The sequence below is a fragment of the Gymnogyps californianus genome, chromosome 2, assembly GCF_018139145.2.
Source record: "Gymnogyps californianus isolate 813 chromosome 2, ASM1813914v2, whole genome shotgun sequence".
In the NCBI taxonomy this organism is placed as follows: domain Eukaryota; kingdom Metazoa; phylum Chordata; class Aves; order Accipitriformes; family Cathartidae; genus Gymnogyps; species Gymnogyps californianus.
In genome coordinates, this window is record NC_059472.1 from 9,957,176 (window position 1) to 10,245,533 (window position 288,358).

The following is a 288,358-nucleotide window of genomic DNA, read 5'->3' on the forward strand; positions in this document are numbered from 1 at the left end:
GGCTGCAGGGGAATCTCTGCTCCGGCGCCTGGAGCACCTCCTCCCCCTCCTTCTTCCCTGACCTTGGTGTCTGCAGAGTTGTTTCTCTCACATCTTCTCACTCCTCTCTCTCGCTGCAACTGCTACCCCCCTGTAACGTCTTTTCCCTTTCTTAAATATGTTATCCCAGAGGCGCTAACACTGTTGCTGATGGGTTCAGCCTTGGCCAGCAGCGGGTCCGTCTTGGAACCCGCTGGCATTAACTTTATCAGATATAGGGGAAGCTTCTAGCAGCTTCTCACAGAAGCCACCCCTGTAGCCCCCCCGCCACCAAAACCTTGCCACGCAAACCCAATACACTTTGCAAGGAGAACAGGACAGCAACCCTCTCCAGAACCGCAACTCCATCTTCCACATTCAGCTTGTTCTCTATATTTCGGTCCCATCAGCTTTCAGTAGTATGACATGACAATAGCCGTCACAAGGGAGACCATCATCAGCCTTGTTTGTCTTTGCTGGGAGAAACATCTCTTGATCCATGGGCTGGCTACTGCTGTAGTAGAGTTAACAGTATAGCAAATAGCCTGTACTCCATTTCCTTCAACTTCATTCTGTTCTCAGGAGGAAAACCCTTTGTGTCTTCTATTAAACACCAGTCTGTGCCTTGCCATTCATGGGCATGCAAAAACAAGTGATGTTATTGCACAAGCCCATATCATACTCAGCTGTGGACACTGTTCTAGTTCATTTGGAAAAACATACACCACATCTGGCAAGACTGGTATTCCTTTTATTAAAAACAATGAGCTACATTTTGGTCTGACTCCTGTTTTGCTGAAGCTGTGCAGCTGTTAAATATAATGCATGTGAGTATTAAATAGTGCTTTCTCTGTGCTCATGTGAGCACATGCATGTGGGGAATTGGCAAGTCTTCCTGTCTTAAAAGACAAAAGGGAAGCATTTCAGCTTGGGACGACACAAGAAGAACTTGGACAATTGGATGAATTTGTGAGCAGGAGGGAAGTTCTCTCTGCCATGCTGTGAAGTGTGGCCAGATAGCCTTGGGCAGACTTGTCACACGCACAGAGGGAAAAACAATCCATCACTTTTTGCCTCAGCCATAATTTTCATCTGGCAAAATAACTTTCACTAAATAAAATAACTGCTGATGTTGTTCTGTATAACCAGACCGCAGAAAGGTAGTGCTCAGAAGCCATGTCTGACACCAGGTGGTGCATGAGATAAGAAAAATGCTGGTAGAAGACACCCCGCATCTGCCTTAGAAACCTTACAGCCCCACTGCAGCTCTTCCTGGCAGCAGTGAACTCCAAAATAAACCATGCTGAACATGAGGAAAAATTCTCCAAGGCTGAGCAATACTCTGTGTCCATTGCAATCACATTCAACCTCTGCCAGCGTCCTCACCAGGCTACTGCAGTACATCTTGCTGTAAGAGAAGGAGGGCTTGGGTTACCTCTACCCCAGGACTGCTTTGCTGGTCAAATTCTCATAGACTGGCAGCTATACTGGCAAAGTTACATTACGTTGGTATAATAAAACCACTCCCTTGAGGGAAACAGCCTTTACCCTTAAAAGACCAGATTTTTCCAGCAAGAGCATCTATAACAGGGACCAGGAGAGCAGCACTGTTATGGCCAAACCTCTGCACCCAGCCCCAGTGTGACTAAGCAGGCAGAAGGGCATCATGGAGATAGAGTTCACCTGGGATGTGCTTCGGCTGGGGTAAAACCCCAGGGAAAACATTAGGGCGACATCATACCACTCTCAGGCCAACACGACTGAGAGAATAACCAGATCCGTGCTGCGCCTTCTGAAGTCCCACTGAAACGTGAATACAAATCCCTGTCCTCCCTGCAAGTAGAGGTGCAGGCTGCCTCTTCTGCTCCCCTCTTTGCAGGCCACTATTTAATTTCTTTGCTTGAAATAAAGTCCAGGACAACATGGGGGCAAAGTACTCGATAAGGATGGGGCCTGCTGTCTTCATTGCTCTGCAGTTCCCTGGCCTGGGACATATCAGAAAAAACCAAATTGTAGACCTGGACTTCAGAATCAAAGCGTGACATTTTTAAAGAAACCAAGTTCCTAGCCCAAGCAGCTGAAAAAAAAGATCAGATTTCACATGTGAACCTCTTTCATTGGACTGTGTCCTGTATTCAGAAGGGATATTTTCTCCTCCTCTAATCTCACTGCAATCAAACCTTAAGTTACATTGGGCACCTTAATCATGACATCTAACATAAATGTCAATTCTGTTAATTCTTCCTGTCTGGTTCAACTTAACAGAAACCTCACAGTAGTTATTATTATCAGGGCCATATTGCACAGCACCCAATTGCTTCTCATTGCATTCGCACATCCAGAAATCTCCATCTCCCCCAGATCTCTGAGATGTTCCCATGAGCCTGCAGTAAAACATACTGCACTCAACAGAAGAGGAAAGCAAAATATTTAGGGCAGCTTAGAATAAATCAAACCGAAATAAGACTTTGTTTGGCAGCCACTTTTTTTTTTTTTTTTAATTTAATTCTGGGGAGGAAAAAAGAAAAACCCTTACTGTTTAAGATTTTGCTCAGTCTGTGGTCTGCCACTTAGGTAAGCTCAGTAATGCAGGTGTTTAGATGGAGAAACTAGGTCAAGTTTCTCTGAGACGTGGGCAAGGCCTCGGGTGTTATTTAGCATCGTAGGAGTCTGTGGTACTTCCAGGCGCTGCAGCGAGGAGAGGACACAGAGGCAGAGCCGTTCTCGTGTGGGTACCGCAGCAGACAGTGCTAGCGGCTGGCGGAAAGGTCTACAGACCTTCAATTTGCATCTCTGCCCTCTCCACCCCCGGGAAATCGGCTGCTGAGAACTGAGGCGAGATGCCCTCCCAAAAGAGCTAATTTGCATCTAGCAGAGGGCAATAGAAAATGAAGGAGGCTTTCACTAGTTCTCTGTTTGGGTTTCATCTGTCACCTGTTTAATCAAAAAAATAAGTACAGCATGTAAAGCACCACAGAGCCCGCAGTGGGATGAAAACCAGCTTCTTCAAAATGAGTCCAGACATGTCAGACGGGGCACAGACCAGACAGGGCTACTTCCTCCATCAGAGGCATCTGCCGTCAGACCGTCATGAGGCCATCTGGGACCTGGGCCCGTCCTGCACGGCTGCAGGGCAGCACTGAGAAACCATCCCTGCCATCTTCAGCCCAGCCAGAAATGACCCCCCTTCACCTCGAATGGGAAGCTGGGTCACGCTGAGAGCAGGAGAGGTCCCGGTGGTGTTTCCGTCAGGCTGCACACCCTGGCCACGGCCAAAAAGAAAACACGTTGAGCCCTGTAGTTGTGGAGCAACCCAATTTCCTGGTCTCTCCTGATCTCCTCCCTTTCCACATGCAGATATGCTTTGCTTCCTTTCAGAGCAAAGCTGAGCAGGCTAAGCACTGACCTCCAGGTTTCACTCTGGCGTGGAGGCAGAGGGACAGCAGAAGGCACCAACGCTGCTCCACAGTCCCAACACAACCACCCTCTTCTGCTTTTCTCAGTTGTGGGTGACACCAGACTACAGCATCCCAGCCACCTGACCAGACCATACAAGAGCGGCATGTCACGTCATGGCACGGATGTCAAACGTGTCCATAACACCAATTCCCCAGGGAACATGAACTAGAGGACCCCAAGTGCTGGACCATGACAATTAAAAGATGGAGGAGCAAACTGACTGCCAGTCAGGCCAAAGACCCTTTGCATTAGGTCATTGCCATTACCCCAGTGGTCTGCTGTTTCCAATCCATTTCAGGTGGCGATTGAAGGATCTGCTCTTGCTTCGGCAGCCTCTCCATTCACGACTCTCTGACCCAGCTCTGCTGGTGATAAAACGTTTCCAGACAAAAGCTCCTTCTTGACTCAACTACCCTGACAGGAAAACAGAATGAGCCTGTAAGCATGGCCCTTCCCTGCGCGCGTGGCACATGACTCACCTTCTTCACAGATCTCTTTCCCAGAATAAGAAGGCGAAAAAAAAAAGGAAGTACAGCAAGAAGAAAACCTCAGAAACAGCAGGAAAATAAGCAAGCACTGAAGACGTAAAAACAACTGCTACAGACAGCTCTACAAATCTTCATTACAATATCGTCACACAAGGTTATCGTGAAGAAGCCTTGGAAATACAGACAACAGCATGGTGCAGTGTGAGTTAGTGTTTGCAAGAGGACAGTGAATCTCGGCATCCAGGAAACTGCTATTAGTGAGATATGTGTCAGGCCACATTCACACTGCAAACATCTTAGTGACCTGCAAAAAGCATCCAAGAGAGGGTAAATAAGCTTCTGAGCTTTGTGTCACTGCAGCTTATATCCTGCTAGTAGCTAAGTCAAACTCAGCTGAATAGCTCTGCCGAGCCCCAGCTGACTGCCTGCAGCCCTCACATGAGCAGCAGTCATGAAGAGCCACGTCTCACCAGTACTATTGCTGGCAGTAAATTAAAATTTGGCCTCTGGTTTAGCCAGGCATTTATCTGGAAAGGAAGGGTGGGATTCATCCGAAGAGACGAAGGTAGCTAAAATATAGAGAAGTGCATCTCAGCCCATCACTGAGTCTCCTCTAGAAATGAAACGAGAGGAACCGGCACTTGGAGGCAGTAATTCACCCACCCTAAAGCAGGCAGCAGATCTAGGCAGGCTCGGAGGGCTGATGTCTCCACATCGGCGATGCAGGGAGGCCACCTGACAAGCTCAGGTGCAGATGTCAAACAGGAGGGGACGATTCCCATTCCCACATGCTGGCATACGCTGCAATACAGCTGGCCCATGAGACCACTGACCCCCAGGTCCAGGTCTGGTGATTTCCTGAATGAAGCCAACCACCAGACTTCCATTTAAATCAAAGTCACCAAAGAATTGGGGGAATTGAAATATGTTGCCAGATTTGGTCTGGTTTCATAATTTCCTAATTCTTCTGACACCTGAAGCTTTTTCATTATTTTATTTCTTGAAGCAATGGGGTTTCCTCCCCTTTGCTGGGGCTGGCATGGGCCACCTGTCCAAAATCTGACATGAAAACAACCTGGATGAAAGAAACACCAGTGGAAAGACATGGAGGGGAAAAAAAAGACTGTTCAGAAAAACAGCAAAACAAAACTGCCTTGGCAGCCCTGAGCTTTTCACATTTGTGTTTGCAAAGATAAATTCCCTGGTTAGTTCTGGAGTGCTGAATACATGGAAAGGGCCCTTTTTATCCCATACCAGGACTAAGTCCAAATAAATGCCAGCTGTCCCTTACGTGAGGCCCCCCTCCTTACTCCCTCTCTGAGCAGTTTGTACTGAGCAAACTTGCCCCAACTGCTCTCCCGCTGCGATCCTTTGGGAACCCCAGCGAGGCAGGGCGAGAAGACCTCTGGTACCATTACAAAGGCCGAATGTTGCATTTATGCCCACGGGGAGAACTACTCACTAGACACCATCCTCGCTCCCTGAAAGAGGCAACAGCTTTTCCTCTAATGCTGCTGCTGTGTGGTTTGCGCTGAAATCCCGAAGCCTCCTCCTCCAGCAGCTGAGCAGACAAACCGCAGGCCAGCCACTTTCTCTGTGTTTCAGTTTTCCTATTAGCAGAGGGGATAATAAAATTACCCAGCACTTGGGAATGCTGTAGCTTTAATTCATTAATATCTATAAGGAGCTTAAAGATCCTCAGCCATAAAGGGCTCTGGAAATGCCAGCGGAAATGCTTTGCATCTTGTTGCTGTGCTCCGACTTTCAAAATTTCCCTACTGAATCCACTGATTCAAATAATTTGAGTCCTGAATTTTCTGACTCGGCAAATTCGAATCAGCTTTTCACAATGATGCGAGGAGTAAAAACGTGCTCTTTGTCAGCGAGAGGAAACAGGGAGCAGCACTAGGCTCTCTGTATGCTGCATGAGTCAGCCACAGTTTGTGCACCTGCTGTGACTTACAAGTCTGAATGCACTGAATGCACTCGGAGATGCTGGTTTTGCAAACAGATGGATTTTGTAAATCCTGTTAATGTTTCTGTGTGTAAGAGCTTCCCAGCAGAAAAGGAGCATGTCCACGTGAGTATCGCATCCACTTACCCTTATAGATTTTAGAACAGTAGCTTCATTTTACTCAGGCTGGAGATATAAATAGATTCATCGTAGAGTGGGCACCTGGTTGTGTTTGTGAGAACGGTGACTTTCAGGAAATTAAATTTTAAATTAGCTGCTCTAAGCTGTAAGAAGAGGAGAGATGTGTGCCTCTAAGGACACATCAGCTCTGGAGGGCTCAGTTTAACCATACTCCAGCAAAATAACCAGTTTGGAGATAACATGGGGGCTGCGTGCGCAAACTGCTTGTTGTGCTCTCTCTCAATCACAGGGGTTTATTCCAAAAAAGTTACTGGAATGTTTTGTTCTCGTAAGGTTTAAGCAGCTTAGGCAGGGAAAATTGCATAACCCGTTTGCTATGTAAGCTTCAGTCTTTGACATGTACTGAACTCCTTTTTCTTCGTGCATATACAGTCGCTTTTTGCATGGGACAGGGCCAGAGAAGTAAACAAGGAAGCCGAGCCTGACAAGAAGGGAAAAAGGGTCCTGGGAGCTGCTGTTGTGAATACAGGAGAAAGGGGAGGGGGGGGGCAGCAGAAGTACAGCCTGTGTGTCAGCAGTTTACACACAAAATTGCTGAAATCCTTCCATTCACTTAGGGAGGGAGGCTGCCACTGGGCAGGGCACGCACATGCCACACACCTGGCTGCGCGCGCCGTCATCCCCCGAATGCGCTGGCTGTCCCGAATTGACCCAAAATACACAGCAAAACAAGGCAAAAATGGAGAGCGGCGAAGGTTAGGGGGCTTCAGCAATCACAGCAGGACACTCTTTGTCACCCTTGGAAGTGGCCTCTCATGGCTACACAGTCAGCCTTCGTCGGTGGGCTTAAGCACGGCCATGGTTTGGGAGGAGGAGGCGGGAACTGCTAAAAAACTTGCCCTTTTGTATATTTGTGAAGGGACCCTCATACCGGTAGGTACTGAGGTGCTCAGGCAGGGAGGTGGCAGTCCGGCTGTGACCCCACCGCCTGAGTGCAAAGGAGATTAGCAGGAGTTGCATTAGAAGTTGGTGTCCAACAGGCTGAACCCAGCTCTCAGACTTGTCTCTGTTCAGAGAGACGTAACGGCCCTGTACTTCCCGCATTGCTGTGATCATCAGTTATTGAATGCTAGAAACCTGCTGTATACTGTAAAATCCTAGCTGTTGTTCTCGGAATTTATTATGTGGGCAATTAACATAGGCAATCCCATTACCACTGATGGGATTTATCTGAGTAAATCTCACATGTGTTATTCTCCTAGAAAAACAAGCGATCAACTTTTTGGCTTGGCCTAAGTTTCCAAAGATAAATGTATTCCCTCATTTATTACTAACTACACAGCTTGTGGCCATGTGGTGTGAGTATAAACAAGCTGAACAAATGTCTAGTATGGGAATGAATAAAATGTTAATGCAAAAAATTGATTTGGTGATCTCTTTGCAGCCAGTCAGACGGATATTTCATTGCCAGGTCTGACTATGTAAAATAGTAATTGTGCAATTAGCGCTTAATGACTGGAGTTTGTTTCTTTTCCTTCCCAATCATTAAAGCCATGTTGATTGCTCAGAACTTATTGATAATTTCTGAATATATAGGCAAGCAAATCAGAAACCACAACAGCCTACTCAGGCTCTCTTTATTTCTCTGCATTGACATGCAGTAGACCTTGCCAGATAAAGGTGTCTCCAGCAGAGCAGGGCAGAGGACAAAGAACAAGGAGACAGGGCAGTACCTGAGCTGTTACCTCTCAGAAATACCAAGTCACAAGATTACATCCATCCAGAGGAAGATGACTGGAGCAACGCTGCTGTTGAAGCTGGGAGACAGTCATACGCAGCTGCTGAGCACACAGAGCAGCTGCCTGCTTGCTGTGCGCTACACACAGCTCACACCGCTGAGTACAGACGATAAACACATGAGACTGCCGCAGCAAATCCCCACCTGTGCAAGACCCAAAACACTTCTCCAATCCATTCTTGGCCACAAAAGACTTGCTTTGTAAGGTGGTTTCCTGCTTTCCTCCCCTGTTACTTTCTGCAGCATTTCAAAGCTTGCAGAGCAAGGTTGCACTTCATGCAAAGGGCCCAGTGCCTCTCTGCACCCTGTGTAGGTATGCTTTTTAGCACAGCTACGGCTATTATTTTGCTTTTGACTACGTCTGTAGCATTTCCCAGTCCTGGGAGATCTGACCCTTCACCACCACTCATGCTGCTACAAGTGGTGCTCGAAGTGGAGCTGTTGAATACCATGGCTGGGATTTTCAAAGATACGTAAGGGGGTTAGGTGCCTACCTCCTGAGGTTTTTCAGGAAAAGAGAACAGCTAATGCCTTTAGTTATGCCCACTTGTAAGAAAAGAGGCTCTCTGCACACAGCATGCAGCAAGGACGCTCTCAGGCACACTGTGAACTGACCCGTGTGAGCACACTTATGTCCCTGCTCATCACTTGACCCAGGGCAAGATACATGGAGGCTTTGTGCCAAAATCACTGCAGAGATTCTTGTTCTTGTTCTGTGGGAGGAAAATCCCAAAACAGAACAAGCTACAGTTATGGATAAATATTCATCTGGCATTCAAGAGAAATGCATAGATGCATCTTGAGTTGCTTTCCATCTGTTAGTGATGATTCCAAGCGCTGTTACTGGAAGCAGAACCCAACTGGCTAATTCATCCCTATTGCATGACACCTCCAATGCCAAAGCAGAAAGCCTGTTTCCTAACCTGGGTCTGCATTGCCAGGCAAACTGTCTGCCTGAGTGATGGACTTTATTATGAGCAGGAACAGTGCCAGTGCTTTGACTCTGTAGGCAGACAATGACCACAGCAAGTAGGAGGGTGGCATGGTCGAAGGGAGCAGCGCATCGCTCCTGGTCTGTCTCCTTGCTAAGGGATGCTCCTGCTAATGTGCATGGGTGGACGAGCCAGACCCCACCATATCAGTTAGAAGCAGCGTTGTCACACAGCCTAGATGTAAAAAATGATGCTTGGGTCAAAGGTAAATAAAACAAGCCAGGACACTTTGCATGTTCTTAAGGGCAAGTGAAGTGATGCAGCTCACATCCATTGAGCTCTGCACCTCCAAACCAGGACAGCTTCATCCTTGCTACCTGCTGGCCCCTGCTGTCCTCTGAGCTGTGCCACAGCATCTGCAGCAACAGTGGTTGGGACAGGCCAAAACCTTCGAGGGAATGTGCTAATTAATAATTAACAGGGAGGGTCTCCAGCCTGTACCCTGGCCCTCTTTAGCTCACTAGCCTAGGTGTAGCCAAAGGGCCTGACTTGGGAGTCAAGCCCTTTGGACTCAGGAGTCCAAAGCTGACTTTTCTTAGTGCTGTGGGTTGTGCTGAGCCTGTGAATCTAAACTGGGAATTCCCAACGGGACCTGAATTCCCCCGTAATTAGTAAGGGAGTCTGGAGACCACGTACTGTCCCACTTACAGCCCATTTCCACTGGACAGGCAGTGAGCCCAGATGGCTGGTTTTGATATAAAACATGTTTTCCCTATTTTTGTTGCTCCCTCCCTGCTGCTCATGTGTTTGCTTCGCCCAGCTGTGACTTGCTCCTTATTGCGGCCTGACTGTGGCCGTGACTCCAGATGACATGGCAGTACAGCCATAACCGCGGGGCTTAATACCCGAGTTTGATCCAACGCACCACTGCAGAGCAGTACCAATCAATAACACAAAACTGAATGCACGGTAAAGGAAATGGATAGAAATGTCCCTAAATCCAACTTCAAGAAACAGGGGAAGTAACCTACTAAAGTCACTTTATTTCTGGTTTTGTATTTCCAATTGATACTACCGTAGGTGGACATGCAAAAAATTGTAGGTGTCCTGCTGAATTAAATTTGGAGGCAACTGATGATGCCATGTTACATTCTAAATAACGTCTGTCTAAAGCAGTTGAATTCATTCTTATAATGCTTTTTTTTTTCCCTAAAATCCTGGTGCCAAGCCCAATAAATTGACAGAAGAACTCCCACTCACTTTAGTAAATTTTGGATCAGGACTTGCGGGATTAGCCCACATGAGCTTTACAGAGCAAGGACTTGCACACAGCAGTAACAGATTAATGAGACCATTTCTGTGACCAAGCATTTGCCGACAGGGGTTAAGCATGCATGGCCAAGCACTAACAGACTTAAGTCATCATCTTAATAGCCTGTGCATCCATTATATTGAAAGTGAAACGAGCACATCTGGGTGCCTAGAGATGAGAATGATTAATAAAGAAAAAAAAAAAGGCAGACAACTGAGCGGCTAAAGTAAAGAAACCATATGAAGAGTATGGGACTGTCGTTCAGAGTCATGCTCAAACCTGGCGAGTTTGTGGATTCGATGAGCGGCGTGTACTCTTGCACAAACATGCCACACTGACAAATAAGCCCAGTGTTCGATTTCCATTTGAGCACTGGTGTCAAAGCTGTACTGCTGACACAGAAGTGCAATACCTGCTCGCTTTGGTAGCAGCTGCCCATACGTGATGGAGAGCACAGTGTGAGCAGTAGGGTCCAGGTCGAACCACCTAACACGAGGAAATTGGGAGTTAAGGCTAACAATTGACTGCATGCGCAGAGAGAGGGTTTAAATAAACATGCTTCGGTGTGGGGACAGGCGATATGTTTGGAAATCTGGGCAGGCTCTTTCTGCCGTCTGTGTTTTGTTTCTGAATCCAATGCTATCATAATGAATAAGCTGTTTGCTCTTTCGACTGCACACCACATGACAGCTAGTTTCCATCCAAAAGCTTTGGCCCCTGCATGTAAATTGATCCTGTAAAGTTAACTCCTTTGTTCAAGAGGTTAAGTATGTGATGTATCAATTGGGCTTTTTGTGTAAAAGCCACAGAGCAATATACTTACTGAGCCATATGTTTATTGCAGAATAATTTGCAGTAAAGGTATGTGCATTGCAGAATAATTTGCAGTAAAGGTATGCGGAGGAGCAAAGACGGATCATACAAAAAAAATGTAGGCTCCAGTTCAAGAAAATATCCATTTAGAACAGGGCAGAATTTAAGCATATGCTTAACTCCCACTGAAATATGGTTTCTAATCGCGTTTCAGGTTAAGCGTGTGGTTAATTCTGGCCTGAATAGGGAGGGATTTAGACACATGTTTAAAACCTCTGAACTGGGGCAGGGGTTACAAAAAGGCCTCTGGAGCCTGGGCTGACCAGACCAGGAATCCAAACTTGCACCCAGTCTCTACCAAATGTGCCAGGGAGACCTACAAGGGGAAGAAAAATTCTGAAGAAAACAGCAGGATCATCTGGAAACACTTCAGAAGGCCAAAAATGCAAGCTAGGTTTGATCCTAACCACAAGACATGGCAATTACACCTCCCTGGGATGCAGCAGCACAGCCAGGAGTTGATGACACCTGGGGCTTTACCACTCCCACGTGGACTCCCTTGCTCAGGGCAAGTGGACGCTGAGGACACCAGCCCTGGCCTCACAAGATCCATTTCTCCTTTTGACTCATGCTTTAGACATGACCTTGGGCTACGTTCCCACTGCAACATGGTGACTCTAGTATCCGTTCCAGCCTCCCACATGACAGCGGAGAACCAGGAGATGCTCTCAGACATGGGGGGCCACAGAAGTCCCTTCTGCAGATGGAAAAGTACCTCCATCCTATATCCTGGTTGCTGTCACCGTAAAGACATTCCAGGGAGCAAAAAGGGCTTCTGTAAAAGTAGCTTTGCCATAATGGAGAATTCAGAATGAACCATGAAGAAAAAAGGAATCTTCCTTGCAGGAAACAGGACTGTCTTTGCATTGTCTTCTTCAGTGAAATCAATGTTGCCTAGGTAGAATGACGTCTCCTCTGACATCTTAATCCCTGCCGCCTACCCTGCTGGCAGTGGGATCATATGCATCTTTGGCAACAGACAATTGGCATTTTCAAAACATGTTAAATTCTTCCCTTCTGCTGCAGTGCATCTGGACATAGAACATACTGGCAGCCTCGCTCAACGTTATCATTTTATTAGAAACTCTTGAAGGAGCATATTTGTCTTATCCGTTCAGCTTTTTGTTATTTCTCTCTGGTAGCAAGAACCAACAGCCAGCAAGGTCTTTCCAAAGAAAATAGAGGCACAGCCTCTGCCTTGCAGAGCCATCAATCCCTTTGAGATCCTCTGCAGTGTTGTGAAATAAGAGAATCAGAAATCTAACCCCACCATTGTGAAAATGTAAAGGTACTTTCAATATTTCTCTTTTGTGTGTGTGTCTTTGTGTGTGTGTGAGTGTGTTTAACCTTCGTCTCTTTAATAAGGAGGTTTATTTTTTCCATTGTAAATGGGTAGACTGGGAAAAGAAGTGTTCTCCTTGATTTCCCTGCCTTAATCCGGATCCTGCTCCGAGGCGGAGCATCGCATCAGCCGCGCTGTTAAACACCTAATGTGCTCCTCCTCCTTGGCGACCCTGGATTAGGCAATTCCTACAGATGCAGGAGCGAAGCCTGGAATGGCACTGGCTCAAAGGGCTTGCAGGGATTTCAGGAGCACAGTCAGGCTCTCATCTGATCTAAATCGGTGGAGCTCCGCTGGCTTCCTCGGAGCTCTGCCAACTCGTACCGGGTGGGGATCTGGCCCTCAGCCTTTATTAATTATCATACGCACTCAGAGATGAAAAATACGTTTATCACGAAGCAGAGAGAAACCCGTCAGCTGCGTGAGCTGCCAAAAGGGAAGGTGTTCGCTCAGCTCGGCTCAAAGGGGCATCACCTCGGTGGCACTGGGCACATATCTGCCAGGAGCAGGTTAGCTCTCACTGATGCTAACCGGAGGCGACAGAGAGAGACCAGACAGCTCTTCAGAGTCCCTCCCTGCCCTATTTTTCTATGATGTCTGTTATTTAACAAGGGATCAAGTCTTCCCTGTTGGTACGAATTATACCAGCCAAGGCCAGGCAATGTCTTGCAGGAGCAGAGGGCTCAGCGGGCTGTGTGGCTCAGTTTGGACAGGATTTTGAGGACAAAGGTGGGCTTCTGGGGATTGGAGCTATGGAGGGGGTGACCTGGAGCTCCTGGTGGAATAGGGCTATCCGCGGTGAAGGTGGTGGACGAATTCAGAGCAGCCAAGTTTCCCCGGGCATTTCTATGCCTGGTTTGAGAGGTTTCACGTGGATTAGGGAAGGATTTGTCAGGCTGCGGTGCTAAACCACTGTTTATCCACAGAATCCTTTTTATTTTTTAATTGTGTCAGAGATCTCTAGCTGGCATCCCTCTCTCCAAACCTGGCCAGTCGGTGGAAACGGAAGATTTATTCCCAGCCTTTGTTTTACGGCTGGGGGGGTGAGGGGAGGGCTCAGGTTTCTTTTGTCTGACTTTAAAGAGATACCCCCTCCTCTTCATCTGCTTCCAGCTCATCCTCCTGGCTGGCAGACGTGGAGGCTTCCCTGCCAGGGCTGGGGAGGGACGGGGAAGCCGACAATGGCTCCCTTGGTGTGAGAGCATCAGTAATAACACAAGGCCCCCTCAGATGCACATGTGTCTTTCTGTTGACTGCTGTGGGAGTTGCCTGCATATTTTAGGAGACAATTAGGCCAACGCAGTGCGCACTGCCTATTCACTCTTCATCTCCAACCCCGGGGAGCAGGAGGAATGATTTATTAGAGAGACAGACTTAACATCTTCTGGCTTTGGTCAGCTGTGATGTGAAAATAGCCTCACTGAAGGCAATTAGTATCAAACCCTAATTAAAAACAAAATCTTTCGTTGGTTTGCTCGCAGACAGCTACTGCACTGGAAGCATAGCCTTGCAGGGGAAGGACAAGGAAAGCAAGAGAGGAGGAGAAAGGGAGCGAGGGGGAGAGGGCAGGGACACAGCACAGAGCACCCCAAGGTGGCTCGTCACCCCCATTCCCACTGACACTAAGGGCAAGCGTGGGCTCAGCCCCTCACAAGGGATTGCCCAGCAAGGGAAAAGTCTCTGCGCTGCTCTGCTGGGACTGTGCAATGACCTGAAAGGCTCAAGGGAGACGGTTTGGGTCGGCCAGTGCGTATCCAGACAGTGCAGGAGAGACTAGCGCCGCTCCCCATGACAAATCCTCGCTAATCCTCCAAAAGCAGAAACAGAAACTAAACAAGTGATGCAGCCTGAGCTTGCGAACAGGCTTGGGTGGCATTGGTCGACCTTTGGCTCCTGCCCAAGTGGGGCTGGCTAATCCCCCAGCATTCCTGCAAGGTTTACACCTGCAGAAAGCCCATCTTTCCATAGGTGCCAGGATGAGCTGTGCACCACTTTGTGCTGGCTTTGTCTGCCAGACCTTACGCCCTTGCTGCTGCCCTGAAGCACAGTGTGGAGCCCCACATTAGCACTCCCATTAAAAATTTGCTTGTTCCACCCTTGCGCCTGGCCTTGTGTCAGATTCTTTTAGTGACACTGATCAAAACCACTTTCGTGCCTTTGCACTTAAATGTGCCCTCTTTTGGGTGTCCCACCCTGAGCCAGAGGCTGCAGAATGGGAGACCATGTGTGAGTGATGGGGAAGCCGTTCTAGGCTGGGTGACCAGTCCCCATTAGCCCTGTGGTGGCGGTGGTCCCCTTGCCCACCAACCGCCTGCAAGCAATGAGCCCCTGGCAGGGCTCCTCACCACACACTGCGCTGCAGGGGCCATGGAGACTGCACCTATGTTAGTAAATTCAACATGCCCAGGACTCTTCTCTGGCAATGAGGCCAACCAGTTTGGAACATCCTGCACCCATACCCCTAAGCTTTTTTTCTCTCCAAAACAGTGTAACCTCTTCCAGGTTGCCTACTGGGAGAGGTGGTTGACCCATGGTAATTCCTGAGCTGTGCTGGGGACCTTTCTAACAATACAACTGTGCAGACAAGTTCCAGCGCTTGGGAAAATCCCCTGGCACTATTTAATTTATCAGTCAAGATGTAGATTAGATGCCTTCAGCATATTCAGGTCATTGCAGGACTTCTGTGATTGAAGGAGCCACTCCGAAACACCAGCGGCGTAGGAGAATTTTGTAGGGCTGCTGTTCTGGGGAAAGTAATCACTGCTTGAGCCAAAGCCATTACTAATCTGAGCATGAGTCTATTCAGCATGTTCACATCCGCTGCATCTGCTGCAGCCAGTGGCTGTGGGGTTCTCGGTGCACGTCTGCCCATCTGCTCAGCATCGCACTGCATCGCGCGCCGCCGCTGCGTTCGCACCTCCCTGCCCCAGCCCGGCTTCCTGCACGCGAGGAAGGAGCCAGAGCCGGGGACCGCAGGTGTTTCCAGCACAGCCCCGCTGGGATGCTGCCAGCAGTGCCTCGGACGCCCGCCAGCAACATCAGCGAGGGGATGTGCCAAACGGGCCGGTCATGCCATCTCATACCACCCGTCTGCTCTGCCTGCGCGACTGCCTTTGCACTCGCCGCACATTAGACCCATGAACAGGCTGAACAGAAACCCAAAGCAAAGCTGGCCCACAAACATTATGCATTGTTTCTTATACTGGAAAACAGATCATTCCAAATGCTAGGAAAATTTGGATCTGGAGTCTGCTCCTTGGGCTTATTTAGAGCTTTTTAAAAATTTAATATATTTCAGTTAAGTCTCCATGTGCCTCATCATAGCTTAATAAATCAGATGACACGTTGCAGTCAATTAAACCAACAATGTTACAGTAAGCAGTGATGTACAGTGTGTGGTACGGTATGCAGTAATGTATACTGTGGTAAGAGAAACTCATTGACAAGTCTGTACTGAAGCAGGCAGTCCCACTCAGTTCTGGTAAGATTTCCCTATAAAGAAGAGGCTTCCTTATTTGAGGTTCCAATAAAACTTGGGTTCCTGTTCCTAAAAGGAACTGATGTATGTCATCATCTGTCCAATTTATTCTGAGATGTTTTTCACCTCAAGTCTGCCTGCATCCCTGTGAATCATTTCCCCAGAATTATGTGCGGATATTTAAAATGTACACTTGGCATATTTAAAAAACAGAGCTAATTGCGAGTTTTGGGTTCCTTTAGCATAGGCTACCGAAAAAGTTTTGAAGATTAACTGTTTTATTAGCTAGCAAGGATTAGATCTTCAGCTGTATAAACTGGGGCAGTCTCATTGCAAATTCCCAGATATGATCCTTATCTCACTAATGCATACATCTTCAGCCTTAAGCTACACTCGCTTTTTCTGCATCCTGGGAGAAATCCAATGGGAGGAATAACACGTTATGTATCCTAGTGTGGGGGAGATGCTGTCATAGCACCTGCCCTAGAGCCCACTGAAGGCAGCGAAAAGCTGCTCTTTGATTTTAGGATCAGGCCTAAGCCTGGCACAGCAAAGCACTGCTTAAACAAGTAATTAACTTTTACCACGTGCCTCATTTTCAGTGACTTCAACAAGACTCAGAAATGAGATTTTCCAGAGACTGATTTGAGGACATGGTAAGCGTGTTGCTGATTCAGAGCCTGGCTGCAGTTGTTTCATTTGCAGAAACTGGAACGGGGCTCGCACTGAGTGATGCTGCTCCGTACCTGCTGCCTTTCCAGGGCGGCTGCTCTCACTGCGACTCGGTCCATCGCACGTGAGAGCCGTAGCTTTCAGATGCTGCAGTTAACCTGCCACAGCCCCTGTGGAAAAGTCCTTCACAACTTAATAGGAAATTCCAGCCTTGCTAATGCTTATTTGGGGGCTTTTTAATCATTTTAATTTTAACGGGAAATTACAAATAAAATGCTATAGAATAAATAGGAAATCTGCTGAATTTCAGGGGGTAGCTCTGATTTTTTCTATGGTCTCCCATCCTTGAAGATCCTCACGGCTTCACCAATATTACATTCTGCAGGACTTTTCCACAGAGGAAATCTATCACTTATTTTCTTTACAGTCCTGACTGAGCAAATATAGACAAAGTTTACTGTGGCACAAGGGAGACTTGAATTTGAAGTTGCTTTTCAGTTGCTTGATGTTACAAATACCCGGAGCTGTGACTAATACCTCATGCCCGCAGCTGAGTATGTTGCTTGAAAAATCCTGTTACATGAGCAAATGAGAAGGGGAAAATATATTACTCAAAGTTTCTCACTTTTGCAGGTTTTTTTTTCATTTCTTCCTTTGTCTGCCTTGATTTTAAGAGGCTGACTCACAAAAAAGTGTGCTTTTCCTACTCAAGAGAGAACTGTATCCTCAGAATTATCACATCTGGTCCAAACTGAATCTTGATCCATGCATGTGTTTCCTCCAAGCCCCAGACTGTTTCAGATTCAGGGCTGTGATTCAGGTGCATCTTCCTAATGAAGATTAATTACATATGGGTTTCCTTGCAGTTTCAGAGACCTAAAAGGCTGCAGAGAGACCAGCAGAAGCAGATTTTTAAATGAGGGAAGACCTACTGGTGCACATACATCTTTATAGGTCCAGTTCGTATAAGCAAGAACATGATGACTGAGTATTTGTATATGTCTTTGTCTAGTTGGGAGACTAATTATCCAGGTACAGATTCATAAAAAGAATGGAGAAAGAGGGCTGAAAAGAGGTAGAAGAGTGGATTATCAATTCCATCATACGCAATCTATGCTCCTGTATCCCAAACGCCTACGTTGTCCCCCCCGCAGTGGTGGGCTCCATCCACTCCTGCTGTTCAGGCACATTTTCATGCACACACAGGTGTTACTTTACATTGCTAGGTTATACAAGTCCAAACACCTATGTGCTGTCTGGATGCGTCCAGCTTTGAAACTTGAGCCCTGCTATCAATCAAAGCTGGCGGATAATGATAACGAATGTAAAAATCAGATTCAAGAGGAGATTTTATGCCTTCAGTTATCACAGCAGTGCAGAGGACCATCCACGGCTTTGGAGTGGCTGCTGCAAAATGCATGTTTTGATTCAGTGTCCTGGGAGTCTCAAGTCTGCAGCTAATATTTCTTTTCCAATTATTGCTGTGAGTGGATAAAATATATTTTAATATCTTTGTGCTGAGTCCTATCTAGAGAGAGGTATTTCCACTGCACTGCAAGATCATTACATCTATTTGCACAATTCACTTAACTCTGGTCCATGATATTGCCAGAAGCCCTTGATGGAATTATGGTTCCATAATTATAGCTTTATAAATTACAGACCTTAATAGCTTTAGGGCTGGATTCTCACTTGCAATAAATCATCAGGGCTTCATTGATTTTATTGAAGTATATGGAGGTATGTCAACTTACACCAGCTGAACACTGAGGTGAGATCTTCACCCTTTGAAGTCATTGGGAGTTCTGCCATCAACTTAAAGGCAGCCAGAAGTTAACCCTTGGTCCTCATTTTTCATAGCCACTTTGCTACCAGTGAACTGCATCGATACAATAAATTGTTGAAGATAATGATATCACAAACCAAGATGATGTTGCTAATTAAAATCCATCATTACCACTCATGCTCTAAAAGGTCGGGCACTAAAAGGGTTTGATTCCCTACCGTTCTGCACCTTAGACTCCCTTTGTATAGACCGAACGCAGCAACACACCCTCAACTCCTGCAGTACCCTAATACCTTTTCATGGATGTTCTTAAATATGCACACATAAATATAAAGTTTCAGAGTATGTTACTGTGCACTCTCAGCTAATTTATTGTTCATACATAAGCCTCAGTGAGAGGAACAGATAAATAACTGGAAGACATCCAGCATTTCAAATGGTCAGCAAATGGATGGATGAGTTCAGTCAGACTCCTCTGGCAGCCTGCACAGCCTTCTGCCAAAAAGCCAGACAGTGGAAGAGGAGGTTAAAATACTGAGCGTGGGGGAAAGCATTGCGCTGGGTGAAATAAATATAATATTCATATGTAAGCAGTGAAAGTCACTCACTGCCACGGGTCAGATTTGACCTAGTATTGATCACTCGCGATGGATGCAACTATCATTGACTTAAAGAATAAGCAGAATACACTGTCAAGTCTTTCCCATTAAAATAACATCTGTAACACTTATATAGCGTCAGTGTATTTTAATGACCATTATAATTTTGTGAGCTTAAATTTGACTATCTGCATTTTCAGTTATGGAAACGGAGCTACTGAAAGTTTCAGTCCAAAATAACCATTGATTTTTTTGGCAACTAAAATGTGCTCGTCTGTGCCTTGCCCAAAGTCAATTTTGGCAGGCACATCAGAGATCAGCAGTTCCTAAGTCCAAGCAGTGAACTCTCGATTACAGCTTATTCCCTCTGAATGTAATTCCTTTAAAAATCAAAACAGGTCCTCCAGAGGAGGATTATTAGGGGTCTGTTAAGGATAGCAAAGCACAGGCCCAAATTTACCAACAGATGAGGCGGCTGTGGCGTAGGCGAAGGCAGGCATAAAATGTTTATCCCTTTAAGCCACAGTGACTGATGAAGGGTAAGCTTGAGAGAGTGCTCTCCTGAGACTGCTCCTGCACTGCACTTCTCCGGTTTTCCTTTCCTCTGTGCTTATGGTTACAACTGTATTATTTGTCCCTCAGCTAAGATAAACATAACTTTCCCACATTTGAATCCATTACGACAAATTTACTGGTTTCACTTAGAAAAAAGCTATCTGTTGCTTCTTGATAGCTCCACCACAGAAAGATAAGGGCAGGCTGGTGGAAACGTTGAGCTTCTCATAACAAAGGAATCAATGGCCACAAGACAGGCAGGCGATGAGGGAGCTCCTGCTCCAGGGCAGGCTGTGCTCTCCTCGGGGAACCTGGGGCAGCTGGAGCACCGTTTCGGCTCTGGCGCATCAAAGGTGGCATTTGGGAAGATGGCCATTGCTTTGACTTGTGTCAGGACCATGACAAACAAAAAGCAAAGACAGAAAGTCAAGAAAAGGGTAGAGCACTGCAGCCAAACCATATCCAAGGAGCAGATAACTGAGAAGTTAAAAGCACTTGGCCAGACACTTACAAATGGACATCTCAACTTAGAGGATGATGTGCTGATGCCACAAGCTACCCTGCAAGGGTAGAGTGGCTTCGTCACAACAGGTAGCTGGAGTCCTTTCGGGTCCACTGCAGCACGAAATGTGATGGCAGGGAGGAGCCCACTCCAGCAAGCACTCCTAAACCTACATGCTTTCATGTGAACTAAGCCCTAAAAATAACATGACAGCGATATCAAAAGTGGATTGATAAAGTCAATCCAGGGGCTTTTTGTCTCCACTGTTGCTTGAAGGATGCTGTAAGCACAGTTTCATCTCAGTCATTCAGTACTAACACATGCCTCTGCTCATTGTACTGATGGAGGAGAGTGAAGTTTTCACATAGGGAACATGGTTACTCCAAACTACCTGCAAGGCAGTGATGAATACAGCCCCAGGGACCACATTTTTCTGGGTACAGCACATTAACAGAGCGTTAACCAGGAGAACATTAATTACACATCGTCACTGCTGCTCACCCAAAAGGAATTCAGCCTGGCAAAACATGATCATAAAAAGGAAGGCATTTGGAATGAATCAATATGTGTGTGACATATATAAATGCCATTTGCATCCTGCCTATGAAGGCTCTGCAAGCTTCGTGGCTTGCAGCTCGCTGTCAAGGTCTCCGCAGCACCATCAAGCACACCCTCAGATGATAGTCCAGTGACTCTGATCTCCACTTAATGAGTGCTGACAGGGAGATTAGAACAAAAACCAAAATACCCTCTGGTAACATTTCTAGATATAAAACCTCCTTTTCTGGTGAAGCTATAGGCTTGAGCTCTTTTTTCTCTTAATAATTCTGTTTTAAGACAGACTTCAACATTTCAGTGACCGTGGGCCAAGACATCTGGGTCTCTGGGGTTAGCAATGTGCTGTGAGGACACGGCTCCCTGAGTCTCTACCCAATTTCATCCCCAGAGCCTTCTGACCCACTCAAATCCACACTGTCCCCAGGGCCCATGAGACAGCCAGAGACAAGCCAGCGCAGCACACCCCAGACACTCAGCTTGCACCCATCCACCCCTCAGGGAAGGAGACCAGGAGGTCCGGTCTGCCACGTCTAGGTCTGCTGGAGATACCACAGCGTAGGGAAACAGCCACGACAGTCCCGAGGGGCCAAATCGGCTCCTCTCATTTATGGAGGATTACATTTGGTTTCCACTCAGACCAGTTGTTTAATGGAGTACTGATGGCATCCATCTCCAGGGCACTTTGAGCAAAAGCATACCTACCACCACCACCACTACCAGATGGCTGAATCACTGTTCAGAAGACCAAAGTGACCTGTATTTTCAAATCTATGCAAGAGAGGCAGCGAGTTATGTTCAACAGCTGGTTACGTTACCGAAACGCTATGTTGTTAATGTATGCACGCACACGATGCGCAGCCTGGTGTGAGCATTGCGACTTTGGGTTAAAGCCACCATCGTTTTATAAATTGTGCACAATCATCCGTAATCTTTGCAAAATACAAGGTACAGTTTGCTCTCTGTTGCCTGTTCTGCACAGCCCTTTCATTACAGAAACATCTGTTAGAAGTGCTTTAGCTAAGGGTTCGTCAGAGTTTCCATTATAAACCCCCATATTCAAGGGGTTACTGCAACCGAGCCATAAAAAGTTGCTCCAGGCTCAAACTTGGCATAAAAGGTCTCCAGTGGGAGAATTATTTTTTTTTTCTAAAACCAAAATGTTAAAATATATGCAGTTAAACAAAAGAAATTCACTTTGCCTCAGAGACTGCCTCTCCCAAATCTATATGTTTGACATACTTACATGTACACACATTGCGCATGGACCTTTAAAAGCAAACTATGAATTAATTCATTTATTAAGCTATTTATTAAAATAAAGCCACTAACTTCACAGCCTTATTGATTCATTTAAAATATAAGGCCAGGTGATTTCAGATGGAAAAGCAGCAACGTAGCTGCATTTTCTTTACATAGAAAATAAATTATCCATCCATATAAAAAGCGGGGGGGGGAGGGGCAGCACTTTTACGACATTTTTTCATCCCCAGCTTTAACTAGCTTTCCTCTTGCAGACAATGGGTTTACCCCTGGGCTGGCAGTAGGATCCAATGACCAAAATGACCTGAGGGCAAGTGGAGACAGTATTTCTTTTAAGAGGCAGTCTGCTCCAGCAGGATGGAGGAGATTAGCAGAAAGATGTTAAGTAGGAGGAAATATGCTTGTTTAGAGAAGATAAGCAGAGGGGAGGGGTTCACCGCACTGTACTGATCGAGGCGGTTAAGGTGATCCATGAGCAGTGGTAGACACAAAAATCCTCCATGCAGCCTGGGGACAATGAAGAGGCATACACCATAGAGGAGTTCAATTTAGGAAAGTCTGGTTTGCAGGTAAAAGAAGACGAAGCAAAGCTAAAATCCAGGAGAACTTTGAATTGAGGAAGGGCTCATTTTTCAGGCTTGAGGAGATGAGCAGTGCTGATGTTCAGCAAGGCAGCCCTTGGTTATAGAACGAGCAAAACTCTTGTTACACCATTAATTGTGCTGCCCCCGGCAGCTGCAGCAACAGACCTCAGTGCTGATCCTGCAGGAATTTAAGCCCACGAGTAATCCCATTTAAATTAATGGGATTATGCCTCAGAAGTGTAGAGTTAAGCATATGTGTATGCGTTTGCTGGAGCAGGCCCCGGGCGACAAGCGCACTTGCAGAGCGCCCTGCCTGCAGCGACACTCTTTGTGCCGCCGTCCCAGCGGCTCCCGTCGGTCGGGCAGGATGGCTCCAGAGTGAGCTGTAAGGTCGCTAAGGAAAACCCCCAAACAGGGGGAAGTCACACAGTGATTCACCGAGTGGCACCCTTTCCTCTGAGTCAGTCCTGAACAAAAGTCCCAGCTCGGCTTTAAGATGGGAAACTATGGCTGGATGTGCCGTCCCTTGGAGGAGCTGGAAGACAAACATCCTGCTCGTGACCGCCACGTAAGGTCTCAGCAGCTCTTCAGGAGAGTTCGGTTTTTCACCCTGGTGTTTCTGGCCAAGATCCAACTGCTGTAATTTCAGCTTTCTGGTTCACCCTCCCAGCATGGGCTCCTGCTCTCTCGCAGCCTTGGTTGCATTTCTGAACACCAATAAGCAGCTGCTGCGGCTCTGACGGGTGAGGGAAGATGTCTCTGTACACACAACAGATGACCCAGGCACCCTCAGAGAATGAGCATGATGTGAAGAAACAACGTTGCCTCCTTCACTTGCACTGAGGAGCGCTTTGGTTTGTATTAAAATCAGATACTGCTCAGCATGCTTGACTCCAGCAAAGTGGCTGCCCAGCATTCGTTGATGTTGGAAAAACTAGAGATTTCGCTACATGCAAATGGTTCCCTTTAATCCCCTCAAAAGCTTCAGCTCTAACACTGAGCTCAGGGAAAAGCTGAGAATATGGTACAGCATCTTATGTGAGTAATGCACATATTGTGTTCTCCTGCCTATGGACGTAAGAGAGGAAAATTTATCCACTGCATCTTGTTATCAGCATACAGCATGCTTGAGAGGCTTCTGATTCTTGGGCGTTGGCCAACCTCCTCCAGTGCCCTGGAATCAACACTGCCATTGCCTGATGCCTTGTGGCACACCCCCTCTTGAGCATCAGGAACTCCTAGAAAGGAAAAGCTCAGATAAGGAACCAGTCACTTAAGTCATAGGTTATCTGAAGTGAAGGCTACCCATGGTTTCCTTCCTTTTTCCTGTTTTCTGTAACCTTCTTCTAAGGCAGTTGTCACCACATTTCTTAGACCAAGAATGCTCAGATGACGCCTCCTCATATTATTAATTATTATTACTATGAAATTATGAAAGTCCTCTCGCTTAGAGACAATGTCCCAAATGTAAAAGCTTTGACAGGATTGCTCCCAGCAATTGAGTTTTCTGCTTTTGCTTTATGCCAACCATGCAGATACATGTTTTGACTGGTTCAATAACTCTTCTTGAAAACATAAACAAATATTAAAAATCTGACAATGTCTGTTAGAGATGTGCGCAAGCCTGCAGGCCTATGATCTTATTGGCATCACGGAGACATGGTGGGATGGCTCCTGTGACTGTTGGAGTGTTGGAATGGAAGGATACAGGCTCTTTAGGAAGGACAGGCAGGGGAGATGAGGAGGGCGTGTCGCCCTCTATGTCAATGACCAGCTGGACTGCATGGAGCTCCACCTGGGGATGGATGAGGAGCCAACCCAGAGCTTATGGGTCAGGATTAAAGGGAGGGCAGGGACACGTGATATTACAGTGGGGATCTGCTACAGGCCACCTGACCAGGAAGATCGAGCGGATGAGGCCCTCTATAGACAGACAGGAGCAGCCTCACATTCACAAGCCCTGGTCCTCATGGGGGACTTCAACCACCCCGATATCTGTTGGAGGGACAACACAGCAGGGCATAAGCAATCCAGGAGGTTCCTGGAATGCATTGATGATAACTTCCTCCTCCAAGTGATAGAGGGGCCAACAAGGAGAGGTGCTATGCTGGACCTTGTTCTCATCAACAAGGAGGGGCTGGTGGGGAATGTGAAGCTCAAGGGCAGCCTTGGCTGCAGGGACCATGAAATGGTGGAGCTCAAGATCCTTAGGGCAGCAAGGAGGGCGCACAGCAAGCTCGCTGCCCTCGAGTTCAGGAGAGCGGACTTTGGCCTCTTCAGGGATCTGCTTGGCAGAGTACCGTGGGATAAAGCCCTGGAGGGAAGAGGGGCCCAAGAAAGCTGGTTAATATTCAAGGATCACCTCCTCCAAGCTCAGGAGCGATGCATCCCAACAAAGAGGAAGTCAGGCAAAAACGCCAGGAGGCCTGCGTGGATGAACAAGGAGCCCCTGGACAAACTCAAACACAAAAAGGAAGCCTACAGAGGGTGGAAGCAAGGACAAGTAGCCTGGGAGGAATACAGAGAAATTGTCCGAGCAGCCAGAGATCAGGTTAGGAAAGCTAAAGCCCTGATAGAATTAAATCTGGCCAGGGACGTCAAGGGCAACAAGAAAAGCTTCTATAGGTACATTGGTGATAAAAAGAAGACTAGGGAAAATGTGGGCCCTCTCTGGAAGGAAACAGGAGACCTGGTTACCCGGGACATGGAGAAGGCTGAGGTACTCAACAGCTTTTTTGCCTCCATCTTCACCAGCAAGTGCTCCAGCCAAGTCGCAGAAGGCAAAGGCAGGGACTGGGAAAATGAAGAACCACCCACTGTAGGAGAAGACAGGGTTTGAGGCCATCTAAGGAACCTGAAGGTGCACAAGTCCATGGGACCTGATGAGATGCATCCAGGGGTCCTGAGGGAACTGGCGGATGAGGTGGCTAAGTCACTATCCATCATATTTGAGAAGTCATGGCAGTCCGGGGAAGTTCCCACTGACTGGAAAAGGGGAAACATAACTCCCATTTTTAACAAGGGAAAAAAGGAAGATCCAGGGAACTACAGGCCAGTCAGTCTCACCTCTGTGCCCAGCAAGATCATGGAGCAGATCCTCCTGGAAACTATGCTAAGGCACATGGCAAATAAGGAGGTGATTGGTGACAGCCAAAATGGCTTCACTAAGGGCTAATCGTGCCTGACAAATTTGGTGGCCTTCTGCAACAGGGTTACAGCATTGGTGGATAAGGGAAGAGCAACGGACATCATCTACCTGGACTTGTGCAAAGCATTTGACGCTGTCCCACACGACATCCTTGTCTCTAAACTGGAGAGACACGGATTTGACAGATGGACCACTTGGTGGAAAAGGAATTGGCTGGATGGTCACACTCAAAATGTTGTGGTCAATGGCTCAATGTCCAAGTGGAAAGCAGTGATGAGTGGCGCTCCTCAGGGGTCAGTATTGGGACCGGCACTGTTTAACATCTTTGTTGATGACATGGACAGTGGGGTTGAGCGCACCCTCAGCAAGTTTGCCGACGACACCAAGCTGTGTGGTGCAGTCGACACACTTAAGGGAAGGGATGCCATCCAGAGGGACCTTGACAGGCTTGAGAGGTGGGCCCCTGCAAACCTCATGAGGTTCAACAAGGCCAAATGCAAGGTCCTGCACATGGGTCGGGGCAATCCCAAGCACAAATACAGGCTGGGGGATGAGTGGATTGAGAGCAGCCCTGTGGAGAAGGACTTGGGGGTGTTGGTTGACGAGAAGCTCAACATAACATGGCAATGTGTGCTTGCAGCACAGAAAGCCAATCATATCCTGGGCTGCATCAAAAGAAGCATGGCCAGCAGGTCGAGGGAGGTGACTCTGCCCCTCTACTCTGCTCTCATGAGATCCCACCTAGAGTCCTGCGTTCAGCTCTGGGGCCCCCAACATAAGAAGCACATGGACCTGTTGGAGCGAGTCCAGAGGAGGGCCACAAAGATGATCAGAGGGCTGGAGCACCTCTCCTACGAAGACAGACTGAGAGAGTTGGGGTTGTTCAGCCTGGAGAAGAGAAGGCTCCGGGGAAACGTTATAGCAGCCTTCCAGTACTTAAAGGGGGCCTACAAGAAAGCTGGAGAGGGACTTTTTACAAGGGCATGTAGTGACAGGACAAGGGGTAATGGCTTTAAACTGGAAGAGGGTAGATTTAGATGAGATGTAAGGAAGAAGTTCTTCACTGTGAGGGTGGTTAGGCACTGGAACAAGTTGCCCAGAGAGGTTGTGGATGCCCCCTCCTTGGAAGTGTTCAAGGCCAGGCTGGATGGGGCTTTGAGCAATCTGGTCTAGTGGAAGGTGTCCCTGCCCATGGCAGGGGGGTTGGAACTAGATGATCTTTAAGGCCCCTTCCTACCCAAACCATTCTATGATTCTATGAAAAGTTGACATTAAGTAGCTGGAGAGCTGGGATAGACATCTGCTAATAGGAATTTCCTGCTGCTACTACATGTATTTCTACCTTTAATCACTGTCACATTATTTTCTTATCCCAGATTGTCCTACATGGCATGATAGGAGCAGATACCTGACAGGTCCTAAAGAAGCCTTTTAGAATAGATCAGACTTTAAAGATTTGCCTTTGCTGTAAGAAGAGAACAGTGTTCACAAAAGTTACATACATTTCCATGTATTAAAATATTTTTCCCGGGCAGCCATAGCTCATGTCAACTCTATGTATCATTCCATTTTGAAATTTCCAACATGCCCATCTCTACACGTCCAAGAAAAAAAGTCATTTTCTTTGCACATTCTTTACATGAAAGTGCTGAAAAACATGTATTTAAAATGAATGGAGATTGATGTGAATCTGTTACTTTAACAAGAAACAATCTGGTATTTCCATAAGCAATTAGAATATGTTAATAGTCTACAATCTATCATGCCAAGAAATGACAGAAGCAACTTCTTAACTATATAAAAGTGTCAGAGGTTTTGTTAATGTTTCTTCTTTAGAGAAAAGATAACTCACATTTCCTTCTGGATCCACCTCAGCTGTTGTGAAAGAGCAGCATCAACATCCAGAACAGCAGAAACAGCAGAGAGTCAGAGTTCAGGTCCCAGTGCCATCCTGTTGTTTCTGCAAGAACAAGGCAAATGACCCTGGAAAAATACAGCAGAATGCATCGGGGAGAGGTGTTATACTTGGCTGTAACGCTCTCTCTTAAGTAATCACTGGGGGTGTTGACTTGCCTGTCTTTTATTTTGCTTATTAAATATGATCTGTGATCCTGTTAGCACTTTGCATGTCACACTGAAGCTTCACGCTAGAAAAGGACTGGGATGGAGATTCCTTAGCTGTGGTCCACAGCACACTGGTGAGCTCACTGTGCCTGCAGTATGCTGGCTTTCGTCCTGGACTTCAGTTGAGAGGAACAGAGCCAAGGGAAGGAGAAGAGATGAGATAAACAGCAAAAACAGAAACCATGGTCAACTTTTACAGGAAGGTCAATACCCATATTCCTCTAAAGACCTCTTAAAAAGAGGCACAAATGCTTTTTCAGTATGGTTTTCCATGTAATGTAAATTGCCACAGAGATGTTACACAATAACTCGGAGGATAAGTGCCCATGAGGCAATTTCTTTATTGAGATGTGGAGCTCATCACAGAAAAGCTGGAAAACACCTGTAGGCGTGGGAATAAGTTTCTGCTCTTACTGGAATAAAATATACCCTGGCCATTGTGCAGGCTTTTCAAGATCCCACAGCGTACAACATCTATTTCTGTCTGTCCTCTGAAGGACCCTTTCATTTTTTTCACAGATGAGATAATTTACCTGGCTTCTAGCAGAAGAAAAAACATTAAATCACACAGTTAAGGTAGCCCATGATGAAGAGAAGCTGAGTGACATTAGCGAAGCGAGGAAATGAAACGTGTGAAATGCAAGATTATGCTAATCCTGAGATGCAGTGTTAGAATTGGCTTTTGATGCACCATATATGTTGTATTCCACATGAATATAATAAAAGAAGGCACAGCACTGAATGATTCAGAAGTATGACCTGAAGATCACAGAAGCTAAGGGAAAGTTTCCTGTTGACTCCAGTGGCCTTTGGATGACAATCTTTTGCAGGAAGCACCATCGATTACTGAAATAGCCTCAACCTTATCAAAACCCTGAGAAAATTAGTTCACTAAGCTGTATCTATTTGTGCCACATTTTCTACCTTAGCTGTCTGTCTCAGGCTGATCTATTTTAAATAATTATTTCTTTCTGGAAGTTTAAAAGCTTGAGTCATTCGAGATGATGAAGTTGCAGGGAAAGCTCCTTTTCCACCTCCTCTCCCCGCCCCCGTTACAGCACTGTGGAGGCCTTGTTCATGAAACTTCACTCCTTCCCTCCATTAGAAGAACTTGAAATTTGACAGTGAAATGGCTTTTCAGACAGAGATGTGCCTTTCACATCCTTGAAAGCCAGCATATATGCAGACAAATCTAGGTTTCAATGACCAAAATTGCCCGAGACACCCTTGGTACATAGGATATGCCAGCCCAGAGCTCACCAGGACTGATCTAGACTACAACTGGGCCAGCACACAGAGATCTGAGAGCTGCAAAACTCACCCCTGCTGAGAAGAGAGGGAGGGAAAATCAAGGATGATTCAAGGAGAGAGAAACACATATCCACATATCCAACAGGGATGGGAAGAAACTTAGTGGCCAAAGATGGGAAGAGGCAGGTTTGCAACAGCTCTGCCCACACAGCTTTAAGGGACCGATCTACACTCCCTTACAGTATGGCTATGGTATAGAGTATTCTACAGTATATACTGAATTTTCATTTTCTGTGCAGATTTTCACAGCCTTTCCTTCCTCCTGTGGCTTTTACTACCCAAGAAGGGAGAGAGGCGGAACAAAAAGCTGCAAATCGAAGGGAGTGTGGGTGTGAGGGGGTTTATGTGTGCTTTGGTTTCAAAGCTTTGGCCTGAAAAGAGATATTTGCGTTAACAGACTACAAAAGACGGATGATTTGCTGTACTGAAAAAGTTAGAAACTCCTGCAATGTCAACACAGTTCATTGAAAGTTAAAAGGGAGGCGTGTTATTTTTAGGTGCTAAGTAATTCACAACATTTTGCGTTTAAAATAAAATATTCATCTGTATCTTTATGAGTCATCTTTGTTCAGATAGTTTACTAAAATATTCTCCTTATGTAATACTATCATCCAACATACCTGGGATCTCTATTTTATTATAAATTTGGTGTACACCGGAAAGTCTACAGATATATTTGCGTTCTTAAGGCTAATAGCAAAGTGAAACAATATTTCAGGTATAGTCACTATTAACAAGTTGTAAAATGTTGACTTCTCTCGCTGTATTTTCAAATACTCTATGTCTTTTCTATTATTATTTTTCTTCTGCAGTTTATGTGCTGTGTGCCTGCAGCCAGGAACATGTGTTTCCAATTATCTGAGCTTTCCAAACCAGCTTTGCGTTCAATAGCAACTTTTTTTTTAAGGTACAGCTCCTCCTCCCACAGAAGTTAATATTCCTCTCCTTTTTCACACAGCAAACAGCAGTGGCTCTTGATTTCAGGCCCATTTTAGAAATCATTTAATTTGGAGCTCCCCCAGACAAGAATGTTATTTTCTTCTAAACTTCCTGTACATTTTATGAGACAAAACCAAGCTTTCATATTGAATGTATATGAAGCGTTGAAGCAAGAGAGAGAAAACTGATGTTATCCAGTCCGCCTTGTACGACATTTTCTCTAGTTTCTTATACAGTGAAGAATCCAATTTGACCACTAGAGCCATAATGGTAGAAATGTTAGATGGCATCCCATCCTTACAAATCCCATCCCTGAAGCACCTGTGCAACCTGTGACCTGTAGCGTATCTGAGTCACGTGTTGTAAGGTCATAAATTGTTATTATCCCCATTTGTACATGGAGAATTGAGGCAAACATATGTTTGTGCCTTTGTGTTGGCTTAGGGGTCAAGCTTGCATGTGACTTTTCTGTGTGCAGTTCTGGGCCCCACAATTTAAGAAGGATGTTAAAGTCCTTAGATGCCTCCAGAGGAGGGCAACAAAGCTGATGAAAGGGCTGGAAGGCATGTCCTATGAGGAGCAGCTAAGGACTTTGGGCTTGTCTAGTTTGGAGAAAAGAAGGCTGAGGGGCCACCTTATCGCTCTCTACAGCTTCTCTTCTCCCTTGTATGCAGTGACAGGACACGTGGGAATGGTTCAAAGCTGTGCCAGGGGAGGTTTAGACTCGACATTAGGAAGCATTTCATAGAATCATAGAATCATAGAGTCATTTAGGTTGGAAAAGACCCTTAAAATCATCGAGTCCAACCATAAACCTAACACTGCCAAGTCCACCACTAACCATGTCCCTAAGCCCCACATCTACACGTCTTTTAAATACCTCCAGGGATGGTGACTCAACCACTTCCCTGGGCAGCCTGTGCCAGTGCTTGATAATCCTTTCAGTGAAGAAATTTTTCCTAATATCCAATCTAAAGCTCCCCTGGCACAACCTGAGGCCATTTCCTCTCGTCCTATCACTTGCTACTTGGAAGAAGAGACCGACACCCACCTCACTACAACCTCCTTTCAGGTAGTTGTAGAGAGTGATAAGGTCTCCCCCAGCCTCCTCTTCTCCAGGCTAAACAACCTCAGTTCCCTCAGCTGCTCCTCGTAAGACTTGTGCTCTAGACCCTTCACCAGCTTCGTTGCTCTTTGGACACGCTCCAGCACCTCAATGTCTTTCTTGCAGTGAGAGGCCCATGCTTCTTTACAGAGAGGGTGGTCAAACACTGGAACAGGCTTCCTAGAGAGGTGGTTGATGCCTCATGCCTGTCAGTGTTTAAGAGGCATTTGGACAATGCCCTTAACAACATGCTTTAACTTTTTGTCAGCCCTGAAGTGGTCAGGCAGTTGGACTAGATGAAGATTGTAGGTCCCTTCCAACTGAAATATTCTATTCTATTGATCGTCTGCATCAATGAGACATTGGCCTCCACTCAGGCTTCGGTCCGAGGAAGACCATGGGCTCACCACCCAGAGAAATTCAGGCACAGAGCTGCAAATTGAGATGCAGTCCTCACAGACAGTGCAAACATAACCAACATAAAGCACCTAACAGGAAAATGGACCCCACCCTGAGGCATAGTTCATCAACATAAGAGACGTCTTGCCTGAGCAGAAGGTGTGGGGCAGCATATGAGGGGAGTGGGGTTAGTGCACATCCCTGGGTCCTGCTCCAGGTTGGGATGAAGCCAAAACACAACTAGACAGCAGTTTGGAAGTGCCCTGGGGTTTGTCAGCTTAAATGAAGTCTGGGTGAGTTGACCAAGGCCAGTATAAGAGCTTGAACTCAGCATTATGCATGAATCTGCTTAATGAATCTTCATTAACAACTCAATCTGCTTCCTAGGATTGGAGAGAGATCAGAAGGGGCAATCCACACCAAACTTCATGGGCATCACTGGGGCAGAGTGTGCTTTAGGCCCCAGGCAGCAGAAAGGCTGGTCGGAAGGTGTTAGGGTGTTAGGAATAGGTTGTAAACCCCTGGCTTTTAGTCACTGAGAAACCAAGGACTGAATAGCAGATCACTTATCTGACCTCCACATAAGGAAAAGTCATGATCCCTCATTTGTATGAGAAGCACCACATGAACACTGCTGCGTGGTTGCCCTGAGCACCAGAAGATACGGGTACCTCCTTCTGAAGCACAAAGCTAGTGAGGCAGTGTGTGCTGCAATTAAAGGTAGGAAAGCAAGATGTTTAACCCAAGAAAAGTCATTCAGAAAGAGGATTAATTCATGCTTGGTGTCACATGACCCTCCTCCATGGACATGCTGTGTAGCCCTAAGAGAGATGTGTGGTCAGCATAATACTGCAGTGTTTGAAACCTCCGATGATAACGTGGCAGAGCGCAAGTGAGATATCCTGACTGAGCCAGGGTGAGCGCTTCAGCCGGTGAACACTTGCAGAGGGACTAGCAGCAAATGAGAGTGGGATGAAGGCGGCCACCACCTCCCACAGAAGAGCTGAAGGAGCCTCTCCCAAGGAGAAGCCTATAACCAGAGCATAACCAGCCAGAACAGCAATGTGATGGGGAGAAATATGGAAACGAGACATCTGCAGAGCCCGTTCCTCCTTCGGGGAAGTGCTGCAGTCCTTCTGTGACAACAAGTCTCTTCTCTAATCACTACGTTCTTCTCCCCAAGAGCCATCAGACCTCTCTGGTGATGGTCCCAGGTGCATTGGTAGTGGAGCACCTTCTGACTCATTGGATCTAATGGAGGCAACCTCACCACCTACTATCCACCGTCCTGGCTTCTCCCTGCAAAAGTCCCATCTTTCTGCAGCAGTCTCAACCTTCTGCTGGGCCATCTCATTTTCATCTACATACTTCAGGGCTGTAAGAGGCCAGGCTTCTATTTTACCCTTCTGCTTTGTTTCTCAGTCCTGTTTCCTCATCAGCAGTTGAGGGTTTGGATTTTGACTACATACACATATGCATACACATAAAAATCTAAAGGCCTGAAGGATTACAGTCGTGGCGAAAAATTTGGCTTTGAGTTTATCATCTTCCCCATTGTAGACATGTTGCCATGATGGTCATCACCTATTTCCAAAAGCTGTAACTGGAATAAGAAATAACTTTTTTTCCTGTGGCCTTTCATTTTCCAGACCCCACTAAAGCTCCCTAGGCTAATAGCTCTTGTATACAGTCTATGGTGTATACAAATATACAATGCTTATAGCATATGAAGTTTGCAGCATTTATAACAGTGTTGACTCTCACATGTCTATGACAAGTCTCATGGCACCCATCCATACTTTTAAATGTTCAGCTCCTTGTGATAAGGGATTGACAAGAATTTTAGCACTAATTTTTATGTATGTGTCTGGTCTTCATTCGTAAAAAATGCTTAAAATTATTGCTGATATGACTTCCAAAGACTCAGATCATTAAAAGCTTACATTTCTTTTTTAAAAAAATCCCATAATTGCTAAACCAATCTGGTGATCATCTGGGGGTTTGTCATAGTGTTTGTTAATGTCTGGAATTCACGTGTTGTGTTTGCCATTTAAATTTTCTGCAACAAACCAATGACAACACACTGAGGAAGCATCTTTTTCACCCGTTTTTAGAAAGGAAGCTGACGAAAACTTTGGTGGCAAAGGGAGAACAAGCCTGGTGTGATGCTCACAGCATGTCCAAGGTGTCCTCCTAACCCAGCCCTTTCAGCACGACTGACAGCCTAGAAACCTATAGAGAACAATGCAGAGAGACTCAGAAATTAAAATTTCAGCCTTTTCCCCGTGCAGCAGCATTTCATTACTACTGGTGTCTGTGATGTATAATTCAACTTATAGTTGTCTCTGAACATTATCTGGAGTTTCCACATATCTCTGGCAAATGATGAAGCCAGCAGCTACACTTACACCATGGGGATGTCTTTAGGTGACAGCTGTTTTCCTTATTACCCTTTACTAATTATATTTCTATACAGCATATTTTGAGCAGAGCTGGTTAAAAAAAATTGTTTGGACATGTCTTTGGTTTCCTCTTTTCACATGCCACCTCGGAAAAACAAAATTAGGGGAGAAAAAGAGGACTATGAAAAAATTCCCCTTTTTTGTCATTGAAACAAGGAAGAATGAATGAAAAGGAGAGGCAAAAAAGGAAACGCTTTGGTGTTTTTTTTCCCTATTAAAAAAAAGAAAACTACAAAAACATAAAAACAGTTGAAAATGAAACATGCACAGCCTCCTGCACATTGGTACAGCCTGTAGTTACCACCAAGGGTCAAGTGCTTCTTGTCAAGGCAGTTTCTAATGCCTGGACCTTTTCGTAACATCAAGAGGTGCTATTTGCTTAATAAATGTACAAACATGTCATTAAACCTGTTAGAACACAGCTTCTGCTGTATTTCTCTGAATGAACAGTGGGGAAAGTGGCAACATTTCTTGTGTAATGTAAAAGCACATGGTTTGCTGCTGGATGAAGGGGGCTCGGTGCTTTTCCTAATGCAACATTGCCAGCAGGGACACTGATCTTAAAAGTAAACCTCCTTGACTGCTCATTTAGGAAGGAGTGGACTAGTAATAAAATTGGCAGGGACCTCCAAGCACACGTTAAAATTGAAAGCCAGTGCGCAAAGAGATATGTTTTGTAGCGCAGCAAGAAGTCTCTAAACCAGTTAATTACTGAAGTTTTGCAAGAAAAATAGTGTTTATGGCTTATCGTAAGTTGTGTCAGTGTTTATGAAATCCTTTTGGTTGGTGTTTTCTACTCTTTTTCTCTAATGTTTGCTAAGTTTTAGCATATGTTGCTGTAAATCCAGATAGAGTCACAGTGTGAATGGGGAACTTTGTTTAAGCATGTCACAGTATTTCTCTGGCATCCAGTTTCTGGTAGCTACTGAGAGGTCTGGGACTGCTGAGCGCACAGCGCTGGCCATGCTCTAAAGGGAAAGTAAATTAGTTTCATGCGAATATATTAAGTCTTTTTTTTCAAGGATGTAAAGCCTCAGGGTGACTGAAGGGTGAAGAACGACAAAATTGGGACCTGCGATTTCTTTCTCCAAATGTTTTAATTATTCTATTGAAGTCTTCTCCAAATCCAATAAGTAGCGTGGTGAAAATTAAAGAACTGATCTTTGTTACAAATACTGGAAAAAAAATTCCTAACTATTTATAATGATAAGGCTTGCCATTGAAACATGAAAAATAACAGCGCTTGGGGCCTCGTAGGTTAATGATAACTCTTTCTCAAGCATTTCGTCCACAATCTCAATTATAATTTCATGTGCTTTATCTTTCACATACAGGGCTAAACCTTTTTAATCTTTAATGAACTGTTTTGTCTTAATTCAGTCGTTATAGAGTTCTTTGTGGAAGAAGTGAGAATTTTGTTATCAGCTCTAGGACTACAGAAAGTTACATCCTGGGGATACGGAGCAAGTGAGCAGAAAGCTCAGCTGCTGTGGGTATATCAAGGGTGGATGTGGTGGAGGGTTTTTTTCCAGTTTAAAAGCAAGCATCTTCACATCTGTATTGAGTAAGGCCACTGGCTTTTTTTCTCAGGTGATGGTGGATTTTTTGCAGCTGCTGTGCCCTTTCAGGAATCTTTATCCCCTTTTTAGCTTCGATAATTCTGCTGGCCTGAGTTTGAAGTTTTCTCTCTACCCTGTTTCTGCTGAAATGTTTCTGTACGGTTTGTTTTTGTCAGCTTCGTTATTCTACCTACCATGCTGTCCCTGTTCTCCCTTTTACCGAGACTGACAATAACATCTTTCTGTAGAGCTTTTCAACAGAAACTTCTCATCAAATGAAACTTTTCACAATAAGCAAAACCTTTTTTCAACTTACTTTTAACTAGAAAAACAGAAAAGTATAAAACTTTTTTGTGGTTCTGTATGGAAATTGTTGGAGCTGTTTTATAAACTGATAGTTTTCCATTGAATATACCAATGAATTCTTTTTTCCCCCTTTGAAATTCTTCTAGACAGAAAACCAATTTTGCAGCAAGCACTTGCTCTTCTGCTTACAGCCTATTGAAGGTAGCTGGAGGACGCTGGTCTTTTTAATTATTGCTTTATCCCCTCTCACCTTGACCTAACTGTGCCCTGGCAGGGAATGTTTGCCTACCTCTAACTGATTTACAGCAGATGTTAGTGGTAATAAATTATATCCCACTTCCCCCAGCTCTTTTTTTTTCTAGAGCTGCTTGAATGTTTTCAAATGAAAAGTCTCTCAATCTTAAAAGGCATTTTTTTCACAATGCATATTTTGAGGGTTTATGAATATTTTCTCTTTTTTCCAGTTATACGGAAAAGCAAAGGCTGTGCTTTAGTCTCTTCCTCTATTTTTGCTTTCCTTTTGCTACTCGAAAGAGTGGCACTTAAGGGAAAATACACGAAAAGGGAAGGTGAAAAAAAACGTGACAACAGAAGAACTTCTGCGGAAAAAAGTGAATAACTGAAATAGCTCACTGGCAAAGCACATGGAACAAGAAGGAAAAAAAAAGTCCAACGCTGACATGTTTTAATTTTCCCCTGTTTTTCCACCAGTTCCCTCCTGACATCATCAAGCAACCATTTGGTACTTGTTTCATGAAGCACGTGCTAGGCAAGGGGAATGACTTCATGCCTCTAAAGCCAAGCCTTTGTTCTACCAGCTATTTGCACAGATGCTGCCACCAGCGCTCCAGCCACGCTCCTAGGCACCGATCTCCATCACCGGCCTCGCACATCCTAAAACGTAGTAGGAGAATGACTGGGAACGTGAGGACCCAACCTGAAAGAGGTTTCCTGACTCAGAACTCGGCTGGAGACCAGAGGAGATTTCCTGAGGCAGGGATGCCCCAAAAGCCCTGTTTTCCACCCCAGCTCTGCTGCCAGGCTCCCACCGGCGTCGCTTGGCCAACACAACCTATATCTCAGTAGACCAGGCATGATGTCCAAGCCTAGCCACTTCCAGGGAATGTTGTAACCGATGCTGGTTTGCCAGAGCTTCTGTCTTTGAAATAATAAGCAGAAACACACCGTAAGCAGTAGAAGGTGCTGAAGGAATCCTTTTCCTATAGTGCTCCTACTTTGTTCCTACTGGGTACCTTAATATAATGATATAGGTTAATATCGCATGTGGGACTTTTTACATTAAGGCTATTTCAGATGAGCTAATTGCCAATGCCTTAAGCAAGGGCACCAGTCACTGGATATTACCTGTGTGTCTAATCACTTCCACCAGCAAATGGCAAAAAGTGAAATTCAAAGTACTAATTTTTATCATTTTTTTATCACTATGAAGTCGTAGGAGAACCAGAAAATTTGAAGACACGACATTTTCTTTCCAACATGCTTTAGGCAGGACTGTCCCAAAAAGTCAATTTTAAGAGAGAAGAAGCATCTTTGGAAGCAGGCCCTTGCCTTAGGAGTCAGTAACCCCTGAAAAGCGGTGAAGCCTGCAATTGTCCTCCTACAGAAAACACAGTGAAGTCCCCACCCTGCAAACATGCAGGGGCTTAATTGTGTGTGTGTGTGCTCATAGTCCTATGGATTTAAATTGGACAGCTCTCACATAAACTTTACTTTATTAATTACATCTGTGGGAGCGGGGGTCAGCTCTACGAAATATTATTGCTTCTTCTGTCTTTTGTAGCTAAGAGTTTTACATTAATAGTTTAACTAAGGTAGATCATATAAAAGAAATCAATTAAGAAGCCTCAAAGAAAAAAACCAAGTGATGTTTTTAATGATGGGGAGTGAACCACAAGACACAAAGAGCAAAGCCTGTGTTCCAGAAACAAGCAACCAAGCAAGCTTCACCTTACTTTTCCTAAGGACTGCAGAGTTTGATCCTCAATTCCTTGACAAAATGGCATAAAGGGAATTTTTAAACTCCCCCTGTTCCTTTAAGAACGCTCTCCCTCTAATTGCTAAGGTGCACCCCCAACCCTGCTGCACCAGCCCTGGAGTAAATGATCACTGGTACCCTGCAAGTATCTCACAGACAGCCATATAAATCTTGTGTTACAGCAAAAGAGAGGGGAAAAAACAGGTAAAACTAATTCAGGACTACCAGGTAGCCATGGTTGGTGGCACACAGGTGTTCAGGCAGGTTGCCCTTCTCTTGCAGGGCTCAGGGTGCAATATCATCTCCTTCTCAGAGGAGGAAAATCATACACGTTTTAACTAAAGCACCACTATGTAGACATAAAGTGGGGAAAATATCCTCGCCAGAGCAGCGAGGGAAGGGGAAGGCAGGGTTGAACGCAGGGCTGCTGCTCAGACTTCCGAGCGCTCAGACTTTGGAGCCCCCCAGGCAGCTTGTGTTTCCAGGCGTTGCAGATCTGATTTCAGCCTCAGCCATGGGCAGGCTAAGGGTTAACGGGAGACGCAGCACGTTAACTGTATCTGTGGAGATTATGGCATGTTTATCCAGTGTTCAGATTTCCTGTCTGAGTGTTTGGATTTCCTGAAATCCCTGCTATCAGCCCAAGTGCTGTCCACTGAGCAGACCTTTTTCTCTCTCTCTCTTCCCCCCCCCCCCCCCTCTTTTTTTTTTACTTTGCTCACATGGTAGGTTTTCCTTCCTGCTCTCTTTCCAGTTGTAGTGCCTGTGTCTCCTCACCGGTCAGGACATTTATGGATGCAGATCAACACTCTTAGACTCCAGAACTCTGGGGATTGCCGTACATTGGATTTCCTTTTTTATTATTAATATTTTATTTCACTTTATCTTTTTGTGGCAAGAAAACCTGAAGAAACATGCTCTTTTTCAGCTGCCCATGGGAGAACATGTTTTAGTCTGAGATGGAATAATGGCCTTAGGTTTGAGGACCAAACCTGGAATGGGAATTCAGACTGCACGCGTCCTGGTGAGTTACAGCGCGTTGGGGCTGAGCGTGGTTGGTAACGAGCAGCTCTGAGACAGGGACAAAGGCTGAGCGCGTCCGTTCAGTGTGGCTGCTGAGCAAACTGCAAAAAGCAGATGGGTGAAGCTGAAGTTAGAACTTTTTCCAAAAAAAACAACTGAAGTCCATTTTTAATTCCTAAAAATACACACTGCTCTACAGCCCAGATAACGTCTAGGTAAACTTTACTGTAGCAAAATGTACAAGGCCAGATTCTGCGAGTCCTTACTCGTGTAAGTAACTTTTACTCATGTAAACAAACTCAGTGACTTTAAAAAGAGCTCATGTAAGAAAAGACTTGCAGAATGGGGCCCACACTGAGTAAATTGCAACGTCTCAATCTCAGCAAAAATTAATCTTAAAAGAAAAATGAGAATTTTCTGAGTGCCTTTGCATGTTTCCTTGGCCTTTTATGTTTTAGTGTTGATCTAGATTTAAGTTTTAAGGAGAATCCATGTGCCAACTATTTCTCCTATTGTCTCTTAAATAAGTTTGCAGTAGGAATGACAACGTATTTCAGGCAGCAATGTTCCGGGAGGCCAGAAAGGGGCTTTCTGTTGTTGGAGGGAAAATGCTGAGTGCTGTGCTGCTCTGAATGAACTGGAAAGCTGCATTCAGACATGAGGCTTAGCTAAGGTTTTAGCTTCATTTTTGGACATGAGAGTCCATGACGGCATTATTAGCCTCAGGTGGTTTTAGTTAAACCACGGTGACAAATGCAATGAGTTGACCAGTCTCAAAATCAGTGACTCAGCATTTGAAAAGAAAAAGTCTTCTTTTCAGACCTCTCTGAAGCAGATTTCATTGCTGGCACCCATGGAAGTGGTGTTGGAATAAGATGTGGAAGATAAAGCATCACCACTGTTGCAACTTTTGTTCTGTCTCATAGCTGGAGGCTGTGGTTGCGCTGAACATTCCTGAGCTGCTCCTTGGAGCTGCTCCAGGGATTCGATTCTCTAATTTTAGGGGAAAAAGCTTGATTCAGAAATTGCTTAGATGTTAGGAAACATCTATAGGAAAAACAGCTTTCTACAGTAATTTTACTTTAGCCCTGATTTTCCTTAGACTACTGACTATGTCCTGAGTTCTAGCGTATAACACCGCACATCAATCAAGAGACTTTAACATTTAAATTCTTGGAGTTTAGCAGGACAGAATACTTTCTTTTTTTATACCAATAAAGGGAAAGAGCCATTTTCCAAATTCTTTGCAGAGCTTCCAAATCCGAAGTTTTAAACTAATTGCCTGGTGTGCCGGCTTTCCGCACAACCCTTTCAATGTGATCCTGCTGCTCTTCTTTAAGGTTTTCTCTGGTATCAGTGGAAGGTTTATGTGAGACTAGCCAGACCAAACTCATGTCTTTTCTGCCTGCAAGCCTTCAGGAATTCAGTTTTAATTATTAACATAGGGCAACACTGAAACTGATGGCATTTTATGCTTTGAAATGTCAGTTCTTGCTGTGTCGTAGGTTTGTACTCTCATTGTAGGGGATTGACCCTCAAAAAATGAAAGGGAGGACAAGGAACCCCTCACCCGAGTTAGACTGGACCGTGGTGCCTTGCCTTGCGGTTAACATGCAATTTGGTGATCTGTGGTCATGGATGCGATTAAACTGGCTATGGCAGAAATGTGCTCCTCTCCAAGCTGGCAGAAGAGTCAAAATGTCACCAACGATCAGTGAACCGCAGAAAATACAGAGTACATATGAGGACTCGGGAAATACAAAGACTTGTCTAGGTCCACCCAAATCTCCTAGCTTTCGAAGTTTTGTTGCTTTCCAATGAGCAGGATGCTTGGGACTGGGTCGGTTGTGGGTTTTTTCCCCCCTTTTTTGCAGGACTGTCAGAACTTTCTGGTTTCAGTCAGGTTGGAAATGCTGTGGGAATAGTTTTTCTGGTGGTATTTTGGTATTTCCTCTTCTGCTCACACCCAGACCAGGAAGTGCAGAAGCACAACCTTCAGCTCATTGTGTACGTGTTTCTTTTTATAAACCTGAATTCTCTTCCCTCCCCCCTCTTTTTTTTTTTTTTTTTTTTTTTTTTGTCCTGATAGCCCTCACATAGGATTAAGGTTCTGTTTGGTTTAGACTGTGGAAATTTTTTATCTCTCTTCCTATAACTATATCAAGCACTAAATAGTTCCTTAATAAGTGATTATCACATTAGTTTTGAATTATCTAAGTGCAATATTCCCAACTCAGCTACCCACGGCCAATAATGTTAATGTGCCAATATCCCCCAGTAGCTGTTTCTGCTGGCATTTACTCCTGTACCTTCAGCAGTGTGAGGACTAACTGACCACTAAGACCTATCATCTACTCAGTTGCCCATGAAGAAATTCCGCAAAAGGTCATTTTTTTTGGTAACCAACTGCACCATTAAACTCTCTAAGATTAGACACTTCATGCTTTAATGGTCTTTCCCTCCCTCTTTTTCCCTTTCTGCATCAGTGAGGAGGTTCAACTCATGCGCCCTCACTCCGTGTGTCCAACTCATTCACCATCACGACTGCCAGTCCTCCTGCCTTTCTTGCTGTTGTTGGCAAGTATGGATAAACAGTTTTGACAAGCGGAGTCCTGCAGAGCTAACTTCATACGCACAGTGATGTTTCTCTGCTCAGATAATAAATGGACCAGAGGAACTAAACCACTGTCACTGAAACTGTTCCCCACATCCAAAGCTTTTTAAACCTCTCCTTTTCGTGCTGTTTCCCACAAAAAGCAAAGAATGCAATTTCGTTTCTTACCTGAGCACAGTGGATACATTTGCATTGCAGCTTTTCCCTGAAGACTCTTCTAGCCACCTTGTAGAGTCTTTAATCTGCCATTTTATAAATGAAAATAAACTTAAGATGGATCTTAAAGTTGGCCCATGGCAAAATAATTATCTATATTTCCTCTTGGGTCCACTCTCTTGAGCACTACATGAACAGCTATGCCAATCGTGTTTGGAAACTGTTCCCATGTAGGATAGGGTTTGTAAGACAATTTGTTACTCAGTGGCTTCATAGTCCTCAAAAATACAAGGAAATGCAAGCAAAGGGAAGTTAATTTCACTAAAAGACTCTGTAATTTAAGAAGGTTTAAGTAGAGACAATGGAATTACTGAGGGTTTTTGAGCTCTGTGCTTGTTTTGGGGTGTTTGTTTTTTCGTTGCTGTTGGCTCTAAGTCTCTCTCTGGGGCTTTGGGGAACTGCAGGGCTTCAGAGAGAGGGCACAAGGTGGGGGAGGGAACGACAGTACGGTTCATTATTATTTCAGACACTGATTAGCAGCAGGGCTCGGCCTGGACCACGTAGCGCTCTCCTCCCATGTGGTACCCACAAGCCAAGCTCCATCCATGCTGAACAGGGTGTGATGTGAGACTCCTCGCTCGGTCCTGCCTGAAACTCAAAGCCGGGTTTAGCCCCCCTGAGAGGCAGTGATGTTTTTCGTGTATCCTCCTCTATCTTGGCTGGAGTTAACAAAATCCATCTGCCTCTGTGAGTCAGCAGAAAAGTATTCGGCTTTTATAAGAGTTAAGGGACATGGGATAGGGCAATGTCAAAGTGCAGAAGTCTTCCCCTGGCTCGGCGTTTGCACGGCACGCACGGAGAGGAGGTCGTGTTTTCAGTTCCCATTCACCAGACGAGCTGATTTACACCAGTGGAGGACTTGGCCCGTGGCATACATGGCCACGGCTGTCGAACAAGGCTCCTTTCATCAGCAGTAAACGCGAACAAATGTGCAAACGGCAACAACCAGCACGCACCGCGACGCGGCGGCTGCTAGCAGTTTGGAAAAGTCGAAAGAAATCTCTATTTTCTTCTCATCAAAAGCAAAATGAGGAAGCCTCCCCCCTCCCCTTCCGCCTCCACCACTACCACCCTGGCTCGAGCAAGTTGATCTGTAGGTATTTGTGTGGGGGTTTGTTCTCAGTGGTTAACCACATAACAATTTGAAGCATGTGGCTAACTCAAAAGAAACTGCCTTTAAACGTTTGCAGACTGTAATTGCGTTAGGGAGAGCAGAGCCCTGGCCAGGGGCTGCTGGCTGCCCCGGGGGCTGCGGCAGGAAGCCCTGAACATCCCACAGCAAGGTCCCGCGAAGAGGGAAAAAAAACGATTTTCTCTCTGTGAGCTTCTCTTCTTGCCGATGCTCTGCAGCCAGGGCCAGATGTTCCCCACCTCCTCTTTCGTGTCTTTATTTGGTGTGTCAGGGCAAAATACCCGGCAGGAAACAAAACGGAGAGAAAAGGGGTGGCGATGAGGGGGAGGGTGTTTCGGCATGCAGCTTTCATAAATAAAGCCGGAGGAAAAATAACAAACAAATTGGAGAAGCTTTGCCGCGAAGCTGAGCGTGCCTGAGACTGTTGGGCGATCCCCGGGGGGAAGCAGTGAAAGGCGGGCGGCACGGGGGTGGAGAGCCAGGCTTCAGGGGAGCACGGCAAGGAGCAACCCTGCTCGGGGTGGTGAAACGCCCCATTTGAGCTCTTCCATCCCTCAAACCTGAATTTGTTGGGCAGGGAGGAAAGGCTGGAGGGAGGATACGTGCGAATAAGACATGAGCAGTTGTGCTTGTGGGGGTAAAGATCCCAACACCCGCATGGTGCTACAGCGCTCGTTATCACAGAGCCGTGGGGGTAAAGATCCCAACACCCACATGGTGCTACAGCGCTCATTATCACAGAGCCGTGGGGGTATACTAACATCCAGTTTTAAAGAATTTTGGGCTTAAAGAAACCAATAAAACTGAAGATTGCAACATTTCCCCGTGGGAGGAGATATCTGTGAGACATTCTGCACGTGGTTTGTGACTCCCAAAGGTCATGGGCCTTTAATTTCCATCCATTTCCAGTGCATCCTCAGTCCGTGATTAGGAGAGCCTCTCCTTGACTACAAACAGACGTACTCCTAAGTGTTCATTGTGCAAATAAAATAGTGCAATTAATCTTCTTCACCCAACTGCAAGCCTCGTTTGTAATTCAGCAGGTAAAAATACCGTATCTGTACAATCACCAGAATGGCCCCGATCTAGGAAAGCAAATGACTTTCAGAGTGTGGCCTTAAGGTTGAAAATTCAACCTGCTTTGGAGAAAGGGCAGATAAGGCCTTGCCAAGTCTTCTCTCTCGGTTACAGCAGCTGGAGCTGTGGCCTTCTGGCATGGGGATGGAGTGGGATTGCAGCTAGAAACCGATCTGTGCCCCAGGGTCCTGGGAGGATCTGCAGCCACATGCATTTCTCCATATCTATTCTCCAGTCTGGGGAGAAAAGAAATCAGCTTTTAGTTAGTGGCTGAATGACAGCCCTGGGATTGCCACCTTCTGGCACTGAATTACGATGTGACCACAGGCAAGTCACTGCATGGCACTACCCAGATCAGCAGCAGGAGAAGCGTGGCTGGCTCCCTCTTTCTTCTTGTTTATCCCTGGAGTAGCCAGAAAGGAGCATGTAAGTGGGAAATACAGGGCACACGGTTGATGTGCTCCTCAAAATTACTGGGGCAAGAAGAGGGAGATGTCTCCTGCCAAGGCTGGTGCAGCTGCATGCCCTTTTTATAGCAGTTGGCCAAATCCATAGCAAGTAATTTTGTTCTGGCCAGAACTGCCAGCCAGAGAGGCAGCAGGATGTTTCAGGTACTAGGACAAGCCTTATGGTATCTAAATTCAGCATAACACCAAGCCTGTAGCATAATACTATGGTTCTATAGAAGAACATAAAAACATCTGAGCCAACTCTTCAGTTGGCCAGCTCTTCACTCCTGTCTCCAGCAGTGGCTGACATATGTGTAAGATGCAAGAGTTGAACAGGGAGGACATGTAGCGGTATTTTCCCAGATTATGGTCCCAGCTTTCCAGGATCTCAGCTGGAGGACTTTCTGAGTTAGAGCTTATACTTAGGATGTACTTGTCCTGCAGATATTTGCAACATGGATTTGTAGGCTTTTTTCTACTTAAACTAATAGACATTTTAAGCATCCATTAAAAAAAGTCTTATATGGGTACAACAAATTGGTAGACAAAAATGGGTAGACAAATTCATGGAAGAAATTTTGTCCTGAATTTACAGCTATTAAATCATTACTGACAGTGAGGGTCCAATCCTAGTCTCCTACCTGATGTATAGTAGTGTTGCAAACTGAATTTAGTGGAAATATTCCAGATTTATTTGTGGGTAAATAAAATCTATGCCGGCACCATGGAACTCATACGTTTATTTTATCTAATTTAGTGTCGAACTACATTGCTACTTTCCTTCTGCATTAAAATCCAAGCAGTTCAGTAGTGACCCAAATTAATATGCTTACTGATCTAATCATTTACCGAATGGTATATTTCTCATAAAATGTGTAAGACTGCATTTTCTGCTGATGTGGGATACTGGCTCCATCCATCTGATCAGAGGCACATTGTAGTTTTATATCATTTAATAATTATTTCAGTAGGTGTCCTTTTATTCCTGTTCATAATTAGTAGCTGAGTCCTTAGTAAAGCTTGTCAGGATCAGAAATTCCTACAATTCAGTAGTTATCTATATTCATGAACAAAGAGGAACTCTACCTTGGTAGAATAATTTCTGAAGATATTTTATTAAAACTAATGGGTACCATAATTCTACATTAAATGTAGAGCTTTTAAATTATTATCAACCAGCAGGGTATAATTCTGATCTTACACTTGTTGTAAATTAATGTCACAATCTGACTCCAGATTTAATCAATGGTAAGATAGGTCTTAGCCAGAATCCCAGATCTCATGGGTCACTTAAACTTTATCATTTTTATTTTCTGTGTTTATGAAGTTGTGGTTGAGAAGGAGCTATCATGTTCACGTGTTGACCAGGATGGGGTTAAAAATCTACTTCTGACCCAAGATGATCTACAGCTGGTATTTGTTCTCACCACCTAGACAGACAAATGGGATTTGGCTCAGTTGAAACAAATTTCCTTACCATTGAGAATATTAGACTTAAAGGGCGTCAGTAGCAGCAGGCAGGAACAGGGATAAAAAGGTGATTGTAAGTCATGTTTTGCTCCTGTATGCTGGAGCCATACGACAGCCTACCTGACACCTGGTCTGAATTAGAGAAATCACTTGACTGTTGAGATTTATGTTTTTCTTCCCAGAGTTCCCAGGAAGCTCAGAACAGTAATTACGCTGTCCCCTCTATAGGGTGGTATATACATGTATGCACATGGTATATCATAAACTCCTACGCTTTATCCCTTCCATTGCCTTCAAGTGCAGAGAACAGCCTGGCTGTAAGGTTCCTCCTCAGCCAGAAACCTCCTTGCCCCAAGGATCATTTCTAAGACTAATTCTGCTCATTTTAAGACTATTTCATTTCCCAAACAGCCAGAAGGCCCTAAGCAGCTCCTTCCCAAGGCTGGGATCTGCAATAGGCCCATGTCCTGTGAGTCGTATCGGCAGTTTCCTAAGCAAAGTCCTTCAATGACTACAACTTGAGCAAGAGAGTTAGACATACAAGTAAACTCCTACAATAGATTTGCACAATTAGACAGATCAGGCACAAGAGGGAACATGACCCCAACCAGTGAGACCAGGTTTAGCCTGACCCTAAGGAAAACAAGGACTCTTAGACAACGCTTTTTCATGATGCCGGATGCTAAAGGACACGTTATCATTTAAGGGAATCTTATTCATGTCGCAATTTACATACTGGGAGAAAAAAGAACTAATATCATGGAAATTTAGATCATTTAAATGGAGTTTAAACAACATGTTACTGAGAACTCTGCAATATTTGTAGCCTGGTCTCTACGAACGAGGCTGAGGTAATTGCACTGTGTGTGCATGTGTCCCCCCAAGACTTTGAACCCCTCTCAACCAAGACAGATGGAGGAACAGAGGTCTCAAGTGCTCTTACACATTTTGTAAAAATAGGCAGATGGCTAGAAGAAAAAAACCACAGTTTGTAACCTCTGACTACCTCCTCCCAAAGGGAAAAGCCACAACTACTGTGAGACAAAAAGGGAATTTCCACGGGAGTGCAGCACTATGCTCACCACAACCTGGGGGAAAAGTTTCCACAGGCATTTCCCCTTCAGGCTGCGCGTGTGGGGTTTCAGCGCTCCCAAGTCCTCTTGGTGTTCATGCAAACCTGCGTGTGCCAGCATGGCTTTAGGAGCAATAAGAGTTAGGCGAAAGACACCTGTTGTTATTTATCCCAGTACTTAAATTCTCTCTCCTTGGAAGAAATACCTTCTTTCAATATCACAGGCCATTAAACCACCATGTTAATGTGAAAAGCATTTCCTGGGGATAATAATATCCTGACATCAGTATTGCTTGCATACTAGTGCTGGCTGCTAGTACAGTGGCAACGTTTTGCTTAGACAAGCAATACCAGGAGAGGACCCTGTTTGCTAAAGCTGGCCATTGTAGATAAAAGCTTAAATCAGTAATTTTTAAAAGCTGGTTGCCTAAAATTCAGAGTCTTCACTCATACCAAAGTCCTCAATAAATTATTTCAATGTCCTTTTGAAAGTGAGGTCAGTTATTGCAGTCCACTAATTAGGGTTTCGGTAGACCAGAGTTCAGCACTTCCTCTTGAGTTTCCCAGTGCAAGACAATGTATCTCAGTCCTGAGCTGTGGAACATTTGCTTTTATAATTCAAGGCCCTTTGCTAAATAGAAATCATCAGCTGGGCCAGCCTGTTGAAGACAAGTCAATTTGCATCTTGGAGAAAGACACTGGGCTCCCTCCAGAATGTGAACTTAGATGGGAAAGAAACTCAGATCCCCGGGAAGGACTGCTTCGTGCTTTCACTTCTTAGCACCTCCAGCCATCTGCAACATATATTAGTTTACCAGGTTTAGCAGGAGATGAGTGGTGGTCACAAACACCAGAACTGAACAGTCTCATCCAGCTCCTCCTCCAGATGCAAACTGCAGTGGGCTTTGCTCTGGTTCGCACAGATATAACGCAAGGAAGGAGGAAGAACCACAGTGACTATGCAGCATCTGCATGAATGCTGGCAACACCCTCTGGTTTCGACAGTAGTTATCACGAGAAAATATGTTTCTGCTTTATCCTTTCCTGTGCATGACAAAACCAAACAAGATATTTGTTTCCCAAAAAGGAAATAGGTTCATTCTGGAATGCGCTGGGCAGATCACGTTCTTCTAAGTACTGAAGGATACATATGTGGGATTTCAACATTTTTAAGCCCTCCCGGAATATTTGTGCAGTATTAATTGTGTCAGTTACTTCACTGTTTTTGCAGTGACCTGATGTAAGGAAACCTGGCCTCACTTGTGCTGTTAATGTAGTCTTTCTTAGAAGCAGAAGCTATTTGCAAGTTCATAATTTCCCTCATAGACACTAGTTTTAATTGGGGAACAGTTCTCTCAGAGGAGTAATAGTCTTACTTCTGTTCACATTCGTGCAGTATTTTCCTGATCAGGAGATCAAGAGAAAGAGGATCTGAACAACTGCTTCTTTAAGTAATAATGAACAGAGAGCTGTGCAGTAAATCATAACGTGTAATAAAACAAAAAACAAAATTTGGCTGGAGATTAGTGACTGGAATGGGACTTACTGAATTAAATTGGATCAGATGTTCCCTGGAAAAAATCTGAGTTAGATTCACAGTGCTCTATGGTTTTCGTTTTGTTTTTCACAAAGGAAGATTTAACTTGATTGTTTTGTAACTACTAACAATTTCTAGGCCGTGCAGAGTGGTCTTAGGGGCCTGCAGGAGAGGACAGGCGCTGGCTGGAAATCCTGGTCCCGCTCAGGCAGGGGAGGGAACTGAACATGGAGCCTCCCCAACACACAATGCCACTAACTGCTCAAGTGTTACAAGGCGCATCGCATTTTTACAAGATACGAAGGGCTGACTTTAGTTCCCACCTCCAGGGGCAGATTCATGATTACAGGTCTGCTACAGAGACAGATAGCCCTGAATTCTTGAAGGCTGTGATCAAAGCCCAGTTGTACCTCTCGTGTTCCTTGTTAGGTGGTTTAGGTGCCTCCTTCTTACTGTGTCTTCTTCTGTGAGCCCACTTTTAAGTGTCCAGCCTTCCAGATGTTGGCTAAAGAGACATATGGGCAGCTGACTCAGGCTTTTGAATTTTCCCAGGGACTAAGGCACCCAAAACCTACACTTGGCTTGGTGTTTCAGTGCCAGATTTGCTTGTGACTCCAACCTCAAGCAGCAAAATGTTTGCGCTTCTAGCACTGTTCACTGAAGAAACCGACTTAAAACTGTAAACCAGTGATGGGGACTGATGTTTCCCGTTGATGTTGGTGGTTTTTCTAATCAGAGATGTCTCTTGTTTTGTCAAGATCCAGACTCAGTTCATGAACGTATCAAAGGAAGGAAACCAAAGTTGCATAAATTACCACTGATGGTGCTAGAGATACCGAAACTCTTTCCTCCTTTAATTAATTTTATTTGCTGAACTGAAAGTGAAACAGATCCATAATATGACAGATAAAAAGGCCCACCTCGGTAGGCGCGATGCTGAAGGTAACGCACACACCTGCCTTCTCACCTGCTGTCAGGCACCTGGCAGCTCTGCAGCAGTGACTTTAGTGACTTTGCCTTATTAACTCAGTTTCCTTAGGCTTTTGTAAAAAGTGGACTTAACAACAGTTGCCCGAGCCAGAAGAAGAAGAGCAAGGCTATGTTATTAAAACCCAGAACGCCATACCATTTTAAAATTCATCAAAGTGCTCAGAACAAATTCCTCAGAGACTGGGGGCTTAGTCATCCCAGGTTTCTCCAGCTCATTTAGATAATTGCCCCTTGAAATAGTTCTTTTTTTTTTTTTCCTTTTTTTAACACTGGCACTTGGCAAGTATTCACTGAGCAGGCAGCTCAGCTCCACAGCTGCAGAAGGGCAGAAGAAACCTCAAGATTCCCACCATGCACATCTCTACTTTCTATAATGTGAGCCAACCACATCTGAGTGCATCCAAAATAGTCATCTCACTGTCACTTGCTGAGATATTAGCAACTCATTAGCCAGTTTAACTAATTAATACATTAGTAAAATTCATTTCTTTGTGATTTATTAAATAATAGGAGACATTTAGAGAGTGTAATGTGTGAGTTATTCAGTATTTTTAACTACCATCAGGGCATGGAGACACTCAGTCTCAATGCTTTCCCACCCTCTTCAAAACGATATGATTTGATTGCTTCTGTCTCAGCATAAATTCATGCTGTCACCAAGAAAGGTGGTCCAAGTACTGTCACGTGAACTTGATCAGGAAACTGATAAAATGAAACTGAAAAAAGAAGGTTATTTTTCAGCTGCATCATTCTTCTTTTGGTAAAAACATAAAACTTACATTACAACATATAATTTTATTGTATTTTATTTGTGTAACTTCTTCTACCCAAGAAAATCTAAAATCATTACAACTTCCCATTAGATTGCCAGCGGAAAGTATGTCAGCATCCATGGTAATTCACCGATAGGTATTTTTTTCTGGGGATTTCCATTAAAAGTTTCATTTTTTTTAACTTGTTTTCTTCCTCCTGGCACCTCTTCTTGAATGTAGAATTAGAGGTACGGTCTTGTGTCTTCCCACAGTATGGTTCAGGCAGAAATAAGAGGCCCCTGCCGCAATGCTCTTCTTAGGGCATGCAGCATCTTTGGGGTAGGTGTCTACCTCTGGGCTCGTCACTCTCTTTTAGTCAGTGGAATGAAAAACGCAGTTTAGGCTGTGATTCATCTGACCTTTGTAGACATCTACTTTAGTATCTCTATTTTAAACACCTACTTTTGTAGGATGAGGTGAGCTGCAACCTAGTTTCAGTTGTCTCTATTGACTGTATCATCAGTAACAATAAAGGGAGCCTGGAGTGAACAGCCCAGGCAAAGACACTTTGTCAGATACATCCCACTTCTACAGTCTAAAAGTTGAGTCAGAGCTCACTAAAGTGGATGTAAAGAACCCCATTTACAGGGACTGAGTTTGGATCAAGTTTTAAAGGCTCTGTTCTGTCACTTACTTTGAGTTAATCTCATTTTTCTATGTAGATAGTACATATGATTTCAAAGAGCATGCTCATGGATCTGGGCATGACTCACTGTAGGGGCAGATACAGACATGAAGAACAAAAGAGAATATTTATGAACATCTTTGTATTCCTGTATTGAGGTTTCTATGTGCCTTGTATTTTGGGATATTCTGTAGAGATGCTTTGATAGTTCTGCACTCAGCTGAAGGACAGGATGGCTAGCAGTATTATATCAGCCAAAATACATGACATTTTCACAGGGCTGCTAAGTAGGAGAGTGGTACTGCTTGGCGCACGTCGAAGGGGAAGGCACGAAAACCACAGCACTTTGAAGGACAGAGCAGTACCAAGACACGAGGCATTGGCAGAAGGCACCGTGGAGTCATCCTTGTGATCAAAGACTGGCTCTGTACTTGAGACCCCAGACTGAAGATGAGCACAGGTGCTCATCATGGCTTCTGCCACAAACCGGAGCCCAATGTGCTCATCTTCAGTCTGGGGTCTCAAGTACAGAGCCAGCCTTTGATCACAAGGATATATAGCCATCCTACAAATATATATGAAATATATTCATTAATTTCTGTGAGGTGTTCAGACACAAGGACAATGGAAGACCTTATTAGTGCCTGACAAATCAATGAGGGCTAGAAGCAGGAGGTGTGCCACTTGCTTCGCTTGAAAGCTGCCGACACAGGCTAGAAAAGTTGCTGTAGGAAGGACATGGAAAGTTCAGCTGCACCAGATTTTTCGTGCAGAGACAAGCTGATCTTCAACACAGCTACACCAGGTTTAGTTTCTGATTTTTATAATGACTCCTTCCTAAAAATACATCCAGCAAATGGTTGATATTGAATTCAGCCCACAATCAGTGGCTATTGAGGTGAGTGGGGGCAGTGACAAGAGGACTTGATGTCGCATTCAGGTTATATTATTAATCTATTATCCATATACCGTGTACAGGCTATTTTGCTATAGACTACGTACTGAGTAAATAATTAAGCAGTGACTAACGTTACAGAGAAGGTGGGAAGCACTCTCATGTGTTATTAGCCCCTCACAGTCTTCAGAAGTGGACTGTAAGTAACTCAAAATCTTGGACTGTGGATGGCAGCCTTGTCATCAAATATAAAAAAATACCCTTGATGAGATCAGTGAAAGCTCTCCAGAGGTCTGAAGCTGGGCAGCAGACACTCTGATTAGCTGCTGCCTCCACAAAATGAAAATTCTTCCCTGAGCCCAAGAAACAGCCAATGGATATAGTCAGAAGTGATAAAAAGGTCACTCTTAAGTGGACACAAGGAGATTTAACTCACAATACCATCATCCTGAAGCCCTTAGACAAATAACAAAAGACAGGCTTCAAAGACTAGAGAGTCCTTCAGTCTAAATACTTACACAAATCTCTTTGTCATATATCTGAATCTTAAAGAAAATTCACCTTTGAATGAGACTGAAGAAAATTACCAAACAAGTACGCTTAAGCCCTCTGGCCCTCTATAGCAAAGTGTCGTAACATCATACAGTGGTGATATATTACAAAACTGTTGAGTCTTGTGAGAGAATTATCATGTTTTACAGCATGAATTCCTAAACCACATTTAAGCTGTCCAGTGCTACTATTCTATAGCACTTGCACAGCCCATATATCCTACCATGATCATTTCATAATCATATGATGATCATATCAGATGAGGGTGGAGAACTAATTTCCATTCTAACAGTAATGCCATCTCCTAAAACTAGATTCTTTTTTAATCAGTTGTTATTTCTAAGAGTACTGTCCAAGAAACTATATGAATTTTTAAGTTGATTTTCCATACATATTCAAACATGTGGGTATTTCAAGATGAATGGAAGAAAGCTCATATTTTGCCAATATATTTAAAAGTTCAGTGGAATGACCTGAGGATTAATAACCCTCTCAGCCTGACATCAATCCAGTGTAAAACACTGGAATGGCTAATTCCAGGCTCTATTCATAAAGAATCAGAGAAAAATAATGCAATTCATGCCAATCAGGATGGAATTAAGGAAAATATATTTTATTTCAAGAAAGCTATCTTGATATTTTTTGAGGTTTTAGATTTTCCTATAAAAACCCACTATACTATTGATGTAATACTTATGAACTTTGGTAGAACTTCTGGCACCAAACATTTTGATTAAGAAATTAGAGTTACCTAAAGTCATCACTGTAATTATTTAATAGATTAAAAACTAAGCAATTGACATTTCTCAGAAATCATTATAAATAGGGACTCATCATCCAGAGAACGTCAGTCAGCTCTTCAGGGTCACTCCTGGGCTCTATGCTGGGTCAGTACAATTCAGTGATGACTTTTCCATTATTACTTCTTTCAGGATCCAGCTCATGCCTATAAGCATGCTAGTATTTTGATGGTGTATTTTTATGGAAGCACTGAAAACACATACAGCTAATGTATGAGGTCAGGACAGAGCTTCTGTTGCTTAGGACATACTAAAATCAAGTCTGAGGTGACTTGTCCACAGACAAATATCCTCAGATTTGCTTCAGTGAAGTTTGTTAGACCACATCCTAATAGTGTTATCCAAATCATGGATTAGGGCGAAACCAAAGAACATGTTTGTCACATCCTGTTTGGATGATACCAACACAGACACAAACAGAACAAGCAGATTTTGGCACGAAATGAAAGACATTTTCTTTAATCTCACAGTTGTTCAAGAACATGTCAGTTATCACATGGACTGATTAATTTAATTCTATATTTTGCCCATGAAAATAGCTTCAATAGCCTTTGCAAAATGTGATTTTGAAGACAATCTTTAAATTTGTAAGATACGCTTTTCAACAGAATATATATAGAGCAATGATTTGATTCCTTGTAGTTAAAATAACCAGCTTAATTTTTTCATTTGCTGGAAATAAGATTTTTTTCTACCTGCTTTATTTTAAAACTTCTTGGGATATAAAAGCTTTCTGCTCAGTCATTAGCTGCAAACTGCAGAATGAAGCAGTACCCTACAGCATTTCCAGATGAAGTAGTCTGTTTATACAGAAAGCACAAGAGCTATAATTACTACATGATCACATTTGTATATCAAGGTCAGAATTCTGTGATTCACGCTATTGTTTGGACATAAAGGGAGTTGATTTTCAGCATGGTGGTGTACAACTACTATTATTGTTACATCAGTGGCTGTAGAAACAATATTAACTTTTGCTTGTTTGAGTTTTTCTAGTTAGGTTAACTCCAGTTCAAGCATACATGAAAACTGGCTGGTTAATATTCATCCTAAAATATTCATTAGACATGCAAAATATATATTTATATTTTTGCTGTTCAGGTTGTGTATTCTATTATGAAAGCAAAAAAAAAAAAATACTCCAAAACAAAAAGCAAACTAAAATAGGTCATTAAATGACTTATGCATGAAATCACACAGAGTTTAAGCAATATCAAATGCAGGTAATTAAAGAATGTAAAATTATTTCCTGATCTTTTCCTCTCCTCTGCAAAATCCCTGCGTAAGAGTTTCTTCTTGACTATTATCCAATATACTGGCAATTTTTATATTCCATTCCTGAGAATCCATTGGCTTTCCACACTATTTAACCAGTTCTAAAAGCTTAAAAATATAGGGATTCAACTCATTATACTTATTAGTTAAGAGCTAGGATTAGTCAAGCACTCAGATTGTACCAATTAATTCAATATGATTGCACGTATTTATAATCAGGCACAAGAACAAATGCTTTCCTCATCTGAAGACTAACAGAATCTGCTATTGTATTATTGTATTGTATTGTATTGTATTGTATTGTATTGTATTGAATTGTCACCCAGCTGCCATTAATGTCACCCTGTTCTCAGTTAGGCCTCCTTCTTACTTAAGCCTCAACTAGTCTTTTTCTTTTCAAGTGTAGGTGTCCCTAGGTAAAAAGCAACCATACTTCCCCAGGTTTTCATTGTTCTCTATCTGTTCGGGGGTTTTGTATTTCCTATTCACTCCCTGCTCCCACTCACATACTGTCATATGTAAGGACTTTACATAAATCTGAGAGCGTTACCTTCACATTGCCAAGGACAGTTGGGAAGCACTGGTTTTCTTTTTTTTTTTTTTGGGTGAGAAACAGAGTCAAGATGCCATCTTGACACAGCCCAAATTCTACTACTGTCCTTGGGTCGAGAGTTTCATAAAGGCTGTTATTTAGCCTCAAAAGACTCTTTAGCCAGACAAAACACTCGCATGGGCGTAAAGCCTGAGGAATTTGCCATCTGAATGATGCCCTAATAACTTGTCCAAGGTCACCGAGTCAGGGTGTTGAACCTACATGAGCATATTCATCACTGGGCCACCTTTCTTCTCTCTAGGAGAGTCACATGTTTCCTTCTCAGTGTTGTTTCTCATCAATCAATCCTGATAACTTCAACCAAGTTGATTTCTTTATAAATATTTTTCTGGATTTCTTTCATATTTCATTTTGTTTGCTGGTTGCTGTAGCACTGAGAGGCCCAGAAATGAGCAGGAGACCTAGAAAGGGAATATAATCATCCTGAACCAGAGATCTAACCACAAATGCTGGTAACGCTGCCTATAGCAAATGAGTAATTAAATAATATTCAGTAGCTTATTATAGCAGATGTAAGGAGATTCTGAGACTTTTTGGACTTATGAAAAATAAATTACCATCAATTCAAAACATAATCTAATGTAAATCACAGTAACTTGTGAACTTAGGTCAGCATTCGATTCAGAAAGCAATGAGCCATTATATGTTTTTTTCTTTTTGCTTTGATTTGAGTAGCATAAACCTATAATCATGAAGGTGACTGTTTTGCCTAAGGAGATGGATAATATCATTAAAAGGAACAGATGTGCTGTAAAGTTAAACAACAAGCAGACACGTTATCATGGGTTGCGTCAGATCCATGTGGTTTTGTTGTAAGACGGTGGTACTCGGTTGTGTGCCGGTGGAGGCCTTTCCCAGTCCACAAAAACCAGTACAGCACCCAGGTCTTCTAACACTTTTTTCCTGCATGTAATGTAATATTTAAGCATAATATTCTTGGTTTAAGGTAGATACTTCTCCTCTTACACCCTTGCCTTCATGTCAAAGGACACACCTCTTCCTTATGGACAGAGCCCATAACCATTTCTTCTCCCGTGCTGCCAAGCTGGTGGCATACCAGATGATAGATAGAATCTCAGATCCTTTCCAGCCGGTATGTAAAAATCCACAATCTGCTGGTTAAAAAGATGTCTAGCCCTCCTAAAGGCAAAAGAGCTCTTGACAACATCACTTGAAAGTATCCTAAAGGCTCAGAAACAGAAGGGAAAACAGATACAGTAACATCCCATCCAAAAACTTTTATTTCGCAATTTTTAATTGAATCCCATGTGAATTGGAGACAGGGATTATTCTATGTTATTTTTAATGTTAAGGGTTGGCAAACGTCCAGACCCACATGACATATTTGGAAACATAAAACAAACAGGACAAAACCCATAAACAAACTACAGCAGTCTCTGGGGAAATAGGTCAACAGAAGTAACAAGACTTCTCTTAAGAGAGAAGGTTAAAAAAAAAAAAAGACGACTCATAAAGGAGGAGATGTGCAAAAGACTCATAGAGGAGGAGAGCTGCTTTTCCTCATGGAATCAAGTGGTGTGCTCAAATGGAAACGGGCAGACTGGCTAAGCAAAGGGTGTGATCTGGAGGTGGCCTCCCTCCCGCTCCCCTTCTGCCTTGGCCCCTCTGTTCGATCCCAATCTCATACTTGTGGGTCCTTGTCATGTCTCTCATTCTGCCAGCCTACCCAGTCCACATCTCTCTGTCTCATGTGGCTTGTCCCAGCCTCCTTGCTTTACCACCTCATCTTTAAAGGCAACAGCTTCTGGGTAGTCTTCTCCTTCCCAGCACCAATACCTGGCCCCAAGCCCTGGTCAATCTTTTTCCACCTTGTCCCTTTGGACCTACCATGGAGATCAGCCCAGCAGGTCTCAAAGTGAAAGGTATGTCCCAGTCCTACCCACCTCCTCCAGAGGCTCTGCAGCGTCTCTATCACTTTCCTTCCCCCACAGCAACGCAAGTCTTTTAAACTGGAAATAGTATGCAATATAATGGTGGAGAAGCCTGATGAAAAACTGTGAAACCACTTGTCCATGTCCCAGTATGACCATCTCCCCACACCCTCCTCCCCTCTCCTACACGCAGGATTCCTCCTGGTCAGGCCACTTCTTGCTCCCAATCTCTTTATCCTTCAAATTGTATCTCCATCTTCAAAAATAGATCAGTCTGGTGCATAGACCTGACATGGAGATTTTCAGCCTGAATGGTTAGACTGAAGTTATATCTGAAAACAGGGTGTTCTGAAGTGTCAGACAACTTGGACAGGCGATGTTACCAGCTCTGCGCTCAGCACAGCTGAGGGAGTAGTTGCCACATTGAGTTAGACGAAGAGTTTTCCCAGTCAGCTAAATGAAGTTCTCCTGTAGCAATTTTTAACAAGGTGTTATTTTCAGGCGATTTCTAATGGATCCGTTTACCACAATGAAATTCACAATATCAAATGCAGTAATCAAATAACCTATGATAACTTGCCATCACTGAAGAATTAATAGACATTGTTTCAAACTGATTGTTTGAATAAGTGATCTTGTCAATCCCATAGCTTTGGTCAGTTTTACTTACTTGATCTTCTCTCCTCATCTAGGTAGGTTTCTGGTCGTGACAGATGAGACATGAGATCTTCAGCTTCCAGGCTTTCAAGTTTTTCTTCAAGAGATTCACTATGGAATCGGTAAGAAAGAAGAAAGACATAAATACCAATAACTGCTTTAAAGAGTAAAAAGCAGACCAGAATCTATGAAAAATAAGCCTGAAAGAAATTGTTATCAATTGCAGTACCTGCCAGTGGGTTTTTATTCTGCTTAATGCCACTTTGGACATTACTACAGTGGGTGTTTTTCAGAAAAGGTCTAATGTATTGATCCTTCCAAGGATCAAAAATTCCAATAAATCAGTAAATCGTTACAAAACATTGACCACCTGAGCAAGTACTGGAACAAACTCTAACATTTATTACGTATTTTGCTTTGCTTTCATAGATTTCAAAGCTGGGTGAGGAGGGCAGGGTCTAAAAGGTCACTTTTTGTAATTCCTTTCAACTCATCTAGATCTGGTAACTGATGTTGTTTTAACTTTGAAAACAACAAATCTCTGAGATCAGCCTGAAAAATCTATGGCAAGATTTGTGCGGGGGCTTGAAAGAGGAGGGACTCTCTTCTTCTCGTGATGTAAAGTGCTGAATAGCACACAGTTGTCTAAATAAGCTTTTGTTTATTCAGTCTGTGGATGGTGAGTGCTCTTGTTTTAAAGTTTTTACTGTGTTTCATTGAACCACTAAAAGCTACATTTGGATTGCCTGACTTGAACCCCCTACGACAACAACACTGATGGTTAAGGCTGAAGTTTTCTTTGTACCTGGTGCACTGGCTGGAGCTATCCTGGCACAGGTCACTGCTCCCTGCGTGGCCATCGCAGCAGTGTGGGACTTTCATCTTTTCTTCTTCCCTGGGGGAAACAGTTGACCATATTGCACTCCAGCCTAGCCAAGAGGGGTGAATCACTGCTGCTGATCTTCTGAAAACCGAATAAATCTTCCTTTGGTGCATTTGCTTTGTCACATGGCTACACATATTTTTCCTTTTTAAGTCCATGATGCCTTAAATAAGCAAGAGTTCAGAAGTCAAACAATCATCTTTTGAAAAGTATGACGCTATTAAGCTAGATATTCCTATTTGATTTTGAAACAGCACTTAAGTTTTTATGTCCTACTGCTCCTAGATTTTCTTGGAGGAATAAAATAAAACACAACCACCAACAAGCAAATAAGTAGTGGTAAGATCACTGACGTTAATGAAACCTGATTGCCTACAGATTTGTGTCTTGACTGCAGCTCCTGAGGAGGTGCAAACCAGCAGTGAAACTTTTCCCATGATTGGGACACTTACAGGATCTTTCTCCTACACCGATTATCTTGATAAAGAACAAGATGAGGGTGAGCCTTTTCTATCCATAGGGGCAATAAACATCTTTTTCCTCTGCTCATTTTTATTTTCCCACAAAACTTCTAGGAACTGAAGAATTTTTACACCTTTCCTGCCCCCCTTTCAAATTTGCTGGGATCAGCAATGCATTAAAATAATCATTAGAAGCAGTACAGCTGAGCAGATGATCACCCTCTACCGTAGTCAATGGAGAGCCAGTTAACTTAGGAAGCAGCAAGCTCAGTTTCAGTGGTAAAAAGTAGAAGGAAATGAGTAATCAGAGAGAGGGGCTGCTGTGATGGACTTCTAGACTGAAATTCTGAACTTCTTTATTTCATTTAGCACCACATGAACACTGACCCAACAGAGACTAGGTCCACACGGCAAGACCAGTTTCCAAAAGCTTCCAGATGGTTGCCTGTCATCCTGGGTTTTAACAGAACCCCACAACTACAACATTCAAACATCTACTTTAATAAAACATTGAGACTCTAATTTTAAATTTGAGTAATTTTTGCTTGATGATAAGCTTTTGAGCATTAAAGCAGATATGCCTCAAATTATTTCAGGTCTTATGTATTGTTAAACATATTGATCTCCTTAATAAAAAAACAAACAAACAAAAAAACCCCAGCCCGCCCCCCCCAAAAAGCCTCACCAAAACCCAAAAGACATCGCTCCTGAATTGAAAATTTCCTATGCTAAGTTCAAGTCTAGAGTATGGCCAAGTGATGCATCCTTGAAAATAGAGGCTTATATAAAGGAAATGCAGACGTAATAGTAAGTTCAGTGGTTGCAAGGGCCTTTTTATAACGTCCAACTTCTGCAGATTTATTTCCAACATTTCTCTAACAAGATGCTACTTAGGAAATTAAGTATGCTCGGTCAACACTATAAGCCAGCTTTTGAACTTCAACTCAATAGGCCCATACACCTGCACGTCTGCAAACTGTGTCTTAGAAAAACTTGTGTAAAGCCACAAATGACTTCTGTGTATCTGTTTAGCATGATGGGGTCTCAGTCCCTCTTCTTCCACTAAATACTGCTTTAATGCTAATAAATTCATAATACAGAGGGGAAAAAATGTCACAAAACCAGATCTCTCTGCTTTATATTTTCACATCATGAACAACTAGTAGAAAGAAACCCTTTCATTTACCTGCCAATCCTTTTTGTCTATCCAATAAAACGCTGATGAAATTGTTCGGCCTGAGAGCCCTTCTCATCCTTCAGCTATTTTTTGAAACTCTTACAATAAAATGTATAATAAAAATACTCAGTTCTGATATAGCACTACTCAGCTGGAAAAGCCCAGTGTGCTTTCATCTAGAAAAATAAATGTAACTGTCTGCTTTCCACAGATAGAGAAACGATGCACGCAGAGATCAAATGCCATGTCACAGCCGTGAGTGGCAGCTCAAGGACATGATCCCAGGTCTACAGAGCCTTTACTTTTTTCTCAGACTGCTTCCCAGCTTCATTTTGGCCTGAACCTCCAGTTTCACTGCAGGCAAGACGCGTGCTGCCATGAGCATACATTTAGCAGCTTAGGTAGAACCAGAGAGATGCCTGGATAATGACACAGCCATAGCGTTTCTAGAGAGAAAGAGAAAATATTGAAATGTTTGCAGTGCGGGCTGAGGCTTTATTTCATTCTCTTTTTATTTTGGAGAGCCTGCTATGCCAGCTGCCCTGCAACATGTTCATTTCTGCAGTACCACTCTCTGATTTTAGTCATTGCTATTTCTCATATTAAAACAAAAAATGTATTCAGCTGCTATGATTCCTGCTTTGGAAGGACTCTTATTTCTCTTGTTTCAATCACAGAATACCCCTTCATAATGTCATAATATATTGGCTTTGTCTTGTGCTTTGCAATCCCACTGGCATGACCTGCTCTCATGCTAACGTGGCTGCTGCGCCCTTCCCAACAATTCTCCAAGGGTTTGGTCAGGGTCAGGAGTGCAAGGAGAACCACGCACAGGTTTCCTCCATGCTGGTCCTCACCCTCACTGACACGGCGTTGGTGGGTGCTGCTGGGAGAGCAGCTCCCGTGAGGTCGGCAGTGCTTGCGCGACTCTCTCCGTGAGCAATGAGCAGGCTCCCATCTGCACCGCAGGCAAGGATTAAATTTGCCAGAGGCTCCACTGACAGTTTTCTTATCCATCAGCATTCCTAAGAGTTTGATATCTTTGGACTCTCCAAAATATGGTCCTTAGCGAAGAATATACTGCTGGGTTTTTATATTCTGTAGATGTTTTAAGGGCTCTATTTGAATCTGATCTCTCCCGACACACACAGTATTACGCTTCCTATGAACAGAAGTAAGGTTTCTTAAATGAGCATCTCTAACAAAAAACCTCTGTGCAATAAAAATACCAAATTCAGCACACCTGCAACAAAAAAAGAGCATGCCTTCCCTGTCCTTAGCCTGCTGCCTCTTGCTGCTGGTGAGCATTTTGCTGTTTTTCTCTTTGGAGGATGCAGAGGTTGCAGGGGAACAGCCCCTTGCTTGTTGTTGTTACTGTGAGCCTGGAATGCCATTACGTGTTTGTCTGCATGACTCTTGATCTTGCATGACAAAACCAAAAAACAAAGGCAAAACTGAATCAGCAGATTAGTCAGCTTAATCTTGTGTAACTCAATGCTGTACTTCATTTTCAGTGCTGTTATTTTCAGCTGTCCTTTTAGATGGCTATTTGAGCTTACCTATCATTCAGTCATGCTCCTTGCACAGGACATTCAAGTAAATAAGATGCAAAATAGATCATTCAGTGATACGTTTCTGATGTTTTGATTTAATCTTTTTCGTTTGGTACATGTAGCGTTAAAAATGCAAGATCTTGATGTTACCAAAATGTCATTTATAATGAGAACACAATGGGTTCTCTTTTTGCTATCATATTAATATTGAAAGAATGCAAAAAGAACCTTTTGTTTAAGCCACTATTTCTAGTGCTAAAAGGCTTTTAAACTAATACTGTAGTTTCTGAGAGAGTTGCTTATGTTTTCTTATCTAATGTTAAATACCAAACTAAGACAAATGCTCGGAGATGCCAGTATTAAAATTGAAATCAGCTGATTCTTGTATTCAAAACAGTCACAGCAGCAACAGAAATTGTTGATGCAGCTCATGTAGTCCATAAGCCATATTGGTAGATACTGTCGCTTAAAAATACAGAATTGCAATCAGCATGTTTGCTGGATCTGGATTTTGGTTTTCTGCACGTACAGCGATATGACTTATCTAAGAACATTGTTCTTTGACTTGAAAGTTACCTGACTGTTCTGTCCCCATAACACAATCATTTCAAAGATTTGTTTGCAAATGTCAAATCCAACAGCTTTCTTTCGCAATCAGAAACAACTTGCAGTTTACCATATAAGTTCCCTTCAAGCAAATTAGCACCAGTCACAATGTGTGATGTAGGCTTCAATGTTTAAAATAGACTTTGCCTTTTCTTGTGAGTACATCATGCACTTAAGCGGTATTAAAACTGTAAACATGCTGCAGGTTAAAATATGTAGTTGTTACATTTCGTACAAGGCTCCGTCAGCTGACGGGATGATCCTCTGAGAGGACACAGCTCCTGGAGGTGAAACTCCTCCTGACTAAAACATTTCCTGATGAAGTACAAAGTGATGATGTTAGGTGTCCTTACATAAATGGGGTGGTTTTGTTTTTCAAAACAAAACTATGAGAGTTCCATTAACAAAAAAAGTTTACCGAGTTTTAGCACATAAGATACTCCAAAACCAAAAGCCAAACTCACCCTGCTGAGATTCTTGTTGATTTGAAGCTCCTTTTATCCTCTAAGCCCAATATTCAACTCAGATGGGTTCATGTTCAGAAATATTTGTGGATATTCTACTACTTATAGCCATAAATTTAAATAAGCATTTCCCATTAATTTTGTCAGAAGTTATCTGAAAATGAAGTTATAAAAATGTAGCAACAGCAATTTACCGTATAAACATTTTCTCAGGGAATCTCAAACCAACTTTATCGGGGATCAAATGCCATGGCTGCCTTATACCATACAGTGATCCCACACAGTGAGTTAGGATAGGAAGGAGGATGGGAAGTAATGCTGACTGCTGTGTTTAGCTGAAATGGATGAATGTAACACCAAACCACAAATTTATTCAGAATAGCAGTGTAGTAGAGCAGCATAGCCTAAGGATATTTTCCTGATGAGTTTTAGCATGCCACTAGTTCTGTTGCTATTTGCTGCTGAGCTGGTGATGCTCTCCATGTTTGTGAAGGTGCTAAGGAGCATAAAAAGAACAACTATATAGTTTACTAACAATAGCATGTGTATTTCAATGATTTGATGTTTTAATTAAACACTAATGCCTGATCTACATCACTTTTACGAGCAGTAATAGCCAAGATGGGAACCTTGAAAGTAAAGAAATGAGTGTATGTGTAAACCCTTATTTGCAAAGTGGCATCATCTCTTTCATACCTGGGAAGAAAGAAAAAACAAATTTGACATGTGAGATCCTGGCATGACTCTGTCTATACTAATCAAGAGGGGTCATCTGCACAGTAGCCATGTGCACGGTGATTTCCTTCTTCAGCTAACAACTCACTTCACCGCCACACTGACAGGTTGCAAATGGCCCTGGAGGCAGCTTGTCTGAGCATGCTTGACAGCATATTTGGTGCACAGCCAGGGACCTGAGTCAAGCTTGTTTCCAAAAAACCAAGCAGCAACCACACCTGAGTTTGTATTTGTGAGCTCGCTATCTGTGCAGCAGGCAAGCGTGGCCTCGGGGGTGGTCCCGGGGCTGCTCTCTGCGGGCAGCCTAATCGTATCCCGCGGGAGAGCCGCCACCGGCTTCAGCACAGCTGAGGCGTTGATACCCTGAAGAGCTGACTTTGCATGACGAAAGCTAGACAGCCAAAAAATACAGCCCCGCTTTCGGTCAGCAGGGCCACAGCCTCCTCTATCTGTCTCCTTATCTATAGTGGAAAGGTAATCTTGCTGTTCCCTGCCTCACCGCTGTGTGGTTTAAACGTTTAATTGCACTGAGGACACGAAGAGCTATGCAAGTGCAATGTAGCTCTTCACCTCTGGCACATACCTGTAAAGTTTGAAAGTTCGCAATGATGACAATAGTCATCATCACCTGATGACTACGGCTCGGCTCTTGTGAATGAACTGATGATCTCAATCTAACTATGACTAGAGTACTATAAAATGAAAAACACCATAGTTGCTATTCAGCTTATTGCAAAATGCCTGCATTAGCAGTTTGTGCTGTCATTGCTACGTTCCTTAACCTCTCCCTAAGCATGGTGACTATCACCAATATTGCAGAAATATTATCAACTTGCTGTAATTAACTCTCCTGTTGGCAATCACAGTAAAAAAGGCCAGGAAATCAAATGGATTTGTAGACTTAATCACTGGGTGGGACGGCAAGACAGCGCAACTTCCTTGACTGCAATGTATCATCAGTAAGGAGTGTGCTTTCCAGGGCTGCTTGCATGCTCCTCACCCGCGCTAGCTTGTCCCAGGATGAACACGGAGATGCATTTCACATCAGAATACCAAGACGAGCGAGATAAGCATAACTTCTATTGGCAAGCCTTACATGAGAAAAAGGCTGCGGCACAGCCTCCCCCAGGATCTAGCACAGACGAAGATAGCGTTAGAGCAGACGCCGTGAAATTTAACTTTCACACTCTGCTGATTATTCTTTGACATTTGTGAAGTGAAACAGTGATTTCAGTTAGTGACAATTTATAGAGAGGTGCATCTTACAAATTTAGAAGTGAATCTCATATACTGATCGCAATTCAAAACAGGAAACATGGTTAAATCTGAAATCCACTAAAAGCTATCTGAAACAGTTATATAATTTGACTAGTTTAAACGTAAGCACATTTTTACAGGCAAGTTGTATCATTTATTTTTTATTAACATCATATTAATTAACTAATCTTGCTTCCAGTGAGTTTAAGTGAAGACAATCCAAGCCTAAAGAGGTCATGCCCATAGGGCTATTTTCTCTACTAGCATTTGTATACGGGAAGAGGAAATGCTGCTTCAAAGCAGCAAAACTGAGCACCATATTCTCCTTAATAGAGTTAACAATTTCAGAACTGTCAAAAAAACAGACTAGTAGGCAACTATGATTGGTAGCTATTGATCTTCCTTTTTCATCTTTAGGCCTTGTGCTGTTCTCTTTATTTCCTGGTATTCTTCTATATTCATTCTGCTTTTTATATATTTAATATTTTATTTTAAAAGATCAGTTTTTTTGCTGATGAGGAAACACAGAAGTTCAGTCACTGTTACTCTCTGCTAGGCCTTCATTTCTGTCCCTCTTCACTGCTCCAGTTTCCCTGGCCTGCCTCCTCCCTTTCTTTGTTGAACATACTCTTCAATACTGCAGTTTAATTCTTCTCTAAATAGTATTAAAGAAATTATGTCTGTAGCAATATGTCCAGCTTTTGTCCACGCTCTTTGGGGTAGGATTTGTTCAGGATAGCAGACGAGGTTATTTTACAATCCAGAGACTAGTGCTCAAGCTCAGTAACTTCAGCCTGAAGAGGAACAATTCAACTTTAACAGTGAGAGTACTCAATTAATTAAACCGGTTTACTCATCAATGCAAGGGATTCATCCTCACTTGAAATCTGCTAGAGAGGGACCAGGACTCCTCCTAACGTCAGCACCATAGCTGACCATAGGTCTGGCTCAGGAACAGCTGTGTGACAGCCCATGATCGATGACCTGCAGGAAATTACAGGGGATGACCACAGAGACCCTCTTTGGCCCTTGGGCCGTATCCCAGCCCCTCACCCATCCAGCTTCCATGCAGGCTAGGCGTACTGAAACAGCTCTTTTTGATGCTACCGACAGCTCTTCCCTGGCCCAAACCCCCAGACAGTTCTTCACTCTCCATACTGCTTTTGATGCCACCAGCCATTTTTATCTTCTTGATCTCTCTTCCTCCTCCACTGCTCTTATGAACAAGATCCTCAATTGATTTTCCTCCTACCCCTCCAGTCACTTCTTCAGCGCTTCAATTTTTTTCGCCCAAATCCGTTTTTCAGTGCAACTCCCACACGGTTCTTTTCTTGGCTTCTTCCTCCTCCTCTTGCCTACTCTACCTTTCAGAGTCTCATGACGTTTAACAATCATCTGTACGAGCCCAGGGCCTTTGTGCTGGAAAGCCGGATCACGTGAAGCAGCAGCAGCAGCAGCAATCACATGGCCATATGGAGGGCTTCTGCTAAGGCAATGAAATCAAAGAAACATGTTCAGGCAGGACCATTTCTCAGGAGTATTGGTCATATTTTTGCTGGCAGAACTGCATACAAATAACTTTTTCATGGGTATACACAAATCAGCTATCTCCTTTTTATGCTTACTCAGGCATCGCAGCCTTTTGTTGATACCTTCAACTATTTTTGAGTTGTACGGGCATTTTATTAGAATTACATACAAAACCATGTACAAGCCTAAGCGCACTGTAATACAGCAGTAGGTCCTCATATACAGAACATTAAAACCTTTGAAATGGATATAGCCATATAATATTGCTCATTTTCAATTGTTCAGATTTGAGAATATTTACCATTCCTGAATTTCCCAGCTTCTGTGGAGAGAATCCCAAATACAAAGAAAGAAAAGACATAGTATGACTAAATAAATCAATCAGACTGAAACAGCAGATGACCATAATTACTTGAGCCTCCTGAGACCCAGCCTTCTTTAGAAAGGCACATATGGGCCCCAAAATCTAAACTTAAAAAAAAAGGAAAAAACCCTCATTAGTGCTGTCTGTCAATTCCCAGAGTTACATGATGCAATAATGGATAAAGGATATTTTAAGTTATTCAGAAATACTACTTGCAAGAGGATGCAGGACTGGTAAAGAACACAAAGGAAGGATACCCGGGATGCGAGGAAGGTTTCAGGCCAGTGCTGCTGCTGCTGCTGCTCTCTCTGTGGTATGAGGGCACCGTGGCGAACTGTGCAATCCAGCCATTTCAATGGTAATATATCACTCTCCCGTTCTCTTTGAAAAGGCTCAGGACCAGAATTAGTAACACGTATCAGTAATAGCAGCTTCAAGGGTGTCACTGAGACATAGCAGGACTTCTTAAAAATTACCTAAGTATAAAGAGGGTAAAGATCCATATAGCCAGACTGCTTAAAGGGATGGCTTTATCAACAGCGGCTGTAAGAAATGTTCACGCTTTACATCACAGAACGCTTGCAGCACAAGGGCTTGAAGCAAAGGGGCTTCGACTGGCTGTGATGGACTTAAAGAAGGGAAAAAAAAAAAAGAAACCCGCGGTCTTGCCCTTGGGGTTTCCCCGCGGCTGAAGCTGGGGTGCAGCCCGGGCCGGGCGGGCAGGGCGCTGATCCGCCGCCCGGGGACAGGCAGGCTCCCTGCTGCCACACGGCTGCCGGCACGGCAAGCCCGGTCTCCCGGCGGGGGACAGAGCGGGAGCCCAGCACCCCCCGACCTTGGGTGCTTCCACCAAAAAGCCCTTTTTTATAATAAAAAAAAGGGAAAAAAGAGGCACAGCCCCCCCCCCCCCCCCCCGCGGCACCCCGCGCTCCGCGCCGCCCCCGCCCCGGCGCAAGGCACCCCCGCGGGGTCGGAGCGGGGGGGGAGGGGTGGGGGTGGTGCGCGAGGCCGGGGAAGGGGGCGGCGCCGCCGGCGGAGGGGGAGGGGAGGGGGAGGCGGGCGGCGGCGCCTGCGCAGAGCACTTCCTCGTTGGCCCACGTAACGGCTGCGGGCGGGCGCTGGGCAGCGCGTGTCAGTCACCGGGTGACTGTCAGCGGCGGCGGGAGCCCCCGCCAGCCCCGGCCAGCCGCCGCCCCCGCCGCCGCCCCCGGCCCTTCCCCTCCATTCCCCCCGGCCGGGGGGCGCAGCCGGAGCCCGCACAAGTTAGTGCTCAACTTGGCGGCGGGCGGGAGCGGCGCTGAAGGCGAGGGGCGTGAGGGGGGGGGTCGGCGGCGGGTGGGGAAAGGGGCTGAGCCCGGCGGGGTGGGGGCTGGCGGGCGCCGCTCCCCGCCCGCCCTCCCTCCATCCGCCGCCCTCCCCTCAGAGCCGGCGGCGGGGCCGGGCTCCTTCAGAGGCGGCCCCGTCCCCGCAGCCGTCGGGGGGCCGCAGTCAGCCGAGGGAGCGCTCCCCACCGGCGGGGCCGAGCGGCGCGGGGCGAGGGGTGCCGTGTGGGGGCCTCTCCCCCCTTCACCTCCTGCCCGGGAGGAGGAGGGGGCGGCCGGGGGAGAGGCTGGATGTAGAGGGCGAAGCCTCAGCCTCGCTCTGCCGCTCCGCTGCTTTGATGCTGCGGGTCTCTGCTGGCTGTTAACATCTTCCCTCTGCTTTTTTTTTTCTTCCCCCCCCCCCCCTTTTCTTTTTTTCCCCTCTGCCTTCCCCCCAAAACTTGGCTTCCCCTCCCCCGGATCTGTGTGCTCGGCTCCTTCTGGGCTTTACCGGTGGGATAGGATCATGCCGGACCAGATCACCGTGTCGGAGTTTATCGCCGAGACCACAGAGGATTACAACTCCCCGACCACCTCCAGTTTCACCACCCGGTTGCAGAACTGCAGAAATACGGTCACATTGCTGGAAGAGGTAAATCATTTCCCCCCCCCCCCTTTTTTTTTTGTCTTTGAGAAAGAGCATCAGGGACGGGGCAGTACCACCCGCCCAAATCCACGGGAGCTAGAAGCATTGGTATGCATGTAATCTCGTCTTTTAATTGTGGGACTTTGGTCTTGTGTTGAGCTAGTCACAGAAAGCTTTCCTGCCCTAGCGTCTTAAAGATCAGTGCGTAAAGCAGTTGCCTGAAGTTGATCTTACTGATGTACTTCTTGGTGTTTTTGGTGTTGGCAGTTGTTGCAGTAGAAAAAAGTGTGAATGTTGGGATTTTTAGAGGGAAGATGAAGGTTGAGTTTTGTTTGGGAGCATTAGCAGAGGTTTTCCCCAGCCACTCATTAGATCAAGTCAGCTCAGAACTCTGACTGCAGAAACCTGCCAAGGGAGACTTAATTTAAGAAATGAGGTAAGGATGAAGGGATGAATGTGGAGTGAGGAAAATAATATGAAAACAAAATAGGTGGTGGAAGGAGAGGAGCAAAATAATGCAGCAGAAGTGATTATACAGTCTCAGCATCTCAACCTTGAAGCTGCAGTGTTGGGTTTTTTTAATGCTTATTATGAGCGTCATTTAAATGTTCATCCTGCTTCGCTATCAAGAAATAGGATTCTGAAAACGGGTAAACTTCCAGAGCTGGTTTGTATGGGATATCAGTCCACTGCTTCCTATTTGAGGTTTCAGTGTGATTTCCTATGGACTAGGTCAGCAGTTATGAGGAAATGTCTTCCAAATGACTTTAAAACAAGACAGTGCGTAGCTCTTCTCTTGCCCTGCGCTTGGTTGAAGGTACTAGCATAATGACGCTGAAAGAAGACAGTTTTTGGCTATTATTTCATAGATTGCAGTTCGTTGTTGTTATGGATTATACACTTAGTTCATCGAGTATTTGTCAATTCTTCAGGAGCCAGCACGTATCTAGGAGATGGATTTAATAGATTCTTTTTAGTTTTGCTGGATGTGTTGGCATGAGCAAAGCATTTGGTATGCAAGGAAGAGTATTAATCATGGTGTTCTCCTGATAGTCTTGGGTATGGAAAATATAATTCCATAGCATTAAAATTAGTTAACATTGGCTTAATAGAAAAACTGTCTATGTTTGAAATTTTAACAGTGCTATTGTTTACAATAACTGACTAGGTAATAGAGTGATTGTAAGATTGCATTTAAAATTATATCTTTTATTTTTATTATGTAACCTAGATTAACTTCTGTAACTTTTCCATAACTGTAATTGCTTTTTTCTCATGTAACTAAGCTATGGTTGCTTATAGATTTGTCAGAAATCAACCTGTTTTGGTTTGTGTTTGACAGTGTTGCTGCCCCCTGGTCTTAACTATGTGGAATAGGTACAGCCATTGGTATACTTATTAATACAGTTGACAGCATTCATAGAGTTAAGTAAAAATATGTATTCTGCCATCACTGGTGACTTCTAGGGTAGGAATACAGTATAATGCTTTCATGATTTGGGAGATACATCAGTATAGTCTGAGTGTGGTAATGCCTGTCCAAAGAAAACCAAAATATAGAAGATAAATACACAGTGTTCTGCACCATTTGTGTGGATTGTGCGTATTTTCAAAGTTTTTATGTCTGATTTGACAGCAATACATCAGAGGAATAGAGAATAGTGGGTGCTTCTAGTGCTTGCGTTGCTATTTCTTGAATTGCTTTCATTTGTATAACTATTTTATGTGCCCTATTTAAACTGTTTGCAGTTTAAATTGATTCTAGACTTGTTTTGTATTATTTTTTTATTATCTGTAAATATAAAAAAGCTTTATTTGACGGGAAACAAGTTATAAATATACTCTACTGTTACATACTGCAAAAAATCTGCAACTCTCCCAAATTTGTTTTTATTAATTTGCATGAAGAAATGCAGATGGTCAGAATCTGGCAGGCGAAGTGTTCCATTAGAGTCTTTGACTGTGTCTTTATTGTAGTTGTAGCTTGCATACACAGTTCTGCTGCTGCTGCTTTAAAGCTAGGTTGGTTTCTGTACATCTGCTTACCTAAGGCTGTGATTCATATGAAGCAGGGGATTGAAATTGAATGGTTGAAGTGGCTGTTATGTAGCTCTTACTACCGCTGCTATTGTCCATGCATTGTGGATGATTGAAGAGCTCTTCAAGCAGCTCCTGAACTTCAATTTTGAGCCCACTGTATTCAGGCAGAGGGGATGATCCCATCCTTGCAGCCGTTTGATTTTTAACTTAATGTTGCATGTGGGTTGGAGCCCTCACTGGGCTTTTGCAGGCAGTGTCAAGCTCTGTGCTGTTAAGGCACTGCAGCCTGAACTATCTTAGGTCATTATTTTAAAGCTAACGTAATTCAACACAACCTGCACCTTCCTCAGTGACTATAAGTTGGTTTGTGAATAAACTAATTATTTTCTTTATTTTAAATAAGATTGTGAACTAGAACTATTTTCGGAACAGAAAAGGTATGAAAATTAAACAGATTGAACAAAACTTAGATCCATTTCATAGCCTCTCAGTCTGGTGTCATTCCTACTATAGCTCAGATCAGGGGTTAGAGCAGAACCACCTTTTCATAAAGAATGTGGCAAAAAAGAAATAGACTGTTTTGTGTGTGTGTGTCTGTGTCTCTATCTAGTTCTGTGAAGGTGTTACAGAACTGTGAATTTACTGTTCCTTAATCACAATTAGCAAGTTTTCTGAAATAATAAAATAGATGATGGACTCAATTGCTGGTTTTTTTCACCTGGTTGTCCTCCAGTAGAAGTGCAGTTAGTTCAACTGAGTGGATTGATATATATTCTCTCCTAGTTGTGACTCTTTTCCTATTATAACTAAAATTCTTTTCAGAGGAGACTTTGGATCCAGTTAGATGCAATTTTTGGACAAGTTTCAGATGAAAAATCAGAGCAGGCATTTTTACTGATTCTGATGACTTTGCATTTGTTAAATTTTTAGTGGAAAACCCAACAAAATACGAAGACATACCTCAAAAAATCAGAACCCTAGGAAAGATTCTCCAAAGGACTTCTGTGTGTTTGACTTATTAAAAAAAAAAAAAGGCAAAACCAACCCCCCGCCCCCCCAAAAAAACCCCACCCAAACTTTATTTAAATCTATTGTAATATTATCAAAGGCGAAAATAGTAAGTACATGCTGCTATGTAGCAGTTTATTCACTAGAAAGGTTTCATGCTACATTGTTTACTGAAACTTCTGAAAATTTACAAGTTTTTTTTCCTCTTAAGAGACAAAACTTAGGTTTTTTTTGTCATCCAGTCACATTAGACCAGAAAAAAGACCCTGTCATCTTTGTAGCCAGGCTTAGGCATCTTATACAGTAGTTACCAAAGAACTGCAAGATTATTTTTTTTTAATAAATTTTTTTTTAAAGCATGAATATAATCTAATGGCCATCAGTAAACACAAATTTTAAGGTTCATTCTATTGCAAAAGTAATGATTCCTCCCCTCCCCCTCCCCCCCCCCCCCCAACTCAGAGGGGAAGGAACAAAACCATCATATTGTAGTCTAGGTCTAGTTTAAGAGAATTTGCAATCTGTACTCCTTTCCGTGTGGATTTCTTCAGCATAATATTACATTCATGCAAAGAAGACGTTTTTAACTTCATATTTCTGCATGAAACTGGGAGAAGTTTTTTACAATCTTCATATGAAGAGGTGGATTATTACATATGTAGATGGATGGTTAATTATTTTTTTAAAAAAAAATTTGAAATGCTAAGATAGTGTAGACAGAGTACTGATACAGTGTCTTAAAATATACCCTCTGCTTTGTTCTGACCAGACATGCTTTTATATCCACAGTAGCTCCATGATTTGTGTTACTCAGATTTTGAAGAGTTGATTTTAATCCTTGATTTGATATTACTGTGTGAGCTAGTTGGAATTTTTAGGGAATGATGACATCTGTTCTGAGAATAAGTAGTGCACATGTGGGATCATCACCAGACTGTTTTGATTACCATTCTGCTGTGTCCCAGGTCCAGCTGAAAGGACATCTTTGCACTCAAGGGATAACTCGGTTATCATGACCAGGCAGTTCTGAGTCTTTCTCCTAAAGCAGCAGATGTTTTGCAGGACTGTCTTGAGATACAGAGGTTAAGCTTAAATGTTTAAATTCCCTTTAGGCAGGCTGGTAGATAAGAAGGGACAGTTAGAAGCTGATGATACAATAAAGAATAGCTGCAGTTGTTTCTGATACATGTTTTACTGTTACACTTTTGTAATACTTGAGCATCTTTAACGATTAATGTTACTTCTTTCTTTTTCTCTTCAATGAGAAGTTGAAAACTCAAAATGTGCTTTCTGACAATTAGATCTTACCATACGCATGCTTTTTTAATAAATGTTTAACTGGTGAGTGTAATGAAATATGGCTGCAGATATGTTGGTGTTTTGTTTGTTTTTTTTTTTTAAATAAAAAACCCCCAAACCACCATTCCTGCAATGACTGTTGCTCATTTTGTTTCTCACTGTGCTGATCTGCTTGAGCTTAGAGGTCTGTTGGTCTAGACTGGTCCTGTAACAGATGCGTGCATGCTACATCAGTGAAAGAATGACTGACTGGCTCTTGCTCAGTCTAACATAAATTTTGTTGTTCTCAGTGCAAGTCTGGTATAATCTAACATAACTTAAAGGGGAAGATTTCTCAATGTTCTTCATCGTGTCACGGACCCTTATCTAAGATTAGAGACGGGAAAGGGGAAAGTATGGGGTTTTTTTGTTTTGCCTTTTTTTTATTTTCTTTGAAAGTATGTTGTGTAGGAAGCATTTTCACGGTTTCCTGTGTGTAACTTTCCCTTCATGCTTCAGTTTTTGTGAGTTTTTCTTATTCTACTGGGGGAATGACTTCTGAGACAACAGTAAGGGGACAGGGTTTTTCCTTCCTATAATTTTGTAGAAACTTGTGTAGCACTGAAACTGCTGTACAGTCAGTTCATCTACAGTGATTTCATACACTTTTCTACCACAAGATCCTTTTCCAGTGACAAAGTATTCTATCAAGGGAGGCAGGTGAAACCATGCAAGAGAACAGGAGCACTTCCATTCTAAATCAACTTTTTGTTTTAGTTGGCAATACGTACGGACTTTGTTCATTAGCCTGGACTGTGAAAAGTGGTAAGATCTATTTTGTGTGTGTGTCTGAAGAGAAAGAAATTTTTCTATTGTTTCTATCACTTCCTTTCCCTTGAAATGTCACCGCTATATAATTACAACAGGTAAATTGTAACATTCTGTATCCTTCTTTATTTTTTTAATTAAAATAGACTCTTATTTTTTGGGGGGGGGGGGAATCCAGGAGACTCCAGCAGCACTAGACTTAAAACCAGCTTTTCCTAAGCTTCCTTGTAACCTGTTACTTGTGGCAGTCAGAAACAGTCTTGCATCACAGAGAACTCTGTACTTAAGAGCTGGTTCTTATGTAACAGACCACAAGCAATCTTCAGTTTTCAAAGAAATATGCTTTTGGTAGCAAACCATCCTAAAAAAACAGATAAGAAAAGTTTCTTTGTCTACTAAATAAAACACAGGATAATTGTTACCGTTTTTACACTGAACGGCAAATTGCACCGAAGATGTAAAAATGGGTACGTGAGTGTTCTCAAATACGGAGGCCACAGTGAGAGCTCATGGGTGACTCCTGATCACGATACTGAAAATGTGATGAAGGAGGAGACTTGACAGCAATGTCATGTATTTACAATAGTGTGTTTCACAAAAATGCAGTTGAGGATGCTTTTACATTTACATGCTACAGTACTTATTCATTTAGTATGTAATCCGTTTTGCCCTTCATTTAACAGTAGTCGAAACATTTGCATTTTAGGCACATTTTTGAAAGTACTTGCTGCTTTTTGGTAGCTCCTGTGGTTTTTGGAGAAGTACTGCTTCTTGTTTTGAACTCCCCAACAGGCTGCTTCATGTTTGCTCATCAGTTAGGAAGCTGTGAAAGTGCTCTTGGTGCACTCTGTTCAGTATGCCGTTCAGATAAATCCTGACAGAGTGTGTACCATGTAGTCATGGGAACTTGGGCTCTGATAGAGAAGAGAGAGATGCTTAAAGTGACATGGCTTAAAGTTGGTTTTAGTGTTTAGATTGGAGTCTTGTGGCTATATCTTCTGTAGTTAAAAAGCAATAAAAGGGAAAAAGTTGTTTGAAGAAAAAAGAAGGGGGGGGAACAACTCACAGAACCATGTTTGTAATCCAACATGGCGTCACTGAAAGACTGCAGATGAATGATTTGGAACACAATTAGATTGGTTGATTTGATTTCCAGTATTTTTCTCACTCCAATGAGTAAAACTCAATTTTTATAACTATTGTTGTGATTTGTAACGATGTGAATGAAGATGTTTGTTAATAATTTTTAGAAACAGATATGAAAAATTTACAGAGGAGAACTGTAAGAAAGATCATAACATCTTACTTTGAATGGAATAGTACCTTGCAATAAAATCGTTAGGCAGAATCAAGTCAAGAATGCTAATTATTAGTATTGTTTCAGGTGCAGAGGTAGGCAATATAAGCACGTTCCAAAAAAAGTGCCCTAAACCAATAGTATATTTTTATATTTCATGGGAAACTTTTCAGAATCCAGTTAATAGCATGTGCCATGGTACTCCTCTTAGAGACTGTTCTGTCGGGTTTGATTGATACTAGCCAAGAGGCCTAAAGTTTATTGGTGAGTGTGAAGAAAAACTCCTGAGATAATAGCATGAGTTTCCTTTCCTGAAGGAGTACAGCTGGAAGTACACTCCCTGCTAAGAAGTGCAGCAGTTATTTTATATTTCTAAAGAGACAGCATTGATCTGCGTTATATATGTTGGGTTTTAAATACCAGAGGGCTAATGCTGAGGTTTTGTATAAGCATTGTGGCAGGTAAGATTTTTGAGGACAGTGGGTTTGATTGTGGTGATTATGGGAAACTTTTCCTTTAATGCTCCTGTGAAAAAGCAACAAAACGCTGTTTGGATCCCATTTCCGCCTTTATACACATAGATGTGCACATGGGCGCACAGATGGCCTCCTTGTCTCTTTCACTCACTGGTGAAAGGACAGGCCTGAAGTTGTGTTGTTACTATCGTTAAGCTGGAGGGTGTATGCTTTTTCTTTCTTTTGAATAGCCACCTCTATCTTGACCTTAACTTGTTTTATCCTTCTTGTTATGTTTTTGTTATCACGAGAAATACAGAAGTCTTTCTGGTGCAGAAGTAGATACTTTGGATACCAATAGAGGAGTCTTCTGTTGGTTTTCCTTTCTGAAGAACTGAAAATCTAGTAAGATGCTGGAGATAACTTTCTGCAAAATAAGTCTGTAGGACTGCAAGGCCTTTGACATGGTCTGCTCTGGTAGCCTTCTATCCAGGTTGATGAGAGATGGACCAGATAAATGACCTGCAGGGTGGATGGGACATTGACTGGGTTGCCAAGCCCAGAGGGTGGTGATCAGTGAAGCAAAGTCCAGCTAGTAGCAGATTGCAAGTGGCATTCCTCCAGGATCAATTTTGGGGCCAGTACTGTTTGGTGTCTTTTAATTGTCTGAAGGATAGGCTGGAGTGTGATCTCAACAAGTATATTTGGATGATACCAAGTTGCTTGATATGCTGGCAGGCAGTCACCATTCAGTGGGACCTGGAGAAGTGGCCTGACAGGAGGAGCCTTGTGGGGTTCAGTGAAGAGAAATGTGAAATCCTGTGCCAGGGATGGAGTAGCCCTGTGCAGCAGTACAGGCTGGCTAGAAGACAGGTTTCCAGGAAAGGACCTTGAACTCAGGTGGATGACAAGTTGAATGTGGGTTGGCAGTGACAAAGACCAGCAACATACTGGGCTGCGTTAGTGAGAGTGCAGCCAGAAAATAGTGGTTCTACCCCTCTATTGATTAATTGTGAGACCACACCTGAAGTATTATGTTTGGGGTTCACCAATACATGAAAGAAATGACATACTGCCACAAGTCCAGGTGAGGATCACCAAGATGATTAGGGGCCTAGAGCACGTCACTTAAGGAAGGGAAACTGGGTTTCTTCAACCTTAGAAGAGAGGCTAAGGGAAAGTCATATTGCTTTCTTCAGGTATGTAATGGGAGGAAACTGAGAAGGCAGAAATTCTGATTAGTGTTGAGGGTTTTTTGTGTGTGTATGTGTTTGTGGTTGTTTATTATTATTATTATTTGGGGGGTTTGTTTGTTTGTTTTGAACCATGAGCCTGATGAACAGGTGCCCAGAGAGACTGTGGAACCTCTGTCCACAGAGACATTCAAAACTCCGCTTGACTGTAGAAGTAGTCCTTCTTAAAATTGTTTGGACTGCATAATTTAATCTTTAAGAAGACAAGCAGACAGAGTAAAGTAGTTATTTAGTTTCATGAGTGTGTTTTTTATGTTTTCAGGTAAAAGGTTACACTGAGCTTATTCTTGGAAAAACAGCACGTTTAAACCTAATAAAACTGATGTAAGCAAAGTTGATAATGTTTTTCCTTCAATGAAATACTTCTTTAATAGAGAAAATGGGATACTACTCGCATTTTTACAAATCTGTATTTCAGAAAGCTTATCAAATTTGGGGTTTTGTATGATTTTTAAGAATAGTTTGAATAGTTACTGAGTGTTTGACAACAATATAATTCTTTTTAAATGATCAACCCACACCTCTAGAAAGTCAACTAATTTATTATGCAAAGTGATGACTGTTATAGCTTAAATATGTCTCTGCTGGATTAACTTTACTTCTATGAGGAAGATGATCTGAATTTTGAATTCTAGAGCTCCCACCTTGAATTTTGTACACTAATTTCCTGTCCTCCTATATTATAGTTTACTTTTCAGGTAAATTATCTCTTGATTTTTGGATTCACAAAGCAAGAATTTGGGATTGAAAAGGGAAACATACTTGAAGAAGTGTTCTTGATACGGAACTTAGTCTTTTCCATGGCACTTCAGAAAAACTTCTTAGGGATGGGGGGAGTGAGAAGGAATAAAATGTAGCAGGTTTTGTTTGCCAGGAGAGTTGTGGCTTGTTATGAAACCACTAGGATTTAGATATCCTATTTTGGTTAGATTCTTAAGACTTCATTTCACAGAATCATAGAATATCTCAAGTTGAAAGGGACCCATAAGGATCATCGAGTCCAACTCCCTGCTCCTCGCAGGACTACCTAAAATTAAACCGTATGACTAAGAGCATCATCCAGATGCTCGTTCAACTCTGACAGGCTTGGTGCCCTGACCACTTCCCTGGGGAGCCTGTTCCAGTGACCGACCACCCTCTCAGTGAAGAACCTTTTCCTAATGTCCAATCCGAACTTCCCCTGACGCAGCTTCATTCCATTTCCTCGTGTCCTGTCGCTGGTCACCAGAGAGAGGAGATCAGCACCTCCCCCTCTGCTGCCCACCTTGAGGAGGTTGTAGCCTGCGATGAGGTCACCCCTCAGCCTTCTCTCCTCCAAGCTGAACAAACCCAGTGACCTCAGCCGCTCCTTCTAAGTCTTGCCCTCGAGGCCTTTCACCATCTTGGTCGCCCTCCTCTGGACACACTAATAGTTTGATGTCCTTCTTATGTTGAGGCGCCCAAAACTGCACACCATACTTGAGGTGGGGTTGCACCAGTGCCGTGTAGAGTGGGACAATCACCTCCCTCGACAGGCTAGCTATGCTGTGTTTGATGTACCCCAGGACGCGGTTGGCCCTTTTGGCTGCCAGGGCACACTGTTAGCTCATATTCAACTTGCCATCAGCCCAAACCCCCAGATCTCTTTCTGCAGGGCTGCTCTCCAGCCACTCGTCCCCCAGTTTCTATGTATAACCAGGATTACCCCATCCCAGGTGGGGAATCTGGCACTTGCTCTTGTTAAAAATTTCATATGGTTGGTGATCGCCCAGCTCCCTAGTCTATCCAGATCTCTCTGTAAGGCCTCTCTACCTTCAAGGGAGTCCACAGCTCCTCCTAGTTTAAGTATCGTCAGCAAACTTAATGTACATTCGATTCCTGCGTCCAGATAATTTATAAAAACATTACAGAGCACTGGCCCTAAAATTGAGCCCTGGGGAACCCCACTGGTGACTGGCCACCAGCCTGATGTGACCCCATTTACTGTAACTCTTTGAGCCTGACCCATCAGCCAGTTGTTCACCCAGTGTATTATGGACTTGTCTAGCTGTGTGCTGGACACTTTGTCCAGGAGGATACTGTGCAAGACAGTATCAAAAGCTTTGCTAAAATCCAAACCCACCACATCCACTGGCTTCCCTTGGTCAACTAGATGAGTGACCTTGTCATAACAGGAAATTAAGTTGGCTAAGCAGGACTTTCCCCTCATGAACTTATGCTGGCTATGACTGATGACTACGTTGTCTCAAGTGTTTTTTCAATAACTCCCAGGATAACCTTCTCCATAATTTTGCCAGGCACTGAAGTGAGACTGACAGGCCTGTAATTACCAGGGCCTTCCTCCTTACCCTTCTTGAAAATTGGGACAACATTTGCCAGCTTCCAGTCAACTGGGACCTCTCCAGACTCCCAAGACCATTGAAAAATAATGGAGAGAGGTCCCACAATGACATCGGCCAGCTGTTTCAGTATCCTGGGATGAATCCTATCGGGCCCCATAGACTTATGCGCATCCAGCTGGAGCAGCAAGTCTCAAACAAGTTCAGGGTCGGCTTCTTTCTTTAAAACAAGACAGAAAACCCCTAATGATTACATGAAACTCATTTAACATTTTTGTTATGCTCTGCTCCTGATAGATATATGTCAAAGTTCCACATTTTATTTTAATTATTTACATCTATTTTAGAATTAAAAGATTTTCATGTTGAGCATATCGCTGAGAAAGCGTTTCAGTATTTAAATCTCAGTGTGTATGCTTTTGATACTATTGACAGAATTTGGTTTTGTTGTATATGGGTCATCTTAGAATAAGACTGTCATGTTATTGCTGGGCGTAGAAACTTGGATTTCTGAGATACTTCAGGTTTTACTTAATGAAGACTATTTTTGCCCAAGCAATATTTAGGTTATTACACATCTTCTGGAGAAGTGATACTTTTACTGTACTCAAATTTGGATTGCATGGTGTTTTTGTAGAGCTGTTTTTGGTAGTTCTTAGTCATGAAGGTGGCATGTAGCACTATGTAGCATTTAGTAGCACTGCTTGCTGGTAATCATAGAATGGTTTAGGTTGGAAGGGACCTTTAAAGATCATCTAGTGCAACCCCCCTGCCATGGACAGGGACATCTTTCACTAGATCAGGTTTCTCAAAGCCCCATCCAACCTGACTTTGAACACTTCCAATGATGGGGCATCCAGAACTTTTCTGGGCAACCTGTTCTAGTGCCTTACCACCCTCATCGTGAAAAAATTTCATCCTTACCTCCGATATAAATCTACCCTCCTTCAGTTTAAAACAGTTGCACCTTGTCCTGTCACTACAGGCCCTGGTAAAAAGTCTGTCTGCATCTTTCTTATAAACCCTGTTTCAGTATTGAAAGGCTGCAATAAGGTCTCCCCGGAGCCTTCTCTTCTCCAGGCTGAACAACCCCAACTCTCTCAGCCTTTCTTCATAGGAGAGGTGTTCCAGCCCTCTGACAACTTTCATGGCCCTCCTCTGGACCCGCTTTTACAGGTCTGTGTCTTGTGCTGGGGCTCCCAGAGCTGGATGCAGAAGTCCAGGCAGGGTCTCACAAGAGCACAGTAGAGGGGCAGAATCACCTCCTTTGACCTGCTGGCCATGCTTTTTTTTATGCAGCCCAGGATACAGTTGGCTTTTTGGGCTGCAAGTGCACATTGCTGGCTCATGTCTGATTTTTTTTTTTTTTGTCCACCAGTATCCTCAAGTCGTTCTCTGCAGGGCTGCTCTCAGTCCATTCATCCCCCAGTCTGTACTGATATTGGGGATTGCCCTGACCCAGGTGCAGGACCTTGCACTTGGCCTTGTTGAACTTCATGAGGTTCATGTGGTCCCACTCCTCAAGACTGTCAAGGTCCCTCTGGATGGCATCCCGTCCCTCAGGTGTGTCACTGCACCACACAGCTTGGTGTCATCTGCACACTTGCTGAGGGTGGACTGAGTCCCACTGTCTGTGTCATTAATAAAGGTATTGAACAGTACTGGTCCCAATATGGGCCCCTGGGGGACACCACTCATTACTGATCTCCATTTGGACATTGAGCCATTGATTCAAAGCCTTTGGATGTGGTCATCCAGCCAATTCCTTGTCCATCGAATAGTCCATCCATCAAACCCATATCTCTCCAATGTAATGACAAGGATGTTGTGTGGGATCGCGTCAAAGGCCTTACAGAAGTCAAGGTAGATGACGTGAAAGTACATGGCAATGAAAGTGCATGAATGCGATGCTCACTGCGAAACAAACAAGACCGTTTAAATAAATACTTCTACATGTCAATGTCATTGTCTTGAAAGTACAATGCAATGAAAGTAGTTGAGCTGTTGTTTTGTCCAGTGTGTATCAAGGAAGTGAAGACAACTGTTAGAAAAACGTAACAGTGATGTTAAAACAAACTTGGAACACTTTTTTTCAGTGATGACAGTGCCTGTTCACGACCTTCAAAAACTGTCGTCACCGAACAGTGATGTTGCCTGGGAACTCAAGAAAAGTGGTCTGTAACGTGTAACAATGTGCAAATTCTGTGCCAGCCTGTGCCACGTTGTAAGCATGCAGGACCATGATGGTCCATTCCTGTCTTCTTAATAATGTAACGTACAATGGTGATGATAACTGTTTTTGAAATCAGCAGGAATGGATGACTTTTAACTAAGAATTTTTAAGGAGGTAGCTTAAATGTAAGATATACTGACATTCTTTTTGGTTGTGTTTTGGTTTTGTATTTTTCTTCTCTCACTACATGTTAGAATTATGGGGAAAATTGTAAAACTAAGAGTGATGATGCTATGACAATGCAAGTGGGATATCCTGACTATGTCTGTTGTCTAATCCAACCTCTTATCTTAGAAGAGTGTTTATACTATCTGTATGAGTCATTAAGAGGGCACTCATTATAACAGACAATGAGTATAACTAAATTTATCTTTAAAGTTGAATGAAATTACCTTGAGTATTTTGACAAAGTTGGTTGTTTTGACTGGAAAACTGGTCTTGCACACTACATTTTCCTAACCTTATAAATGATGCTTTGATGTATTTTGCAAATTGTTCTTCGTATGCAGCCTTACTGAAATTAAGCTTTTTATGATTTGATTTGGGAAAAATTTCTTGGGCAAAATAATTTTGATTTTTGCAAAGCAGGGGGATATATATTATAGTTTTTAGTGTATTGTCATGTCTGCAGCACCTGCACTGGTGTCCTTTTGAGGGGAGTGTTTTGTGGGGTTTTTTTTGGTGGATCCCCCCCCTGCCCCGCTCCCCACCTTGTAGCCTCTTCTGGGAGGGATGAAAGAAGCCTGCAGAGGCTCTTTGATATGAAGACCTACTTAAATTAGTTTTCAGTGTTATCATACCAGGGCTGCCTGTACACAGATTTGGAAAAAATGATGGTGTTATATAGCTGGTGTGATTTAAGCATACAAGAGACGTAACATCTTTTGGGGTGGAGTCACCTGCAGAAGCTTGAGTGCCCAAAATATTGTCTGCTCACTAGTACAGTTATAGGGAAAGAGATGCTAGTTCCCTCTAAAACCTCCCTTTTAAAAATGTTTATAGTCCTCTGGTGGCAGTTTTGTTGCCAAGCTAGTGTTGTTTTCCCAGGAAGTGCTTGGAAGGAGACCTTGTTTAAACTGGCAGAGAACATGTGAAGAAATGCAGTTTTTTTTCTTTGCTGACACTTTGCAGGTTAATGAAGCTTTTTGTCATAGGTGATACTGACTTAAACCCTCAAATTCACTGCCTGCCCTTCCTTGTCTCCCCATTTCATTTGAAGTGCTTCGAATGCTTCCTTGCTTGCTTTATTCCACCATGTCTACGATAGGTTCTTCAAAAATATTTTTGTCCATGGGTATGGTACTTTCTGGTTAAAATATCTGTAACAGTGTTGCTTCAGCAAAGCCTAGTCTATTTGCTGAACTCATTTGTAGTTTAGTATAGCTTCCTGTTTTTCTCATCTTATTTAATTGGGCAACAAGTTGCAGCAAAGCAGCTTCCTTTAAATTGAATCAGTGAATATTGTGCATATGCTAAATGTGGAAGCAACTAATGTCTCTTTGACTCTTACAAAATTCTTGGACATTTTTCTATAGCTTTAATGTTTGTGTAGAAGGCTAAACCTGGTTGCAAATAAAGCAATTATCTGCCTTTCTGTGTATTCCTCTTCAATTTTATTGGATTTTTTTTTTTGCTCTTTATTGCTGTTTTCTGATGGTAACAATAAAGAGCTGTCCTACCTTATTTTTTTTTTCTGTCATTATCTCTATTGCTTCATGTCTTATAACTTGTGCCTGCAAGTAATGGTGCTACTTCATTGGGTCCAGACATATGTACTGCTATCCTAAGATAATTATACAATAAAATTGACATGTAGAAGTATTTGTTAAAACTGTCTCATTTGTTTTGCAGCGACCATTGCATAGTGTGATTATTTTTATAGCAATACAACTATTCCTTTGAAACACTCCTCTGTGTGTGTGTGTGTGTTTGCCTTGACGAAGCAAAGGGAAATGAGGAGAGTAAATACAGGCAGTCTAGCTAGGTGCAGAGCATAGTTCATACTATAAACCCAGGAAACAATGGCTGACTTGGGGATTAGTATGAAATCATTGATTCATGAGTCAGACTATAAGGGTGAACTACTGGATGGAGCGATGATACTCTGCTGGTAGTTGTAGTATGCTGAAAGCACATGTACGATGTGTACAAAGGTACTTGGATGGTTGCCTCTTCTCTTATAGAATGATTTTGCCCATTGTAAACATGCAGGCTGGACCTTTGTCGGTTTGCCAAGAGTTAAACCAGAAGGCTGTGATTTATGACGTACTCAACAGGGCATTTTGGAATATTTTTCATCAAGTTGCTATATGAATCTCTAATTCTGAAACAATCCTATAATCTGTGGTAGAGGAAGAAAACCTGAACTTTGTTCATCATAAAGTAGCGTGAAGTAGAGCTGGAGCTTTGCTTGAGGTTTTAAAAGTAAGTAGATGCACCTGTAGAGAACATTAGGTTCAAGAAACATGATATCTGTTTGTGATTCCTGAGCATCAGAGAGTGAAGTGCAGTGCTTGAAGGACTTCCCAGTCAGCATGGACATGCACTGTGCTACCAGCCTGCTGAGTAACTCTGCCATGTGGAGCTTCTGGTGCTTCTGTTCGAAGAATTTACAAAGGAAGCTACAGCTTGACCATGATTGAGAATTTTAAAATAAAGATTAGATCACTCCTAAAACAACTCTAGATGAACTAAATGTATAGAACACTAGGTTTTGATAGTGTGAATTTTTAACTATTCCTTATACAAGCTGTAAGACTCTTTAGTCTTATTTTCTGTCTGGCCTCAAAACCTGTATGTGAAGTGAGCAACTGCAGGGAAAAGAAATGAAGGTCTCTTGGTCAGTTGAATGCTAGAGAAGTGGGGTTTGTCCCTGTCCAGTTAATGAATTTGCCTGAGATATTGGAAAAGTCATGTAAACAACACATTTTCCAGGTGACCAGTAATTGGGATTTCATAACTTCTGAGAGTTTGCCTTGAAGTCAAGTAGTCTAGTTGAATGAAGAGCATATTGAGGTCTCCACCTGAAGGCAACTGAATGTATTCATTGAATGTGTAAAATTTTATAAAATGCTTGTGTACTGGGCGCTTAACATAATGGAAGATTTTAACCCTAATCTGTCATTTTACTGTTTTTGACAGGGGTCCAGGCAAATTCATTCGTATTGTAAAGCTCTGAGATTATAGTAGAGTCTCATAAAACTGCAAGGGGAAATTTAATATTTCTGTTTTCAGAGCGGCGTTTGAGTAGCATGTAGTTTTAACAGGAAGGAAAAAGAATGCAAGCCTGGAAGTGTATGATCATAGACTGAAAATGCTTTAAAAAGCAGTTCATCTGTTGAGCACCATGTAGCCTTTATACAAGATGGGCTGGGATAAGTTAAAATAAAAGGCTGTAGGGACACACGGTCATTTAGTGACACAGTATAGGGGGGTGTGTCTTACACACGGTAACAATTAAGATGTGAGTGGAGCCTGCGATCGGGCTTCTGTGTTCCGTACTAATCTTACTGTTTTACCCTTAGTGTGAGGGTATATACACACACATCAGTACAAAAAATTACACACACCTCGGTACCAAACTGTTGTGTGAATGGAGCTGCTTCTTTTCTGTTTCTGCCCTATGGTTGGCAAATGTAGCATGTAGAGAAACAGTGCTTGATCTTCAGCAATATAGGCATTTCATTTGAATCAAACTGGTGTGTAAAGAATAAGCGTTGCCCCAAGTGTGTTACTTCTCTCCTGAAACTTAAAGACAGTCAATCAGTTTAGGGTGGTATAGAATCATAGAATAGTTTGGGTTGGAAGGGACCTTTAAAGGTCATCTAGTCCAACCCCCCTGCAATGAGCAGGGACATCTTCAACTAGTTCAGGTTCAAGTGCTTTGGTTTATTGGACTGCATTGGAAGCCAGTTTGAGCCTACAGTAATCAACGGTTTTATTTGTGTTGGGCTTTGATTTTGTGGATTAATGTTCAGATCCATTTTGAGCATTCCTAGGAAGCTTTCAGTTGAGTTTGAAGAAGCCCTACTTACGACTTTGCTGCTAAAAGCAAATGTGGTCACATGTGTACTTTGTATGTTGTAGATGGCCTCTACAGCCTGGTTTGGATCTACTGTTCTGCCCCATCGAGTTTGCAGCCTTTGAAGCATTTTTTTTCTTTCTTTTTCTTTTAATATATCTTTTGATAATAGAATTGACAAAATGGAATAGAAGAATATGTTGGTTGAAAAGATAGTTTGTCTAGAAAAACAAAAATACAGATAGGAGAATGACAGGTCAAAGGTGGACAAACTGACGTGCTCCTAAAGTGCATATGATATATTGGTGTAATGGGTTGTGCTGTCTTGGACATTGCTTTCCAAAAAATTGCATGAGCCATGTGATGAAGTATAAAGCAAAAGGTAGATGATGAAAGATTATGATCATGTTCCAGGAACTGCTGGGGACCAGATATAGTTTAGTACTTAGAGCTGAAGCATCATGTTATTGCTTCAGAATGTCGGAGGCAGAAAACTTTTTAATTTCAGCTGAGGAAAGAGGACGCGATGTTTAAAAACTTCAGCAATATTAAACTTGAGCAGTAATTTATAATGAAGTTATATGAATTTCTACTCTGACTTTGAGCAGAACATTTGGATGGTACTAATTTACAGCCCATAGTAGACAATTTACTTACAGATACAAGATTTACTTGCAAGATTTATTTAAGATTCAAGTGTATTTGCTACCGAGTATAAGAGTTAAATTCTTACAAGGAGAAAAATCCTTTCTTTTGCTGACCCAGAGTTGCATTTGTGTTCATGCTTTCCACCCAACTTTCCATCCTTCTGTTGTACCTTGTATCTTGTCCCTTCTTGAGAGGCCTGATGTTAACTGATATCAAATCTGTGTGAAAGGCTTTTAAATGCTTCAGTGCTTGTGGCAAGATCTCCAAAAGACATGCCTAACAACCCTTTCTATAAAGAGTGCTTTTATTTTGCAGAAATAAAGTTGTTATTCACAACTTAATAGATTCTGTTTTGCTGGGTAGTTTGTTCTGAAAGACAATGTATGTCCCTCTAAATTGTACTAGTTGTAACTTTTATTCTGTTATCCATTTTTGTAGCTGCTTTAACTTAAAGCTTCTCAAACTCCCTGGCTTATGTGAATATGACCATCTGTATTGACAAACAAGAAAGGTGAATCGGTAGGAATTGAAACACAGTGTGTGGATTGAGAAACGTAGTTGAATTGTGTGCTATGGTTGAAACAGTGAAAAGTTTATTTGCACAAGATATTCTCAAAAGTTTTCTGGTTGTCAATTTTTTTTCACCAGAAACTACCACCACAGTGAGTCAAACCGCAAGTTCACCTAACCCTGTATCCTGCCTTTTAACAGTCAGTGATCAATAGCAGCTGTCTTGGGGAGAACATTAAGAACAGGGAAACTTGCTGTGATACTATTCCAACAATTTGCAGCTCAGAAATTTTCTGAGCTGAAGGTGATGAACTATTAAACACACAGATGTCTTGGATATCCCTCTCATTAATTACATGAGTTCAGAAAGAATTTGTTAGCATCCATGGAAACCTAAATTTCACAGCTTACCTAGGTTTAGGGGAAAAAGCAGACTTTTAAATGAAGCCTGCATCCTGATGATTTAATTTGATGTCCCTAGTTTTAATAGTATGAGAAAATAAGTAATCATTCCCTGTTTATTTCTTCTATTCCTTACGGATTGTAGACCTCTCTTGTTCTACATCAGTCATTTCTTCTTGAGGTTGAAGAATCTTAGCATATGTATGTTTAACCCCACCTCTTTTAGGAAATGTTTCCCTAGCTGAGGTCAGCCTAGTTGCCTTCTTTTATTCCTCTCTTACCTTTTTGAGATACAAAGAACAAAATGTGAACTTTTATCTTGGTATAATGATGCCCTCTGTGCTGCTCTTACTCCATCCCCAATGACTTGCAGCATTATGGTTTGATATCCTGGTAGCTCCTGAATATTCAAGGAATAGTTCCGGAAAACTGCTCTTAAAACTGCAGCATGTTTTTGCCTACCCTGGTAACAGGGGATTCAGAGACTCACATTATAGATGTAAATTTACAAAAGTGTTTTTCTTATGTGCATTGCTTTATGCTTATGTATATATATTGATTTTTTTTCATCTGCTGTCTTAATGGGCAGTTAGTATTTGTGAAGTTACCTGTACTCTCCACACCTAGTTTTCATTTTTCTTACTTGAACAGCTTATATCATCAGCAAACTTTGTCACTTCACCATTCACATCCTTTTCTAGATTATGTATGAATACATGGAGCTGCACAGATGATAGAACTGCTTCCTGATGACTTCGCTTGAATGACAAAACTGACAGTTTATTCCTATTTCCTTTCTTTTTAAACAGTTGCTGCTCCAGAAGAATGGTTTCCCCTCATCTCATGTCAGTTTATTTTTTTCAAGAACCTTTGGTGTTGAACACTTTTGGAAATTCAGATAGACTGTGTCAAATAGGTTGCCAACAAACCTATTTGTCCACCAAAAAGTAGACATAGTTTATTAAATGACTTGGATCTTGAGAGATCTCTTTACAAAACTCATGATTTGAGTTATTTTTGTACCTCCTCTCCCCATGGTTTGTCAGTTTCTTTGTTGGTTTGAGGTGTGTGAATGAGAGAGGAGGTACACAGCAAAATCAAGACAAACCTTTTGCTTTGAATGTGTTTGAAAAATATACTAGTTTTTATGCATTTAGAAAAATTATTACTATAAATCTCCTGTTTCGTGATTTTTACATTTAATTTGCAGAGTACTTGTGTGATTTCCTTGTTTGCCCATGACTTCAACTTGTTGAAGGATGTCGTCTTTTAGTAATCTCCTTTACTGGCTCTTTTGTCATTGTGGTCTTTCTGAAAAGATATGTTTCTGAAATGACAGCCATTTACTTGGGTACAATCACTTAAAATATTATTGTCAAAGATTTGAAGTTGTGTATTGGGGAGAATGGGAGAAAATCTCCGACATACCTTGCTGAAACACTGTAGTATTGAAAATTATATGTGAGTACTAATTTGGAACAAGTAAATATTTGTAGTGTTTTCAGCAGGAGAGCATCGCACACTAAACTTAATGTACTTTCAGAAAGTTTGTGTGTTTCCAAATAAACTGTTACAATTGGGTTAATAATGCCCATGCTAGTACATTTTCAAGAAGAAAGACCTTTTTAACCAGCTGGCCTCTGCTAAAAGCTTGTGGGACAGTGGACTGCTTACGGAAGAATTTTAGCTTAGAAGTACGCTGAAGACATCAGCATTTAAATTTCCTTTTATTATTTATTTGAAGAGGTTCTGACACCCACTAGCAAATGGGATCGATGAACATGCTTTCCATGCATTGTCCCTGTCCATTGAGCTGATGTTCAGAATGTTAGGAAACTTCCTTCTTTCCCTGTGGAAAATTAGACAGCACTTCTGTGGGGAAGCCAATATTAGAATATCCTGCTACAGAGAAAATGGTCTTAAGTGCTTTCTTACGTCATCTGAGGATTGGGCAGATGCTTACTTCAAAAAAGTGAATAATGCTTAAAAATGGGGTAATCCATTTAGTAAAATGAGGGGTAAGGTTCACAGTATTACTGCTTTTCTCTTACCTACTTGGATTTGTTAAATTAAAAATAAAACAAAACCCTTTGTTTTTTTACAATGTTATCTTTGTGTCTTTACTGAGAATATTTTGGCCGCTTTGTTTTCCTCCTCTCCTTACCTCAGTACATTGCTGTCAGGCAGAGCCTTTGCTCTGGTGCTGCTGGTTCGTGCATTAACCACACGAGTGCCTGCACAGGAAATGGAAACTTTCTTGCATGCACTGCAAGAGAAGTTGTGACACTGGTTGTGTAGGTGGCATTGCTGGCGTGAAGTTCTGCCTCTTGACAGGAAGAACGTGCCTTCTCTGCTGCCCTGCTGAATGGGGTTCATCAGGGAGAAAGGTCAGATTACCAAACTGCAAGTGGAGATGATCAGTTCAGGATTTAAAAATATGTACCCAACTGCTGTTAGACTGTTAGTCAAAGAAAAGGGTAACTTTGGTTTTTCATATTGCCTTTGGGGTTGTTTTTCTCATCTCTTTTTTTTTGATCGCTTGTGTAGTAGACATGGAAGAAGCAAGGGGTGTAGTCCTCCAAGCTTAACTTCTTAACCAAGACGTTTCTTTGTTCTTTGTTTCAATACACATCCTTATATCGAAGGGTAGGTGAACCACTATGCTGGTGTTACACAATTCCCCTTTAGCCAGCGATAGTTGTGTGTACAGCAGGAGTGGCGTTTGCTACTGCCCTTCTTCCCCAGCCTGCTTTTCTTGACTTGCTTGTATGCCTAGAACAGGGAGCGGGCAGCACTGGACTGGACTGTAGCAAGGGCTAGTTCCTTGGCTCTTGCTGCTGAAGAATGAGATTGCTTTTCTCTCCTTGCTTTTATTCCTATTGACTGGACATCTGTAGTTCTTTTCTAGTAGAGTATTTGTTTCCTGAGCTGAATGTTTTGGCTGCCAGTTTTTAAGTGTGGAAAAAAATACCAAAAAAGCATCTGCCCCACAAGTGGCATGGTGCTGGAAATGCAAAATGATGCAGTTCTGGGAGAAGAAAAAGGGAAAAGGGATGAAAAGGGAGATGAAGTTCTTCAAGTATGGTGGGGGAGTATGCTTCCATGTTATCTTCAGCATGTGGCTCTCCTCATCTTGTTTCTTCTTTTTTTTTTACAGAGAAAGCAAAATATATCATTAGATTTAACTAGGAATCTGTTTGAGGCCTGAAGGTATTGAGAGCATAGGTTTTTTTTGGGACCTTTGATGTTCATTAGGGAGTAGTTCTGTTTCTGTGCCAGGCAATGTTTACTTTATCCAGTTGCTTTTTTTGTTTCCTTTGCAAGCTGCAGTCTGACTTTTTCTTACTTTCTCCTGTAACTGTTAATGTTTCTTATTTAGCTTTTCTTTCCCAGACAAGCTCCTAGGCTTTAGAAAATTTGGTTATCAGACTTCTGTGGGTTTAAATTTAATGCAAGGGAAAATGGAGTAATTTTTTTTTTTATATTAGTGTTCTTTTTGTTTTATACAAGGGACTGTAATACCAACATGCTGTTAAAAAAACCTGAAGTTGCGTATGAATGGATAGGTTATCCCCATATAGTCATTAAAGCCAGTACTTAAAATATTACAGTCTTAATGTCATGGTCTGTGCTTGCTTTTTTTATTTTTCTTATGACAGACAGTAAATTGTAAGTTAATTTTATTTCCTGTTTATGTTCTGAGTATTTCAGTGTTTGGCTTTCAGATAATTTTAAATAAATGTTTGTGTTTTTAAGTCTAATGGAATCACTTTGCAGTTTTAAGAGACAGCTCTTCATAAAATTAGCAGAACTTTACATTTGGTGTCATATTTAAACTGAATTACTGTTTAGGAAGAAAAAGAGTAGTTATTCCCTGCAAGCCGTTGCTTATAGCAAATGGAAACTGTTACTTTATTTTTAGCTTGCAAAGATTTGTCTGGCACTTGCTTTTTGCTGTGTTCCCCAGTCTCAATATATTTAAACGTTTCTAGTGCTCACATCATAAATTTCTGTATCAAATAATGTGGGTAAGCTGGTACTACAACCAGGTGTCATGCATGCTTACTGAACAGATTAAGAGACACTGAAACAGAGAAAGGAACTTGCACAGAAGGTCAGAGTATTGTGATAATATTAATGAAACATCTATGTAGTATGTATAGGAAGTTACCAGGTTTCAGCTGAAGGCCAGAAGCAGATGAGACACCTGTACCAAGGTTACTTTGTGTGATTGATAGGAGGATTGCTGTTTGAAGGTTGATATATAAACTAGGTTCCTCTCTGTAATCATGTTATGAGCCAGGCTGGCTTTAATAGGTCACAGGGCACCACTGTGGCAGCTGAGAATAGTTGCTGTTTTCAACCAGTGATACCACTGAGATGTTGCAGGTTGTCTAAGAGAAGTCATATCTTCTAAATATTCTCACTAGCCTTTCACCTGTGTAATTTTTTCTGTTTCTTACTGAAGAGCATTTGCTGATTGTTACAGTGTCTCATTAAAAGGGATTGTAAGGAACATACGTGAAGAGCTTTACCCAGTTCATGAAAGTGATAATTTTCATGCTAAATTTGAATGAATGATAAATTAAATGATAAATGAAATTGTAAAATCATTAAAAAAAAATTACTCCCAAGGTGTTGTGGTTTAACCCCAGCTGGCAACTAAGCACCACACAGCTGCTGGCTCACTCCCCCCTGGTGGGAGGGGGGAGAGAGTTGGAAGGATGAAAGTGAGAAAACTCGTGGGTTGAGATGAAGACAGTTTAATAGGTAAAGCAAAAGCCGTGCACACAAGCAAAACAAAACAAGGAATTCATTCCCACTTCCCATCGGCAGGCAGGTGTTCAGCCATCTCCAGGAAAGCAGGACTTCATCATGCGTAATGGTTACTTGGGAAGACAAACGCCATCGCTCTGAATGTACCCCCCCACTTCCTTCTTCCCCCAGCTTTATATGCTGATCACGACATCATATGGTATGGGACATCCCTTTGGTCAGTTGGGGTCAGCTGTCCCAGCTGTGTCCCCTCCCAACTTCTTGTGCACCCCCAGCCTACTCGCTGGTGGGGTGGGGTGAGAAGCAGAAAAGGCCTTGACTCTGTGTGAGCACTGCTCAGCAGTAAGGAAAACATCCCTGTGTTATCAACACTGTTTTCAGCACAAATCCAAAACGTAGCCCCATAGCAGCTACTGTGAAGAAAATTAACTCTATCCCAGTCAAAACCAGCACACAAGATCAAAGACAAATTCAACAGTCACTTATAACTAAAAAAATGTTGCCAAGTGTATTGGGTCCTTTGTGGAATTGGAGCTGGCTCTGTCTGACATGGAGGTAGCTTCTGGTGTCTTCTCACAGAAGCCACCCCTGCAGCCCCTCTCTGCCCCCTCCCCCCCAGCTGTCACAACCTTGCCACGTAAACCCAATACACCAAGTAGGACATTTATCTAGCAGTAAAGTTATTTTAATGTTGAATTTGAAAATGTCCTTAGCCAAATTGTGGTAATAACAACTGTCAAATGTGGCTGTGGATTAGAGAATAGAGTAGTGAAAGACCAATCAAAACATGCCTGACATCAGCACGCAGTTTGATAGTGCAACGCTTTTTTGTAAGACTCTCTACCATGAAATTGCCTAGAAGTATTTGCCAGGAACTAGTTTGACTGATAAGTGTACTTAAAGGACATTTAGATTCTCCAGGATTATTGCATGTGTAGCAAGTTTGACAATTTTGGGAGAACTAAGCTTTCAGTAGAGTTGGTCTGGAAGTGTATAACAAATGCAGTGCTTTTAGGAGTTACTGTGCACGCTTTGTAGATTTTGCAGAAGGGATATAATGAGTTGGTGCTGATGTCCAGATTCATGAGTATATACAGGCCCAGTAGGAGTTTCTGCTGCACAAGTTGTGAGCTGATACTTATGTTGGGTCACAAAACCTCTGGAAATCCAGACAGCTGCAGAAAACCCTCAATTTGTGTAGGCACAATTTCTGAGTTTCTTAGCCTGTCATACCACTTCACTGCTTGGACCATTCAGTTGAAATGGGAACTTGTGCTTCTGATAACCCCTTGAATAATCTAAAGGATATAATAGGCAGCTGGGGTGTTTGGTGGCATGCCCCTCTTTGGTAATTTGCTACATGATTGAATGAAAAATTAATTACTATTTCTTTACCTTAAAATCACACTCAGCTCAAACCAGGGTAAAATAGAGTGCGAATTTAAAACATTCATCATGAATTTGAGAATGGTCGACACAATTGCAAATGTTTCTAAATGATGTAGGAAAAAAATGGGAGAATGATACTTAATGGAGTTGCACCTGACTTCACTTAGAGCTTTTCCTCTCTCTCTGTCTCTCTCAAGTTAGCACACTGAGTCAGCTGGAGAACTGCCTGTCCTGGATTCATTCTTTCATCGTACCTCCTGCTGTACCTGGTAGAAAGCACAACCAGTCTTGATACAGCATGTTTGTGTGTATGACTAAGCTTACCCTTGAAGTCGTGGGTGGAAAAGAGGGAGGGGTCTAGACTTTTAATCTTTCTCCAGTTTTTTCTTTCCTTCTTGGAGATGCAAATATGGGTCAAGGTATCTTGCAAACTTGCCTGTTGTATTTGACAGGCTGATTAACAAATGTTTGCCTGAGACTGTGGAAAATTTTCCTGTCCCTTTTTTGTGACTTGCTAAGTATGTTACACTGCAAAGTCTTTCTGATTTAACTTTTTTTTTGATGATATAGACTCTGTCACTCTGTACACCAACAATCATATTTTATACAAGGTACTGAATGGGAAAAATACGTACATTACAGGCATTGAATTAAGTCTAGCCACAGCAAGCTCTACAGTTTTGGGGGTAACTGACCTCCAACTTCCTTCCTAAGCTTATGATAACAGTAGACAGTAACCCATACCTGCTTATCAAGTATGAAGGGGCTGTGGAATGAATATTTAAGGAAAACAAAACAAAAAAACCCATAACTTCAATGCATAATTGTTTTTTTTCCTCTCAGGGTCAGGTGTATTCAATTGTTTTTAACACAACTAATAAAAGCATCATCTTGGAAAAGAATAACTCATTTAAGAATTTTCTCATATACTTTAAGGGTATTTTTAATGTATAATAAGATATACATTTCAGAAGAAATATTTGTATTGTATATTAATAAACATTTTATTGCAAATATTCCCTATTTGATGTGATTTACAATGAATGAGTTGTAGCACAACCTGTTAAAAAATTACTCCTTTATGTTTACTGATGCCAGTGTTAAGTGAAAATTTTCTGCTTTTAGTTCAGTAGTACAGTAACTGCACCAGTGATGACTTACCTGATGTTAAGACCACACAGATGTAGTGGTGTTCTTGAGAACACTTAAGATGGCTCAGACAATAGTATTTACAGGCAAAGCAAAATAGTGGACAGCTAGTTTTTCATCCCCTTCTACCAGCAGTTTGGATCGATTGAGCTCCAAGCTGACAATTATGTTTCATCTTTGGAGTGCCTAAAAGATACCTTTAAGGTACCTATGTTTTAGTGTCTCTCTTGGTACTTTTTGAAAATAATGCTTCTCCTAACAAGTGAGTTGCTTGGAAACTGCTAGGCAATTTGGAAAGTATATTTTCTGGTCATAATACTCCTTTGTAATCTATGGTGCAGATGCAGTTAAGGCCTCTAAGTTAGGTAGTTGCAATGATTGTACAGTGCTGTTAATGGAAGGTAACCTGTAAAAATGTGGTCTAAGCTACTTTGTGTTTGCTCCAGGTTAGGAGCATGCACAGGGGTAGTTATTAACGGTTCAGTTTCATTTTACTTGTTAAGATGCTGTATGTTGGTTACATATCTAAGGTTTGGAAAAAAAAGAACCCAAATAGTATTGTATGGTCTATGGACATTCATACATTGTTAATAACTTACTGATTTTCAAGACTTGCTTTTATTTTTATTAATTTGGGTGAATTATTTCTACAGGAATTGTTTTGTTTCTTTGTGTCATAAGAAATCATTTAAAAACTGCTGCTCACGCTAATAAACAACAAAAAGCTTTATACTGACTCAAGGCATAAACAGAATGGAGGTCTCAGCTGAGCATGTGACTGTTCAGGCATAACAAAATCAAAGCAGCTGGTTGAATAGCTTGGGGTTTTTTTTAGTGCCAACCTTGCCAAGACATCTGTGTTCTATAAGACATTAAGGGGAGAAGTTGATTTCAAATAGTGGTATGTTTTTGACAGCCTTGCTTTTGAATAAGGGGTCTGTACAAGTTTCCATAGTCAAAAAGGCAGAATGCCATGTGACTGTCTCTTCCACTGCAATCTTTATAAAATGCAAAGTGTTTTAATAAGAGTTTGTTTTAATTTGGAGTGTCAATTTTATATCAGCTGTACTCATACCAAGCAGGAAGTTACTTTGGGTTCATTGCAACAATAAAACCAGCACTGAGTTTTGCCTTGTGAGAACTGGGGGGAAAATCTTTACTTTTGGGGTTTTAGATTAGCTGTTGTACCACTCAACTGTGAAACTGAGGCACACAAGGTATTTCGTTTTTAGTGATGAGTTTCGGAAATCTATACTAGAAGAGTATCTTATGGTAGTTTCAAGAGTGCATCTTTGGAATATCCGTTTTATAACAGAAAATTGCCTCCAGCTAATTGTTTTGGTATGCTTTTTCTTTCAGTTTCACAAAGCTTAGAATGTAACAGGTTTGGGTTTTTTTCCCCAAGATTCCCAAGTTGTCCAATACACACCTTATAATCCCATACTTAACCTAACTCCAGGAGTCTGTGATACCTTACTTCACTTTAAATGACACATGTAGGGATCAGAAGATACTGCTGTATCATAGAAAGGCTTGTTTTCTTATAAGACCGAGGATTCTCTGAATTACTTGAGCTCAGTTGAAGTTGGTGACGCTTCATCATAGGAATAACACTTTGTAAATTAAGTATCTTAGCCAAAATAAAGTTACATACTACCATAAATTGCGAAGGAAGTTTTAGTTCTTAACCTCACAGAACAATTGAGAAGAGGAGCAGAGTTGCTACTAATTGCTGTGAAATAGTGATGTTGCAGTGAAGTTCTTTTTTCATTTTACAGTTCCTGTATATAAGAGCGTGCACACAGTAGTTGTAGCAGGTGAACATGTGTCGTTACCTGAGTGATCATGTAGTCTTACCCTGTTGTCATGTGAACGTAATTCAAGGTAGTTTAGTGTAATAAACAATCTGAAAGAATCCTTGGAATTTAAATTTCTTAGTTATTAAAAAAAAGTCTTACTGTAAATAGTAGCAGTATGAAACATGTAAGTGTGAACTAATTATTTGTGGAACTCATAATTACAAGCCAAAACCTAAATCGTCACTTTTCAGAGTTTCACAGACAAAGTTTCTGTAGCATCTGTTCTTGCAGGGTCAGGCAGCATGACGAGCTGAAGGTGCTCTCTCTTCATGAGCCTGAGTGGTTTGTGGACTGAGCGGTGCAGTCCTGCCTGTCTTCCAGCCCTGGGCTGCAAATTCTGTTGTGCCACATGCAGGTGTGCACGTGGAAGGCACAGCAGCAGTATGGATTTGGGTTGTCTAACTGGGAAACCATTTCTTGAATAAAATTTGAAAAGTTGAAGAAGTTCTGCATTTTTCCCTTTTGCTTAGTAGTGCCCATAATAGCACCTTGCGAACAGTGACTTTTTTTTTTAATTGCACGGTTTTTAGATTTGTGTTTTATCATATTCATTTGTTCTAAATTGGTGGTCAGTTAAGCTATGAATTCACTCAACTGTTTGGTTAGTCTGTGAGTATGTGACGCATTCTTTGGCTGTTTTGCAGTTATCTTGAAAGTGTGTTAAAATGTGTTACTTCTCTGTTAGCTGTTTGGGTAGGTAGCGGCATTAATTTTTTTTTTTTTTTTTTTTGGAAGAATGTGAACTTTTACTGAGCCAGAACAGTTGTAGCTAAACGCATTTTGTAATCTATCTGCAAGGCACTGATCGATTGACAAACAGAAAAAAAAATGGGAATAATGACTTGAGGAAAAAAGCCATGAAATTCTCAAAATGAAAGTGGGAGGAGGAAGAGACTAGATGGAAGAGACTAGGCATGCTGGGTGCGCTTAGACAAACGCGATAAGGATTCAGAAAAGAGAGGAGCCCAGAGAACCTTAACAGCAGGCAGAGAAAAGGACACAAAGTGTTATGTGAGTGGACTGTAGATCTTTCAGGTCGGTAAGTTAAAACAAATATTACCAAAGGTGGTATGTTTTTAACGGCATGCAGCAAGGCAGACATCAGGAAACCATGGCACTTTCAGAGGTGCATGAAATACAGCGTCTTGGAGCTTGTGGCTCTTGCGAAGGTCTGAACTTGGTGAGAGTGAGATTCTCTGCTTTTGCAGAGATTTTTATGTAGAATTATTATTTTTTTTTTTTAATCCGGTCCTTGAAAATTCATTCATCTCTGGGATACAGATGAAGAATGTGTGTTATCTTGAAGATTGTTCTCATGGGAAATGGGTGTCTTGTGATTCCTCTAAAATAGCTGTGGTGGCTTGTATATACACCTTCAACTGTTTGGTTTTTCTTTGGGGGGAGGAGTAACCTTACAGCTTTCCACTTTTTCTTAACCTATTGTCTCTTTCTTGCTGTCTTCCACTTGTGTCCGTCCTTGACTCTGGCCTTCTGTGCTCATTTGCTTGTAAACTTAAAGGGAGCTTCTTTGACTTCTGTGATACCTCTTATGCTTGCTAGGGAGTCCCTACAAGCATGCTCAAATGTTAAATATTTCTGTTTCATGATGTCAGTAGAAACTTGAAGAGTGCTGTCTGTCATGCTATCAAGTTCTGTCTTGTTGTACTCCTGCTTTGTGTAAGAAAGCATATTCATTTTTTCATGTGTTGCCTCTGTCAGATCAGAGGCTTTGTTCGGCACTTGCAGAGTTCTTACCCCAAAGGAGTTTTTTGGCTTATGCTTGGGCACTTTGGTAACATAAGAAAGAATACTTCAGCCTTTGCTGAAGCTGACGATTTGACTTAATTTTTTTTTTAATTGTTAGACTATACCATCTATGGGGAAGCTGTCATTAATTGGTCAAGGCAAGTCCTTATCACCATTACAAATTAATTTCTTCATTTTTTTAAGAGTCTAGGGAATGGCATGTACATCCTAGTAAGTTTCTGATTTGATTTGCAGGCTTTAAAATAAATCTTTATAAAAATTTTTTTTTCGTATCACAGCACCTTAACTTCTGAGTATTTGAGGTACAAAGTGTACGATGGTGCAATCCTCTCTGGCTTTACTTTTAAGTGGGGGGAGAAGTGAGGTTGTGTGATGAAAGGCTTGTCTCCACAAACACCAAGGGACCCAGTGGAATGGTGACAGGTGGAGAAATCCTAATAATCTGAGAAATGGAGCACCCTGACCTGGCTCTTCCTGAGCCTGCCACAGGAAGGTGATCAGCTTCACGAGACTCATTATGGAATGGAGGGAAAGAGCATCATGGAATCGTTCAGGACTTATTATAGAGTGTTTAGGGGAAGGACCAAAGGCAGGGTAAAGGAGGATTTGGGTGGTTTGGGGAGGAACAAGCATAGGAAAACAGAAGGATAGGGGAATAAAGGGGCTAGTCATATTTTCCTGGGTGAGGGGGCTCTCTTCTATATGCATGCGCATATATGGAGCGTGAAGTGCCCGTGTCAGACCACAGTCCTGACTGAAGTCGGACCATTGGGTCATAGGGGCCCGCGCGCCTTGTGGTGCCAGTAACTGGAGTGCATGCATACTGTGTGTTTAGGTGTGTCTGTGCAACAGTAAGCAGGACTATTATTATGCTGGTGAGTAGGTAAGATGCTTGGGAGCTGGGTATTGAAGCAGCCATAAATCTGAGAGAGACTGAGAGAACAGAAGGTCTGCCAGTTGGCTGCTAGAGGGAGCAGCAGGTCCAAGCCAACTACTGGAGATAAGATAAGGTCTCAGGGCTGGTTGAGAGACCCATTTGCATGTGTATGTCTCTGTGCATGAGGCATGTTACACTGTAGTAACGTACTTTTGTCCTGGTCAGCCATAGTGGAGACCAGCATGAGGAGCCCTTTGTGCTGTGTGTGTCTGGTGGAAGTACATGCTCAACCTTGGTACTGGCTGGAACTATGAATGTGGAACCTCACCTTTATCAAGCTACTGGAATTAGCAACCTGTAACCCATTTGGATGGAGTTTGTATGTCTTTCTCCTTGGCTTTCTTTTGGGTGTGGCTAAAAATAGTACAAGGTAGACTCTTGGGATATATCCAACGTGGCAATGAGGCTTTTTGTAGATTTCGATCCAAAAGAGATTTATTTACCGAATTATTTGTCTAAAGGTAGCAAATCTTTATTGAGATGTAACAAGTATCACTTTTGGCTTTAGATTTTTTTTTTTGGTGGAGGCTCTGAAGATCGTACATAATATCAAGAGGGCCTCTTGCCTCTTCCTATAGTAGCCTAGTGATAGCTGCCCTTTTCTGCACAACCTATAACCCATAGTTCCCACTTTCAAGGAGCAATGAATGGATACAATTTTGTGTAGAAATGAGCACAAAATTTAAAGAACTGGAGGATGAGTAAGTATATGGTAGTCTATTGCCTTCTGAAAATCAGACTCATCTGACAATAAGAAGTCTTTGGTAGTGGTCTCAATTTTCAGCACTGTTTGCTGTGTTCTGGTTTGGAGCATGAGTGGTGTTTTGAAGTGAATTTCCTAATTATCCCTCTGATGCTGTGTCTCATGTCATTGAGCAGTTTTATAGTAGACAAAACTGGCTTACTTTTGGATGAAAATAAACTGGAAGATGCACTCACAACTGCTACTGAGCATTCAGTGCACAGATCAGCTTAGACCTGGTCTGGAGTAAACCTGTCTGAAATGCAGCTTATGTGGATAAAGTATATTTTGTTTTACAGATCCTATCCTAATATTGTGCTCTACTTGTGGCTACAGATATGGTCTTTATTTTATGGAGGGGCACAAATATGTCTGGTGTGGGTCGTTTGCTTTTCCTCCTTTAAACAACAGCAAAGCTTCACCTAGGAGGAGTTCCCTTTCCATGCTCTCTAAGGGGACTTTGTTTTTGTGCACCATCCTGATGAGGGAGCTGCAAGTAACATATACCCCTTTAAAAGATTCTGGATTGCAAATCTGCTTCATCTTTCCTTTTTGTGGTGTATATTTAAATGCTTTTCCGCTGTGCTGCTTATTTTGCTTCGCTGTTTGTATTATTTCTTTAATACCAATTTTTTCCTCAGTGCCTATGACTTTGTCAGTTGAAAGTCTGTAAAATAATCCCTTGTTTATGGTCCTCAAGCTCTGTCTTTCATCTTTTTATAACTATTGTGAAATGTACCATACAATCACATCTACCGTGGGAGATCGTTATCTACAGTTGCCATCACCTACTGTATTATGTGTCTTTATGATTTCTATTTGTGTACATTACAAAAACTGTATGTAATATTGACATTAAATCAGTCTGTTTCCAAATTTTGGAACTCTCCAATTTCATGATTAACAAGTGTTGCCTTTTATGATTATTCCGTATATAACTAGAGTTTGAATATGTTCCAAATGCGAACGCTTAGAAAAATAATTCTTTACTCAATCTTCTATTTATATTCCTCATGTGAATGAGCTGGAGGTTTTCTTACTTTCTTCCTCGTATTCAGGCAGAATACAAATCAGCAATAGGATCTTTTTGCATCATTGCACACAGCTTCCTTTTCTACTGCTCCATTCTATTTGTGTCCTGCCTTCGGCCCTGCTCAAATACAGCCCTTAGCATTCTGTGCAGTACTAGCTTCCAGAGAGCCAAACAATGTGACATTCATGAAAGCTTTGAGAGACTGCAGTTGCCAGGTGTAGGATTTACTCTGTTCTAGCTGCCTGTTGGTAACTTTTAATAATCCAAGACAAAAATAGAATCCTACAATATTCTCTTGTGAATTCAGAAGGAAAGATTTATGGTCATGGGAATATAAGTACCTTTGCTTGCTCGGCCCATAGCTGTCTCTAACCAAGGTGAGAAATGGATGCTTATGGAAAGAGTGTAGAAACAGTATGCAGTGATATTTGTCTTGGTATGCTGTTCCACCAGTTTATGAACAGGGACATTTTGAGCTGCAGTTCCATAAAAGCTGTTGCGATTGAACCAAGACCTTCTGACTTAAAGGCAGCATCACTACCATGTCTTTTACCATTTCTGTTTTCCCTACCCTCAATTTAATCCGAACCTGTGGTGATATAAACTGGAATTTAATTTGGTTTGCCTGGTAGACATTCACCAATAAATTTTAAATTTTTTTTTGTCAAAATATTCTGTGTCAAGGCAGATACTTCTCAAATGCAGCATACCTTCTTACCCTCATTGGTAAGGAGATCAGTAAAGGACTGAACTCAGCATGGTGGGTTTCTTCAGTGTCTGATGCACCAAGATTCCTTCCAAAACAGTATATGTATAAAGAAAATCTGTATTAAAAAAGTTACTTTTAAAAGGCTAGGAGCTAACTTAATGAGTCAGTTCTTTTTTTTTTTTTTTTTTTTGGTAAAGGATTATGGATTTTATCAAAACAAAATGGCTTTCTGAAAAGACTTTCTATACTTTTAGTGTTTCAATTAGGTGCATTAGTTCAGGAGTTTCCATTCACTGCGTAAAGACTAAATGTTCTAGAATAATATAAAGAAGTTAATTGACTTTCACTCTTGGTGGGTGTAGGGCAAAAGATACAATATCAAACAGCTGTCCTTGTTAAGAATGGCAATAAATCACAGCTTTTTTATGACTAAAACCAAACATTCTCCAATCTATACATGAAACAATTGGCTTTTGTTCTCTTTTAAGACATCCCGTAAAATATACAACGGAAATTTGAACAAATTGTTTATTTCCTTTTAAGTTTAATCATTTGATTTTGCTGGAGCACATCAATATAATTTGTGAAAGGTGGACTAATGTCTAAGGGCTACGCACATTTAAAAACCAAAAAGTATGAAATGTTTCGTTGGTCTGGTGAACATAATTGTTCAGTTAAAACCTTACTACTTAATTATTGCTAAACCTTTCAGAAAATCTTCCCCCTTCTACATGTAAATAGCTTTTTGAGGTTTTGCAATGATAGCTGATATTCAGATCTGAAGAAAACAAAAGCTCTATGAAGGAAGAGGAAAAATTGTCTTAGTTTGCTACAGGGCTTTTTGGGTTTTTTTCCAGTTTTTTACTGAGGTTTGTCTGTTGCTTGGTGTTGTGCATATATGGTTATCTACTGGTGAATTCCTTCTCGTTGCAGCTTACATAACAGAAATACCATTAGTGAGTGGAAGAACAGCTGTGCTGGGATAGTCCAGAAGTTGATAAAAGCCTAGGATCTTTTCTGATGTTGCCAACAGCAGATGACAAGAGAATAGTGTAGGAAAAGGGCAGAGATGTAGGGATACCTTCTCCAGTATCGTCTCCCAGTCTCCAGTAACTTGCAGCTCAGGGTATGGCAGAACAAAGGTGTTAAATTTATATTTAATGGCCATGCTGAATCTCTCTTCCATGACTATATCCTTTTTTTTTTTTTCCTTCAGTATATAAAATTTTAGGATCCACAAGGAGTTCCATAGCTTACGATATGCGGTGCAAAGCACTATGCTTTTCCATTTTTATTTTAATTTTTTTAATTTTGAAAAAATAAACAAACTTCTGGTTTGTCTGAAGTCCTCTGCCCTTTGTGTTGGAATAGACTGTGTTCAGCCATTGGATATCCACCCTTCTTTGCCATTTGGGATTTTTTTAGGCCTATGAGGTCAGGCAGCGTGCTTGGCCTCTGTCTTGCCATGTGCTCATTTCCAAAGGTGCAGCTTGTGCCTGCTGCAGCTGCTCTGCAGAGATCCGAAGGGTTGCGCTTACTGTCTCAGGTAATGAGGAGGCGTAGGTTGGACTTTCGAAGGGGCTGCTCTATGAAAGAAAATTCAAGGTAAAGTATTTCTGGAAAAGCTACTGCCAATTTCCTACAACTTCTGTTGCACCACTTAGTGTCTTCGTCCTGTTTAGTTCTCTGTCAAGGCCAGCTTCTGGCCTTTAGAACTAAATTCACCTTTACTAAATAATGCCTTCTCTCTCTGGGTGAGAAGCATGCTGAGAGGAAGTGCTGCTTGCTTGGAGTGATGTGTGGTGTAGGGGATAAATGGTCCTGTAAAAGTAGCAGGAGGTATTTAAACGAGGTTATTAGAGAGTTAATAATACAGCACACTGAAAGTTGCATAAAGTGCTTTTCAGATTTTGCTTGATTGGTATCAAGTGCAGTAATTCTCTATAGCTGCAACTGTAAAACTTCAGTCCATACTTCAGCAATGGTTTATGCACTTGTGAAGATCATGAGAAAAGGCATAAAGAACTCAAGTTAGTTACTGTAGTTTAAATAGTTGACTGAGTTTCTGAAGGATATAACCATTTTAAAATCAAGAGAAAGAATGTGAGATTAAAAAAGGAAATCTGTAGCCCGAGTCACCCCTGCTGGCGAAGGAGAAAAAGGAATTTAACTCGTACATGCATGAATATTGCTGCTTTTTCACAGAGTTGGTTTGTAAGGATCCAAGTTTTACAGTCCCAAAGCGTATCTTCATGGATCAAAAGTAGGTGGAATACAAGGGGTGCAGCTGGGATGGAACAGATCTTAATGTAGTTGAAATACTGAATATCATTTGTCTTCTCAGGTTATGGTCACATGGCAATTTTAGTCTGTTATAAATTTGTGCGTCCATTGAAAGGGGTAGAGCCACCACATGTGTAGTTGTCCTCCTTTGTGCTGGCCATAACACAACAAAAAAGGCAGTTTTCATCTGATCTAATTTCTTGACTTTGCTGTTTTCTAAACACTAGTGTGCTGGTGCAAAGGAGGTGGTGGGAATGCGTGGTTGGCAGGGGGAAACAGGAAAACCAACTTTTTCAGGTCCTGTGGAGCAACTGAGCACTCCAGCTTTCCACAGAAACCTGCAGGGATGCCTGTTGACCTGTTGCTTCTGGTCATAATATACCAGCTGGGGTGTGGAATGGTGTTGATTTTAACCTTCATTTGCTTAACCATTTCATCTTTCCTGTCCAAATTTTCATTATGTTACTCACCATTTTTTCTATACATTCATTCTGCATTCCAAAGAGTCTTTTAACCATAAGCATACATGTAGCATATATTATAAGACATCTATTGTATTTTGTAGACATCTGAAACAGTGAAGCGGTTGTTATTTCCTAAGGAAAAGGAGAAAAATCCATCTTCGTTCATACACCTCCACTGAATTAAATTGCATTTGGAAGTTTTAAATTTTTATTAAAAAAGACAATGAAGAAACTGCAGAAATGTAAAAATGAAGAAAGTATCTTTCTGGCGAAGTAAAAGTGTTCATGAAAAGATACTACGTTTATTGGTGATAACATTGTGTCATGTCCCATATGGTCTAAGGGTGTTTGTCAAGAGAGTACACTGTTGCATAAATTTAGAAGTTTATGTTCTGTTCATAGCTTCTACTTTGCAACTGTGTGAGAGCTACTGTGCCATTATTTAGTTATTTTAAAATACTGCAGCCTATTAATCTACTGTTGTTCTAGTATCTCAGTCTGTCTAGTTTTTATGTAAAATCATTCATCGATTGTGTAAGCTTCTTGAGTATCTTTAAGACTGATGTTGATATATTCCTTGTGATATTAGATACTGTATGGAAAGTAGGTTTTCAGTCTGTTTACTCTTATCTTCCCCTTTGGAAGAGGCATTCCTACATCCATTCTTCTGTGTTGTCACAGTGACTTTGTCAGGTCATATACGCAGTTTGGGCAAATTAAGGTTACCTTTACACTGTAGGATTTCAGTGTTGTTAGTATATCCTTTTCTTTCACCCTTGATTGATTGCTATAGCTTATGCATTTGTACATAAGTTAGAAATTCCTTTCTAGACTTCACCAGTTTGCCAATGGTCGTAATGTGTGCCAGCGTCTTCAAACTAAACCCTACAGAATCTAATTAGATTATAGGTCTTTGCTTTAGGTTGGATATCCTTCTCATTTCACTATATTGTACCTGTATATTGAGAAAGCAGATCTCACTCTGGTCTTAAGTTGTATATAGAATTATTCTGTTAATTAAAGCATATATATCATTACATAATATGTATTACACACACATTTATGGGTTGGATTTTTTCAGCCCTATATTGCTTGTAGAGGTCTATTGGCTTTCTGTACCACAGAGAAGATGAGATGTTCATCTTAGCTTTCTAATGTACATTTATGCTGCTTTTGCATGTTGATCAAAAGAAATGAAAGACAATGTAGGAGAAAGTAGAGGGTTTTACATGAGGCTTTTATTAAAATATTAGAATTGACTATTCTGATTATCGTGTTTCCTTTTCTGTAATTTCCCCCACTAAATTAAATATGTTCAGAGAATATGTTTGTATCAAAGAACATGACAATGAAATTCAAAATTAATGCTTCACATCTAAATTATGCTCTTGTGATTTTTTTTTTTTTCTCCCTTTTTAAGGGGAGACTCAAACCCCCTATTGTGCGTTTTGTAAATAATCTCTAGCCAAAGTCTAATCATAATGATTAGAAACACAACTCCTGTTGTATATTGTAAAAATTCTCATTTCCATTTTTAACTTTTACCTTAAAAACAAAAAAAATTGAATGTGTGCTTATTTTCTAGAACGTTTCTAGATTTGTTGTTATTCTCCCTCCTGTTATTATCCTATAGTGTCAGTCTACATTATACACTGTAAGAAGGATTAGATGGTAGGCTCTCCTAGCTAGTTATCCAAGTGTAGCTCTGCATTTCATAGTAAGTGGTGGTGGTGGTTACAGGTTTAACATGATGTGAGATGAAGTCTTGTTGAGTCTGTCATCATAGCACTCTCCAATAACAAAATGAAACTGAGCTGTGAGCAGTGTCCCAGAATGCTGTAGTAGTCTTCAAGGTCTGTGTTGTAATGGAAATCCCATTTATTTTTTTTTAAACCTAATGAAAGTCTTGAAATCTGCAGCTTGGAACAAATAGACACAATTCAGGGTTTTTTTTACATAAAACAATTTTAATGCATTAATATACCTGCTTTTTCTCTCTAAATGGAATAATTCTGAAATGGAATATTGCAGTCATGCATCAATGTATGCATGTAAGTATTCGTGCATCAATGTATGCATGTAAGTATTTCGTCAGGGATTAGGAGAAGGAGCATGAGTTGTTTCTGTTGTCAAGTAAGGGACCATGCCTCCTCTCCCCCGCCCCGCCACAAGATGCAATCTTGTAAAGAAAAGAAGTGTTTGTAATAGTACTAGTAACATTTGAAATGACTTGGTCTACCATGAATGCGTTTCTGATGTCCTCCATATCTCTGCTGCTAGCTGATACCAGATATTGACAAATAACAACACTGAGCTAGGACCATCACTGTGAGGCTGGCAATGGCTGAGTGAGGGAATACTTTATTTATCCCTGAGTGTCACTTTTGAGCTTCTGTAATGTTCACAGAATCTATGTACAATATTCAAAGAATCTTGCTGCCTGAGAAAGTGGTAATAATTGTAACTCACAAGTCGTGATCTAGTGCATCTTCCCTCCCTGACTGGATAATACCTGTGAGTTACTTGGGTAACAGCTTAAATACAGAGCATGCTGCAAAATATTTTGTGGTTTCAAAAGAAGAAGAAAGAGAAGAGTTAACATGGCAGGAAAATATTTTGTGGTATTTAACTCTGGTGCTGCAACTGAAGAGCTCTCCTGTTAGTGAAATTTACAGTCAGATATAGTGGAGGGGGAGCAATTCTCCAGAGACTTTTGTGCCTTTCTTCCAATTCAAGTTGCTAAGAATCACATTTCTTTATAATAATTCTTCACTATAAGGGTGGTGAAGCACTGGAACGCTTGCCCAGAGAAGTTGTGAGTGCCCCATCTTTGGAAGTGTTCAAGGCCAGATTGGATGGGGCTTTGAGCACCCTGATTTAGTGGAAGGTGTCCCTGCCCATGGCAGGGAGGTTGGAACTAGGTGATCTTTAAGGTCCCTTCCAACCCAAACCATTCTATGATTCTATAGTAAACCTATGTCTGCTAGCACGTCTATTTAGTGCATTTGTGTTTATGCTGTTTGCATGCCATCTTCTATTCAGTTTGCTTCCTTTTGAAAGACCTTACCTCAACTAATCACTGTCTTGTGATGTATTTATTTTTTGATTGTTCTAGAAAATAAATAATCTTACTCTATTTTGGGCTGTTTTGAATTGTATTTAGTTATGGCTTCTGCATATAAGCTTTTTAGGTTATATTTTGTTAGATAAAAATGGCACTTTATAGTGTACTGAGTTTTTCAAATTACAAGTATCTTCAATAAATTAAAAATTTCATTTATATACTATTTCTATGGAACTGTGTATTTGCTGGAGAAAAGATTTTGTAGGGTAGTATTTGGTAGCCAATACTCGCACTCAAAGTAATGTATTTCCACTGGACTTTGAAATAAGTGTAAGGAGGGGTTTGCGAGAGCACAGGTACAGAATAGGCTTTCATTTCTTAGATTGTTAAGATCATTCCCTTTGTGCTTTTAAAGCTGTACTTAGATTGCTAATGTGGACAAGAAGGATGAACTTGGGGGGAAAAAAAGATTGACAATATGCTACGACTCGTTAAAAAGTAGAGCACAACAGCACTACTTATTTTTAAACATAGAAGCATTTGTAATGTAGGAAGACTCATATTTGTGTTTTGTGCAACCACTTGCCAGTGCTATGCAGCTTTAACGCTAGCAGAAGTTGCATGCGCAACTTAGGAGTCTTGTACAGTGGTATCTTCAGGAGCTGTGGGGCTGGCTACGGGTTTGCTGGTTTCTGAGCTTTAACCACATTTTACCCCATTAATCATGCTAGTGTGTTTATCTGCTGCTAGAGTAAGAAGTAGGTAAAATTGTGCTGCAGTGACATGAAAACTGATCACCGGTTTTGCTGTCTGGTTTCTAATGAGCAGTAGTAAAGCTGACTAGTATAATGAAGTGAGTTTGGATATAGTGAATGATAGCTGTTCAACCAGTTGTCGCTAGTTCAAGGTATGTTGTTGCCAGTGTAAAGGTAAGAATATTGGCACTAAGTAGTTGTGGATGCCCCACTGTGCCCAGGGAAGTTCTGGATGTGCTGTCATTGGCTGTGTTCAAGGTAAGGTTGAACGGAGCTTTGAGCAACCTGATCTATTGAAAGATGTCCCTGCCCATGGCAGTGGGGTTGGACTAGATGTTATTTAAGGTCCCTTCCATCCCAAACCATTCTGTGATTCTGTGATATTTATCACCAAGATTGGTTTCTACCCAGCAGAAGCTGGTTTAGAGCCTGTGCCTGTGGGGAAAATTTTGTATCTGTCACTGGATGTTTTCAAGTGTTGTCACTAGTTGTGGGTTTTTCAGCATGTCCTACACAACAGAGGTTAGAAAATGAATCTGATCTCTGTCATCATCGTATCTGGAAACAAATCTCATAATTTTATTTTTCAGTTATCTCTAAATGTACCTTGTGCACAAAATGAGCTAAACTCAGAATTATTAATGTAACTCAACTTGAAGGGAGGAACTGCCCGAAATATTGTTAAATATTCCCAAATGTGTCAGAGCGTGCACAAGATCAAATATCCGTTCCACGCTCATTAGGAAAAACGTGATAATAACTTCATTTTATCTAGAAGTAATCATACATAGATAGCAATTAGTATTTGCATTCATGCTCTTGCAGAAGAGGCTTCTGGGTAGGAGCGTGGTTGCAAAGAGGGATCCAAAGATCAATCGTCAAAACAAATTACGATTTGGCAATACTGGACTTTTGAGAGAGAGGTTTGACAAGCAGTATCTATTGTGCTGCCATTTGAGTAATACTTGAAGAATAGTTTAGTGACTATTATGTTTGCAAGTTTTTTTAGAGGCTACGCAAATAAGCTTGCTCATCTAATGTGACCCTTACAGCACTGAAGAGCTGATGATTTTACTCACGTACGCCAGTTTGGAGAGAGGCTGTTGCGTTGCATCAGGCTATGTAACTAACAGCAGGAGATGTGAGGGAAGTTCAGCTGATGGGATCTCTGTTAAGCTTTGGCATTACCTAAAAAAATTATTTTCTGGAAAAATGTATTTCCTAAATTTGATTACTGATTCTCATTAATGATTCTCATTAATTTATGGTTAAATTGAAGTTTCCAATTTTCAGGGAAATCACAATTTTTTTAAAAGAATATTATCTTTTAATTGGTCTTATTTTGGGAGTAGCTGGTAAATGATGGTGTACTAAGTGATGTTGGCGGCAGTTATTACAGTGATAAGTGCTTGCTGATGTGGTGTTTTGGTTTACTTTCATTTGGACCCTTTGGATTTTTACGTAATTCAGGAGAAGTTCAAACTGTGCCTGTCTATATCCATCTTTTACACGAAGTGATTATCTTTAGAAAAATCTTAATCACTCCCCCATTTTTGTCATGCAGACGTGCTGAGACCAACAATTGGAAACAGACTTCACACTGATGACTGGCAGGGCCAGTACAAACTGAGCGGAGAGGGAAGGACAGGAAGGGTGGTTTGAGTCACTTCTCCGTGTACAGAATTAAGTGAGTTTGGTAGTCTGCTCATTTCTGAGTGGGTAAGCTATGGGAGAACAACACTTGACTCTTACCTTCTCTTTTCGTTATATTTCACTGGGGAAATTACAGGGTTTTGTCTTGTTGCAATTTCAGTGGCATATAATAACTTATTAACCTCTCTAGTCTGCGTTTATTATCCATCTGATAAAGTTTGGACTTTATTGTGAAGAAAACTGATACTGGTGCTGAACAGCCATAATTGTAAGGTGCCATTGCTCTACTTTGTTACGTGGATATTGTAACTGGGACTTGAGCAGATGGCAAGCATATTTTCTAGTACAGACAATAGTAACTGGCAGTCACTTCTGTGCCAGGGTTAGATTAGTGTGTTAATTGATAAGTGAAGGACTTACTACTTTTAGTCCCTTAAAGCCAATATATCATCCATGTATTTTCCCGGAAATAATTGATCTTGTATCTGACAATACATGCATGTGACTACCAAGCATTCATTATACATTTGTGTGTATAACCTCAAATATTTTATAGTTCACATGGATTGGTTTTTTAGTATATGAAAATAATTTCTTAAAATACATGGAGAGGTTTTTGTCGTGAGTGCATAGATTGTGCATGCTGTAATAGCCTTCAGGCTTCTGTCATGGGTTTGTCTTGTGCAAAATACTGTAATTGTTTAAAACACTTCTGTTTTGGTATATAATTTTTGTGGGTGGGTTTTGGTAGTGGTAGGATATGGAATTTTTTAGGGCAAACCTCCTACAAATGGAGTGAAATTCTAAACCTCCTCTGATATGAGGATGAGCGGTTTGTTCCAGTTGGAAAATGCATCTCCTCTGGATATTAATCTACTTGAAGGGATTAATAATGCATGCCGATATATTAATGTGATTTTCAGTGTCTTGAGCCACTCTTGTCTTTTTATTATTGTAAGGCTGAAACAGAAATCAATGGGTTTTTTCCTCTTCAAATTGTAAAGTTTTGCAAGGTACACAAAACATGTTTGTTTTAGTAGATCTAGTGGGCTGAAGGGGGCATAGTTCTCTGTGCAAATGTGTGCCTCTAGGATGATGCTGATTTCCAGAAGAGCTAAATTTAATATGTATATGAAACACTTTTGTGATCAGTTTCTGTAATAGTAGTTTTACATCAGTTGAGAAAGGAAGATTTTTGTGTTGCTCAAACCATGTTTTTCATGTTTATTAGAAATAAGTACATCAAATATTCCTAACTGATCCCCAGTATATAGACTTTTACATACACACACATGCACACGAATATATACATATTAGTATCTACACACATGCATGCACACAAATATATACATATCCATACAGAATAAAAAGACACAAGGTTCTAAAGAAACAATTAGTGGTCTATCTAAATGTGAGTTTGGCAGTTTTTAGTTCATGAAAGATAGATAGCAATCCAGAATCTAGCACTTTACACGCTGCACAGTAGTATAATTTCTGGTTTAAAATTTAGTAGCTATTAAAACAGAGCATGGCCCAAAAATAGAAATACGCTTTACTGAGAAGAGATCAGCTTCTAGAGGGTTGAAGAGAGGCAAAAGCAGTGTCTGTCTGTGTGAACAGGAGTGCACGGCTCTGCCTCATCTAGCAGAGAGGACTGCGGTGTGGGTTAGGGGATGTCAACACACACCTTTTCTGACCTGGTACTGACTTGTGTGCTGTGTCATGCTGGTAAAAGTATACGTGCAGCTACCCAGTGATCTACATCAGTGAAATGATCCATTGGGAGGACTCGCCTTCCCTCCACCCCAGAATTAATTTGATTTTTGTTTCCTCAGGTGGACAAGTTTTCCAATTTTTGTATTCGTAGGAATAGCTACCAGTAAATGTACATCTTAAGAGGGAGGGTGCTGCGAGAAGTCTTGCCTCTGAATGTGAAATGATAGCTGTAAATACACATTTCTATCCATGTGCAATGCACTGATGGAAGGTGAGCTAAATCCACGTTGCTCAAAAGGAGCCTCTGGTTTTCATGAAGCTAAGGTCACCACAGCAGCTCCTGAGCTGGATCACAGTGTAGCCAACATGAGTGCTCTGGTATGAGAAAGGAGAGACATTGCTTTCTTCATTAGTACAGATTTGAACTAGGTTGGTGGTTTGAAATTGCAGGCTAGGTTCAAAGTAGCTAAATTTTAGCAGAAAGGAGACTGTCTGGGGGATTCCAAACTGATTATTTAGAAGAGCTGATCTTGCATGATCAGAAGGTTTTCTTCTTGAGCATAAGCTTCAATGAAACCTTGACAGGGTGTATGTCAGAGATCACGCATCGCAAATCTGCTGAGTAAGAGGAGCAAGGAACTTTCCTTGTTTAATTTTATATAAGCAGATTAAATATGGTGGGTTTTTTTTTTCTTCATTTCTTCACTAATATGTCTCAGGGGTTTTTGTGAACACTAATTTTGCATTATTTTGAATAAAGATGGAGGTTTTCTTCAAGATGACCATTTTCAAGAATAAAGCTTTGCTCAGCCTAGGAGGTAGCAAATCTGTGTTGCAGGTACCTTTAGGAAATTATCCGTCTTTTCAGAATGCATAAGAGGGTAAGAAAACATTCTCCCAGGGAAGTTAAAAAGGCCTCCTGGGAGGTGGTATCACAGAAATGAAGAAAGAAGCATTTTCCAGGAACGGGTGGTGATGAGGAAGAGTTTAGTATGTAGGAAGGAGCGTATCTGAATACCTAGAGATTGTCACAGAGACTCCTTGGTTCTCTAAGGCATTGTTGTTTTCAATAATATAAATGTATGTCACTGTTACTGGAAGATCAGATTTAGTGTTTTCTCAGATGGGGAGTAAAAATATTCAGTATTCTCAATGCTGGAAAATAAAATTAATGGATACTGCAAAAGCATGCTTTCACCTAACTAGGGAAGGCAAGGCTGTTCTTGTCTAGTTTAACATACTTACAAGGTAACTTTACTCTGGAATAATAATTGAATTGAGCATTGAGTGCAGTTTACTTCCTTGCAGCAGAGTGCAGCTAAAAATTATTAGCAAAAAGCATTCAAGAGGTATGTAATATATTTGGAAACAAACTGCCTACAGTTATATAAAACAAACAAACCCAAAGCAAACAACCCAAAAAACCCCCACCCAAAACCACCACAAAAAACCTAGATAACAGTTTTTGTGTACATAAAATACTATATAGGGTTGGGTTCCCGCTGTGGTAGGCATTTTACACTCTGCCCTAGTATACGGTTGTAAGTGTGCGTGGATTTGTTTTATTTAGAGTTTTGGACTAAGAAGAACTAGTTCACGTAAAGATCGTATTTGCAAATGCAAAAATACAAAATTGACCTGTGATGTCATTCTGACTTAGGTCACTGGCTCCTTCAGGCAGCGGATGTCATCTCTGTATATTGCTTTGCTCAGTGATTGCTCTCTTAAAATAGTGAATGTTCCCTTCCCTCCTGCTCCCATATTAGTGATTAAATTTAATTCTATATTAAATCCAATTTGGAAGATTTTTCTAGTCTATTTGTCCTAGTCTTCTAGACTGATATCTTTAGGAACAAGTTCTGTCTTTCTTGGAGTTGTTTGTTTTATCCTCCTGAGTGTCCAGCTTGCTTCAATATTAGAATTTAGTGCAAAGTTTTATCTCTGAATCTCACCAACGTTCACTGTTGTCTTTTTTCCAAAATACTGGTTTCAAATTCTTATACTATCCTGTTTTCAAACTCTCAGTAGATAAGTGAATAATTTTTTTTTTTTTTTTTTTTTTTTTCTCCCTGGTCATTGAAGATGGAGAGGACTTCAGTAGAAATGTATGATAACAACTGTCTGGCATGGCATGCAGGCAGAAGCAAAAGCTTTTGACAGCATTTGCAAAGGAATCTAAGGAGAATCACCTGCTGTGCACTGTCTTGAGAAGGAACACAGAGTTCTTAATATTTTATTAAATTTTAAAATTTTAACTCTGTCAAGATGAAAGTCAAGTAAAATCCACTGTTTTCCTGGGGAGCAAAAGAAATGATGATATTTGCAGTTCTGAATATTTGAATCCATTGTTCTGCTGCAAATGGAAAACTAGAGATAAATAGCATTAGAAAGAACTTATATAAATTCTGTGGTTCCAAACATGCTAGTTTTAGCTACCACAGAAGTGGTTGTGCGATTTGAGAATATGGTTTTCACCTAAAGAACAGAAACACTACATTTTCTTTTATTACAGGCTTTCACGTATTGTTCAACTGTAATATTTTGCTTGGTTAAAATTAGGCCACTCCAAAATAGAACTATTATATATTAATTGGTTTCTCTCTCTATGGGTTCCTACTGTAAGTGTGCATACACCAAAACACTCAGCATTTTGAACTTACGTAGGAGCAGTACACTCATGTATGACCATCTCCAGTGCTTAACAGTCTAGTTGACCTGGAGCTCCTGCTGTGGTTTTTTTGGAGTTTCTTAATGCCCAGTGCAATATACTTCAATCATCTCAGCTTTGACAGTGAAAGCTCTGCTTATTGGTTAAGTTTTCACTCGTAGTGTTGCTGGTGATGACCCCCTCTGATGAGGTGCACCCTGCTGTAGCAATAGCTGCCGTTCTGCCTTGGTCTGCCAGTCTTCAGATATCAGACCCACAGGAGCTCCAGCTTTAAGCTGTTTGGATAATATGGCTACCCAGGGGTCTCTGCAACTTGAACTTTGTGGTCTACAACAGCTAACCGGCTCAGCTGGGCTGCTATCCTGACAGTAATTCTGAGTGCAAGTTCTCCAGTCTTCCGTGATTTGAACGTGAATATAATACGGCAAACACTGCCAGCTTCATTAAAACTTGAGAGTATTGATCTAATATTACTCACGTGATGGGAAATTGCCTATGATCTAAATGGGAAAAAAATACAGGAAATAATTTAAACATTTCTCTGTATGTTCTCCACGGATAGCAGGGAACCATGTACAACACGTTAAGTATGCAGAATATCCAAAACTCACACTTAAGTGAAATTAACTGGATCACTGCGCACAGTACCAGTATGTGGCTTTTAAGTTTCTTAATTCCACAAGTCTAGACTAATGTTTACTTTGATTTTATTTTTTGCTTTATTGTAATAGTTCTTTCTCATGTTAATTTGATTTCTTACCTCAGATTGAGAGTGGGTAGGGAGAAGTTATGTTGCTTAAAAGAGAACGTACCTAGAAATCTAATCCTAAATTCATCATTATTTAATACCATTTTCTTCTGGATTTTGAAACTATTGCAGAAAATGTGAAATTCAGAAAGATGGAATCCTGAAAATGCATATTTGAGTATTATTATTATAAATATTTCCTTTCAGTCACATTGCGTTGCACAAAATCAATCTTAGTCCGTTTCTTTTGATTTGCTACTTTTCATCTTCTGTATTTATAAAATTCTGTTGTGGAGTTTGGGGCAAGGGGTTAGTGTGATAATCTGTGTCTGTAGTTGGAAGACTATTACTGTGGGAAAAGTTAACATAGAAGTTAACAGGCAATTTAGTTATAGTAGAAACTATAGGGCTACAGTAGAAGCATCTACTATTTCTTGGGGTTTTTTTGAAACTATATTACAATTTGAATAAATACTTTGTCCCTTGCAAAACTAAAGTAATGTTTTTCTTTTAGCACTGTCACTACTGCTCTACTCTGCCTTCAGAGCGTTTTCAGTTCAGCTCTTTAATTCATCTTGAAGGGGTTGAATGACCTTGGACCTTCCTGCAGGCTGAATATGTTCTATCTGCAGTTTTTTCCAGCCTGTGAAACTAATTATTTTGTGGGTTTCTTTTTAAATATTACAGTGTATTCTGTTGATCAATGAAGTAAATATTTAAAGTTTGTTTATTTCTTCTTATTGTAGGCATTGGATCAAGACAGAACTGCACTACAGAAGGTGAAAAAATCTGTGAAAGCGATATATAATTCGGGGCAAGGTGAGACATTGTTTTCAGTTTTACATGAGAACCTAAGCATTTGATTTCAAGTTTGAGAAGTGTCTTGCAATTTATCCTGTTGAAGCATATAGCATAAGAGATGCTTATCTGTTTAAGAAAGTTTGGACTTAAAAATTTTATTTCTTTCCTTCTGATTATACATCAGATGAATGTGCTCTCCAGTTCTTTCACCATCATATTCCTTCTTAAATGCCTCTAGGAGAATTCCCATTGGTCAGTTTTCGTGCTGTCATAACGTGTCAAGCAGTTACCTTCAACTAGAACAGTGACAAGACAGTGTCCTAGACTGAATTTATGGAGTGCACTTCTAAGTGAAATAAGAATGAGAACTTGTTAAAAAGTTTAAATAAATAAAGAAATATCTACAGGTAGATGTGTTTGTTTCTTCAGTACATGCTCTCCCCTCATAAGATGTACAATAAAAATGATGTATTTCCCTTCTGACCTAAAATAGTGGAGATTTATCATTATTTTGCTTGTTTGAAGACACTGTTGATGTTTTATTGGAGCTTTAGTAATAACTTTGATGAGAGGATAGGTGGCTGGAATATGAATTGATAATCAGTTTGAGTTCAGTAACAAATGATGATCAAACACAGATCAATATACAAATTAGGTTTTAAAAAAGTTATAAAGTATACCTGGCTTCTACCTCTGTTTCTCTTAAGGTCTAAAAACTGTGCCAAAGGCAGAGAGGGTAGCAGAGCTGTATGCCTTCCAATAACCATCTGGCTGTACATACTGGATTTTAGAAAATCCCAGTTCCTGTTCCCTAGCAGCAATAATCAGTTTAGCAAATATTTTCCTTATGCAGAGCCACTTCTGAGTGGTCTTAGTTTCTGTGTTGTTTTGTGTGTTGTCCCATTAACTCGTGTTTATGGAAGTGTGTGGGTTTTTTAATGTATTGTAGATTCTTAACTTTTCTCTTCTGCCAATCAGTAGTATTGTTGCTCTACTAGCACCATGTTTTAATTAGCTTGTCTGTAACTTCAGTTGGTGATGAATGTTTTCCCAATAGACTGTGAAGCCTGATACAAAGTGAGAATAGTATTTGGTACATGTATATTTAGTTTTATGCTTTTAGAAGTATTCGGATGCTCCAAGCAGCTTTTCCATTTGAAAGGACCTACTTACTGAATTTCAAAACTGATGAAAATTGTAGAACACATGAAAAGTGTTATGCCTGTTTTGAAATAGCTAAAATCTCTAGTATCATTTGTATATAATTTGATTTGAGTCTTGTAATAAAAGTAATATTGTTTTCAATGCCTGTAAGTAGGCCATGCTATATCATGAACTAGTTGCACTGAGTAAAAGCAATAGAAGGTTGGTTAATGGTTTTAATTGGCTGACTCTGTACTTAAAAAGGACCAGAGATACTTAGGTAGCTGTTTTTCTCTTTCTTTTTTTGAACAAGTCTTGTTTCAAAGGTACAAGTTAGTATGAATTCTTCTGGATAAAGAAAGCACTGTACATAATACTCTAGCTCCCTCTTCAGAATGTGTTGTGATAGGCTCCATTATAATTTGAAAAGGTGTGCACAGGAGGCAATTCATGCAGTAATTGATAAACATAAACTAGGGTTAGTAAGAGCAAGACTAAAAGCATGTGTTATGTGTATGAAACCTTGTAAAAATAAATATGAAAATAAAGTGACTGAATTAAAACCCAAACTCATTTTGCCTGCTTGTACAAAAAGAATTGTGAAACCAGCTATTTTCTTATGCTTCAGTGATGAAAGTGGATTTCATTGATGTTTAACTTCACATAAAACATACTAAAACCAGCTGTAAAATGCATTGTCATTTATCAATTCAAGCAAGAATTAGGTGACTATTTTCATATTTGAAAAGAAAGCCTCTACCTACATTTTAAGGACTCAAAATTGGAATTTTGTTTTACAAATTTGTTTGCTAGAAGGTGAGACCATATGTAAACTACTAGAGTAGGAAACATTTTTTTTAAACTCCTGCTTCATAATCTCCTGTGAGAACTCTAGCTGGACTGGTGAGAAATGGTTATTCAGAGGCAATAGAAATTCTTGTCTCTTTAGTTCAGTAATCCAATTCATACTCTACCAAAAGCCATAGCTAGGATTTTTTGGGTTGTATTGGGGTTTTTATTTTGTTTTGGTTTTTTTGCCTGAAGTAACATTTGAACAGTGACACTCACACAATGCAACGTCTCATACAGAATTCTTCAGAAAGCCCTAGCCCTCTGGTGTGTTGGTTTGTTCCTCTTCATTGCTGAATTATGAACCACAAGGGACTCGTTTCTGTTACAAAGAGAGCTTAAATGTCACCCAAATACTTTTTGCTTTTTGTGCACATCCCTCACCCATTTGTCATATTTAGATTTAGATCTACTGCTGTGGAAATGAAAACGTACCAGCACAGAAATGTGGAAATCCCTTGGAAAGGTCCCATCCCTTTTTCCCTATCTGAAAGTACTATTTGGGAAAGTACTGTTTATGAAATCCAGTGAGACATACAAATTGATACCTCTTTCTCACCACTTCCTCCTTATCTGGCTTGCTGTTTATTTCTGGCATGATAGATTGCATCTGTAAGTAGGAACCCATCTTACGTGAATGGTGCTTGAACTTAATGGAGAATCTGTTCTGACTAGCTTTCCCATAACATTTGGATTGAATTATAACAGCAGTAGATTGCACAATTAGTTTTGTTGTAGATTTTTCAATAGCTCTTTTTCATTAGTTCCCTGGTATAACTCCCAAATATAGTTAAAAGAATTTAGAAAATGGAGAAATAAAAACATAAAATCCATGCAAGACCAAAGGTACTGAGCCAGACCAGCAGTCCACATGGTGTCCCGCAATGATCAACAGCAGATGCTTGAGGAAGTAGAAGAACAGTGCAAAGATGGAGTGTTTTTTGTTGTGGTTTTTTTTTTTTTAACACTTTCATAGCTCACAATGAACGAAGGCCAGGAGTTACCTGAGTCAGGACTGATATCATAATGCTTGATACTTCTTAATGGACTTTTACAATTCATTTTGTCTAAGGAATTTAAATTCATGTGAATCTTTATCATTCATAGTCTTGCATCAATCTAGTTAAATGCTCCTTTGTGAAGTTGTCCCATGCATGCTTTTCAGGCCTTAAGTCCCCTGAGGAGGAGGCTGGCCCTGTCCATGACTCAAAGCATTGGCCTCAAGCCCACCAGAATGACTCATCTGAGGTGAAATTGAGGGACTTTTGCGTGTTCTGGGGCATGAGAGTTTGTAGGGGGCTTTGAAGTGCCAAAGCTTGCTAGAGTAGTGTCAGAGGACTTTTTGGTGGATGAATCCAAACTTGATTCAGTGTTGTCCATTCTGTCTCTTGAAATAGGTTTCTGGATTGAGTTATTTCCACAATCACCCACAATATCTCTTCTGAACTCAGCAGCCCTAGGGGTTTTTGAGGGTGGTTTTTTTGTTTGTTTTTTACAGAAACTGTCACATTTAATCATCGTTATTCTCTTTCTCCAAAATGGCAGCATAGACTTTCTTTTTTAAAACAGGGAAGAGGAGGAGTGAATTTTGGGCAACAGGAACTGCACACAATATTAAGGGTTTAAGCATGCTCTGGCAATGTTTTTATGTTGCTCTACTGCATGCTGTGTTTCTTAATAATTTCTGATGTTCAGCTTTGTTTTGCTTGGTACTGAATGTCGAGGTGATAGAACTCCAGAACCTTTCTTTATAATGTCTAGTTACACAACCGTTTCTTAAAGTTAAGAGTGTTTTCCCTCGTGTGTTACACTGCCTAATGCACGCTTTCATCGTTGGCCATTTGACGTGGGCTTCTACATCTAACTTGGGAGCTACGCAGATGCGAGCCTGTTGCCATAGAGTCTGTGCACAGTTAATAGATGTATGTAGAGACTTCTAGGGTGAGGTACGTCTGACTTCCTCTGCATTTACATTAGGATGAGCTGAGCTGTAACTTTTCCTATGCTGAATGTAAGGCGAAGGGTAGACCCCAAGCTCCAATATGGATATCTTTGTTGTAGAAGTCTGTGTTGGGACAGATTAATCTCACCTTTGGAGTCAGCTTTTGTTTCTATTGCCCTGAATAATTTATAGTATTGTATGGAAAAGAAGAACAGCATTTATCACTATGAGTCTTATTTCCTAACTCATTTATATGTTGTTAAACAATGTGGGCCTTATCACTGTTTCATACAGGATCGCTGGTGACCTCCCCCTGTTGAGAAAATTAACTCTTTATTCTTTCCTTTCCCCCACCACATCTTTTTGACCTGTCTTTCCTCTGTGTGAGGCTTATCCCTCTTAGTTCACTTAGTTCCTTTTAGTGTTTTGGTGAGGGACAGACCTTCTCAGAAATCCAAACAGATCATTTAATGTGGATTTCCTCTCCCCGTATGCTTGTTGATCCCCTGGAGGGGGGAGTTTTTTGAAGTAAAAATTTCTTTTTATAAAACCTGTGTTTCTTGTTCAGCATTTTGTATTTATCCACATGTGCACCAATTCTGTTCTGCACTGTAGTTTCTACAAATTGCCTGAGGAATATATCAGCCTTACTGCTCTGCTAGTGCATACTTGAATTCTCAATTCTCTCTGGAGCTCTTATTAAGAATAGCTATTATATTTGCTTCTTATTCTTCCTGTAGTATTGAGGCTGTTATAAATAAGAGGCTTTACTTTACAACTATATAGTTTGCCTATTTTATTCTTCTGTACGTGAGTCTAAGTGACTTGCCATTGCTCATTTTGTCAGCTTTTATGAATTCCACTGTTAGCATTTAGAGTTGCTATAAATCCTCTGAAGCAGAGTTGAAAGAAAATTCTTCCATGAGAACTTCTTTAAGCATGTCAGCGATGAATACAGATGCAAAAAGAAGTCATTTACCTTTCTGGGCTGGCTTATCTCTCAGTGCTCTTATACCGTGACGATCTAGAGAACCTTGCAGACTCGCTGAGATGCTCCTTGCTCTGGAAATCTTTGAAAGAGGCTTTTATTACTTTTCCCTTCAGCGATCTCAGTCCAGATGGCATTATTGTTATCAAGTCCAGATAAGAATATGGTGGTCAAATATTTTTTCTTTTCTCATCTTTTTTCATTAGGTTACAGCTTTGTGAAGGATGAAATGGGGAAAGGATGCTTTCTTATTTCAAGTAACTTCTTTTGCCATCCTTTTTAACCTTGCCAGCTTTCTTGCTTTTTCTAAAGTCTTTCTCAGTCTTTTTTCATGTGTATGTTTTTCCATTCATAAATGCAGCTTGGCTCTGACCTTGGTTATTTTTCCTCTGGCTACCCGTGGAACAAAGCTGTTTTATAAGTGCAACATAAAAATAGTTTCAAGTTGATCAGGATTCTGAATCGTGATTTTTTTTTTTTTTTTTTTTTGACTTAACCAGATATGCAGAGGTAATTCTCAGTAATTTAGACATTCTTCAGGTTTCTTTGGTCTTAATTTAAGTATAATCAGTGACAGGAAAGAGTTGTGTTTGTGTATTTTTTTTTTTTCTGTAAACTATTTAATCTTTTTTTTTTGTTCTTCAGTCTTTGCCGGGTAATATATCTGAACAAAACTGTTTTAAACAAAGGAAATTTTAAGGCTTTCATTTTAGTGATGTGTTTTCTAGTTCCAGTATATAAAGGCTGTTCTTTAACCTCTCTTCACAGTATTTGTTCTTCAGTTTCCTTACTCAATATGCACAAGTAGACATGAATTTCACTGGGTTCAGAAGCATATGCTAAAATTCTGGTAACTTCTGAATGGGAAATAAACATAGTACTTAATGATTGTTGTGGGTTTCAATGAAAGAGTACAAATTCTTTGTATACCTTGGGAATCTGATTTAAGTCTTCTGTCTTTATCCTGGGAAAAGTTTACCACAAGGTGACTTTAGGCATAGACAACTTCAGGTGACTGCCTGGGGCAGCAGAACAAGATGGGATTCAACCCTGGGAGTCCTTAAGCCTGAGCCTCCTCAGTGCTCGGGGCTCAGGGCAAGCGTGCTCCCTGATTCTGGTGAGTGCTGCTGTGTAGCAAAAGGCTGCTGTAAGCTGCTGTGGCTGTCATTCCTTCCTCAGTTGCTTGGATCTGCATCTTCAGATGTGTTTGTATTATTTCCTCTTAATACATAATCCTCGATATACACGTTATAGCGCAGAAGTAAGGGATGCCACAGCATTGCTGTGCGCTGGGCCCTACCAGGGTTTTCTCAGAGCAAAGGTAAAGTCTGTGCTGAGTGTTTCTCAGAGTTGAAGGTGTGGATTGTGGAGAAGAGAAGATGCATATCTTTCAGCTCAGGAAATCTCACTGCTGTATCTGGGCCAGTATATTGCTTTACACTACATCTGCTGTTCTGTAGTGGGGCCCTCAACATGGGCTCAGGTACTGGGTGCCTTTGCCATATCCCATCTGGGAGAGAATGATTAATGAGGCCTCTTTCCCTGCCCATAGCCCCTTTGAAGGGAGCTGCCTCTGTCAGTGGGTGCAGAGCCCATCCTCAATTGTCCATGATTCTGGCACCTTTCGGGGAGCTGCTAAAGGAGGAGGATGTCTGTCTGGGGAAGCTGTTCTATTTTCATCACAGTACTGAGCTTTGTTTACGATATTGAGAAGACATGAGCCAGTTCTAGAAGGAAAACATTATCCTTTGTATGTACTGCTGTCAGTGTTCGTGTCTCGCTCTCTAGGGTTATTAAAGTCCTTCCTACAGTACTTGTATCTAAGGAAGTAAACATCATCATGTGCATTACAGCTTTCTTTATGCAAAGGAAATTCTATTAGGACACTAGGAAGTCATTTCTGTGTTTGCATGAGGCACCTACAGGGAGATTAGAACTTGTTCTTTGCTCTAAACATGTCAGCTTTCATATGTTGTGTTTTAGCATAGGCTACGTTGCAGATTTAATTTTCATCCATGTGCCTTTAAGGTCAAGTAGGGAACTACCTTACCTCTTCAATAGAAAATATTTCTTTGCCTTTTACAAGATTTACATGGATACTTATGTAAAAATTGAAAATGTATTATTGTTACACAGTACTTGAATTTTGTGTGTATTTGTGTGGTAATTACAGAATTATTCCTTTTACATCATAATCAAAGCCTTATTTCTAGATTTAAGTGATTTGCGATCTGGGATTCTTGAGAATTTCCTATATGTTGTTCCAGGACAATCATCTGCTTCCTGCTTCCTCTTTCTGACTGGGAATTTCTTTTGCTTTTCCACAGATAAAGGAAACAGTCTTCTTCAGCTCTTTTTCAGTCTCTTTTCAAAATTGTTTTTGAAAATGCTCTATGAAACAACACAGTGCTTAAAATCAAAATGCTAGGAAATATCGTGGGGTTAGAAGTGCTTCACAGGCAAGGACAGGGATTCCATGATCTAGCAGACTTCTTTCCGACCTTGTTCCATTATCCTTCCTTTTCCTTCAGCACAGTTGAGTACATTTGAGCTTTATTAGCTCAGGACTGCATAAGCCAAAGCTCCTTCTTAGATAAAGTGTTCTGTGTATATTTATACAACAGCTTTTACATCAAAACAAAATGCATATTTTATTATTATATAGTGGTTTCCTTGGTTTTAATGCTAAGCTATTTGATTAAAACCATATGCTTTTGGAACAGTTTTATTAAAAACATACTATTTGAATTACAACTCCATATTAACGTATGATTAAATATTTGGCCTTTTAAAAACCTCAGTGTTAATGTCTGATTTTAGAATGTAACTTGTCTGATGTTTGGGGTTTTGTTTTTGGTAAATAAGCATTGTGATTTTTTGGGTTTTCTTTTTTTTTTTTTTTTTGTGTCTCCTAATAGGTTTTCACTTTTTTGTTGGAGCTTTAGTGCACTGTTGTTTTGATTAGCCATAATACCTTAGAAATGTTATTGTTTACCTCTTCATCAGCTCTTAGTTAATGTCAAAGTAGATTCACGCATTGTGGGACATTATCCACGAGCCTTGTTTGAAACTTGTCTTTCCCCCCCTTTCCCTTCTTTTCAGCCCCACCCCATCCCGTCTGTCCCCACCCGTAATTCGAATGCTCTCAGGCAATATGACAACTTGAACAATATAAAACTTGCAGGTCTCTTGGGGAAAAACATGGTACCTCTTGACAACTATTCTCTCTTCCCTGCCCCCCCTCCCTGCCCTTCATTGCACAGAACTTGTTCTAGTTGGAATAGCTCTGTGGTTTTGTGTTTGTGGCTTACAGAAAAAAACATAGTAAGACTAGGAAACTCATTAAAGTGAAATATTGATTTAATTAATACCAACAATATTCCTCTAAGAGAGATGGAGGTGATAAAGTGTGTCCCAAAGGGCTGTAGTGGCAAATCTTCTATTTAAAGATGCTAAAATGGAAGTAACAAAAAATATGCAAACAGATGCCAGAAAGGAAAGTAATAGAAGCAGGAAAAACATTTCAGGCACAATGGTCTGTAATTCAGAATTTCCTTCATCCTTAAGGATTTTGCTTGCTTTCACTGGCTTCAGTTTCATCTTCTTGGTTCTGACCTCTCTGTATGTCCAGTTTGCTATTAAATATATTGAAACAAGTCTTTGGCTATGTATCAATATGCATTCCATTCTGTGGGGTAACTCAGTTTTACAAAGCAGGTGAAAAGGGAATCTTTGTCTTTAAGACATGTTTCTTCTTTTAAACTTGCAGTCAGATTCAGAATTGGTCTCCTTAGTTTTATATCTGATACTATTGACTTTTTTGTTCTGTAAAAGTGTCCTACATTACAATAAAAAAAGTTTGCATTACAGTAGACAATTATAAATTCCTATGTTGTTTACAAAATGAGCACATGTACTTACATTGATTGACCTTTTATTGATCTTATTACTGTATTAATATCTATAGAGCTTTTTTCATTGATGTGTTACAAATGCAAGTTGCTGATTTAAAAGAAGCATATATATGTCTATTGCTAAATAGTTCTTTTTAATATTAAATTACTGTAATTTTCAGTAGAAGCATTAACTTGTGGCTTTTTTGAAAGTACTGTTTGTTGGTTTGACACTGTATTGTAATACATAAGCTTAAAGTAATAATTGAGTGTCTACAAGAAAAACTTTCTGACTTTTAATTTTTCTTTGCAGATCATGTTCAAAATGAAGAAAACTATGCACAAGTACTAGATAAATTTGGAAGTAATTTTTTAAGTCGGGATAATCCAGATCTTGGCACAGCTTTTGTAAAATTTTCCACGCTTACTAAAGAATTATCAACGCTGCTGAAGAACCTGGTGAGGAGTTTCAAACTTTCTTAGTTTTTTAGGTTTTCCAAAATAAAGTACAGTACAGCAACTGCATGATCCTGATGACTGGTGATAATTTTAGAGATGCTTTTAGCGTTTTTAAAAAAAACAACACAATAATTTGTGCAGAGATTATCTCTAAAGCGTGTTATTACATACTCGCTGTGTTTGATTGTTAATTGACAGTTAAGAAGGAAAATATAAATGTTGAGACATCACATGAGGCATCATTCTCAAGTGATTGACAGTGTTATATATCTCTTCTTATGGACCTTAATTTTAAACCATTTCCTTACTTGAAGTCTTTCCGGTTAAAAATCCAGTGCCATTAGTTATGGCTGTTTTGTCTTACCTCAGAAAGAGAGACTGTCACTTTTCAGAAGAAAAATAACGATTTGGGGAGCATGCTTAAACAGTGTTAATAGTCCATTCTCCCTGTGGTATACAAAGCATCCGTTGCTTAAATATTGGGCTTATGGAGGTGGTTTAAGTGTTTGTCTCATCTAAAGTTTGTCTTAGGCCTTTTACTTCTGAAAGCTGGATAATAAAACTAGTCATTGCAAATATCTTTGAACACTGAAAGTAACGAAGCCACATTTCTTGTGAAATCATGTTTCATGGGTTTGATAGGTGTTGTATTCAGAAAGTGGTAGCTTCAGTTTTATGTTTTTCTTATAGTTGGGCTTATCTCTAAGCTTTTTTGGTGTGTAAAGTATAAACAATATTACAGACTTTCTCTCCTAGAGTCCCTAGCATGAGCACAACTACTTTAGGTCGCATCAAAGGTCCATGTAGCCAGTACCCTGGCTTTGACAGTTCCCCAAGAGTGAGTCTTTAGGGAAGAATGTAGGAAGAGAGCAAACATATGGGGATAACTTCTGTACTGTGGTCATGAAAGCAGCCTTCAGCTCAGAGATGTTGGAGCTGGAGGCACTATCTTTTGCTTTGTAGTCCTTGTTAGTATTACTTCCATGAATTTGTCTAAGGATTTCTTGAATGTATGCTGTGCTTGGCAAAGAACATGGTGGATTCCTCCAGAGTGCTAAAATGAACTGCTCTCTGAAATGTCCATTCTATTTCTTTTGAACCTGATCCTTTCATTTATTGTTCCCTGATTCTTATGTCTTACAAGAAATGTAAGAATTTCCCTGTTTTTCCCAGGAATTTGCAGATAGCTATTATTCTTCCTTTCCCTTCCTCTGACTAGGGAAAAAAGCTAGACTTTTCTAGCTGAGTCTTAGTTATTCCATAACTTGGATTGTCCTTGTTGGTCCTTTCTGTATCTTCTGTTAGTACTAGTATACCCTTTTCTGAAATGAGGGGGGACAAACATGAAGATGGTTCCATTTCTTATTCCCTTTTCTGAAGGCTGATTGCTTTATGGTTACTGAGCATTGAGCTTGATGTTTTCAAGGGATTCTATGTTGTAACTTCAAGGTATTTTTTTCTTGAGACATTTTTCTTGATGATTGTTATTTCATAAGCATGATTCTGTATGCAGTTTTTTCTCCTTATGCACCACTTTACATTTTTCAGCATAGACTTCAATCTTTAATTTCATTCTGTCAGCGGTAAGTGTTACAAGGTTCTTATGCAACTCTTCATACCTGGCTTTTGCTTTACTACCCAGAATAGCTTCATATCAGCAGACATTCTCACCGGACTCTCTGCACTCCTCTGAGATTCACTTATAAACATCTGAGACTGCACAGGCCCTAACAACACTCAAAACAGGCTGTCACTTCTGACCTCATGCTTGTGCTTATTTCTGCCTTCTGAGTCTTGCCTCTTCTTCATCACCTACTTACTCATGTAAGGGTGATTACACTTACGCTAATGAAGCTTGCTTTCTGTAAGAGCTTTGCTCCGGCCTATTACCTGGATCATCCTTTGTTTGTTTCAATGTTGGCAGTTTTAAAGACCAGTAGATATGCGAGGGACCTGCTTTCCTCTGTAAAGACTTCTGTCATTCTGGGTTATTTTGGCCTCCTTTAATCTTAATTTAGCACACAATTAAAAATAAGTATTTAAAAATGTGTGTTAAAGTGCAGTTTGAGGACAGTTTGGGGCTAGAACTCAAGTTTGTTGGAAGCTCTCTGGACCTCATCATTCCTTGCAGGGCTTCCACAGAAATTTTTACCTTCTTTAAACTGGCAAACAAGAAGTGGGGGATTATTTATTTATTTATTTAAAGTAGTGCTGATGGAGAGGAAAAAGCTCTTGTAACTTAAGAAGCCACACTCATTCAAAACAACATTATACTATTTCAGCTAGATTATGAAGCATTATCTATCTGAATTCTTGTTGACAGGATTTAAAATAGGCTATTCCCTAATTTACTTCATTCAGCAGTCTCAAATAGACAATGGGCTTGTTTTACAAATGTCAGAGCATTTTATAAACTCTTATTTTTCACCTTTCTTCTCTCCAAGATAGATAATTCTTCTTTGACCCACTGTTGTTCTTAAGCATCATTCTCATTAATGCAATTACACTGAAAGAAAGAGATCTTTATCATACCAAAATAGAAGTTGAGGTCCAGTGAAAAAGCAGTTGAGAGGAGGACTGTATAATGTCACTGATAAAGCCCCACAGTAGGTGCTGAAGCTTATGTTAATGAAATTAATTGAAAAAATGGCAGTAGGTATTAAGATGAATGGCAAGCTAATAGGCTTTTTTTTTTTTTTTTTTACATAGAGGAGATTGTTGCTGCCTTATTTAATAAAAGTACAATAAAATAATGAATGGTCTTTAAAGACAGGAAGATGAAAGAGGAATAGACCTACACAGTGGGCAACAAAAAAAATACTTCAAAAATTGGGATCTGTTTTTATTAAATCTTTTAAACTTTAATTATGATTCATTAAATATTTTTCTATGAATTGTGATATTATGCATATTTCATGAGAAGGAGGGTACAGAATAATTTCTTTTCTTCTGTATGAAGGAATTATAGAGTGATCACTTTGAGAGTGATCTTCACTTACTGTGATCACTCACTATGAAGTAAAGCCAGCAATTTGTATTACATATACAACTTTTGGAAAGCATCATTTCGAAATGATTGCTCTGCACACAAGGTCAAGAAAAAAGCATATCCATTAACCATTTTAACAAAAACAAATAAGTCGCTATGCAAATTTTACTATAAACTGTTGATGTTATCACTAAATATAACATCTGAAACTTAAAACCTGTAAATATCATGGTATATTTCTGAGGGTTTTTTTTGTTGTTGTTAAGATTGTCTTACAAGAATGACACACAATGACCACTTCTGTAACATTTTGTAAAGGTAATTACATTGTGATTGGCCACTGTCAACACTGGTCTACATTTTCAGCAATCTCAGAGTGTCCCACCAGAATCGGTTTCTCTGCTTTTTACTACTTCTACCTCCTTTCCTGTTCCAGGTTTCATCCTTTATGCAGTAATTCATTATAACAGTGCATTAAAAAGCTGTATGAAGATCTGTGTATGTGAAATTGAGTGTGTCAGTATCTTTAAATTGATCTAGATGAGGTTTTGGAAGAACATTTGGAGCACTTGCAGATTACTTGGGTTTTTTTTGAAATTTTGCATGGTGCTTGGCTTTTTCCAAATATTTAAAGCCTGTTTTCTCCCACCTTCCTTTCCTATAAACATCCTCAGCTAATCTTTGCAGGCAAATTGTCTTCTGTTCACATCCCTCCTCCCCAAATTATCATATGTGTTTCCATCTGTTAAGGTTTTTTCCCTTTATTTTGCTCTAGCCATGAGACTGTTTTGCTTTATCAGACATGTTTCCAATTCATTTGGGCTACTGTTTTATCAAGTCTTCAACAATGTAATAAATGATTTCAAAATCTTGCCATATTGGAGTAATACACTGCTATTTAGTTTTTTTTTTTTTCCCCTAGATGACATACTAGCAGGCTACTGTTCAGTAATTTCAAGCCAAGTATTAATGGCTTGAATTGGTTATCCTTAACAGATACACTTGGAAAAATGAAAAAAGCTACAGTAATGTACTGTTGTTCATGCCTGCCATGATAACTACTTTAAGTCTGCCATATCCACCCATATGGCAGAAATTTGTGTTCTCTGTGTTTTTATGAACTAGGCTGGGATTAAAATCTTTTGAATATTCTTTCTCAAAATTCACATTGGCGATATGAACTTCAGTTTAGGTAGTTAAGTGGAAACTGATTAAAATGGTTGAGAATGAAAACAATAATACCTTTAATCTATGTGTTGATAAAGTAGGTATTACCTTAATCACTTGTTGGCTTAATATTCATAATTCTTTTCCCTCTCCAATAAAATTGACATTGCTAAGGAGTTGTTAGTTGCGATGTATTGAGATAAAAAGCCAACAGAGGACAAATTGCAAAAAGGCATAATCCTCTACAAATTCCCTGTCTCCTTTTATTTCTGTTATGAAATAATATTGTGTGAGGGCCGTGTGCAAATGTTTAAGCTAAGTAGAAAGAAAAACAGAACCTAGCTCTTTAAATAGAATCAAAGCTTAAACTGTCTGCTCTAAACTCCTTCAGTGAAGCCAGGTAAAGAAAAAAAATCTTTTGAGATTTTAATCACTAAAAGTGATCAGGTTGCTTTTTTGCTTCATACAAAATCAGTATTTGAGCATTAATTATGTTGTTGCAATTAAGGAGAAAATCCGTTCTCAGATCTTCATCTTTTAAGCTGCGAAGAATCTTTGCTTTGTGTTCATGTTATTGTTTGCGGCTGCAGCTCAAGATGTTCTAGTGGCTGTCCTTCATCTGGCTTTGAATACATTTTGAATATAAGATTTTGTGAATTTAAAAAATACAAAATATTGACACATGAAACAGTTGTCAAGATACCTTGAACGTGAAGATACAAGTGTTTGTCATATGTTTTCTGCATTTGAATCCATCTCATACTAAGAGTAATCATAGAATCATAGAATAGTTTGGGCTGGAAGGGACCTTTAAAGGTCATCTAGTCCAACCCCCCTGCAATGAGCAGGGACATCTTCAACTAGATCAGGTTGCTCAGAGCCCCGTCCAACCTGACCCTGAATGTTTCCAGGGATGAGGCATCTACCACCTCTCTGGGCAACCTGTTCCAGTGCCTCGCCACCCTCACAGTGAAGAATTTCTTCCTTACATCTGATCTAAATCTACCTTCTTTCAGTTTAAAACTGTTGCCCCCCGTCCTGTCACTACAGGTCCTGCTAAAAAGTCTGTTCCCATCTTTCTTATAAGCCCTCTTTTATATATGGAAAGGCTACAATAAGATCTACCCGGAGCCTTCTCTTCTCCAGGCTGGACAACCCCAACTCTCTCAGCCTTTCTTCATAGGAGAGGTGTTCCAGCCCTCATCAGTTAGGATATCTGCAAGCTGTCTAAAAAGAACAAAACTTGAGGGGTGGCTGACAAGCTATCGGGTGATAACTCAGTAGCTGTATAATAACCTGTGTTCAAAAGGTCCACCTTCGCCTCTGCCATGCTGAGACCCCAGTGCTTTCCAGAGTATAATGCACATCAAGTTCGAGAACCATGCTTTGTAGGACTGCTTTGTATCTTCGTTAAAACAGCAGGCATCTGAACTGTGCTTGAGCTTTTGTGGCCGGGTTTGGCAGTAATCTTTAGGGGACCTTAGAGAAATCCTTTCTGCCCAGGATATTTGGAGAACGAAGCAAGTCTGGGGGTTTTTCTTTCCAGTTAAGGACTGATAGTGAATCTAATGAAGGAAAATATGCTATTTTATACATAGTGGATGTAGTTCTTGTAAATAATGACATGACACAAGAAGTTGCTTGTAAATTGGTAAGAGGCCCTGGGTCTTAAAAGAGCAGCAAATGCACACAGATCATGCCTTGTTTCATCGTGACTTTATTTTATGCCTATGAAAGAAGTAAACCATGATACAAGAGTGAGATTTCTTTGAATTTTTTTTTCTTTTCAGTGCATGTATTTAAAATTGCATAATGTCACTTTTGAAAAATCAAATATTTAATTTTTCATACATGTCTTTTGAAAATATAAGGAATTTGTGAATGGAACATTATACCTGGAGAACCTGTTTGACTGATCATTTTGATATTCTCATCTGTGTGGATCATCTATTTCACAAAAGTCCCTTAAAAATTAGTTTTATGGACTAAAAGAAGCTCAGAAGACCTTATAGAAGAGGGGAGCTGGGCCATATATATGGGAGATTAAAAACGCTAGTGTAACACGTCCCTACTCCTTTGGTTTACAAGCAGAGGATATGGTATCTTGCAGCCTTCCTGTCATTCTCCCTATCCTTCCTTAGCAAGGAACTGAAGAATTCATGGAGTATTTTAGGGGAGAAATAAAGGGAGGGATGAAGTAGGAGAGGCAACAGACTTTTCACTAGACTGGGATAATATTGGTACAGATCTCTTTCCTGTGACCATGACTTTAGGAACCGTACACACCATATGTGTTCAGATAGGATCACAGCAGTAGGTTTTTCTACCCTCAGTCTGGCAAAGAAAAACAGAACATTTCCACAGATACGCAATCAAACAGGCATGGACTTAACGGGGTGAAGTTTAAACTCTCGAGAGTTTAAGGAGATGTCAGATTTCCACACTGGATAAGGAAAGGAACAGTCTTCCCAAACAGTTGGGAATAATCAAAGAGCTGGTGACTGTCTTTGCTCCTTTTGTTTGTAGTTGAATTAACATGTGCCTTGCATGTTATCTGCCTGTAGTACAGCCGGTCCTTGCTTCTTACTCAGGAGGCTATAAGAAACATTTGTTGCAAAACCTAATTTGCTTCCTAAATTATTAAGCAGTATTGAAATGTTTGCTTCGAGAGACTGAAGATTACCTTGAGGTGCTTTCAGAACTTTACTTATATGCTGTTTTTAAAATTCTGGTTTTATATCACCCTGTATAAGTAAAGATTAATTAGAATGCTTTTATGTCTGATGCAAGTGAATGTTTATTAATTCTTCCCAGACTTGAATTTACTATTAATTTAGAAATTTTGAGGTGATTGCAACTTCATTAGCGAACTTCAAAGACTTGTTGGCAGTAGTTTGATAAGATCATAATAAATCTTTCTGAATGATAACAGTATAATGTTTTTCTTTTTAGCTCCAGGGTTTAAGCCACAATGTTATTTTCACTTTGGATTCTCTCTTAAAAGGAGACTTAAAAGGTGTTAAAGGGGTAAGTGTTGAAAACTAACTTTTCATTTAGGGAAATGTTTTCAGGTTCAGCTGTCTTGTAACTGTTTTCCATTCACCCATGAGTTTATTTCTTATGTTGGCATCCATTAATATTCTGTATGTAGTCCAAAGAACAAATTAAAAATTGACGTGACTGTGATGCTTCTTTAGAATTTAATTGTAAATTCCTGTCTTAACGTGCACAGAAAGCAATAGTTTACAAGATCCAAAAATACTGTTTTTTCCAACTGCTGTCTGAAAAGTTTTAAAAGAAAACAGTATTTTTTGTTGCCATTTATAACTTAATATCATAACAACAAAGGCAAAGTTTTAAAAATGTTCTAAGCAAACTTTCTGTTTCCTAAGGACCTCAAAAAGCCTTTTGACAAAGCCTGGAAGGATTATGAAACCAAATTGTAAGTTTTTCTCCCCCCCCCCCCCCTTTTTTTTTTCACTTCTTTCTTTCCCCTCCTGGTCCCAAACTATGTACTGTATCTGTGGATGTAAATATGAATATGAGCAAGGCATCTCTTCTGCACGAATAGAAAAAATTTTTATGTGCTCTGTGAAGTAGTTAAATGACTGCCCCATGTTTCTTTAATGTAAAGAAGACACTTAATGCTTAGATACTGAAAGTTGTAAAGTGAGTTGTGGAGAGTTCAGATGGCATTTACACATTCTTATAACCATATACATAAAATCTATCGGGAGTAAAAATTATGAGATTTCTATGTTGTCCTGTATTGCAGAACTGTATGTTCTGTAGAGGCAAGAATTTTAGTGCAGTCGGTGTGACTACTAAAATATCTGTGGTTTTACAAATATTTTCTTGCCTACCTGTCTCAATACATGGAATTGATCATCTGTGGGATTCTGTTCTGGATTTGGAAAGTTTACAGAAAGATGCCTGTTGTCTTGTTACTCTTTTTTTTTTCTTTTCTTTTTTCTTTTTTTTTTTTTTTTTTGTGAGCAAATTTCACTTGGACTTATGAAGACCAGGAGGGAGACGTCCCTTAAATTTCTCGGAGAACCCCATTTCCCAGAATTTGTTCAAGACCAAATATCAAGTCAAGTTTAGAGGCGCAGTGCTGAGAAGTGCTTTGTTCTATGTGCAAACATTATGCTTTTCTTAGTTGGAGAAAAGCAGAGTTCAAAAACAAATAAATTCATCCTTTTTAAATTCCCCCCCCGCCCCCGGCAAGGAGTACCAGTCTAATAAACACACCGTGCTTTGTCACCTGTTTTACAGAAGTACAGCTTCAGTGTTTATTTTTCTCAAAAAGGCTGCTAGAGAAGAAATATTATATATTTTTTTTAAATAAATGAGAAAATTGTTTAGATTTTTCTATTCTGTATCAGAAATCTAAGTTTGCTTACAAATGGAGTATCCAGTTAGTCTGCAGAGTAGATAAGTAAGGACAGCCACACTGTAAAGCTCTAATTAAAGTCTCAGGATGGCCTCTTAGTTCCATATTTGCATTTCACTATTTCAGAATTTCAGTATTGGCTTTCTCTGAAAATGTAAGGACTAGAAATCGTGTCATTTAGCATAGGTGGTAAACTTCATATGCTACCTTATTGTTTTTCTTAATTCCTGCCTTACGAGCATGAAACATATTTGATTAAATTATTCTGCCATTTTGCTGCCAAGTCAGTAGTTTCTTATATGTATGCTTTACGCTGCCGTATATAGAGATGAAGGCTATGGAGCACGTCATATAGAAAGAATGAGATTTTGCCCATGCCAAGTAGCACACAAACTAGAGAAAAGAGTTAAAGGATGAAAGGAAGGAAGGACAGCTTCATGACTCCATTACTTCTGGATACTTAAAAAAAATATATAGGATTTGGTATCATAGAGGAACTCATCTTCAGAATGGCTTCTTTAATATTTCTTGATTGTTATTTTTTTCCTAAATAATACTAGATCATATGATAGTACAAGAAATTCTCTAAAATGTTTTCTAATTAAAATTTCAGTACAAAAATTGAAAAGGAAAAAAGAGAGCATGCAAAACAGCATGGGATGATAAGAACTGAAATAACAGGAGCTGAGATAGCAGAGGAAATGGAGAAGGAGAGGCGGCTATTTCAGCTACAGATGTGTGAAGTAAGAAACAAGTTTCAGCTTTTAATTATGACACCATAACTTAAAAGTACCTTGTGGGCCTTACTTAAAGGTGGTGAAATCTACTTCGTCATTTAATGGGGGTGGAGGGAGGAAATGATTTCAATGTCACATAGTACAGCAATATAAAGAAAATTATTTTAGCAACTCTGTGCAAAACTTGGCTTCCTTTTGTTTTATTCCTTTTCTTTGTTTTTAGATTATTCTGCTAAGGTTCTTGGGCTGAAAATATACTGTGGAAATATTTCCTATTTTTTCAGTTTTATGGTCAGAGCAGTTCAGGAAGTATTTTTGATATCTTTTTTCCAACATGCTTTCTGAAGCCTTCTAAAATTTCTAATGAAGTGATAAATGATAGTGATACATTAGTTCCATAAAACTTCTTTTTATATTAATAGTTCTCTTTATTACATTTTAGTGGCAATTACTTTAAATTGCATATTATTTATATTTTTAGAATATTTCACTAATTACTGCAGTAGCATTAAAAAAGGAACATCTTCAGACAATTGTAAAAGATGAAACTTTTTCCTGAATTTGTTTTATGTTTTGGGGTGTTTGAATTTTTTTAGGAATGGCCAAATAAACTGTTATCTGTTTTATATTTTGCTTAACTGGAGGACTGCTGGCTTATGAGTCAGCACTCAGGTTCAACACAGAGATAGTTAATTCATTGAGCAAATGATGTTTTGTTGATTGAAAACTGTTGAACGTTGTGAGGCATGATTATCAACATGTTTTTCACTGTCTGTACAGTATCTTATTAAGGTTAATGAAATCAAGACAAAAAAAGGTGTGGACCTTCTGCAGAACCTTATTAAGTATTATCATGCACAGTGCAAGTAAGTGCAATACTTTAAGCTTTAGTTACGATTTTCTTTTTTACACAAGTGCATGTTTCCCTTTGTTTTGAATTTGTTTTGGTTACATCAGGAATTTTTATCAGAATTGTAATCTGCCAGGTGTCTGCAACTTCATCTTATTAGGCTGTAGTCTTTCAGTAGAGAGTATGAAAGTGAGTGAGTGGGGTGGAGGAGTGATGGAGAAAGAGGCCAAGGGAAAACCTTGCATGTTGTGTACAAAATTAATTTTAGTTCCTGAGGCATAGATCTAGAGTGTAATTTTAGAAATAGCTTGTTTATTCTATTTAATAGTTTTTAGGGTTTTATGTAAATTTTAAAACCATTGTGAAAGTCAGTAATTTCTTTGAAATTCCTTGAGGTGAAACTAGTAAGATATGACCTCGTCATCAGTAGAATCACAGAGGCAAACATACAGGAACTTTTACTTAAGTTAAATATAGGAAAAAGATTTTAGAAATTACTAAGGTGAAACATGTTGACTAACAGTGATAAAAATAAGCTAAGCTATATTCTCTCTAATTTGATATTTGTTAAAGTCACAGTGGTATATCTCCACTGCTGAAAGATATCATACTTTAAAACTACTAGGAAGGGGTTTTTTTTGTTGTTGTTTTTTGTTTGTTTGTTTGTGGGGGTTTTTTTTTCTGAATGTGGGAGGAGCTGGATGTGTTTTATTGGTTTTGCTGTTTTTCTCCTCAAGACAATCTACTTTGTGTTATGAATTATATGTATTCCTGATAGATCACAGATATTTTTCATTATAGTTTCTTCCAAGATGGCTTGAAAACAGCTGATAAACTTAAACAATATATCGAAAAGCTGGCTGCTGACTTATATAATGTAAGTTTACGTATAAGTAGTTTAATGTCTGAAAATGGAAATATTTTGTTTATATGAATACATTTTAGAAATGACCACAAGGTTGTATATTTCATTTGTATCTTATAAATGAAAAGTGTGTTCTTCGAAACTGAATGTAGCTAGACTGAGGAAAAAACATCTTGACTGTCTTAAACTCTGTATTCTGTTTTTACAGTTATTAAGAAAAGTAGCTTTCATTCTACTACGAATTTAATGTTGCATTAAAGTAAAACTAATTTAAAGTGGGAATCTTTGAATCGGATTACATTATTAGCACCAATTTTAGCTACCACTTTCATTTTTCAAAACCAAACTGCTTGATGATAGCACCACAGTTTTTAAATTAATTAACTTGTGATATTCATTGAAGGCAAGTAATAATGTGGAATCAAAGCTCACTTGTCACCCAAGTGCTTTTGTATTCTATAATCAGAATTACAATAATCCCATTTGCTATTGTAGTTTGTGGCTAAATTAAACTGTATTTTCATTCCTTAAGTCATCTGTCAAGCTTATTGGAGTTATTTAATTAATATTTCAGAGACTAATTTAGTTGCATTAGATATAGTGAACCATTAAAGCATAACAGAACGGAGCATGCGGAGTTGTACATTCATTTTAGCTTGCTTTTCAAGTAATACATGCATAGAAGGTGAATACATAAGAATGGACTAGTCCGTGAAAATAAACTCAAATATTACAGAAACACAGAACAGTTGAGCTGGTTGTTCAGGACATCTAAAATGATATATTGGTATGCATAAAGAATTAAAATTAAAGTTGCATCCAGAAAGCATATAACGGCAATCTCTTTCCATAGATAAAGCAGACACAAGATGAAGAAAAGAAACAACTTACTGCTCTTCGTGATTTGATAAAATCTTCTCTGCAGCTTGATCAGAAGGAGGTAAATAGTTTAGACATGTTTTTCTCAGAGATAATGTGACTTTATGAATTCTGTATTCAGAAATTGGTTTAATTGATGTTCAATTTGTGTAGTTATTGGTTCAGAAGAGTTGGACTTTGAACGTTATGACAAAATTAATGTTTAGAATGTTCAACTACATATCAACAAACAAATAGTTTTAGAATAATTTTCTGTTTCCATTTTATGTATGAAAATAAATTATTCCTTTTTTGTGTAATTGTATATTTTTTTATGTACCATAAGAACAGTTGTAATGGATCAGATAAACGCTTCATCTAGCCCAGTATCCTGTCCTTGGCAATGATAAAGAATGAGTGTTCAGGAAAAAATATAAAGGGATGGGATGCACACTTCCTTCTTATGTCCTGCCATCCTCCAGCCAGATGTATTCAGGATTTTCCTGACCTAGGTGATCCTCAGTAAGCCAGAACGAGAACTGGAGGCTTGCCTTTACGTATGGTTTCCGTATTACTATTCATCTGCTAACTCGCATGGATTTTGTGATGTTGTTCTCCTTCCCAAACCCCTTTTGCTAACACTATCTTGTGAGGAAGAAAATTTGTATGTTAACCAGATAGCAGTGGCTGAGACAGGGCAGTTAAAAAGAAAAATATGTCATCAATTGCACTGATATCAGAAGTGAAGGGGGAACATGCAGTGTCCATTGCAGATGTTCTGGAATACTTCTTGAACTAGGAGATAGGATATAATATATATCACAGCTTTTACCTGAGATAATATTGTGGCTTTTTCCAAATCATAGTGGCTGAGAGTCAGAAATACTGAATATCCTGTGGTGAAGCTGAGTGCGTGGAGGGGTGGAGAGGGGGGGCTGGCTTTCCTTTAGGGAAAGGTCGCGTATCCTCTGTTCAGTTTTCTCTTAGGTAAAGAAAACATTAGTATTTGCTAGGTGTCTGCTCTGCTTATTAAATATTTATTAATAAATATGAATTATTATTATAATTAAACATTAGACAGATGCCATTCTGCTGGATATATATGATCATCCACATATATGATTGGGCAGTATTGCTAATATCAAACATACATAAGAATGTAATTTACAACCAGATGTACTGAGTCAGCCAAGTTTCCAACAGCGATCAATCGTGGATGTTTAGAGTAAAATGCAGGGCAATAAACACTGATACTTCCCCAGAATACCTTCCCATTAGTAGTTTGTCTTTGCAGTCTCTCCACCACCCTATGGATTTCCTCTCTTTGAATTCGTGCAGTTGCTTTTTGAAGCAGTCTAAACTGTCAGCTTCTGTTACAGCTGTGTCTTTCCCAGCATCGCTACATGTTGTGTGGAAACATTTGTTTTGAGCTTTTAGATCTGCATGCCCTACTTAAGATGGGAGTGCTTGTGAATTTATGATAGCATCACTAGATCATTTCTGATCTTTTTTTTTTTCATATAAGTCCTAACATTGACTTGCTTTTTGACCAGTGCTTAGAGCAGACAAGGAGATGTGTAACGTTTAATCAGCTGTAAAGCTATAACCATATCATCCTGTTTCTGAATCTTAATAGTCAACTCACAGTATCGTATTTTTCCCCTCTGCATCACTTTGTGTTTGTTTATGCTGATCTTCACCTGTCATTTATTGCCAAGTTACTAACTATTGTGAAGTCCTTGAGAAATTCTTCAGTTGACCTTACTTGGGTATCCTGAATAATTTAATACCATCTAGCAAACTTTGACAGTTTGCTGTTCACCCTTTGCCAGATCGTTTTAGTGTTAGACACCACATGTGCTGGCACAGCCTTCTGTGAAACTCATTTGTTTGTTGTCCTGCTTTTAACTTGTCAGCTCATCTGAGGACTTTTCCTCTTGTCCTGTAGCAATGTAATTCTTTCCCTTTCATAAGGAACACTAAGTGCCCATTGAAAGTCCAGGTACACTGTATCAGTCTGATTTCTCATGTGTGAGAGGAATCTACTTACTGATTCCTTCAAAGAACTCCAGGAGATTTTTGTACAGACAGGTTATACCTCAAAAGTTGCACTGATTTTCCAGTGTATATATAATACTAAATGTACTCTTAAAAGTAGTTTTCATTAATCTTCCTTATGTGGTGTGAAGCTTACTAATCTACTTCCCTGGAATTCTTCTGGAACTTGTTCAAAAATAGGACTTCAGTAACTGGGGCAAGTAAGTATTTTTATGGGCTTTCGTGTAATTTTGTAGGTAGCACATTGTAATTATGGCTACTGCATGCAGATAAATGGCTTGAAGTCAGTAAATTTTTTCAGGTGGAATCACAGTTAATAAGGAGTGCTTGATGAGTCATTCTTTACAGGGTGGTGGTGGTGGTTTTTTTTTCTTTTGAATACTTGCCTGTGTGTGCTTTCATAATGTAGATGTACATTATATAGCAGATAAGCCTTGGCCAGAAGGCTGTTCCTCTCCCTGTATCTTTAATCCCATCATTCTGAAGGACAACACAACCTTATAACACACTGTACGTGGTTTTTAGAATTTCATCGGTGTCACAAATGATGACGGGAGCGCTACAGAGCACCTTTGAATAGATCTCAATTTATTGTAAGGCCTGCCAGCTCTTTCTAGTAGTCAGTTTTCCCTTATCTCATACTCTACCGTCTTTCCCAGTGCTCTGTTTGGTATTTTTTTTCCTTCCATCTCCAATGTGCACATGGACCTACTAGATCTCTTCCATAATACTTACAGAGCTTCCCATACATGTGTTACATCTGCAGTCTCCCTGGTATCTAAATCACTCTGAAGGTAACTCATGCTCGTTCTCCATCCTCACCCCCAAAAGTTGAACAGAGAACATTAGATTTCAAGAGCTGTTTGGAAATTACTTTAAATTCTAAAGTGTTTTATGGATCGATTCCCAACTTACAGAGGAACAAGACCTGCTCTCTCCTCGGGTACCTTTTTCTTCCACAAGCTGATTATCTGGGAAGCAAAGAAAAATACCTCCTTCTTTCCTGGCTGCTGTGTATATTGTTAAGTTCCAGCTCCTTGGTAATCAGCCAGATCTCAGAAATAAAGTAGGACAAATGGATTGTTCTTCTTTGGTGCAGTGTATTGTATGTACGTGGCTGCATACAGTACAAGTCAAGTTTCAAAAGTTGCTTACGGAGTATTATGAGGTAGAATAACTAAATGAAATATTGTGTTTGGTTTTTTTGGTTACCTATTTCCTGGATGTGTAGTAAAAATTATTCTGTTTCAGTGGAAAGTAACCTCATTTAAAATATAAAAATTACACAATTCAAATTCTAAAACTTAGATACGTGTTGTAATAAAGTAGCTTCACAGGTATCAGCACAATAAACTATGCAACTTTTCTGACCTTAGTTATTGTGCAGACAAATCCTAGGACTCTTGAAAAAGCTCTGTGTGTGTATGTATGATACCTATATAAAAAGTTAAATATAAAAATAAAGTGTTTGGCTTGAAGAGAATTGAAATTGTGTTCTAGAAGAAAAAGGAGCAATGTTGTGATTCTCAGATATTGAGGCAAATCTTCAGAGAGAGAGAAAGAACTGCTGTAATGAAAGAATCCACTATTTTGGATAAAATAATCATTTGATCACATTGATGTTCAAGTGTCTCTTTCAAAATCAACATGAAGACTTTCACTCATGTGATTCTGCTACATTACATGAGTCAGAGCGTAATGATGCTGGCAGATATTGAGGAGCTTGATAAAACAATGTGTCTGTTATTTAGGTATTCAGTGTTTTAATCCTGAAATAGCATGCCAGCATTCATTACTCGTTAGTTAAGTGACAACGAAACTTGCAGACACGTGGCCTGAGTTTCACCAGTCAGCTCTCCATCATTGTGTATCTCTGAGTCTTCAAGTATGTAAAGCTGGGCTTTATTACTGTGACAGGTGGCCTGATTGGTTGTGATTAAGAATACATTTTTCCTCCTTGTATTAGTGCATTATAATCTCACTGTTGGAAAATTTATGGATTAATGGAAATACTGAACAGGAAATGAATGGGATTTTCTCTGGCGGATTTGTAAAAATTCAGAAGTACTCTTACCAAAAAATGCTTTAGCAGGGAACAGGTTGCCCAGAGAGGTTGTGGGTGCCCCATCCCTGGAAGTGTTCAAGGCCAGGTTGGATGGGGCTTTGAGCAACCTGGTCTAGTGGAGGGTGTCCCTGCCCATGGCAGGGGGGTTGGAACTAGATGATTTTTAAGGTCCCTTCCAACCCAAACCATTCAATGATTCTACAAAACAGTTTGAAATAATAAAATTGAGGCCTTGGTTGTGTGTAGTTTTAAGTTTCTTCGACCCTTTGTGCAAGAGAAGGAAGTTGAAACTAGTGATTTCTGTCCAAATTGTAAATTCTGTCACCTTTAACCTCTTTGGTGTTGCCATTAGATAAGTGAGACTTCCTACCCATCTCAAACTGACTTGCTGCCACAGATGACAAAAGAGATTCCTGCGTGGCTGTTAAATCCATTAAAGCATTTAGGATCTTTTTGAATTTAAAGCAATATGTATAGAAAAATTCCTCTTCAGCACCCATACTTTCGTTTAGGAAAAAACAGTAATTTACTAAATGAGCTAACCTCATTCCTTGCACTTTCAAGGTCTCATAATGCAACTCTTGTCTTACTGTTGCATGCATTCAAGGTGTTTATTTAGCATTATGGACACCTGTAATGCTCTTACGCATTTTGCTGGCATACCTATCCTTTCCATAGGTGAAAAAACTATTACTGTAATCCTTGCAATTACCTAGTTCTTGGAAAAGCACATCTTGACGATCTTTGAATCTTGGGTTGCGCAGAAGTGCTGGTGCTGTAGCTTCACTGTGGGAAGTACAATTTACTGTGGCTCTGTTACATGCAGTGTCTCGTTGCCACTATGTACCGTCTTGGTATCAAGTTACGGCAGTTTCTGTTATTTTGCGCAAGAATTATCTGATTTTGTAAAATGACTATGGTTTAAAGCTTTGGGGAAAAATACTTTAAGGGATACTTAGCTGCTTACTGTGATGGTGTAAACACTGCTGACAGCACATTGCACATAGCAGCCTTCATGCTGCTTCCAACCACAACTGCCAGTTTTACCAAAGCACTTCTTCCTAAACTCCTATGACAAATTTGTTACAAAATGAAAAACAGTTGTGAGGACCCTGAATAAAATAGGAGGGCATAATCTTCAATGCATACATTGGTTGTGGTAATTGTAAGAAACTGTGGTTTGAAAGAGAAAAGGTTATTGCCAAGGGAGTAATTGAACTTCCCATTCTTTTGATATTTTTTTTGGTGGGATTTTGTCAGATTTTTTGCAGATAATTATTTCACAGCTATATTTAAATCTGTATCAGTGTGTCCTTAATTATGCCTTTTTGTATAGATTTGCAAAAATTAGAAGTTAACTTTGGGCCTGATCTTTTTCAATGGAAATTCAGAATTAGCTCCAGTTTGGTGGAGGATACAATACAGCTATCATTCTAGAGAATTTAAATGTACTAAAGACTGGAAGACATTTAGTAAAATTTGATCCTGTAGTCATCTTAGTTGCTTTTTGAAGCCAATGTCATATATACAAGGTTGCACAGAATTTTGTTATGATGTTTTGTTACTTGAAGAGAAAAAGCACCAGTGTGCCTAAAAAAGTAATTCTTGCTTTCTTTCTAGTAGTGTTGTTAGAAGGGGGAAAAGATGTTTTACTAGATATGGGGGCTATACAATTTATGTTCAAGGAACATGTTTTTTAAATAAAATAATAATTCTTGTTTTAAATTATTTGCTTTCTCTTTCCTCTATTGCTTTTGCCTTTCGTGATCGAAGTCTAGGAGAGTAAGTCAATGTTTTAATGAACTTTTGGGGATTTTTTTTTCTGATGTGCTTATAACAAGTTAATCCATTTCACTTAATTGTTTCACTAGATCAGGCCAAAAGTTATTTCAGTTGACTCCATTCACTAAAACTCATGAATTATATACATATTTTTAATTGGATAAAAAAAATAGTGATTATTAGCATTTGGTTTTGTTTATATATGTGTTTCGGTATATATGCATGCTATATTCTGTTGCTGTCTTTTTGAAATTTTCTTAGCCTTTTACTCTTTTATTATAAGGTTATGCAATATTAAATTTTTATATTTTAAAAAGTCATTATTTTGGGATGCATATTTACATCCATACTGTACTTCAAATGCCTAATGAAGTAATTGAATCTTGAACATGTAGTTAATTCAAGATCACATGATGTAAAAGCAAGCTCTCCTATGGATGTCAAACATGTATTAGGAGTTCTATCTTTTTTAAATCTTTATTAATTTGTGAAGTTGTGGTAGGGAAGAGAAATAAAGTAGGCTTAAAGATTAGGAAAACTTACTGTGCACGTCAGGAAACGTTAATGGTGTTTTTCCCTTTTTTAGGATTCACAGAGCAGGCAAGGAGGATATAGTATGCATCAGCTTCAGGGGAATAAGGAATATGGCAGTGAGAAGAAAGGTTACCTTTTAAAGAAGAGTGATGGGTATGTTCTTGGAGCGCATAATACATAGTGAGAACTATTACTGTGTTCATGCACTGATTTTTATTGTTTTCTGCTGTGGGTGGTTAAGGCACATTCTCCTAATGCATGTGCCACAAGTACTCAAGAATTTCACAGTTCAAATCTGGACACAGATCTGAATTTAATATAGTAAATACAAAAAGCATGACAAGTAATCATTAAAAAAAAAAGTCATATTAAAAAGAAAGCTATTGTCTTTGTAAGTCTCTAAAAGGTGATTAAGACCTGTCATAAATCTCCAAGTTACTTTTTGTGAGGCATTTAGTAAAATTTTGACTGCATCTGTTTGTTCCTCAAGGCTAATCTTCTCAAAATGTTAATGAGATTAACATGTTTTGAAATCATGTCTAGTTACTGAATTTGTTGTTGTTGATGTTCTGACGTAGGTTAAGGAAAGTATGGCAAAGAAGAAAGTGCACTGTTAAAAATGGAATTCTTACCATATCACATGCAACGGTAAGTTGTTTTTATACCTTTTTATTAAAATAATAAATTAACATTATCCTTTCCTGGTGAATCTGTTGGTGTTAATCTGCTATTACAAAAAAGATGTCACTTCTGCTTCTGACTGTTGAAGTTCTGTGGATTATCAGAAGTTGGAGACTGACGTATGGAAGTATTGTTATACTTGCTCTGTTAAAATTTTTCCTAGTTGTCTGCTGCTGACTACTAGTGGGAACAGTGCTTCAGGTTAAATGGAGCAGTACGCCTGTTCTTACTATACCTTTGAGATATGGGATGTAATTCATCTGAATAAAATGAAGTGTCTACAGTGTAGCTGTCTGCATCAGAGCAAGATCCTGTAGACTCCTCTCTTAGCCACCGCAGAGCTGCTCAATGTAGTCAAAGGAGTCTGGTAGATCTGGTCAGCTGTCTCGTTATAAACTCAGTTCTGGTTGTTGACTGTACTGGAGGACCAATAACTAGCTCATACATAGATGTCTGTATTATAGATGTTTTATTCCTACATAGGATGTTAACTATTTAAAACATTTTAATGCCTACACATTCATTTTGTACAAAATCTAAAATTGTTCAACTAATCAGAGTGAGAAAATGAGAATAAAGGCTGGTTTGAAATTAATTTCAGAACTTTCTGTGGACTCTATGAAGTAAATGAACTTTCCTTTAGCCTTCTAAAGTTTTTCTTCAATTTTTTTTTCCCCACTGCTGTAGCTTATGACAGTTGAGTTAATACTTAAATGCATTTATCAATAGTTTGATAAGAAAATGGCAAATATATTGAACAGACTTTTCAATGAACACTTCAACTGGTTTTGCTCATAAGGATTGTCATGGTGTATCTGTGAAGCACATAATTTGGAAACTTGGGAAGTGTTTGATATTAGATGTTATTGATAGAGTCTGACAGATGAGTGAATGTGTTAATATTTTGAGTGCTTTCAACTAAGAGTGTGACATTTTGGAAAGTTTTGATCACAGTGAGTTCTGGGAATTGGGCGTATACCTGAAGTATCTTCCTAGGAATGCTAAATCATGAGGAAGCAACAACATTATCATGGTGGAGGCAGTCCTAAAACTGTCTTGCAGCAGTATGACATGAACTTGTTGCAAACAGGAGTAACTTCTGTTACTCATGTTAAAGGAGATGGTCCCATTTCATCACCCTTTTTCCCTTCGCTTCAAATTCCACTGATGGCCATGAGTATCAGTGTCTAAAGTTAACTACCTAAAGGGAAGTCACTACCTTTTGTACTGGAGTGTTGGGGTTTTTTTAATGGCTAGGAAGATATCCTTGCCTCCTTTGAGGCGTCACTTAGTCAAATTATTTATACCTAGGTTAGTAATGGTTCAGTCATCACCATTTAAAAAAAAAAAAAATAATCGTGTATTGTCAAGCTCAAGACTTGCCAATTTAGAATTCTTTGAATTGCACTATTGATTGTAGTTTTCCTTTTCTTGTATGTAGCTGTGTAAAAGCAGTCCATTTGCTCTTTTCTGTTGCAGTGCCAAGAGGAGAGTAATTTTCGTGTTTTCAATGATGAAAAGTTCAGATCATGACAGTCCATTCAGGACTAAACTTTGAAAACACATATTTACTCCTTCAAGGAATTGTTGCTCCTTAAGTGTCAAAAATATTGTGTTGATGAGCTTGTTCTGACAAACGTTTGACAATGTGGGAAATGCACTTAGAGGGTTTTTTTTTTGTTTGCTGGTTTTGCATTACTTTTGTATTTGGTTTACAATTTCTACCATGAACAACTTCCACAACTCAGTTCAGGAGTATTTACTGATAACTGACATCTCATGTTGAGTTTATGTCTGCCAGCTGTAGTAACGTTAATTCAGTATCTCTATGGTTTCTGATAAACCTGTATAAGCCCAAAATACTTCAAAGACACATTTAGTTATCATGTCTTAAGTAATCTAATTACAGCAGAGAATATGAGTAGCTGTATTTATTCCAAGTTCTGAAACTCCAGATCTCCAGCTTCCCATTTCCCTTTTAAAGTTTTAGGATTATATCTTTGATTTATTTAAAATGGGAAGAAAATTGGAATATGGGCATGCTGTAATGAAAAATTGCATAACAATTTTACCATTTTTTATGAAACACAATAAAAAACTTCAGTATTAACATATTCTAAATTAAAGTTTGTTCCTTTAATCCCTTTCAAATAGTCAGGAAGAGTTGCCATGAGGTTTTTAATTTTGTCTAGATTTAGCAATCTGTCCATTCAGACAGACCAAGTCAGACAAAGTCATGCTGGTCTCAAGTGTTTTGAGGGTGTACATATATGCATGCCCACGCTTTAAATTAATATCATACATGCCCACTCCTCAGAAAGGAAAAGTAATCCTAAATCAAGACATTTTTAAAGTAAAATAAATTTTCTTTTTAGTCCAACAGGCAACCAGCTAAACTGAATTTATTGACCTGCCAGGTGAAGCCAAACGCTGAAGATAAGAAGTCTTTTGATCTAATATCACGTATGTAGCAACTTTAGTACCATCTTGCATTATGTGATTTCTCTTGTTCTCTTACCCTCCTTTTAAAATATGCTTCTGTTTGTCTAAAATTGGTAGTGACTTGTCTTCTCAGCATTAAAAATCCTGTGCTTTCCCTTCTTCCCATTTTGATCTTGTATAGCAGGTATTTGTGTCCAGTCTGATTTTAAAAATGCTTTTGAAATCTATGAGTCAACTTACTGTTTTCAGTCTTTACATATATAGTATTAAACAACAAACAGTATCAACATTCTGTATTTAGAAGGACAGTCTATGAAACCTTTGAATGTGAGGGATAATACCCGCTTCATATCTCATCCTTTGGTTAGGAAAAAGAAGTTTCTTAACCCAAACGGAGGGAAGAGTATATAATAGGAACAAATTCATTTTGCCCTTTCCTGCTACTTATGCTTCAGATTTGACTTCAGAAGGGCAAAATTTGATTCATATGCATATTTTCCTTTAATATTTCTAAACATAAGACTTTTGAAATACTTATGTTTGGTGTAAATCAAAATTCACAATTTCATCTTTTTCTGTTTTTTTTAGAAATGTCTACAATAGCTATGAATAAAGTAGTAATGTTGCTGGTTAAGAGCAATTGCTCTTAAAGGCTTTAGTTGCCAAATAGGTTTTAGTAACAAATATGCAGACATGTTAAAATTTATCATGTGCCAAATGAAAAGATGTATTTATTTATTTCAGATAACAGAACATACCACTTCCAAGCAGAAGATGAACAGGAATACGTAGCGTAAGAAAGTTTACATTTTTCTCAAGTTTATTTTGCCAATAGAGGTGTATAAAATCACACGTACCAGTGGAAATAGTTTTCTCAGTTAATGCAGAAGTAGTGCCTACTGTCTGTTTTTTCTGCTGTTGTGAATCTGTAAATGTAAATTATTCAGTGTCACGCTACGGGGCTTTTTGAAAACCTTGTAACATGAAAAACAAAACAAAACACCAACCTAACCAACTAAAAACCCATTTAGACTGTGTACCCTGTCAGCACATGGTTCGTGTGCAGTTGCTTGGCATGATATAGTAGATCAGGTTATTAGGGTTCAAATGAAATATTTTTAAGTTCTTAAATCTTCTGTCAGCCCTCTTTTGCAGTTACTTCTTTTCCTCCTGATCCTACCTTTTCCTTTAAATTAAAAATAATAAATAGATAAAAGATCTCCATATAACACATATAAAATATTTACAGGTAATGCATCTTTTCTACTGTAGGCCTAGAAATAAACAGCAAAGCAGATCTCTTTGAGATTTGTGTACTTCAGAATCCAGTAACTTGCTTCATTAATGCATGTTTCCAACCAGATTATTTCCTTTAAAACAATCTTTCTTCCTGCTACGTCAGAACTACTTCTTGTCCTGAGAACCATCTACCACTTTTTTTCCTCTTAAGTATTGCTCTTGGTGTCATCAAACATGTGTTGTGCAGAACATTACAATCTAATGCTCATCACCCGACAATTCTAGGAATAAAGTTACTAGTGAAGAGGGCAGCAAGCCTGAGTCTTCCAGGCTGCCTCATTCCTCAGGACTGTTGTGCTCTTTTGTTACATGTCCGTATTCTAATGGAAGACTGTGTTGCTCCAGGTGTATTTTAAAGGTACAGGGAATGTTTGTGGGTATTTCAGTTGTTCGGTAGTGTTGGTAGGCAATGGTATTGACAGCTCAACATTGGGAGGCGTGGGTGAAATCAGAAGGCTGGAGGATTCTTTGTCATGCAGCTATTTCCTTCCAGAGTCTCCCATAGCTTTATGTTGGCTCTTAGAGTGCAAAGCTGACTTGTTAGTCATGCTTACTGTATTCATTCTGAACCCTAATTATTCCAGTAATTTTCTCAGTCAAGAAGAAAATACGGTTATTTCTGATCAATAATGCACTCAATGAGTCATAAGTTTTTGTGTCTCTGCCATGAATTAGTTTTTACTATATTTGTTGGTTTAAAAGGTGACGTTTTGGGGTTTTTTTTGTCTTAATGCATGAGCAAGGTAGGGGGAGAATACATTAGTAACACGCTGCTTCTGATTGGCAGGTCAATAAATTTAGTTTAGCTGGCTGCCTGTTGGACTGTTTTTAAATGCCAGGCTGGTTTTGTTTCCCATTAGAAGCGTAGTTCCCATTGTTTACCACTGAAGTCTGTTTTATCACTTTAAAGTCCAGTGGCTGAGAAAATGACTTGTACTGGAATATAGAATCATAGAATATCTCAAGATGGAAGGGACCCATCAGGATCATCGAGTCCAACTCCCTGCTCCTCGCAGGACTACCTAAAATTAAACCATATGACTAAGAGTGTCATCCAGATGCTCGTTCAACTCTGACAGGCTTGGTGCCCTGACCACTTCCCTGGGGAGCCTGTTCCAGTGGCCGACCACCCTCTCAGTGAAGAACCTTTTCCTAATGTCCAATCCGAACTTCCCCTGACGCAGCTTCATTCCATTTCCTCGTGTCCTGTCGCTGGTCACCAGAGAGAGAAGATCAGCACCTCCCCCTCTGCTGCCCACCTTGAGGAAGTTGTAGACTGCGATGAGGTCACCCCTCAGCCTTCTCTCCTCCAAGCTGAACAAACCCAGTGACCTCAGCCGCTCCTTCTAAGTCTTGCCCTCGAGGCCTTTCACCATCTTGGTCGCCCTCCTCTGGTCACACTCTAAGAGTTTGATGTCCTTCCTATATTGAGGCGCCCAAAACTGCACACCATACTCGAGGTGGGGTCGCACCAGTGCAGTGTAGAGTGGAGTGTAGTATTTTTACGTTGTTGCAACTTTTAAAAGCTTCATTTAGCTAAAGATACAGTAGTTGCATTCAAGTGTTGGAATACATGCAGACAAACTAATAGAAGTTAAGTGTATGTTGCCTGTATTGGCACTGTAAGCCACCAACAAAAAGGTATTGTATTGCTACTTAGACAAGTGTTCTGTTTCAGAAAAATACGTAAATGACCCAAGTGGTGGTATGTACTTTGAGATGCACATGGAAACTTACTTTCTTTTTTCTTTAGGAAAATTTCTGCAATATCTTTAGTTAATTGAAGTTCATGAACCAGGATGGCTGTTAATGTGTTGATGAAAAACTACAATATAACCAAATGTTCTGTTTCTCTTGTGCAGCCGCTGAGTAGGTCCTAAATAGCTTTATTATCTAAAGTGTCATGCAAACAGCACCCTTTGACTTCCAAACTTACTGATTTAAGAGCGTTCTGCAGGAACTACGTGATGTAGCTCCTCAGTTAGAGTTGTCATCCTATTGTTCCAGTTTCCACTTGACTTGTATATGTGTGCCTCTCTCTTGACCCTTTCTTCTCCATCTTGTGTTTTGTCCACCCAGTTTTAGTGCTGCCTCTGTTCTGTCTTTTTTTCTTTGTGCACCAATTGGAAAATAAATGCATAAATAGATTTTCAAATCACTTTCCTTCCAGACTCACATCTAAAGAGAGGAAAAAGCAAGATGCATTTCTTTATACTCTAGTTTAACTGACCTTGCGTACATTTTCCTAGTGATCATTTTAAGCTGCTTCCATAAATAGCTCCTCAAACTACTTAAAAATAAAAATAATTAAAAAAAGCAGGTGGCTTAAAATACAAATCACTGAAGCCTACGTTCTGTTACAGGTTTATTACTGCTTCCCCTCAAACATTTCCTTTAGTCCAGTGCATTTCTTGATTTTTATCCAGCCAGCTGTCTGTTGACCTTTAATTAGTGTTTGACTGTCCTTCAAAATTCTCAGGGCATTATTAGTTTCTCTAGTAGGTAAAGTGCAGTGTGTGCAGGGAGGAGGAAGTGTGCCTATGTATGTGTGTGTATATATATATTTATGTGTATATTATAAGAAACGTAACCTCAGATCTCTAAAATAACCAGATTTTTTTTAACATATAGAATAATAGATGCTTTCTACCTTTTGATAATTGTGGATAGGGCCAAACATACTGTGGACGTGACCTTTTAGTTCTTTTCTGCCCTCTTTTTGAAGGTCAAGAGTATATCCATTTCTGTAGGAAACCCCTGGATTATAAACAAAGCTAGATTCAGAACTTTTGCTATGAAGAAACACCCATCTAACTTCAGTCTAGTGTTTAGCAACAGTCTTCAGGCATTTTTTGCTTTGGGAAGACTGAGTTGGAAGGTCTTGATATTATCTGTTGCTTCTTCCATACAAAAAAGTTGTTTCTGAATATTTGAGAAATATTATGCTATTCTTGTTCTGTTTATGCATTTACCTGGAAACAACAGTGTTGCAATAGTGGTTGTCAGAAGAGACAGAGATAAATTTTTATTTCAATCCAAAAAAACTGTGAGACTGGTTGTTATTCTTGGGGGGGGGCTTTTATTGGCTTAGAAATACTGAAGAAAAATAAGAGGAATCTGAGTGAAAGTCTGGTCCACCCAAGATTAATGAATACTTCCGTTTCCTTCATTGGATCCAGAAGTCACTCATGATGCCAGATTTTTGCTTAGCCTCGGGAGTTTCTTCAGACTCCTTTTAAATGCCTTAAAGGATCATAAGAAACTGCTGAGATCCAGAAAAAGAAGTGTAGTAGAATATTGGACAACCTGTCTTATCGTATTAGAAGACAAAGCAATTCTGTAAGACTTGAGTAATTTTTAAATTATTTGAAAGAACACTGCAAAGTATTACCAGAAGCTTTTTGACTGTTAGCTTGACACTGGTGGTATTGTGAAATAAAGCAAATACATTTTTTTAAAAAAGGAAGGGGGAAAAAAAAAAGACCAGTACAGATGAGAAAAAGAGGAAGAACAGCAGTCGTAAGGCAGTTTTTATAAACTATTGACATTGAATTAATATGCTATATTTACTGATTTGATTTGTTTATTTTTGAGTGTACAGCCTGCCAGGAAGGCCTGGTGACCAACTGGGGACTTCTTGTATAAATAGCACCAGTCATTAAGAACGTGTCTGTTGTTGTGCTTGTGTTAAATGGGCCTTGCTGCTGATGTCTGGGAAGAGCTGACACTGTGGTGCCTCTTGCTCTGGCTGTCTCACAGATGACACCAATGACATGCAGCCTTGGACAGTGGTTCCTTCTAGCTGAGGAAACACAACCAAAATAAGTTATTGCTCTTACAGTTTAGAAACTCATAATATGGAAATGTGTATCAGACTAACAGCTGGCTCAGTCATGTTGTGGTTTTTTTAATTGCATCTAATAATTTTTTAATTGTTACTGCATAGTTGAGTTTTATTCAAATTCTGCCTTTTTAACAAACTAATCAAATTGTAACCCTGAAAGAAATTGTCAACAAATGTCAGAATAAATGTTGTCTGTCTGAGTTTAATGATTATTTTACTCTGTGTGTTTAACCAAACATTACTATAATATGAGAAGCAAGGCACTGCCGCCTCTTATTTTTTAATAACATTGGATTTCATCAGAAAAATTGTAGAAGGGTGCCATCTAGTGTGGGTTCTTATATTTTATCATATACCTAGAGAGAGATACTAATGTAAATATATTGTTTTCAGCATGTAAACTATGGAGCAAATTTGTTTTCAAATCTTTCAGTTTCTCTTTTTAAGGTTGATTTTTCAATAATGTTTTAAGCATTTTCTTTTAAGTACAAATTCCCATATTATTCTCTGCCCATAAAAATTTAAAAAATGTATGTATATGAAGTATATAATATACAGTGTCCATATACCAGTTCAGGCTCTGAATCTGTATTGCAAGATTATATACATAAATTTTCCTCTGAAATCCTTTAAAGTGTATCTTTGCATTATTATTTCAGTGAGAAATTATGAATTTCAATCTAAAGTTCTCTTAGTTTGTTTAGATGACCATAGCCATTTTAGCACATTTCAGAAGATTGATGACTGCAGATAATTGGGATATTGTAAACAGGAAATGGATTGAGGACACTGCCAATTTAAAATATCTTTGTGTGAAAAAATGTGTATTTTCAGTAGATCTAAAAACATGTAAAATCACTATACCTGGGAGGATTTTTTTTTTTTAACTTACTCTTTTTTCTAAATTAGGCAACACTGCATCTGCAATGTGCTTGTCCTTAGTATAAGTGCTTTCCCCTCTTTACTTCCACCTGTAGGGCAGCAACCACTGACAGGTTTTTTGTTTGTTTTTAATTAAAACATTATTGTGTAAACAAAAACTTGCAGAGTGGTTGGGGGTATGGGGGGAACTAGTGCCTGAAATATCATTAAAGAGTCTTGATTTGTTGCAGTCAACAGCTGCTCTTAAAATTTTATGTTGGCTATCAATATCGTTACTCTCCTGTCATCTTCTCTTCCTTACCCCATTTGTTGCCATGGCAATTTTCATTAATTTGGACATTACAGTCTGACTGATTAGTGCACCGAGACCTGCATTTTGAAAGGCAACTAGACATCAACACATTCAAAAATGTGCTGGCTGTCTCCTCTATGAAGAGAGAGGTGCACGCTGGAGAAAGTAGTGGTTATAATTTTCTCCTTTATAATGGGATAGACTTCAGGAAGATCTTGGGCACCTACTTTTAAAGCAGTTAAATTTACAGGAGCTTAATTGCACCCTTTCTCTTCCACAGCTTCTGCTTATTTGAGGAACCTGAGAACTGCACTGCTTTGGCTTTAAAATTGTTCACCAAAGGGACTTTAGAATTAAGAGTTTTTCTCTCTGTCTTTTCTCATTCTTACTTACCTTTTCTCAAATCTATCCTTCCTGTCTCTCACTTTTTCCCCACTCAGTCTCTCCCACAGTACAGTCCTTCCCTATATTCCCACTAATATTTTGTTCCTGGCAAGCTTTCTACAGTTTATAGATTAACTTGTATTTGCAAATGCAGATCTTCATTAAGGTCTTTATCTTGTGCTAGATGGATATCAGTATTGACTAACAGCAAAGAAGAAGCATTAAATATGGCATTCCGTGGAGAGCAGAGCGCAGGGGAAAACAGTTTAGAGGATCTGACAAAAGCCATTATTGATGACATACAGAGATTACCCGGAAATGAAGTCTGTTGTGATTGTGGCTCACCAGGTATCTCAATTTGTTAATGTCATCAACTTCTTGTTGGGAGCAAAGTAATTTCTTTAAAGAAGTGTTCGTAGAGTGCAAACTAATTTTCTAAGTGATGTGCTGATCAGTCTTCAACCTGTTTTTAAAAGAACAAATATGACTTTCATACATTAGTTCCATTTAATTCACTAAAATATTTTTGTGTGTTGTCTGTGCTTACTTCCAGCAGTTCAAGCCCCTCTGGAGTTTGAACTGTTCTTGTTGCACTGTCTCTAGATGCTTGTTGCACTTGAATGGAAGTTGCTTGGCATCACTGATCCTGTGCATGCTACTAAGTAGAAGTGAGTAATGCTTAGACAATGATTGTGGAAAAATTGACCTGGCCAGGATCTTACTCTGAGGTTTTATCTTGGCGTGAGACTACTGGAATTGCAGTATCAAAAATATTCAGAGGCGGAATAAGTAGTCTTGTGCAAAGAATGACACCCAGAGTTGGAATCCTATCAGATTATATCTTCAGAAGTACAGAGTTACAGGTCGCTTAGGGCTTGAGAAGAGTCAGCTTGTCATCGAACTACTGAATCGATGTGGTAGTTAGCAGCTGTTACAGCTTTCACATCTAAAGAGACACTTCAAGAAGGTGATATTCATTTGGAACTGAGTAGATAGTATGTATCTGGAAGATGCTTACTGATGCAGAACTGATCCAAATAAGAAATACCTAGATAAAAATACAAAGTGGAATACAATTATGTCAAATCCTGGAATTGGTTCATTCAATTATTTCATCATGTAAAACTACAGAAACTTCAGATTACAGTTCTCATTCATCTTTTAATTTATAGTGAAGTTTTAAGCTTCACTCTTGCATCCCAGCTTGCTGCTTTAAAACTCTCGACTTAATGCTTTATAGTTACTATTTAAGATCAAGGAAGAGATTAATTTGAAGACATGTATGTATACAAAATATGTCTGGAGCTTTTTCTTTTCCTTAAAAACTGGTCTTGCTTCTTATGTAGCATTCATAGTATAAGTTCTACTCGAATACTACATGCAGATCTCCTCCATGACAGCAAATTTTTTTTTTTTTTTCCCCCTGGACTAGCCAGCATTCCTTAAATTTTCTACAACATATTACTATTTTACATACTAGAAAATACTGTGGGTAATCTTTTATGAAGGAAGACTATTTAAAGTTTAAGAAGTAAAGAATAAAACTTCAGAGGTTGCCAACAGTGGAATTTAGGAGATCTGTTCCTTTTAAAAACAGGAAGCAAAAGCCTTACCTTCTTTCTACAAGAAACAAATCCTACCAATTTGAAACAAATTCAAATACAGTCATTCAGTATGGATTTGTAAGGCTAAATTCAGTGCCTTTGGGACTGTCCCTAAATCTGAAAAACTTAATTCTGCTGGTAGCAATTTGTGGTTAACGTTGCACTGCTGTTTGGACAAAAGTATGGAATATTCTTAGTTTATTTCCATTTGTTAAAACATTAAATGAGGAATCATTTCACAATACATTGGGATTTCTTACCACCATTAAAAACCTTTTCTTGGACTTTGATTAAATACTTTGTTTTTCAATTTTACAGATCCAACATGGCTATCAACTAATTTGGGCATTTTAACGTGCATTGAGTGTTCTGGAATACACAGAGAAATGGGTGTCCATATTTCTCGAATCCAGTCTTTGGAATTAGACAAATTAGGAACGTCTGAACTCTTGGTGAGTTTCTTTCATTTAGATTTTTTTTTTGTAGTCAAATGTTTACCTGTATATAGGAAACATTCAGGTGTATAATTTACAGTTAATTTTTTTCAAGGTATGGGTTTTGCAGAATGTTTTCTTCATATTTTTGTATGTATCTTATGAGAGGGTTTTTACTATTATGTATTATTGATGCTTTTGACCACTTGTCACTTCTCGTGTTCATTTTCTGAGGTTTTGCAGAATGAATATTGACATCTGTTGTGATTAGTGCCCTCAGAATTTTGCCTCTCATGGCTGATCTTGACCCTAAATCAGGGCAGTCTCATGTGATAAAAAAAAAATGAAAGCTAATTTAACTTGACAAGTGAGAATGACCATTGCTAATTTTGACAGAAAGATGTTGAATGAATCTTTTAATTTGATGGAAGAAACCCTGTAACATTAAAGTTATGAAAGGAATGTGATGTGAGACTACAAAAAAAAAAGGGGGGGAAGAAAAAATGCGAACAACCCCCCCCCAGTTACAGCAGGTTTCTCTCCCCATCTGTGTTTGGCCTGTGAGAAGACACCTGTCACAGAAATTTTGTATGGGAAAGTTGAGAGAAGATAGAAGGCAATTCTGGATTTGTGTATAGGTTTAACATCAGCACTAGTACTCTTTTTGAAATCTTGAGTTGTTTGCAAGGTTACTATTCATTTAAATCAAATTTTACTAAGCATGACTTTCCAGTGGGTCTGAGCTTCTTTCCAAAAGTAACTTCCTGATCAGTGTACTAGCACTGTTTCAATGTTCATGCTGCTAGTTCCTCATTCTGTTTTTATATTGGAGGCAGATTGTCTTGAAATACAAATAATTAGCTGTGACTGTGAAGCCTATTGTACAAGTTCTGGGATGACAAGATTCACACTTCAAAATATTTTTTAATTGCTTTATATTTACATGTAATCACTGTGCTTTTATTTTGCAGTTCTGTGTGTTCCATTTTTTATTAAGTGTGGAAAGTACACATTAATAGTCCAGTTTTTAGGTTGCTGTTAGACCCCCAAAAACCCCACCCTCATATATTTTTAATTTTTTTTTTTTTAATTGCAGCTGGCCAAGAATGTAGGAAATACTAGTTTTAATGATATTATGGAAGGGAATTTACCTAGTCCTTCACCTAAACCCAGTCCATCAAGTGATATGTAAGTTTTGAATCTCTAAGTTCTTTAACATTAAGTTTACTGTGGAATATATATGTGAAGTAAAATGTCAAACAGTACCCAAGCCAGAGGAGGGCTAGGATGGCAGAAGACTGGCGGTTTTTACTCCAACTGTGGATTTTCTTAGAAGTTCAGTCTCTTGTCATGTAGTCACATTTTAGCTACCTCAGCTTCTCGGTGTAGAAAACTTTTAAGTTTGGGTTTCGAGATTCATTATTTTGAATCTAGAATGTTTTTGAGTTTTGTAGCATACCCTCAGGTGATAAACACAGTTGGACTAAATGACGCTAGCTTCAGGTACTGTCTTGAGATGGTGATGAGCTTTTTCTTCCTTTCCCTGGTGTAGGAGTTGCACAGAGAACGTAACAGATGTGGTTTTGCCACAGAAGACCTTTTAACCTATTATGCTGTTTTCTAGCTGACTCAGTATTTTTTCTTTTATCCTGTTTTTAGCATGTTTTTCATGCTTATCCTGGTTTTAATATGTAGATATGTTTCCATGAGAAATCACACTTCAGGCTTTGTTTTTTCTTTGGTCTTAGTCCCCAGAGTCAGAGTATTTTTCATATGTAACAAGAAGGCAGGATAAAATTGTACCTTATTTTGGGCTTGTTTGCGAGAAAGACATGTATTATAATAATAAATAACACAGTCTTTATCTGTTAGTTTTCCTCTTCCCTTCTCAGCTCCTGAGTTGGGAAAGGTGATTTTAAATTTAAATCATTGACCCATTTTTCTAAAAATTTCTAAACCAAGCTCTATTATCACACCCCACAGGACTGCACGTAAAGAATTTATCACTGCTAAATATGTAGATCATAAGTTCTCTAGGAAGACTTGTGCATCTGCAGCAGCTAAACTGAATGAATTACTTGAGGCTGTCAAATCCAGGGATTTACTTGCACTAATTCAAGTCTATGCAGAGGGGGTAGAGCTAATGGAGCCACTGTTAGAGCCTGGACAGGTAAGCTTATCAGGTAAACAAAGCAGAGTATTTTAAATAATATGTATTTGTAAAATGTCCACGACCCGGGGCTTCTACCTTAGATGCTAAGACAAGAGAAATAACAGATGAAAATGGTGGGTTTTGTCTTCCTTTCCTTAATGTGGCATCCTTGTGGGGAGGAAAAAGAAGACTGTATCTGTTACCATCAGTTGGTCTAAAGGAGTGTGAAATGCAATAGTAATATCATACGCTGTTCTAGGTGCAACTATAGTATGTTGAAAAGCACCTGTTCTACAGTATGTTTCTTTTAAGAAAAGGCCTGAAGAGAGAGGGCTTGACTTGATAACCCAGGATCACCTCATATCACAGACAGTATCATATTTGCTTTTAAAGTAGTTGCTGAAGGAACACATTATTGACTATATACAAGTCTCTGTTTACTCTGTATGAGGGAAGAGTAAATCTGATGCCTTCACAGCTTCTGATGAAACATTTACAGAAGTACAATTTCTTTCAACCAGGAAGAGAGATTTTATTTTTTAGTAAAGTTCTGAATACTTGATCGTCCTTCTGAAGTCAGTAACAGTTTTTTGGAAAAATCAGTCCAGGTTGACCTCAACAGGTTGCTCAACCTGTTTTTATAGATAATTGATGCTGTGTAACCACTTGGTCGACAATGTTTTCTCCCATTACTTTTGAACCCAACTTGGAGAGATCTTGGAGAATGTTTTCAACAAGTTCTGTGAAAATAGCTAACTTGGCAAAGGACAGAGTGCCTGTCTGTATCAAGTGGACGGAATAAGTTCAATATAGTCTCAGCACTTGAGATATCACAGAGTGCTTATCATGGAAACACATTACAAATTCTCTAACTACAAGGTAAACTTTCTATATTTGTCATTCATAGCAGTTAGCACAGAATTAGCTCCTTAGCGTTTCTCAGCTATTACAGTCAGTGATACCTAGAAAGGTATGAACACCAATTGAAATGTAGTCTGCAGTTAAGACATTTATAGCAGCATTCTCCAGTGTAAATTCTCTGATGTTTAAAAAAGTCACAACTTTTAAAAAAATATGAATTTAATTCTAAATATATGTACTGTAATATACTTTTTTTCAATGCCCTTTATGATCAACAGGAGTTAATGAAATCTGATTTTAGATTAATTTCTCATGCAGCTTTTAAACTGAATTAAACAGCATTTATATTTTCATTTAAATGCATTAATGCATCTGTTATATGTATAGAAAATAAAGTATGATTCAGTTTAAATTCAAGAAGGAGAAATCCTGTATCTGGAGAGGAACAACGCCATGCACCAGTATGTGCTGGGAACCACCCAGCTGGAAAGCAGCTTTGCAGAAAAAGACCTGGGGATCCTGGTGGACACCAAGCTGAGCAGGAGCCAGCAATGTGCCCTTGTGGCATAGAAGGCCAATCAATGGTATCCCAGGCTGCACTAGACAAAGGATTGCCAGCAGGTCAAGGGAAGTGATCCTTCCCCTCTACTCGGCACTGGTGAGGCCACAGCTGGAGTACTGTGTCCAGTTCTGGGCTCCCCAGTACAAGAGAGATGTGGACATACTGGAGAGAGTGCAGCGAAGGGCCACAAAGATGTTTGAGTGTGGAGCACCTGATGTGTGAGGAAAGGCTGAGAGATCTGGGCCTGTTCAGCCTGGAGAAGAGAAGGCTCAGGGGGATCTCATCAACGTACATAAATACCTGAAGGGAGGTTGCAAAGAGGACAGAGCCAGGCTCTTTTCAGTGATGCCCAGTGACAGGACCAGAGGCAATGGGCACAGACTGAAACACAGGAGGTTCCCTCTGAACATCAGGGAAACAATTTTTTTTATTGTGAGGGCGGCCAAGCACTGGCACAGGTTGCCCAGGGAGGTTGTGGAGTCTCTATCCTTGGAGATTGGACCAGAGGCTGGACCAGATGACCTCCACAAGTCACTTCCAACCTCAACCATTCTGTGATTCTGTAAGAGATTTAATGTATGTAGGACTATGATTTTTGTGAGGTTTTTTTCCTGGTTTTGTAAGAAATAGTTTTGTGGCTATGCTTGGTGCTCACCAAGGTGTCATAAAGCAACAAGTACTGTAAACTCACTCAGTATTCCTTTACAGGATCCCTTCTAGTTACTACTAGCTAAAAGGGGCTAAAGGCTCCTCAGGATTATTCCATCCAGCTAGGAAAAAGGGAAGACTGCTTTTGAGAAAGCTATGATGTCAGAAAGTGTGATGCTGTTTCCTTTGAAGCACATGGTGTCTTTTAGAAATCAGAAAGGCGTTAACTGTTTTCATCATAGTTTCCTAATAGTATGTTTCTGTTGAAAGACTTGTTGTAAGAGAGTGACTGACATATATCTTGGTAGGTCTGCTATTATAAGCTTTGCAGAAATAAGACACAAAAATCTAACTTCTATTTACATGTGTTTAGGAGCCAGGTGAAACAGCACTTCATTTAGCAGTCCGGACTGCTGACCAAACCTCTCTCCATCTGGTTGACTTCCTTGTACAAAACTGGTATGGGTTGCTCATTTTTCATTAAATTGTGCATGAAAAATGTAGATGTTCAAAGCTGTCCTTGCAGTGCTTTGGACAGTGTTTGCTCATCACTTATAATCGTTCTCCTTTGATATGTTTCAAAACAGCTTAATTTAATACCTTTGAGTTGACCTTTGTGCTCCTAATGAGTAGAGAGAGGGAAAGAAGAGTAGATTAAAAACATGGAAAGCAGTTATATACAAATAGGATGAAAGGAAAAACTATGTAGAGCAAAAGAGAGCATTGATTTAGAACATACGACAATATGAAGCAATGCAAACGAATAGTTCAGGTAAAGGAGGGATGACAAGTAAACGTTCCAAGTACAGGACACATGCAAAGAAATTGTGAGTAGAAAACAAGGATCTTTCTCAGAAAATTATGAATAGAAGCTGGATTGACTTTGAAAAAGGTGTTTGAATAGTTAATAAACTGTAGTAAAGCTATTGAGAGCGTAATCTTCTTAACTAGTAATTTTCAACATCTAGTTTATTGGCTGAGCTATTCTTTGTTGTCAAGAGATGTGTTCATAGAAGTGAAAAACCTTAATGAAAACATTTTAAAAAAAATCAAATGGTGTAGTGGTACAACATTATTTTTTTTATGTTTCACAGTATAGGTAACGATTAAATGAGATCAATTCCAGTCCACTTCTATAGTATGCTATTAAGTGAAAGAAGCAGCAGTCGCTTGCTGTGTTAGATAGTGGTTTTTGCAGAACGATGAGAGAGGAGGGTTGGGGAAACACAGAAGACTCATCACAACTTGCTTGCGCTGGCAGGGGAAGGCTTGAGGATTTTTTTAATTTTTGTTTTTCCCTCAGCATAGCGAGTCATACCTGCTATTGAAATACAGTTAGTGAATACTTATTTCTTTTCTTTCCCCTCTCTAATAGGTTATGTAGCATTGTATATAGGGAGTGTTAGAGAGAAAGTTTGGTCTTCTGGTAACAGCACGGACTTGGAATCCATGTTCCGTTCCTGACACCATCTCTTGGGCTATGTGGACTACCTGTGTAACCTTCACTTAAACTTTATTCTACCATTACTCCGTCATGTTAAATGGAGTGCTGACTATTGTCAGATTTATTATTAAAGTAAAAAATAAAATAAAAAATAAGCTACTAATATTTGCAAGCTGTTTGAGATCATAATTTGAAAAATGTTTTAGAAGCCCAAATTATTGTTTTGAGCATTATTAAAGGATTTATTTTGGATGATTACTTAAAATTATTTTGTTTAGTTATGAAGCTTCATAGTTTCTTCAGACAACTATCATCTTTTATGTGTTTGTCAGCTGTCTGTATTTTTGTCTCCATCTCAAATTTAAGAGCATCTTTACAACCATATGGGCTCTGCACTTACTGTTCAATATGGGTAATACTGAGTGAAAGACAAGCTGTCATCTGAGCTTTTCTTTTAATTTTTATAAATGTATTACATTGATCCCAATATGTCAGTAACTTTTTTTGAGAAATCTTGTTTTAAAAATTGAAAACTGAAGGAAGTACAGTTTTAAAAAGCTCTGTGAACCCCTTTGCACAGCTTGTCTTTCCCTAACTCAGTGTGTATCCTTACATTCCTTCTTCTGACTCTTTTGTGCATCCTCACAGCCACCCTCTTCATAGTTCCTTGAATGCATGGGACTTATTCACCTACTCTAACTGTATCAAAATGATTTTTCAGATACTTTTTATTGGGCTAATTTAGCATGTTTGAAAAAGAAATTCCAGTAAAGTGACAGGTGGAAAACAACTGGTGTGACCTTACAAAGGATTAGGTTTGAATCCTTGAGTTTCACTTTTTTCTTTTTGAACATCTGTAGATGTTTGGTCTTTTCAACTACAGCTCAGGAATTTCCAGTATGCTTGGAACTATTCTTAATAGTCTTTGAAACTAATGTTTAATTTAAAAATATTTCTTTCTCCTTCTACATCGTATTTGTCCAGTAAAGTATTTATGCATTTATTATTTATAGGGATGCTAGGTCTGAACTGAATAGCACAGCATACTATACTTTTCTTGACTGTTTTTTCTTTTGTGTTTAGTGGAAACCTGGATAAACAAACAGCATTGGGTAATACGGTTCTACACTACTGCAGTATGTATAATAAGCCTGAGTGTTTGAAATTGCTTTTGAGGGGGAAGCCAACTATTGATGTAGGTAAGTTCATTATTTAAAACTAGGAAATAAAGATTTCCTAAAATTTCTTTTCATTATTTTAACCACTTTTATTTATGTCCCACTGTAAGTGAACTTTTTAAAAGGAAAAATAAAACTGTATTAGAAAGATGAAGACTTTACCACCAACAAGCCTAAAGGAAGCATTCAGTTAAGAAATAGAACTTAAATTCTTAGAAGATAATAGTGACAAAAATTTTCTAATACGAAATACTAATGGTAAACCCTAGTTTTTCTGCAGAGTTTTATTTCTGACACATTGTAAATATCCTGGAATTTAGGTTTGTTGTTTATATGGTAAAATTCATCTAGTACTTGTATGTTACAGTGCTACAAATGGCTGCTCACAGTAATTCCACTCTAGATGTATGTGGGCTTTGTGTACACAACAGTTAATTCTTCTTTTAATATTAATGTCAGTTGGCACTGCGGCTTCACCCAGCATGCCCTAGCCACCACTGTAGCTGATTAGGGAAGGGATTAGCTTTCTCAGCTGCCTTTCTTCTTCTGTTTGCCATCTATATGTGTGAGATAGGTATAACACTTGCTGTACCTAAATCAGTCCATTTTTCATCATGGCTTAGCAAAAGTTTAATTAAAAATAGAATCTGTGTAAACTGTTTGCTTACACTTAGGATAATCTCTTATTTACTGGATGTTCTCCTTACCCTGCCATATTTTGAGAGTTAGGAAGGTATTCCATGAGTCCATCTTGTCAGGCTCGGGAGCTAAGTGTCGCCAGCACGTCTATAAAACAGTTGCATTATGTCAGTTCTTGGTATAGGAGGGAAGCTTTCTGAACAGTTGGTGCAGACTGAAGAGTATGAACTTTTATTTCTCCCTTTTTCCTCATCACCGTCATTTTCCTCTATTGCCCAGTAAAAATCTTGCATAAATTTAAGTTCATAGCTCAGTGGCAGAAGTCATTGGTTTCCTTGGCCTTTTTATACATGCTTAGAATATGTTCTAATATTATCATAAGTCAAAGAATTTGATGTGACCTTTTTGTAGCAGATATGGCCCTAATTAAGAAAATGAGAAAGCTATCTGACCAAACTTAAGCATGTTTATTGGTCCTTCCATTGAACTCTCTCCTAGGTAGATGCCAGAAGAGTGTTCTTACCTTTTTGAGTCTTTTTTTTTTTTTTTAATGCTCTCATATAGGAACTGCGTATCTTCTTTAGGCCTTGAAACATCAGGTTTATACTTAAAGGTTGAAAGTTTGAAATTTATGTAGTCTCTTAAGCTATCTGTGTGTTAACTTCAGTTAAGAAATACTGTATTTTCATTCCTTTTCATGTTAGAACTCCTGAACCATCTCAGATAGATCTTTCCATAAGGAGCCCTCCTTCTTCTAGGGATCTTAATTCTTTCAAATTCATAGGCCTTTCTAGATGACTGCTTTGTATTTTCTAGAATTCATGACTAGCATTCTATATGTAATATTACACATAGATATATTTGCTTATGAGACCTCAGTACGACTGTTTTCAGTTCCCAATCACAGAAATGCTTTACAATCTGGATATGATATAGCATACTCTGTTCCAGCTCCATGGCATTTACAGCTATATTGTAAGAATAAATTTTACCTAAGGTTTGTCCACATAAAGTTGGGGTGCGGGGGTTGTTTTTGTTTCTTGAGACTTGCTACTGAACATCTAGGAAGGATCCCATTAGATCTTGTGCCAGAGGACCTTCCAGAGTGCTCAGATATCACCTTCTTTCTGATCAGGCATTATTTTAAAATGTAAACCATTTTATAGCCTTTATAAAGAGCAAATAGCTAGAAAGTTTTAAAATTATTCTTGTTCAAATGTCATCTTAGAATAGGACTTCTGTCTTCAAATTCAGGCTTCAGACTGCTACGTATTAATCAAAGTAAAATGTGCTTGGATCAACATTTGCTTTTTTTTTTTTACATCTTAGAATAGTTTTGGTTTTTTAAGCTATCTTACCCTGTCTGCTTGCTTTTCCTCCTTATTCTTGTAAGAGTTTTACTGGTAAAGGAGTTGAGTGGAGATTGAAATGACTAAATTTCTTTATATTCTCTGCTAGGATGGTTAGGAGGGATTTGGGAACTGTCCCAGCAGATGCTGCTGTTCAGAAAGAACCTGATGATACATGAAATGCATGAGCACTTAGAGTGAATCTTAAAGAGCTGCAGCTGCTATAGAGTAAATAGACGTTTTTGATCACTTTTAGAAGTTACTCTGCTAAAAATAGTGAAACTTAATGAATTGATTCTTTAGACATCTCAAAGAATCACTTTTTTTTTTAATTGTTAATTTTGTAGTAAACCAAGCTGGAGAGACAGCTCTGGACACAGCAAAAAGAGTGAAAGCTGTCCAATGTGAGGAACTGGTAAGAACTGGGGGCGGGGGGGGGAAGGCAAGGGGAGGATGTTTACTTCTTTAAAGATGTGATCTACTTCAGATATCATTACCACTGTATCTCAAGCTTGGTATTGCTGCCAGCTGGTTGTATGCTGATCTGAAGGCCCTACCACAGATGAATATTTTCTAACTTCAAAACAAAACAATCATTTTCTTTGTAACAGTTTAAGTAAAAGTTGTTACTTCTATTGGAAGTGCTTAGTTATTTTAACCAGCGTATTTGAAGACCTTAAATACTGGAGGCTCAGATATTTGAATACCAATTAATGCATCATTCTAGGACATTTAGGCTTCATCATCTCAAAAGTTCTTCTTAGAGACATTTCTATCAGGCGTACAAAACAACCCCTGAAATATTAAAACTGTCAAGACCTTTTAGGTCTGGATCTTTGTTTGACTTTTCCTGCTTTGGCTTTTTCCAGTTTATTTAATGGGACAGATAGTTCAGAGATGGTGAAAGTCGTCTTACAAGGAGAATTGAAACAACTTGACATTAAACATCCTCAAAGGAAGAAGAAGCAAAAGTGTAATGTCTGGAAGTTAGGGTATCAAAAAATGTAAACCACCAGCTTCTGTGGGACTTTGTCCCTCTACTGAACATGATCAGAGCAAAAACTTTCTGGAATTTTGAGGATGTATGAGTGATGTTAACAGACGCCACTCAAGAAAATTACTGGAGTTCAAGACATAAAGGTGTTAAGAGTTAAAGGTACTCTTCTGAAGCAGTTGGTCTGATGTAGAATCCTTATTCCTGGCTAACAAGCTTGTTTGTTCTTAGCCCTCTGAGGTGCCTCTCACCAGCGTGCATTTAGTAGGCAAGTGAATTTAAGTACTATCAAGGGATTAAAAAGTCGAAGCAGTGTGGCAGTTTCACATTCAAGAAAAAAACAGAAGAATTTACAGAACAGTTGTCACTTGCTGCTTAATTCTATTTCTCAGAATTTTTTTGTTTCATTTTAATGATCCAAGGAGGATATCTACTTTTTCTCTGCAGCTGGTAATTTTAATACCTTTCCTTTGACAATTGAAAGTTTTTGTCATGTATTAATTAATTATTGCATAATCAAGAGAGCTTGTCCTTCACAAATCATAATAATCTTCCATATTTCTGGGGATGAAAGTCAAAATTTTGCTATGGTTGATAAGGTGGTACTCTCACTGACTTCTCAGTTACTCCCATGTCTGCTGTGTAAGTACTGTTTCCAGTGTTTTCAGTATTCTGTCAGCTCATAAACGGATCAGCTGTACAACACACAATTGGTATGGATTGCTTTTTTCTTTGCAGTATATATTTAATAAAGTAACATCTGCCATTAATGTGGACCAACTGATTGTGTGGTAGAACAAACAAAAACAAGTGGATGTTATCAGTGAGCTTATCTAGCAGTTAATTGTTTCGATGATTGTAATGAAAATCCTGCGAATACCTCACTGATTATTTCAGTTAACTATAATAGACCATTTACGCCTTTTCTCTTTTTTTCATTTTTGAAGAAGAAAATTATTTCTGCATTTTTCTCAAAAGTGGTAATGAGGTAAGGTTAAGGGTAAAAAAGAAATATAAGTAAGCATATTGTTTACTATGGGCAATAAAAATGTACAAGATAAATATCTAGATGTTTGCAGTATGATAGATTTACTAAGTTAATTTCTGTTGCATAGCTGGAGTCTTAACTGTGTAATTCAATTCAATTTCAACTTAAGTGGGTTCATTAGTACTTACGTAACAGATTAAAAATACTTACTTTCTTTCAAATTTTATTTGATGGTTAAAGGCTCTCCTGAATCAACTAGTATCAAGTAGACTATATTTCAAAGGATGTGAAAGAATAAATAATGATGGTAAATCTAAGCATTGAAAAGGAGAATTTATCTCCTCAGAACAACCATGAACTGCAATTTTCTTTTTTTGCTGATCGTTGAAGTAGTAAATTTTTAAAGACTATGAATACATTATTTGGGCAGGCAAAGTAGAGGAATTTTGTGCTTAAGACACATTGGCCTCATCCAGAGAGAGGGAGGGAAATATTTAAATAAAGGATAAATACCTTTTATTTTGATTCCAACACAAGGCTTGTGATTTTGGAGGGGTAATAGTTGTTTGTACCAGAATTTATAAATAGGTTTTGCCTCTCCTTTTTGGAAAGGAGGGCTCCAGATGCATTCTGCTTTTGTGCATATACCTTCTCTTCATGTCATCTTTTCAAATGCTTGTGAAACATGGCAACTTCTACCCATTTTGAGAAAAATCTTCCCTTTGTGCCTTTTAGCTGTTTTTCTATACCTCAAATAAATGAAGGATGTTTGTATGATTGCCCTAAAATTGTTTCTTTTTAATGTCTGGAAAAGTTTTAAACTTCTAAATATTTCAGTTTATTGCTTGCTGTTACAAAACTAACTTTGTTGACACCAAAGGAACAGCAAGTATTTTAACGAGAATTGTTATTTCTTTCAGCTTTCTCAAGCCAAGGCAGGAAAGCTAAACCCACACGTCCACGTAGAGTACGAATGGAATCTTCGGCAGGAAGAAATTGATGAAAGTGATGATGACTTAGATGATAAGGTAAGCATGAATTACTGATATGACTTTGCACAAAAACTGTCAAAATTTCTGTTCTATGGAAATGAATGGAAAGTAGAGACTCACTTTAACTTTTTTTTTTTCTTACAGATTTTTTGGGGGGGAAAAAAGCTAGTTTTGAGGCCTGTATTAAAGACTGCCAAAGTGCTTTTTGAATATGCTTTGTCAACCTAGTTACTGTGGACTTGAGTTTTAGAAGTTTTGCTTTGACAAGACATACAATATAATATAAATTAGTAAATGTAGATTACTTCGTTGTCATTTTATCCCCTTCTGAATTCTAGGTTGTTAATTTTTAGCTGGAGGAAATCCAGAGCTTACATACTTATTTTTTCCATAAATTAATTAAAAACCTAGTTGAATCAATAACTCTATTTTTCAAAAACTGCACTGTGCACTTTATTCCTGATTAAAAAAAGTAGTAATGGAAAGACAAAACTTGAGGGCATAGGATAATTGCCGTCCTAGAACACGTGAAAACTTAGCTTCAGTGTCCTACTTCAGCAAGTCAGTTAATTACATTGTGCTCTGTTTCTGTAATAAATGGGAATACACCTCTCCTATTTTATACGGTGCTGTAGGAAGAAACGTGGTCAACTTTTCATTTTCTGTGACACTTGGGACTGAAAAATTCAGAAACCCAAATAATTTACATATCCTCAAGGACAGTAGAGAACAAAATGATTATCTGTGCGAGAAGCCTCAGGAGGATGACTAATGCTGTATTGGAGATAATAGGCTGCCTGAACCAGAGCTGCAATGAAACAGATCGTGCTCCATATGCAGCTATTAATATACAGCAGTCAAAAATTGCTGTGTAAAATTTCTTCAAAGAGCAATTATATACATTTAAAATAAGAGATGTACCACTGAATATATTGCTAGTTCAGTCAACAAATAAATCTGAAGTGTCAGAAGGGGTTATTTTATTTTTAATATGTATCAATGGGGTAATATACTTAATAATAACTGTCTGGTCTGAGTAAAACGCTATTCGAACTGAAAATTACTCTTATATTCTAAAAACTTTACTAGGCTTTTATTAATATATTACTTAGTATATTATTATTGTGTGTCTACTGCTTTAAGAATAAATCTAACTTTGTGTACATGATGATTTGTTGATGCTACAATCTTTATTTTTGTTACAGAGCAGAGGATCTTTCAGGTTGGATCTCTGAGAAAGGGATGAATGTGGGCTTATTTGTCCAATAAAGAAAGAAATTATGCTCATGTTCACTAGAATATGTTCTGTTATATTCTTTCCCAAACATATTAACTATATTTAGTATTCAGACAGCTGTATAATATATTTGTTTTTCTATTCACAGCCTAGTCCTATAAAAAAAGAAAGATCTCCAAGACCCCAAAGTTTTTGTCACTCTTCAAGCATTTCTCCCCAAGACAAAATGACTCATCCTGCATTTAGCACTCCTAGAGACAAGCAGAGACTCTCCTATGGAGCTTTTACCAATCAGATTTTTGCTTCTACAAGCACAGATTCACCCACCTCTCCAACTGCAGACGCTCCTCCTCTTCCTCCTAGAAATGCTGGCAAAGGTAAGTTTGTCTTCACACTATGCTTGCAAGCAGTGATTTTTTCAGTTGTCCTTCCGTTAATCAGGTGCATTACAATGTTTCAAGATGTAGCATGTTTTTCTTACTACATTGATGCGATAATACAGTACAATGCATGTTCAAAACTTAAAAAAAAACAAAACAAAACAAAAACGGGGACAACGCTTTGTAATGGACTCATTCATAACAGTGTATGTGAATGGGTGAAAAAATAAAGTAATACTCTGCTAAATAAAAGTTGGTTCATTTTATGTAGAAATCCTGTTCATATTTTGGAGAAGCATTTTTAAGCATTTACAGTCACAAAAATACAAGTGTTTTAGAAAGAGGCTGATGGTGCGTAGTGCTATATGATGATGTGCTGTGTAGTGTCTGGCAGAGAGGGCAAAGAAACAAAGCTTTGGAGGAGAGGAGGTGCAAGAAGACTCCCTCTCCTTGCAGTCAGCATGCAAAAAGAAAAATACCAGAATGACCTGTGAAGTGCTAAGCAGGTTGGTATTAAAGTTCCTTCCCTCTCAGTGCATCAAGACTCTCCTCTTCCATTTTGGTGAGTGCTAGAGGGGTGTAAAGAACAACAGAGAAAACAGCAAGCCTATTGCCAGATAATTAACAAGTCACTTAGGCACTGAAGATCTAAAGTAAATATCACCCATTCTTCCCTGAGTGAAACAACCATTTTGCTCTTGTAGAATTATCCATAAGGAAGGTTTGTGCTACAGTTCAATCAGTTTTGCTATCTACATTTAGTTGAAATGAATGAGATACTTTTTCTTCTTAGTAATAGTAGTGACACTCTTGGTAGTGCTTGCAAGGGAAGAGAACTTATTTCCATATGAGACTTACTCTTGCAGCTGTAGTGGATGGTGGTTCTTTGACCTAGACAGCTATAAACTTCAAGTTTAGAGGATGTATTTAGGGAACAAAACCTGTTACTTTACTATAATTTGTGCAAATCTACTTTTTAGAACAAAAAAAACCCTTTCATCTTTTCCCTTTTTTTTACTTATTTAATTTAGAAATAGCCAAAATGTGTTTTTACAGTAGACTTGTTAGAGAAAACTTTAGTTGTGATGAAGGCTACAGCATAGTTTAAGGCTTCAGCGGTTATGCTGAGGGATGCTCCCTTTTGTTAGCGCTGCTATAACTTCGTATTTCATTTCCTCAACTGGTAGTTAACTTTGTTTTCCAAAAAAATGAAGAAATGCTCTCACTAAAAAGTGAAAGAGTAAAAGGGACAGAACAGAGGGTGTTGGCATCAGATGTCTGCTTTTACATGGTTCAGATGCTGTGCTTAAGAACTACTGTTCCACCATCAGTCTTTGTCATGTACCGGCAACTTTCAAATGAATCCCTTGGCTCTCTTTTTTTGAACAGGTTTGTTTTCCATTAAGAGGCAAAGCGATTTTGCCCAGGGTATGCGTTTTTCACGTGAGATTTCATAATCCACGTTTCTTTATATCAGTTTCATTGGAGACTCATTTGTATTCCTCGTAACTTTACTATGTTGACCTTCCTGTCGGAATTACAAGATTCTAACTTTTTCCTTGCTCTCCCCCATCTTTTTTACATGCTCTGTCTAACAGTCTGCTACTGATTGTCCATTGTCAGACACAGTATACAGGCTTAGATGTTCCTTCAGTCTGGCCTAGGATAACTTTTTTTGCCATAAAGTTGCATGACTTGGAAACTAATCATAAATCCCATCTCCTTAAGAAGGTTAAGGAGCTTGTATCTGTCTGTACACTGCTTAGCATGTTGTCAGCTTTCGGTGGATTATAATGAACATTATTTCTTTGTCATTATATAGTGTAGCTCTCATACGGACTTATTCAGAAAATTGTCTTTTTCTCCACGAAGGGGAATATTTATGTGCATATTTCATTCTAAGTATGTATTCAAGTTTCAGAAGTGTTAGGTGTTTTCCTAGGTGTTTCTGCAAACTCCTAGACAAGTGAATCAACACACCACCAAAGCTACCTGGAAAGAAATGAAGCATTGAGTTCTTGTGTGTTTTCATGTCAAGGATTATGCAAAAGAAATCCTTATTTATATTACAACAAAATAATATATTATCACAAAATACAGAGAACTATTGCCTTCTAATGTAACATTAACTGCTTCATCAGAGTGGAAAATGCTGGATTCACAGTGTAAGTCTGAGAGAGAGGTTGAATGGAACTACTGTTACGTTGAAGTCACTAGGCTTCTCTGTTTCAAACATGCCAAAATTTTACAGTCTGTGAGTGATGCTGGTTTTCTGGTTGATTTCCATTCAATAATATTGTAAAGTATTTTATCAGTATTAGAAGTTTCCATTAAATACATGCCTGTGTTACAGGAGTAATTTAACAGACTCAAAAGGACAGGGGAACAAAGTGACAAAGAGTATTCACCAGCGTGGAAAAGTCACTCTAGAATCATCGTTGCAGATGCACTTATGCTTCATTATAAACTGTTGTACACCTTGTTATCTTCCCCCCTCTTCTAGCTCCCAAACAGATTGTTTAAAAGAAAAAGAAGCAGAGACTCACCAATTCCATAAGATACTGGTGACACATCTTAATTTTGAAACCGTCTGAGATAATTTTGTTTCTGTAGGAAAAAATAAACCTTAAGCATTTATCTGCTCTTCTGAGATTAGTAGTAATAGAGTATATCCGTTACATCAAAGTTTAACATACAAGCTTACTTATCAAATCCTTTTTTGTTAGAAAAGTTCATTTTAATAGCTACCTATTTGATTTAAGATTATATGAAAACATAGTATTATATTTTGCACTAAGTTCCCTAAATAGCAAGAGTAAGAAGAACATTGAATCTGCAATTAAATTTAAGCTTACCTTTTGTCCCCAAATGTAATCAGATCTTTGTCCCTGCTCTGCTGTGAGGCCCCAGCAGATACCATGGGACCCTGCTGGAGGCAGTCTGTAGGGAGTGGATAGCTGGTGGGATCCATATTTTAGGAGGCAGAGGATTTTAAAATTTCATGGTTTTTATCCTTTGGGGCATACAGATACACTTTTCCAAAACATGTTGTATATTTTAACAAAAACACCTCCCTTTAGCCCTCTGTAAGCTGGCTTCATTCGCCAGTGGAGTTCCTTGGTAGTAAGGTTCCATGGTGGTTGCTGAGATGCCACAAGGGACTGGAAGCCATGAAGTCTGAACTTTGTGTTGGGGAGAGAAGGTAAGTTTAGAGCAATTTACATGATGCACACCACTGTTGCCCACGTTTTTTAGTGGATACGGTGTCTAAAAATTAGTTTGATTTCATCATCAAAATTGTATAGGAACAATTGTTGGAGGATGTGTATATGGGGATTTTTTTAAGTTTCTCCATACATTATTACAATGTAAGTCCAGATTTTCCAGTTTGATAACTTTTGAAAATATTCTTAAAAATGCTGGAACGTTAGTATATTCTACTCTAAACCAGCTCATTTGTGGATACATCTTACTTTCTGCTATCTCTGATACAGATTTAGTTAATCTTAATAGAATGAAGAGTACAGAATGAGTACAGTAGCTGCATAAGACAACCACTGTATGCCTTTTCCAGTAGTTTATCTAAGCTTATTCAGGTTCAACTTACTTGTGTTGTCAGTCAAGTCTTTAGTCTGTAACATTCTGAAAATCATCTTGTTCGTTAGTCTTTCCAGCTTACACCTGCATTATGGCTCCAGACATCTAGCAGGTCTTCTGCCTGTTTTTTTTACAAAAAGCTTTCAAAAAAACCAAACCAAAACAACAAAAAAACCCATTTGAGTAGTTGCATGACTCAGCACAGTAGCTAAATAAACTTTTGCACAACCTTAATTGCAAACCCAATGTGAGGGCAATATTGTTAACTAGTTTTGTAGAATCTAAAACGTGGCAATCTAAGCCACGTTTCCTTAATGTTAGCTGAAAGCTAATTGATTTTTAAGGGTTCTGCCTATTTCTCTCATATGGGATGAACACGGAGGTTAGGGATCAATTTTATGCAATGAAGTTAAGTTTGGATCTTCAGCACAAGTTTGCACATTTTACACTCTCTTTCACAGCTCTAACATTAGGTACATAAATCCAGAAGGCACTTCCTTTGTGGTTCCAGTCCACTGATACTGCAGATACCATCTCATACAATCTGCTTCTTCGCTTGATCAAGCTCAATTTCTGAACATATTAGCTTATTTGCATGTACTAGTAACTTCTAGAAGTTGTCTGACTGCATTGCTCACAGGATTAGAAATCTTCTCAAGTCCACTAAATTGCTTTGTTCCTGTACCAGCGTTATCATTTAGCTTCGGTGATTTTCTGTTATTGGTGTCTGTACCAAGGCACTACCTGGAGAGCAATTATACAGGTCTCCATTTCTGTTTTGTTAAACTAAACAAACCAAGCATATTTCACCTTTTCTGATAGAAGAGTATTGTCATTCTCCTATCATCCAAGTTGTCCTTTCAGCATAGTAGCCCTTCACGGTACCTTTGCTGTTTACATCTGCTTTCTTAAATACAACTGACTGGAAGTGTAGGAACAGCATCAAAACCTTGCTGTTTCTGCTGGAAATACTATATCAAAACATCCTTTCATCCTATTTATTTTTTCATGGTTGCATCATACTGTTGTGTTATTGGGCATTACACAAGTAGTCTCTACTACCATTTTCAATGGGAGTCCCTAATTTAAAGTACAAATGCTTTTCTTAGTCTAGAATTTTAACGTATATACTGTTGTATTTAATCTCATTTCTGTTACCTCAGCCTTTGAGGTTATCCAGTTTCTTCTGTTTATTTTGAATGCTTTCAGGATTCTACGGCTCACTTGCATACACTTAAAGACTTAATTTTTTAAATGTTCTTACAAATGTGTTGTATGTTTTGGTTAAATAATACTAGTTATCCCACTCAAACTCTGTATTTTTTTTTAGTACCGTAATAGGAAGGGAAGGCTGACAACTGTTGATTTCATGTGGTTTTTTTATATTTCTGCATCAACCCGAAATACAACATTGTTTAATATAAATTTTGGCTCTTTTTTTTAAACAGGACTTTTTTAGCATTAATTATAGAATATACTTCAGATGCTAATGTTGAATCAATGTATATTCTTAGCTTTCTTGTTCAGAGTGATCGTGATAATTTTTTCTTTAATTATGGTCTTATTTTCAGTACTGAAGATACATGATCTGAAGTAAGACAAACTGAAGAAGGCTTTTAGTAATATCTCTGCAAAATGTCACTCATAAGAACATTAAAAATAAGTATAACAACACTTGTTAATGAAAACGCTATTTTTAATATAAACTTACTTTCCTTTGCAGTACCCGTTCTGCCATTAACTGGAATACTGGTTCTTCCATATCTCTCATTAAGTGGTAAAAAAATAAATACAAATGTGAGGTTTTTACACTGTAAACCCACCATTTCTTGAGTGGATGGTAACAGCTTTGCATGGTTTCACAAGTACACAAATTAATAGATACTATACTAACTGCACAAAAGCTGAAGGGCAATGCACTATTAATTGCAGACCTTTTCCAGTTATTTACCTTAGTACAATAAATTTCAGATTTGGTCTACTTGCACATGAAAGTGTGATCCTTGTAATAAGAAAAAGTGTTAAAAGATGACAACAGCTTTACTGAAAGCAACTGCTCCTCAGCTAAATGAAGAAAAGAGAGCCCAAAGGAAGCAAAATTAAAAAAATTCTAGGTCACGATTTTTTTTTTTGCTTGTGTGAGGAAAATGATTTACGTGAAATCTGAACTTCACAACTATGTGAGAAATCATCATTAAGATGACTATGGAGAAGAAACGGTTGGCTTACTTGCTGGCTGGTTAGAAGCACAAAATATCTTTGATCTAGAAAAATAACTGCTCTGATTATTACTTAAAAATATCTGGCTAGCCTTGCATAGTTAAAAATACCATGTAAGAATTTTTTTGAGATTTTGTGCGTGTATATATATGTAGTACAAAGTATTTTATAATAATTTTATCGACACTTCGTACATCATTAGATCTTTGTATTATTCCACTAGCTGTTTCCATAAACTGATTTAGATTCCAGAATGTTTCCCACTTTTGCTTTAATCAAAGCATGATGTGACTTTACACCTCTTTCTGAAAAGATGTTTTGAAGTTTTCCTTTATTTTCTGTTTATTTGAAAGTTATTTTGTATTTCAGCCATCTAATCATTAGTGTATGACTTCTAAATTCATATTTATTCCTTCCATGAAATTAATATAGGAACAAATGCTAGGAGTCTGAAAAGATGCACTGTTTTTAATACCTTAACACCTATTCCCTGTAGCTGTTTTATGCCATGTGAACTTTTGACACTATGAAGTGATAATGTTTTTCAGCTCTTCTGTGATGTCAGAAGATACACTACTAGTGTGAAATATAAAAAAAATATATCCATATAACCACATTTAAAGGGTTTTTAATCCTACTAAATTTTGTTTTTGTAGAGAAGGATTCTTCATTTTATTGGCGATAAAAAGTACAAATTTTTCTTCATGTCTGAAGTTTTATTTTTGCGATAAGCGCACAATACTATTTCAATGCATTCCCTCCACTTCTTTTTTCCTTTAAGCCAAGTTTGGACTATTTGTCACTTGTGGCGGGGCTGGAGGCCGTGTTTGCGTTGAGTGGTAAGGCTGTAGTGCAGTACAAAGAGCAGGACACTAGGTGGTGGTAGGACAGAACCTCTGCGGTGTGGGCCATTCCCACTTGCAGACATTTTGGAAGTGTGTAACTCCTTTTTGAGATGTCAGGACAAGTGAAAAATGCTATACTGACGTACTGTGTATGTTTTCTACATGCTTTAAAAATACTGTTACTGTTAACACAGGATATTGAATTTTCCTTTCCCCTTCGCCACTCCTAGATATACTCTGAGTTACGGTTTATAGAACAACCTTTGATTCATATTTATTTAAGCGAACTAAAGAATTTATAACTTGCAGAAGTCTAGGGGATTGTCAGTCAAAATTTAGCATAAGAAAAGTCTTTTACTTTTGCTGGCAGAAACATTTCAATGTGTCGTTTAAATTAGCTTGCTTTCTTAAGCTCATGGAAGAAGTTAAAATGAGAAAGGATACAAATTGGGGAACAATCTTACTAATTTGCACTAACATTTGACTGCTTGTCAGTTAATGGTTTTGTGAACTTGGAAGTAAATTGAGAGGAACAATCACAAAATATATAATTCGATTTACAAGAGTAAGCAATTAGTGGAAAGCCAGGCCCAAAATACCTGCTGGGGTTGTGGTTGAGAGATTCTCCTGAGCAGCAAAAGGCCTTCCAGGCTTGAATCTGGAAGAGAATAGATTGAATCATTAACTCATTATGGGCAGTTTTATTAATCTTTTCTTTGGGGTTAAGAAGAGAGAGGGAGGTCACCCACTGAAAATATCTGGCAAACGTACACATGCTTATAGGGTAATTGAAGTTACTTTTTTCAATGTTTAATATTTCACCTAAGGAATTTTAGCAAAGATTATTCTTCGCTGATTTTAATGCTTTTATGATATAAAGTAATTTGGGAAGGAATGCAGACTTTGGTAATTTTCACTCTACCTATGGAGGCTGGTAATAAATATTTTTAAAGAGGCAGCTTTAATTCTGTGTGCAGGTTAGGGTATATGCTGATTAACAAAATGAAGATTTTGTCTCAAATACTGTTCAAATAAGTTAGGTTTTCAAAAATAGGCAAGTTGGTTCTATAGTGCTACAAAAATATGTGATGACAGACTTGAAATTTCAGGTATAAATAAACTTTGCTTTTAAAACTTAGTCGATTTTCTGCATTTATCCACAGCCTGTGATGGCAAAGCTGTCTTACATGCAAAACTTATTGCAAGATCATGACTGCAGTGAAGTGTTACTTGGTGGTTAGATTTAAAAAAAACCAAAACAAAAACCAAACAAAAACCCCCCAAACCCCAACAACAAAACCCTTACAGCTATTCTAACCTAATGTAGAACTAATTTAGATAAGTGTTACAAGTAATTTCTTTTGGCGGTAATGGCAGCTGACTTGAGCAGTTGTCCCCTCACTGCATGTTTTCACCCTGCACTGCCTGCTTCCTTGAGCTTCTTATTAAAGACATTTTTGAAGGTGAATGGTGAAGTTGATTAGGGAAAACTCTTGTCTTCCCTCTCGGGTTATTTTGTCTTTTAATCTGTATCTGTTCCCATATCCTGTAAAACATGCATTGTGTTGAGTAGTACTTGTGCCAACATTGATGCGGGGGGAAATAAAGGGTCTAAGGGTAGAGGTGACTGCATAAGCTCTTATAAGCAATGCTACCGTTAAATATCTAATCGTAGCCTCAAAAAGGGCTTTTCTGATGTTTATTTTATATGCACTGCATACGACAATTTGCATTGCTCTAAAAATGCATATTCTGATGTATTTAAGCCACAGAAAAAAAGGGAAAATAACTACAGAAAAACATACTAAGCTTACAATCCTATTTTCAAAATGCAAGGAAAATTTGTAGATAGATTTCTATTTCCCCCTCACTCCCCCAGTTTATTAACAGAAGTCGTATGGGATGCTCTGGAGGGGAAGAAAAATCCCTGCATAATAGAACATCTAGAAAGCTATTTCATTCTGGTATAAATTAATAGTAGTTTTAATCCCAAATGCTAAATATTACTTAATTTTAAGATTTCATGGTTTTTTTGTTGGTTTTTTTTTAAACAATGCCTAAAATTAGAAATCCTGGAGTGATTAATCCTGTATTTTTGAAACATAAGTACACGTATCATTCTATTGTCAAGTTGCTTATATTCCCACAGCTAAGATGGTTAAAAATGTGGTGAACGTGTCATTTAATCTAAACAGTGTTTTGGCATGGCTTGTCTTTTTATTTTAGTCTTTTGCTGCACTTCGCTGTGGGTCTGACTGTGAATTTTTCAGTGCTGCTTTGACGTTTATGCACATGTATTTGTAAGAAGATTGTTTGTTATTTTGCAGGCCCACCTTCAACCCTCCCTCTAAGCACTCAAACCTCTAGTGGCAGCTCCACTCTTTCCAAGAAGAGACCACCTCCCCCACCCCCAGGACACAAAAGAACCCTCTCTGACCCACCAAGCCCACTACCTCATGGACCCCAGAATAAGGGCCCAATTCCTTGGGGTGAGTTTTGAAACGCAAAACAAAAGGGCAAGGGAAAACCTTTATGATGGATGATATATGATCTTTGGTTTCTTTTATCTGGTGCTTGCTTTCCAATGATTGCAGCTTGATGTAACGTCAGCTCAGATAAATCAACAGTTCTATCTTCTGTCACTCTAGCTTCCAGGCTCCTGTATCTGAGTCTCACTTGAGAAAATTGAAAATATTCCACACTCCCCTGGGGCCCAATTCAATCTCCTCTGCTGCCTCCCTCTCTCTACCCTAGCTGCCCAGGCTGCCCTCACCCCAGTCCCCTCATTTGCTGCATCTACTCTGCATCTGCTTCCTCACCCCTGCTCCTGTTCTGGCCAGCTCATTAATCTGGATGGATCTTGATTTGGGGCGGATAGACCTCGATGAATCTGTGCGGTTCTCCTGATTGCCAGAAGAGCTTGTTTCCTTGGGCTCTATGCCAAATCTCTCCTGTAAAGTGTTTGCACCTAGCTGCTGGGGATGTGTTGTCTTAATATGTTTTCGGGTTTTGTGATGTTGTTTGTACATATACAAAAACTGATAGGTCTGCATCCTTCTACCTGCAGAAGTTATACAGAAACAGCACTTTTTTTTTTAACAGCATACCTTTCTGACAGAAGCTTTTTAGAAACTATTTTCCAGACTACTCAGATTCTTCCTCTTTTCGATAAACATTGCTCTACGCAGTCAACTTCTCCCAGTAGCTATAAATCTCAGGCCCATGTAATGTTCTATAATTTTAGTCTTGGTGGCAGGATTTCCATGAATCTGTAAACTTGTGAGCTGGAATCCAGTGCTTACATAGAGGGGTCATCCATACACTACTTACATCTTAGGAGTATCCTCTCTCTGTTCTAATATAAACACAAAATTACTAGCCTAAAAAAAAATTGCAAGCCTTAAAAGCACCATTTTTTCTTTCAGCAACTTGAGTTAAATGTGGTAAATCATGGAGTACTCGTGTAGAATACGTGATTTAATCTGGGATTGAGTATGAACAGAAGTACAGAGTCCAATGAAAAGCAAAGTTTTTTCTCAAGGAATACAAATAATGGCAATCTTTTCAGTTCTCTACTTTTCAGATGTCTGGGATATGAAAAAAATGTTTCCTGTGTTCTGGAGTCTAACAGCCCTGTACTATTTCAGAGGTAGTAAAGACATTTTGAAGAGCTTGGACTTTAAAAATTTAAAAAAGCCCAAATATTTAAGTCCAGAACAGCACCTAAAATACCATATACTAGAATACTATATAACGTAACACTATTAGAATGAAAAGTGTGGTAGGAACAGATGCTAACCTAGTGCCAACTTTTCTTTAAAAATATTAGACAACAGATAAAAGGAAAATATGGGAAAGCTGCAGGTGTGGAGCTGAAGATGAAGAACCTTATAGCAGTAGAATACCTTTTCAAAGCAGGGCCAGAGAAGAACATTGCTTATTCTGTCTCTTTTCTGTTCTACAGTGCAGACTAAACTTCAGTGGGTGGAAGAGGGGGCTCTTCTCCCCTTTTTCTTAGCTGAGATCTGTACAAAAACTTGTTTCAAGGTCCATTTGGACTTTAAGCAAGTATTAAGTTTTGTGTTTATAAAAGAGGGAGTTTCTTGTATCTGCCTTTGTATTTTTGGTTGAAGAATATTGTCACATGTTCACTGCTTTCCCTTTCAGAAGCTTTTTTCTGTGTTGTTATATTTCTTGTTATGTTGAATTTCAGCATTTGTTTTCTAATTGTGCATTAACTGAAGTTTCAAGCAAAGCAATCCTTAGCTTATGTCTAAGAAAATTAAGTTACAAAGATGTTCTAAAAATGTCATTTAGATTATTTTGGATTTCCACAGCAACCATGAGATGTTTTTCCTTGCTTTATCCATAGGATCTACATGTGAAGGGTTTGCTGTTTGTCTTACCTTTATTTTTCTTTTTTCTTTTTTTTTCTTTTAAATATAAACCTATTTTTAGCAAGGCTCAGCATGAGCCTTTTCTGCTGTTTCATTTAGACTTCAATGCACTAAGAACGGTATCTAGGCAGATATATCATTCTTTTGCATGGGAAGTATTTTGTGTTCTTGGATCATTAAATGTCACTTTACATCTATTTCGGTGACAAAATTTACTAATGGTGGTTGAAGTTGGTTCTAAGATTGTTTAGACGTGCTGTAATAGAAGAGGGAAGGGGGAATGATAAAGGCACTGAAACAAAGTAGTTAGTATAATTGTACCTCGGGAGTGGTGATGGTTAATGAAAGAGAAGCCTTCTGCTGAAGGAGTTCAGAAGCACTTGGGTTTGGATTTTGCTGCCTTTTCACAGAATTGAGTATACCCAGGATCTTTTCTTTACCAACGGTTAATGTTCAGGTTATGGTAACATACTGACTTAGTCATTAAATCAGAAGAGGCTATTCTTTATGTAGGATAAAACACCAACCCTTAGAAATTTGATGTTTTGTGAATAAAATCAAATTCATGGTGGTTTTAAAAAGACGTGCCTCATAACGCAAAATGTAAACATCTGTGATAAATTTATTTGATACTGGCCTGCAGGATCTCCTTCTATTCAGAGAAAATTGAAACACTATATTCAAAGCAAATGCCCTACAGCAGTAACTCAGCAATGTCATTCAATCTTTCCTTGCCAGCAGATGTGAGCTACCAGTGAGTTGTTTTAAAATGTGTTATATGAAAGGTCAAGTTGGATTATTATGGTCCTGCTGCTTTTTCAGTTTACAAAATTATTAATAAAGAATGATCTTTAAAATCTTTAGACGTTGTATAGAGGATACTTGGAAGAATGTGTACTTCACTCTAAGTTGCGCCCTTTGCTGATTATATTTCAGTTATCCTAATGATCTTTTTTTTTTTTCCCCCCAATTGTGCTTTTTTCACCTCAGGTAATGATTTGGGCCCACCTTCAACTAAGGCTGCAAACAAGTTTGAGGGGATGTCTCAGCAGTCAAGGTAAAATCTGTGTGTATGAAGGCAAAGATGAAAATTTATCTAAACATAACTAGTTTGTAAATTAGAAAAAAATTGCCTTTCATATGAAGTAAAATCCAGGCTATGTTTCTTCATTAGTTTTCTGCATGCCTTACTACCATACAAATACTTTGGTTTCATTGAGCCTCCTACGCTTTGTTCATAGCTGTCCATACACAATTCATCCTTTGAGCGGGATGGACAGAACGACTTGTACCAGAATCTATCTACTGCTCCTACAGAAGTGCTCTCTGAGCTGGGGAATGTCGCCTCAGACTGAAGTCCAGCAGGACAAAAGTTTTATTTTCATGTCTCCTGGCATTTCATTGTATCTGCTTCAGTGTGAGGTCTCATGCCTGTAGCTGCAGAAGTGTCACTCTGGGTACAAGCTGGCATCGAAGATAGCTCTATAAGAGAGAGAATTCATCTCAGACTTCCAGCTTAACTGTTTTCCAGTCTGTTGAGCTTCTGTGCTGACAGTCTGTAATAACACAAACTGTTTTTAGCTCGTAGTTCATCAGGTCAGTACGTTACAAGCGTCTTTTTCAATAGCTGAAGTAGTAAGGATAGCCATACATTCCTGTCACTTAGTGTTTGTTACTCCTTTATCTGTGTTGTGATTCCAAGGTCCTAAGGTTCAAAGCATGGTAATTCTAATAAACATGTGCCTCAGGCAACATGACAGCATGACCACCTGCATGATCAGGCCATGACTGGAGATGGATGTGTAACGTCAAACAAATCACAGTAGAAGATGTGTAGCTAGAGTTTCTGGATGCTCCTCAGTCTGTGATCCGCCTTGTCAGGACAGGCAGTGGACATGTTGTTGGTAGCACAGCTGACTTGCCATGTTTGCTGAATCCATCCAGGTGGCACCGGGTGTTCAAGGAAAAAGTGGTGATGTTCTACAGCACAAAGAGCTGGTGCTGTACTTGATACTTGTAAGACAAGGGTAGAAGTGTGGTACTTGTGCTTGATGGCATTAGATAAAGGCCAAAGTAATTATTTGTTGAACCAAGATAGAGCTTGGCTGTTCTTTCAGTTTTGTGTCATGATATATTTTGACTATTTAAAAAAAGCTAGGAAATGAAGATAAAAGTGTTTCATCATACTCATTTTGAAACGTTAGTTTCAGAGACAAGTAATACCAGAATCGAGGTGGCTGATGCGGAAGACTCTGCTCTGTTGAACACATTCTGGCAACTTCCTCACTCGTTTTTCTTTTTCCTTGTTTTTTGAGTAATTATTTTGAGGTGCTACTGATTTTTATTTGATTATTTATTGTTTGATTTTTTTAATGCCTTAAATCAATTGACTTTATTCTTTTCTTCCACAGTCCTTTTCTATAAAAGTGACTCGGGTGTGTTTTTCGGTGGAAGAAATCTGGTGGTTTTTTGTTGAAACTTGTAATATGTTTTGCCCTCACATGCCATGTTCGCAAATTTGAGCCAGCCTGGTGTTAATTCTGAAAAAAATTGTCTACAACAGAAAGCATAGATGGAAAGTTTTGGCAATATGCAGCTATTTCAGATTTTTATGCTGTAATTAAATTACTCGCAACTGTCCTGCATGTATTGTTGCTTACCGCTATGAGTAGCTAACACAGTTGTAACACAGGTTGACAGAGTAAAGCATGTTGTTTTCCCACAATCATCAGTATTTCCTTGGAGTAGCAGAGACTTTGTCTCCTAATGGAGCTGCAGTTTGTGTGTAATACAATATCATACTCATGCAGTGGGCTACAAGGCACAGGCTGAGTCCTGGAAAACTTCAAACCACTGACATAAAGGACAGATTATGTTTCGAATGCTTCAGTATAATTATCTTAAAGACCAAATTTTCCTTGAAGTTCAGGATCTGCCCACTGAGCTGGTCTTTCAGCTTTAGCTACTTTCAGAGTACATTTTTGCACGTACCATAGTTCATAGAATAAATCTGCCCTGTAGCATTACAGCTGTGTGGGGTTTGTATGTCTTTTTCTCTGAAAAAAGCAGTTCATTCTTAACAGTGCTTTGAGTTTCAGGATTGATGCACAGACAAGATGGTTATACAAAAGAAGCAAAATAAATGTGTAATTTTTTTTTTTAATTATGGATGTGTAGAGGGGGGAAAATGGGAAAGAAAAAGTATATTTTATAACTGTTGTAAGCACTAATAATTCACATCTGTTGATTTAGCACTGGGACTGCAAAGACTGCACTTGGCCCTAGAGTTCTTCCCAAACTACCTCAAAAAGGTAAGAGTTCTCTTTGTGGGTATTCTCTTAATAATATCTTTTAAATGTGTGTGAAAGTAGATACTTGTTTTAAATATATGGATCTTTTCAGCAAAAGTTTTATTTCTAAAATGCCACAAACTATGAAACTTTAGCAAAACTGAAAGGATTTTGGAAGACTGGGAAGGTTTTTATTAAAGTAAAAAAATAGTTAGACCTATGGAACGTAAGGAGGAAAGAAAAAAAAAAATCATAAACTAATTGAAGCTGGAAGAGACCTCAGGAGGTCAGTTGGTCCAATCCACCACTCAGAGCAGGGCTAACTCTCTGACATGAGAGCAGGTTGCTCAGGGCCATGTCCAGTCGCATTTTTAGTATCTCCATGGATAACCTCTCTGGGCTCCCGCTTCTTTGACCACTCTCATTGGTAAACTCTCTTTTCTTCTTAATATCCATAAGTCCAATTTCTTGATACCCTTGACGTAAGTTGCGTCCATTGCCATGTTTTGGCGATCAGGGTTGTTGTCCTTATAAATACTTTGAAAAGAATCGGGTACTGTTACATGCTTGCTTATATATTGGTGACGAACTTGCTGAGACCATCATCCCAGTGAACACCTTATGGCCCTTTCTTTTTAGAAATGTTTTTTTCTAGTCTCTCTTTAAACTCATACAGCAAGTTTTATATAGTTTTTTGAGTTCCTGCACCAGTTGACTATAAAGTTGAAAGTAGACCTACCTTGTAGCTCTGTCTGATAAAGAATCCATCAAAAATACGTTCTATCTGTATGAGTGGGTGATCACTGTAAAGCCTGAAGATCAGGAAATGATGCCTGTCCAAACTTCTGAAGCTAGATGACTGAAATCGAGAATGCAGATCATTTTAACAGAAAATGCAAATGTGAAATTTCAACTTTATTAAATTACAATTATTATGACATGGTATCATCTTTTGAAAGAGACACCAATGACGTGATGGGGTACCACTGCAAAGGAAGTCAACACTTCCTTGATTTAAAATTATATAGGTCAAAGTTTAAGATGGGCTCAATCAAAGTACTTTGATAAGGGCTACTATGAGTTTTTTCATATCATTTACTGAAGCCTCAAACGAATGTGGATGATCAGTGCTTGTACATTTGCTACTAGATAAGTCTAGGAGACAAAGCCATATACAATTATCAACACAGACATTTTTAAAATGAGGCATCTGATAGTAGCTATATAATTTCTTTCATGGAAATTATGCAAAGTTTTCCTTTTTTGGTATAAATAACCATAAATATAGCATGGAAGTGTTATTGCAGTAGGTGATATCCCAAGTGAGTGTTGTTGCTTTCATAGTAAAATGTCAGGCCCCTTTTGGCTGGTATTACATGATACTAAAGCAATGCTGAATACAATAGGAAATTATTCCTTCTAGTCAAAACGTGTTGCTTTCACCATGGGTCGTAACTTTTTTCTCTCCTGTCCCCCTTCATCAGCTTTAATATAGAGTTGTTTGATGTAGGGGTTTGGGGTTTTTTGTTGTGTTGGTTTGGTTTTGTTTTTAAGGTAGATTTCAGTCAAGTTTTCTTAGGGAACTTAGCAGTAGAATCAATGCATGACACTGAGAAAAAACGATTTGAAAAGCTATGTTCAATTTCCTTGCATAAAAACTGCAAAATACACTGGTTTAAGACTTCTAATCTTTACTAAATTGTAAATATTTACAATAATTTATTTTTTATTAGTTTTAGTTTGAATGTCTATAATACCATTTATTCTATACACTGTATAGAAATACATGCTGACTCGCTGTCTTTAAGATTTTACAGGTACTAATCCTGAGACTCGATGTTTTTTTTGTATGGAGTTCAACTGTATATATGAATAATTGGCATTAAACAGAATTTTCATTGCAGTCACATCATTGGGTTGATGGGGTGTTTTGCAAAATACATCTTTTCTTATATTTAATATTTTTTGGTTTAGGTCCAAAAAGCAATCACTATTTCACCTTAAGTACTTAATCTATAAATTGACACCTAGTAGCTGTTGGATTAAGCACTCCTGGCCTCCAGTAGGAGCAATGAAATGAGACCTCAGTGAGAGAGGGTTAAGTAAAGATGTATTACCTTTCATTTGTCATAGACTAGGAGGACATATGGACGGTTACTGGGGCTCAGTGAACATGTGGTCATTACACAATTACAGTTCTGATATGTGCCTAAGTTCTTTCACAATCTTATCTTAATATTAAAAACTATTGTTATGCTTTTTTCTTTTAGTGGCACTAAGAAAAATAGAAACCAGTCATCATCTTTCAATAGATAAATCCCATCAGCACACGGAAATCTTTCAGAAGCCCTCACTGTCCATCGATATACCACAGAAACCACAACCTGGAGACTTGCCCCCAAAGCCTCTGCCTCTGGAATTAACTCAGAAACCTCAAGTGGGAGATTTACCCCCAAAGCCTGGAGAACTACCCCCAAAACCTCAGCTAGGAGACTTGCCACCAAAACCACAACTTGGAGACTTACCTCCAAAGCCGCAAATGAAGGACCTTCCTCCAAAACCTCAGCTAGGAGAGCTGTTGGCTAAAACTCAAGGTGGGGAAGCATCAATGAAGCCTCAGCCCTCAGAGGCAAATCAAAAATCTCACTCCTTAGATCTTTCTCCAAACGTACAATCTAGAGACACCGTCCAAAGGCAAGCATCTGAAGAGTCTAATGACATAACACATACCCTGCCAGAAACCCCTGTGCCACTTCCCAGGAAAATAAATATGGTAGGTATTATTCCAGCTAGTAGATACTACCCATGGAAGGCTTTGAAGTTACTGTAGGACTATCTGTGCAAAAAAAACCCCACCCTTGAGCTGTGCACACAAAGCAACGTAACGTTATGGGCTAGGATGGGGAATGACGTGCTCTTTTTCTGCTCTCAAGTAGCTTCAGCAAATGCTGGGGGTTTACAAGGCCTCTTGCATGCTGAAACAAATACTAGTAACATAAAACGATAGCCTTGGGAGCATGACAGTGTATTTAGATTTGTTAGGGAACTTGGGCGTTTTTATCTGTACCAGTCATAATTCTGAATTAATTGGTGGTTTTCTCTGCTGTCTTTGCTCACTGCTTTGTACGCCTTAGATTACTAGAATATTTATCTATTTGATTTTCGTAAACTTTAAGAAGGGTTGTTAGCACCTACTGTCAGTAGATAAAAAATTTAAAGTCAACTGTGACAAACTAGTGAATGTTCCTTTCATGAGTATTTCATGTTGATGTACTTAAGCGGTTAACAAAGGTTCAGATATATTGCTGAGGTGGCAAAATTGACATTGCTGGATGGTGTGTAGTAGCAGAGCTGGAACTATAACTTGATTCCAAGTCTCCTTGTTCAACCCCCAATTCATCTTGCTGTTCCTCGTGTTAACCAGTGCAATTTCCATCCAACAGAGGATTCTTCATGCATATGTATATTGAAATCATTTTATGAAACACCAGAGCTCTCTTAGGATTTTCATCATTAAGAATACATCAAAAAGGAGATGGTTTTGCTTGTCAAATTGGCTATGCAAAGCACTTACGTAAAAGGAAATAAGACTTCCATTCTTGCAGGGAAAGCAGAGAGTGAGTTTCTCCCTTGTGCTTGTCTGAGGAAGAACACTCTTTCTCTGGAGCCATCAGTCGGCTTGGCTTCTGTCATGGACTTGTCTGTAAGCTCCTATCTGAACTGTGAACGACAGGGTTGTTGCTTGGGCTTCCTGAGTGTTCTGGAGATTAAATAAAATACAGGGATCTGATCAAAAGGTGTCTGCAACTATGATTTGTTTACTTACTTTTAAATATAAGCAGGCAAATGATGCTGGACATTCTCAGCTATTTGTCACTTTAATAAAGAAGGAAAGAAAGCAAATAGTGGATTAGTTGTTTGTTTTGTATTTTTTTTTTTAAACTCTCACCGTACTTTATATAGAAAAATTCTGAGGAAAAATTCAGTGTTCTCCAAATTCAGCCATTTTCACATGTGCAGTAAATTAAATTGTTCCACTGTTTTGCAGTGATCAAAATTATGATGTATCTGTGATAATTACTTTCCAGTTTTCTACACATCATTGCACGCACACGTGTATGTCTTCTTGTTCACTGCAGTCTTTCTTGCTCAAGTAATAATGTGCAAGAATTCCTCTTAAATGTATCTTGCCTCCATTTTCATCCTCCAGCTATATCCTCTCCGTACAAACTGGTGAAATGCTACATCACAGTGCAACAGTAAGACCCGTGACAGCAGCCACTAGTACTTGTGGGTACTTCGATCTTGGTTTTGACTGTTTAGCCACTAAATAGATGAGCACAAATTTTTTTATTGGAAGTTTCAGAAAATCAATTGTTCAGCATTATTAGGTAAAAAATACCAATGCTGTTAATATATAAGGACTTGAAAGGATATTTTTAGAGAAATGAAACTTGCTCTGAGTGCTTCTAAAAATCACACTGAGCACTTGAATGGTTTTTTGTGTGTGTTTTCTACAAAGGAGACAAAATATTTCTTTTTAAACAAAAAAAAAAGTTGAATGTAAATAAGAACATGGAGGGATTATTAATGACCACAGCAGCCGATTATTATTCAGTCTTAAGCATAAAAGTCTCTCTTAATAAGTACTAATATTGGATACAAGGAGTTGGGGGTGGGATGGGTGATACTTGTTTTATAGTTGCAAATTATGTGTCCTGGAATTGCCTCTATTTCTTTACACACCAGTGCCCCAAACTGTGTTCTGGAAAATATATACTCTTTTCAGATCCATCCTTTTTTAAACCTTCCCAAGATTAAATACATCTCGAGCTTGAATTCTCCTTTTTACCGCTCTCCTAAGTGAAAGGAATAGAATATTAAAATGTCATCTGTGGTACTAATCAGAAGGAACCAGGAGCAATTGCCATCATTTTTCATGTGTTCTTAGAAGCTGAGTTGCATTCAGTTCTCTAAGTTTAGAGGAATTTAACTTTCTTTAGTCTCTTTATTGAATGAGACAATTTTTATCTGGCAGAAGTAGTTGCTTCCCTTCATCACCGGGGCATTGATTGGAAGTGTTTTTAGTTTGTAAAGGCTCTCTGGAGTTGAAAGCTGGGACTGGCCCCAAATACCCATTAATATTTAATTCCAGTCCCTTGTGGTAGTTGAGATTTTTGTTCAAATTATTATATGAATTTGTTTAAAAAAGAGAGAAAACATTCTTTGAAGTAACTTTTTGCTGCAGCAAACCCTTGCTGTAAAAAAACCCTTTGATCTCGTATGAACTTCACTTCAGGTATTTCTGTTCATTTGTCTTGAGTATGGGTTTTTTTAGTCTTATGTTGTTGTGTTAACTGCTTTGTCCCTTAGATCCCTCTATAATTGTTATTTTTCTGTACCTTGAGTTTAGTATGAGTGCTCTTTGCTGTGTGTCTGTTCTGCTGTTGATCTGCAGGGAATTCATTTTTTTTGCTGAAACATGGAGCTATTTCAAGTGGGTAGGTAATAGCAAAGAGAAAGCTCCCTAGGAAATTTCCTCTGTCAAGTTACTTTTGGCTCGAATTCTTCTAAACCTGCTGACTTTTTCCTTCATAGCCCTTCTGCTTCTCATCTCCTTGTGCTCTTCTTGGTTTTTTGCATTCTTGTTATCTGACTACTTCTGTTCAAAGAAGGAACTGTAGTTTTTGAAGAAGTGTGGGTATGAAAATACAGGAATATAAACTAGCAGGAGTGTTTTGCTGTGAATATTGCTTCCGTACTCTATTTGGAAATAATTTAAAGCATTTTCCTTGCCGTGAGAAACATATGTTCGGGGAGGAGTCCATGGCCAGGCTTTTTCATATGAATTAGCAGTATGCAGCAAAGTATGACCTAGAAAATACTTGGACTCAGAATGGTAGAGCTGTGAGAATATCTATTGTGAATTATCTCAAAATAGTACTGCCAACTGAAATTAAGATTCTTTTAGTAAGAAATTGCTAACATTCTGGATGAAAAAAATCACTCAAAAAATAATTTCCAGTCCTATAAGCAGATCTGCAATCAAAGGATACTGTATTTTTGCACTAGATCCAAACCCCAAACTCTAAGGAATACTGGGATTTCAGTGCAGCATTTTCCTCAGCCCTTACCTCTATTGTAACATTCAGAGGAGACTGGATTTCATTTTCTACTCATGGTGGGTTTTTTAATGAAGTATGTATTACAGGAGAAAGAGGGTGTTTGTGGACTGGAACAATGTAAAGACGTTGTTTTAACTTTCTTTACCGGAGGAAGCATAGGTTACTTAAGCTGTGCACTACACGTTAAAGTCTCTTGGGAGTTCTGAATTTAAAGAAAAAGAAAACCTACACCTGTGTAGGTAATTTTTTTTTTTTAATTTTATTTTTTTTAGTATCCTTGTTGAAGCAGAGTTTTTTGATTTTATGTCCCTGATTGCAGGGAAAGCAATTTGGTAGTCTTCACCTTCTTGTAAAATAAAACATAACTAAAAGGCAAAATTCATATCATATGTTTTCACTGTTCCTCATGTTCTTCATCTAAAACTTCATTCTATTTTTAGGGGAAAAATAAAGTTAGGCGAGTGAAGACCATTTATGACTGTCAGGCAGATAATGATGATGAGCTCACGTTTGTTGAAGGAGAAGTAATTATTGTAACTGGTGAAGAGGACCAAGAGTGGTGGGTATGTATCTTTTCCTTTTATAGTTCCGCATAACTTCTTTATGACTTTCAAAGAAAAGCCTCTTTTTCCAAATTTGGGGATTTTGTTGTTATTTTGGTTTGTGGGTGGTGGTTTTTTTATTTTGTTGGGTTTGGGGAGTTTTTTGCCTGAGCTAACATCCAGCCCTTAAACTCATATTAGAGAAGACCCCCTTTCTCTGGTAGGGTCTGTCTCTTCCTGGGAGTCTCTTAGAACCATCCTGACTAGGTTTGGCTTTATTGCTGGCTCATAACAACACGTATTTACATATGTCAGTCTTTGTAATGCACACTAGCCTTTCATTAAATGAAGAAGTGGTGATTTTTACTCCATTTAGCATGCTTACACCCTTCATGAAAAATGAGATATGTAAATATCTTCAGTTCACCAGAAATGTTACGTTACACCTACAGGGGTTGCTGGAAGTCTGAAAAACTATTTGTAATTCGTGCTGTAAGCTGATGGTTTTCCTCCTTAAATGAGAGGTAGTTAACATTTTCTTTCCCCTCTTCCCACCCATGCCATTGGTTTGTATCATACTCCCTCCCCCCTACTCTGGACGACATGTTGACTTTGGTTCTTGAGTGCTAACACCAGGTTTTTCTCAACCCCGCTTGAAGGCTCCAACCCTCCCTTGACACTCTACTTCTTGCCTCCAAAGCCCTGCTCCATCATACTTCCCTACCTAAGAATTATTACTAGGGAAAATGAGACAGATTTCATTTTGATTAAAACAAATTCTTATCGCAATGCTGCCTATGATTTCCTAATCTAAGTGCAGCGCAACCTTTGCTGTTTTGGTTCTAGCTACGTGGTTTCCTCTCACTCATCATTTAAGTGTGGAAGATTTTCAACCGAAAAGATGGTATTGAAAGAGCAATGCCCACTGAAAAGCTGGTGTGATGGTGAATTAACCATATCATCCAGTCCCTCATTATGGTTGCATTAGTTGCTGAATCTGTTTTGCAAAGTGGCTTTTTAAGATCCCTGGGTACACGCCTGACAAGTTCCATTAAGTGCTCCAGTCTGAGTGTTTCTGAGAAGGGAAACGAGGGCTGTTGACTCATATGCTTCAAAAATTTGGCTCTACAAGAGGAAATGGCCAGCCCTGCATGTTTCCCCTTCCCGTTTTGTTAGCTTGTGGAAGAGGAAGGAGGTACACTATTATTCTGAAAGTAGTAAGCAGCAGTGTAGCAGGATGAGAAGAGGGTTATGTGGTCAGTCAAGGCTGCTATTCCAGTGCTATCAGTGTGATAGTTGTTTATAATTATGCATTTTAAACATGTAAAGTTCATATAGAAGGTGCCTTTTTTTTTGAAGTTGCTTGGCTATTTCTTTATAAATTATTATTATGCAAAACATGTAAGAAGTTGTACATGAAGGATACTTAATCAGATGATACTGTAATTTGTTATAAACACTAGTATGCACATAAATCATTAGGAATCATACTAAGTCAATGAGAAAATAGCTGGGCCTTTATCACATTAAGTGAAGCATGCAGATTACGATAAGTAACTTCACAACTGTAGCACACATTTCCCTCCAGTGAGATGTTTAGGATTTATTCAGTTAACTAAGATGAATGGGTTTGAAAGACACAGACTAACTTGCAGTAGCAAGATATATCAGACAAAAGAAAATAAGGCTTCTGTTTTGGTGAGATTCTTGAAATTCAGTGGTCTATGTAGCCCTTCTAGGTTTCCATATTCAATTGTAGTTGTTTTCTTCTCTTGAGATTTAGTTGCCTTAATTTGTCTTATTTATAATATGTTTGTATGGTTTTATTTTGTTCCGTTACACAAATTCAAATGTTAACTAAGGTCTGCTTCAAACTGTCCACGAACTTGCAAATGCTCTGTAGGATCCATGCAGTTCTGCTGCTTTTGAATGAAGTAAATGCAGTCTACGAACTCTATGTGTACACACACACACATATATATGTACGTTTTTCTCCTGTGTTGCAGATTGGCCACATCGAAGGACAGCCAGAGAGGAAAGGGGTCTTTCCAGTGTCCTTTGTGCACATTCTGTCAGACTAGTAAAAACAAACAAACAAAAAATCCTAAACTTGAGCATTGCACATTCTTCATGCAAGACGGGCTTTTTAGCAAAAGCGAACGCTGCTGCCTCCCTGTAATCCTGTGCACAATTGTATATATAGCTGCTGTTACAAATTAAGAATTCATTTAAGTTTCACCTCATGAGGTTGAATTATATGTATTGTAAATATACTGTGTTATCCTGCCTTTGCCAGTATTATGGTAGCCTTGGAACCTGGCACGCCTTATTGGGTTCGTTGAAGCCATCCTCGGCATCTAGCACTTACATCTCTGTCTATGCTGTTAAAAATTACGTATGAACTGCCAGCTTTCCAAACATAGGTGGTCTCCGTCAACCATGTAACTGTACAGAAATGACTGTTCCTAATAACTCGGTATTCTCAATATATAATTAGCAGAAAGTTAGAATGAGTGAATGGTTTTGGACAATTTAAAAATCAGTCTGCAGTTTATAAGTGTATGCAGTTTACAGCTATGAAACCCACTTCGGTATTTATTTAATATAGTGCTCAGTTAAGTGTAATTATGAAGACAAATATTCACTGACTTTACAGATAACAGTAATGTTTTATGGTGTGCATACAGCATTTCATGTTTATATTATGTGGACCTATGCCAAACTGTGATTGCAGTTCCCCTGTGATATTACCTCACTATAAAAAGTTACAAATTTATTTCATTCGAAAACTTATTTTAATGAAAATTAGTCATATTGTTCTTTAGTAGATATATGTGAAATTTGCTGGTTTCTTTCACTGAATTCTTAGTAACCAAGGACTTCTAGACAATGTTAACTGTTGACATTATGCATGCATTTAGGCGCTTACTTGAAACCTGCCTTTGTACAAAAGTAGTACTGTAGTCATATAGCTACATTTGAGGAAAAGAACATTTTAACTTAATTGCTATTCAGATTAATGTGAGCTTGCAACAGTATTTGTTTATAGCTAAATTGGCTCCTTGAAAAATGATTTTGTGGGTTTTTTTTTTTCCTCTGTCTTCAACCTTCCTAAAGGTTAGCTACCTAAAATAAAATTTCTTAAGTGGTGATACAAGGATAAATTTAAATTATTTTTAATTGCTGTAAAAAGTGGAAGTTAAGATGATCTCTCATGCATTTGATCAGGCTGTTAGCGATAGAACTCAGGCCACAAGTATCAGGCTGGTTTTAGTAGAGTTTACTAAACTGTAACTGTAATAGTCTTAATTCAAAGCACCAAGTAAGAGACATACTGGTTTAAAGCTAATTTCTAAGAAAATCTTTGGAAGGCTGCATTTGACCTGAGGTTTCTTGAAAGTTGGTATAAAGTTGCATTGCCAGAAAACACTTAAATGTATTAGTGGAAACTTTCATTTCCTATGTCACTTTCAACACCATTTTTTAACTTTTGAAACATAATGCAGTTGTGTTTTTTCCCATAGTTTGTCTGTAGCAGGTTCCATGACTTTCATATGTAGTTTTGTATTACTTGCTTTAAATGTTATTTTGGCTTCAGTACCTAGTACTGCTATTTCAAAGCAGATTGTCTTGGCTGCATGGAAAGATTTTCATTTCATAAAAGCACATCCCAGACTTTGAGGGCTTTCATTTTTAATTCAGTTTTACAAGACTGTAGTCAGTGAATATTTAATTCTGTTTGTGGTTAATATAGAAACAAATATCAGTCTAAACCCCACATGGAAAAAAATGCAAAACATTTATCAACTGTTAATTGTTTTATCATTTATAACAAAAGTTTATTAAAAAAAAATTACGTAATGAGTGAGCGAGCCTGCTGGCATCTAATCTTTAGTATTACCAGCTGCAGTATTTCAGACTTTATTCTGTTTTTTATGGAAAGGAAGTCAGGTTTAGCATTTATTTAGCATTCCATTTTATCCATTACTACAATGTTCTAAGTTGCATTAAAGAACAAAACCTATTCACTTTTGTGGTCAATTGTATTTTTAAGTGATCTTGAAATAAACGGATAAAAGCAAATCATATAAAGAAAACCTAGGCATGTAAAATTATGTAGAGTCAAATGTCTATTCTTTTCTACGCTCTTTAAAATAGTATACATATGCATTTTATAAAATTAAATGAGTTCCATCGGGAACAATAGTTCTGTTTATTCTGGCTTATTGTGGGTCATAAGAAATCTGAAAATGTATGATATTGATTGAGTTTAAGTACAGTATTATATTTGAACTCAATGAGCCGCTGTCTGCAATTTTGTATATGACATAGTATTTGGAAAGTCTAAATCTTTATGGAAAATTAGCTGAAAAGGGGTTGGGGGGAGGGGCAGGGGAAGGTGCCCCCAGAGGGGGAAGTATGCTCTGCAGATGATGTCTTATTTACTGTTGAACAACAGTTGCTATTTATTTTTTTATTACATAGTACATCAACGTGTACAGAAATCGGATCTGGTCATGCCACTAGTTAAAATCTTGACTTCTCATTGAATGTTAAGGTAAAACATCAGTACACATGTCTATTCACATGTATTTAATGTGACAGTTTTTGAGTACTGTATGTGTTCATTTCTACTTTTTTAATATTTAAAATTGCTTTTAAATAAATGTATTCAGTTGATCCCAGATATCTGAACAAGGCCCTTTTGTCAACTGGAATATCTTCTAGAGAGAAAGTCTGGATTCCAAACAGGTAGAACTAAAACACTTGAAATGTTTTCTCTTTAATATAAAGCACCCCTTATATAATGCAATTAAATGTGTATCTCTTTAACAGCTGTTAAATATGGATGCAATTGCCTTTATCTGGAAAACTTTACTTACTAAAGTTAGCATCAAAACACTTATTTTGTCCATGAGTTTCGATTGCTTTCTCTCTGGCTTCAGTAGGCTCTACGGAAAGCCAGCCTGCTGTGTCTCGTTTTCTACAGCTGGCCCTTCGGGTTGAAAAGAACCGCTCAGCGTGGCCCTCTGTCCCGTATACAGCCTTCCTCTGTCCGTGGGCAGGATTACCAAACCCGACAGCAGCTCTCAAACCGACTCTAGCAGTACTAACCTTTCCTGGATGGAGTGACTTTATTGCGTAGGATTTCAGTTCCGACCCAGCTTGCAGAGGTTATTTTTTCCCTTCCCTGACTCGGTTCTTGGAAGTTTCTCATTTATGACCTGTTCCTGTCAAAACTGCTCCAAAAAGAACAAGTCACTTGAAATTGCTAGAAAGCAATGAGAACATCCTTTAGCCTGAGGAAGAGTCGGAGTGTGGAGTTATCAGATCTGGTTTGTATCAAAAATAGTAACTGCAACAGCATAGGGCTCAGGAGACCGCTGGGATAAGATAGCTTCTTGAACACTGTAGCGCAGGCATAGCCTGGCTTCGTCATAGAATATTCCGCTCGGTTAGTTTTGGGCTTTTAAGTTGACATAGGCTAAACATATGGGGCAAGGGGTGTGTGAAATATGGACGTGGGGCAGGGGAAGCAGTCTGGTTAAATATTCTGCTCTTGCTCAGTTTCTACCTTGTCATAATATTTCAGATAACAGCATTCAGAGATCCGTTGATTCCAATATCCTCAGTTCTCTGTCCTACTTGTATTACTTGTTCTTCAGTGACATGTATTGATCTCCTTTTGCAAGTCAAAATTGAGGTGGATATGTCATATACTGTTTGGAGCAGAAGAGACCAAGACAAACGCATGCCCTGAGAACTCCCTTGTTGTTCAAAGTTTCAGTCTGCTTACCCTTTTCCTGGCGAACTTAAAGCTCACAGTCGAACTGAAGACTGATTGGTAATCAAAACCAGTGAAAGTGGTGCAAATCTTAAATACCAATGAGTGAAACTCAGAAATAGCTCCCTGCTGCCCAACAAAAACCCAAATGCTCCAACCCTATAAATATGATTTGTTTTCAGATGCTTCCCCCCTCCCCAGACTCGCTAGTTCTGTGTGACAGTTCACCTAAGCATCAACAAAAAACAACTTTACTTTCCCCCCACTGTAGTGTGGGGAAACATACAGTTTCATGCTATTCACACCCTAGACCAGTAATGCTCCTCTGCCAAGAAACCAGAATATGACAGAGGAGCAACTGTCTCTTAAGTAAATAAAGTTCAGCTTCAGGCCTTAAATTCTTACCGACAACTTAGCAACTTAGTCTTGAGTTCAAGGCTGTTGGGGGTGCTTTTCTGAGACACTTCAGCCCTTCTAAAACACAGCTGGAGTCTTTTCAGATGGATACAGAATGCACATAGGAGTGTGAGATGTTTTCATCTATATAGCTGCAAGCCAAAAATTTTCTTATCTAATACAAACTATTTCAAGTTGTCTTAATGATACTTTTAGGGCTATACATAACATGATTTACAGCTCAGTCATCTGCTGAGAGTGCGCTCAGGTTTCTTCTCGAGATAAGCTAAGTGCTGTTTGTCAACTTGCACTTAAGCTTACACACCCTGCCCCCCCGCCCCGTGCTGTGGCGTGCACAAAACCTGCGAGTCTTGACTAGTTCTTGTCAGCTGCTGTTCGAGTAACACTAAAAACGATAGTGTGTCATGGTACAGGCTTTGCCTTGTTCCTCTGTAAATTACAGAACAGATCCTCCTGTCTGCAGTGAGGCGGATGTCTGCTCTGGTCTCTTTTTATAATAGTGGGGGCGGGGGACAAACAGTTTGTGACAGCTGTCACATCTGCTAACCATGTCAGAGCAGAGGAGAAGCTGATCGGTTGTTTGCTGTACCACCTGAAGAATGTTTTGAACAAGCTTTAAGCTTACCTGAAACTTTGAATTCAGTGTTAATGCTACTCTGCAGTTCCTACCAGTTTGGTCTTGGTTCTTGTAGTGTCTGATCAGAGACATCCCCTGCCCTTGTGCTTGTCGCTTTTCGCTGAAAGGCAGTGTAGGATGAGGTCCAGTTGCCCATGGGATTTTTTTCCCCAAGGCTTGAAGATGTTTCTTGTGCTTCAGTTACCACCAGAAATTTAGAAATCTGATTTTTCTCTCTCAGTCCCACTGTGTAGATGAATCACCCTTGAACACTCAAACTAGACTACTCTAGAAGGGCTGCATTAGAGGTGGATTCATTGTATTTACCTTTGTTCAGTTCAAAGCAATAGCGTTAGGCTTGGTTTTTTGGTAACTAATTAATTTCCCCAGTCTCTTCCAAGGGAATCCTCCAGGAAGACCTTACTACAGCTGCCTGTAAACTTACAAGAGTAAGAAGCAGCATGCGATAGCTGAAGTCTGAAGCTGCTCTCAAACCTAGTTTAGTAAAGTAATGTTTTTCATCTCTCCCTGCTCCCACACCCCTGCTACAGTAGTAAGTGTCAACATGCCTCTGAGCTGGAGTTCTTCATGTTTAAATAAAAATCAAAAACTTACTTAGTGGAAAGGATTGAAACGTGCTCCTGAACTTCAGACTGATGAAAGACAAGCCACCTCTCGAGCCAAACGTACACAGAAGAGGGCAGCAGCTGTTTCTTGGTTAAGCAGGGGTTTTGCAGTGGTTTTCTGTTGGAGCCTGCAGCCTTCCTTAGTGACCTGGTGACACCCGTACCCACACACTGCTTCAAAGATACCTCATCCTGTCCATGGCTCTAGACCTACATATCATAGAATCATAGAATGGGGGACCTTAAAGATCATCTAGTCCAACCCCCCTGCCATGGGCAGGGACACCTACCACTAGACCAGCTTGTTCAAAGCCCCATCCAGCCTGGCCTTGAACACTTCCAGGGATGGGGCATCCACAACCTCTCTGGGCAACCTGTTCCAGTGCCTCACCACCCTCACAGTGGAGAACTTCTTCCTTACATCTACTCTAGAGCTACCCTCTTTCAGTTTAAAGCCATTACTCCTTGTCCTGTCACTACATGCCCTTGTAAAAAGTCCCTCCCCAGTTTTCTTGTAGGCCCCCTTTAGGTACTAGAAGGCTGCTATAAGGTCTATATATGTGCGTGTCCTAGCTGTCCCTTTATTCATTGTAGATCTTGAATTCAGAGCTGTAGGTCTACTTCAGTAACTCTAGGCAGGAAAGCAAGAGCCCCAGGTAGCTGAGCAGTAAGTGAACTGCAGCCAGCCACATGCTCTCATTTCAGATGAGACTTTTTATTGTGTGGAAACCCATCCAGGAGCTGGAAAAAAGCCTTGTGGAGCAACTCCAGGGCCATTGCAGTTTTGACCTCTGTGGATAGAAGCATGGGGATGAAGGGCAGATTTGTCATCCAGGATCTTCCTCAGCCTCTCTCCTCCCTATAGGAACTGGGCCAACCTCTGCAGAAACAGGAGAACGAATGCTAAACCTGCCTCGCTAGGGTGCACAGAGCTGCTGGCCTGTTTCCAAGGGAAGTTTAGCAGCTTAAACAGCTGGAGAGCAAGGAGCATTGAGCTTCATATGAAGGGAACTTACACTGAGTGATGCTGGAAGATGGGGACTTCAAGTCTTCTGCAGAGTATAGGAACAAATCTGAACTCCACATCTGCTACAAGGTGGAGGTGTGAGAAGAGCAGGGGGGCAACAGAAACCACAACCTGTACACCTTTGAAAGAGTATGAATGGCTCCATCATTGACGTGAAGATCAATCAGGAGTCAGCAGCTCTCCTGTGAGCACTGCCTGTAGGTGGGCCATGTGCTCACCTCAGAGCTCAGGGTAATGCAGACATTCAAGTGATACGAAGAAGCGAACGTCCCTTGTCCAGGAGAAGCAGCAAGATCTTAGCAAACGATAACGGGGGAGGGAGGGCAGCGGGCAGTCAGACCATCTGCTCAGCACCACGTAAGTAGCTGCCGTAGTAGCTGGGCCCAGTGAAGGAGCAAAAGGCACCAGATGTGCAGACGGGGCATATGCCCAAGATCCAGTGAGCAGGAGCATTTGGCTGTAAGCAGGAGGTGCTGCTGCCCTGCCAGAGCAGTCCCTGGCAGCAGCCCCGTGCAGGGCCCAGGTCCACCTTAGACGTGGTTCTGGCACCCCCACTACCTCCGTGGAGCAGGTCTGGAATGGTTGCCTTGCTTAGGGATGGATTTTGCTCAGGATCATCCTTTAACTCAGCACCTGTGTTCCCACCAGGTCTGTTAGACTGAGATGCTGCCGGGTCCAGCAGAAAAGCTCCTTCTGTTCCCCCTTCCCTGCTGGGATGCAGAGAAAGTTGAGATGAAAAAGAAAATATTAAATTTGGGGTGGAAAAACCCTCCCTACTTCCAAACCCTTGAGAGCAGGATTTTGTTCCTCTCACTTGCCCACAGCAGTGTTCTGCCTAAATGTGTTTCATGCAAAATGCCGCCCCTGGTAGTGTTTATTTAGACCGGGGTCTGCCCGGGGTCATCGCCTCCCTCTCTGTATAGCAGGCACCTGGTCTGCCCATGATCCATAGCTTTAGCTGCTTGCCTGGTGGAATATAAAAGAAGGTACCGAGTGTAGTACCTCTGCATAGGGGTCCCGTTACCTATGTGACTTCTCAGCGCCCTGGCCTCACTGCTGCCCACGTCTCCATCTGCTTTGGGCCAAAGATGGGACTTGTAGCCATCGTGGCTGTCACAGCAAGACCCGTGCCATGGTGTGGGGCCTCCAGGGGTGCAGAGCGAGCTGAAGCATCACAGCCCCCCCCCGCCAGTGACTGACAGTAAAGCTGGGCAGCAAAATGCCATTTAGAGAAATTACCTTAAGATGTGTTATCCCTATCTAATCCCCATCCCTTCCCCAAAGGGATTGATGGTGCAGGAGAACAACAGCAGCTGTTGCTGGAGGGAGAGCTTCCTGCTGGGCAGGCAGGGATGGGGATGCCATGTCCTGGGGGAACCCTCACTCCTCCTGCGACCAAGATGCCGTCGTCAGTCATCAACATGAGATGGAGGAAAAACTGAGCAAGGTGCGTTAGGGCTGTCACAACTGCTCTGGTGTCCGAGCACAGCTCCAGAGACTGAAGGTGCTGTTGGGATTTGAAGGAAAAAACTGAGCTTTGATGAGTTTTTTCTTTAGTTTGGGAGGATCAGTCTTAAAGGCAATGTCTCACTGAAGTGGTTTGGCTGCCAGGCCGGATAACCAGGCTCTGACTGTAGCAGGGACCAACACCTGTATTTGGAGTTGCCAACAGCCCCGTCCCCAGGACTGTCACCTGCGGTGCCCTTCCCCAGGTATCACCCTGCAGCCCCAGCCTGCCGTTCAGGCCCGCGCAGTGCTCCAGCAGAGTTTGCACCCAGAAGGCTGTTGTAGATGGTTGGTTTTGGTCCGCACGCATTTAAAGTTTGCAAGGTACTGCTGCATGTCGCTGGTACCTTCCTATTTCTGCAAAGCCTCGCTCATGCTCCGCTTTGTCGTGCGCTTCGTGGATGCTTGCCCAGAGTGGCCTGTCCGTCTGAGGCTGCCCTGGCGCGTAAGGACAGGCTCCTCGGGAAGGGTCCTTCCTCACCCCCTGGGACGTGGCCACGGACCCCCCCCGCCCCGGGTGGGGGCTGAGGTGGAGGCCTCTGACCTGCTCCCCCATCCTACCCCCGGCCAGACGGGCCTCCCTCCGCGGCTGCAGAGAAACACGCAGAGGGCAGGGCCGCCCCACCCGAGGGCCACCTGCCCCGCGGGCGCTGCCCGGGGTGAAGCCGCAGCCGCTGCTCCCCGGGGGGGGAAACGACCGGGGACCGGGACGGGCGCGGCGAAGGTGCCGGGGCCGCCTCTCCCTCCCCCGCGCCGCTTCCTTTTATAGCGATGCGGCACCGCGCCCGCCGCCCGCCGCCGGCAGCCAACCTGTGGCCGTGACGACGCCGCCCGGCAACCCGGAAGGCCAGGCTGCGCCCCGCGGGCTCCCCCGCCGCCCCGCCGCCCAGGTAGGCTGCCCGCGCCCCCCGCCGCGGGCGGAGCGGAGCGGGGAGGGGCGCGGCTCGGCGGGAGCGGGAGCGGGAGCGGGAGCGGGGCGGCGGCGGCGGCGGGCGAGCGCCCCCTGCCTCCGCGGCTGAGGGGAGCCGGGGCGGGGCACCTGAGGGGAGCGGGGCGTCGCCTGGGGGGAGCGGGGAATCGCCTGAGGGGAGCCGGGAGGAGCCTGAGGGGAGCCGGGGAGGACCCGGGGGGGAGCCGGCGGCATGCGGGGCCGAGGTGAGGCTCGCCGCCGCCCCGCTGCACTCCCAGGGCGGGAAGGCGCGGCCCCGGGAGGCCGGCGGAGAGTGCTCGCCGGCAGCCCTGCCCCTTCCCGGCCCCCTGCCCGCAGCGCCGGGCCGGCTGTCAGGCCGCGGGCTGAGCCGGCGTCGGCAGCAAGGGCAGCCGGGGGGAACCCGACGCCCGAGCCCTGTTTCGGCCTGAAGGCCGGAGCCACCGCCTCAGTTGCCCTCGGTGCACAGGGGCTGCGAGGTCGCCCGAGTCAGCAGGTGCCGAGAGGGCTTCGCTTGTGTCTGCGAGGGGCACAGGTGTGACAGGCTGGGGACAGGAGATCCTCTGTGCCCTGGGACCAGGGGACAGCGGTGACAGATCCAGCGAGCAGTGTAACAGTCCTCACACCAACCAACACAATGTCCAGCAACGGCCAGGTTGAAATCGAGCAGCAGTAAGCTGGGGTGGTTGGCTTCAGGAGGAAGCCGCGGTTTGGTACTGCGTCCTGTGCACGATGGGTGCTGCTTATGGCCGCCCTGCGTTGGGAGCAGCGGCGACAGTGTTAGCTGGCTGCTTCTTGCACTGAGCTGGGTGCGTTGCATTTGACTATCCCCTGGTGCTCGGACAGGTGCCAGGCTGGAGACTTTTCAGTTGTCATCGTTCATGCAAATCTTGCATCTTAAAAGTTCAGCCCAGCAGCCAGAAATGCGCTGGACAGGCTGGCGGGGAGGCGAGCACTTCTGCTTTGGGGGACGCGGTACTTCCTCGTCTGGGCAGGGACGGTGGTGTGGTTGTGATCGTGACCGTGTGTGAAAACTACCCCTCTCTTAAGCAAGTTGTAGTGTTTCAAAAGGATTGGTGGTGAAATAGAGAGGAAATAGCACAGAGCAACCCCTAAACCATGAAGATTAACTGGCTGTATGGTTTAGAGTGGCGTTACCCTTTTGCCATTTAAAAATGAACTCTTATCCCTAATAATCATTCTTTAATATACATGACCCAGAAAGCCATGAGGGATATGCTGTTTATTCAGTGTTTTGTTAGGTGTGTGATTAAAACAGTAGAGAGGCCCTGTTTTCATTCAGACAAAGCGAACTCCACATGTGCACCCCGAACCAAAAAGTGTTTTGAAGAGACTGTGGGATTTCGTTGGAAGTGCAACGTTTTCTTTGTTTTCCATGCTTGACTGAAACCAAGCCTGGCGGCAGGCTGCCGCCTGTTTAATGTCAAGGATGCCAGTACTGCTGCTGCGGGGAGCGGGGAAGCATTCAGGGTGCCTACATGAGCTCTGAGGGACCCTCCTGGGTGCACAGAGGCACCCTGGATCATTTCGGTGCTCGACCCTGCGTGGAAGAGCTGCTCGGGGTCATCTTGCCTCAGTGAGAGGCAGCACTTCGCTACATGGCTCCTGCTGTGTTCCCCACTCGACAGGCACTGGGAGCCCGTGTCTGTCCGGGCAGCAGGATGCTCTCAAGCTGCTGTTGCTGCTGCTTGCTCTTGCTCGCTTCGAGCGCTGATCAGACCGAGAGGCCTCGTTCGTGTTTTTTCCGACAGTTGTCACCGCTTGCTTTCCCAGGGCGCACCAGAGGTCGGTGGTGCGGTTTTCTCCATGGCTCAGCAGGAGAAGCACCCCCAGCATGATGGAGTTTCTGAACAGGTCTGAGGCAGTGCTCTGCGTGGAGACTAGGAAGTGCTCAGGATCCAGCAGGAACAGTCATAGCAGCAGGACTTCTAAAAACGTTTCTAATAAAGTCTAGGGCATCTGTTTCTCTAACAGAGATCGATAGTTCCGACTGCTCAGCAAGGAACATGTGCGATGGATTTTCAATAATCTGCACAGCACAGCTCAGGCTTGAGGAAAAAATAATTAGGCCTCATTCTGTGCCTCCAAATGGGAGTGTGCCCAGTAAGAGCAGTGGAAGAAGCTGATGTGGTGAGGATAGTTAAAAGCTTAATGCCGCCTCTGGAGTGGGGGAGGGCATGGCCACTCTTAACTGCTATTTCTTTTTACTCAGAGGTATCAGAGGATAAACAGTGGCTCACAAGAATAAAGACTGATGTTTGAGATACTTCCTGTGCTTGTTGGAGAAGAACAAGGCCAAGAGTATTTTGAAAGTAAAAGCGTATTTCCTGTGAAAAATATTTGCTGAAGTGAAGGGTGAGATCGTTTTAGAGCTGGAGTCACAGCTGCCGTGATTCAGGCCAGCCACGCTGGCACCTGGTTGGGGCTGGCCAGGTTGGTCTGAGGCAGAGTGGAGGGCACCGAGCACTGGCCTGTCTAAACTTGCAAATGGGGAACAGGCACAGCATCATGTGCTCCTCTTGCTTCACTGGGAACAGGAAGAGAGGCTGTGTCCTCTGCCTGCAAACAGCCTCGAGAACTTGGTTAGAGACTACAAGTTGGTTCGTCTGCAGGTACCAACTGGCCTGCTCTGGTTGACTAAATACATGCTCCAGAGGCTCAGCTGAGAGCCAGTGTGGGTCTCTTGGCTGCCCAAGCAAAGTAGATGCAGGAGTGTGATCCCCTCATGGGTATCAGGACTGTTTCTGTAAGCTGAAGGTCATTCCTGCAGCACTCTCTCAACCCTGACTTAGAAAGGCTTGTCTCTGAGGTTAGCTCAGTCCAAGACCTATCTTCCTAATCATCTGGTTTAGGTCTTCCTTTAGTGCTTACCGTGTCTGTGAGCTTGCTTATCTGCTGAATCACTGCCCTCATGCAGACCTGCACGGTTCCACCAGGAGCTGAATCAGGCTCGCTGGCTCCCAGGCGCTGCCTTTCCCCTGCAGCAGCACAGCTCTGGGGGAGGAGGCGGCCGGGAGCAGAACGCAGCGCTGGCAGTCTGCTGGAATACAGTTGCTGGAGCAGGGATTTCAAATCTGCAGTCGGGCTATATCTCGCAATGGGTAGAAAGCACTTTGCACAATGTCTGCAGTTACTCAGCTGTTGGAAACCTTTGTTCTGCACTGCGCTGTGTGGAGCTTGATATAGCTTGGATTTTCTTTTGGTGCCTGAGTTCTATTACTGTCCTTGCTGGGTATATTTTAAAACTTCTCCCCCCAGTGGGTTTTTTTTTTTGTTGGTTTTTGAATACTGCACTCATGAATTTATTCCCTTAAGATCTTTCTATGCTAGAGATGCTCAAACTGAGTGTATGTGTGACCTTGTGGTATTAGGTCGGATAAGTCTAACAGATAGCTTTGGTTTCCATTCCCAGCAGTTTTTTACATGGTGCAAGCTGCTTTTCTATCATCAAAAATGGAATTTTTGTAAAATGCTGGGTTTGATACCTGCTTTGCAGAAATGCTGTAAGGTCTACTCCAGGGTATCTAGTGGACAAACTCAAATTTCTCAAAGGCTTGCTGGATAGAAAGGGAAAAATACCCAATCTTCTCACTACAGCAGAGAACTAGGAATTTTATCTGAGTCTCGCTAAGACAGTCTTTGTCTCAGCCAGAATTGGGACCCCCCCTCACATCTGCCTTGTTCCCAGTCTTGAGGTCAAACCTCCTGGCCACAACCCTCTCTATTTAAGAAAAAAATATAGGCACTAGTTGTAATCTGTGCTATGAAAATCTATTCTGTGACCTAATTTGTTGTGATACCATGAAGAACCTGTCAGTAGCAATCCCCGTAACCCGTGGCACAGATGCACTGCCTGCTTTCCAAGAGCGGTCGCTCATCGTAGCCTCAGAGGGAGCGGTGTCACGCCGAGCGTGTACGTTTGGGCTCCTCCACTGCCAAATTTGGGCAATAATATACAGACAACTCTCAGATCACCTTTGTTATTCTTTTAAAATGAAAGTGGCGTGGGCAGTCTTAATGTGTGTGGAAGTGAACCTCTTCTGCAGGCGATCTCGGCAGAACAGGCTGGTTTGAAACATGTGGGAAGGAAAATGAGATGCAACCAAAGCTGGACAATTTTCTGTGCACGTTGTGATAGCTGTTTACCTGTTAATTGCTCATTCACCTTGTCTGTGGCAGCGACCTGGATCTGACCACTCACTGGGTGAGTGGTTAGAGAAGTGACTTGTCTAAATAACTTGGCACCAGTGTGAGCTGAGGTTTTGTGGGCTAATTCTCAGAGGGCAAAGTTGGCTGGCTTCTCGTACAGTCCCTTGGAGTCAAGTTTGTTGTCCTTTAAGGAAAAAAACCAAGATCTTCTGTGGTGTGTTACTGAAACCATAGCACTGCCAATATTGTTCTGCAAGGCTGGAGAAGGAAGGAAGGTTCTACAGGTCAGGAATGCACAAATAATAGGCTGGAAAACTGGGAATCGTATTCCTGGGTCCTTGCACTGCTACATCTGACAGGGAGAAATCTTAACTGAGGAACTACTGCTCTATTAGAAATGGACAGCAGAGCTGGGCTTCTGATTTGATTGTTCTAGAAATAACAGTTCCTTTTTTTTTAAATATTATCTTTAAAGTGCTTTACTTGAAGGTACTAAATTAAAATGTGCAGGGACATGTGGTCTATTAATAACTGCTAAGATCTGTGTCCGTGCTTGGTGAGACACCATCAGTCCATTTGGACTTCGAGAGCCCCCGGGTTACTAGCTGGGTTTTTGGGATCCGGTAAGATGCATATCCAAAATGAGGCGCCATAATCTATGGTCTGATGCCTTCCCTGGTCACCCTTGTAGGAGCTACCTGTGCTGCTGTTAAGGCATTAGCTTTTACACTTTTTAGTTTGAGCTGCCTCTTCATTTTCAGTACTTGTACACGTCTTGTTCCCTAGCATACATTTAGTGTATGTTAGCACAGAATACATACATTCGCGTAGTATTTTGTAAACTGGGTGTCCTTTTATCCACTCTGGGCACTCAATGCTCAAGTTTCAATGTGAAATCAACATATCAAAGTTGATTTTTGTTCACTCCAGGCTTTCCTCTCCACCCACTCACTTCCTCTCACAAATGTTTCCTCACTTCACCACTTTTTCACACACGTTTCTAGTGCAGGGGTGCCGCCCGTTGCGGGCAGGCTCAGCACTTCGTCTGCTGTTCACCTCTGCGGGAGGTGGGCGGCAGATCAGCGTGCGAGAGGAGGAGTGGAGGCAGGGAGAAGGTGCTTGCGCATGTGGGGGGAGAGGTGCAGCGGCAGGGAGAGGGGCTCTGGGTGCAGATGTATTTTGGGGCAAGAGGAGCAAAGGCTTGTAAGCAGGGTGGATATATGGGTGGAGGGAGTGAAGGTAGGAGAGCGTGGATGGTTATATGTGTGCTTAGGGATGGGGCGCAGCAAGATGTCTGTGTGCATGCAGCTGGGAGACAGCATGGACGTAGGGCTGGCACACATGCAAAGTTTGAGGAAGGAGCATGCTCCAGACCAGAATGCAGGCAGGCCAGAGGCCCCGCTCCCTTCCTCAGCCCAGCACAGGCAGGCTGGTCTGCCTCCAAGACTTGTTTTTGGAGCTTAATAGCAGGTTTTAATGTGCATTTTTTTCCTATCTGCTTCTTATTTCTAACAAACATTTCCCACCTCCCCTTGGACATCATCAATTTCTCAACCATGCGGGGTGCATCTAGCAGCTTACAACGTGTTAAAAAGAGGAAAAAAAAACGCCATGAAGATAACATGTCTGTAGTTTTAAATTAGGCAAGGGCCAAAATTAGTAAGAACAGGCCTGTCTGTGGCTGTGCAAACCAGCAGCGAATTAATATTCATCTGATGCTGAGCAAGGCAAGCAGAGGTTTACAGCTTGCACTTCCTTCGCCTTGTCCCACTCCTGTCCTTGCAGCTTCTCTTCCCTGTAGGGCTCAGTCACTAGTCAGCAGAGAGCTGTACAAATGCCGCTAACCTTGTGCCAATACCAGTGCTACTTTCAGCACTGCGAAATGTTAGCCGTAGCCAGAGTGTTTTTACCGCACTCATTTAATTTCTTTGCTCGGCTGCTATGAATGCAGCTTTGGATGCATCGTGCTAAGGTCACTTCTTGTCAGAGCCCGGGACGTGGCCCGAGTCCCACGCTGGGGCCCAGTTCCACCCACCATTTCCTTGGCGAGATAGGTGCCCGCAAGACACTTGTTCTTGTTTCCTCTCCCCAGCTGTGGTTTACTTTCCTCTGCTGTAATTGTGTTGGTGTTAATGGGGCTGCAGTATAAACTAGTCACTGAAATAATTCACATCACAACAATAACTCTAGGTTGGTTTGGTTCTTTGCAGATCCTGACTGCATCAGGCACATTTTACATCCTGGCATCGTTTTCATTTGCAGCATGACCCATGCAAACAGGTTTATTTGCGCAAGTTAAAAAGTGGGCAATAGACTGGTGGGAAAGGGTGGAAGCTTGCTGGTGGAGGAGAAAATGATATGAAAAAAGGATCTTGAGTTGCTGGGGAAGGGAGTTGCGGGAGGGGTGGTTGAGTTGTTTGGCCCTGCTGGTGGAGGCGGCATATGGCTGCTCATCTTTGGGGTGGTCGTGATGTGTTTGAGGGAGGGGAGAACAGCAAGAGTCTTCACCTCTCTCCCCCCTCCCCTGGGAACCGCTGTGCTAGGCCCTGTGCCCGCCACCGGAGATAAACTCCTGGGAGTGAATGTTCTTCCACCTCTAGCATATCCAGAGGAATTGGAGGTCACTTGGAAATCAAAATTAAACAGTGCCTTAGTGCAGCTTTGGAAAGTTTACTCAAAGGGCTGGCGTTGCTCCAGTGCGGTTAAACTGATGACCTCCCTCCTGTAATAGTGCAAGAGAGAGGGCTCTGGTTTGGCTGTCAGCAGGCAGCGGTGACTGCAGAGCTTCACGTTAGGTGGCAGGGCTAGATTCCTGCCCCTCTCACCTTGCTCCCATCGGAGCACGCAGGGTGCAAAAGCAGGGAGGGCTGGACTGCGTCAGGCACATTGCTGCCCAGCAGCCTCTGGCGGGGAGCGTGCTGGAGGCTTGTGAAGTGCCTGGGCTGCTGCAGGCAAGGGGCAGCGCTGAGGGACCATCCCAAAATGGGAACAGCCATGTGGTTGTTCTCTGGAGGACCGCAGCAGCCCGCAGAGAACCTGGAGCTGGCTTGTTTCCCTGGGCCGCGCCTCCTTTGAGCTGCCCCGTGGAGGGACAACTGGAGCCTGTCTCTGTAGGCATCATCCCGCAGCGTGCTCCTGACAGTGGACAGCTGCTGCCATCGGGGTAGAGTTACGTGATGGATGATTTGTGCTCCCCCCCCAACTCAGTGTCTTGCCAGAGACGCAGGGACAAGGAGTAGTGTGATGGGGAGTATCTCTGCAGTCTGCAAACTCCAGGGACAATTTGGGTTTTCACGGTGGTGGGTCTGGACTAGTCAACAAAACTTAAAGGGAAAAAATAGGAGCCCCGTTCCCAAGACTGTTCTGCCAGTCCCAGAACTGAGGAGGGCAGATGCTCCTGCCTGCGAATCCTAGCTCCCTCTGAAGGACTAGCCGTATGACCAAATACGATCTTCTGTGCATTAGTAGGTCTGTCTGGTATCCTGCTTACATTGAGGCGTTAAGAAATATTTAGTGTATGCGGCAGTGTTCTCGTGTTAGTGTGCTCCGGGTATCACAGATATTCACTGGCAATGGCCTACAGCAGTCTGTTAAATGAGAGCATTGGTAGGATTCCCTGTGAATGAAGAAGCCACTCACATCTCTATTTAAGGGTTGGGACCAAGTTTCTTTCCCAGGATTACCACTTTGAAAGGAGATTGTTTGTTTTGGGAATGGCTCTGAGTTGCAAAACTTGTACCAGGACTTCTTGTGCCCAGGATCCACAGCTGATCAGACATCCTGGGTTTTGGCATTACTGTCATTGCATTTATGAGCAAAAATTATTTTAGGTCCACTTGCACCTGTTCTAGGTCTGCTGCTACCCCGTTGTATGCCTGGATGTAACATGAATCACAACAGCTCTAAAATACATTTATGCATTCGAGGTATGATTATGCCTAGGACTTGTAGCTGCTGTTCGTACCAAAAAAAATGGTCTTTTAAACTTGTTGAGGTTCTGTTTGGTGTGTCATCTTTTTCTTAAAAAGAAACTAAACTAACTTCTTGATGTGAGAAGCAGTTGGTGGATGTACTCGGGACTTTTGTTCTGTGGGAGAACGCCACCCAGGTGGAGATTGAGAACCCTTGCATGCTTTTGCACGGGGCTCCCAAGAGATCACGTAGCTGGTACAGGACCAGTAAATTCTTCCCCCCACAAACTCCTGCAGCACGTCAGTCAGTTTGAGGAAGCAAGAGAGGGCAGAGGGGGCCCAGAAGGAAAATACTGTGCTCGAGTGAGTGTGTAGAAAAGAACTGATCTGATAACCTTGTGTGCCTGCTGATCCCACTGGCAGGCTGGAGCGCTTATCCAGAGCCCTTGGAGAGGACCATCCGATACAAGGCCACCAAAAAGATCGTGGCTTATCAGCATGTTGCCCAACGCTGCGTGGGTTTGGAGCTGTTCCTGGGCAGTTGTTTTCATAGAGCTGAATACAGTTGTTTGCATATTGCACAGCGTTTGGGCTTTTCCTCTTCCTCTTAACTCTGTTGGGCACTGTTGTACGTGTGTCTGCGAGGGAAGTCGTGTTCTCAGTCAGCGCGCAAATTGGTGTAACTTCCCCTGGGCAGTGGCTCCCAGAAATGCAACCCCCTCTCCACCAGCCCCGCTGGGGAAGGGGAAGGGGAGAGGCTGCTCTGCAGGGGCACCTCGGGGAGGAACTTCCCCTGCGTTTGTTCTCCTCCCCTGGTTCCTCGTGCACGGGTTGATCCGAGTCCTCACGCTGCCCCTGTCATGGGACATTCACCAGCTGGGGTTTCTGCAACAGGGGATGCTCATGGCCACTCGAGAGGAGCCATGGGCTTCCTGTGAAATCCCCCTGTGAAATAATAACCACGCCCCATCCAAATTACTACTCACGTGTCCGGCATGCCCCGGCCTCTCGTCAGCCCTGCCGCAGGGGAGACTTCGGGGAGCAGCCAGAAGGTGTCCTTGCTGCTGGGGGAAAGCAGAGCCAGCCCCCACCAGCCCTGCCTGCGGGGGGACGGCATGCGGAGCGGATGCCCCTTTTGCTCCCCTCTGTGGGGAGCAGTACCAACTGCTGAAGTACAGGGGGAGAGGAGGAAGGTGAGCCTTATTTCTGCCCCCAGTGCCCTGCCTGCAGCCGTGCCAGTGCAGCCCAAGCCTTGGTCCAAGCGCAGGTGGTGGTAGTTAACACCCAGTTGAGACCCAGCAACTTGCCAAGTTGGTCCTTCTCCGAAGCTGCTCCAGGCCTGCCCGACCCTCTTCCGCAGGATGGAGCCCAAACTGACACTCGGGCTTCGTTGGGTTTCATTAAGGTTTGACCTACCAGGAACTCATTATCTGTAAGGCAGTTGTGGATGTGTCCTAAACGTTTGTTTAGATTGTCTTTCTCACAGTATGCTGAATAATTTCCAAGCTGAAAGAGTGGCCAGAGCCTCTGCCTGGGAACCAGGCAAGCTACCCCCTCTTGGTGTGTTTTGTTTTGTTTCCTGCGCTGTTTTGTTGGGTTCCAGTCCTATCGTGAATTTCACTGACATCAGTACAACACTGACAACTCCCCCAGGTGGAGCTCAGCAGGATCAGTGCTCTTCGGAGATGAAAGCATATCCGATAGTGCGAAAGACATATTTTCAGAGGTCACTGAAACTCAGCCCCGTATCCCAAAGCCTCCGTTTGCCCTAGACACTATTATTGCAAGTGCAATAGGTGAATTTAGGTTCCAGCCCCATGAGAGCATGTACCGGTTAACACAGAGAACTTTAGAAATTGCCCTTCCTTTCTCTGATGTCACTTTAATCCCTTGAGTGTACAGAGATTAAAATATATTTGATGAACGTACTAAACATTCATTGCACATTTCTCTTCCAGTATCCAGCTGACCTCAAATCCTGAATGAAATGAATTTGCATTTGTTTCTAAAAGTGTCTCATTTTGTGAATCAAAATGTCAACACATTTGAAAATGGTCCCACATGAGACGTTTGTATCTCTTGGACCACAGAGCTATGAGCCCCATCACATGCTCTTCTGGTTGCAGCTATGCCGACTGACAGGGCTTTGCCACAGCTTGTCTCTGCTCCTCAGCGTGGCTCTGTCCTGAGTTAGAAGAAAGGAGGAGGGCAGTTGGTAAGCCTTGAGCCCCTCCTCCTCAAATGAAATACGGAGGCAACTGGAACGAGCTATCAGCAAGCTAAAGCAGACAGTATAGCTGCAAATAATTTGAACGTAGGGGTATGGTGAACCTGAGCCTGCGCTAAGGCATGTTTACCAGAGGAAGTGCCAACATAACCTAGGAGAACATACCATAAAATTGCACCATACTGTCCCTCCCTTGCGCTATCACGGAAACCAGATGCCAGGATGGAAAAGCACCAGGAGCTGAATAAAAAAGCTTCAAGTGTCAGAGAGCCCCGCTCAGCCCTACCTTCTGCTGCAGGCCGTCTATGCTTCCCAGCATTCCCTGGTCTCTTGCCAATTCCCATCAACAGCTGTGGTTTGTGGTTGTAATGCTCAGCATTTGTCTCCTCTTTCTCCTAGCAGACCTGCATCAAAGCTAGACGTGCAGCATGTAGCAGTTTGGGAGTCCCAGGACTCCCAGAACTGGCCTCCAAGCATGAAATCAAATCCTGCTTTGCTCCTTTATCTTCCCCAAGGTCTGAGACACCGCAAGTGTGGGTTTGTAAGTCTTCTGGGCCCTTCTGATGGAGTTTGTGAGGAAAGGTTGTAACAAAGTGCTTTGTAATACATTATTTTGTTTCTTTTAAAGAACAGGAAAGTGCCAGTAGTAAATCTAAAGCTGGATTGCCAGCCCAGAAGCAGCCTACTTACTGCATTTAGCAGATAAAATGTTCTTCACTCTACCATGCTTATTCCCAGTTTCTGTGTCTATGTATTACTGTTGAGACTGCAGTTGGAGTAGGAGTGGCTCCAAGATGTAAGTGTCTGTTAGGAATCCCACTCCTTGTTTCAGGAGGCCCCAGAAGTTCATTAGATGTTTAATAGCTTCCAGTCACTGCTGTGCTGGATGGACCTGAACTGGTGACCAAAAGGGGAAAGGTTCTCTCGCACATTTACAAACCCTGAGGCATCTGTTCCCCAGACACAGATTTGTCTACTTTCCCTAAACCACTGATGGCCTGCCCTGAAATGATACTCTCATTCCCTTAGGAAATCCCTTGGGTTGATATCAAGTAGATGATAGTTATTTTTGGGTTCTTTCCCAGAGAGAGTGCACTGTATTGCTCTGAACCCTACACACCAAATAAATATATCATCGGACTCTAGTAAAGGTCCAAAAAGCTTTATTGAAGGGGAAACAGATTATTAATAATTAAGGGTAGTTCACTGTACTGTTTTGGAGCCAAGTAAAGCTAATAGAGCTTTTTTTATAGCAGAGATAAAAGTGTAGAATATCGAGACTGAATTGATTGCAACATTTAATGGCAACATAAAAGTCAATTAATGAATTGCAATGGTTAACTCTGCATTAAAGTGAAACATACAGCTCACAAGCAATGTATTAAGCATTTTTAAAGATTACAAAAAGCAAACCCAAAAAAAACCCAACCCAAACCCCCTTATTGACTAGTAAATGCCTATATTATTTTTTTCCTGAGAGAGAAACTCATATGACCATATTTTTAATTCTCTTATCCTAAGAGATATGTGTGTGTGTGCTTTTCCCTTAGCGCCTTTCAGAATTAAATAAAGGCTTTACAAGAAGTTGATCAGTGATTAATTCTAACAAAATTCTCTCAGGGGTGCCTGCAATTTCTCATGGCAGGGATGGACGGTAGTGTAGAGACGACAGGCTTTAACAGATGCCTTTGTAAGAAAGGCTCTAAACGAGGAGAGTTCCAAACTGCTACGTGTTTGAACTGCCCCATGTTGTTTATTATCTACCCAATTACAGCTTCCTAATTTAAAAGTGTATTTTCTATTTCTCTGCAATAACAGAAGACCATAACATTGAAAAGAGAAAACAGAATCATTGGGTGCAACAGCTGTGCTTCTGGAGGATGAAGAAGGTTTTAAAATATTCTGCACTGAACAAATTAAAGGTTCATTGCAGAATAAACCTGCAGCCATTCCTTCTCGCTGACAGTCATTAGTAATTTCGTCCCTTTGCAGCCTTTCCAAAACCATCCATTTCTTCTGAAACCTTTGTCCAAGCCTCAGTCTGACATGAGGTTTTTTCCTGCACTGTAGTCTCCTACTCTCTGCCTTATTTCGTGGTAGCCATTCAGTCTTCCAGTGGGGGGACATGCCCCCTCTTTGCCATCTGGCCGCATTCAGGTCCTCTGAGTGCAGTCCCCTCTGTGCTAAAGCCAAGCTTGTCACACTCATCTGCAAAACCTTTCACAAGCTCAGGGCCAGAGTCTGTCATCCGAACGGTAGTGCGTTATGCCTTAGGACAGAAGTGACCCCATTAAAACCATTTAGAAGCATGCATACTTAGGACTGTCTCGCTGCCCTTGTGCTTCTCTCTGCTCCCACGTGGTTCCCCAGGCCCTTTCACATCCCTGCTTAAGCTGGTCTTCTTTGAACAAGCCATGTTATATTCTCTACATCCGCCCCTACCATCCTTTTAAAGTAAAATTCAACGGATAAATGATTAGGATTAAAATAATAATGGGAACATAATGGGAGCATGAAGAAGCCAGTACCGTTTGCCTTTTCTTGGAAGAGAGTAAGATACAATTGAAAAATAGAGAGTCCTGTGAACAGTGTAACTAATTAGTCCTAATTTTCTCCTGATTTGGGTTCTGTGCACCCCGCATTTTCCAGTGGAGCCTTCTCACTGCAAAACCTCTGGGCCCTTCCTTGTTCCCAGCTCTCTTCTTCCCTGCCACGTTCCCAGTGCCTCCGCTGCAGTTCCCCCCAGTCTCTCTCTTACATTTTGCCAGCTGGGCAAGAGATGACACGTGCAGGTTGACTGGGCAGTATACACATGCTCTTTAGCGTTCAGCATCATAAACCAGATTTCCAGGGGAAAGCAGGCTGTATGTCCTGGGACAGGGAGAATTGCTACCTGGCACAGGCCAAGGGCTCACAGGCAAGCTAGCGCCAGCTCTGAATGATCAGCCTCGCTGGGAAGCACGTAGTAGAGATCCTGTACTGCTCCGTTTTTTGTACTCAGGTTAGTTGGCTTAGGACTAGCTTGGTGACCGCTGTAAGACATTGTATTTTGGTACGTGGAGACACCTCGCTACAGTGGTAGAAAACCAATGTGTACAACTGATCTCAGTATTTGTGTTTTCCTCTCACCTGTGACTTAGACTGCGAGCTGCTTGGAGCAGGAATTGCACCAGTGTTCCTGTAAAGCACCATACAAATCTTTCCAACTTAGTTTTTTACGTATGAAGTTAGTGAAGTTTAACAGTATCACTTTAGGCACTTTTAGAAATTATCAGAATGGGAGGTACCACTGACAGGCTACCTAGTCTTCTCGCTTAACACCATACAAGAAGTCCAAGGCCATGGTCTAAGCTTCTCTGAGTTACAGCCTAGTACCTCACAAGAGAAGACTGTTTTGCTTCTTTTCACTTTTTAGCTTGTTCACTGCCTGAGACAGGAATAATTTAGAATAAGGAGTATTGTTATTATTAAGGAGTATGACCATGTATTTAAAAAAAACCCACTGCTTTGTGACGCATTCCTGTAGAGGCAGCGTGGTCACGGTGGGAAGCTGCTTGTTCTATTCTGATCATTAACATAATACGCACCTAAGCTCTGACTCCAGGATCCCAGATGTCTGAAATAGGACTGTATCCAGGTTGGTATAAACAGGCACAGAATGTTTCCCAGCTCATGCGTGGGGTTTATTGGTTGGACATAAAAAATATTATCTTGCCATCAATTGGGTCAGCTCAGAATAAGTTTAAGTAATTGCAGTGTGCGATGTCAGCTTTACTCCCTTTTCTTGCTAACTGAATATGAAACAGCTGCATCTGGTGCTAGATTTAGTCCTAGGTGCCATATTCATGCTCAGGAAAAAGGAAGAGAAAGACGTCTGGTGTGCAGTGTTTCGGTTGCTCAGCAAAGGAAGTGTTTAAGTGCATGCCTAAATGCTTTGTTTTATGGCAGCCTTCATCTGCACCCAGTCTGTCCCTCACAGATTACAGTATGGGGAAAAGTCCTGGCTTTCCATTTCCTCTGCTAGCAAACTCTTCTTTGCAGTTAGAGAGACTTTGCTTACATGAGTGGTAAGGACTCTGTTTCTGTCCTTCTAGCTACCCAGGCTTCTTAAAATGATCACTCTCAAAGACTTTACTTTGGAACCCAAATATACCTACCGTGCGGGTGATGGGTGACTGGGAATTTCTTATCCCACAGAAAAAGAGTGCTACCTACCCACTTCATATGAAGTCACTGGATGGTCTACAAGAAAATGTGTGTGCTGACGGGGAAAGGGTTTCTTCAAAGTTCTTTACATTCAGCAGTTGGGGGCACTAAAATTATTTTAATGTCTGCTGCTCTTTGGAGCATATTGATGGAATTGCATGAAGGTAACAGTATAATGGGATACAGCAGATGACTGTATCATACAGTGTTATTTTAAAGAGGTAGATATAGTTGGTGAGCCAATTACTAAATCATAGTCTTTTTTCTCTCATTATTCAGTAGCCTTGTACTCAACATCACTTAAATCACAAATGAAGATAAATTTGGTTTATAGTAGTTCAAGTGAATGTTGCAAAACCAGTCCAGGTTTTGATCAGCTAAATTGAATTCTACTTTTCAGATGGGAATAAACAGCCAGGTCTTTTCAAACCGAACTAGTGGTGCAAGGACAGAACAGTGGCAACAGTGACACTGCAGCCCCGTGGGGTGCTGAGCACCCTCAGCTCGTGGCCGTGCCACCAGAGATTGAGGAACACATCCTATGGGATGCAGCCTGAGATGCTTGCCCTTGCTCATGTCTCGCCCAGCAATGCCTAAAACTGTTGTTTTGTGAAGTCTGTGTTTGTTCACTGAATTTTGAAATTGGCCCCTGAGACTGACACTCTCCAGAGCCTGTCCCTGAGGTGCTTTAATTAACTTACCTATTTCCCCACCAAAAGATTGCACCATCCCCTGTGATCTGAAGAGGAAACTAAGTACCGCTGTAGCAAAGGAAACAGCTGAGACAAAGTGAAACGGTCTCTTGACAATGTCCCTTGGCAACATCTAGACACAGCCCAAAAATCACTTATGAGCCAAATGCTATTCTGAGGGTTTCTAATAACAAATGAATTAAGCACTTTGGGGAAAAAGGAAAAAAAAAAAGCAATAAACAAAAACCTCACAATGATTACATCACTACAAAGGATGCGATCAAAGTAAAATACCAGTCTCATGCTCCTGAGGTAGGCAGAATTCTCAATGAAATCAATGAATATTTGTTTCCATCAGGGCAGCACAATTGCGTTTGCTCAAAAAAACCCCCCAAAACTAAAAAAAAATTGGGTTCTCTTCCAGAGAGTAATGAAACAGTCTAGCCCTCTTAAATATTGCCTTCCCTGTTCTCTGAAACATTGATTCTGTCCATTAACTGGAATACTATTATGCTGCTGATTGATCTGAAACATTTTGTGGGAGGGCAAAAAAAAAAAAAAAGAGGCTTGTGAGAAAGTTCCAGTTCAGATATATGGTTTATTTCCTACCGTGGTCCTGGTGGTTTACTTTGTTTAATAAACTGGGTTGACTGATGGCTAAGGGGAGGTCAGGTGAAACGCCTGCCACTCTACATCGCCCCCCGATTCGCAGCTTCCCCTGACTTAGTGTAGCCCTTACTTAAAGGCACTAACTGCTACCCAGAGTGAATAAATCCAGTGACATTTAGGAGCTTTGCTGGAGAAAGGTGCCTTTCATACGAGCAGAGGTGATGACCCAGCACCTGCTGAAGTGATCGCAGCTTTTCCACTGCACTGAGCAAACCTCTGCTGAAGAATGGGTGCATCTCGGGTTTTTCCTCACCTGAGTGCCATAAGTTTGGCAGCGCAGTCTCTGGCCATGACCTCCTGAACTTGGTAACGCTGGATTATCTCGATTGCTTAGCAGGCCTCTTCTCTCGCTGGCAGCTCACCTGTTTGCTAGCAGCATAGGTTTTACCACTGCAATTGCTCAAAGTACTTCTCAGTGCAATGGTGTCCATGTGGTGGTTGCTGAAGAAATTCTGTATTTCACAAACTTTAATAAGCAGCTTAAAGATCTCGGTGTCTAATACCATGTTCTACTCTATTCTGTAACAGGTCTACTACTATAATTTATCTTTCTATTTTCCAGTAGAGATAAAATATGATTAAAATAGCTGCAGTTCCTCTTTCCACCTTCCCTTATGCTTACTGGTCTACAGTCTTCTTTCTAATGCAGACTTAACACCTGCCATTTTCTCTTTATTCCTCTTTTTGCTTCCCTGTCTCATACGGGTGAGCTGTACTGTTGAGGAAAGGCAGCAAAATGTGAAAACAAAAGAGCTTTATATTGTAAAATCACCATTATCTTTGATCACGGTCCAACACTGAACCCTCCTGCGTCATTTGACTTAAAGAAGTGTTCATTAATCGAGAGCGTGCTGCATATATTAGCTGAGGCTCCCCATACGAAGAGGCCGTGCTGATCGTTTGCAGGGAGCAATTGCATCAACAGATGAGCGAACTCGAAAATAATCTCAGACTTTGTAATGGCAGAAGAGGAGATGACTAATGTAATTAGTCATGTGAAGTGACTGGGGCACAGCACGAGGAGACGACAGATTTTCACCAGGTCTGTCAGAGTAAAAAAGAATGAACTTCTGAAGCGCCTCGGTTTCCCCACTTGCCACCTAAATATCAAAATGACCTTTTTGGGGGGGGGGGGAAGGCATTTTGAGATTGCGAGTGCTTGTCTCCATGCAAGTATAAAACATTGTAATTGTTTGGCATTACAGTATCTGGAAGCACTTCAGGCATCCTCATAAGCATCCAATGATTTGACCTTGGCTTTTTGTTTTGTCTGCACTTTTCAAAATTTATGTAGATCATTCATATTTTGTTGCAACTGTTTATATTTCTGAAGAGCTACATTTATATCAGAGTATTTGTACTATCCAAAATGAAAGCACTAAATGACACCGTAGCGTCAATGTGACTGCTTCTGCAATCCCTCATCTACTAGCCGTGCACTTGAGGAGGTGGAGAAATCTGGAAGGGGGAGGGCAAAACCTGATGTTAGCTTTATCCAAACTGAAAGGTGCTATGAACCACAACAGTGTAGCAAGGAATGTCCGCAAAGCTGCCTCTCTCTTCCATTCTTGAAATTTTGCTGTAAGGAATCTCCTCTCTTTAAAAATTAAAAAAAAAAAAAAGATCTTTGGGTATAGGATGCTTACTTTCTATTTTCATCCATGTAATGGAAAAGTTAGTGGTGTCCTCCCCCCCAAACAAACAAGGCTGTTGTCAGTGGACAGTGCGCCCTATTGTCCCTGCAAATGGGAGAGGATGACGATGACTTCCTTTTCTCCTTTTGACTTTCTCCCCTAGGCTACCATTAAGCTTAAAAGTAGCTGAAGTATTCTAACTGTGCATGGCACCTAAGGGCGGGTTTGCTTCTCTGGTTTTATTTACCTGTCTGGCTGTCTATATATAAAATAAAGTCATCTTTTGTCACTGGTACATACACACATGTATACAGTACATATACATCCAATAGTGCATTTGGAGCTTAATCATCTTTGCTCTATGAAAATGCTCTGACCTGTTTTCTTTCCTAAGTGTCAGCTATACCTACCTGGCAGCAATACTCCTACTAACAGAACAGTCCCCAGGCATTTAACAGCATAAGAGCAGTTATGTTCTGTTACGACTCCTTTATTTTATGATACTAGCTGGCAAATACAATCTCTAATTTTGTTTTTTATATTTATCACAGTAATAACCTGGTAAAATAATTTTCTATTCAGAAGAAGCAATTAAGAAATTAAAAGTGCAGGCAGAACTAATAGAAAATTGGTGGTTTTTTTAGTCACGCAACATTTTCCAGAGTCTTCAATAATTTTTTATGCTTCAGTTATGTGGGATGTGGATGTCTTAGTACGCAGCTGCCGTTAAACCATCGGTGATGCTCAGGGTCTGGGCATTCTTACTTGTACTTCTGAAAGATGAGAGATCCAAATCAAGGGTACCTTACGATTTTGGAGAGCCCTAAAGGGTAAATACTGTTATAAGCCTGCTTATGGTTTCAGAAGGAAATTTTCCTTGTCTCACCCCACCCTGCCAAGCCCCAAGCAGTTTATAACGTTATGAGCATCAAAAATCGTTCATCCCTGAGGCTGGTTGTATGGTTTCCTTAGCTCTGTATAACAGGACAAAGTTCTGTAGTATGAGAGGTGAGAGCCCCCGGTTTGTATTAAGCCCACACAGTAACGAGTCCAACATAAACTCAGAGTGTGATTCTGCTTCCCTTGAATTCAGTTCAGTGGGACCTGGATCGCTTCCTGCCTGGCACACAGACTTTCAAAGGTCTGCGGACTTCAGAGAAGAAGGAGATGTGGTAGTGACCTGCCATCATCTCGGGAAGGAGGGTGCATCAATCCACACCTCAAAATTTGTATCTGCTAGTTGCAAAAAATCCTTTCCGTAGCAGAAGTGAAAAGTCATGTCAAGCACTTAGTTGAGCCCACCTGCTTACACAAATCAAGCGCCAGAAGAACTGGGACTTCTCTTCTTCTGTCATTCTGCCCAAGCTGCTTCTGTGAAAATCTTCTTTTGTATCTTCTTGGACATCTCCTCTCTTTGCTCCAATCTGCACAAACCTCTAGGAGCCTGCAGGGCTTGCCTGAGCACTCCCCTTTCCCTGCTTAGGTGAAGGCAGCAGACAGGTACGTGGCATACCAGCCCTGGTGCTGTCTGAACGTTACCCAAGGACCAAAACTGAAGTGCAGTGATTTCCTCTGAGTTCATCAAGCAGGTTTTGCAGCTGAACTATACTCGCAAATGGCTTCCTTCATATCACAGGATACTCTTTTATCTGGAATACTTTAAAGTTATTAGTGTAGTGAATCCATATATCTTGAATCCTACCAAGTTACAAGAGAAACTAAGTTTATCAGTTTAAGTCAACATATATACAGGTATGAAAATAAAAAGAAGAGAAATATGTTGACATACAAATAAATCTCTGAGGTCCTTTCCACTTTCGTTCTTTCTCAAAGTGGGTTTGGGGGAACTTGGTATTCACTAATATTTGGCCGTTATCAAACTGGTATTCGGCTTCTGAAGAGAAAGTAGCAGAAGTGGTTAGACTTTCAGGTGGTTTGTTTGCCTCTTTCAGATTGAATAATCACCTTTGCCAATGATAATGCTCTACTGTTTGAGGCTGCAAGGAGTTTTGTCTTGGCTGTATCCCTATGCTACTGCCCGGCTGTCCCGCTCGGTTTCTGAACCACTGCTAGCACAGCCTCACCGAACGCAGTGTGAGCTGTCCTTCGGCTTCAGAAGAACCACTCAACGTGAAGGCCAGATGAGACTTCATGGCAAAATTTTGAAAATCATTGTCTAGATTCCAGGTTACTTTAAGAAAAAAACAAGCAGAACTTTTTATTTTTCTTTCTCTGTGTGTATATGTGTAATTTTACTAAAGAAGCAAGCCCAAAATGAGGTATCTGTGCTACCCCTCTGCTTTGGCAAATTTATCCACACCAGAAGTAGAAGTAGTACAGGGTGTGCGATGTCCCAGGGTAACGACACCAAAATCCAAGTTGTGACAGAGCCAAGGAAAAGGTGAAACCTTCATCAATAGGATGCGTACACGGAGACGAAAGTACATAATTAAGTCCATGAAATGCCCTTAATTTTTGTGTTTCTTAACAAATTTTGCATATCTTTCACGTTTTAGGGGAGATGGCGAGCAGTACGGTATCGGCCACGGGAGCAGTGGGACGTTCTTCCTGTGCAGGGCTCTGGCAGCGCAGAGCTCCCTGAGGGATGTAACTTCCCACTTTTTTTTTGCTTAGATCTTACAACGTGATCCACCTGGGAAGAAATTTGTGCACGACTTTCAGCCAGCAACCCTGCTTTTCACAAAGAAGGAGCCTTATTTTCTTTCCCATCCCGGCTTTGCCAACAGCAAACATTTAAAACCCCCGAGTCAGGCCTTAAAAAAATATCGAAGTCACACAACTGGCTTAAGCAACGATCCATAATGCTAGGTTGGTGGCTTTAATGAGTTGTTGGTGGGGGCTGGGGAGGCGGCGGGGGGGTCTCAGCCCCGCAGCCCGGGAGCTGCGGGAAGATGGCTGCCCCCTCCCAGGGCCGCCCCGGGCGCCAGGCTGCGCGGCGGCCCCCTTAAGGAGGTTGACCCACTCGCCGTCTCGCCTGCCCGCCCGCCTCTGTTTCGCTCTCCCGCCCCTGCCCGAGACACTCGGAGTCGAAGCAGGTGCATGCGCAGAGCGCTGGCAGCCTGGCGCGCCTGCGCAGTCACCTGCTGGCTGCTTCCCCCCCCCCCCCACCCGCCGGTACATCCGGGTCATCGCACGCCCGCCCGCACGGCCGGTCCCCTGTGGCGCTGTGCAGCTCGCTCCCCCTCCCCCTCTTCCCCCCTCCCCCCAGCGCGGGCGGCTCCGGCTCCGGCGCTGTCGCCATCCGCGCCCTCCCCTGCGCGGGGCTCCGGCCACGCTGCTGCTGTCGCTGCCTCCGGCCGAGCGGGGGGAGGCGGCGGCTCCGGCTCCCGCTCCGGCTCCCGCTCCCGTCCGCATCGCCGTCCGCGGGGCGGCTCGGTGAGTGTCAGCGGCGTGGAGGGCGGGGGGCCGGGCGGGGCGCCTCGCTTCATCCCCCGCGTTCCCCTCAGCCCTGGCGGCGCGACCCCCACCCGCTTCCCGCCGGGGCCCGGCCTGCCCCTGAGGGGATGGGGCTCCCCCCCCCGCCCGCCGCCCCGGCTCCCATCTGTTGCTCTCCCCCCCCCCCCTCCCCGGGCCGAACCCGCCTCCCCTCAGCCCTCCGCAACTTCTCCGCGTCTTTGCCCTCCCCGTCCCGCCGCCGCTTCGCCCCCGCAGCGCCGTCCCCGCTCTGCCCGGGGCGCCCGGCAGGGCGAGGAGGGGCAGCTGCCCGCCCGCCGGGGCCTCCCGCTCGGGGCGGGGGGGAGAAGCGGCGGCCGCTGCCTCCCTCGCCAGGGGAAGCCACGGTAATTGCCAGGGACCTGCCCTGTGCTGAATAACCCTCCTCTGGGTTTCCCCTGCTCTCCGGCGGGGCTCCTTCCCCTCACCGCGGCGGGTCGGAGGCAGAGGATCCGGTTCGCTCCCTGGTGCAAGTGCAGGCAACTCCCGTGGCGACCGCAGCTCGACCGGCTTGTGGCAGTAGCTGGTGGTGGTCTGAGGAGCGCGTCCTCCCCGCCGGCCTTCAGCCTGCCTCGTGTGGTGCAGCCCTGCGCTCCCAGCCCCAGCGGGATGCAGGTAGTGCTTCGGGACGTGCAGATATGGAGTGACAGTGTTAATGGTTAACCAGGAGCAGGAAACCTCTTGAAGGGACATCTGCAGTCTTTCAAACTGTAGCTAAAACAGGTAGTGAGTTAAGCAGAATACAGAAATCGTTGCAAATTTGTCATAGTTAGGGTGTATCTTGCGGTTCTGTGTGCAGTAGCTGTGATGCTGGGACTGTAATTCCAGGTAGGGTTAAGATGAATTCCGAAGCTGTAACAGGAGGGTGTTGTTTCTAACCTATTCATTAAATAGCTGATAAAATCAAATTTTAATTGGATTTTAATCCTCTCCTGTGCAATTCAAGAATAAGGACACGTGCAACTCCATTCTATTTTGTTACTTTTTAATCTGATATCGTATCTTAAGTGGTAATAAAATATAAGAAGTTTCTTCACAGAAACATTTCAGGTATCAAAGAAGTCAAGAGACTGTTATGAAGGTTTTTGAAGTGTTTTTTCTTTTTCTGTTCCATTGCATCAGCATCCTGGATCCAAATGTCAGTGACAGTATGACAGCTGTCTTTCTGCTGTGATAGCGGAGTCCTACTAACATTTAAAATCTGTCATTCTGAATTTCTGATAATGTAGTATGGAAATACAAGTGTTGATTAGCATGTATGTTAATCCTCAAACCAGTAAAACATTTTCTAGATTGATCTAATAATCTGTGCTCTTCCTTATTACTGATTCTGTTGTTAAAAACTGCAGTCTGTTTTGGTCAAACTTCCCCGCCTCCCCCCCTTGACACAAACAGTTTTCTTTCTCTGTGCTCTGACTGCTTGGACTTCAAATATACCTTTAAGCTAATGAGCATTTTCTATAGTAGGTTGTGGCAGATAGGGGTACTGGACAGGAGACATTTAGTAATTAGCCTGAGATTGCTATTGTCAAGGTTGGAATGTGAATCCAAACTTAGAAGGTTCCACCTGACAAATATCTTTGTTTGGCAAGGTGCATTGTTTTGCAAAATACATCTTCCGTTCTGTGTGGTAAGTTTTAACAGCAAAATCCTAAACCACATGAATAAGGTACTGCTGTTCCATGAAGTAGGAATGTTTTTTGTCTGGTGTACAGAGAGTATTCCATTGCTGAAACAGAAGCTTTCAGTAGAAGAGTAGATAGCTTTTTATCCAAGTCCAATTTGTCAGATTTCCTATTGCATATATTAGCTGTCAGAGAGTAGGGGCCGTAGAAAGAAGCAATCCCAGAATCTATTTTAAAATATCCCTGTCAAGAAGTACCATGGTTGTATGAAGGTAAGGAGTGAATTTGATCCTGTCTGTCATACAACTTCCATTTGTCATCAGGTGCTCTAGATTTTCTTCATTGTTTGCAGTTTAGCTGGGGCCACCTGAGGTGACGGATTATTGAAGAGATAGTCTTCTGAAATTCTCTGCCTCTTCATCTGAAACCTTTCCTGCGGGAACCTCACTTGCTGTAGAAACGTGATGTTGGCTAGTTCTGTTCTTGCATACATAACTGTCCTGTCCCCTTATCTGAGTTTTGCGGGAGTCTTAGTGTCTGGATAAAGAGAAAAAGGAAACAGTTTTTTATTGTGTTGTTCAGTAATTATATATCTTAGCAGAATAATTAATTTTGAAATTAATTGAATGCAATAGCTAAAATAGTTTAGGGACAGTTATGTGGGGAACTTAATTCAAGGTGTCTGTCATTAGACTTCTAATGGTGCTTACTAGACACTTGGAATTAATTCTGTAAAGAGACAGAAGGGTGGGGAATATCTGTATTGCTAACTACTGAATTATTGAGTAATACAGTAACAGAAGTTGGCTCTGTCATTTGGAAAAGCATACGTGGGGGCCACTTTGGATTTCTGTAGCTGCTTAGGCATGGTAAACGTAACTGCAGGGTTTTTTCCCCTCGCTGTGTATCTAGGAGAATACAGATACACAAGTAGCCTGCGGTACCCTTTTTATTTTTTTTTTTTATATTGCCCGCCAGCTGGGGGCATAGATGGAACCAATGCATACCCTGTAGTGGAGAGAGGCAAAATTAAAGCTTACGTGCAAGAAGTCAGATTTGTTTTTTTAAGCAGTCAGGTTTGTGTGTTGTGTTTTTGGTTTTTTGGGTTTTTTTTTTAAGAAATAATGGCGCTAGTATAAATCAAGGTTATCACCTGTGCCTTGTGCTTCCTAAAAGCTTGCTCTCTTACAATTACACCAAGAGTTTTAGTCAGTGGTGTAGATGAGCTTAAGTTGAGAAGAATGACTCCTGTCTATTAATGTAATATTAACTACCCTGAAGTATATTATAAATCAATTTTATGAGACTTATGCATCGTAAAAATGTTTGAAAATACATCTTCAAAGCTGAAATATTTTGAGTGTTGTCAAATTGCATCTCATGGACTATCAGCTGTCAAGCAGATGTGCTACAGGCGAGGTATGCAGCCCAAGTGAAAGTATGTGCTGAATCCACACAAGGTTTGAATGTCAGTGCCGTGCTGCTGTGCTGAGTACCAGGGTGCAGAGAGTCATCCTGGTAGTCATTTTGGTCCAACTGAATCCTTCCAACTCTGTCAGCATGCCTTCAGAGGTGATGAGAGCAAGGGGACTGGGGATATGAAGGAAGCTGTGCTTGGATCGGAAAGAGTTAAGTGCTGGGGAATGTGAACTATTGGCACTGCTTACTAGCTGTGGCACCTGAAATACATGCATCAATTAGGCAGGGTAAGATTTACTTCAAATAATTTTCCAGCTGTAAATGATGGCCAGTTGTTAGCACCTTTTGACATCTTTTCTACTCCCATTCATTTGCATGTATCAAGAGCACTTCTAAATAAATTGACGGTCCTCTTGCATACCTCATAAGTCTTCCTTTAATATTAATCTATGGACGTAAAAACTTTACTTAATATTTTCTTCCTTGTGATTGTGGAAAACTTAACACCTCTAACTACCCAATGTGGAGAAGTCTGCTTTTGTCTTCATGTGTATGAAGACAGGGGCTTATTTGATTGCCTTTAATTTCAGGATCTCTTATAAATTCACCTCAGTTTCCCCCCTTCTGTGCTTCAGGAATGTTCTCTCGAGTGCCACAAGTTGGCTGCTGCAGCTGGCAGAGTGTTTCAAACTGTCTAAAATTTGCTGCGAGTGATAAGCTCCCTTATATAGGCGCTGTTTTACATTTGCAATTCCAGTGCTTACTGGGGATACATGTATTGCAATTATATAAACAGCAGAGCTTTACAGAAACCAACAACAATGAGCACTTTTAGAATTGACTAGGTAAAGCTGAAAGTATTTTTAGTTACAGCACTTTCTGCTGTGTTCCCCATCTCCTGTGGTTTTAATTGCATTCTCCTTTTTAGAAATGGCATTTTGTCTTCTGTCACGTGAAAGCCTGATGGACGGAGAATACCTTCACTGTGGAAATAGTGAAACTAGTTACAAAGCATATTGAAAGGTGCAAGTAAAATGGTGCGTTCTTTTGCCTTTCACTCATGATAATTTGAATTTCAAGGTAGTTGTAAGACAGTCCTAGATGTAAGGTAAAGGCTGACAATGTCCTGCTTAGTGTGTGTGTATGTGGCTTATGAACTCACATCTGTTGTTACAACCTTTGTCATCTGGTTATGCTACCACTTTAATTTACTGTTGCTACTGAATCAGGTGGTCTTGGTGAAATGTTTAGTAATTTATTTCTGGTTCACTCCGGAAATGTTAATACTGGCCATGAAATTGATTTGTAAAAGGACTTTTGGTACCGGACTTACTATTTTTGAGTGTTCTTTAACACTTTTTCAGCACCTAGAAAAAGAATTTTTACGTTTCTAGTACCCAGACAAGTATTGGCTAATTTGTGTATATCAGGAAAGATTGTTGTTTGCCTTATTTGCGCTAACGTAAAGTTCTAGTATTGCATTTGGGGAATGATGTATGACTGACCAAACCCGGCATTTTTTTCTGCTACACAGATTCATTGTGGGGACTGTAGGAGAAACTGGAGACTAAATATGTCTGAAACAATGAGATTGTACTTACGTACAATCTTCAAGTGTATAAAACTAATTTCCTCTAATAATGTTTGTATGGGAGGATTTATTTTTACTCTTTTACTCCTGTTCAGTGGAAATGCTCTATGGTTTGTGGTCTTGTTTACTAAGTGTTTTGCTGATTCTCTGGCTTACATCTACAGCATTTGGGATTCCCAGGTGGTCCCTGTGCAAATAGTATAATTGGGTCTGGGACAGCTTAGCTTGCGAGATTGAGTGCATTCAGTTTGGTGTGGCCGTAGCTACAAAAATAGCATGCCTTGCAAAACAGGCCTTCTGTCTGCCACCCACACCAAAACCTAAAGCTTGATCCTGTAGGCAGTTAATACGTTTGTCTGGAAGGCTGATTCCCATCAGCAAATGCTTTACCTGAATCGGTGACCACAAGGCAAAAAAAAGTTTTGTATCCGTAATCACTTTATATGTAAGAAAGTGCAGCAGAACACTGTCCTAGATACATTTTTAGAAGCACTTTTTACTTCAGACTGCAGGGCTTAACCATTCCCCGCTAGCAGAAGGCTGTTCTGTGAGCAAATTCTGTTTAACTGGCGTAGTTCAAAAGACTCTTAAATTCAGCCATGAGGCAATTCTGGTTCTCCTTCAGTACTAGATGATTAAGTTAAATGGAGTGTTAGCGTGAGTAACTTTTTCTGGTGTGCTATACAAGGTAATAGATGAGTTCCTAGGAGCCCTAGTTGTAAATTAGCTGACTGGAAAGCCCTGTTTCTGTGACTAGTGGCTCTAGCAGTTGTGTAACTTCAAAAGTTAGATCTAATTGCATATTCTTCCAGCCAGGTGTGGCGCTGGATGATGGCTGGTTCTCCTTTTTTTTTTTTTTTTTTTTTTTTTTTTTTTTTTTTACTGTCAGTCTTGAGGGTAACATCCTCACAGGCAAAGGGAATTCTTGTCTTCTTGTGTTGGGCAACAAAGGTGTTTTGGACAGCAAAGATGTTTGTTTCGGCTTCTGATGTACAAATCAGTTTGACCTTTCTACTGCAAAAAAAAAAAGTAGTTTTCTGAATTCTAGCACTGCTAGTCTGGGAAAAAAAAGCTGTAAGAATTAGTAAGAAATATATTCATAGCTCTTATTTTTTTTAAAACAAAACCTTCCTATTTAGGGTCCCTGAAAGTGAAACTTCTCAGGCAAAGTGCATTCTGGGCATGAAAAGCCAGTTCATTTCTTTTTGTTATATTTGCACCTTTTATGTGCTGAGACATATGGTTATTTGAAACTGTTCCTTCTTAATGTGGAAGTGATCTGTGTAACCACTAGACTTCATGAGGCTTCATCTCGAAGATAAAATTGCTGACCTTTTATATAAATGCAGATCATACAGAAAAGGCAGAGTGTTATGTAAGGATTTCTCATGGATAGTAGTTAATTGATTTAGAGTTTAGATTTCCTACTTGTGTGTAGAAGTCTTATGCGGGGAGATGTGGATTTGTCAGCTGAACCAGCAATTGAATTATAATGATAGTTTCCAAATTTTTTGCTCTCGGTACTTCTTGTAGAAGATTACTTGCTGCTTGTTCCCACGTGCAACTGGCTAAAGTCATATTCTCCCGAACACTAAAATAGTACTTTAAATGCTTTAACTGTTCTTACCTTTCCCTCTCAGAGTTTAGAGCTGAATTAATTTCTTAGCAGTAGTAACAGATAACATGACCTAGTTGATATCTCCTAGCTTGAAGTTTGGAGGATGATCTTACAAGGGCTTTCAACTAGCCTGACAAACCGCAAGTTGTTTTCTTACCTTTTCTGAAGTTTCTGGTTTTAGCAAGGTTCAAACTTGTTATGGAGAAACTACCCGTTTTTCTGTAGCTATGGCTTCTTAATAAACACGGGATAGAATCCTGTCCCAGTAGGGAACTTACTGTAGGTGGGACTGGCAGTAAAGTCTAGTAAATGGTAGTGTAGGAGGCGGTTGATTAAGACCTAATACTTTGAGCAAATGATGTTATATAATATTGATGTTAATATTGTGTCAGGTTTTCAAAGGAATTTCACTCAAACTACTTCAGTAGCTGCCAAAAGTGAGGCTTGGGAACAGATGTTGTAACTGTAGTCTTAAAATTTTTTGACAGCTCTTCAAATAGCTGTAGTGTGTTTCAGCTTTACAGCGGAGTGTTTTTGCAGGGCTTATGCCTCTTTCTTCGCTTCTCTCCCTGTCCCTAGTCCAGAATGGGCCTCAGTTTGACCCCATTACAGTCCTATGAAAACTCATGCTCTAATAAACATGTATCCAGCCAGGCAGCATGGGAGAAGAAACGGGTTTGGATGGAGAGGACAGCGGAGGTGAGGAGTGATGGCAATTAACTAGGAGGAGGAGCAGCTTACTTTGAGCTGAAAGCAGGGAAGGATATTAATTAGAATCTGGGACTGAGTTGAGGACAAGTTGTTCAAAAACTAGCGGAGAGGTTGGGTTGGGAGCTTGTTGGCTGCGTGGAGATTATCGGTCGGGTACCGAGGGAGTGTGTGTGATGCTGCCTCTCACCAAGCATCTTGGGGACATCAAGGGAAATGGGGACTTGCTGGACAAATTAAATATGGAAAAGAGAGCTGGTGGGGAGAAGGCTGGACAGGAGAGGTAAGAATAGAAGCTAGGGTTTTGTAAAGAAGGCAGATAGGTCTGTTGGACAAGGAACTCGGGATGGTAAAAGTCGAGTCAGAAAAACTAGAAGGAAGGGACTACAGTGAAATAAAACATACTGAGTTTTGTCCATTGCCATTAGTAGCCATCATGTCTTCAACCCTTTAGCATAATATGTATCTCTAAGTGGTAGAAATTGGTGTTGTGAGCAAATGCTTTTGATTCTGGTGATGGGCCATGTAGCTACGAGGATGAATTGTCCAGGCTCATCTCCTAGTTAAGAGTTTATACTTGGTCTTTTCTGTTAGGCTGAGAAGCAATGCTCAAAAGTAAAGAAACTGCAGAAAGAAAGCAGCCTTGAATACATAATGTATGCCATTTCTTCATCCCACGATGAAGTGGCTGGTGCTAGTTTAGTGAACAAGTGCTCAATAGTTTGTCTTCGTTGCTTAATACTGTACCATGCTCTTGCTAGATTGCTCCAGAGATGCAATTAATTTCCTCTTGGATAGTCTGGTACTGCTTTCTGTACAGTTACTTATTATCAGAATGGTCTAGTGAGATGGGGAAGTGGTTTGCTTCCTATTTTACACATGAGGAGCAAAGGCACGAAGAAGAGAAGTTCGGCTAGTTTTGCATGGTAAGAAATGACTGGAACCTCAGTCTTTTTAGACTAGTTTACATATTGCAGCCACATCCCCATCGAACTCACTGCTTTTCTCTTGCTATGATTCCATTTTAATACTATAACTTCACAGTTGTTTCTTGTGTTCGCTTATAGTCTCTTTGGACATGTAGCTACCATAACCAAATTGGAGAACGTTGCAGTGCTCGAAGTCATTCCGTTTATCGCAGCAGCAGAACATGGCCATTTCATTTTGTCAAAGAGGCAAAGTTATTTCTAGTTTGTTCTTGTATAAATATGTTGCTTGTTCAGAGAAGTGAGGAAGGATTAATTCTGGCATTGTGTGACTCTCAAGAACTCATACTCTGGTATTAGTAACTCCCACAAACTTTTGGTATTGATGCATTCCTTAGCTGTACTGCATTCACACAGCTTTAGGGCCAAACTGCCACGTGTTTTAAAAAGACATCTATTTTTAGTGTTTAAATGTTACGGAAAAGTCGAAGTGGTGCTGCAGCTTTAACAGAATTGTGGGCAATGAATTCCTTTCTCTCCTGTATGGTGAAGGAAGGAGGAGTGAGCTGGTCTTTATTTTTCAGTTGGGACTCTGTTGTCCACATTGCTCTGCTTAGCTGTTTAATTTGACAGATAGTTCTGTCCTACTCTAGCCACTGGAAAGAGGAACCATAAGCTCTTTCTGTTTTGTAGAGCCTTGTGGCTTCTCAAGTTTCTCTTTAGAAGAGAAACCATATCAACCAATGTAAGAAGTATAAAGCTGCTGTTTCTTCTGTCATTAGAAGGAAGGGTAAAAAAACCTTTGCTACCCTGTTGGGTTTTTTGAGTTTGGGTTTTTTTTTGAATCCTCTTACTAGCTCATCACTCAAAGTTTTTCTTGGGAGCTGCTTTTTTAAAGAGAAATACTATGAATGAGGCTTATGCTGGTTAGAAAACTGTAGAGTATTTAAAAAAAGAAAGTGTTTACTCCTGGGTAAAGAAAGGAACAGCAGCCTCTGCTGATGGAGCTGTGGTTTTTTGCCTTTTCTTGCCAGGCCTACTGTGTTGGCTTATGTTCAGTTAATATTTGCCTGATCAGCTTTGCAGCTAGCAAGACTAGGAATGCTTTTGCTGTACATTAAATTAGGTGGAAACTTGCTTTCTTTTGAAAGCTTTGCATTCATTGGTAGCAAATCTCTTTTTGGGTCTTAAGGTAGAGATTTTTCTCCCCTGTTAGGGAGGGGAATGACCACAGGAGTGCTTTTGATCTGAAAAGTCAATCTGTACTCTGGGTTTCTTAGAAGCACAGCTGGCTTCTGATGTGATACTGGGTATGTGACAAACATTAGTGTTCAAACTTGAGGTACTTTCATGTGGAAAAGGACGCATAAACAAAGATTTTAAACAATGAGAGCCTCAGGTGCTGTTTTCTGGCCTTATGTAGGCTTTTTGTGTGTTTAGTTATGTGATCAGTCAGCTCTGCCCACCTTTACCTCTGGGGGTGGATTTATGCAATTTAAGTATCTTCAGTTCAAGTAAGAATTATGGTGCCACTTTATAAAAGAACATGAAGTGCAACATGCTGAAGCATAGCTACATGTGGGTGAGTCAGGAGAGAGCTGGGAGTAGCAGCACTAAAAAAGAAAAGGAAGTACAGTCATGATAAAACTTTGTTTAAAAAGGAAAAAAAAAGAAAACAAAAAACCAAGAACCATCTGTCTCCAGAGGATGGGAATGCAATAAGGTGATATAATTCGTATCTTATAATTACACTCTGTGTGTATAGATTTTTATATGCATATGTGTGTATATATCTATAAAAACACATGTGCACGCACATACTTGCATGTGTGTCCATACAGTGTTCAGTATAGTTAGCTATATTATATGTCAATACAGTACTCAAGTAGTGCGGTTTGTATCCCAAGCAAATTTGAGCTGATGTAGAACCCACGTGTATTTTTAGGAAACTAATATTTTAATTGCTGGCCAAAATACTTAAGTGATTCTCAAGCCTCTGTTTTGGTATACCAGTGATACAGGCTTTGGTTATGCTCTTGTTCCATCTGTTGAGGGCAGATTCTCTCTGCCAGAGGACAAGCATGCATGCACACTATGTGTGCAAGCATCAGCGCACACTATGTGCTGCTGATGGTTGTCAGGAAATAAAAAAATACCAAGTACAACATAGTTCAGTTTTCACAATGTGTTGGCTTTACAGCATTGCCAGAATGATTCAGTGCTGCTTAATTTTGTGTTGTTGATGTATATGCAATAGCTTCAGAAAAAGAACTAAAAATCACTTACTAACTTCAAGTACTTTATGTTTAGCTTCCACAATTATATAGCTTGAACTTCCTCAGAGAACATGTAGTCTTCAGTCTTAGTATTTTTGTATGTTAAAAAAAAAATTGAAAGCCAAATGCTTTCTTTAAAATGAAAAGCACAATTGTTGTGCTTAGAATTGGTCTGTTTCCTGGTTCTGAATCAGTGTTAATAAAAAACAACTAACTGTATTTACTTTAGTCCTGGTAAAATGCTGTTCTCAGCAAAAGGATTGGGTGTTTAATTTTTATCATGTGTTGTAAACGAACACAGATTTGATTTAACAGTTCAAGATATTTCTTAATAACATAATCAAAAGAAAAATAAGCTATTTTATGTTGGTACTTAAGTGTATCTTTTTTTCAAGGACAATGTTCAATCTTAAGTTGAGCTAGTGTTAAAATTCATCTTTGGAAGTTCAGAGAAAGAAAACAAAATTGAAGACGGTGAGTGAAAGCCTTGTTATATATGTCTGATCATCAGTCATCTAAGTATTTCATAAATACCCTAATTTTTTTAAAGTACTTGTGCTCTTGTGTAGTTTTTTGTTCAATTTAAAGCTGGTTTAGTTAAGGTATTCTTTTTTCCCCCCCTTGCCTTAGGAGGTCCCAGAGTACAGATTTCTACACTTTATCTGCTGCCCTTCGCTGAAGGAGGGCACCTCATAAAAGTATTTTTCCTCTTATCAACCAGTTATTGTGTGTAACATCATCTCTTCCTTACTACTGTCAGCTGTGCTCTGCTTCGTAAATTGCTGAGACTGCTATCACAGGGTAGGCTTGTAACGGAAACGCAAAGGCTGTGTCCTGCCTGTGAATGCTGTAATAGAAGTAACTGGAAGGTAGGGTTCATGCTCTTATTTTACGTCTGATCAGATAGTTTCACTCTTACTGCTCTGTCCTTTCTAATCCTCTTTTATTTGGCATTTATGTAGAAAGTTCTTCTTACTCGTACTTCAGGAAATATCTGACATAGATAACATTCTTTGTGTTTTCTTTTGCTTTTATCAACTGTACTTTTCTCTGCTTTATTCTCCCCTGAATACTCGTAAAAACGAAGTGTTTAGAGTAACTGCTACTAGTAGCATCTAATTCAGTAGTACAATATCTCTGGTTGTTATCCTAGTGCTTCTTTCATTCAGCGTCATTAATACTTGTAACCAGCTCTACATAGTTGAGGCTAGAACTGCCTGAAAAGGAAATTGTTTGAATTTTGTCTTTGAGCTTTCCTTTTTTCTCCACCACCCCCACCCCCCTTCCCTCACACCCCCCACCCCTCCTCCTGACTGAGCAGGTTCAGGGATCCTGGAAGCATGCTTGTTAGGGTCTGTTTTTCAGCTCTGAATGCGGGGCCAGTTGGGCCAGTAGTCCAGACAGGTTTTGTTTGAACTGTGCTTTGGAATTGCGGATGGCTTGCTGAACAGGACATGGCGCTTTTTTTTTTTCTCCTTCCCTTCGCTTTACACTGTGGTTCTCAGGGTTTCTCAGTACTTGTAATTGGGGCAGACTATGTGCCTGTAGTAGTCTGGTTTTCTGACAAATACTCCTTTTGGGTCTGAGTAAAGTCTACAGTGCAGAAGCAAACCTTTATTCTTTGTGAAGAGCCATGAGCCCTACTCTTATCCTTTCCAAAACAGTGCTTCCAGAAAAAAAGGATAAAATTCTCACTTTTGCAGTGAAACTGATCTTCAAGGTCAATACTTCAAGTTTTTCTAGTATCATTTGAGCAGAAGTAGTAAATTCAGCTTCTCCTATTTTTTTTCGTTAACTAGGGTGAGTAGTGTTTATCACAGGCTGCAGATAATACCTGTTGAAAGATGCAACCCTCATTTATCAGTGTCTGTTACTGCCTGAGACTTTATAATGGCATACATTTCTTAGTTATATGGGAGTAATTCTGAAAATCTGGCTGGGCTTTTGTAGTTTGTCTTGAACAAGTTTGAAAAAGGTGATCTTCTTTTCTTAGACAGGTGGGTGTTTTCGTGTCGTCCCATCTCCCCGTCCCCCCCGTGTCCCCCCGCCCCCGCAAATTTTGTAGGTTAATTATAAAAAGAAAACCTTTTGGGGAAGTTTCTCTCTGACACAGTAGCCATGTCCTCAACCTGGATACTTAGTGTTTAGTTCCTCCTTTGCTGTAGCACCTGTGCCAAATAGTTGACTCTGCATACCTTGCAACATGGCACTGATTTAATCTTTAAATGGAAATAGTATGGTCATGGTTTTTAAATATGCTGCATTGTTTTAATAGCTAGCTAGACTTCAAAGAAATTATTTTAGAAAATATTTCTGAAAGCCAGAGCCCCAGAACCGTCACATGCTTAATGAGACTTGCACCTTTTTTACAATTGACTTACATGTGTTAGTTTTATCTAAACCTGTGCTTATAGAAAACTACAGTACATATCAAGATTGAAACAGTATATCAGGGCCTTTAGCCTATCCAGAGCAGAAAGGATGGAAGTGTGTTATCTAGTCTGTTTGCCTGGTAACAGGGAATCAGTTCTGTCTGCTTATCATATTTATGAGAAAATTATTACATTTGCATTTGTCTCGTTGCCCAGCTTCTGACTCACTGGAAGGCGTGGATAGTAATGCATAATCTAATGTGTAATACATATAAACATACTATTATAATATCAATATTAAAATATATTTAAACACAGTATTAAATACTATGATATGTGAGTAATTGTTTCAGAATCTGATAGACAAGAGTATGCAGTTGAAAGTCACACTGACAAAAACTGTACCAGCAGATCTGGGATGTTACTTCATTGTCTTTGACTGAGGTGCTCGAATCCCAATTGCTTAATTGTTCTGATCATACAAGGGTGTAATGTAGATGATCTGAAGAGGCCCATTCATTTCACTGTGATGAAATGAACTGTAGTAGTACGTTGCATAAATGGGAGTAGCTATCGAAAGCTTGAACTTACTTGTTTTAAGTTAACAGTTTTGCTTGCCCCAGCCTGTGTACTGATTGGGCTGTGCAAAACTGACTTAGGAAACTGATCCAGATTTCAAACAAACAACTTGTGGGGTTATAGCAGTTTTAACCAGGGAACTTAGCCATGTTAACCCAGTGGTGTTCAGGTTGGTACAATAGAGGAAGTAAGGCAAGAAGTGTTTCTTCTGTTGGCAGTCATGGCTTAAAATATAATAGGATAAAAGCTTTCTTTTATTTGAAGTGCTAGAGAGACCAAAGGAAACAAATACAGATCTTAATTTTATACTGAACTTGCTCTTTAGAAAGGCATTGTCTTTAAAGGTAGTTGAACTTTCTGCTTTCTCCTGTATGCGAGGGGTGGTTTTTTAATGCAGTAATTTCAAGGAATATGTTTGCACTAATTCACTCCTCATAAATGTTAAAGCCTTTCATTTATCTCTGAAATCCTTTGATGAAGTTGTCTGGCTGTGAAAAGCACCAGATTTTGCTTCTAGCAGGAAAAAAGGTGTGCAGTTCTGTTGTCTGTGTCACTGCAGAAAACGAGCCAAAGAATTGAACTGGGGCCTGTGTCAGTGCTGTATATTCTCTTGAATGCAAGGCTTCTCCATTAAAGACTTTTTTTTTTCTTCTAACATGGTTTGTTAGCTTTCTAAAAGGAGACCTAAGGATGTGACTCAACCTTGCAGAAGGAAGGAAACATGAAATGTAGGCTGTTCTCCTGTTCTGAACTTACAGCAAACCTTTGCAGAGGGCTCAGTATTGTTGCTAAATAAATGTAGAACAGCTGTACTGTGCATGGAAAATAGGGAAGGCATAGCTACGTGTGAGTGTTCTTGGCTTTATGAAAAAGACATTATGGTTAATGACATCCTGCATGTAAGTAAAACAAAAAAGCAACCTACCCCCTAATTTAAATAATTTCAGTCCAAAGGAGTGTGAAGTCCCGTTCTTCCCTCCCCCCCTTTCTTAGGATGTGAGAACAAAATGCTATGTATCCTTGTTGGTATGAGATGGGAGTTTGAGATGGTGGATTCAGGTTTGCCGACACTGGTGTGCAAACAAGCGAAGTGTGGAGAGGACAACAATAATGCTGATAGTTCTTCATTTTTATAGATACTTGAATCATTTTATCATTTATAGGTCTGAGTACGATGATTCCTATCATCTGTTGATCCAAAATGAGTTTGTGATCAGTACAAATTTAGAAGCCAAAGTGGTGAGCATCAATATTAAACTTCTTGTTTTATGGTAGACTTTTTTTGTCTAAAAATAGTGTGCTAGCTAAGGAATAGAAGATGCAGCAGCCAAACATTTTTGTCTTTTATTCCATTTATTATACAGTTAGTGCTGAATGGGCTTTCTGTAGTCAGAGGAAAGATATCTTCTTCATGGTAAGGTGTGGTAAGGGTGGGTTTTTTCCCCAGACTGGGGTATGGACAGTGTACTGAAGTACAGTTTTATAGTAAGTAAAAAAACAACAACAACAAACCCAAACAAACCCCAAAAACCAACGCCCACCCCGCAAATCACAACTGGTGGTCCTTCTGAGCCAGGGGAGAGGCTTGCACAGCCATACAAACAGTTCTCCTGGCATTTATTGCAGCTGAGGGGAGTGGAAAGTCCCAGTACTTTGGGGGTAGGAACAAAAGGTTGTGATGTGATTGAGCCATGTGATTGATGGCTGATCCAGAACTTCTGCACTATATGCTTACTCTTGATCTGTTGTGCTGCTTGATAAATCTAGAATTTGAGTCATAGGGTAAGTGAAGAAGGGGAGACCTTCAGAAAAGCAGAGATGGGAGGAGAACAGGTGGCAGAAGATGGACTTTAAAAGTGCAGCCTTTTTGGCTTGACACCGGATTAATGATCTGTTCAGATGCCACTCTCAAAGAGTACAGTCATCCAGGGCACTAAACTTTAGTAACGGATTAAAGAAAAACCATGAATCTTCTGAAGAACTTGCTCTAATAAAGGCTGAAGAGTTAAAACCAAACAGACAAAACCCCACCATACCGTTATAGCCTTTTTCTGCTTGTTTGCAGAGATTGAATCTGCATGGATTTCAGAAAATGGTTGACCTAGTTTCTTGGCTAGTAAATTAATATACATGCCTGCTATCTGTAAAATCTGGTCATAGACCAAACTAATGTTTAAGGTGATTGAAAATCGTAGAATATAAAGGTGGGATACTAACCTAAGCATCTTAGGCCTTGATTTTTAAAGAAATTGAGAGGCGATGTCATAAAGGTATATGAAATAAATGATATAGCACAAGCTGACAGGGAATGAGTAGCTTTTCTTCATGGCACCTGAAGTTGACACCCAGTTATCAGGCAATAAGTGTGAAGTAAATAGGGCTTCCCCCCCCCCCCCAATACCAAATTGAGCTGTGGCACTTGCTGTCAGTATTGGTTGAAGAGGCTGAAGATGTGCGTAGCTATCAAATGTGCAGATATAACTTCTAGTTCAGACAGTCTCTGCACTACCTTTGAAGTGGTCCTGAGGATATTTCCCTAAATACCTGCTGTCGGACTAGGTGAGCATTTGGCGTGAATCATTTTGGCTGTTCATTCCTTGCCAAAAAACACCCATGTGCAGTCAGTAAATCTGCGTGTAATGGTAATAGTCTATGTTCAGTGTCAAGACCCTTTAACTTTTAAGGAGAAAGTTCAGGGCTTTTGTTTGTCCTCAGATTTTAGCAAGTATAAAGGCAAAGAAAAGATATTCCAGGAAAAAAAGGCTTCTGTTACAAACTAAAGCTTTACTTAAAGCTGAATATCCTCTTTGTAACTTCTGTAAAAATAGGAACGTGTGTACTTATTCTTGTATCAGTGATGAAAATCAATGTATTTAAAGTTAGTGGTAGTGCTGATTGTGATATTGATTGTGAGACTTTTTGACACCAAAAAATGGGGAGTGAGGGGAAACTAGTCTCCTTATCTTGATAAAGGCCACTAGATATGAAATCCTGTACCTCGAGAGCTGCCTCTGAAGTAGTCCTAAATCAGGATCTAATGTCCTTCCTGTGGTAGTCTTTGTTATTAAAGATGCTAAATGATTATTAATTCATCAGTATTCTGTGTGGAAGGTGACTTTGTAAAGCTGCTGATGTGGGGCTCTTAATTGACACACACCCCCACACCCCCGTCACTTGCATACTTGCATCAGTCTACCAGTTAGCATCTCTTGCTCTGCAAATCCAAATTTTGTGACTGAGTTAAGCTTCAGTCAGAGTCTTTTTTTGCTACTGTGTACAGCAGGAGAAACAGATTAACCTGCTGAATGGAAAAGAAACAAGTTCTCTCTCCTTTTGTTTGTGTGACGCTAACAGTGCTAAAAGGGGGACAGATAAGGGCAGGAAGAATGTACTTGCAGATTAACAGCTACTGTAGTTTTCAAACAGAGAGCTGCACTTAACATTATTCAGTGCTAGACAGTCTTGTTTAGTATGGAATTGTACAATTCTGCATAAAGATAATGCTGTATTTATTGTGTGGTTACTTTTCCATGCCAGTATTGTTTTTCTTCCCTTTATGAGAATACTGTAAAAACTGGATTGTTGATACTGGTCTGCACGAAACTGAACTTGATGGCTTTTGCTGCTTGAAAGTGGGATTTTTCTGCTAGCAGGTGTAGTTCAGATTGGTTTTTAGTTACAGCAATTCCTGCTTGTGTTAACATACTGTGTAAACTGACTTTTTGTAGCTATTTTGGTGGCTTAACTTTTTCCTGAAGTTGTGTAGTTTAGCATGCTACATGAAAAAACAAGAGCAAAGGTGTCATGACAGCTATTATACTATAACACCACCCCCCACCTATACCACCACTTCCTACCCCTCCCTCCCTTCCTCCATCTCATCCCTGCTGTGGGTTTAATCCTACCTTCCCACCCTAGTACCAGCTGCCAGACCCCTGCGCTTGCTGGGTGGGTTTGGAAAGGTGCTCTTCTGCTTTTCCCACCGCTTTTCTGGCCTGCCAGGCTGGGGTGGTGGCGAGTCTGTCCCCGCATCCCACCATGGTTCCTGGGGCCCTGTCCCAATGGTGTTGAATTGCTCTAGGCTCAGGAGTGCGTTGGCGGTCTCAGGGATGCTGTAGTTGGGGGTGAGCAACTCCGTGGGCAGTGAGAGCGAGCCGATGTCGCAGTGGGAGATGGCTCCGCCGGTGCCACCAGGGTCCCAAGGCATGGGGATGCTGCTGGGACTGTCCTGGCAATCCAGTAGCATCGCCTTGGGCAGTGGAAGGTCGCCTGCCTTGTCCCCAATGGCTTGGATGTGGGGGGCAGCACAGTGGCTGGGGACCTTGCTGCCCAGGGGGATGTTGCTGCCCAGGGCTGTCTCCACGGGGGTGGCCGTTTCAGAGAGGCTGAGCTGTGCAAACTGCCTCTCCATGTCCTGGTACCTGGGAAAGCATGGCGGCAGCACTGGGGGGGCTGAGGCCACAGCTCTCCCCTGAAGGTTGAAGGGTGCGAAGTGTTGTGGTTGGCCCTGGGGGGTCCTAGGGGCTGCCCAGGCTGGGGAGGTCCCGCAGCCCCCAGGGCCCCACGGGGCAGCACCTGGCAGAGACACAGCACTGTGGCCAGGCGTGGAGGTGGCTGGTGGAGGCAAGTTGGTGCTCGTCCGCTGGATACAGAAGACCCGGGGGTTGAAGAAGCAGCCACGTGGAGCCATCTGCAGACCTGTGCGGGTGAGTGGGAGCTGGGCTGGGCTGGGAAACCCTCCAGGCACACCTGCTGAGCTGGCCCTGATCACCGACATCCCCCGGCTCTGTGCCAGGCACATGAGGAGCTTTTGGCTGGGGCAGTCCCTGCGGGGTGAGCTGCTGTGCCAGTGGAACAGGGTTGGAGATCGGGGAGGAGACTCGCTTATAGGAGGTGAAACGGGAGAGATGGCCCCAAGTATTTTGGAAATTCGCTGTAAACTGTGTTTACTGGGCACACATCGCCCAGGCGAGGGCAGGGACACTTGCACACGATTGCTGAACCCTCGTGCCAAAAACCTCTGTGGGGTTTTTGTACCTACCTAGTACAGAGGTACTAGGGATGCTGAAGGTGCCAAAGGTGCCATACCTGCTGGGGGTGCCTGGGGTGCCGCCCCTGCCGGGGGTGCCCAGGCTGTGGGGAAGGGCTGCTCCTGCCCAGACAGTTGGCGCGGGTTCGCTGAGCCTGAAAAGAGAGACGAGTGATTGCTGGTGGTCACCTCCACTCTTGCCCCCAAGAGCGTCCCCAGGCTGCAGGGGTTGCAGTTGGTCCCTACATCAGGTGTAGGTTTCGACACAGACCAAAGGCTGAAGCAGCCAGGGCATCGGGGGGGCCTGGCGGCTGCGCAGTGGGAGCTGCAGTGCTGGCAGTGCCGTGGTCAGTTATGCCTGTTGGCTGCTAAGGACTCTCTGGAGTTGCTGGCTCTGGCCCTCTGTTTGGGGGTCTCCCAGGAGGGAATATGGGGGCTCCCCGTGTTCCACCCTGCCCCCAACAGCCTCCCCAGCGCCTTATGGGAAGGGAAAGGGTGAAGGGGGGCTGGGTGCCCCCTGCCCCTACAGGCAGCTATTGGGTGCTGTCGTTGCAAATGCCTTTGTCTGGAAGCCTTGGTCAGTTCCCAGAGCTATGATATCATTGGTGTTAGTGAGACCTGGTGGAATGAGTCCCATGACCGGAGTGCTGGGCTGGAGGGTTATAGGCTGTTCAGGAGGGATAGGCAGGGTAGGCGAGGTGGAGGTGTTGTACTGTGAGGGAGAGGTTTGATTGTACAGCCCTTACAGTTAGCGATGCTGTGGTTTAAAGCCTCTGGATGAGGACTGGGGGGATGGAAAACAAAGGAGATGTAGTGGGTGTCTACTACCGATTGCCCAGCCAGGATGCTAGCACTGAGGAGTTACTCTGTAAGCAATCAGGAGAAATCTCTGGATCAGTAGCCCTTGTCCTTATGGGAGATTTTAACTTCCCGGACATCAACTGGGAAAATCATACTGCTTTGACAAGCAGGTCGGGGAAATACTTGAAGTTTGTGGAAGATAACTTCTTGTCACAGGTACTCAGTGAGCCAACGAGGAAAAATGCCCTTCTAGACTTGCTACTTGTGAATGAGGACTCCATGGTCCCCCACAATATCCTTCTCTCTAAATTGGAGAGAGATGGATTTGATGGATGCAGTATTCAGTGGGTAAGGAATTGGCTGAATGGTTGCATCCAGAGAGTAGTGATCAACAATGTCTGGATGGAGATCAGTGATGAGTGGTGTCCCTCAGGGATCTGTATTGAGACTAGTACTATTTAATATCTTCATCAATGACATAGTGGGATTGAGTGCACCCTCAGCAAGTTTACAGATGACACCAAGCTGAGTGATGTGGTTGACACACCTGCAGGATGGGATGCCATCCAGAGGGACCTGGACAAGCTCAAGAAGTGGGCCCATGTGAACCTCATGAGGTTCAACAAAGCCAAGTGCAAGGTCCTGCACCTGGGTTGGGGCAAACCCCAGTATCAATACAGGCTGAGGGATGAAGGGCTTGAGAGCAGCCCTGTGGAGAAGGACTTGGAGGTACTGGTGGATGAAAAGCTGGACATGAGCTGGCAATGTGCGCTTGCAGCCCAGAAAGCCAACCGTATCGTGGGCTGCCTCAAAAGAAGCATGGCCAGCAGGTCGAAGGAGGTGATTCTGCCCCTCTACTCTGCTCTCGTGAGACCCACAGCTGGAGTACTGTGTCCAGCTCTGGAGCCCTCAGCACAGAAAGGACATGGACCTGTTGGAGCAGGTCCAGAGGAGGGCCATGAAGATGACCAGAGGGCTGGAGCACCTCTCCTATGAGGACAGGCTGAGAGAGTTGGGGTTGTTCAGCCTGGAGAAGAGAAGGCTCTGGGGAGACCTTATTGCAGCCTTTCAGTACTTAAAGGGGGCTTATAAGAAAGATGGGGACAGACTTTTCAGCAGGGCATGTTGCGACAGGACAAGGGGTGATGGTTTTAAACTGAAAGAGGGTAGATTGAGACTAGATACAAGGAAGAAATTCTTCACTGTGAGGGTGGTGAAACACTGGAACAGGTTGCCCAAAGAGGTGGTAGATACCCCATCCCTGGAAACATTCAAGGTCAGGTTGGATGGGGCTCTGAGCAGCCGGATCGAGTTGAAGATGTCCCTGCGCATTGCAGGGCGCTTGGACTAGATGACCTTTGAAGGTTCCTTCCAGCCCAAACCATTCTATGATTCTAGGCTTCTCAGCAATGTGATGTGTTGGAAAGACCTGTTTTCAGATGTTTCTCTGATCTGGTGATTTGCACTGGCTTTGCATTATGCATTCATGGTCTGAATTGCATGTTTCCATCTTGTTCTGTTAAGGATGAGTAGTTCGTCAGAATAAGAAGAACAACTTACAGTGGGTTAATTTTTGGACTTGTGAGTGTTTTAGTCACACAGCTTTTAGCCTCCTTTAGCGTCAGTAAAGAAGGAGCAGTTTGACGAACACACAGTTGAACCTGCTCAAACAGCAAAATTGAAATGAACTTAACTTTTTTCCTAGCTAAAAACTATGAACAGTTTCTCCTAATCTGAAGGTCATCGAAAGGCATTCAATAACATGCTGTTGAGGAAAGCTAGAATTTAACTCACCCTCAGATGCTAATTACGCTTGTTGTTTTCTTGTGACACTATGCTGCTAGTGAAAGTAGCCTGGGAAATTGTAGGCATACGTAGTGCTGGCAATTGGTGGAATACCCTGAAGATCCAAGATTTTGCTGGTTTACGTTTCATGTTAAACATAAGCCCTACCAAGAAGTTAAACAGCACATTCTTTCGGGTTCAGATTTGTTTCAAACTAATGTTGCGCTTCTTTGATGCTTTCAGAAGTCTCTTCCAAATGTGCGTTCTCTCTGCACTGTGGTCATTATTTAAGAACTTGTTTTACTAACCTGTTTTCTGAAAGCAAACTTGAGATGAGTACTAGCCTCCCCAGATAGTTCTGACAAACTGTTTTGTTTAAAGATAATTGGGAGGCTTATCTTTGTAATGGCTTCATATTCACGAAGAAACCCAAACCAAAACTCTAAACTGTATCTTAGTATAAAACTGACATAAATTGTGTATGTAACTGAAACAGTAATTTGGCAGAAGAAGTATTTGTTAATGACTTTTTTACAACTTAAAAGAATTTTGCTTGCTGAGCAGCAGCTTTTTGTGCATGTGTGTAAAGATGAGCAGGAAATGATTGCTGTTCCAACTTTACGGCGGATTATTGTGCTAGCTACTGTTAAAATAACTGGCATAGTGTTATAAATGGTGTCTGGGGAGATGAAAAAATTTTACGTATTCCAGCAAATTCTTTTTGCTGTTATCTCTGTTGTACACAGACAGTCTTTTTTTCTTTTATATCTCAGTATTCATTAGGCACCATTTGATTAGATCTGTCTTTAGATGGCTACATTTAAAACTACCTCATGAAAGTGGACAGTATTTTTCTTCCTATGATATAGCTGGAAGCTATGTTAGGTAGGACTGGACTCAGCTGTATGAAAGATAGGGTGGAAAGTTTAAAAACAAAACAAAAAAACCACCAAAACTCACTGACAATAAATCTCTGGTCTGTAAACTCAGAAGATAAGATGGTCTCACTGCATAAGCATAGTGTTCATGGTGGCAGAATTGAGTTTTCCGGGGAACTTCTGAGTACTGAACAATCTCAGTGCTGTTGCAGCCTTTAAAGAGTAAGGCAAATGGGAGAGAAATGTTTGTTTATTCTTAGGTGTTGGGAGAAATTGTGTTAAATAAGCATGCAAAGTAAAACTGAAATCTGTTTGAGTACATAACAGTAATGTGTTGACTGACTATCATGCATTTTGTGTTGAGGGCTGTGTATTCTTGGGATTGGAGTTACTCTGAAGCATGGTTATTTTTATGAATGGTAAAGCCTTTAGAATAAAAGAAGGTTGATGAAAAGTTGCAGTTTTGACTCTAACCTGCAAACAAGAAAGTTGAGATTTGTTTTTAATGGTTAGATGGAGGAAAGCTCTAAGTGTATACAGATATTAAATCCTGCAAGTGCTTGACAGGCAGAACTCCTCTGTCGTAACAGAGAAGTTGATGAAAGTTTGACTCCAGTAAAAAGGCTGCTACATAACCCGTAACTACAGCTGCTTTATTGGAACCAGTTACAATTCTCTTCTCATTTATAGCATGGCTCTAACTATGTTCCTGGCACGACAGCCTTCCTCCTCCTCCCAATTTTTATAATGTTGTTGTTTTTAATTTCCTGCTCTTTCTCGCAGCTAACCTTTTTGTGCTGTACAGCAATAAAAGATGTGTTTTCCTGTTTCGCCCTGGGAGATAATGGGGACGGGTGATAAAGTGGTTAATATTACCTCCTACCACTGCCTTTGTCTAGTAGCTCCTTCTAAGCTTAAATAAATTTGTAGCAGTTCTTGTCAACATGTGTAGTTCATTGTGTTCATTTTCAATTTCAGGTTTTTAAGTCTGTGTATCTCAAGGCTTTTCTTCTGATGGTATCAGGCTTGTAAAGAAGTGGCAATAATTCTTACTAATCCAACTTTGATAAACTGTTGTCACTGACAGGTTACTCATGGGGGACCTGAAAGGGTTATGCCTGTAACTGTCATGAAATTCCAGCATCCTTCCTGCTTTTAGATGGTTTCTAAGGAAAAAAAGCTGGTAATTCAGGCCAACTGATCTTTCTTTTGTGGGGAGGAGAAACGAGCATTTTCAGGTCTGATAACAGAACAGATCTTTAAGCTAGGCACCACTTACTGTCTTGCAGATACCTTTTAAAGGATGTCCTCCCATCAAAGTTGTGAAGGCAAATGCTTTAAATAAAAGTTTGGAGATAAGTTTAATCCTGTGATCTTTGTCACAAGCAATCTCCACTGTCAGTGTGAATTCAGAAGTAACATGGGATTGATTGCCTTGATGCCTACCTTTGAATTCTGTACATTTGTGCCAGTTTATTTAATATTAGTTTTGTATATACTTTAGCATATAATGGGAGACTCCCTTCATCTACAGGGAGATACTTCATTCACCCTTTTTCTTTGCAGATCCTTGTTCATATATGTACAATAAAATTGCTTTTACAGTTTGTATGCTATCTCAACATTGAAAGCATCCAGGAATGGCATTCCTTGATTTTTATCTCCTTTCTGCCATGGAAAGGAACAGACTGCCAAGACTTCTCTGCGAATAAAGAATTCTGCATTTCTTTGTGAGTATAGCTATATAGAGACAGTGTAAATTAAAGAATGTTTTAAAACTAGAAGTACATCATTCTAGACTGATGGAGCAGATATTAGGTCTTGTTTAACTTCCCCTTTTAGTCAAGTAACAGTGGTAGGCTGAAAGCCTGCCTGCACTTTAACCTTAATACAATACAGCTGTATAAATTAATGTTTTGAATAGTTCTGAGTTAAGAGATTTATAAGAACAAGGCTGGTAGCTGCAGATAATTCTTCTTTCTCCCTAGCACCTTAGGTAAGTTCAAAGTTGACCTGATATTTGAATAATTTGCCCATGGACTTGCTTCCATATGCACAGATTTCTCCCAGAAATGTATTGTTTTGGCCTGGTCTCTTTTCCTCAAATAATTGTGGGACAGTTTTTTATGTCCTTCCTAACTAAGCCGAGCATCTGGAACTGCTTGCTCTCTGCCTTCAGAAATGGAAAAAAACCCACAAAACTATACATGTCGACAGGTTTTGGTTTCTCTAACTTACAATAGTGTCTATTTTAGTCTCTGAGTATCTATTTTGTAAATAGGGAAAAGTAAATTTGGTTAGAAATTTTGAAAGTAGAAACAAAATCTTAAAGGTCAGTCACTTCAGAAGTGCTCATTTTTCCTTAAAATATCCAGTTAGGCATTTTTAAAGAGGAAGCAACCCAGAAATAAGTTTTTATTCTTCAGCACAGGGCTACAGGCTAAGGAAAAGGCTGAAAGCTATGAATTTGCATGCTGGGATTGGTGTTTATAGTAGTGACTTTGAACTGTGTTGCAACACTTCTGAGTGCTTTACTGATTTAAGTATTTCTGATAACAATGCTTGCACATCAGAGAAGCCTGTTGAGAGTGATTAAGCATGCAGCTTGATGGCAGATGAAATTCGCTGTTGACAGATTCAAAATCATGAACAGTGACACAAATAATATGACTTACTAAAAACATTGTTAATTCTTAAGCTTTCAAAACATTTTATTAAAAAAAACTTTTGGGGAGGTCTGGTTTCTGATGAAATGCAGCGATAAATTCAGATTAAAACACTAAACTTATGTTCTCTTGTAGAACACATTTCTGACTGTCAGCTCATGAAAGGTACTGATGTGGCTGACTGAAGTTTAGAGTAAGTTCTGTGTAAAGAGAGAGTGAGTTGTTTAGGATTCTTTGCTTCACTCTTTTTCCATTGGAAATATCTAAAGTGGTGTAAGATGTGAAATGCATATCCCATATTTAAGCATTTTATTTACTTACTAGGACACACAACTGAACTTTGATACACATAAAATTGATAGAATGAAATACTGATTCAATTTAAACCAGGAATTTTAGAGCTGCTCTTTTGTGTGTGTGACAGCAGCTTTGTTGGGAGCCCAGGGTACTCTAGAGTACAGTGACTGTATTGAAAACCTTTTCATCAACAGAAGCATTCAGAAGAGTAGAATAGATCAGGTATATCCATCAGTGGGCTGGGTGCTCTCTTTTTTTTTCTTTTTTTTTTTTTTTTTTTTTGGGTCCCTGTCTGGACTTAAGTACACTTCTCCTTTTCACCTTGTGTGTTTTTGAACTTCCGTGTCATTCTCCATAAGCATGACTTAATTCTGCTTGAGTTTGGGTGCTAGGGAATGATCTCTTTTGCCATTTACCTGCTTTTACCAGTGACATAGATGTCTCCAAGGAAGTGAAGTAAGTATTCTGCCTTATGGAGTATGGGCTTATGACAAACAGCAGAAAGAGCTGCAGTTGGAAGGAGGTTGAGAGTCACTGCCCTTAGGTAGTAGCTTTTATTGGCTAGTAGAAAAGTTATAGCTATGTATTCTGAAATAAATCTGTTTCAGTGGCTTGGCACTACCCCAGTGTACCTTTTTGGACCAGTGATCTTTGACATAAGTGAGTGGTGAAGCAGCTCTTTCCTATTACAGGCAGAGAGCTCAATGGCAGAAACTAAATGTCTGTAAAATACTGTTTGATAATTCCTTATGATAATCAAAACTTTGATAGTGCGTGCACAAGGGTTTATGTTAATGAAGAAATTGCTTCCTCATAGTTTAATTTCCTACTGTGCATTGCTTTTGTAGTGCTGTGTATGTGCGCAAAGGCAGTGAATGAGGCTTGAGAAACTGCCTTACAAATACGAGGTTTCTCACAGCGAGCATGAATTAGTTCTCATCAGTGTCCTTCATGTTTGGTGTTGTTTTCCAGTATCAGTAGGATGTGATACCATCTAGGGAAAGTTCTGTGTGCCTGAAGTTACGAGGTTTGAAGCCACTTCTTGTGGGAATGGTACATTTTATTTGCAGGTTTCAAAGTTGTCAAAGAAAGTGCAGCTGCTAATGCCCTCTGCCATCTATTAGGAATGTGACATGGAACCCAGAGTTAGAGAGATATCACCTTTCTGCACTAGCCTTGTTTCCCTACCTGGTTTCTTGAGAAAACTCTTTTTCCGCTTTCTCATGAACTGCTCAAATAATGTCTCTGTTATTGTATGTGTTCTCTGTTGAGTCCTAAGCATGGTGTTCGTGATCTTGGATAATGCTCTGGCTGACCAACAAACCAAGAAGCTGGTTGTACTTTTCCAGGGGTAGTTTATTCTTCAGACTTTTGGTATATGAGATAGGATAGAATTTGTGGATTCTGTTAATGGTTTAAGTCTTGACGATGCAGAGCTAGACCACAAATTTATCTTTGAATCTCAGGCTTCCCCATGGGAGCAGTTTTTGCTATAAATTTTATTTGAGTACACCTAGTAGAATGCAAATTGTACTCTTACACTCATTTTTCGTCTTAGAAAGTTGTCCTAGTGTAAGTTCAGTGTTGTTTTTTTAACAAGTACATTCTAACTACAGGATGTCTTATGACACTCTTCTGTAATAATCCAGCAATAACCAGTGTTGCAGTTGGTTAACCTGGATGAAACTTCGTTGTTTTTTTTTTTTCTCAAGCATGTTGTGTTTAACATGTGCATCTTTTCCTTTTTTTAATTATGTTTATTTGTAATCTCTGTGAAAGGATGACTTGATTGGCAATTTGGAACACCTGCATGATGTTTTTTTGATTCAAAACAGTCTTAAAAGATTTTATAAGCAGAACTATAACCCACATATTGAAGTGAAGTTACTGTTTGTTATATCCAGGATTAGACTGGACTGTCTCAAATGATTAGTTAACTTCTTACTATCTGTAAGGCCTAAGAAGCTTAAGTTTTCAGCAGTAAAACAGTAACTTCCATTGTTTTTCAGGTTGATGCATGAGAGTTTAACATGAATATCTTTGTCAGATAGGAATGCAGTATCTGTTTTTTGGAGTCTGTACAGCTTCAGCAACTTCTGTTCGTAATGTGAGGTAGTACAGAGATTTCAGAGGTGTTCTGCATGTGTACTTCACCCAGTTTATCCTCACTGACTGCCTTGGGGGTCACTAAACAGCCTCTTCTATTGTATCCCCTTCAAGATTCATCCAATGTTACCCTTACCAACTCTTGCTGTAGCAAAATTCAAAGACTACGTACCTGTCTAAAGTCCTGCTATGCTTAGTGTTGTGTGTTTTGCCTCATTACAGATAAGAAACTGAGGTACGGCAAAGTTAATTACCTGAAAGCAAATAGGAAGTCTGAGTTAAAATTGGGGATCAAATGCGTGTTTCTCTAGTTACAGCAACATTAGACTGAGTTTCTGTAGTTGCGTAACTCCTAATAAAACATGTTTATAAGATAGAAGTAAAGTTAGTAATTCCCTGTGAAACTCCTTTAGTTTCTCTGCAATGATACATTGGCTGAAAGTATATCCAAGTGAAAACCTTTCATTCTTTCAGATCTGGTAGATCTCAGTCATTGTTGGGTTTTTTTAATACTATTTTTGGTGATATTTGTATTTTTAAGCAAATAACTGATTTTCCACAAAAATATGGGAGATGGAGGCCCAGAAGGCCAACATCAATTTCTAGATTTGGGTGATAAGACATTGAATAAGTTAATATTTGTCTTGTTATTAAATCTTTGAAAGCTAGATTAATTTTTATCGAAAGACAAAAAAGCTACTGAAAGCCTCTTGATCAGCCAAAGGGGTTTTGTGCTGCTCTTTATGAAGTTTAGTATGTTTTCTGTGATGCTCATGACAGTACCATAAGGCAAAAGTAATTTTCTAGTTTAGCCACAGTGACAAGCCTATCTTTATTACTGAGATTTATCATTATGTAAGTCTTCTCACTTCCTCTGTCTTGTTTTTGTCGTATTCCGATATTCAGAGATTGCTGGTAAATGTCTGCTGTCTTGGAAAGTTCCTGCCATAGGACGTTCTGCTATAAGAACGCCCACAGGTCATCCAGTTTTTTGGCAGTCTTTGCCACATGGGATGTCCCTGATAAATTGTGTAAGTTCATGAATGGCAATGCAAATAATTCCGTAGTAGATAATGTTTGTTCTAGCCCATGCTAGGCCTGATGAGCCTCGAACTAAACCCTGTCTATCGTGAAAGTTAACTAGCTTCACTTACTCTGAGACTCTTTACAACAGAGATGATACTGAAGATTTCTGTAGTTGCAGAGTGAACCTGAGGCCAAGAAGGCTTTAATCAGTCCTGTTGCAGCAGATGACTTAACTTCTCTGTGTGCTCTTAATTGTGTGTGTGTGTGTAGCCTTTTCCTGTCAGCAGCCAGACACGTATGTGGTGCACAATTAATCTGTGCATCTGTACTAAATCCAACACACCCTGTAGGCACTGAATCATAGTCCTTGTACAGCTCTGTAGGCACTGAATCATAGTCCTTGAACAGATGAGTGCTGCAGCACCACGTGATAGATCCAGTTTCTTCCTAGAAGGCATGCATCTATGGTGCATGTGCACGCACTTTCGTTTATACCTCTTGCCAAGCTGGAGCTTGCTTCTGGGCTTCTGTTACACAATTCATGTAACACTTTTCCAGATACCGTGTTTCTGAAGAGCTCAGGAGTCTCTGTCTTTAATTTTGTTGAACATAAGCCTCATATGTGACACTGCCTATGCTCTGGTTCCATGATGTGGTAAGAGCCCTGCGGGTTTCTCATGAAGGAGCTGCCTAAAGCATGCTCCACCTGTAGAGCAGCTTTCTCATCACATGGTTTGAAAGCACTTCACAGATGGAGTCCCTGATCTAAATTTAGAGATTGCAGAAGCCAGGCACCTTAATTTCATGTCTAGTTACATTTATTAGTACAATTTATCCCTCTTATTCTATTACTCTTGAAATTTGTGGTCCTAGAACCATGTCTCAATGCCTGCAGGTATGTGCAGTGCTTGTACTGATGCTACTCTTGTTGCATGTGCTTGCATCCACTTGCAAACTTAATGGTAAGTGGATGAAGGGAAGCTGCTATGTATGCATATCTGTTGTTTGAGTTTTACTTATGTACAGCAACTTTGTGTCTACCAGAATTATGCTGGGCATGACTCTACAATGTGAATTTTACGTAATACAGTGCCTTTGTTTCATGTGTGTATTTATCTTCATTTCTTCATGAAAAACTGTACTTCAGAATCTGTTAGTCTTCAAGTAAGTCTTTCTAGCCTTATAGTGGCAAAAAAGCTTTGCAGTGTGACCAGTCTCTAAATAGAAGTAGGTTTCTTTTCTACTTGACTGCTGTTCCAGAGTAAAGTTTGATTTGAAAAGGACGAACCGACTCCCTTGTTGCAGCCTCTAGAACATGTATGTGACTATTTGAATGTTGGTGTTTGTTATTTCACTTCAGCAGAAAAATATAAGACTTGTTCTTAAATGCTTCCTTTGTTATTCCAAATACAGGGTAATATAGAAAAATTGTTGCACTCCTATTTTGACTGAGGTGGTAACATGCACATTAAATGTGGGAAAAATGCCTCTGGAGATGATGGCGTCTGCAAGTACACTTTGGACAAAGATCTTTTGCTCTCTTAATACAGACCTAAATGGGAGGATGTGGGAGTGTAAGAATGGCTTAAAGTTCATCAGATTTCCTGTGCAGAAGTACGAGTCCAGTTGCCTTTAATGTCTCTCTAGTGAGAAGCGGATGTAAAAGCTGAGATAGTCTGCAGGCAAACTTCTCAGGGTGGGACTTCCTACTGAAGGTCTCAAACATAAGCTCTGCAGTATCTTTTTTTTGAAGTAAATATTGGATCCTAAAAAGATCATTCAGACTGTTTAAGGTTAAAGGCTTAAACTATTTACACATCAGATAGAGAAAGTTAGGTACTGTAAACATGGCTAAGAGCTGGAAGTAATGCCTGCCTCTCTGTGGACTAGATAACAAGCTTGTCTAAATCCAGCTGATTAGGAAACAGGAAGAAAAGGATAGGTTGACCAACTAGCCAGATCTAGGGCTTCATAGCATCTCTCCTTCCCCCACCCTGCCTTCAGAGTTTTTAAATGGCAGACTCTTTTGCATAACAACCTACTGATGGTAGCATAAGGGGAACCTAACTCTAATCTCTATTTGAGGAGTCTTGAATTCAACATCTACTTGTGAGCCAGGCTGGTGCCTTGCTCAGCTGAAGCTGGGACACTTTGAGAATAGGGGTTTAAGGGGTGGATCCAGGAAAGACTTAAGCACAGCAGAACCTGATGAGAAGGAATCTTTATGGGATGGGCAAATCCTTGGGTTTAGTCTTTGCTTACGGTGGATCTTTGTTCAATGGAAACATTAAACTGTTCTTGGAGTTGAGGGATATGCAACTTCTATCCTCTCATTACAAGCCTTAACTTATTGAAGAGTTCACAGAGATTGCTCATACCTTTAACCGTTACAGTAGGCTCTTTGATAGCAGTCCTACTGGTCTGCTGGGTCTGGTCACACACAGACTTTCTTCCATGGTGCCTCTGTAGAGAGTAGAAAAATTAGGACTGGTCTGATGTTCATTCCATGAGTTAATTCCTGGTTTCTACAGTGTAATTCAGTCCCTTGGTCAGATGTTGTGTATCCAAGGAGCAAACACGTATTAACTGAGATCTAGGGTCGAAAGATATGTGGCATCTGTACTTCAGAATGAAGAAATCTTCCAAGTTGTGTCTTTCTCTAGATGGCTAAAAGTTTGCAAGTCAAAGCATACATATCAATAATTTGCTCCTGACATCTGATTGCCAGAATTATCAGAGCTTTTGCAAGGATTGCACATTTCTGACCAACTTTTTATAAGTTACGTGATCTAAACTTAATTGTTGTCCACCTTTGTACTGTATTAAGAACATCATCGCACCAGTAGTAGGAAAAGATTACTCCTATTTCAGTCTGCGTGTAACTGTACGTACCTGCCCTTTTCACCCTGCTATGGAAACCTGTTCCATAACTAATCTGGACAACATGTCATCTGTGTCCTGCCTCTTCATCTCTGAGTTGAGTCACTCTGAGGACTTGAGTTGCTCTCTAAAGAGTAGCTCTATTTTAAAGGGGAACTGAATATTGGTTATGTTTTTTCAAGTCCTGCCTCAAATATACTCTGACTGCCCATAGTTAAACAGTCCGTCATACATCAGAGTATTCGGATGATTGCTATCATTACAGTTACACTTCCACATTTGTCGTTGAAACAGAGGAATATGCTAGTTGTATGGTTAAATGGAATAGGTATTCAGCAGTTTCAGTTTTTTGTCTTACACAAGAGCTACATTCTTCCTACTGCTGCATTTATGGTAAGTATAGCTATAGGTTCCGGAGCTCTGAGAAGCTGGGTGAATGAGGGCTTGAAGGTAAGAAATGGTCTGATAGTAGTCAGGACTTGTGAAGTGTGAGCAAACTCTCCTGAATCTGGTGCACACACTGTTCTTTGTTGTAATTAATTAATAATTTAAAAAAAAAGCTGATAAGGGTAGTCATCTTTTAAGATTCAGAACCTCTGTAATACTTAGAGTTGTTTTGAAAACCTGTATTTTTAAGGGAAGTTGTTAAACCATGCAAGACTACTGGGCTCATAATGTTAAGTCCAATGTTTGAAAGCTGAGATGTGGCACTGACAGGAGAAAAAGTGTTCACAGCTGGAAATCCTTTCTATGCCTTTGGAGTCACTAACAGAGGAAAAGCTGGTCAGTGTTCTGTTTGCTAAATTACACTTCAGTTAATGCATTGTGTTGGACTGATAATACTGCAGACCTGTGCCAAATGTTTGCTGTGGGGACAAGGGAAGGTTATGTGTGAGTCTCTTCCATCTCTGTCTTTGCAACTCTGAATTAACTGGACAATCTTCACTTCATGCACAAAATTAGCTTATAGTACATGAATATGTTTTGATGCTTTCACGCTCAAACCTGTAAGGAAGATCATATTTAAGTCCTGTAATGGATGTTGTTCTGGTGAATGAAGAAAAGTAGTAATTTGATGTTGAAAATGGTCAGGGTATTTCTTGAGTGCTGTGGTGTTACATAGAAGCAGAGCTGGGCAATCTTGTGGAAGCAAGTAGTTTTAACTTTGTAATGTGTCGTAGCATCATTGTTATTAACTGTATGATGTACAGATGAAGCTCAAACTATTGATATTTAGTATCGTTATTTTGATCATAAATGCTCAGTTTCATTACTGTCCTGAAAATAAAGGAATGAGAACTTAGTTTTTCAGCTGTGTAGAAGTAAACTACTGGGGATATTTTAATAGTTCTCTGACCACCAATTCCTCCAATCACAGGAGAATTTCCTCTTTCAACTGAAAAGTAAAGTTTTGGCAATATATGTTGGTAAGGGAAAAAAAGTAGTCCGTATCATTTTAGTGAGGAATAAAATTCTCAAACAAGTTTTGTTTGCCATGGAGCTATCTCTGTGAATTCTAGTATTTATAGATTTTCTGATTTTTGTAGGACACTGAATGTGTTGCGTTCTGCCTCTTTTTTTCATAGCTGCCTTACTATGAAGAGTAGTCTGTCAGAAGCTCTGCAGGGATCGTTTTGACTGCTCAATTTGTGTGCTGTCTTGTGTCTGGCAACAGAATTCTTTATAAACTACCATAAGCCTTCTGACACTTAGTTATCGTTAAGGATCTTTATGATGTTTGTTTTTTTTTTTTTTACTCCTTTTGTATACTCTACTTTGCAGATATGTTGATGGGCTGTTGTCACTAGCAGTCTGTTGCGATCTGTGTTGGGGAGGATACATCACCTTAAATCTCTGTTGCTGTCTCTTTTGTGCTTTCTGTGTTTTGGGCTAAGCAAAGTCAAGCACAGGCAAGGATTATGTGTGTAACGTGATTTTTAAATGTGGTTCATACCTATACAACAGTGTTGGGTATACAGGCTAGGTGGAGTTGTTCCTAAATGTACTTTAGACAAAGCTTTTGAGTTGAAATAACCTGCATATTAAGTTGTGAAATCTACATTTCTCTGGGCTTTTGAAGATGCTGTGTAAGTTACCAATCACAGAGGAAATGAAATGGCATCTCAGGCCACCCCAGATGGTCGCCTCGGTAGTGTCCTTGGGAGGCGAGTGTCAGACTGGAGCAAGGCAGAGACTGGAGTGCGGGTTATTGGGTCGGCAATCGAGGGTTTGTGCAGAATTTCAGGAAATGCTTTGACCTCTGTTTCCCTCTGCGTCTCAGGCCTGAGTCATCCCTGTTACCTGCTGGTGAAGACTTAGGTCCGACACAGGGCTTACCTGGGCCATGAGTGGCAGTCTTGCTTTAATGGTGGCAAAGGCTGAAAAAATTATTTAAGAAAACTTTAAGTCCCTACCTAGAAACTGCTATATCTGGCAATAACTAGCTGTTTTGCCACAGCATTTCAGCAAACTGTCTTGCATGGAGTATGCTGAATCTCTCAGTAAAACCTATGAACCACTGTGTTACTGGCTTTACCATTGTCTCCTGAGAATGTAGCTGTTAATAAATTTCTCAGAAGTGTTCTTCCTTGTAGCTCAAATGAGTGCAAAACTTGGAGGCTTGGGAAGCAGTGGCTGTCGTTCTGCCTGTTGAAACATGTATGCCAGAGAAAAACGAACACGGTGCGATTCACAGAAGATTCTTTGCATCTTTATGGTTAATAGGTTTCTTGAGCATGAATTTTGTATGGAGAACAAGATTTAATCAGGTGCTGTACTTCACAGTTTAATTCCACCTTCCCCTTATGTGACAAAACTAATGAAGTAAGGGATAGTCACTGAAATGAATAGGTGAAGTCTCCCTAACTTAGCAGGAACAAGTAGGTTTATTGTCTGCTTCCTTCTTTTGAACTCATCATCCTACAAAGCTATGCGAACACAGTGTGTGGAGGGCAAGCAAGGATATCTCCTGAGAATGAGCTTACTCTTTTGTTGTTCACCTGCAATTCTCATTAGCCTGTCAAAGAAACAGTGTTAATTTACTCTACAAAGGTCTACTGAAGTAAACAAAACTAATTTTTGAACAAATATTGACTGAAAACTAAGATGGCAGCTAACTTAGTTTTTCTCAGCTGTGTTACTTATGCCGTAGGTTACAGTTTGGGGATCTGTTATTTAAAAAGAAAAAAGCTCTCTTTACAGGTTTTATCAATTGAACCAGATTAATCTAGATCATGTATAAGGAATTGTTGCCTTGAAAGCTGGGGAGATCTTCCAAAGGGACCACATGTCTGCAGCTCTCTGTGTGTGCCGCCACTTCAGCACCCCTGTCCTTTTGATATACAGTGCTACCCAGTTGCTTCTGGCCAGCACGCCTGTGCAGCAGCCTCTTTCCTCTCCAGTTCCTCCTGTTGCACCAGACTTTATCCTGTGCCCAGCACTGGCAGATTACGTAGTTCCTCTGCATGTGGATGTTTCCATGGTCCGTCCAGTCCGCTGTACCAAGCGCTGTTCTGCCAATGGACTTTTCCCATCCAGAATTGCTACGCAGCTGTAGCTGCTGGCACTTGCTTCCCTTTCCCATCTGAAGGCCAGTCTGCAGGAATGAGTTGTCAGGGAGGAACTACAGCATGGGAGATGCTGAGCAGCCAGGAGAGGGAGCAATGCAGAGCAGTGTGAAACTGGAGGGGCAGAAGGGTCTCCAGCAGGCATAGATACTGCTTTCAGTAAAACAAAATCCTGCATGCTACTTCAGGTAGTTAAGAGGAAGTTTAAACATTCTAATTTGGCAACATGGTGATTTGTGCGTTGGTCTGCTGGAAGTGTAACACAATTTTGCTGTTTAATGAAATGATCAATCATGCTTGAAAAAAAAAATCCATTCTCTGGTACTGAATAGGAAGTTTTTCATACTGTAGTGTAGCAGGGTAGAAGGAAGTATTTTTGTTGAGCGTGTTGAAGGAAATTGCACATGTTTGCAGTTGCATGAATGGTCACTCAGCCAGCAGAACTTTCAAATTCTGTTACCAGGCTGTAGACAGTGACAGTGCCGCTCTGCTCAGTGACTTACCAAGCAGCGTGTGAATGTAAGACCTTATGGCTTCCATTCAGAAGTTTTTCAACTGAATTGTTGACTTTATACAGTTGCGTGGCAAGAGGACCGTGAATGAAAGCGACTGAAATAGGGTAGTGGAACAATTGTTAAAACAAAGCCTGTGCTTTAACAAAGTGAATAAGGAGTCTTGGATGTTTTTTAGATTTCCCTTTATGTAAGAGAGAGTAGTAGTGCTTCATACAACATCTGCAGGAAAAAAACAATTTGCCAGGCACCTGCTTATCTTAGATGCTGCCTTGACACAAATTGGCAAAAGTTATTGTTGACTGACTCTCTTTTTGTTTTTACTTTTGAACTGTCTGTTGCAACTATTTGCTTCAGTGTAGCTGTAAAGAGGAACCCTTGATTATTTTTTTTTTTTTGGCAAATTTTGCATAGTAACTCAGAGTCCTTGCCTTCTCCTCTTCTCCTAGCTGTGCCGTTCAGGTCACAAGTTTTTCTTTTGAGAAGAGGGGAGGAGGGAATAGGTGGTATCTTTTGATGATAGTTTTCACTGACTAAAATCATTCCACAGCCTTGATACTGCGTAGCTCTTCCCTTCCCTACACCCTTCCCAAGTTGGGGCAAATCAGTAATACTACGGCCTTTGTGACTAGAAATTTCACTGCAAAGCAGCATATTTTTTGTTAAATGCTTGTTAATCAGGATTATGTGATGTAAGAGGAGCTGCTGATAGCTGATTAAATACAAATTAATGCTGAATATTTCATGCCTCTTCAGCTGGATCTGCAATGACATGACAGGGATTTTATATTTCTAAAACAAGTTTATGCTAAAAACGGATGTGTTGCAGAATGTGCTTGACTTTGCTGTAGAAGCAGAAAGAGAATTGTAGTACAAAATGGGAAGATCACTCTTTAAAAGAAACCTTGAGATATGACATATTGACAGGGTGGATTCTGGTACCAGGAATAATACCTAAAGTAGGAGCAACAGTGGTTTTACTGGAGACAGGTAAAGTGATGGCGCTCATGTATTTAAATTAGCTGAAGTCCCTGAAACAGAAGCAGCCTACAAAACCTCAAATGGAAAAGGCTTATGAACCTTTCACCACAACAGAAAGGTGCCAGTTTTGGCCAGTTCATCATCCAGTTACTGTACTAAAAAAGGTAGACTGTTTGCTATACAAACCTACTCCAAATGAACTTAAACACCCTTCGAACGCTTGCAGTAGATCTCAGTGCCGCATTTTCGTAGGAAATGCTGTTCTGTCTGACCATACAAATACTAGTTTTCTAAACCAGAAACTTAGTTTTGAAGCAAGAAGTCTAAGTAATTCTAGAGTAAGTTCAGAAAGGTAAAAACTGCCATTGGCCAAATATGTCTTTAACTGATGAAAACTGTGGCAATGAAGCATTTTTCCCTGTGCGCAATATATATGACACTGTAAATAAAACTTGAACTGAGACCTACTTTTTTCTGCTGCAACTATGTGTAATTTGGCTCAGTAATGCAGAGATGTAATGCTCTATTTTTTTGTGCTGTAACTATGTGTAACTTAACTCAGTAATGCTGCGATGCAGTGCTCTATTTCTGATGCTTGTGATCATGGATAGCTAGTTGCCTTACTGGCTCACAGAAGAGTTTGTAAGGATGCCTCTCCGTTTGCTTTTGTGATTTCAAAATCACAAGCGTTTTTGAAATCGGCATGTTTTATTTGCATTCCTAAAGAATTATGTAGGTTCCTTGGCACTGCAGGATTAACTTTGATTTACCCCTGGCACTGGCTTATGTAACTGCAGTACTGTGTATTGTTTATGTTTAATGGGATTCTTCTGTTTATTCAGATTCTGAAGACGAGCTGCTGCATCGATAATCTGAGGAAGGGAGTTCTTTGTTAAGACTGCAAGAAGATACTACCAACTGGTAAACACTTCCTTAGGTGTCTTTGCTTGTAGAATGTTTCTTTGTTTTCCATAATATTTTAGGCCAAGAAGTACAAAGTATTTTCATCTGTTGAAAGCAAGAAGTAGTTGATGCAGTTTTTTTTTTTTTTTTTGCAGTTAACTGTAGCTTAGCAGACAAAAGGCTCAGTAGCAGTGGCTAACATGTGGGTATTTAAATTGGAACACAAAGTGATTAAATTCCTGCTCTCACAGTAGGAGAAAAAAGACTAGCCTTTTTTCTGTAGCGGGACGTTAAACATTGTCTATTTGCCTTTTCCACTGAGACTAATACAAGGTGTCTCTACCTCTTACTACATAGAGACTATTTGAAGTGTGATAGTGCAAACACTGAAACTTCAAATCTGATGCTTCAGAGCCTGGAGAGAGAGAAAAAAGGAAACTTAACAAAATCTAGTTTAGAAGTTGAACGTGACTAAGTATGCCAATTTGAGTGTCCAGATGCTTTGGACGATGCCATTAATGTGCTTGTAATTATTCTATGGGTGTTTGAGGCATGATTTTCACTGAAAATAATATGTGATAATAAAACTAAGGATGTATCGTAATTCACCGGCATTTAAAGTCATCTGTGGGTTGCCTGTAGGTTCAGAATGGTAAAAGGATCATCAGTAAAGAGCTATGACCACTTAGTAGCAGTTTACCAGCCTATAAGTTAAGATGTTGCGCTACACTATTACAAGGCAATCACGAAGAAACGTAGGGATTTAGGACATTTGAATATGTCTTGATGTGCTAAATCATATGCACATTGATAGTAGGTACCAGATTTACAGCTCTCTTCTCAAATACTTAATGTTGTAAATGAAGTAGCAGTCTTTGGTATGGGGGAAGACATCCACAAAGTTGTAAACTAAATATGCATTCCATTTTCCTCTGTGATTATACCTTACTATGTACCGTCTATAAAGCTTGAATCCTACTCTTCTGTTTACTGCTACCATTTGAGCTACAAGGCTAAGTAAAGTTGTGTCAGGAGAGGTTTCTTAGCCCAGAATGGGGTGATGCAGCTGGGTCATGGAAAGAAGCATCATCCTAGCCAGTGAGGAAACATTAAGCTTTTATGACCCAAATATTTACAGATGCTTTATTAATCTTCACAAGCCAGTTAATTTGCCTAAATTCTATAAGCAATTGAGGATGACTTCATAAAGTTGTGTTGTGTAGCTGTTGGTTGACAGAGAATATTAAAATATTTTGTTCTGTTACTCTGCCACTCTGCCAAACCTCGAATAGTGATAGGAAAGTTTTGAAGGCTCATAGTGGTCACTAATGTGCATCTGTCAGAAATGACACAGTGAAAACAATGTTTGACTTCATGTAGTCTTTTTTTATATAAAGATGACTTGTATAATACAGCTCTCTGTGAGCAATAATTTCAAGAGCTTTGTTACCTGGCTGTGTAAAGTAGCAGCTCCTGAAACTAAAATGTGTATGAGACGCCTTCCCAAATACCCAGTTTGAAAATGCATGTCCCTCAACTTACAGGGGAAAGAACCTGTGGCATGTAGTATGTTACAATTTGAGGTACCAAAGCACTGTATTACTAACACAAGTTTTGAACCACATTGTAATTATCTGATGATAATTTTTAGGTTAATCCTTTGGATTATTCTGATCATATATGATGTGAATAAATAATGTATGTCTGTCACTGAATTTGAGTGCATAGCTTGCCCTGTACAGAAAATTGAAAAGCTCATTAGCCTAGCAGTGAGGAGTCCTCTGTCCATTTCCCTACTTCAGGTTCCCTTCCCACCCCATCATCCCCCCATCTCTCTCTGAGAGAAGTTTGACAGGATGGCCATGCTGAGTGAAACTGGGTAGTTCTAGAAATTAGCTCTTTGTCTCCAACTGTGGTAAAGTATTTGTCTTAATTCAGCATTTGCTTTAGGACCAAGAAGTGCTTTTCAGCTCGGGGGTGGTGCTGCAGAAACTTGATTTCACTGTTTCCAGCGTTAGCTTTGGTCTGGGAAGACATGAGCTGGGAGCCTACTGAGCTGTAACACATTTTAGACCTGACCCAGGTCTCAGCTCAGGGCCCCAACTCTGGGAACACGCTGGAAAGAGAATGTGTCACATGGACACCGCAGCCCTTGGGGCAGAGCGTGTCTGGGTCTTGCATGACTGGTGCCAAATGAGAAATACAAGCCACCTGGAGCTTGGTGTGGTGCAGACTAGCCCAAATGGTTGTATGACATGCGTGCCTGTTTTATCCAGGTGGTATTTCTTTTGGTTATGATGTTTCAGCTGTCCATTATCACAGACACTGAAGGACATGTAACATTTTAGCATTTGCCCTATTTTTCTTGTATTAGCTTTTCTTTTTCATTATGTTAACTTACTTGTATGGGATTATTTTTTCCAGAGTATCAGTCATTCAGAAAAGATCTTGATAATTATCTCCTGCTTTTGCGTATAATCTCTGATAATTATTCATTCTTATTTTATAGCTTTATCTCTCATATGCAGCTTGAACTTGTCTGCATGCTTGAAGATTTAAAAATCTTTCCATGCAACTTGGAATTGTTCCCCTGTAATGATGATGGGGAGGTGTTGCGAGCAAACAGATTAACATGTTGTGGGGTCCCTGTTCCAGCACTAGTATTGCGGTGTTTGTGGATTAACAGGTTTTGCATTTTGCGCTAATTTTAATAAATATGAAAACACCTTCAGTATTATGTTTGCAAAGTGGAAGCAAATGCATACCTGTCATTTTCTTATTAATTTTGAGAACTCTTTGTTGTGGCTTGTATAGCTCTTATAAGAGTAGCATTTGTCTGGCTGACACATCTTTAAATGTTGTTCTTCCTTGTGGGGAGAATCTTTAAAATCTCTTCGGTAATGATTTCTGTGTTTTAGTGCAAATCCCTTAATATGTGTTAAACTTAAAGAGCAGGAAGGTTTGTTTCTAGTTGTCCCCATACCTGTATGCCTACAAAAGGCTAGAAGTGAAGGCCCTCATTCAGAAGAGATACTGTATTGAGTAAGGCCATATTGCATGTGTTACGGACTTCTGTATGGCTCTGACTGTCTGGGATGTTTATATAAAATCAAATGTGCTGGAAGAAATAGAAAGCAAGTTACTGTTTTGTTTTGCTCAATGCTAAATGTTTCCTCTATTAAAAAAGGAAATAGGTGTTAAAAAAATGTGCAGCTTTTAATGTGTGCTTTCAGAAGGTTTTTTTTTCGTTTGGGGAAACGTATGTAACTGACGTAGAAAGTGGTGAAGTTACAAATGCTTCTGAGCAACTTGAAAAGCTTTCACCGCAGAGCCTACCAGATACCAACAGTAGGGTAATGTGGGAACCATCAGGGGTGAAAGAATAATCTGTCACAATGAGGTTATATACTGTAAATAGATGAAGAAAAATGAATGTCTTTCTGAAGCCACTTTTACTTCCCATTTGTGCCACAAGTTAAAAACAATCTCCTTTGGTAGTGTTGCTCTAAATATATCACTGTAGGTTTGCCTATAAATTCTATTTGCAATTCAGCAGAGCTTCTTGAATTGATTTGTCATCCATGTGAAAATGGGTTTGTTGAAATGATTCTTAGTGTATGGAGGTTAAGTACTTTTTGTGGTTTTGACACTCACTATAAAATATTTTGGTAGAAATTCTGATCGTGTTACTGATGTTCTACCAGCTGCATTTATTTTGTATTAATGCAAGTATCTAAGGCAAGAAAGAGGAACAGCTGACAGTTTTTTAGGCCAGACTGAGCTGTCTATTTATTTGGTGTATTTTATCTTGGGGTTTGTTTAATGTGGCTGGCTGCGATAGCATGGGAGTAGATTGAGGGGCTAAAAGCTTTTGTTCAATCCTGTGTTTTTTAAAAGTCTAATAGTACGTATTAGCAATGAATGTAAATAATCTGCCTGTGCTGACACAAATGTGGTATCTTTTCTCCCACAGTGGACATAAAATTACTTAAAACCTTGAATGAAGATGGTAGTAAGCTGCAAATGATCAGTGACAGGGTTTTTTTACTGTAATCAAGCAGAATTCAGTGTAGAGCTCTTCCAAAATATCCTTCCTTACATGCAGTAATCCTACTGCAACAGTTAGTAGAGTACGTTTAAAAATAAGTGAGTTTTGAATCTGGTTTAATGGCTTATTTAGTAAACTTTGTTCTGCTTGAGACTTCAGCCATGCCGATTTGTTTATGAAGGTAAAGCTGCTATTTTTCTCCACCTGTAAATAATTGCTCAGGACAACACGAACTGTTTAATTCTGTTTGTCCAAAGAGCCTTCAAATCAAAGACATTAATTTAAGGGTTGTTTTGACTTTTTGAAAAGTCGCTTTTAAACAGACCAGCAAAAGATGTAAACTTTTCTCATCAGAAGGACATTTGACCTGTAAAGCTGTGCTTGTTGAGACAGGTGTCTGGATGTTCGTATTATGTTTTATGTGCTCTGTTCTATTAGGTTAATGTCAGATGTTGCTTATTTCACTTCCTGACTTACAGAAGGACTCTTAAATGCTTGTTAAAGGACATTTCTAGGTTTTGTGGGGGTTTTTTGTTGTGTTGTTTTAACTCTGTAGGGACTTGGACTATCAAGATGTAGTCCTTCAGATCTGGTTAATATTCATCTTACTGGTTGACTACATAACTGTAGTTTTATTATTTAGAATCATAGAATATCTCAAGTTGTAAGGAACCCATCAGGATCATCGAGTCCAACTCCTGGCTCCTCACAGGACTACCTAAAACTAAACCATATGACTAAGAGTATTGTCCAGACGCTCCTTCAACTCTGACAGGCTTGGTGCCATAACCACTTCCCTGGGGAGCCTGTTCCAGTGACCGACCCACCCTCTCAGTGAAGAACCTTTTCCTAATGTCCTATCTGAACTTCCCCTGATGCAGCTTGTCTCCTTTTAGCTCATCTTGCAATTAATTTTGGAAATTATTGAGCAGAAATAGTGTGCAGGTGTTGAGACTCAGTATCATTAAATTATGATGCAGGAATTAAGACCTTGTTGTATGGCTCCTGGGTTTTTGGGCCGTTTTCCTGACCGTTGGACAAAGCTGTTGAATACACACAATGGTCCCTAGGAGGTGGGCCCAGACATTCCCATGTTATGTCTCTTATGTTTGTTACCCTGTATTCTGTAATTTTTGTGCATGCTTCCATCTTAAATGCTACCCAATAAACATTTGCGGTCACAGGTTAAAGTAACATGGTTAGATTCTTCCTTTCTGGACAGCTAGTGATTGATACAACTGTTTTGAGTATCATTGTTTATCATTTTTACTTGCATCTAATCACCCATGTTTTTCTTTGTATTAGAATGATCTCAGACTTTACTGGAATGTTACTGTTTAGCTGATCTGAAACGCTTCACACACACACCCCCCCCCTTCTTTTTTTAGTTTTAGCTGAAACAGTTATTACAAACCTTTCCATGTGGGTGTGTAGGTGGAGCTCGAGGCACCCCTGGGCAAGCTGGAGGCGCTTTCAAGAGTTTCAGCACTATATGACAGTTACTATGGTCAGAGCAGAGCTCCCCTGTCCTTCTCAGCAGAAATTACTGCTTGTGCTAAGGCTCTATCATGGAGTCACTCTTGCACGGTGTTGCCTCCTGAGTTACGACTACGGAGGAGCTGCCTCTGCTGAGACTTGCTTAGTGGGGCAGTACTAGGGACCTTAGGTGGAAGGAGTTAAAGCGAACTGCTTGGGTATCCCCTGTAACCTGCTCAGCCCTTGTGTCTGTGAGAAGCATGTGGCAAAACTTATTGCTGTTGGTTTCCATAGGAAGGGCTTTTCAGGCTTTTTAAAAGCTAATCTGTGTTCTTTGAAATCTGGAATAAACAAATCCATTGCCTCTGAGCAGCAGAGATGCTGTCTGTGATACTTCTATAGCTGTAGCATAATCAGCTTAGGTCTAAATTCATCTTACAGTTTTACCTATCAGAGCATTAACTAGAGCTTTAGCGCTCAGTTTCTGATACTGTTGAGGAACCAGTTTATGGTTAGAACTCACTAAAACCAGTAAAAAGATGTTTTAGGTGGTAAGTTACTCTCTTCTCTGGTTGGTTTCCTTTCATGATAGAAGTTCCTTTCTGTTCCTATGACCTAGTATAGTCCTAAGGAAAGTAGTTTACCCTGAGCGTAGAAATCTAGATTATAAGGAATAAGGACTCCTCTGTTTAAGTGTTACTGAATAGGGCTATGGGTCTTGGGGTTGCTCAGAGCTGATGATACACTACTAATAATGTTGAATGGGAAAGCCCTTTTGACCTTTTCTTGTCTTACTGTTTTTATTACGCAAGTGGATGAGTATTGCAGCAAACTTCCTGGGACAGGGTATGGTTTTGTTTCTGCTACGCTGATACTGAGTCAGAACTCTCAGTCTTAAACTCTGCCATATTCCTAAGAAATTATATCATTTGTATAGCTTAGATAAAAAACTGTTGAATCACATGGTTGGTATTCAGGAATACTTCACAACTGGGTGTTAACAGCATAACATCAAAGGAAGCATCAACTGCAGAAAAATAGCAAAGCTAATAGTCACAGGGAAGTTAAACATGCAATAGATGGCAAATGGCAATATCATTTAATGTTGTAAAGGTATCCAATATCTCTTCCTAGCTTAGGAATACTTCAGTACTTTTTTTGAGGAGTGAAAGCCTGAATGCTGGACAGTTCTGCAAAATTCTGCTGATGTTATATACCCGGGTCTAAATCACTTCAAGATTTAGATTTATGAAGGTTCAAAAGAAAGACGGGAGATAATATGCTACCAGAAATAGCAAGCTCAGTTGTTTGAATAATTGACTATTAGACACAGGACTTGCTTCAATAATTCTTGCAGGCTTTTTTAATTTTTTTTCTTGCAGTAAAACAGGAAGTTGTGTAGCCTGGACTAAAATATCACAGTTCTACCCCCCACCCCACCACCAAAAAACCAACCACCACAAACAAAAAAAACCAACCCAAAAGTAAACAACTCTCTCTGTTTTCCTAAAAGTCCTTATTGTCTTCTGGTTACCCAACATTTATTATTCTCACTTGCTTTGAGAAGTGAGAAAGTTTATTTGGAAATATTTAAATTGACTTTCTGATTTGGTTAAAAAAACAGCCTTGTACTTGGTCTTCAACTTGCAGCTTTTTTTTTCCTATGTAAAGCTTTGAGATGCAAAAATAAGGATTATGATAGTTCATTCTACTGTTTCCACTAAGCCAAAGTAATGGTTTGTTGTGGAAAACATACCTGTAAGTGGATGAAATAAGAATTTTCATGCTGAAGATTAGTCTTGTATATGTGTGAATATCCTCTTATGCCATACAAGCTTCTCAATCATCTGTGATTGTCCCTTTTTTTTTTTAATTGGTAAAAGGGGTACACGTATATAACCTTGTCCTCCTCTTGTTAATCTATAGTGCAGCATCTAAACTTCCTTGAAATATTTTCTTCAAAGCAAACCTGATGGCTCTTTGCTACATTCCTCTTGAAGCCAAATCTTCAGACTAAGCTTTAGAGAAACTGAAACAGTGCTTTGTGGACCTCACTTGGAGTATGCTGAGTAATTAGGTGCACTCCTAACTTAGCACATGAAACTGAGAGTGCCACTAGATGTTTGGATGTGCGGTATGAAGAGCTGTATGCCAATATAGCTGAGTAGAGTACGAGTTGTATTGGCATAAATGCATTTTAATCTGTGAATAAAGGACAGAAAGCATAGTGTGTGCTTTTGGCAGGTGTCTAACACAGGTTGAGATCTACCAAGAAAGCTTTCATGTCAGATCACTCTTTCTGTTACTAAATTATAAACCTAAAACACAGGTTTGAGTGTAGCAAGTAATACGAGATACTATAAGACAGCATTGAGAAATTATATAGGAGAGGGAAAGGCTTAACATAACACATAAACTTTTAAGATACAATTTTGCTTTAGAAGGTTAAATGAAAATAAATGGAGAAGAAAGATTGGAGCTGAAGCTTTCTACAGCCAGAAGTCAAAAAGGTGGTTTTATAGCAGGCAACCAGTAGATTTGCTTTCTTATAAAGAACTGAGATCACTTTGCAGTAGTGATAGACTACCTTTGCATAGAGTTAATCTAATGTTTGATTGTCATACAGATATAGAATAATCTTCTTTTAGTATCACTGAAGTTAATGTTGGAGTTCGCATCCATTTAGCATTGAACCATGGGTTCATCTGCAGATGCCCTGAAACTTCCTTTGAAACATGATCTTAGCTATGATTTATTTTTTTTTATAGCTTAGCCATCTGTTACTGTTACTAAAGTAAAAATCAAGTTTTATTACTAAACGTTTCTTAGCATTCTTTTTTTATTACCCACAAGATGTAGGATGTATTTGACCTGCAGTTCTTGTTTTGGACTGGGCTTGTTTTTTATGTTTTAATGTGTGCTTCTAAGAGTAAGCAGTTTTTTGGAGTGGTTTCCTCAAACTTAATTTCAAGTCTGTAACTGAAGCAAGAGAGCAGGAGTGTCTAAAAATTGCCAGAGCAGTGTAGTCTTTGAGCTAGGTCCTGTTCTGTTCAGCAATATGCAAAGGGCAGTTAAGATTCATGGACTAAGAACACCTGTGCCATAGTCCACCTCTGGCTCGCACAGAGTTCAAGTTGGTGATGCTTACCAAGGGAAATCCTAGTGCAAGCTTGAACTTCAAACAAGCAATTTAAACATTTGCTCTGTGAAAGCAGCAGAGTGGATTGTGTTTTGAAGATGACTACTGAAGCCTGGGTGCCTAATACCTCACATGGAGTACATGAATCCTATGCAAGCTTTTTTAATAAGTGTTGTAAGCTTTAGGAAATAATTTTTTTCTGAAGTTCCCTGACAAGCTGGGGTACCAATTGAGTACACAGAAAATAATTTAGATTCTTATTGCAAAGTTGTTGTCGATTCTTTCTTACTACTCAATGTTTTCAGTTCTTAATAGGCAGAAAAAGCTGAGTGTTGGAAAGCCTGCAAAATCACCATTCTTGTGGCAAATCTTGACTGACAGTTGCTGACAAGTTTATGCTTGTCTGTAGAGGCTTCTTAATTAGTTCAGTCAGGGTGGGGCAGAAGACATTGGTTTCATACTAGAAGTTAATGGTTAGCTTTTCTCTTCTGAAATCTGTTTTCATGTACTGCCGAGTTAAGCTGCATCAGTTCAATATGAGGTGGATGCCCAAAACACAGGGCTTATTCAGTGGTTAGCCAGTTATTAATTTTTTTCAAGTTTCGTTATCCACAATGATGCCAAGTTTACTTAGCGCATCTTTTATATTTGGGTACCATTTGACTTGTGTCAACTACAGGCTTTTCCTCTGACAGACTGAATGATGCTTGGTTTTGTTTTCTTCTGAAAATGAATAGCTGCATTTTAGATGATTCACTGTCCCTCTCTAATGGCTGTAGACGTTTTTCCGCATTTGTTCTCCAACTGTTGTGACAATTCTTTGAATTCCTGTTGTAGTTGGCCTGAGATGTTAGCATATGCTTTGGCCTTTTTCTGCTGTGGTGAAGTTAGGCTGGAAGTCAAGGGAGGGTGTGTGTGTGTAACAGAGATTCCTAGGATGGGATGCATTAATCTTTCTGCTGTTTGACTCCATAAAATGATATTAAAAAAAAGCTAAACAAAATCAATGAGCTGTTAGCCCGTTGAATAAAAGGTAATTTTCCTGCCCAGAGCTGCTTCTCTCTGTAACATAACGTTAAATACTTGGCTGCCTCAGAATCACAAGCAGTTGAAAAAATGCTTGGTTCTGTATTATTCAGTTTGCACTACCTATTAAATTATATAGTATACATACGTCATGTTGTGCCTGTTGGTACTCTTTCTATATTAATCTGCAGATCCAAACCTTGAGAATCAGTCAGAAGGAAGCTCAGATGTTTTGCAGGTCCTCTGTACTAACTGGGAGAACCCAAGTAACGCACTCTGAACCTGACAATAGGCAATTGGTCATTTAGATACTCTTGTGTCTGAATTAAGGTGCATCCAGAAGTGCAGAAATTAATTGTGTAAAGAATCCATCACACCGTTAATTTCACATCTGACCATTTTAATGGATGTTCACTGATTATTCCCCACTGACTGCTAGAGATCGGCAAGTAAATTTCTTATCTGTTTAGACAGTGCTTTATTATATTGCATAGTGCTAACCTCTAAATTTAAAATATTGTGTGATGTGAAGTCGCGCTGTACGAAAATCAAATATCTGTCAGCTTGCCAGTATAAACCAAGTTGATAGCATGATATGAACTGTTCTGCATGAAGGCTTGCACATTGGTACTAAAAGATAGGAATCCAGTTAATGGATTCCTGTGCTAACATCTCTCTGCCTGTTAATGATGATAGTCCAACTGTCCTATAATTCTCAGCTTTCCTGGTTGCTTCCCTTTTGCCTAATGGCTCTACTAGGCCATTCACTTATTCATTGAAGCCTTCAGGACAAGCTACCTGAGCATCAGCACACTTGTCTTGCAGGTGGTAAGTGCTTGTGATTATAAGTGCAGTATTCTGTCTGGAAAGATGTAAAGAGCTGAGCAATTCTAGTTTTTTTTCTAATAACTTTATCAGTTGGAAATGTAAACATTTCTGTTTAGTAATGAACTAATACTGTTAGGAAACATTTTTTAAAAGTCCCGAGCCTTGCTGCTGTAGTGGGTTTTTTCTCTATTACTTTCATATTTATTTCTATAGTCTGGTCATTCTAATGAATTTGGACTTCTTTTTGTTTATAGCTCAGTGAATTAAGTTGGACTCTCACTCAAAATCATCTTAACCAGAGCTCTTGACTACCCAAAAAAAAAAACCAAACTAGTTTTAGGTAGAATTTTTTAGTGTTCTTAAATGTTTTGCCCTACTTGATTTTTCTTTCACTTTTTTCAGGCAATTAGCTTTTTGAAGTAATGTTGGGTCTAACTTTGGTTTCGGTTTCTCTATTCGCACTATCAGTTGTGTTCATCCCTGACCTGCAGGGGACCAACGTTTTACAGTCAGTGTTTGATTTTGGTGCTTTGTCTCAAAGCATGAATTGAGCAGTCTGCAGTCATGAGGAGGGGAAGAAAAACCCCATATTTAAAATATGCCTAGTGAGAGTAGGTGAGTTTTTAGGGAAGTTGCAGCAGCTCTTACAAAGATAGTGCTGTTAACCATCTTTTTCTCCTGTGAAGTAGTTGTTGTCCTGAAGTACTAGCTGTTGCTTACTACTGAGAGAGTAAAGGGAAGTTGAAGCCAACTGGCAAAGGAAAAAGCAGATGCTACTCAAATGTAAAGAAATCCTAATCAAGGGGGAAGCCTCTTTGAGAGAGATGCATTCACTGGAAAGAATGGAGAAATAAATTTCTACAGTTGTAACAGTGTCTGACAGTCATGTTTTTGCTTATGTTCAGTTCTGTGGGCTGTGGAGAGTTGTTCTCACTAGGGTCTCCACTCTGTTTCTTGCCTATGGTGCTGTAGATCTTCAGAGCCTTCCCTAGCTAATGTTACAGTATTATTTCCTATGAAGCTTTATGAGATGCTATAGTACTCCATATCTTCTCCTTTAAACTGTACTATTAATTATTTCACCAGCCTTAAGATGGTAGTTAGTAATGTGTATAGCGGACTGAGGCTGTCCAAGAATGCTAGGTTTCTTTGTTAAGCAAGTGGTTTTCAGTGGTGACTTGAAAATGCCTTCTCTGGACGTCGGCGTTGTAAGCCATGAATTTTTTCAAGAGCTAATTTGTGTGGTTGAATTAAGAATCTTGTGTTATTCTCTTTCTTTTTAAAGCAAAGTGAAGTGCAAGTGGAACAATTTGCCACCTGTATTTTATTGCAACTTTGACTCTTTAGTAATTAACTTTATTACGGGATATGTGTTCTTATGGATTATCTAACACAGGCAGCCTTTTTCCCTAGAAGCACATTTGTTGCCAAATAACTGTGTTCCCTGTTTATTTATACACCTAGAGATAAAACACAGTTCTGCATTCTACTTTTTTTAACATATTTTTCAAAAGTCACAGTGGCGTATAAATCCAGAACTATGTTTATGAAGTAGATCCAGAAAAATAGTACAACGTCTGGAACAGATGTGTGTTTGCTTTTACAAGGTCACATAGCATTACATTTAAGACTTTTGGTGCAAAAGAATGAATTTTCACAATCTCTTTTTCTTTTAAAACAGACTGGAGGCCAAGAACAGAGTGCAGCACTGGCTGTAGGTAAGAATTGAAACTTAACCTGCTTGAAAACTCTCCTGACATAGAAGAAGCAAAAATTATAGTATGTTAAATGGCAGAAAATGGGACTGTGCTGAACATTAGCAATTTTCTCTTCAAGAACTCATTTTCCCCCGTTTGCTTCTACAACTTTTGAAATTTGTAGTGTTCACTAGGAAGTCCTGATCTGTAACCTAATTTATGCCTCTCTGTGGTTAAAGATGCTAAACCAGGTTGCAAGTGTTTGGTTTTTTGCTTGCACGGTACCTCCCCACACAGCCTGGTCATGATTTTGAAAACTCTTCACTGTGGTGATGTGAAGAAGTCCCATTGTTTCACTAAAGGCATTTTTGGTGTGCACAGAGTATAGTAGTTTGGCCACATTTAAGAACTTACCCTGGAAGATTGTGCTTAAACTTCTTGGCAGATTTGAATGAAGAGATAATGTTTTGGTGGTTTTTCTTTCTCAGTCTCTCTAGTAAAGTTACTGTGTGACTTCTTTTCTGAACCAGATGCCTTATGCCAGAAACCAGTACTCTGAACCGGCTTGTAAGACCAAAGAGGTAGCATGTGCTCATGTGAAGGTTTTAGCTTCTAGTTTTATAACCTGCTACTTGTCTTCTAAGCTGCTGCATAGAGTGTGTGTGTTATACTTCATGTTTATTGTGCTGTGCCAGCATAGCTAACTATCTTCTGTCAGATGGGGAAGGTAATGCTACCAAATGTGAGGTAGGATTCATTTTTCTTCCATTTCCGATTAATCATCAAAAAGCTCTTTGAATTCTGGGGAGCTGATTAAATTGATTGGTCATCAGTTTCATTGACAACAGTAGAAAACATTTCCAAGTGCTGTGTCCAAAACTATTTGAATACTCCATTCAAGAATTAAGAATATATGGCACTATAAATGTGTTACTAAAGTAATTGTCCCTTATTTTAGTGCATCATTGATGTATTAAAATACTTGTTTCACAGAATCGCTGGTTTTGATGAGGTTTATATCATTTTTTTGTCATTCTTAGGAGAGCTTATGGTAATGCTGGGTCAGACCAACAGTCCTTCTAGGCTACTGTCGTGCCTCTCTGGGGCTATGGAATAAGTCTAGGAACTGGGCAAGCATACAGAAATATCTTCTAAATCTACAATAAACTAATGGAAAAACATCCAGTGCCAGCAGCAGTAGCACATTTTTAATTTGGTAGCCTTTACTTCCAAAGTCATGGATAAGTGTATTAGCAAAGTTGCAGTTTGAACTAGTGCAAACTTTGATTTACACCGTCGTGTGCATTTGCAAAGGATACATTGTAAGAGTCACTAAACTGAGTCAGACCATGGGTCCGTCTAGGCAAGTACAGTCTCCAGGAATCACCATCTTCCCTCTGCATATGCACACTTGGTTTTGCTCATCCTTTCACACACACCCCACTTATTCCTCTACTAGAACAGTGCTGCTTCTGCTCAGGAAGGTGAGAGTCATCCAGAAAAGCTAGCAAAACTCAAGGGGCATTGCTGGGAATGGTACTGCCTGCAGAAGGAGGAAGGCTGTCCAGTGAACAGCTACAGCACATGACAAGAAACTTCTGTTTTCTTTGAAGAAACTGTGAATCAACAGTATTTCGGGTCTTGAAGGGAAAATGTTTAGAAACCAAGGTGGTATTGTCCGCTAAAGTTCAGGTGTCTTGACTGCTGATGCTTCCACCTTTTCCAGCTGTGCTGAGACAAAGTAGCTGTCAAATGCTTAACAGCATCTTAAACCAGCTGGGAATCACCAGTGTGAAGGGTTTGGAGGGACTGGCAGAAGCCCTACCCAAGCAACACTTTCAGTAGGAAAGCACCAGTAAGCTAACAATAGTAAAGATCTGCAAACTATTGAAAACTTTGGTCAAGCTTCAAAGAATGGGGCGAACTTAACTAGATCTTCCTTTCTGAATAAGGTTAAAACTTGAAAAAAAGCTTAAAATCCAATAAAACCTGAACCTTCAAACGCGAGCAGATACCTAGGGAAGAGCGGGAACAGGGAGAGCATATTTTGGTGGTTCTTCTAGTATGTAAGTATTTTCAGGTCAAGTATTTTTGAGCCAGATGTGATTATTAAATGTATTCAGTATTCTTTAATGGCTTTCTGTTCCGCATATGTACCTGGTTTTCCCCAAGAACGGCTGCAAACTCCTTGTGGGACGAGATGAGAGGGACTTGTAGAGCTTATGGATGGACTGGTGCAGGAAATCGTAACTCTGCATGATATTCTGCATACTTGCTACTGATCTTAACGGATTGCAGGTTGTACAGTATCACTGGAGAATAGCAAATGTTCCTCCGTATTTCCAGTAGGTGGATGAAAATAAATTGTCTCGTGATATCTTACACTTATGGGACACCTTTAGTTTGATTTTAAGATTAAAAGAAAATTTGAGTTATGTTGGGAGGGGTGGAAAATGAGATAAAAGATGATCAGATTTAGCACGTTTAGAGGAATTGGACCGATGTGGTCTGGGTTTTTTTGTTTGGTTTTTTTACACTTGCTTTCTAACAAGAAAAACTATCAAGACACAATAAAAGTAGTTGATACTGTGCCTCATGAGGCTATCTGAAGACGTAACTGGAAATAACAAAGACAGCTGCAGCACCTTTATCTTGCAAGAAATCTCTTGTGAAACTTTAAAGAAGCGATCAACCATGTAGAGACCGGTTTTATCCCTCTGTCCTGCCTAATGCCTGTCTATTTTGTTACTGTTTCTGAAAGCAGATGGGATGGGAAGGATTATCATCCTGCTAGTCATCTTCTGTTCTACCATCAGTAACTTGATGTGTTTCATTAGCCTTCTATATTCTGCAGACATACTTTGTCTGACTGGTGTCTCAGAAAAAGGAAAATCCACAAAACAATCAGAAAGCTATCCTGAAATACAGAGATCTGTCCTTCCAGCTACGTGATTTGGAAGGCCATAGGACTTCCCTTCCTCCTTGGTCATTCAGAGCTGGTGTGTCACTGAACTGAATTTGCAGATGGACAGTCAGTGTCAGGCTCATACACACAAAGTTTGCGGTTTAGTACTGTGACATTCCAAAAAAATCCCTTGAGACAGAATATGTCAATGAATATTTATATCCATCAACTTGATGACTAGATAATTTGTCATAATATTGTTAGTGTAGGATTTGCAAGCCAAGGCACTGAAGGGGTGCAACAGTTTGGAGCCAAACTAAAAGAAAACGTGTCATTTGAGTATTAAAGAGTGATGCAGATGATTGTACTCCCTGTCGTAATACGTTAGATGGCAGTGTTACCAAGGCTGTTTGTCAGAGCCTCAGTGCAACTTCATCCAGCTTGGGTACTGAACTGTATGGGAGTCTGATTCTTCTAGATGGGAATTCAGCTACTTTGAAAGAAAACACATTTCCAAATAAAACTAGGCTTGAACAGGAGTGCTTTTTCACAAGTGAAATACCAACTAAAAGGTGGCAGATCAATTGGACTACACACTATAGTGAAGTTAGGGATTGAAAAGATTTTTCTTTTATATAGCAGTTAGATAAAACTTGCAGGTTTTGGGGTTTTTTTGGCTGTTTTTTTTTTCTTTACACTGAGATGAAAAGCTGGCAGGAGAAGGACTTATACAAATTATCGTTACTGTTGGGTTTGGTTTTTTGGAGATGAGAGCTTGACAGCTGTTAAATTACAGGCTGACATCCTTGAAATACGAAACTTTCTTAGTCATGTGGTAGTATAGCACAGTTTTAATAGGCATACCATCTTTTATAGAGTAAGAAGCTTTTCTGTAAAAAGCAATCTGTAACTCTACCACATCTCTTGTTAAATGCTTTTTTGCATCTTTACCTGATAAAAATAGAATGTTCTTAGCTTACTTCAAAAAAAGGCAGACTTCAAGATCAGCTGCTCTTTCCATGATAATGTCACAGTATCATGGACTAAATGCAGTATTTGGGCTTGAAGAAAATTGCTGGCTCTCAGAGCTGTAAGGCTCTAAGATAGTATGAACACATTTGTTAGAAGCTTCCCTTTTTCTGGAAGATCAAATTGTAAGGTAGTGACCTCTTTTGGAGGAGTTACAGCACTGCAAAAGGCTTTTAAGATTTCAGACTTTGAAGGAGAAAGCAAAGTGTAAATTGCATTCGAATATAAATGTCCCTGAACTAAAAAAAGTGGGGTTTTTTCTGATGGTTGCAATGTAATTGAATTAAAAAGAGCATTATGCAGAATTAAGTTAGAAAGCGTGTTGAGCTTGTGTCATTTTGAAAGAGAAAAGCATATCTAATTATTTTTTAGCCCCAGATTTACTCTTGGAAGAATTGTGGAGTTACTCGTTGAAGGGTAAATCAGAGCAGATTTTTGGAGCGTAGTCTCTCCCCTTCTCAATACAAGTTCTGTTTTAAAAATAAGAGTAATCCTTCCAGACAAATTGGGTTTTATTGCAGACTTGTGTGGGCATGCTTAGTTATTTTATTGTAGCTCCTGTCAAATATGTTATTCAGTGTCAGCTGTACCACTAAAATATTCCCGAATTAACAAGGCTTTAAGACTGCCTCTTCTAAAGGAACTGTGGATTCTTCAGTGCCTTTCCCTTGATTTCCTTTAAGTGGAAAAATGGACTGAATAAACACCGACATGACCATACTGTACAATTCTGGTTTTGAGGAATGTGAGCCTTTTTTCACTAGACTATTTTCCCTGGCAGGCCTCCATTTTCCTGATATGACAAGTTTTGAATTCAGTTTTGTTCAGAAAGGAGACTTTATTGATGATGTGTGATCTCAGAAAAAGTAACTTCAGTTTCAACTAAAACAGTTTATTGTATCAAAGTCAGTTTAGCCAAAAGAACTGACCTCAGAGGCAGCTTTAAACAGCTTTCAGGTAGCCTGAATACTTACTTCCCTATGCAAAAACATTTTCTATCTGGCTGTATAAATTGTTTTTCCACTATTCAGGTAAGATATTGATGATTGAAGCCCCAGGAATTCAGTGGTGGTTTTTTTTTTTTTTTTGGCTTGAATATCTTTTATTCTTATTATGGTTGATCTGCAGTTAGTGGCGTGTGGAAGAATAACCGCTAGGTGTCAGGCGTGGAGAGCGGTGCACAGATCTTTGCATCGGTTTAGACTGTGAAGTACGTCATAAAAGTGTATATAAACTGGCGAAATCTTACGTTTGCTGCAACTTGTCCCACAATGAATGAAATTACATGTTTTATGCACAACTGGTGACTGGTGTGGCACTTCATATGTGTGTTTGATTCAGCAGTTAAATGTTGGTATCTGAACTGATATCTTTAGTAATGTTACTATAGCTATGATGAGTCCTGAAAAGGAGACCAGCTTGTCCAAAATCTAACTTGTTTTAAGCTAATAGCACCAAGCTTCTCCTTCTTAAATCTAAAGCTGATAATTTCCGTGTGTTGGTCTCTTTTCCAGACTGAGTGACAACTACTATTTTTTTTTACTATTACCTCAATAATTATTTCTTGCCTGGACAATGTATTTTATTACTTTGGGATTCTGTTTAATGACAGATCTTTGTTACTTTAAACACCACTAATATCAGTAGTAGGAATTAGAACGTGTCACAGGGCATCTATGCTTCTCTAGCACTATTCAGAAGATAAATAAATGTGCATTAGACTAGGAAAAACATGTTTGGATCCAAGGAAAATATTACGACTTTCTGAAAAGAATGATTCCTGCAATGTAGTTTACAAGCCTGTTTCCATCTCTGCAGCACTCTCCAGCTTTTAAGGTTGAGAGCAGATATATTCTCGCCGCTTGTGAAGCTTAACTGCTTCATTGGGAGAGAAAATGACACTCGATCCAATAGGCTGGCTGCTCTGTGATGCCGTGTGTTGCTAAGGGCTGCCTTGGATTCAGCTGATGTGGGCAGCCACCTATTCACTGTCGTCCCCCCCCCCCCCCCAAATGTTCAGTAAGCCTTGAAACAATTGCCAGGCTGATAGGATTATTGTTCTAGAAAAACAGTATAAGGCGACATTCAGCTAGGTTTTTGTTTATGTAGTAACAATGCAAGTGTTATAACACTATAGTGTTATACTATAATGTTAGACTTTTAATGCTGTAAGTGTTTTTCACTTACTATTTTACCAAAATATCTCTGAATCAGAGGTTTATGCCACACATATGTGATTAATTGAAAATTTAAAACTCAATCCCTGAAAGAAAATGTTTGCTCTTTTATTAGATGTGCTTTCCATATAGTGTTGTGCTTAACTTCTTCCTCCAGAGCATGGATATGAGGTTTTCGTGGAGTACAGTTTTCATACTGTAACTGGACGTTCCTGTTCAGTTTTATGCTTCATTAAAAGTAGTCTTGGGAATAGTGTATACTTTTCCAAAAGGTAAGCTGATGTTTTCTTGAAGCAGGCATTCTTCAATGGTCACAAACACATTTTTTTCATCTATTTATTTTTAACTGGGGTTTTTTAACTAGTTTGACAGCACGCTATTCTTCCAACAGAATAGAGCAAAATTAAAAATGTCACTTACGAATGTCTTTGTAGTATTTTACCTTTAACAAGAGTAAGTTTTCCAGCTGCTCACCAATTGCAAGCAAAATGCTTGTTAATGCACAGTTTTTCTTTCAGGTGTGAGAGGAGGAAATTTGTTTAGTGCTTGGCTGAATTTAGTTGCATCATGTATTTCTATTAAATTTCCCCTGGGCTTAGCTTGGGGGGAAAAAAAAATTGAAATGTGTCAGGGATGTTTTCAGCATGAAGGACATGCGTGCAAGACTTGTTTTGAAAATATGCCTTTGCTTTCCGCTTGTCTGATCATGACACTACACGCAACATCATACAACCCCATAAGGCTGTAATGGGCCAAGTCATTGTAATCAAATGTGGCATTCCGTATGTCTTACTCTGCAAGTAGGTCAAGTTTAAACCATGTTCTTGGCTTGCGCTCTGATTTCCCATAACCTGCTCCATGTGGCTTGAGTATTGTGCTGGAGTACAGAGCATGCCAGGAGGGATTCTGGGCAGCTTCACAGGGACAGTCAGTTTTTGGACAGAGACTAGTGGGTTTTTTCCTGCTGTGATTTTATGATGTTGGATTCATGGCAAGAGAAAACTTCAGTGGTCTAAAGTGTGCTTATACTGAATCTTAGACTGTCAGTTTGCCTAATGAGTTACCTTTGGACACTGCACTATAAAATGTTAAAATCAATAAGACCCTTGGGAGAAAAACCAGTTTGCAAGTTTTGAAGTGTACTATATTCTGAATGAGCATACCAAATAAAATTAGACAGAGGCTGACAATCTGAAGCTGTGAAAGAACAAATAGGTAGTGACCTAAATTGTACTTAAGGCTGGGCAGGTGAATATTTTGATGTTGGTGATTGCGATATGCAAAATCCTTCTTGATAAGGATTACAGCTTCAGTGTGGATTTTGTTCCAGTTGTGCTGGAACAATTGTGGGTCAGAAAGTGTGTTAAGACCCACGAAAGTCACCTCCAGTCAATGTTCTGAGTCAACTATTTGGCTCTGAGACAAAGCCCAGCTGCAGGACATAAAACTGAGTCAGTAGTAGTGCTTTGGTCTTTATACAGGCTCAAATCGTTCTTGAATCGGGGCTGACTGATGTGGCAGTGTGCTCAAGAAGGATGCAGTTAGTGCTGGAGGATGTCCTTGACTAGACAATGATAGCTCAACATCAGGACTAGTTAACTGGAACCACATCTGACTTTCTAAAACAGTAATTCTGCTTACTTCAGCTGAAGTTGTGGACTTTCAAGGAAATTGGAAGAGTACTTGGTAAATCAGCACTGACTGGGCATGCCACTATGGTGGTTAATTACCAAGATAAGTCTTCATAGAACTACCAAAATCTTCCGTGCTGGTGATGCTTTTACAGGACATCAAATAGCAGAAGAGGTCCCTGGAGATAACTGTAATGGCTAGTTTTGTAGACTGTTTCTTTTACATGCAGATTGTCATCATCTTTAATATTAGAGCCAGTAACAGACCTTCTTTTCGTGTGTTTTGGGCCCAGCAGAAATGCAAATGACAAGCCATCTTGAACAGAACAAGAATCTGGCAAATCAGGATCTGTCAGGAGCCTGAGGCATCTCTGAGCTAGGTTGCTTTACCCTAGATTGATCCAGGTATTCTGCTGACATAGCAGCCTCTCAGAAAGGTCAGTTTTCATTTTCCCTTCTATAGGGTTCCACCTGAGTGCAACAGGTCAGCTCTTCCTGCTGCTTGGCTATACCTTTTGAAGGAAAATAATGTACAGAAGTGTAGAGCCATCTAACCTGAGCCCTGGCATGTTGACCTGCAGCTGCTTCCATGAATCTGGGAAGTTCCACACTGTGACACCACGGTCTCGTTTCTAGAAGGCCATTTCAGAGCTCGAGAAGCTAGTGCTTAGCGTCGCCAGAAGAGTAAATTCTTATCTGTTGGATCTTGCATTCATTACCTTGAGTGCTAAGGAGAGAGAAAGTGTCCTCCCAAGAAATGCTAGATGAATTATATCTTCTCAACTTTTGTCTAAATTGAGTTTTCAAGCTCCCTTTCTAGCTTCTTAAAGTCTTTTTGGATTACAACTTGGAGGAATGGTCATTTTCACAGTTCTTAAAACACAGCAAATCTTCCGGTATTGAGGAATACTTGAGATCCTTGCGTAACTGTTAGAATTCATCTTGATACAAGTTTCAAAAATATTGTATTTCTCCAGTTGCTGCTAGATTTCCATTCACTCCATAAAAACTGACTATACGGTGAATGTTTTGCTGCTAAAAAAGCAAATGTGATTGCATAGCTTTTATGCAAAACTGTGACATGACTAAAGTTTGTCAAGATTTTTTTCAGTATGGTGAATGCACGAGGGAAGAGGTCTGTTACCAACTTCATTACAAAGAAGTGTTCATGCAGCTTTGTATTCATGTGAATTGAAACGTATCACATGTTGTCATCTTGTTGCTGTTGTAGTTGAATTAGTCCTTTCTCATCTTCAATTTCTCTCGTTTTCTCAGAGAGGCTGTTCACTCAACTGTTACCATTAGGTTGGTTGCATCTTCTGCTTGAATTTTTCTTATCTGCTGTTTCATTGTAGTGCCAGACCTTTTATTGTGCTTCTCTATTTGTTAAACTCACTCCCAGAAAAGAAACCATATATTCTTATTGGAAAACTTTTCTGAGGGATGAAGGTCTGAATGAAGGTATTTGTATTGCAAAACTGAGTCCCTGACCCCTTACTCATTTTAGGAAGTGGTAGGGATTCAATTAAACAATCTGTTCTGCAGTGACTATATGCTCTTCGGTAAATTTATCTTCAAAATATTTCAACCCTGTAAGCATGCCCCTACTCTGACCTTCAGAAGTAATGTTATTCAATATTTAAACCACATGTATGACCCTGTAAACTCTGAGGAGACTGGTTAATGTCAAACCAAAGGCAAAACCTACATAGAGGCATTTACTTGAGGTATTGAAATTATTGTGGGGATGGCGCAGCTGAAGAGCTGAAGCATGGCGGTACTTGTAGGTATAGTTAGAGTTCTCTTTAGGCAGTTAACACCGTTCACTGCTATGCATTTGCTACTTGCTTGTTAACATTGGAATTGAAATATGTAATACGCTGTTCTGAGACTGAGGTTTGGTTTTTAAATCTGAATCTACAGACTCAATCACCATTAGGCATCTTGTACTTTTGGCTTTTTATTGCCCCTGTTGAAAATATTTAAGAATGCCTCTGTATTTCAGCTTTTTCCAGATTATGAATGTCCTTGTTGTTGGGGAGCAGACCAAGTGACTTATTCAGTCCTGTGTTACAGAACATGCTTGCGAGATACGGAAAAGTAATTTCTCTGCTTTCTGATGTTGCTTGTTTATACAGCACTGGTGCACGTGTAGCATTTGAAGAGTTCGCTAAGCTATGGAATAGAAAGCTCTGAAAAAGCTGCCTCTTTGAAGAAACATGTTTTGATGGACTAGTTTTTAAGATAAGTGTCTAAACTGGACACCCTAATTTAAAACTTCCTTAAATAATGGGTGTTTCTCACAGGCTCAGAAATCTGATCTGACTTTCCAGAGAGCTAAGTTCAAATGCTTCGGAAGCAGGACTTGCATTTTCTTGAGTTTCAAGGAGAAAGTTGAATGTGCAAAAAAGCAAGCGTACACCTAGTGATGAAGTTCTATATGCAGAATCTACTGTGATCAGTTGGATTACACTCAAAGTCGCTTTTTTAAAAAATCTAGATTTTTAACTGTTTGGTCATTCTGTGGAAGTTATTGGAGCAAAGACTAATGTAACTAGTTGTTGGAGCGAAGACTGAGTCATTTTCAATAGCCTGGGATTAATTCCCGCTTCCTTCTCTAGCTTTTTTTGATTGTGTGAGTTATTGCTGAATCTTGTGGATCCTGAAAAATAAATCATGTGCTGTTCTTAGTTCGCTTTTCCCTCACACACCAGTTGCATTTTTCTTATGAAACTCAAGAAATCTATCAACACAGGTTCTAAAACTTGTTTTTGCCAGACAATTTGTTTTGACTTCACATTGCTTCAGTTTTCTTGATTCCTAATAAATTAATGATTCTTACTGTCAATGCTACGTCCCTTCAGGTAAACATCAGTCTTCAGTAAAAGTAAAAATCAGAAAAAAAAAAGGGCATACACTGATAGATTGGTATAGTTACACTAATTTGAAACTTGATTTTTTAGATCTTATGCTTGAATCCAAATGTCAGACTGTTGATGGCTTATTCTTAAATAATTTGAAATCAGATTTTTGGGTAGTGTCTTGTGTTTGTCTTGCAGCAGCACTCCAGTGAACTTCTGGTATTTCAGGGCAATTGTTCTTAAGTATATTTTCAGCCTCTGTAAAACATGGGTGGGTCCTTGAAGAGGCTGCCTTGTTATGCAATGCAGTTTTCATAGTCCTGCTGAAGGTATAGATTTCTGAAACTTATGGTAACGTTTGAAACTGTTTCATTAATTTCTCTGACCTCGAGTAATCTAATGACTATTTAATTTTTCTTCCACTTTCCATTTCTTTTAGCTGGGATGTGACAGCAAGCATAAGAAGAACTGTTGAAACTTGATTGTCTCCTGTTTTTGGAAAAGTCTAACTTGTGTTTAACTCATCACTTTACGTGATTTGACGGGAAAAACTGTTCATTGACCACAGATGACTACTACTAAGAGGCTTTCCGAAATTTGTTTTGGATTATGGAGAGATAGTAAAAGAAATCAGACTTATAATGACACCAGTTCCATTTGAGGTTGCTTTTGTCCGAAGCAATAACAGCTTTGTTGGCTGTGGGTTGCTGCAGTATGCAGAACAATTGCTCAGTCATCATAGGTAACATATTCTTTAAGTGTATAAAACAAAGATGAAAAAGAGCCAGTAATTCAGATCTTTATTTTTGTCAAAGCTATAACTTAATTTTTTCAACAATCACTCTTCCCTGAGAAGAAGGGGAGTGGAAATGCACTGTACAGTGCATGTTTTCTACTTCCCACGAGAAGGTGATGAATTCAGTGTGCAAAACCCAACGGGAGCCCTGCTCCAGTGAGCCCCAGGCGTGTACTTAAAATAGGAAATGGTTATTGGAACTAAATTATTTTGCCATTTTTATTTTTAGGTTTGCTGGCATGGGTAATCTCATTAAGGTGCTAACCAGGGACATAGACCACAATGCAGCACATTTTTTCTTGGATTTTGAAAGTAAGTCTCTCGGCCCTTCACAGCTGGTGCATTTAAAATGGTAACAGTAGGGTTGCTTATACCTGCTGCAGTGAAGGCTAGGGGACTCAGTTGCAAATCTGCAATTTGAGAAAGAGTTGCATGTGTTTTTTCCATTCCTCTTTTTTTTTTTTCTTTTTTTCCCCTCCAGTAGTAGCCAAGCCACCATCATGCTACTGTGTAAATTTTCTTGTGCTTAGTCATTTTGGGTCTCTGTGGTCAGTGATGTCCATCCATCTGCCTGCGAATCAAGTAATCATAAAACAAAAAATTCTGTCAGTATGCCATAGTAATCTGTGCTGAGCAGTTGTTCACTGTAATCCTACCTCGTACAAGAGTGAGTACTAAATTATTCCTGATCCTGGTTTGGTCATTCATGGTGCAGTTAATGTGCATTTTTTACATCCAAAAGTCCAAAGTGGAATTGCCGGAGCTTCACAGATGTTTTAGGCACCTTGTTTAAAAGATCTGTGGCATACCTGTGTTAGCATTTTCTGCACACTGAAATGATGTATCTTGATGCGTTTTTCTATAATGGCTTTCTGACAAAATTGTAAGGGCTGACAAAATTAAAGCTCTTTCCTTCTGTTGTCCCATCAGGTAAAAATCTGTAGCATGGCTACCATGTCAGTGCTTGCAAATGTGGTACTTGGCCCTCAACGTGGTACTCCTGCTCAGGACGCTGGTGCTAGGGTGTACCGGGGCAGAATTAGTCACTGGCAAGGCTTTTGGTTGGAGTTCTGCCCCTTTCTCAAAGGGGTGGCTGTGAAGATGTTGGTGACGTAGTCACTTCTTACAGGAAAGCTGCATTGCATCTCTGGGAACGCCAGCTGTACGTCCTCGAGGTGGGGCTCTCCCTCCACCCATCAGGGCGGCAGCCTGAAGGACGGGTTTGTGCCTGATGGAACTCTCTGGTCTTCTTTCCCCCGCCGCTTCAATCAACTATATTTGGGCTGTTCCTTCTTACAAAAAGAAAATTTTCTTTTCTCTCATTCTTGTCTTGGCAGGTACCTTAACATGGGGAACCTTCTAAAAGTTTTGACATGCACAGACCTTGAGCAGGGGCCAAATTTTTTCCTTGATTTTGAAAGTGAGAAGATGATTTTATATATCTATTACTCTTTGCCTGCAGTAGACTGCATTTGTCATGTACTAAATGTATGTTTTCACTTTGCCATCCTTCTAACAGCTTTGCATGCCTGAGCTATGGATAATTGTTCAGCGAACTTTTGTAGAAAGCAATAATCTGTTTTAAAATAACCTCAGTTTCTAAAATGCAAAATCTTTGTTTCATGGAGGGCTTTCAAATTATGTTTTACTGTTGGAATCTGATATGGTTCTTGTTTTAAAGCAAAATTCTGTCTGCTTTTCATCAAAACTTTAAAAAGAATTTGAATTATTTGAAGACTTACTGAAATTACAAGAAGATACATGCACTTTAAAGGAAGGACTGAATATGAAACCTGATTCTCTTTTCTTCACTTCCAGTGTGCCACTGAATAGTGCTGCTTATAGCGATTGGCTCACAACAGCTATCCATAGCTCTCCATCATCATCATGTTAAAGGTGTATATGTGAACCTTATTTGATTTGGCATTGAAATTTGATAGTTAACCTCGTCCCTCCTTAAAAGGGGGGCTTACAGAGTATAGAGACGAAATTGCTTTCGAAAAGAAGAGACTTTAAGCTTGTCTGATCAATGCCAAGCGTTCTGGAAGGTTCACATATTGTTAGTATTTCTGCTTTTAGGTTCTTTTGCATGATACAATATAGCCTAAGAATGGCAGGTAAGTGTTGTTGGCTGCTGCTATGCATGTTTAATTGCTTTCTTTTGGGATATGCTGTTGGTTTACCCAGCTGTACATCAGCAAGCATAAAATAAGAAAACTAATGTTCAAGTGCATTTTGACTATGTAATAAAATACAATGGAATAGCATAACAAAAAAATTTATGAAGTATTGTGATATGGATAATTTGAGATTCATTATATCTTCTTTCCTTCCCCCAAATTATTTTTCAGTTGTGTTTGATGAAACAGTAGGAATTGGTTATTTTAGTTCTAACATGAAAGCGAATGCTTGGAGAAATATGTTTTTGCTCCAGTGACATTTAAAGTTATAACTTCTCTAAACCCTTATCCTGTACTGTTGATTTTATCAACTGTCTATTCTGAATATATTGTTATTGGAAGATGATAAGCATACATATTATTCATGAAGGGAACATAATCAAGGGCTGTGTTGTAAAATCAGAAAGCAAACCTGTTGTTTAAAACCACTTCAAATCTCACATCATCAGAATAGGTATGACAGTGAAGTAGGGAGAACTGATATGGGAGAATATTGGAGTTGTGAAGCTCCAACTTAATCTGCAAATACTGACCATTTAATTGGACTACATTAAATTCAATTTAGCTGGCTACAAGAGGCATAATTCTAAAATCAATTGCAATTGATGCTATTTTTAAAAAAATACTGATTCTTTAGCTATCAATTTTGTTTTGAAGTGCATGTTTTGAGCATGAACAAGATTTGGTATGAGAGTAAGCAGGTTGCTGACATGAAATGTTTACATACGCAGTCGAATTAAGTGACTTATATTATGGCTGAATTGTTAGACTGTTCTTTATTCATTTTGGACCCTGTCCTGCGTTTGTTTCTGCTGCTATACTGTGTATCCATGCTTCTTTCTACTCTCTTGCCTTGACAGGATCTTGGCTTTGACACAGTCAAGATCTTTCTTCAAGACTTGGCACTTAATCTTGTGGTACTTAACATTGTGGTTTTATGTGGAAGAGCAAGTAAGCTCTGTATTAAAAACAAATTTGCCAATTCTATGTTACGCCTGGCTCAATAATATACAGTTGGAAGTCTTTTGTTCTTAAATCCATATATATCTTTGGAGTGAGCAGGCTAGTTAAACGTTTCTTGCACAATACCATAAAGAGCTAAAAATCTAATGTCCATAAAGCTTTATAGGGATACAAACTCCAAATTTAGAAAGGTTTTAGACTGGTTTCTAAGTTGTTCCTCCCCCCCGCCCCGATATTTGTCTTGGTGCTAGATTACAGTGATTTGTGTGACTATCAGAACACATGCAAAAAAATGTTCCAATAAATGATATAATAGGCTGTTGGCTTTTCCTTGCCTTAACACTGGTTAAGCTTATGTTTTCTTTGGTCATCCACCTTACCTACTTGAAACAAATAGTTGTCTTAAGTATTCTACTGAAGTCTCTGCAGTGCCACTTTAACATGAGCAGAGGAAAATGCACAGCTTTGTAGGGACAATATTGTCAACATAAAACAGCCACCTACAATGTGGGAAACTTACAGCTCAACTTTTATGTTGGTGTCATTACTGTCACAGTGCAAATCCTTTCCAAATTTACTGATTTGAATAGTAGCTAAAATACAGAGTACTTTTGGTTGCAGATGGTGATCTCAAGCTAGCGCTGAAAGTACTCTGCATTACCTCCAAAGAACTTGGCTAGGTTTCAGAGGAGCCGCAAAGATAGCATTCTCCATAGTAATGATGATAGAGATGAATAAATCATTTCATCTCCAGCAGTCTGGGATTTTTCTCTCCCTTGCTTGTGAGTTTTGTCCCAGCCAGTTTCAGATGACTTGATGTGTTCTTCCCTGGGAAAAATCTCAGTTTAAATAGTGTTTACTGTGCAGTATAAACTTCTAACCCCAAATTTCTCTCCCTGCTAGTTCTGTAGGCTAGCCAAATATTTTTTTAAATAGTCACTAAATGTGTGTGTTCCCTGCATGCAATATGTTGTCACACTTCCATAACATTTAGTTCACATAACAGCATTTGTATATTGTTTCAAGTCTACTCTTTTGTCTTTAATATGTTATCGTGTGAGCTTTCTGAACTCTAAATGTATATTGCATCTAGTGCAGTAACATTCTGATTAAATTTAAAAGTAATTTGAAGATGAACTCTCCATTTACTTGAGGGACCTCAGTCTTCGCTGTTCTTACTATTGGATTAAAAATGGGGAAGTTGCCCTGAATAACCAGGGGTCGGCTCCCTTGGCAACAATATCAACCTCAGAACATTTCAGCTGTGCTGTGCTTACTGTATTTGTTCTTTGTATGGAAAACGTTGCCGGGTAAAGGCAAAGCCTTGTCATAAAGTTGTAGCAGGAACTTACATCCATGGAAGAGGAAAAGGGAGATCCCTGAAATTGCGTGCCTCCTTCGTCCTGCTGTTTGGATGCCTGGCATTGGTTGCTTTTTCTTAGTTGTCAAGATTAACTCCAGAAGTACAACTCCCTTTCCTGCTCTGTGCACTCCACATTGAGGAAAAAGAGTTCTGCAGTTAGTGATTCTCAAGTGAAAGTCCTGTAGCTTGAGTCCTCAGGTACATACTGATACGTGGGAGTGCTTCCTCCATCAATTCAAGATTACAGGAGTGCATAGGAAGAGGAACTTTTCCCTCTTTCTCCACCTGTGATGGGCTTTCAGAATGCAGTGCCCTAACCAGCACTGAGAAGCAAATAAACCAATTGCTCTGAGCCAGCCAGCACTAGGGCTTGAAGATTTTCTATATTGTGCCTTTTAAATCTGTCCTAATAAAATCCTAAATGTATTGTGAAGTGAATGTAAAAGAATTTAGGTTTACTTTTTAAATTTGAGCTCTTTTCTAGATGCAGAAGAATTACAGATGGGAGAGGAACTTAGTTGGGACAAATCAGGTTTACAGATTTCTTCTGTTGGAGAGGACTAGGTGCACCAAAATGAAATATATACCAAAAGAAATAATCCAGTGCCTACTGGATTTTAAAACATATATATTTAGAAGTTTGTCATAATCAAACCAAACGGGCAAAAAAAACAAACAAAAAAACCCCACCACCCCAACAAATTAAGTCTAAATCATTGTTTTAGGTTTCCTGGAACATTTTAGGGAAATGAAATACAGTAGTTGGCTGATACATCCTAAGTGAAGCACCTAACAGAGGTGTTGAAGGTGTTGACTTGCATAGCCAGCTGTTCAGTGAAGACCACTTAATTTGTATCTGGAAAATGATTTTCATTTCTAAACCTGGAAGGTCATAGTACTACATCTGTTGTGCTTGTTGGTGGGTTTCAAAATGAGGAGGAAGAGTTCTCGTGGGCTCTTCTGCTATGCCCCCCCCCCCCATGTTGAAAAATGAACTCTCCTTACTAGAGAGGGTAGAGAAAAAATGGCATGAAAAATTAAACAGACAAGAGATGTACTCAGTGTGAGACGATCCAAGTGGCAAGTCTTGATTGCATTATTTAACAACACAATCTGGAATGCTACAGAGCTTCACGTTTTAGTCTGTATTTCACTATAGCATTTCATGTTTGTGCATGAACTGCTGCCAGTCAACTGGTGCTTACCTGTCTGCTCTTTGCCCTCATTTTTTTTGTCTTCATTTCTTACAGCAGTCTTCAGCAGCTTTCAAAATTATAAATGTTGACCTTTGTCATGATCTGAAAAGCACTGGCCACTTTTACTCGATGCCTAATCAATGTGGTGCTCTTAATTTTTCTTTAAAAGGAGTGACCAGCTTTTTTTTTTACCCATGCTAATTCTTGATGGTTCTCAAAATACCACAGTCAAACTGTTGCAAGGTCTATATATAGGTATATTTGCTAATAATGCCCACTCTCTATGCATTAAACCATAAAAATAAGAAGTATTATGCAAAAATTACAGCAAAATCCAGACAGGCAATGCACGTGAAATTTATCTTCTCCTAATACAAACTTCGTTTTCTAATTTTTTTTTTCTAGTGTGTAACACTAGGATACAGTGATTTTTTTTTTTTCTTTTTAATGTAAGTATGTACCTCACTTCCATCACCGTTAGTGGGAGTTTTACATATGGATCATGGAAAAAGCACTTTTAAAAAGACATTTTCCAGACTCTTTAAACTGTACAAAATCATGAGGATATATTGTCCATAGATAGCTTTTGTTTATCCCTATAAAAAAGAACATATTGTTAATACCCTGACTTTTGGCATCAGAAATCCTGGATTAAAATATCGTGATTTGATTTCATAACATATTTTGCCCATGTAGACAGAGAAGGGTTTTTTGCTAATAGCTTCAGTAGCAGCTTCAGTAACTAACTGACTTTTTTTTATATCAATCTAAAAGGAACTAACCTTATAGCTTCCATCAGAATTTTAAAAGAAATATTGATCTCATATCAGGTAAACCAGGTCTAAGATATTTGTACTAGGTGATTATTTTTAAAGGCTAAAGCCTTTTGTTGATTCTTCTCAAAACATACTTCTTATTGAATCACATTTCTTTAAACATGTATGTGTAGCTTTTTAAAATGATGATCAAATATACTTTTGGAAAGTCTTTAGCTAATTATAGAAAAACTGGGAGACAGCATATATCCTTAAAGAGGGGGGAGGGAAAAAAAAAAGGTGACATTTATACTAGATCTTTTTGTTCTCAGCTCTGATTTTGAAATTAGTGCAATAAAGAATATGTTTTGAGAATTAAATATATGTAGAAGTAAAAGATACGACTCCTTTCCCAACCAGTAAAAGGGGAGGCAGGGAAGATGGAAAATAATCTGATGCAGTGTTTCTAGATAACAATAGACATGAACACCTCATGTAATATCTGCAGTGTCTTTTGAGTGCTTACCTAAGTCTCTTCCACTGAGCCTGTACTGCACCCCAAGGTGAGATTGATATGATAGTCATAAAGACAACTTGTCAGGATTTCTTCTCCTAACTCAATTTTAAATAAGTCAGGAAGGATAGATACCAGGTGGATTTTTGGGATGCTGAATGAAGCTAAAAGATTACTAAAATTAATACAATTAGTCTCTTGGACTTCCTCATAAGTTGTAGTAGCTCTTCAGAGAATGAAAATTCTTGATGAGTTGCTGCATGAAGAATTTGTTCCGTAGGTGATCGTGTGCCTATTGAATTCCATATTGTTGTTAAATATATATATATTTAATATGTTCTACTGTT

At 40.5% G+C, this 288,358-nt stretch overlaps 2 protein-coding genes across 12 annotated transcripts in view; both read left to right on the forward strand.

Moving 5' to 3' along the window:
* The first annotated feature begins 67,601 nt into the window (after positions 1–67,601).
* Positions 67,602–193,387, forward strand: ASAP1 (ArfGAP with SH3 domain, ankyrin repeat and PH domain 1). 6 transcript variants are annotated; one of them, XM_050915921.1, is made up of 30 exons: positions 68,213–68,344; positions 115,088–115,160; positions 124,271–124,416; positions 131,525–131,599; positions 131,965–132,014; positions 133,579–133,708; positions 134,483–134,568; positions 135,354–135,429; positions 136,271–136,357; positions 142,172–142,180; positions 142,767–142,867; positions 143,293–143,362; positions 145,771–145,858; positions 146,582–146,630; positions 152,723–152,886; positions 154,461–154,594; positions 155,673–155,764; positions 156,560–156,746; positions 159,173–159,258; positions 161,327–161,442; positions 163,757–163,824; positions 166,312–166,419; positions 167,769–167,997; positions 173,321–173,374; positions 176,990–177,151; positions 180,050–180,116; positions 182,312–182,370; positions 184,620–185,122; positions 188,915–189,037; positions 191,023–193,387. In XM_050915921.1, exons 1-30 carry the CDS (start codon positions 68,219–68,221, stop codon positions 191,095–191,097), a joined length of 3,393 nt encoding a protein of 1,130 aa, XP_050771878.1. In that variant the 5' UTR covers positions 68,213–68,218; the 3' UTR covers positions 191,098–193,387. The 6 variants fall into 6 exon arrangements, with proteins under 6 accessions (XP_050771877.1, XP_050771878.1, XP_050771880.1 ...); XM_050915923.1 differs by lacking the exon at positions 173,321–173,374 and adding an exon at positions 175,304–175,312; XM_050915920.1 differs by lacking the exons at positions 142,172–142,180; positions 173,321–173,374 and adding an exon at positions 67,602–67,653 and having other exon boundaries at positions 68,215–68,344.
* Positions 193,388–199,863: 6,476 nt separating this feature from the next.
* CYRIB (CYFIP related Rac1 interactor B) overlaps positions 199,864–288,358 on the forward strand; it is a 99,553-nt gene continuing 11,058 nt past the window's right edge. Inside the window, exons 1-4 of one of the 6 annotated variants that reach the window (XM_050891727.1) lie at positions 199,864–199,883; positions 257,367–257,445; positions 269,626–269,662; positions 282,378–282,460. In XM_050891727.1, the coding sequence (XP_050747684.1) occupies positions 282,388–282,460 (73 nt within the window). In that variant the 5' untranslated portion in view covers positions 199,864–199,883; positions 257,367–257,445; positions 269,626–269,662; positions 282,378–282,387. Of the gene's footprint in view, positions 199,884–220,671; positions 220,827–221,479; positions 221,499–257,366; positions 257,446–269,625; positions 269,663–281,290; positions 281,353–282,377; positions 282,461–288,358 lie in introns of those variants that run through there. The other 5 variants (XM_050891726.1, XM_050891728.1, XM_050891731.1 and 2 more) reach the window with 5 other exon arrangements.

What these genes read in the sequence shown, in the direction of transcription:
- ASAP1 (XM_050915921.1), top strand. Translation starts at nt 68,219, where the DNA reads ATGCCGGACCAGATCACCGTGTCGGAGTTTATCGCCGAGACCACAGAG. An exon ending in CTGTCCAATGTGAGGAACTG is followed by an intron (nt 163,825 to 166,311) that starts GTAAGAACTGGG and finishes TATTTCTTTCAG; the next exon opens with CTTTCTCAAGCCAAGGCAGG. An exon ending in TAAGGGCCCAATTCCTTGGG is followed by an intron (nt 177,152 to 180,049) that starts GTGAGTTTTGAA and finishes TTTTCACCTCAG; the next exon opens with GTAATGATTTGGGCCCACCT.